The 279,549-nt window shown below is 47.9% G+C and overlaps 11 protein-coding genes, 1 long non-coding RNA gene, 1 other non-coding gene and 2 pseudogenes across 39 annotated transcripts; 7 read left to right on the top strand and 8 right to left on the bottom strand.

Annotated features, from left to right (window-relative positions):
- Nucleotides 1–7,842: 7,842 nt before the first annotated feature.
- LOC128562367 (RNA-binding motif protein, X-linked 2-like) lies at nt 7,843–11,019 on the bottom strand. The gene has a single exon (XM_053557268.1). It carries the CDS (start codon nt 10,613–10,615, stop codon nt 9,635–9,637), a length of 981 nt encoding a protein of 326 aa, XP_053413243.1. The 5' UTR covers nt 10,616–11,019; the 3' UTR covers nt 7,843–9,634.
- Nucleotides 11,020–20,214: 9,195 nt separating this feature from the next.
- Nucleotides 20,215–67,600, top strand: EIF4B (eukaryotic translation initiation factor 4B). Of its 5 annotated transcripts, none has more exons than XM_053557249.1 (15): nt 20,215–20,451; nt 34,343–34,480; nt 44,473–44,681; nt 45,573–45,689; nt 48,044–48,098; nt 48,616–48,750; nt 54,728–54,865; nt 55,069–55,242; nt 59,838–60,066; nt 60,986–61,098; nt 62,966–63,179; nt 63,750–63,805; nt 64,665–64,773; nt 65,071–65,143; nt 65,493–67,600. In XM_053557249.1, the coding sequence occupies exons 1-15, from the start codon at nt 20,439–20,441 to the stop codon at nt 65,571–65,573; spliced, it is 1,854 nt and encodes a 617-aa protein (XP_053413224.1). In that variant the 5' UTR covers nt 20,215–20,438; the 3' UTR covers nt 65,574–67,600. The 5 variants fall into 5 exon arrangements, with proteins under 5 accessions (XP_053413224.1, XP_053413228.1, XP_053413227.1 ...); XM_053557253.1 differs by having other exon boundaries at nt 20,247–20,451; nt 48,616–48,729; XM_053557252.1 differs by having other exon boundaries at nt 20,247–20,451; nt 60,986–61,083; nt 64,668–64,773.
- A 5,255-nt stretch (nt 67,601–72,855) lies between these two features.
- Nucleotides 72,856–89,899, top strand: TNS2 (tensin 2). Of its 8 annotated transcripts, none has more exons than XM_053557237.1 (29): nt 72,856–73,030; nt 77,339–77,447; nt 77,903–77,940; nt 78,839–78,877; nt 79,164–79,202; nt 79,345–79,394; nt 79,587–79,758; nt 80,027–80,077; nt 80,350–80,472; nt 80,559–80,623; nt 81,480–81,563; nt 82,507–82,619; nt 82,704–82,764; nt 83,213–83,288; nt 83,515–83,644; nt 83,748–83,813; nt 84,218–84,331; nt 84,473–85,684; nt 85,828–85,978; nt 86,089–86,678; nt 86,794–86,883; nt 87,172–87,297; nt 87,742–87,834; nt 87,965–88,042; nt 88,209–88,286; nt 88,659–88,827; nt 88,926–88,994; nt 89,111–89,140; nt 89,298–89,899. In XM_053557237.1, the coding sequence occupies exons 1-29, from the start codon at nt 72,956–72,958 to the stop codon at nt 89,434–89,436; spliced, it is 4,230 nt and encodes a 1,409-aa protein (XP_053413212.1). In that variant the 5' UTR covers nt 72,856–72,955; the 3' UTR covers nt 89,437–89,899. The 8 variants fall into 8 exon arrangements, with proteins under 8 accessions (XP_053413212.1, XP_053413209.1, XP_053413211.1 ...); XM_053557234.1 differs by lacking the exon at nt 72,856–73,030 and adding an exon at nt 74,380–74,815; XM_053557236.1 differs by lacking the exon at nt 72,856–73,030 and adding an exon at nt 75,573–75,792.
- LOC128562373 (uncharacterized) lies at nt 80,630–84,722 on the bottom strand. Its single transcript, XR_008373413.1, has 3 exons — nt 84,627–84,722; nt 81,501–81,739; nt 80,630–81,081 (listed from the first exon to the last, which is right to left on the bottom strand). It is a non-coding gene; the product is annotated as an uncharacterized LOC128562373 (long non-coding RNA).
- A 255-nt stretch (nt 89,900–90,154) lies between the features above and the next one.
- Nucleotides 90,155–105,648, bottom strand: SPRYD3 (SPRY domain containing 3). Its single transcript, XM_053557266.1, has 11 exons — nt 105,529–105,648; nt 103,938–104,084; nt 102,827–102,902; nt 102,027–102,151; nt 101,632–101,767; nt 100,096–100,281; nt 93,243–93,392; nt 92,765–92,822; nt 92,039–92,158; nt 91,781–91,953; nt 90,155–91,471 (listed from the first exon to the last, which is right to left on the bottom strand). Exons 1-11 carry the CDS (start codon nt 105,549–105,551, stop codon nt 91,337–91,339), a joined length of 1,329 nt encoding a protein of 442 aa, XP_053413241.1. The 5' UTR covers nt 105,552–105,648; the 3' UTR covers nt 90,155–91,336.
- Nucleotides 105,649–109,328: 3,680 nt separating this feature from the next.
- Nucleotides 109,329–109,680, bottom strand: LOC128562372 (U6 snRNA-associated Sm-like protein LSm3). Its single transcript, XM_053557275.1, has one exon. The coding sequence runs from the start codon at nt 109,678–109,680 to the stop codon at nt 109,372–109,374; it is 309 nt and encodes a 102-aa protein (XP_053413250.1). The 3' UTR covers nt 109,329–109,371.
- Nucleotides 109,681–132,605: 22,925 nt separating this feature from the next.
- On the top strand, nt 132,606–136,973 carry IGFBP6 (insulin like growth factor binding protein 6). The gene is made up of 4 exons (XM_053557271.1): nt 132,606–133,581; nt 135,423–135,562; nt 135,738–135,857; nt 136,633–136,973. The coding sequence occupies exons 1-4, from the start codon at nt 133,251–133,253 to the stop codon at nt 136,753–136,755; spliced, it is 714 nt and encodes a 237-aa protein (XP_053413246.1). The 5' UTR covers nt 132,606–133,250; the 3' UTR covers nt 136,756–136,973.
- A 1,078-nt stretch (nt 136,974–138,051) lies between these two features.
- SOAT2 (sterol O-acyltransferase 2) lies at nt 138,052–152,412 on the top strand. 5 transcript variants are annotated; one of them, XM_053557243.1, is made up of 17 exons: nt 138,052–138,234; nt 138,562–138,803; nt 139,074–139,113; nt 139,368–139,423; nt 139,897–140,033; nt 140,298–140,357; nt 140,676–140,783; nt 142,554–142,833; nt 143,247–143,316; nt 146,627–146,711; nt 147,169–147,214; nt 147,436–147,565; nt 148,533–148,630; nt 149,007–149,105; nt 150,982–151,117; nt 151,592–151,737; nt 151,946–152,412. In XM_053557243.1, exons 1-17 carry the CDS (start codon nt 138,159–138,161, stop codon nt 151,994–151,996), a joined length of 1,860 nt encoding a protein of 619 aa, XP_053413218.1. In that variant the 5' UTR covers nt 138,052–138,158; the 3' UTR covers nt 151,997–152,412. The 5 variants fall into 5 exon arrangements, with proteins under 5 accessions (XP_053413218.1, XP_053413222.1, XP_053413219.1 ...); XM_053557246.1 differs by lacking the exon at nt 138,052–138,234 and having other exon boundaries at nt 138,749–138,965; nt 147,120–147,285; XM_053557247.1 differs by lacking the exons at nt 138,562–138,803; nt 139,074–139,113.
- On the top strand, nt 152,110–156,265 carry LOC128561874 (prohibitin 1-like; annotated as a pseudogene).
- Nucleotides 156,266–173,781: 17,516 nt separating this feature from the next.
- CSAD (cysteine sulfinic acid decarboxylase) lies at nt 173,782–210,658 on the bottom strand. 5 transcript variants are annotated; one of them, XM_053557255.1, is made up of 15 exons: nt 210,299–210,600; nt 187,722–187,858; nt 187,331–187,457; nt 187,154–187,244; nt 186,739–186,845; nt 186,220–186,335; nt 185,682–185,761; nt 185,107–185,161; nt 178,090–178,206; nt 177,950–178,014; nt 177,585–177,666; nt 176,954–177,153; nt 176,718–176,769; nt 176,529–176,618; nt 173,782–175,560 (listed from the first exon to the last, which is right to left on the bottom strand). In XM_053557255.1, exons 2-15 carry the CDS (start codon nt 187,845–187,847, stop codon nt 175,387–175,389), a joined length of 1,482 nt encoding a protein of 493 aa, XP_053413230.1. In that variant the 5' UTR covers nt 187,848–187,858; nt 210,299–210,600; the 3' UTR covers nt 173,782–175,386. The 5 variants fall into 5 exon arrangements, with proteins under 5 accessions (XP_053413230.1, XP_053413232.1, XP_053413229.1 ...); XM_053557257.1 differs by lacking the exon at nt 210,299–210,600 and adding an exon at nt 209,942–210,063; XM_053557254.1 differs by lacking the exon at nt 210,299–210,600 and adding an exon at nt 188,087–188,963.
- On the bottom strand, nt 201,602–205,240 carry LOC128562366 (L-lactate dehydrogenase B chain-like; annotated as a pseudogene). Its single transcript, XR_008373412.1, has one exon. The product of XR_008373412.1 is annotated as an L-lactate dehydrogenase B chain-like (transcript).
- Nucleotides 209,912–222,509, top strand: ZNF740 (zinc finger protein 740). Of its 2 annotated transcripts, none has more exons than XM_053557272.1 (7): nt 209,912–210,047; nt 210,879–211,194; nt 215,386–215,535; nt 215,859–215,948; nt 216,577–216,700; nt 217,019–217,137; nt 218,674–222,509. In XM_053557272.1, exons 2-7 carry the CDS (start codon nt 211,186–211,188, stop codon nt 218,761–218,763), a joined length of 582 nt encoding a protein of 193 aa, XP_053413247.1. In that variant the 5' UTR covers nt 209,912–210,047; nt 210,879–211,185; the 3' UTR covers nt 218,764–222,509. The 2 variants fall into 2 exon arrangements, with proteins under 2 accessions (XP_053413247.1, XP_053413248.1); XM_053557273.1 differs by having other exon boundaries at nt 210,879–211,395.
- ITGB7 (integrin subunit beta 7) lies at nt 219,869–241,888 on the bottom strand. 2 transcript variants are annotated; one of them, XM_053557241.1, is made up of 16 exons: nt 241,784–241,888; nt 233,941–234,063; nt 233,418–233,621; nt 231,353–231,554; nt 231,101–231,271; nt 230,273–230,514; nt 229,462–229,620; nt 229,066–229,161; nt 228,814–228,903; nt 227,001–227,147; nt 225,378–225,571; nt 224,638–224,861; nt 224,196–224,415; nt 223,837–224,042; nt 223,422–223,582; nt 219,869–223,196 (listed from the first exon to the last, which is right to left on the bottom strand). In XM_053557241.1, the coding sequence occupies exons 3-16, from the start codon at nt 233,616–233,618 to the stop codon at nt 223,116–223,118; spliced, it is 2,394 nt and encodes a 797-aa protein (XP_053413216.1). In that variant the 5' UTR covers nt 233,619–233,621; nt 233,941–234,063; nt 241,784–241,888; the 3' UTR covers nt 219,869–223,115. The 2 variants fall into 2 exon arrangements, with proteins under 2 accessions (XP_053413216.1, XP_053413217.1); XM_053557242.1 differs by lacking the exon at nt 233,418–233,621 and having other exon boundaries at nt 241,784–241,864.
- Nucleotides 239,872–239,978, top strand: LOC128562828 (U6 spliceosomal RNA). The gene has a single exon (XR_008373528.1). It is a non-coding gene; the product is annotated as a U6 spliceosomal RNA (small nuclear RNA).
- A 3,247-nt stretch (nt 241,889–245,135) lies between the features above and the next one.
- On the bottom strand, nt 245,136–269,958 carry RARG (retinoic acid receptor gamma). Of its 5 annotated transcripts, none has more exons than XM_053557259.1 (9): nt 269,719–269,958; nt 262,498–262,823; nt 251,684–251,832; nt 251,324–251,465; nt 250,498–250,658; nt 250,116–250,292; nt 248,807–249,011; nt 248,181–248,339; nt 245,136–246,413 (listed from the first exon to the last, which is right to left on the bottom strand). In XM_053557259.1, exons 2-9 carry the CDS (start codon nt 262,679–262,681, stop codon nt 246,220–246,222), a joined length of 1,371 nt encoding a protein of 456 aa, XP_053413234.1. In that variant the 5' UTR covers nt 262,682–262,823; nt 269,719–269,958; the 3' UTR covers nt 245,136–246,219. The 5 variants fall into 5 exon arrangements, with proteins under 5 accessions (XP_053413234.1, XP_053413235.1, XP_053413239.1 ...); XM_053557260.1 differs by having other exon boundaries at nt 262,498–262,711; nt 269,719–269,946; XM_053557264.1 differs by lacking the exon at nt 262,498–262,823 and having other exon boundaries at nt 269,719–269,944.
- Between the last annotated feature and the right edge of the window lie 9,591 nt (nt 269,959–279,549).

Here is a 279,549-nt window from a genome sequence, read left to right as displayed (position 1 = left end):
TGGTACACTTAGCCTGTTAAACTGTAAGAACCTGGGCCTGGTGCCTCTTTCACCTCTTGCGGGGCCACGCTTGCAGACTTGGACGGTTCAGTCCTTTTCCGCCTGTACCCTGTAAGAACAGTAGACTTAGATACATTTCTCATTTAAATCCCACCCACCTGGCTTTCACCTTCTCCAGGGCGCCCAAGGTTCTTATTCTTTTCTTACCTAGGCCATAAGTTGGAATCCATGTATTATTCTGGTTTTTATATCTTTTTTTTTTGGGCCGGGGCTGGGTTTGAACCCACCACCTCCAGCATATGGGACAGGCGCCCTACTCCTTGAGCCACAGGCGCCGCCCGTGGTTTTTATATCCTTTATAATAATATTAATATCTGTGTAATGCTTTGCAGTTTACCAACTATTTTATACAGAGCTACTATTCTGAGTGCTTACTGTGTGCCAGGTACTGTGCTAAGAATTCTAAATATATTATCCCTAAGCTTCCCACAATTAGTGATTCCATGTTATGAAAAAGGAAATTGCAGGCGATGCCTGTGGCTCAGTGGGTAGGGCACCAGCCCCCTATGTACCGAGGGTGGCAGGTTCAAATCTAGTCCAGCCAAACTGCAACAAGAATGAAAAAAAAAATAGCCGGGTGTTGTGTCGGACACCTGTAGTCCCAGGTACTTGGGAGGCTGAGGCAAGAGAATTGCCTAAGCCCAGTAGTTGGAGGTTGCTGTAAGCTGTGACGCCACAGCACTCTACCAAGGGCAATAAAGTGAGACTCTGTCTCTTAAAAAAAAAAGGCTTGGCGCCTATGGCTCAAGCAGCTAAGGCGCCAGCCACATACACCTGAGCTAGCAGGTTCGAATCTGGCCTGGGCCCACCAAACAACAATGACGGCTGCAAGCAAAAAATAGCCGGGCATTGTGGCAGGCGCTTGTAGTCCCAGCTACTTGAGAGGTGGAGGCAGGAGAATTGCTTGAGCCCAACTCCTTGAGTTGGAGGTTGCTGTGAGCTGTGATGCCATACCACTCTACCCAGGGCAACAGCTTTAGGCTCTGTCTCAAAAAAAAAAAAGAAGAAAAGAAAAAGGAAACTGGAATTTAGGACAAGACCAAATAGCAAAGTAAAACAAGCTCTGAAGTCACACCAGACCTAAGTTTGAATTGTTTATCAGTTGTGAGTGTCATAAACTGTCAGCTCCTCTCTCCAACCCCACTCCAGCCCTCCATAGACATGTCCAATAGGAAAATTGAATGTCAGTGCAGGGCGTGAATTTCTCAAACCCTGACAGTATTTGGATTTGAGACCCCTGAAAATATTATGGTATTATTCCATTTGATGTTTAACAAGGACCTTTGTAAGAAAGGCAGTGGTATACCAAGGGCAGGACACTGGGAGGAGTCCCCCTGGGTTGGGCAATAAGGGGTGTTTTGTCTATAGTGAATTTTAAAACTACATAAAATGGACTAAAAGTCAAACTTTATCATCACCAAGCATGGACAATTCTAAACAAGGTCAGTGGTAAAATATTCCCTGAGAAAAATCTTTTGTTGGTATATATTCTAAATAATGGCTATTTAGAGTTTTTTTTGTTTGTTTTTTGCAGTTTTTGGCCTGGGCCAGGTTTGAACCTGCCACCTCCGGTATATGGGGCCAGCCCTACTCCTTTGAGCCACAGGTGCTGCCTGAAAACTGTTGAGTTTTAATAATAAATGCTTCAATTTTTTTTTTTTTTTGAAACAGTTTCACTCTGTCATTCTGTCATTCACTGAACCTCGGGTTCAGTGTCATTACGTCATAGCTCACAGCAACCTCTAACTCTTGGGCTCAAGTGATCCTCTTGCCTCAGCCTCCTCAGTAACTGGGACTACAGGCACCAGCCACAATGCCTGGCTATTTTTAGAGATGGGGTTTTGCTCTTGCTCAGTCTGGTCTCAAACTCCTGAGCTCAAGCAGTCTGCCCACCTCAGCCTCCCAGAGTGCTAGGATTACAGAGGGCCCCAGCATTCCATTGAAATGGAATTATTATTTGACTATTTTTTTGTGTGTGTGTGTGGTTTTTTTGGCCGGGGCTGGGTTTGAACCTGCCACCTCCGGCATATGGGACCGGCGCCCTACTCCTTGAGCCACAGGCGCCACCCGGATTAGTATTATTAGTATTATTATTTTAATACTAATTAAATTAGTATTAAATTATTGCTTCAGCCTCCTGAGTAGCTGGGACTATAGGTGCCTGATACAACACTTGGCTAGTTCTTGTTTTGTTTTGTTTTGTTTTGTTTGCAGTTTTGGGCTGGGGCCGGGTTTGAACCCACCACCTCCGGTATATGGGGCTGGTGCTCTACTCCTTGGGCCACAGTTGCCACCTGACACTTGGCTAGTTTTTCTATTTTTACAGTCAGGGTCTTGATCTTGTTTAGGTTAGTCTCTGAACTCTGAGCTCAGGCCATCCACCCACCTTTGGCCTCCCAGAGTGCTAGGATTCCAGGAGTGAGCCAGTGTGCCTGACCAAGGCTTCCTCCTTAATTAGAGAGTTAAATAAAATCTTTGATGTGTTTCTACTTCATATTTGCATAAAATTTATTGTTTTACTTTTTATTTATTTATAAACAAAAAGGGTCTTGCTATGTTGTACAGGCTGGCCTTGAATTCCTGGGCTCAACCAATTCTCCCACCTTGGCCTGCTGAAGAGCTGAGACTACAGGCACGTATCACTGCACCTAGCTCAATATTTTAAAAAATTATCTTGTAACATAGTTTCTTCATCCATAAAAATGGCAATAATAATAGGTAGCTTATTATAGGGTTGTCAGGTAGTTGAAATTAGATGTGTATGATTATAGTACCAAACTCATAACAAGTGCTTAATATTAGCTACTTTATAGCTGTTGTTTTCCAAGGGCTGACAATTTAGTTGGGAAATCACACAAAAGGCCAGCAAAAAGTTTATTTTTTCTGTATATAATGTTTTATTATGGAAATACTTCTTATAATATAATGTCTTTCGTAGATGAAAACATTTATGCTGCTGCCAAAGCCTCCAGAATGTAGATGTGCACACAAAAGGCATGCTAAAAGTTTAAAGGCATCATTAACGGCCAGGCACAGTGTCTCACACCTATAATCCTAGCACTCTGGGAGGCAGGTGGATTGCTCCAGCTCACAAGTTCAAAACCAGCCTGAGCAAAAGCCAGATCCCCATCTCTACTAAAAATAGAAAAACTGAGGCAAGACAATCTCTTGAGCCCAAGAGTTTGAGGTTGCTGTGAACTATGACACCATGCCACTCTACCACAGGTGACAGCTTGAGACTCTGTTTCAAAAAACCAAAAAATGCATTATTAAACTCTATGTGCCAAAAGCTTTTAATCCTAGTATTCAAATCAGGATAACCAAGGCCAAAGACTTTCTGGAGAAGTTGTCTTTGTCCCTGAAGGATGGTCCTTTAAAGGTCCTTGATAGATGGGTAAGATTTGGCTAAAAAAAGAAAAGGCAGGGTGGCACCTGTGGCTCAGTGGATAGGGCGCCAGCCCCATATACCGAGGGTGGCAGGTTCAAACCCAGCCCCAGCCAAACTGCAACAAAAAAATAGCTGGGCATTGAGGTGGGCGCCTGTAGTCCCAGCTACTCGGGAGGCTGAGGCAAGAGAACTGCCTAAGCCCAGGAATTGGAAGTTGCTGTGAGCTGTGTGATGCCATGGCACTCTACCGAGGGCGATAAAGTGACACTCTGTCTCTATAAAAAAAAAAAAGGAATAAGAAAAGGCGGAGAACATAATCTCAGGTAAGGTTAAGGTGGTACAGACTGAATGTTTGTGTCACCTCCTCCAACATTCATATACTGAAGCCTGATCCCCAATGTCTCTGGAGGTAGGGCCTTTGGAGGGTAATTAGATCATGATGGTAAAGCCCTCGTGAATGGGATGAGTGTCCTCATAAGAAGAGGCTAGTGTGCTGGCTCACACCTGTAATCCTAGTACTCTCCGGGAGCTGAGGCCAGATGATTACTTAAGACCAGGAGTTTGAAACTGAGGGAGAGTAAGACCCTATCTCTACTAAAAATAGGAAAACTAGGCTCCTCAGTGCCTGTGGCTCAAGCGGCTAAGACGCCAGCCACATACACCTGAGCTGGCAGGTTTGAATCCAGCCTGGGCCCGCCAAACAGCAATGATAACTATAACCAAAAAACAGCTGGGCATTGTGGCAGGCACCTGTAGTCCCAGCTACTTGGAAGACTGAGGCAAGAGAATCGCTTAAGCCCAGGAGTTGGAGGTTGCTGTGAGCTGTGATGCCATGGCAGGGCGACAGCTTGAGGCTCTGTCTCAAAAAAAAAAAAAAAAAAAAAAAATAATAATAATAATAGGAAAACTAGCCAGGCATTGTGGCAGGTGCCTGTAGGTCCAGCTTACTCAGGAGGCTGAAGCAAGAGGATTGCTCCAGCCCAAGTCTGAGGTTGCTTGGAGCTAGGACTCTATGGCACTCTACCCAGGGTGACAGAGTGAGACTGTCAAAAAAAAAAAAGAGAGAGAGAAACCTCAAAGCACTCAAGCTAGACCTCCCATTTGATCCTGCAATCCCATTACTGGGCATCTACCTAGAAGGAAAAAAATCCTTTTATCGTAAGGACACTTGTACTAGACTGTTTATTGCAGCTCAATTTACAATCGCCAAAATGTGGAAACAGCCTAAATGTCCACCAACCCAGGAATGGATTAACAAGCTGTGGTATATGTATACCATGGAATACTATTCAGCCATTAAAAAAAAATGGAGACTTTACGCCCTACGTATTAACCTGGATGGAAGTGGAAGACATTATTCTTAGTAAAGCATCACAAGAATGGAGAAGCATGAATCCTATGTACTCAATTTTGATATGATGACAATTAAGGTCATGGTGGGGGTGGGGGAAAGGAAGAGCAGAGAGAGTGAAGGAGGGAGGCTGGTGGGGCCTTGGTGTGTGCCACACCTTTGGGGGGCAAGACACGATTGCAAGAGGGACTTTACCTTAACAAAAGCAATCAGTGCAACCTGGCTTATTGTACCCTCAATGAATCCCCCCCTAAAAAAAGAGAGAACCTGCAGGTATGTCTTGCCTTGCCTTAGACCTGCTAATGAGTCACAAAGGACATCTCTAAGAAGGCAGGAGGACAGAAGGAGGCATGTCTGGTCTCCTTTCTCATGGCTAGCAACTCAGTTTTAAGGGATCCCCTTGGCCAAGAGGAGGTCCAGTCAGTCTCCTGGGGGGACCCTTAAGAGTTTAATCTCAGTTCACAGTTATAACTAATTACCATGTACTGGGTGGCTTAAACAACAAACATCTATTTCTCACAGTTCTGGAAGCCTTGAAGTACAAAATCAAGGTGCTAGAAGATATGGTGTCTGGTGAAGGTCAGCTTCCTGAAGTGCAGATGGTGTAACCTCACATGGAGGGGAGCAGAGAAAGGAAGCAAGCTTTCTCATGTCTTTTTTTTTTTTTTTTTTTAAGACAGAGTCTCACTTTGTTTCCCTGGGTAGGGTGCCATGGTATCATAGCTCACAGCAACCTCAAACTCCTGGGTTCAGTTGATCCTCTTGCCTCAGCCTCTTGAGTATCTGGGACTACAGACGCCCTCCAACACAACACCTGGCTGATTTTTCTATTTTTAGTAGAGACAGGGTCATGCTTTTGCTTGGGCTGGTCTCCAACTCCTGAGCTCAGGGGATCCGCCCGCCTGGGCCTCCCAGAGTGCTAGGATTATAGGAGTGAGCCACTGCACCTGGTCTTTTTTTGGTTTTGTTTTTAAGACCGAGTCTTAATCTGTCACCCAGGCTAGAGTGTCCTGGCATCAGCGTAGCTCACACCAACTTCATCCTCCTGGGTTTAATCAATCCTCCTGCCTCAGCCTCTCAAGTAACTGGGACTACAGGTGCCTGCCACAACACCCAGCTATTATTTCTGTTTTTAAAAGACAGGGTCTCACTCTTGCTCAGTGAAAGGTAGAGAAGAGCTCCCAGAGATAAGAAGTTTAGGCCAGGTTTATTGAAAGGGGCAGAAAACCACCTGGGCAATTTAAAGATTGTGTCTGCACCAAGGGCTGTTGAAGTCTCTTTTATACTGGGTATAGGGAGAGGAAGATTCCACAGATTGCTAGAAGGTTCTGGTGGACTAGGATCTTTCTGGCAGAACTCTTAGGGTAGGTCCAGGCGGACTTCTTGTTCTAGGACAGTGGTTCTCAACCTTCCTAATGCCGCAATGTATTTTCATTGTTAAAAAGAGGTCATGGGGGCAAGCGCTTGTGGCTCAGTAGGTAGAGCGCCAGCCCCATATACAGAGGGTAACGGGTTCAAATCCAGGCCTGGCCAAACCACAACAAAAAATAGCCGGGCATTGTGGTGGGCACCTGTAATCCCAGCTACTTCGGAGGCTGAGACAAGAGGATTGCTTAAGCCTAAGAGTTGGAGGTTGCTGTGGACTTTGACACTATGGCAGTCTACCGAGAGCGACATAGTGAGACAGTCTCAAAAAACAAAACAGAATGTGCCTTTGCTCATTCTTCACTGCTTTCAGATAGTTGCAGGGTTTGGATTTTTTTTTTTTTTTGTAGCGACAGAGTCTGTACCGCCCTCAGGTAGAGTGCCATGGCGTCACACAGCTCATAGCAACCTCTAACTCTTGGGCTTACGCGATTCTCTTGCCTCAGCCTCCCGAGCAGCTGGGACTACAGGTGCCCACCACAACGCCCGGTTATTTTTTTGTTGCAGTTTGGCCGGGGCTGGGTTTGAACCCGCCACCCTCAGCATATGGGGCTGGCGCCCTACTCACTCAGCCACAGGCGCCACCCCTGGGGTTTGGATTTTTTAAAATTTGTTTGTCCATTTGTTGTTATCTAGGGGACGTCTATCTGCCAGGAATTTATTTGCCATACCAGGAACGGAATCCCTATATAATCATCATACATTTTTTTTGAGGCAGAATCTCATTTTGTCACCCTCAGTAGAGTGCTATGAGCATCAGAGCTCACAGCAACCTCAAATTCTTGGGCACTCCTCTTGCCTCAGCCTCCTGAATAGCTGGGACTACAGGCGTCCACCACTACACCCAGCTAGGTTTAGAGATGAGGTCTTGCTCTTGCTCAGACTGGTCTTGAACTCCTGAAGCTCAAGTGATCCACCCATCTCAGCCTCCCAGAGTGCTAGAGTTAGAGGCATGAGCCACCGCACCTGGCTTCATCATACTTTTTTTTTTTTTTTTGAGATGAGAGTCTTAAGCTGTCACCCTGGGATAGAGTGTCATGGTGTCATAGCTCACAGCAACCTCAAACTCCTGGGCCCAAGGAATTCTCTTGCCTCAGCCTCCCAAGTAGTTCATCATACATATTTAACATTAATCTTACATATTCAAAACTTGGCAATTATTTGGGAGAAATACACATCTTTTTTTTTTTTTTTTTGTAGAGACAGAGTCTCACTTTATGGCCCTCAGTGGAGTGCCGTGGCCTCACACAGCTCACAGCAACCTCCAACTCCTGGGCTTAAGTGATTCTCTTACCTCAGCCTCCCGAGTAGCTGGGACTACAGGCGCCTGCCACAACGCCCGGCTAGAGAAATACACATCTCAAAGCAGCGATATATTTTTCTTGGTTTGTGGGGGAAATAAAGCAGAAAACAATAATAAATTATTTTAGCTACCTAACCTAACTAAATAGAAGTAACTGGCACGTGAACCATATTCCATTATTTAGGGATTAGCTTAGTCCTGGTTATCTGCAGAATGTCTTTGCTAACTTTACTGGGAGGATGATCATAATAGCCACAATTAGCATCAGAGATTCATAAAATGATCAGAAAAAGATCTCTGAAATCACCTATTTTATTGCTGTTATTTTACAGAGTAAAAGTTTAAGGTTCAGAGAGTGAAGGGGGAATGCTTTAACTAAAATAATATAGCTGAGATTTTAAATGTTTTAAACTAGTAGGTATAATTATTTGTAATTATTTATTTTTGTATGATTCCACTTATTTGAAATACCCAGAATAGGCAAATCCACAAACATAAAACTGGTGATGACAGAGATGAGAGCAGGGGTGGAGTGTGGGGTATACAGTGGGAGGGGGAGTTATTGGTTAGGTGATGATTACACAACACTGTGAATGTACCGAATTCCACTAAATTGTTCCCTTTAAAAAGGTTAATTTTAGGCTTAGCACCCATAGCACAGTGGTTATGGCATTAGCCACATGCACCAAGGGTGGTGGGTTTGAACCCAGCCCGGGCCAGCTAAGTAACAATGACAACTGCAACAAAAAATAGCTGGGTGGGCAGCGCCTGTGGCTCAAAGGAGCATACCTCATATACCAGAGGTGGTGGGTTCAAAACCAGCCCCAGCCAAAAACTACAAAAAAAAAAATAGCCAGGCGTTGTGGTGGGCGCCTGTAGTCCCAGCTACTGGGGAGGCTGAGGCAAGAGAATCGCTTAAGCCCAAGAGTTGGAGGTTGCTGCGAGCTGTAACACCACGGCACTCTACCAAGGGCAACATAGTAAGACTCTGTCTTGGAGTTGGAGGTTGCTGTGAGCTGTGTGATGCCATGGCACTCTACCCAGGGCCATAAGTGAGACTCTGTCTCTACAAAAAAAAAAAAAAAAAGACTCTGTCTCAAAAAAAAAAAAAATTAATTTTACATTATGTGAATTTCACTTCAATACAAATGAATGAATTGCAAGGAAAATTTTGGAAAGAGACATATCAATGAAAAAAAATTTTTTTTAATTGAAAAGAATAGTTTTAACAAGGGAGTTAGTGATTTTTTTTTTTTTTTTTTTTTGCAGTTTTTGGCCAGGGCTGGGTTTGAACCCGCCACCTCTGGCATATGGGCCTGGCGCCCTACTCCTTTGAGCCACAGGCACCACCCAGAGGAAGGTGATTTTAGGAATGTTTTCACACTCACATCAAGTTGTCCAAACCTAGTACACCACATTTCTCACTGTATCATTCTGCCAACTGGAAAGGTCCTATGATGCTGATTCTTCAACATCTAACATGGACTAGAATTCTAGAATCATCTAGTATTTTCCCTTTTCTGACAATTACATCTTAAATTGGGGTCTATAGGTTTAAGATTCCCATAAATGAACCAAAAATAGAACACATACTCTGCTAAGTACCAAGTACATTCGTTTTCAGGGACAAACATGCTAAAACATCCAGGTTATATGGCTGCTGAAACCACAGCCCTCTCACTGACTCTTAAGATTCAAAAGGATTCAAATAATTCATCCCCAGAGGTTTTATATACAAAAAAAAAAAAAACACAACAGTAATAGCATAACTGAATTTGACTGTCTTTGAAAAACACAATTCAGGGCGGCGCCTGTGGCTCAGTCAGTAAGGCGCCGGCCCCATATACCGAGGGTGGCGGGTTCAAACCCGGCCCTGGCCAAACTGCAACCAAAAAATAGCCGGGCGTTGTGGTGGGTGCCTGTAGTCCCAGCTACTCGGGAGGCTGAGGCAAGAGAATTGCTTAAGCTCAGGAGTTGGAGGTTGCTGTGAGCTGTGTGATGCCATGGCACTCTACTGAGGGCCATAAAGTGAGACAGAGTCTCACTTTACAAAAAAAAAAAGAAAAACACAATTCATTGCCACATCTACTGAGCAGGTGAAAAAGCTTCAGTAATGCCTATGGTCACTGGGATTCGAGGAGTCCTGCTCCCAGGAGTGCCGGGCCCTTTTATGCCTGTGGGATTTGTCTCGGCTCTTACTTCTGCTTCTGTGACTACATCCTTCAGAACGCCCACTGTTCCGGCTAGAATGTATGTCTGAGCTTCCCCCTCTGTCCTTATCCCTGTTCTTTTCTTCTCTTGCCTCCTTCCTGCTTGAGGATTCATGTTCATGCTTGGGTCTCTCCTTCATCAGCTCCTTCTCTGGGTCCTTTGCTGCAGCACGGCAGGTGGTCCTGACCTCAGGGGAGCCTGAGCAGTGCTTCCATCCGTCCCTGGACTCTGGCTTCTGAACTCTTTCAGAGTTCTTGCTGCTGAGCTTCTTAGGGCCTGGGTCATCCTTTTCCTTTACTGCTTTGCTTCTGGATGATGAAGAAGAGGACGACTGCTTTGCCTGTACTTCGTGGTTGGTCTTCCCCTTTTCTTTCTTTCTTTTCTTTTTTTCCTTTTTTTCTTTGTGCTTTTTTGTGGGTTTGTCATCTTCAGAGCCCTCAGACAAACTCGGTGAGGGGGTATGAGCCCCACAGCCACTTTCCTGCAGCTTTCTGGTCTCCTCATCTACTTCTTCTGAATCCTTAGGAGCCCGATAGTCAGACACATGATCCACTCGGATAGTTCGCCCTTTGATCTTGATTCCATTAAAATTGTCAACGGCCAGAATTGTGCTTCTCTGGTCTTCATAGCAGAGGAAACAGAATCCTTTGGATTTCCCAGTCTTCTTGTCCCGCACGAGATTAATGTTAACAATCTCCCCGTATTGTGAGAACACACAGATGATGTCCCCTTCAGTCAGTTCATAAGGAAGCCCTCCCAAGAAGATCCAGGCGCTGTCCTTGTACTCAGAGTGCCAGGACACCTTATCCGCCACTCCAAGCTGGACCTCTCGCTCATTCAGCTCATTGATCAGCTTCACCTTAGTTAGAGGGTTCATCTTGGCAGGTTCTCGCTCCAATTCTTTGTAATTTTAAAAAGAAACATACATTTTTATAAAACAAGGTAATTAACAAAACAAAATTTGGACAATTTCAGCCAAATTACTGTAAGAAGCTCAAATACAAAATTAAGCAAATTAGCTGGCTGGGCGCGGTGGCTCACACCTGTAATCCTAGTACTCTGGGAGGCTGAGGCGGGTGAATTGCCAGCTTGCACAAGAGAAAAACTGAGGCAAGAGGATCACTTAAGCACAGGGTTGGAGGTTGCTGCGAGCTATGACGCTATGGCACTCTATCAAGGGCGACAAGGTAAGACTCTCTTTTTAAAAAAAAAAAAGAAAAAGAAAATTAGCTTAGTAAATGCAGACTCTGGAAAACAAGTATAAGCTTACATTCATTTATCTGTTTGCTATGTTTTTAACTTAGGTTACAAACATTTCCCAGTTTCAAACAGTCTAACAGAGGAAATCTTTTTTGCTTTATTCCTAGGAAAGAACATTATTTTGTTTTGTTTTCCCCGCTTTAATGAGGCATAATTCATGAAAATTGTATATACTTAAGGCAAGGCCGGGCACAGTGGCTCACACCTATAATCATAGTACTTGCAGAAGCTGAGGTGGCAAGATTTCTTTTTTCTTTCTTTTTTAAGAGACAGAGTCTCACCTTTGTCGCCCTCAGTAGAGTGCTGTGGTGTCACAGCTCACAGCAACCTCCAGCTCTTGGGCTTAGGTGATTCTCTTTCCTCAGCCTCCCAAGTAGCTGGAACTACAGGCACCCGCCATAATGCCCAGCTATTTTTTTGTTGCAGTTTGGCTGGGGCTGGGTTTGAACTCGCCACCCTCCGTATATGGGGCCGGTGCCCTACCCACTGAGCATTAGGTGCCACCCATGGTGGGAGGATTTCTTGAGACCAGGAGTTTGAGGTTGCAGTTAACTATAATGACACCACTGCACTCTATCCTGAGCAAGACCCTGTCTCCAAAACCAAAAATTGTATATACAAGGCATAAACATGATTTTGTCGTCGTTGTTGTTGTTGTTGAGACAGTCTCATTCTGTCACCCTGGGTAGAGTGCTGTGACATCATAGCTCTCAGCAACCTCAAACTCTCACGCTTGAGGAATCCTCTTGCCTCAGCCTCCCAATTAGCTGAGACCATAGGCATATACCACTAAGCCTGGCTAGTTTTTTTCTATTTTCAGTAGAGACTATTTTCACTTTTGCTCAGGCTGGTCTCAAACTACTGAGCTCAAGCAACCCACTGACCTTGGCCTTCCAGAGTGCTAGGATTACAGGCAACACCCATCCCATCCGGCCACAATGTGGTGTTTTGATAGACACATACATCGTGAAATGATTACCAAAAGCAAGCTACTTAATATGTCTATCATATCACATAGTTACCTTTTGTGTGTGTGATTAAGAATACTTAAGATCGGGTGGCGCCTGTGGCTCAAGGAGTAGGGCGCCGGTCCCATATGCCGGAGGTGGCGGGTTCAAACCCAGCCCTGGCCAAAAACCACAAAAAAAAAAAAAAAAAAAAGAATACTTAAGATCTATTCGCTGAGCAAATTTCAAGTATGCAATACGGTATATTATAGTTACTATGCTGTGCCTTAAATCTCCAGACATTATTCATCTTATAACTGAACAATGTACTCTTTTGACCAGAATCTCCCCATTTCCCCCATCCCTCAGTCCCTGGCAACCACACTCTTTATTTCTATGAGTTTGACTTTTTCAAGTTTCCACAAATAAGACCATGCAGTATTTGTCTGTGTCTGGTTTATTTCACTTAGCATGATACCCTCCAGGTTTATCCATGTTGCCAAAAATGGCAAGGTTTCCCTCTTTTTTAAGGCTAATAATATTCCTGTGTGTGCATGCACGCATGTATGTTTGTGTAGTGTGCATATAATGTTCATCACTTAATGACAAGGACCTTCAGAGAAATGTGTCAATGGGTAATTTTGTCACTGTGTAAAACTCATGAAGTATACTTACACAGCCCTAGATGACATAGCCTACTACACACCTAGGCAATATGATATAGTTCATCACTCCTGGGCTACAAACGTGTACAGCAGTTTACCATACTGAATACTGTCCAAGGGGTCCAGTCTTTTGCCATTCTGTGCCAAATCAGAAGAAGAATTTTCTTGGGCCACACATTAAATACACAAACACTAATGAAAGATGAAGAGCAAAAAAAAAAAAAAGAAATGGTCCACACATAATTTTTGTGGTATCAGCTGCCATAGATAAGCAAGAAAATCTTCACATTGGCCTGCAGGTTGCAGGTTGGACACCCTTGCTAAGAAACTAACAAAATGGTAAGTATTTGTGTACCTAAACATATTTAAACACAGAAAAGGTACGGTAAAAACCAGGTGTTATAATTTTATAGCACCACCATTGTATACACAGTCCCTTATTGACTGAAACATCATTATTCAGCACGATTGTACCACATTTTCCTTATCTATTCATTGGTCAATTGACACTTAGGTTGTTTCCGTATCTTGAAACCAATGTTTTTAAGGAGTATGTTTTCCAGTTTAATTAACACTAAATGAATCCAAACATGCACTGTGAGAACCTCTTGAAAAACTCTTCAATGAAGGCATATTTCCTGAAAGACTGACTGTTAGCCCTTTTAGTACCAACAAATCTTCACTAAGCACCAGTAATTGAAAGCACAAGGAAAAAATCAATATGAATCCTGCCTTTAAGGTCTGGATAGACCAGGAAGGGGAGACAATTCAAGAAGGTGCCAAAAAGAAGGTGCAGGCAACAGTCCTAGTGAGAATGGAAAGGCTTCCTGGAAAAGGGGACAGTTGAAAAGCCCTTGAAGAATAGATTTTTTTTTTTTTTTTGTGGTTTTTGGCCCGCCCGCCACCTCTGGCATATGGGACCAGCGCCCTACTCCTTGAGCCACAGGCGCCGCCTGAAGAATAGATTTTATTGTTGACTCATTTGATAATGAAGAAGAATATTCCAGACAGAGCAAATGGCAACAAAAAAAAAAAAAAAAAGAAAGAAAGAACAAAAAAAGAAAAGAAAAAGAAATGAAATGAAAAAAGACTCAAAGTTAGGAAAGTACAAAGTGAACATAAGCAGATAAGGGAGATGGGTAGGAAATAAGTTTGGACAAGTAATGTGGGGCTTGAGTATACACAGCTATGAATGTCTCACCAAGCTATGTAGAGTCACGGAATGTTTGTCAGCAAGGGAATGTTTTTGGACTTAGGAAAAAAATTCTGGCAGCCATGCACCACATAGATTAAAAAGGAAAGACATGCCTGTAATCCCAGCACTCTGGGTGGCTGAGCCAAGAGGATCACTTAAGCTCAGGAGTTCGAGACCAGCCTAAGCAAGTTAGCTGGGCACAATGGCTCACCTATATTCCTAGCACTATGGGAGGCTGAGGCAGGTGGATTGCCTGAGCTCAGGAGCTGAAGACCAGTCTGAGCCAGAACAAGACCCCATCTCTAAAATGGGGTGGTGCCTGTGGCTCAAAGGCAGGGCGCCGGCCCCATATGCCAGAGGTGGTGGGTTCAAACCCAACCCTGGCCAAAAACCACAAAAATAAATAAATAAAAAAAAATAAAAACAGCCAGGACTAGAGGTGCATGCCACAACACCCGGTTATTTTATTTATTTATTTATTTATTTATTGAGACAGAGTCTCTTTGTGAGTGAGAATCACTTAAGCCTAAGAGTTTGAGGTTGCTATGAGCTGTGAGGCCACAGAACTCTCGTCAGGGCGACTGAGTGAGCCTCTGTTTCCCCAAAAAAACCTCTTGAGTTCAAGGGATTCTCCTGCTCAGCCTCCCAAGTAGCAGGTACGCACCACAATACCAAGCTAATTTTTTCTATTTTTAGTAGAGACAAGGTCTCCCTCTTGCTCAGGCTGGTCTCAAACTCCTTAGCTCAAGGGATCCTCTCACCACAGCCTCCCAGAGTACTAGGATTACATGGGGTGAGATAGTGCACCCAGCCAGGGCAACTTGTTATATAGCAATAGATAACCTTTTTTTTTTTTTTGAGATGGAGTCTCACTATGTTGCCCTTGGTAGAGTGCTATGGCATCACAGCTCATAGCAACCTCATACTCTTGGGCTTAAGAGATTCTCTTGCCTCAGCCTCCAGAGTAGCTGGGACTATAGGCACCCGCCACAACGACAGCTATTTTTTGGTTGCAGTTGTCATTGTTGTTTAGTAGGCCCGGGCTGGGCTCGAACTCGCCACCTTTGGTGTATGTGGCCGGTGCCCTACCCACTGAGCTACGGGTGCCAAGCCAGCAATAGATAACTATTATTTCTTCTTTTTTTTTTTTTGAGACAGAGCCTCAAGCTGTTGCCCTGGGTAGAGTGCCGTGGCATCATAGCTCACAGCAACCTCCAACTCCTGGGCTCAAGTGATTCTCCAGCCTCTGCCTCCCAAGTAGCTGGGCCTACAGGCGCCCGGCTATTTTTTTGGTTGCAGCTGTCGTTGTTGGGCAGGCCCAGGCTGGAACCCGCCAGCTCAGGTGGATGTGGCTGGTTCCTTAGCCACTTGAGCCACAGGCACCGAGCCGCAATAGATAACTATTAATAACACAATTTAATTCCTCTGGATTTCTTCTGAATAAATGCTACAATGTGGTTGTCATAGACTTATTTTGCAAGGTTTTTTTTGAAACGGAGGCTTAGTCACTCTCTGTAGTGTGTTGTGGCATTGTGGCTCACCTCAAACTCTTGGGCTTAAGTCATCCTCTTGCCTCAGTCTCCCAGGTAGCTGGAAGTACAGGCCCCTGCCACAACACTCAGCTGTTTTTTTAGAGATGGGGTCTTAGTCTTGCTCAGGCTGGTCTCAAACTCCTAAGCACAAGCAATCTACCCACCTTGGTCTCCCACAGTGCTGGGATTAGAGGCTTGAGTCAGTACGCCTGGCATAAGTTTTCTTTATTTATTTTTATTTACTATTTTTTTTTTGAGACAGAGTCTCACTATGTTGCCCTTGGTAAGGTGCCATGGCGTCACAGCTCACAGCAATCTCCAACTCTTGGGCTTAAGCAATTCTCTTGCCTCAGCCTCCCAAGTAGCTGAGACTACAGGCGCTTGCCACAGCGCCCAGCTACTTTTTTGTTGCAAATTGTCATTGTTATTCTAGCAGAGTCAGGCCGGGTTCCAACCAGCCAACCTCGGTGTATGTGGCCAATACCTTAACCACTGAGCTACAGGCGCCACCAAGTTTTCTTTATTTTTTTTTTTGTTTGTTTGTTTTTTGTGGTTTTTTGGCCGGGGCTGGGTTTGAACCCGCCACCTCCGGCATATGGGACCGGCGCCCTACTCACTGAGCCACAGGCGCCGCCCAAGTTTTCTTTATTTTTAATAAAATCTCTGGGAAATTGGGAAAAAACAGGGACCAGATGCTGTGTCTATACCTCAACTGCTTGCTTGCTTGACCAAATCAACCTTGTAGGGCCACTGTGAGGACTGAATAACCTAGTTTATTTTGTTTTCCACAATGGGGATATTTTAGGTGCTCAGTAACTGAAAGTCTCTCCCTTACCCATACATCCCTATGATTTTTTTTTTTTTTTTGTAGAGACAGAGTCTCACTTTATGGCCCTCGGTAGAGTGCCGTGGCCTCACACAGCTCACAGCAACCTCCAACCCCTGGGCTTAAGCGATTCTCCTGCCTCAGCCTCCCAAGTAGCTGGGACTACAGGCGCCTGCCGCAACGCCTGGCTATTTTTTGGTTGCAGTTTGGCCAGGGCCGGGTTTGAACCCGCCACCCTTGGTATATGGGGCCGGCGCACCACCGACAGAGCCACAGGCGCCGCCCACATACATCCCTATCTTATTTGGTTTTTCTCTGAATGTTCTGAAATCTACTGACTCCAATGGTCAATTTAATTCTTTTTTTTTTTTTTTTTTAGAGACAGAGTCTCACTTTATGGCCCTCGGTAGAGTGCCATGGCATCACACAGCTCACAGCAACCTCCAACTCCTGGGCTGAAGCGATTCTCTTGCCTCAGCGTCCCAAGTAGCTGGGACTACAGGCGCCCGCCACAACGCCCAGCTATTTTTTTTTTTTTGGTTGCAGTTCAGCCGGGGCCGGGTTTGAACCTGCCACCCTCGGTATATGGGGCCGGCGCCTTACCGACTGAGCCACAGGCGCTGCCAGGTCAATTTAATTCTTTTTTTTTTTTTTTGTGGTTTTTGGCTGGGGCTGGGTTTGAACCCGCCACCTCCTGCATATGGGACCGGCGCCCTACTCCTTGAGCCACAGGTGCCGCCTCAATTTAATTCTTAATTCAGTTGTCTCCCTGATTCTCAGGTTATCATTCCATCTTACTGATTCAAACCAGAAGAAATATAGACTCTCAGGTCTTATCCCAGTCCTAATGAATTTCAATTTGACTCTTTTAACAAATCCTTCAAGTGATTTATAAGCACGTTAAAATCTGAGCAGCACTGGATGAGTATAGCTCAAGCCTAATAGGGTTGCAACAGAGCCCATACCCCCTCCCCAAACCACTCCTCCCAGGCTTTGCCACCTAAGTAAATTGCATCACCTAGCTGCTCAAGCCAAAAACTTGTTATGTGGTCCTGGCAACAATAATCCCTTTTTTTTTTTTTTTTTGAGACAGTCTCGCTTTGTCACCCTTCGTAGAGTGCCATGGCATCATAGCTCACGGCAACCTCAAACTGTTTGGCTCAAAGCAATTCTCTCACCTCAGCCTCCCTAGTAGCTGGGACTACAGGTGCCCACCACAATGCCTGGCTATTTTTACAGATAGGATCTTGCCTTTGCTCAGACTGGTCTCAAACTCCTTAGCTCAGGCAATTCTACCCTGCTCAGCCTCCCAGAGTGCTAGGATTACAGGCATGAGCCACTGTGCCTGGCAATAACCTTATTGTTAAATTTTTATTTATTAATTTGACAGAGGCTCACTGTGTTCCCCAGTCTAGAGTGCCATGGCACCAGCCTAGCTCATAGCAACTTCTTCTCCTGCCTCAGCCTCCCGAGTAGCTGGGACTACAGATGTCCACCATAACACTCAAGTTAATTTTTTCTATTCTTAGTACAGATGTGGTCTTGCTCTTGCTCAGGTTGGTTTCAAACTCCTTAGTTCATGGGATATGTCCACCTCAGCCTCCTTAAGTGCTAGGATTACAGGTGTGAGCTACCTTGCTTGGCCTAATTTTTATTCTTTAGAGACAGGGTAATGATCTGTCTACTAGGCTGGAGTACAGTCGCACAATCGTAGCTCACTGCAGGGTCCAAAATTCCTGGGCTCAAGCAACTTTCCTACCTTAGCCTCCGGAGTAGCTTGGTCTATGGGTGTGTGCTACAATGTCCAGGTGGTCTCAAACCTCTGATCTCAAGCAATCCTCTATCTTGGCCTCCCAAAGTACTGGCCTTGTACAGGTACGAGCCACTTGGTCTGGGTTCAGCAACAACCTTTTAACTGGACCTTTTCTTCCATTATTATGTCTGTATAATCCAATCTCTAACTTGAATAATCCTTTTTCTTTTTTTTTTAAATTAAAGTGTGACTTACGGGCAGCGCCTGTGGCTCAAAGGAGTAGGGTACTGGCCCCATATGCCAGAGGTGGCAGGTTCAAGCCCAGCCCTGGCCAAAAACTGCAAAAAAAAAAAAAAAAAAAAAAAAAAAAAGTGTGACTTACATAAAGCACACAAATCTTACTTGTATAATCTGATAAATTTTACTGTATACCCCCATATCTATCATTCACATCACGATACTAAGTAATCCTTTTAAAAAATTTATTTCAGGGCGGCGCCTGTGGCTCAGCGGGTAGGGCGCCGGACCCATATGCCAAGGGTGGCGGATTCAAACCCAGCCCCAGCCAAACTGCAACAAAAAAATAGCCGGGTGTTGTGGCGGGCGCCTGTAGTCCCAGCTACTTGGGAGGCTGAGTCAAGAGAATCACCTAAGCCCAAGGATTTGGAGGTTGCTGTGAGCTGTGTGACGCCACGGAACTCTACCGAGGGTGATAAGGTGAGACTCTGTCTCTACAAAAAAAAAAAAAAAAATTATTTCAAGTCATGACATTCCTCTGCTTAAAATCATTCCATGCTTTCCCAACCCACTTGAAGTAAAATCCAAACACCTCCTAACCCTGGGTTACAAAGCCTCATATGATCCAACCCCTGTCTCTCAAACTTCATTTTGTACCCCTCTTCCCCCTCCCACACTAGCAACCCATTTTTAAATCCCATAACTTGCAAAGGTGTTCCAGTCCCAGAGCTTTTGCTTTAGCTGTACATCCTGTCTTCTCCTAAACCTCTTCAGATGTTCCCAGGGCTGGCTGTTTGTAATTTAGATCTATCTAAATGTCACTTCCCCAGAAGCCTTTTTTTTTTTTTTGTAGAGACAGAGTCTCACTGTACCACCCTTGGGTAGAGTGCCGTGGCATCACACAGCTCACAGCAACCTCTAACTCTTGGGCTTACACGATTCTCTTGCCTCAGCCTCCCAAGCAGCTGGGACTACAGGCGCCCACCACAAGGCCCAGCTATTTTTTTTTTTTTTGTTGCCGTTTGGCCAGGGCTGGGTTTGAACCCACCACCCTCGGCATATGGGGCCGGCGCCCTACTCACTGAGCCACAGGCGCCGCCCCAGAAGCCTTCTTTGATCAGGCAATCTGAAGTTGCCCCCAATCATCACCTTGTTTTAGTTATCTGCTGAACCATTATATCCAATATTTTATTTATTTGTTCCTTATCATGTCTTTTCCTTACTAGACTATAACCTCCTTTGGGGCTATTTTGTTTTGTTATACCCACAAGTGTCACTAACAGTGCCTGGCACAAGGCTGGTGTTCAATGAAAGCTGGTGCTCAAATGAATGAAATGCAGTATCTGCTCTGAAATAGTAAGGGCCTAAATTTGACTAAACTTGGTAAACTGGAGCATTAAATTAGGTAAAAGGCCCATGACAATTAAGTGTTCAATATGTGTTACCTTCCCATACCTTCTAAACACGCCTAAATAAAACCATTCTTACACAGCAAGCTGGGTTTGCCTTTGATTATTTTTTCTTCTGCAACAAAGGTCATTTATAAAGAAAGTGGGGCTGCGTGGTGGTTCGAGCTTATAATCCCAGCACTTTGGGAGGCCGAGGAGGGAAGAATGCTCAAGGAAAAGAATTCCAAACCAGTCTGAGCAAGAGCGAGATTACGTCTCTAATAAAAACACTAACAGAAAAATTAGGAGGGGGTCGGGGCACTCGCCTGTAGTCCCAGCTACTGGAGGCAGGAAGATCGCTGGAGCCTAGGAGTTTCAAGTTACAGTCAGTTGTGATGATGCCACTGTACTCTAGCCCAGGTAACAAACACCCTGTCTCCAAAAAAATACAAAACACCAAACTTCAGACTTCCCTTTCAGAAAATCAACCGAGGCACACCCACTCTAGGTTCAAGTCCACCTTGATACAGAGAAAAGAGAGTGAAACCAACTAACGCACCCACCCTTCCCTCTTACCCCACCAACAGGAAGTCTGCCCAGCACGAGACCCCGCCCCGGGCACGGCTCGCGTCTGCGCGCAACCTTACGTAAAGCGTGAGGAGTTTCGCGACAGCCTAGGCTCCACCCCTTTGGCCATACGTCGCACAGGTCTTCCTGTCCGACGCCGCGTCACCTCCCTTCGCTGCTTTACGAACCCAGGGCAGCGCCGCCCCGCCTCCTGTCTCCGTCCTCACTTCCCCGCCCCCTCCCAGTTTTGCGTCTCCTAGCCCGACGCACCCGCTATAATCACGTGATTGCTTCATCCGGGTCCTTTGCGTTCTCTCTCCCTCTCCCAACATGGCGGCCTCAGGTGAGCGAGCGGCTGAGCGCGGCCAAGGACCGGGCTCCGTAACCACCCTCCGAGCCTGATCCACTGATTCCCTCGAGTCTGGGAGCGGGCAGCATCGGCCCCCTTCCGACTTGGAGACTGCGGCAGGCTGGCAGCGTGGCTATGTTAGGTTATCGCCCCGGGATGTTTTGGGGGAGGGGAAGAACACCTACCCCTCCCCCTCACACCCTTTTCACCCCGTCTGCGCGAGGTTGGAGTAGGCAGTAATGGTGGACTCTGGTTTCAATTGGAGTGAGGAAGAAGCGCAGAAAGACCTGCGGGAGGCGCGAGGCCTTTTCATAGACGTGAACCACTGTGCCCGCGTGAAGGCGTGGAGGAAGGAAGGAGGCAGTTGGCGCGCGGACGAGTGCATATTAAGGTCTCCGAGGCGCGAGGCCGTTGCGGACAGGAGTGGGGGCAGGGGAATAAAGGGGGGGGCAGTTAGAATGCGAGCGCGAGTCGGTGGAGGGGCGGGGGAAGGCAGCGGTGCGCGTGCGCTGTAGGAAAGCCCAGGGTCGTGGTGACGGGCGTGCCTTAAAAGCGTGCGCTAGAATCCTGATGGCATGCTTTTTCGCGCTTATGTTGCGCTCTTTTATGTCCTTTTGCTTTATTCTCTTCCCATTCTTCCAAGGGTACAAGTGTTAAGTTTGGAGGTTGGAACTACTAGACATAGATGGAGTGGGGAGCCCAGCGTGGATCGCCCACGTGTTGGAGAAGTCGGGGTGGGCACCTAGACTTCCCTCTGCTGTCTCTTGTTTTTCCTATTAAGTGAACACTTTTTGCTCTGGGCAAACCATGTGGCAAGCGCCCTGCTCTTAGGGAGTTTGCATTTTGGCTGAATTTTGATAGGTCCAGTGGTAGGGTTTACCTCTTTTTTTAAAAACAACTGTACAGTTACTGGGAGATGATATTAAAACAGTGCTCACCAGTGGCTAGAGTGGTGAGTTACTTGGGTTTGTAGTGGAGTTACAACAGCATTGGTGGGCTGTGTAACATCTTGTAGCATTCATTGATTTTACTTTTGAGAATATAGTTCTTTTTTTCTTGCATTCTGCAGAGCATTTTTTAAAAATTCTATCTGGACGCTCATTTCTAATTCCGGGAATTCATATTCTTTATTATTACAAGAAAACTAAAAATTATGGTTGTCTTTGTTAAGAGACGAGAATTTACTTCTAAGCTGTCTGTGGACCTGGTTTGGTTCAACCAGCAGAACTTAACTTGAGCTGAGTCAGAGGGAGAGCAGGACACTGGGGGAGTGGAAAATGAGGCTGCTGGGACTCCCATTATAGCAAAGAGAAGTGTAATTTTTTTTTTTTTTTTTATAGACAGAGTCTCTGACGCCTCGTGCTGTCACAGCTCACAGCAATCTCTAACTCTTGGGCTTAGGTGATTCTCTTGCCTCAGCCTCCCGAGTAGCTGGGACTTCAGGCACCTACCACAACGCCGGGCTATTTTTTTGTTGCAGTTTGGCCGGGGCCGCGTTTGAAGCCGCCACCCGGGGTATATGGGGCCGACTCCCTACTCAATGAGCCACTGGCGCCGCGGAGAAGTTAGGGTTAGGGTAATTTTTATTTAAAGGGAAGCAGAGATAAGCAGAGGCTTTTCCTGAGAATAGAAAGGGGATTCTTTGTGTGTGGGCGGGTATGAGGACATGTCACACAAAGGCTGTGCACCAATATATAAGTACTTTTGTCCACATTCCTCCTACATTTATCAGTAAGAATTCCCATTGGTTCCCGTTAGGCCTTTAAGTGTGCTGTTGTTATTTCATTGGTACCAATTACCTCATTATCACATAAATCCTATTTTCTTTACTCTGTGCCAGTAATTGTTACTTTACTAGTGACGGTGTGGTGACATCTATTAGTCTCATGTTTGTGGCAAGCACGGTGTACATTGTTCTGTGCCAGGGATCCTTGTCGTTTTATGGGAAGAGCATTGTCTCTTTTATCGGGAAATTATTCACCAACTAGAGGACTTGGGTCACAGGCTAGAAGTTACATTTTGCTGTATTTTCAGGGACACCACTTGCTTAACTAGGTCACACCCACCCAAAATTTCTCATTTTGCTTCAGGGTCCTTTCTAACTTGCTTGTCCAGAAGGCCCTAATTTTCTTCCACCTCCCTGTAGCCCTTTCAGCCTCCTTCCATCTCTAATTAGGAGCGTGTTGAGGGAATTGAGGTGCATTTGAACATAATACCTTCGTTGGTGTAGTGCTTGACAATTGACCAAATCCTTTTATTTATACACACACACACACATATGTTGTCTTACATGTTTATCTTGGGTAATGAAGGAAGATGGTGGTATTTCTCAGGTGAGAAAAGTTATTTGTTAAAAGTCACAGCGCTTTCAGGTGGCAGACCAAGGTCAAAATCTTTGAGACTCCTAATTCTCCTTTACCAAGGTGTCACCCTCAGTTTGGGATGCTGCCCAAAAGTCATCTGAAATCTTTTTTTTTTTTTTTTTTTGTTGTTGTTGTTGCAATTTGGCCGGGGCTGGGTTTGAACCCGCCACCCTTGGCATATGGGGCCGGCGCCCTACTCACTGAGCCACAGGCGCCGCCAAGTCATCTGAAATCTTAATAATTTTTTTCTCCTGTGGGCCTAAATACTGTATATAGTAACCATTGCATAAAGTACTTTGCTTAGATTTGCCACCTTGACTATTTAGTGTCATGCTTTAGTAAAAAGTCTTATTTCCTTTCTCTTTAGCTTTTGTGGAATTTTTAGAGGTGGAAGACATGATGCAGTTTTCTAGTCTTTCCTTACACTGAGTTGAGTGAAGTCCAAACTGTTTAAAGCAATTTACTCAGTGTTCCCTTCTCTTCCTTTCTTTTTTTAATTGACCCTCAGACCTCTGGGTGTGTGTGTGTGTGTGTGTATAGAGACGGAGTTTCACTTTATCACCCACAGTAGAGTGCTGTGGCGTCACACAGCTCACAGCAACCTCCAGCTCCTGGGCTTAGGTGATTCCCTTGCCTCAGACTTCTGAGTAGCTGGGACTACAGGCGCCCTCCACAATGCCCAACTATTCTTTTGTTGCAGTTTGGCCCAGGCCAGGTTTGAACCCACCCCTGTCGTTATATAGGGCTGGTGCCCTACCCACTGAGCCACAGGTGCCACCCTTTTTTTGAGGGGGGCTTAAACGATTCTCCTGCCTCTGCCTCCCAAGTAGCTAGGACTACAGGCACCCGCCATGATGCCTGGGTATATTTTGGTTGCAGCTGTTAGGATGTCTTTTGGCAGGCCCCATCTGGATTTGAACCTCCCAGCTCAGGTGTATGTGAATGGTGCCTTAGCCGTTTGAATCACAGGTGCCGAGCTGAGTTCAGTAAGTTTTTATAACTAGTGCTCATATCTGAGCATAAAGTTATATCTTACAGTGTGCCCTTGAGGAATATAGAATTTATCAAATTTCTTCCCTCTCTTTGAATGTTTTCTTATCACATTGACTTTGTTGAGTAACCAGTATTCCCAGACCAAAACCAGCACTGTGTTACTTGGGTGGGTTGTTGGAAATGGATCTTGTGTTTTCTCTGTGAAAATACATGGTACTACTTCAGAGGCCTCTTTTACAGTCAGATTAGACCCAAAAATTCTTTGCAGTAATACTCTTTTTCAGTGTGACCCCTTCAAGAACTGAAAGTGTGTAGAATGAAGATAATTTGAATTCCTAGGAAACTTGAAATTCCTAAGAAACTTGCCCTCTCCAGGGCACTTAATTCCTTGGTTTGACTTAAAAAGAATATTTCTTAAAACTAAGACAATTCCATTTTTCTTAAAATTTCATTGTGATTATTTCAGTAGACTTTTTACAAGATAGTTGTCTCTTAAGTCCAAGTTTCCTCATTTGTAAAGTAGTCGTCTGCTGTTCTCTTACAAGGAATCAAATGTGGTTGATGCAGGTTAACATTTAAAATGCTTTAAAATTGGAAATAGTATATGTAAGCTTATGCACAGGCCTTTGATTTGTATGCTTTAAAATGTCATGATATCTTCTGCGGGGATCACATGGTGTCCAGTGGTTTTTATACAGTGCTGACCCTAAGAGTTAAGATGCTCATTCAAGGGTTGACATTATATGTTGTTCTCTAATTGCCTATTTTCAGATCCCATCATTAACACAGAGGATGCCAAAAAGTGTATACACGTTTCAAGAAAGAAAAAAACTTAAAATTGTAGTACTCAATATATACCAATAACAAACAATGAATACAAGTCACATTGAGCACCTTTTGTAATTGAAAAAGTCAAACATGGTATATATAAAATTTGACAAATCTTTTCTTTCTTAAAAGGCGTATACATTTTTTGGCATCCTCTCTGTAATTATTACTTTGAGAGTAGGATACTCTGATTCAGAATGCCAATACCAAAACTCCTTATAAAAGTTCAAATACAAAGGATACTGTCAATTAAAGTAAAACAGTGTTTCTAGTAATGTCATTGGAAAAATAGGTATGTTCATCTATATATGAATATGTACTTATTTAATAACTGAGCTCTAATTTACAAGCCATATATATGACATATATATTTTTTTTTGTGGAGACAGAGTCTCACTGTACTGCCCTCCGGTAGAGTGCCGTGGCGTCACACGGCTCACAGCAACCTCTAACTCTTGGGCTTACGCGATTCTCCTGCCTCAGCCTCCCAAGCAGCTGGGACCCCAGGCGCCCGCCACAACGCCCGGCTATTTTTTTGTTGCAGTTTGGCCGGGGCTGGGTTTGAACCCGCCACCCTCGGCACATGGGGCCGATGCCCTACTCACTGAGCCACAGGCGCCGCCTATGACTAATATATATATATATATATATATATATATATTTTTTTTTTTTTTTTAGGTGCACAGAGCTTTATTTCCATTTGGTCCAAGGCTTGGGAAAAGCCTGCAAGGTGTTTAAAAAGCTGCCTTGTGGCTGGAGGAGGCTGCTCTGGCAGACAAGTATATTTTTATTAGTCTCAAAACATCACAAAATTTATTCCTTTTTCATGATGATGGAGGAAAGAATGAACTTGAGTACAATATTATGCACATTATCTGCATGTTTATTGACTGCACACAGAGAAGTCAGTTTCTTAGATTTGTAATACATATTATTAAGGTCTTAGTGATGAGAAACTGCCCAAAGCCAGAAGTTTAACTCAATTTTTATAGCTCCTCTTATGGAGAGGCTCCAACCAGTTTGCAGAATATTTAACATAAGTGCATTGGTACTTATTTTATTATATAAATGGTGAAATTAAGTGTCCCCGGAGTGGTAAGGGAAAGGCAGTATGGCATTGTTTCTCATACTGTGTCAAGATGACACAATTAGGTATGAGATGTTATGTATCTGAACACAGGGGTCAAGATGGTAAAGCTTATCAATTAGGTCTGACTTTATCTTACTGTGCTGAACTTACATAAATGATTCCCAACTTACAATGGTTTGATTTAGGATTTTTTATTTTTTAGTGGGTTTATCATGTTAGTAAATGCATTTTTGACTTAGGTTTTTCCACCAGTGATGGCTTTATCATAATGTAACCTCTATATCATGATGTAGCATTTGTGTAGTGCAGTAAAGGTGAAGCTTCTCGACATCATATTGTATTATATGAAACATCTTTTCATGGCTGGGTTCTAACCAGTGGTAAAATTAATTCTAGGCACTCTGTTACTTGGGTGGGTTGATTACATTTTTACAGTATTCTTGGTTTTTGGGAAACACTTGTTAATCACTAATTAAAGTGGTTTTTAATTTAATTCCAGAGAATTTGGCAAGACTCGCTTTTAAAAACATTCAGATACAGGGCGGTGCCTGTGGCTCAGTGAGTAGGGCTCCGGCCCCATATGCCGAGGGTGGCAGGTTCAGGCCCAGCCCCGGCCAAAAACTGCAACAAAAAAATAGCCAGGTGTTGTGGCGGGCACCTGTAGTCCCAGCTGCTTGAGAGGCTGGGGCAAGAGAATTGTGTAAGCCCAAGAATTAGAGATTGCTGTGAGCCATGTGACGTCCTGGCACTCCACCCAAGGGCGGTACAGTGAGACTCTGTCTCTACAAAAAAAAAAAAAGATACAGTTCATATAAAATTTTAGTCATAGATGATTATCTGCATTATTTAATTTCAGAACATTTTCATCACCCCCACACCAAAAAAAACCCTTACCCATTAACCATCACTTTGCCTTCCCTCTTACCACTATAATCTGCTGTTTTTATGGAGTTTGTATAAATGTTATCTCGTAACACCATGGTGTTTTATGACAAGCTTCTTTCACTCAATGTGTTTCAAGATTCATTTTTATTGTAGGTTCATCTATGAGTGCTTGTTCCTTTTCATTGCTAAATAATGCTCCATTATATGAATAAACTATATTCTTTTTTCCATTTCAGTTGATGGGCATCTGGATTATTTCCCCCTTTTTGTTAAGAATAATACTGCTATGAACATTCCTATATGGGTTGTGACACTTTTCTGACTTTGTTAGCTTAACTAAATTTTGTTTTGTTTTGTTTTGTTTTTAGAGACAGAGTCTCACTTTGTCGCCCTTGGTAGAGTGCTGTGGCATCACAGCTCACAGCAACCTCCAGCTCTTGGGCTTAGGCGATTCTCCTGCCTCAGCCTCCCAAGTAGCTGGGACTACAGGTGCCTGCCACAACACCAAACTATTTTTTGTTGCAGTTTGGCTGGGGCCGGGTTCGAACCTGCCACCCTCGGTATATGGAGCCGGTGCCCTATCACTGAGCCCAAGCGCCGCCCACTTAACTAAAATGTTGAGAAGAGTTGATAACTCCATGAAGTAAGTGGAACTTAGGCTGGCAGTGTCTAAAATTACAAACTTAATTTTTGCTAAAGCCTGGTCTCAATACGAGGTTGCCATGAGCTAGGCTGAGACCATGGTACTCTAGCCCAGGAGACAGAATTTCAAAAAAGAAAGAAAATTAGCCAGGCATAGTGGCAGGTACCTATAGTTTCAGCTCCTAGGGAGGCTGAAGCAGGAGGATTGCTTGAGTCCAAGAGTTTGAGGTTGCCAGGACCTAGGCTGATGCCATGGCACTCTAGCCTGGGCAATAGAATAAGACTATCTAGCCTGGGCAATAGAATAAGACTGTCTCACAGTGGTTACGGCACCAGCCACGTACACCAAGGCTGGCGGGTTTGAACCCAGCCCAGGCCAACTAAACAACAATAACAACTGCAACAAAAAATAGCCAGGTGTTGTGGTGGGCGCCTGTAGTCCCAGCTACTGGGAGGCTGAGGCAAGAGAATTGCTTAAGCCCAGGAGTTTGAGGTTGGTGTGAGCTGTGACGTCACAGCACTCAACTGAGGGCAACAAAGTGAGACTCTGTCTCAAAAAAAGAAAAACGGACAACCAGTCTATAGATTTTATCATTTCCAATATCTGTCATATGGTCCTTTTATTGCTTAAAAAGTGAATAACAGGAAAACATTCTGAGGAGAAAAATAGAGGAAGCACATTTTTATACCTGTTGTATCCTGATAACTGAACCTTCAGTTTATTACAGTCACTTTCTGCTAGTGTACTTTATGTAGGACTAACATTTTCTTTTCATTTGTCCGTTTATTTACTGAAGTGAAAACATCACCCCAGAGACATTTGGCAATGTCTAGAGACATTTTTGCTTGTCATAATGGGCTAGGGATAAGAAGGATTCCTACTGGCATCTAATGAGTAGTAGTCAGAGATTGCTGCTAAACATCCTACAATGCACAGGACAGTCCCCGCATGAGAAGAAATTATTCAAGCTAAAATGTTTATACTACTGAAATAGAGAAACTCTGACTTGAGAATTAAGCTGATGAGTTGTATTTATTTTTGTATCTATTAAAAAACAAATCCTATTAAGAGGACTGCAAATGTATTTTTTCTTGTTTAAGAACTTGTAGAAAGGTTCGGCACCTATAGCACAGTGGTTACGGGGTCAGCCCCATACACCAAGTGTGGCAGAACATTTTTAAAGATGCTTACTTTCTAAGATTTTTTATTATTTAGGCCGGATGTGGTGGCTCATGCTTATAATCCTAACACTGTAGGAGGCTGAGGCAGATAGATTGCTTGAACATAGGAGTTCAAGGCCAGCCTGGGCAATAGTGGGAATCTCCCCCCCATCTCTAAAAATAGAAAAAGTGAGGCAAGATGATTGCTTGAGCCCAAGAGGTTGAGGTTACTGTGAGCTGTAACAACAGGGCACTCTATTCAGGGTGCCAGAGTGAGACTTTTGTCTCAAAAAGAAAAAAAAATAAAAACTTCGCCTACAGGGATATGTAAAGAGCTTACGGTATATGGTCCCCCCTCCCTTGATTGCCCCCTTCTATATAAACAAGAGGGACATATTTTGTTAGGTGATTTGTTAACTTTTTAACCAATTCATTTAAGATTTAGAGAAATTAAAAGAACCAGTTCAATTATTGTGTCAAGGGATTGGTAAACCTGGAGCATTAAAAAAGCAAAAGGGAACATTGTTGAAATCCTCTTATAATGGGCCTAGGTATTAGAGGAGTATATAGGACATGGAGAATTCAGATAACATCTTTATTGCAGCGGTTCTCAACCTGTGGGTCGTGACCCCTTTGGACTGTATTAAAGGTTCACGGCACTAGGAAGGTTGAGAACCACTGCATTCTTATTGGAATGAAATAGAGCATAACAAACACTGGCACCAGCTTAAGATTTTAAGATTTATTGATTTTTGCTTCTCCAGAGCTAGTTTCTTAAACCTGCTTATACATTGTGACTGACTTGACTGGTGCTGCTAGGTTTAGAAAGCAATCTTGTGAAGGAACTTTAGCCTATTTTTGAAGACCCATACAATAGTGAATTCTCAACGAGAGGGTTGAGAAGGTGACAGGAAGGGAAGATGATGTATGATTCGAAAAGATATTCTAAAATTAATAGTGCTTTGGGCAGCGCCTGTGGCTCAAAGGGGTAGGGCGCCGGCTCCATATGCTGGAGGTGGTGGGTTCAAACCCAGCCCTGGCCAAAATGCAAAAAAAAAAAAAAAAATAGTGCTTTAATATTTTTTAGACATGATGTTTAATTTGTTTTGAAACTTCAAATAACATTAAAAAAGAGTGAGGCTTCTGTTTGTCAAAAGAGTCAAGGGGTAAGAATTGAGAAACCCTGATCTACAAAGTTGATTTAAGCCAAATCAGACCAAAGGGCAGGTAAATTCCAGATTGTACTGTTTTGTTTTATATACATAAAATAAGGAAGGAAGGGACAGAGTCTCACTGTACCGCCCTCGGTAGAGTGCCGTGGCGTCACACGGCTCACAGCAACCTCCAGCTCTTGGGCTTAGGCGATTCTCCTGCCTCAGCCTCTCAAGCAGCTGGGACTACAGGCGCCTGGCTATTTGTTGTTGTTGTTGTTGCAGTTTGGCCGGGGCTGGGTTTGAACCCGCCACCCTTGGCATATGGGGCCCGCGCCCTACTCACTGAGCCACAGGCGCCACCCCTTACTCAAAATCTTATTCTGTGTTGAACTTGACCTCATTGTACTGACCACCAGCCACCATCAGCCAGTTCTATTTTTATTTCCCCAATGGCAAGACTGGTTAAAATTGAATATTACCTGATGATACTAGATTAAGCCTCATAAAGAAGGATCTCTAGCTAGCATCCTACTACTCCGAGACTTCCTTTTTTTTTTTTTTTTTTTTTTTGAGATAGGGCGTCAATCTGTCATCCTGGGTAGAGTGCTATGGCATCACAGCTCACAGCAACCTCAAACTCTTGGGCTTAAGTGATTCTCCTGCCTCAGCCTCCCAAGTAGCTGGGACTACAGGCACCTACCACAACGCCCAGCCATTTTTTGGTGTCGTTGTTTGGCAGGCCCAGGCTGGATTCCAACCCGACAGCTCTGGTGTATGTGGCTGGCACCTTAGCACCTTCAGCTACAGGCACCAAGCCACCCAGACAATATTTTTCAATTAAAGGATATAAAAAAACTAAGCCTACACATTATAATTTTTCTACGTCATGTCTGGTTAGAATTAGCTTATTAAAATTTCCCCTAGATCTTCCCATGTGAGATGGGGCAATATCGGTGCTATAAAACTCAACCTCTGCATAATTGTTTTCTTTCAAAATGATAGCATAAATTAAAAATGTGATCTGGTTGATCATAATGATGCTTTTGGACCTTAAGTCACTTGGAAGAAAAAGATGGAGACTTAACAGCATTCATGCTGATCTTTTATTTGCAGCTGGGTTTATCTAGTTTGCACATTGCACCTGTAATACACCCGGTTCATGCTGTGTCCAGAGGGTTTGTGACATTCATAGCAAATGGATCACGTTTATTTCCTGAAAGTTTAATTTTAAAAGAAAGATATTAGCCGGGCGCTGTGGCGGGCGCCTGTAGTCCCAGCTGCTCGGGAGGCTGAGGCAAGAGAATCGCTTAGGCCCAGGAGTTGGAGGTTGCTGTGAGCTGTGTGAGGCCACGGCACTCTACTGAGGGTCATAAAGTGAGACTCTGTCTCTACAAAAAAAAATAAATAAAAATAAAAGAAAGATATACATAGTCCTCTTGGATTAAAAATTAGATGAGGGGCGGCGCCTGTGGCTCAGCCGGTAAGGCGCCGGCCCCATATACCAACTGTGGCGGGTTCAAACCCGGCCCCTGCTGAACTGCAATCAAAAAATAGCTGGGCGTTGTGGCGGGCACCTGTAGTCCCAGCTACTTGGGAGGCTGAGGCAAGAGAATCGCTTAAGCCCATGAGTTGAAGGTTGCTGTGAGCTGTGTAATGCCATGGCACTCTACCAAGGGCCATAAAGTGAGACTCTGTCTCTACAAAAAAAAAAAAAAAATAGCCGGGTGTTGTGGCGGGCGCCTGTAGTGCTTGGGAGGCTGAGGCAAGAGAATCGCGTAAGCCCAAGAGTTAGAGGTTGCTGTGAGCCATGTGACGTCATGGCACTCTTCCTGAGGGCAGTACAGTGAGACTTGGTCTCTACAAAAAAAAAAAAAAAAAAAAAAATAGCCAGGTGTTGTGGCAGGCACCTGTAGTCCCAGCTACTTGAGAGGCTGAGGCAGGAGAATCGCTTAAGCCCATGAGTTGGAGGTTGCTGTGAGCTGTGACGCTACGGCACTGCCCAGGGCAACACCATAAGACTCTGCCCTCCCCACCCCTGTGCAAAAAAGCTATTTGCCTTTTTTTTTTTTTAGACTCACTTTGTCACCCTTGGTAGAGTGCTGTGGCATCATAGCTCATAGCAACTTCAGACTCTTGGACCCAAGTTGCCTGAGGCTCCCAAGTAGCTGGGATTACAGGCACCTGCCCCACCGCCCAGCTATTTTAACCGATGGGGTCTCACTCTAGCTCAGGCTCATCTCGAACTCAGGAGCTTAGGCAACCCACCTGCCTCAGCCTTCCAGAATGCTAGGATTATAGGCATGAGCCACTGTGCCCAGCCTCTGTTAGCCTTTTTAACCCTGTAGTATCTGCTGTTGGGCCACTTCTAGAACTTAGTCCCTTTGTTTTTCTGAATTAGCTTTTGATTGGTATCTCAGTAATTCTGAGCACTGGATAGAAAAGCCAGCTTCAGTTCCCCAAATAGAGCCATTTGAAGGTTACTAAATATTTGTAACCACAGAAAACAATTAAATGTATTGGTTGTTAAGGTCATCTTGTATTTTCCTTTAGTATTATAGCTTCATATGCTGTATTAAGGTAGGGAAGGAGATAAAATTTCTTGTAGAAAGCAGAGAAATCTAAAGTATATGAGTTTTAACATCCTGACACTTTCAAATAACAGTGAGTACACATTTTACCTGGCATGGTAACCTGCCATGGAACTAATAATAGGTTCCTTAGAGGTGGGGATTGCTGTGATGATACATAGAGCCCTACACCTAAGGTTCCTTCATGGCTAGGATTGGCATGAAAAAACCCAGGTTTTAATTCTAGCTCAGCCAATTGATGTCGCTATAACTTCTGATAGATATCTGATGTCTCATTTAACCTTGCTAAAACTTGTTTCCTGGGCAGTGCCTGTAGCTCAGTGGGTAGGGCGCCAGCCCCATATACCGAGGGTGGTGAGTTCAAAGCCCCAGCCAAACTGCAACATAACAAAAAAATACCAGGTGTTAATGATGGGTACCTGTAGTCCCAGCTACTTGGGAGACTGAGGCAAGAGAATCGCCTACGCCCAGGAGTTGTAGGTTGCCGTGAACTGTGATGCCACAGCACTCTACCGAGAGTGATAAAATAAAACTCTGTGTCTAAAAAAAGACTTGTTTCCTTCTCTGTAAATTGAATTATGATTACTTCCTCATATTTTTGTAGGTATCAAACAGTTCCTCAGAAGTACCATAAAAATATGTTTAGGAATTTTGGCTTTTCTTTCTTTTTGGGGGGAGGGGGTAGAGTCTCACTTTGTTACCCCAGGTAGAGTGCTGTGGCATCATAGCTCACAGCAACCTCCAGCTCTTGGGCTTGGGTGATTCTCTTGCTTCAGCCTCCCAAGTAGCTGGGACTACAGGCGCCCACCACAACGCCTGGCTATTTTTTGTTGCAGTTTATCCCAGGCCGGTTTGAACCCACCACCCTTGGTATATGGGGCCGGTTCTCTACTCACTGAGCCACAGGTGCTGCCCGGGAATTTTGGCTTTTCTTAAAAGACAGTTTTACTCTTTCACCCTGGGTAGAGTCCCTTGCCTCAGCCTAGCTCACAATAACCTCAAACTCCTGGGTTCAAGTGATCCTCCTGCCTCAGTCTTTTGGGTGGGACTATAGACGCTCACCACAGCGCCTGGCTATTTTTCTGTTTTAGTAGAGATGGATTTTTGCTCTTGCTCTGGCTGGCATCTTAACTCCTGAGCTCAAGCATTCCATCTGCCTTGTCCTCCCAGAGTGTGTGAGCCACCAATTCTGGCTGGGAATTTTGTCTTATTTATTTTTGTATCCAAGGAGGAAGGAATGTAGATACTGAACAAAAGTAGTTTCTGCTTGAGACCAAGAATTTGAGGTAGCACTGAGCCGTATGATGCCACTGGACTCCAGCCAGGGCAACAGATGCTTGTCTCAGAAAAATCCAAATGAAGTATCTCAAGTGGTAAATAAGTGTATATAGAAATAAAGTCTTGTCCCAAACCAATTAAACTCCCCCAGAGGCGCTGTTGAGCATCCTTCTAGACTACTTTCCATATGTAAACGTGTTTACACATATATCTGAAACTTGGAAGTTTGTCACTTGCTATTGAATTCTATCATTATGTTGTACTTTCTTCTTGTTTATGTTTATTGTATTCCTTCAATATAAAAGTGCCATAGGCTAGGCACAGTGTCATGCCTGTAATTTGAGCACTCTGGTAAGCCAGGATGGGTGGATTGCTTGAGCTCAGGAGTTCAAGACCAGCCCTAACAAGAGCACCACACTGTCTCCTCCAAAAAAGGGGGGGAAATGGAAAAACTAGTTGGGTGTCATGATGGGTGCCTGTAGTCCCAAGCTACTCAGGAGGCTGAGGCAAGTGAATTGCTTGAGCCCAAGAGTTTGAGGTTGCTGTGAGCTGTGAAGCCACAGCACTCTACTCAGGACAACAGAGTGAGTCTCAAAAACAAAATGCCATAGTCTTAATTCTTCAGTGGGTCTTTATGATGCTTTCTTTGTAAATATACAGTAAAAGGTCCCTAGTTTACTGCCTTTCTTTATTGACCAGCTCCCAAAGTCAACCTAATTTTCATAGGCTAGACATGTACCTATGAATACAGTAGGCCTAGTTCTTTATGTTGACCACCTCCACATGATGACCAGTTCATTATAGTCCCTGGGGTGGTCAGCTTACCGAGGTACTACTGTATGTAGTTTTTAACAATATGGAATTAAACAGCACTTTAATAATCTTTCCTTTTCCTTAAAACAGCAAAAAAGAAGAATAAGAAGGGGAAGACTATCTCCCTGACAGACTTTCTGGCTGAGGATGGGGGAACTGGTGGAGGAAGCACATATGTACCCAAACCAGTCAGCTGGGCTGATGAAACAGATGACCTGGAAGGAGATGGTAATTTTTCCTTTTGTTGTCATATTTGGAATTTTCATTATCTTCTAGACAAAAGCTATTCCATAATAGTTGTCATCATTTGCGATTTAAAAAGAATTTGCTCATTTTCTAACACCTGAAATCTTGTGTATTTTATACACTCTTAGGGGTAATCTGAGGTTTAGGCTATTAGAATTTGCGATACTAAAGTCATTCAGGATAACTTCTTGCTCTTGAGTTACTATCCTTTTTAGGCACCATTTTTTCCATTTTAAAAGTATAGACTAGATTATCTTTTAAATTCCTTTTAGGTCTAAAATTCCATGGTATCCTCATAAAGTGCAACTGTAGTATAATCAATCTATAAATTCCATTTACTGGACACTTAGGAGTAATTAGTTGTAGTTATTAGTATCAAGTCAGTGTGTCCCTGGTTAAATGAAAATGGTATAAGGGGCTGGGAATGATGGCTCATATCTATAATCACAGTATTTTTCTTCTTTTTTTTTTTTTGAGACAGAGTCTTATTATGTCATCCTTGGTAGAATGCCGTGGTGTCACAACTGACAGCAAGCTCAAACTCTTGGGCTCAAGCGATTGTCTTGGCTCAGCCTTCCAAAGTAGCTGGACTGGCTCCTGCCACAGCGCCAGCTATTTTTGTTGTTGTTGATGTTGTTGTCATTGTTGTTTGACAGTCCAGGCCAGGTTCAAACCCACCAGCTCCAGCATATGTGGCTTGTGCTCAAACCACTGAGCTACAGGTGCTGAGCCTATAAACACAGCACTTTCTTTTTTTTTTTTTTTTTTTTTGTAGAGACAGAGTCTCACTTTATCACCCTTGGTAGAGTGCCGTGGCGTCACACAGCTCACAGCAACCTCCAACTCCTGGGCTTAAGCGATTCTCTTGCCTCAGCCTCCCAAGTAGCTGGGATTACAGGCACCCGCCACAACGCCCGGCTATTTTTTTGTTGCAGTTTGGCCGGGGCCGGGTTTGAACCCACCACCCTCGGCATGTGGGGCCGGCGCCCTACCTGCTGAGCCACAGGCGCCGCCCTAAACACAGCACTTTCTATAACCAAATGGGGAGGATTGATTAAGGCCAGGAGTTTGGGAGCAGCCTGGGCAACGTATTTTTATCTCCACAAAAAATAAAAATACACAGCTATTTGGGAGGCTAAGGCAGGAGGCTGCCTTGAGCCCAGCAGTTATTGAGTATGATAGAAATCTAAACCAGTTTTTTGGAAAACTTTATTAAAGTCTGAAATAATACATTTTCTTTTGTGACCTATTTTCATAATTACCGAAATAGAACATTTTATGTAGGTTGTATTTATTTATTTATTTAGAAAAAGAGTCTCACCATGTCACCCTTGGTAAAGTGCTGTGGCATCTCAGCTCACAGCATCCTCCAAGTCTTGGGCTTAAGTGATTCTCTTGCTTCAGCCTCCCAAGTAGCTGGGACTATAGGCACCCGCCACAGTGCCCAACTCATTTTTGGTTGCAGTTGTCATTGTTTAGCAGGCCTGAGCTGTGTTCGATTCTGCCACCTTCTGTGTATGTGGCTGGTGCCCTACTCACTGATCTACAAACGCTGAACCAAGTTGTACTTTCTGTAAATGTTGGTATCTGAAGTACAGATTCATAGACATAGCTGTAGAGAAAGTTCTTTTTTTTTTTTTTTTGAGAGAGTCTTACTTTGTCACCCTTGGGAGAGTGCCATGGCATCATAGCTCATAGCAACCTCAAACTCCTGGGCTTAAGCGATCCTCTTGCCTTAGCCTCGCAAATAGCTGGGATTATAGGCGCCTGCCACAAAGGCGCCTTAGAGATGAGGTCTGTCTTTGGCTCAGGCTGGTTTCGAACCTGTGAGCTCAGGTAATCCTTGGCCTTGGCCTTACAGAGTGCTGGGGTTACAGGCATGAGCCACCGTGCCTGGCCCAGGAGGGAAAGATTTTTGTGTGACTTTTTTGTTAGGGACAATAAACCATGAAGAAAACAACTCTCCAACCCAACAGTAGGAATACAAAGGTTGTTAAGGGTTAAACATATGGAGTGAGAAGGGACCCAGGTTTGAATCCTGGTTCTACTGCTTTACCATCTGTACCTTAGGCGAGTTACAGTCTGAAATATGAGTTTCCTTTTCTGTACAATGGGAAACACCCTCACAGGATTGTTGCAGAGTTAAGATGGGATATAATGATTAGAAAATACCTAATATTTCAGAAGCATTTTCTCTTTGTAAAGCACACTTTTTTTTTTGTAAACCATGCTACATTTGAGGTTGTAAAACAAACTACCACATGTTTTTGGTATCTTGCTTTCCTGGTATATTGTATTTAATACTTAGCAGTTAACATGGGCCTTCCATAACCTTTTGAACTCTCCCACTTGAGACCGTGTGCTTACTGGGACAATTGATTTGGAACTCTTGACGTGGGCCAATCACCCGAGGACCATCTAAGGTGGTACTCTGGTTGTGTTGTTATGGGAAGGTTTGATTTTTTTTTTTTTTTTTTTTCCCATTTCCAGTTGTTGCCCATGGGGGTGGAGTGTCATAGTTGCTTATATTTCTCCACAGCTGAGACTTCAACCCAGAGTAACTGATTTACTAGGATTGGACAGAGACCAGCTGAGAACAAGACAGAGCCACTTAGCCCCACCACACCAAACAGGTCCCCAATGTCTCAGGCTGTAGTACTGTATGGGTCCTTTGCAAAGCAGTAGGGGAAAACCTGCAGTGACCAATTCCAGCTCTTGGGCAAAGGGCTGGTTAATCACTACTCCAGGAGCCTCCCGACCAATTTCACCTTATCTATTCATCTAGCCAAACAGTGAAAAACAATCATGGAGCAGAATCAGCGGAAAAACTCTGGCAACACTAGTAACTGGAGTAGATCAACTCCCCCAAGGAACGACAAGGCGGACACACCATAAGATCCCATTGATAAACAAATGGCTGAGATGTCAGAAATCAAAATCAAAATTTGGATTGCAAATAAGATTAACAGAATGGAGGTAAAGTTGGAATTAGAAATTCAAGGAGCAATCCAAAAGTTGTCTCAAGAATTCAATAAATTCAAAGACAAAATTACCAAAGATTTTGACACATTGAGGCAAGAACTTGCAGCCCTTAAAAGATCTGAGAAATACAATAGAATCCTTCAGTAACAGAATGGAACAGGCAGAAGAAAGGATTTCAGACATTGAAGACAGAGCTTTTGAATGCTCCCAACCGCTCAAACAGGAAGAGAAGTGGAGAACAAAATGGATCATTCTCTCAGCTGTGGGACAATTTGAAGAAAACTTATATTCGTGTCATAGGAATTCCTGAAGGAGAGGCGGTCGCTTCAAAAGGCCCAGATGCTCTACTTCAAGAGATAATCATGGAGAACTTCCCAAACATGGCAAGAGATTCTGAAATTCAGATTGCAGTTTCAGAACCCCAGCACTACTCAACCCAAATAAAGCATCTCCCAGACACATTATAAATAAAAGGCAAGAGAATCACGTAAGCCCAAGAACTGGAGGTTGCTGTGAGCCGTGTGACGCCACGGCACTCTACCAAGGGCAGTAAAATGAGACTCTTGTCTCTACACACAAAAAAAAATAATAAATAAATAAATAACTTCACCAAAGCTAATACGAAGGAGAAAATTCTGCAAGCAGTCAGACATAAGAAAACCATAACCTACAAGAGGAAGAATATTAGAATGACTGCAGAGTTTTCCTGAAACTTTCCACGCTAGAAGAGGGTGGTCATCGGCCTTTAATCTCCTAAAACAAAATAACTTTCAACCCAGGATCCTGTATCCAGCTAAACTGAGTTTCATTTATGATGGAGAAATTAAATTCTTTAATAACATTCACATGTTGAAGAAATTCACCATAACTAAACTAACTCTCCAAGATATTATCAGACTGATCTGTCTTCCATAATGACCAGTTTAATCCTCTACCACCAAAGTAAACTCGTTCAGAACTTTTGACCAAATTCCAACTTCCACAATGGCAAAAGGATTAAAAATGTCCACTGGACTTTTGAAAAACTTGATACCCAAAATACTACCAGGCCTATCAGTAGTCTCAATTAATGTGAATGGCTTAAATTGTCCTCTAAAGAGGCACAGGTTGGCTGACTGGATACAAAAACTCAGGCCAGATATCTGCGGCATACAAGAATCTCAACTTACATGATAAATATAGACTCAGGGCAAAGGGATGGTTATCTATAATTCAGACAAATGGCAATCAGAAAAATGAAGGTGTTGCAATTTTATTCATACATACAATAGGCTTTAAACCAACAAAAGTAAGGAAAGATAAAGATGGTCACTTCATCATATTTGTTAAGGGTAACACTCAACATGATGAGATATCAATTATTAACATTTATGCACCCAACCAGAATGCACCTCAGTTTATAAGAGAGACTCTAAGAGACATGAGCAACTTGATTTTCTCCAGCACCATAATAGTCAGAGATTTTAACACCCCTTTGGCAGTGTTGGATAGATCCTCCAATAAGAAACTAAGCAAAGAAGGGCGGCACCTGTGGCTCAGTCGGTAAGGCGCCAGCCCCATATACCGAGGGTGGCAGGTTCAAACTCGGCCTCAGCTGAACTGCAACAAAAAAATAGCTGGGTGTTGTGGCGGGCGCCTGTAGTCCCAGCTACTCGGGAGGCTGAGGCAAGAGAATTGCTTAAGCTCAGCAGTTGGAGGTTGCTGTGAGCTGTGTGATGCCATGGCACTCTACCCAGGGCCATAAAGTGAACCTCTGTCTCTACAAAAAAAAAAAAAAGAAACTAAGCAAAGAAATTTTTTTTTTTTTTTTTTTTTGTAGAGACAGAGTTTCACTTTATGGCCCTCGGTAGAGTGCCATGGCCTCACGCAGCTCACAGCAACCTCCAACTCCTGGGCTTACGCGATTCTCTTGCCTCAGCCTCCCGAGTAGCTGGGACTACAGGCGCCCGCCACAACGCCCGGCTATTTTTTGGTTGCAGTTTGGCCGGGGCCGGGTTTGAACCCGCCACCCTCGGTATATGGGGCCGGCGCCTTACCGACTGAGCCACAGGCGCCACCCTAAGCAAAGAAATTTTAGACTTAACCACTGAACAATTGGATTTAACAGACATATACAGAACATTCCATCCTAACAAAACTAAATACACATTCTTCTCATCAGCTCAAGGAACATCCTCCAAAATTGATCAGATCTTAGGTCACAAGTCTAACCTCAGCAAATTTAAAAAAACACAAATTATTCCTTGCATCTTCTCTGACCATCATGGTATAAAAGTTGAACTCAGTAACAACAGGAATCTGCATACTCATACAAAACATGGAAACTAACCTTATGCTGAACAATAGTTGGGTCATTGGAGAGATTAAGAAGGAAATTATCAAATTTTTGGAACAAAACAATAATGGAGACATGAATTACCAGAACCTCTGGGATACCACAAAGGCAGTCCTGAGGAAAATTTATAGCTTTGCAAGCCTTCCTCAAGAGAACGAAAAGAAAGGAAGTTAACAACTTAATGGGACATCACAAGCAACTAGAAAAGGAATAATATTCCAGTACCAAACCCAGTAGAAGAAAAGAAAAACCAAAATTAGAGCAGAATTAAATTGAAAACAAAAGGATTGGGGGCGGCGCCTGTGGCTCAAGGAGTAGGGCGCTGGTCCCATATGCTGTAGGTGGTGGGTTCAAACCCAGCCCCGGCCAAAAAACACACACACACAAAAGAAAAAGAAAACAAAAGGATTAATAAGAGATCAATAAATCAAAAAGTGGGTCTTTTAAAAAGGTCAATAAAATAGATAAACCTTAGGCTAACCTAACCAGGTATAAAAGAGTAAAATCTCTAATTTCATCAATCAGAAATGACAAAGACAAAATAACAGACTTCTCAGAAATTAAAAAAATGCTTAATATTACAGGAAACTATTCTCAGAAATATGAAAATCTGAAGGAAACAGACCAATACTTGGAAGCACGACACCTTTCTAAGCCAGAATGCAGTGGAAATGTTGAACGGGCCTATATCAAGCTCTGAAATAGCATGAACTATCCAAAATCTCCCCAAAAAGAAAAGTCCGGGACCAGATGGCTTCGCATCAGAATTCTACCAAACTGGCAGTGCCTATGGCTCAAAGGGGTAGGGCGCAGGCCCCATATGCCAGAGGTGGCGGGTTCAAACCAGAACCTGCAAAAAAAACAAAAACAAAAAACAGAATTCTGCCAAACGTTTAAAGAGGAACTAGTACATATTACTTAACCTTTTCTAAAATACGGGAAAAGAAGGAATGCTACCCAACACATTCTATGAAGCAAATATCACCTTGATCCCCAAACCAGGAAAAAGCCCAATAAGAAAAGAAAATTATACACCAATATCTCTAATGAATATTGATGCAAAAATATTCAATAAGATTCTAGCAAACATGGCAGCGCCTGTGGCTCATAAGTAAGGCGTTGGCCCCATATACCAAGGGTGGCAGGTTCAAACCCAGCCCCAGCCAACTGCAACCAAAAAAAAAAAAAAAATAGCCGGGTGTTGTGGCAGGCACCTGTAGTCCCAGCTACTCTGGATGCTGAGGCAAGAGAATCACCTAAGCCCACAAGCGGGAGGTTGCTGTGAGCAGTGATGCCACAGCACTCTACCAAGGGTGGTAAAATGAGACTGTCTCTACAAAAAAAAAAGATCCTAGCAAACAAAATCCAGCAACACATCAAACAAATTATACACCATGACCAAGTGGGTTTTATCCCAGGGTCTTATGGCTGGTTCAATATATGTAAATCTATAAATACATAATTCATCACATTAACAAAATAAAAAACAAAAGACCATATGATTTTCTCAATTGATGCAGAAAAAGCATCCTTTTGTGATCAGAACACTTAAGAAAATAGGTATAGAAGAGACATTTCTTTTTTTTTTTTTTTTTTCAGAAGGGACATTTCTTAAACTGATAGAGGCCATCTACAGCAAATCTATAGCAAATATCGTATTGAATCGAGTTAAATCATTTCCACTCAGATCGGGAAGCAGGCAAGGTTGCCCATTGTCTCACTGCTTTTTAACATTTTCACGATAGTCTTAGCCATCACAATTAGGCAAGAAAAAGCGATCAAGGGTATCCATATGGGGTCAGAGGAGATTAAACTTTCACTCTTCGCAGATGACATGATTGTGTATCTAGAAAACCCCTGGATTCAACTACAAAACTCTTAGAAGTGATCAACAAATACAGCAATGTCTCAGGTTAACAAAATCAATAGTCACAAATCTATATACCAATAGTCAAGTTGAAGAAACAATGAAGGACTTTACAATGAAGCCAAAGATGATGAAATATTTGGGAGTTTACCTAACAAAGGACGTGAAAGATCTCTGTAAAGAGAACTATAAAACTATAAAACTAAGAAAAGAAATAGCTGAAGATGTTAAAAAGTGGGAAAACATATGCTCATGACAGAAGAATCAACATTGTTAAAATGTCCATACTACCCAAAGCAATATGCAGTTTTAATGCATTCCCTATTAAAACTCCACTGTCATACTTTAATGATGTCGAAAAAATAATACTTTGTTTTACTTGGAATCAGAAAAAACCTCAAATAGCCAAGACATTACTCAGAACTAAAAACAAAGCAGGAGGAATCACGCTACCAGACCTCAGATGATACCATAAATCTATAGTGATCAAAACAGCATAGTACTGGCACAGAAACAGAGAGGTATATGTATGGAACAGAATAGAGAACCAAGAGATGAGCCCAGCTACCTACTGTCATTTGATCTTAGATAAGCCAATTTAAAACATTCAGTGGAGAAGCGCCTGTAGTCCCAGCTACTCTGGAGGCTGAGGCAAGAGAATCGCTGAAGCCCAGGAGTTGGAGGTTGCTGTGAGCTGTGTGATGCCACGGCAGCACTCTACCGAGGGCTATAAAGTGAGACTCTATCTCTACAAAAAAAAAAACATTCAGTGGGGAAAAGGCTACCTATTTAACAAATGGTGCTGGGTGAACTGACTGGCCACCTGTAGAAGACTGAAACTGGACCCACACCTTTCACCATTAATTAAGATAGACTGTCACTGAATTAAAGATTTAAACTTAAGACATGAAACTAAAAACACTAGAAGACAGTGTAGGGAAAACACTTGAAGAAATCAGCCTGGGTGAATATTTTATGAGGAGGACACCCTACCCCCGCCCCCCCCGGGGCAATTGAAGCAATACCAAAAACACATTACTGGGATCTGATAAAACTAAAAAGTTTCTGCATAGCCAAGAACATAGTAAGTAAAGCAATCAGACAACCCTCAGAATGGGAGAAGATATTTGCAGGTTATGTCTCTGGCAAAAGTTTAATAACCAGAATCCACAGAGAACTCAAACGTATTAGCAAGAAAAGAACAAGTGATCCCATCTCAGTGTGGGCAAGGGACTTAAAGAGAAACTTCTCTGAAGAAGACAGGCGCACAGCCTACAGGCACATAAAAAAATGTTCATCATCCTTAATCATCAGAGAAATGCAAATCAAAACCACTTTGAGATATCATCTAACTTCAGTAAGATTAGCCACATCACAAAATCCCAAAACCAGAGATATTGGCATGAATGTGGAGAAAAGAGAACACATCAGCACTGCTGGTGGAAATGCAAACTAACACCTTCCTTTTGGAAGATGTTTGGAGATCACTTAGGGATCTGAAAGTAGACCTGCCGTTTGATCCTTCAGTTCCTCTATTAGGTATATATCCAGAGGACCAAAAATCACTTTATAGCAAAGATATTTGCACCAGAATGTTTATTGCAGCACAATTCATAATTGCTAAGTTACGGAAGAAGCCCAAGTGGAACCATGAATGGATCAATAAATTGTGCTATATGTACACTGTGGAATGTTAATGCAGCCTTAAAAAAAAGATGCAGACTTTACCTCTTTCATGTTTACATGGATGGAGCTGGAACATATTCTTCTTAGCAGAGTATCTCAAGAATGGAAGAAAAAGTATCCGGTGTACTCAGCCCTACTATGAAGCTAATTTATAAGCACCCACACTTCCATATGAAAGCTATAATCCATCTATAGCCCAAGAAGAAGGGGAAAGAGGAGACGGAGGGTAAATTGGTGGGACCACACCTATGGTGCATTTTACAAGGGTACATATTAAATCTACTAAGGGTAGAATATAAATAACACAATAACTAAGAAAATGCAGTGAAGGTTATGTTAACCAGTTTGATGAAAGTATTTCAAATTGTATATAAAACCAGCACATTGTGCCCCATAATTGCATTAATGTATACAGCTATGATTTAATTTTTTTTTTTTTTAATGTGCCTTCCATGGCAGTGATGGGAGAGGTTTCCTATAATTTCTTTTCTTTTTTTTTTCTTTGAGACAGACTCTAATTCTGTCTTCCTGGGGTTGAGTGCTATGGTGTCATCATAGCTTATAACAACCTCAGATTCCTGGGATCAAGAGATCCCCTTGCCTCAGCCTCCTGAATATCTATGACTACAGGTGCCCACCACAACACCTGGCTAGTTTTTCTTTCTTTCTTTCTTTCTTTCTTTTTTTTTTTAAGAGACAGAGGTTCACTTTATCGCCCTTGGTAGAGTGCTGTGAAGTCACAGCTCACAGCAACCTCCCAACTCCTGGGCTTAGGCGATTCTCTTGCCTCAGCCTCCCAAGTAGCTGGGACTACAGGTGCCCACCACAATGCCCGGCTATTTTTTGTTGCAGTTTGGTCAGGGCTGGGTTGGAACCTGCCACCCTCAGTGTATGGGGCTGGCGTCCTACCTACTGAGCCACAGGGTGCCGCCCAGTTTTTCTATTTTTAGTAGAGACGGGGTCTCATTCTTGCTCAGGCTGGTGGTCTCAAACTCCTGCATTCAAGCAGTCCACCTCCTTTGGCCTCCCAGACTGCTAGGATTATAAATGCGAGCCACCATATCTGGCCTCCTCTAATTTTTTATCTCTGTTCCTCTATCCTAGTTTCAACCACTTGGCACAGTAATGATGATGATCTGTATAGGGCACCACCAATTGACCGTTCCATCCTTCCCACTGCTCCACGGGCTGCTCGGGAACCCAATATCGACCGGAGCCGTCTTCCCAAATCACCACCCTACACTGCTTTTCTAGGGAACCTGCCCTATGATGTGACAGAAGACTCGATTAAGGAATTCTTTAGAGGATTAAATGTAAGTGTAAAAGTTTTAGGCAGTTATTGAGGGTAGTGACTAGCAAGCTAATTGTGGAATGGGCAGTTGCTTTTCAATAAAAAAAGCAACTAGAAATGTAATGATAGAATGAAGCAAAGTCAGCAGTACAAGGAATACACTGAATTCATGTTAGTTTTTTTCTTTCTTTTTTTGAGACAGTGTCTCACTGTGTCACCCTCAGTAGAGTGCCATGGCATCACAGCTCACAGCACCCTCCAACTCTTGGGCTTAGCCTTCTCTTGCCTCAGCCTCCCAAGTAGCTGGGACTACAGGTGCCTGGCACACTGCCTGGCTATTTTTTTTGTTGTTGTCATTGTTTAGCTGGCCTGGGATGGGTTCAAATCTAGCACCCTTGGTGTATGTGGCTGGCGCCCTCATGTTAGTTTTTTTTGTTTGTTTTTGTAGAGACAGAGTCTCACTGTACTGCCCTCCGGTAGAGTGCCGTGGCGTCACACGGCTCACAGCAACCTCTAACTCTTGGGCTTAGCCTTCTCTTGCCTCAGTCTCCCAAGCAGCTGGGACTACAGGCGCCCGCCACAACGCCCGGCTATTTTTTTTGTTGCAGTTTGGACGGAGCTGGGCTTGAACCCGCCACCCTCGGCACATGGGTCCGGCGCCCTACTCACTGAGCCACAGGCGCCGCCCTCATGTTAGTTTTTTTAAGGATTGAATTCAGAAGGTTCAAAATTCAAAAAATGTACAGTAGAGCACATAGTGAACTCTTTCTTCTGTCTGTCTGCATCAGTTTTCCTCCAGAGACAATCAGGTTCTTGTGTATTCAGAGAAATTCATTGCATGTACAGTGATGGTTTTGTGGTTTAAAAACAAATGAACAAGAACATTGGGAAACTTCTTTTGTTTCTTCCTCAGATCAGTGCAGTGCGTTTACCCCGTGAACCCAGCAATCCAGAGAGGTTGAAAGGTTTTGGTTATGCTGAGTTTGAGGACCTGGATTCCCTTCTCAGTGCTCTGAGTCTCAATGAAGAGGTAAAAGGAAATAAGGGTTGGGGTGGGGGGAGCTCAAATCTCATGTTTATCAATCAAACTGGTATCTTAGTTTGGGAGAGTAGCTGTTTCCAAGATTCCTGTAATATTTACCAGAAAGGTCTGGGTTTTTTTTTAATTTATTTAAGGTCTGGGTTTTTTAACAGTGTAACATTTAATACCCAATACAACAGTGTACCACTTAATACCTAATACCTAACACTTCAACAAATTCAGTAGGCCCTGGTAACTCAAGGAGGCACTCAGAAAATTATGTGAAGAAACCCATTACGCACCATGTCTCAGGTAAAATCTTACATTGGTTCACTCAATAGTTTTGCCTTGACTTTTATGGCTTTGGTTTTTCAAAATAATACGGCCTAATAAAGGCACAGAAAAGTCAAGATAGTGTTAAAAGGTGTTAAATTTTCAAGGAACTATCATAGTACTATTTTTGATCATTTTAAGAGGATTTAGAATTTATTTTTTCTGTTTTGTTTTTTTTTTGTAGAGACAGAGTCTCACTTTATCGCCCTCAGTAGAGTGCTATGGCATCACAGCTCACAGCAACCTCCAACTCCTGTGCTTAGGCGATTCTCTTGCCTCAGCCTCCCTAGTAGCTGGGACCACAGACGCCCGTCACAACACCCGGCTATTTTTTGTTGCAGTTTGGCCGGGGCCAGGTTTGAACCTGCCACCCTCCGTATATGGGGCCAGCGCCCTACCCACTGAGCCACAGGCACCGCCCAGATTTAGAATTTCTTACTAGGCGTATTTTATAGGACAATGACAGTAAATACTCATTCCTGATTTTCAACACTACCCATAAATGTTTTCCTGTCCAGAGATACAAGAGGCTTATATCTGGGAAGAATAAAAAGCTCTTTTCTTCCACATACAAGCCTTCTTTTTTCTTTTAACTCCAGAAACTCATCATTGTTTATTGAGAAGTTGATTTCTAGTGCTGTTTGTGACATGATTCTGCCATTGGACATGATTGAAATCAACATTTTTGCCATCTTATTGAGTACCATCTTGATAATCTGAAATCAGTGTCGGATATGAATAAAAATTCATATATAGTTAAACTCACAAAGAGCTATGATTTCTCCAGAGTTATTTGATTTTATTGACATTAATTTTGCTTAGTCTGGATAAGAGAAAGGATATTATACAATTGTTGTTAGCTGATGTTTGCTGCATACTCTCATAGTCTGTAATTAGGAGTTAACTTTATATGAGATTTTGTTAAAGTGGTATTTAATATGATTTAGGGTGTTTTTAACTAAAATTTGTTGTTACCCTTCATGTTAAGTTCTATGATATGAGGAAAAATCAGTAGAATTAGTAGAGTTCAAAATATATCAATAATGATATGGGAAAAGGAAATCAGGGGCTATCCTATGTTGCCCAGGCAGGACTCATACTTCTGTGATCAAGCAGTCCTTCTGCCTCAACCTCCTGAGTAGCTAGAACTACAGGAATGTGCCAGTGTATCCAGCTTCTATAAATGTCTGAATAAATAAATACTGTGGCACCAAACATACCTTTTATTTAGCTAATTGAGAATTATTTTTAGTTTATTTTGCGCTTGACAAACTACCTTAGATAGGTAAAAAGTTAATTCTGTGAAATTCAGCTTTATAAAAGTAAGATAGCTAACTTGACGTTCATTTAAGGCTAAATTAAATTTATTAATTCTAAGGGACTATTTCCATTCTCAAGGCTTTATAAAGGATTCTTTAGCCAACAAATTGGAATGTTGGCTAGATTAATTTCTTTTTTTTTTTTTTTTTTCCTTACTCTGTTGCCCTGGCTAGAGTGCTCTGGTGTCACAGCTCACAGCAACCTCTAACTCGTGGGCTTGAGCAATCCTCAGCCTCCCAAGTAACTGGTACTGCAGGCGTCTAGCACCGTGTTTGGCTAGTTTTTCTATTTTTTAGTAGAGACAGGGTGTCGCCCTTGCTCAGTCTAATCTCAAACTCCTAAGCTCAAGCAATCCACACTGGCCTCAGCCTCCCAGAGTGCTGGATTACAGGTGTGAGCTACTACACCTTGCCAGATTAGTCTTTTTTTCTTTTTTCTTTTTTTCTGTTTTTTTTGTTGTTGTTGTTGTTTATTTGTTATTGTTGTTTGTTTGTTTGTTTGCAGTTTTTGGCCGGGGCCAGGTTTGAACCCACCTCCTCCCGGATATGGGGCCAGTGCCCTACTCCTTTGAGCCACAGGCACCGCCCCAGATTAGTCTTTTTTCATGATCTTTCCCCTGGTGTTTCTGCTATGTCTACATGTTCAAGGTCACTTAAAGGGTTTGTTCCTAATGGGATAAAAAGCTGGTTAACATGGTCCTATTCTCTCAGTCCCTAGGTAACAGGAGAATTCGAGTGGATGTTGCCGATCAAGCACAGGATAAAGGTAAGAAAACTGGTAGAAATTTGTTTGGTAATGGTCTTAGGATGACAAAACAGAGGTGTCTTTTCCCAGAAAATTTTAATAGAGGTAGTTGGTGGGCCCTCCTAAACCCAGAGTAACGGTTCTCAACCAGTTTTGTCCAACCACAGGGAGCTTTTGTAGACTTTTGGGGTTGTCACAGTTAGAAGGGAGTGCTGCTGACATTAATAGGTGGATTGCAGGAGTGAATCCTAAATGGCTAGGACAGGTCTGCCCCTCCCCACAACAAAGAATTATCCAGCCCAAAATGTTAGAAGTATTTTTATTGAAAACCCTTGATTGAGCTAGATAAACGTTACATATGTAATAAACAGATTACCTAGCAGCACGTTGAGCACCAGATAGAACTAATCCTGCTCAGAATATGAGACAGATAAGGATTAAACTAATAGAAATAAACGTGAAGAATCACCTGGTTGGGCAAGTTTTTATGAGCTAGTGTAACTTACATTCTTGTTTATTTGTTTTAACACGACTGTAGACCGGGATGATCGCTCTTTTGGCCGGGATAGAAATCGAGATTCCGACAAAACAGATACAGACTGGAGAGCCCGTCCTACCACAGACAGCTTTGATGACTACCCACCTAGAAGAGGTGATGATAGCTTTGGAGATAGTAAGTTTGTTTTTATGAAGTTAGGTTCTTTTGTTCCTTGGGGAGATTTTTAGCAATAGGATAGATGTATTGTAGACAGTCATATTAGCAGGTAAAACAGGAGAAAGAAAAACATTTGATCATACCCCAAAAATTGACAGATGGAGAAAAAGAATTTGGTAAATTCTTTTCTTTTTCTTGTTTTTTTTTTTTTTGAGACACTTTGTCGCCCTTGGTAGAGTGCTGTGGCATCATAGCTCATGGACCAGCAACTTCAAATTCTTGGGCCCAAGCAATTCTTTTGTCTCAGCCTCCTGACTAGCTGGGACTACAGGCACCTGCCACAATGCCCGGCTATTTTTTTAGAGGCGGGGTCTCACACTTGCTCAGGCAATCCACCTGCCTCGGTCTCCCAGAGTGCTAGGATTACAGCCTTTTTTTTTTTTTATTCTTCTGAGACAGTCTCATTCTGTTACCCAGGCTAGAGTGCCATGATATCAGTCTAGCTCACAGCAATCTCAAAACTCCTGGGTTCAAGCAATCTTCCTCCCTCACCCTTCCCAGTAGTTGGAAATACATAGGCACCCACAACAATACTTGGCTAATTTTTGTATTTTTTAGTAGAGATGGTGTCTCGATGTTCAGGCTGGTCTTGAACAGCTCAAGCAATCCACCCGCCTCAGCCTCTCAGAGTCCTAGGATTACAGGCATGTACCACCTCACTCAGCCATAAATTGTTAATTTAAAAAAAAGGTGATCAAAGAAAGAATTAAAAGGACAGATAATATCTCTCCTTTAAGGGGGAGAACATTTATAAAACACAACAGGTCGAGCACGGTGGCTCACACCTGTGATCTCACCACTTTGGGAAGCCAAGACGGGGGTGGGGGTATTGCTTAAGTTCAACCTGGGCAAGGGTAAGACATTGTGTCTACAACAAAATGTGGGGGTAGAATTAGCCAGGCATGGTGCCAGGTACCAGTAGTCCCAGCTATTCAAAAGGTTGGGGCAAGAGGATCACTTTAGCCTAGATGTTGAGGTTGAACTATGGCAACACTGCACTCTAGCCAGCACAACAGAGTGAGACACTACCTTAACAAAAAGAAGGAAAGAAAAACCTAAGTGTCTACCGTGTGCAAAACAGGGTCTGGGCTTAAGATGGAGTAATGAGCAAAAATAGACAAAAAAAAAAATCCTGTCTTCACTGGACATACATTATAATAGGGAACAAACCTGTGATTAAATAAAATACGGTATAGGTGGGGAAGTAAGGACAAATTAATCACAACTTTTCTATCATCTAAGTCTAACAAAAGATATGTTAAACCTTTATGAGGAAAATTATGCAACTTTATTAAAATATATGAAAAAAGACCCAAGGCTAAATTTTTTTTAATGGAATGAACCTACGGTTGTGAGTTAAGCAGTGGTTTATTTACATAATGAAATACTTCATAGCATAACATACATGTAACAACAGGCATAAAATTCAAAGCTTGTTACATTAAGGGTGAAAATTTTGTGTAAAACTTAAAAATGTGTACCACGTGCTAATCCATAATTTTAAAATTATAGAGTGCATATAATGTATCTACCCTCATGAATATAGGTGGAAAATCATATTACATCTGTAGTGTACTTATTTTAAATAAAAACTTGAAATAGGGCTTGGCGCCTGTAGCTTAGGCAGCTAGGGTGACACTGGAGCTGGCAGGTTCAAATCCAGCCCAGGCCAGAAAATAGCTGGGCTTTATGGCGGGCGCCTGTAGTCCCACTACTTGGGAGGCTGAGGCAAGAGAATCGCTTGGGCCCATGAGTTTGAGGTGGCTGTGAGCTGTGGCACCATGGTACTCCACACAGGGTGACAGCTTGAGACTCTTGTCTCAAAAAAAAAAAAAAACCTGAAATAAACATGGCAAAATATTGATACCCACTAAGCCTAAGTAAAGGGATCGTAAGTTTGGTATAATTACTTCCTTATGTTTAAAATATTTAAGTAAAAGGAAATGGGAAGAACATCTTAAGTTTACAAACATTTTAATTCTGTAAGACACCTAATAAGTTCCATACCAAATATGTGGGAAAGCCATAAGAAATATAATTCCTATTAGAAGAGAGTCCTCCTTAACCTAATAAGATGTGGAAGAGGGAAGAAAGAATGGAGTATGGGTCAGGAATAGTAAATCCAATAAGTTTATGTCTGACTTTACATGTCTTAAGAACCAACAAAAAGCCTTGGGGAGAACTGTCTGAGGTCCATTACTTCAGCATTTATCCAAGAGATTCTATTGTTAGCAGGAAGAAATGGCTCTTTTGGCTTGGCACCCGAAGCTCATTGAGTAGGGTGCTGGCTGCATACACCGAGGCTGACGGGTTCGAGTCTGGCCTGGGCCAGCTAAACAACAATGACATCTGCAACAAAAAAAAATAGCTGTAACCACTGTGCTATGGGCGCCGAGCTGAAGAAATGGCTCTTGACAGAAAAAGCAGTCAAACCAAGCAAAGGTCCTGTTATAAGTCAAGGAACATGACTATTTTCTCACCTTGAATTTAGAATATGCAGGATGAATAACAAGAGTGAATAAGTTGTTACCCTTAGCTGTCCTAAAGTCAAGTTAACCTGAGTTAAAGATCCCAGACTATGTCAAGAGGTCAGAGACTTCTATATCACGCATCAGGCCAAAACAAGAAATCCTGGAAGTGGGAGTATTGTCTGAAGTATTCCTGGAAGTACAGCATTCATCTGCCTTTCCAGAAATTAAAAGCACATTGCCAGGTGCACAGGGTCATACCTGTAATCCTGGCACTATGGGAGACCAACGTGGGAGGATCACTTGAGCTTAGGGGTTTGAGACTAGCCTGAACAAGACTGAGACCCTGTCTGTACTAAAAATAGAAAAATCAGCTATGGTCCCAGCCACTAGGGAGGCTGAGATAGGAGGAAAGACCTTTGAACCCAGGAGTTTGAGATTTCAGTAAGCTGTGATGATGCTACTATACTATATACCCACAGTGACCAAGAGTGAGACTATATCTCAAAAAATGAAAAAAAAATTTTAAGGCCACATGACCAGTTTTGTTTTTGTGTTCTGTTTTAGAGTTTTACCTGTGTATAATATAGTGATTTTACTAACATTAATAATATCTTTTATATAAAGTTTAAGATACTAGAGAATGTTATATCTGGTCACAGAAAAAATAATGTGATTTCTAAAATGAAATTTTTGTTTAAAAGGCAACATCACAAACATCTGTCTGGGCGGTGCCTGTGGCTCAAAGGAGTAGGGCGCTGGCCCCATATACCGGAGGTGGTGGGTTCAAACCCAGCCCCGGCCAAAACTGGAAAAAAAAAACCCCAGATCTGTTTGGCCCACACACGTAAATAATTATCCCTCAAAATGTTTATAGATGTTTGTGATTGGTTCATATTTAGAAATTAAATAAAAATTGAAGTTTCTACTTTAGCTTAGACAATTGGAAGATCCTAACAATAGTCACTTGGAGCTAAATAGTAGCTACAGTAGTTTTTTTTGTGTGTTTGTTTGTTTTTAGAATACTGTGGCATCACAGCTCATAGCAACCTCCAGTTCTTGGGCTTAGGCGATTCTCTTGTCTCAGCCTCCCAAGTAGCTGGGACCTACAGGCGCCCCGCTATTTTTGTTGTGGTGGTGGTGGTGGTTGTTGCCATTGTTGCTTTAGCTGGCCCAGACGGGTTCAAAGAACCCACCAACCTTGGTGTATATGTCTGGGGCCATAAGCGTTGTGCTTCGGGCGCCGAGGCAGTGTCCTTGTATTTATCTTTATTATACATCCAGTTATTTCCTTAGGATGATTTTTTTTTTTTTTTTTAAGACAAAGTCTCACTGTGTCACCCATGTTAAAGTGCTGTGGCGTCACAGCTCACAGCCACCTCCAACTTTTGGGCTCAAGCAATTCTCTTCCCTCAGCTTCCCGAATAGCTGGTATTACAGGTGCCCACCATAATGCCTTCCTATTTAGAGATGGGGTCTTGCTCTGGCCCAGGCTGGTCTCCAACCCATGAGCTCAGGCAATAGACACGCCTAGCAATTCCTAGAAATTAAGTTGGTGTCCCAGAGGGTGGACATGATTTAAGCCTTTTAATACATATTTGAAATAAGTTTAAGGCCTAATAATACATACTTCTAACGTAATTTTCAGTTTTATTCTTTTTTAAACTCTGATCAGCAGTACAGGGCCTGACTTGTGTCCCTAAACTTTGCACACCAGATGTTATTTTTTTTAATTTTTGCCCTTTTATCTTCTATTAAGTAATAAAGAGTTACTTAACCCTTAGTCATACATTACATATATATTTTCCCATTTTTGTTTGCCTTTCAGATTTGTGGTATATACATTTTCCCAAGTTAAGTTTTGCTTTTTTTTTTGAAAGAGAGAGTCTCACTATGTCGCCCTTGGTAGAGTGCCGTAGCGTCACAGCTCACAGCAACCTCCAGCTCTTGGGCTCAAGTGATTTTCTTGCCTCAGTCTCTCAAGTAGCTGGGACTATAGGCGCCTGCCACATTGTTGCATTTCTTGTTTAGCTGGCCCAGGCCAGGCTCGAATCCTCCAGCCTTGGTGTACGTGGCCGGCACTGTAACCACTGTGCTATGGGCACTGAGCCCCATGTTAAGTTTTTTTTTTTGTAGAGACAGAGTGTCACTTTACTGCCCTCAGTAGAGTGCCGTGGCGTCACACAGCTCACAGCAACCTCCAGCTGCTCTTGGGCTTATGTGATTCTCTTGCCTCAGCCTCCCGAGCAGCTGGGACTACAGGCGCCCGCCACAACACCCGGCTATTTTTTTGTTGTTACAGTTTGGCCAGGGCTGGGTTTGAACCCACCACCCTCGGCATATGGGGCCGGCGCCCTACTCACTGAGCCACAGGCACCGCCCTCCATGTTAAGTTTTTTAAAATGCTCTTTGGTATCAAACAGAAGATTTCTTTTTTTTTTTTTTTTTTTTTTTTTTTTTGGTTTTTTTGGCCGGGGCTGGGTTTGAACCCACCACCTCCGGCATATGGGACCGGCGCCCTACTCCTTAAGCCACAGGCGCCACCCTAAACACAGAAGATTTCAACTGCATTCTTCTAGTGTCTTGTGCTTATGTTTTTTGGTATTTAAACTTTTATCCTTCTGGAAGTTCATTATGGGATATATAGAGGTTATCTTTTGTTTTTATTATTGGGGATTCATTGAGGGTACAAGATGTGTCACACACTAAGACCCCCACCCCCTCCCTCTTTCCCTCTTTCTGTTCTTCCTTTCCCCTACCCCTCTCCATTTTCTCTCTCTCTGTTCTCCCCTTTCCCCACCCCTCACCATGTCATTAATCATCATCAATTGTCCTCATATCAAAATTGAATACATAGGATTCATGTTTCTCCATTCTTGTGATGCTTTACTATGAATAATGTGTTCCACTTCTATCCAGGTTAATACAAATGCTGTAAAGTCTCAGTAGAGGTTATCTTATTTTTACCCTATTCCTCCCAAAATTGCCATCCCAGCAACATTTATTTCACCAGGGAAATTTTTTAAAGAAATCAGATGGTGAAAAAAAATCAATGTAAATAATTTTACTTTGGAAATAATGTTATTGATTTACATAAAATCTAAGTGGTAAATAAGAACTCTTTTTTTTTTTTTGTAGAGACAGAGTCTCACTATACCGCCCTCGAGTAGAGTGCCGTGGCGTCACACGGCTCACAGCAACCTCTAACTCTTAGGCTTACGCGATTCTCTTGCCTCAGCCTCCCGAGCAGCTGGGACTACAGGCGCCCGCCACAACGCCCGGCTATTTTTTTGTTGCAGTTTGGCCGGGGCTGGGTTTGAACCCGCCACCCTCGGCATATGGGTCTGGTGCCCTACTCACTGAGCCACAGGCGCCGCCCTAAATAAGAACTCTTGATACCACATTGATCTAATGGGCTATCATGGTGTCAAAGAGAAGAGGATGATGTTACCTGTCTTTTTCTCTAGAGTATCGAGATCGTTATGATTCAGATCGGTATCGGGATGGGTATCGTGATGGCTATCGGGATGGCCCACGCCGGGACCTGGATCGATATGGGGGCCGGGATCGATATGATGACCGAGGCAGCAGAGACTACGATAGAGGTGATTAGAAAACAGTTCACATTGCTTTTTTTTTTTTTTTTTTTGTAGTTTTTGGCCAGGGCTAGGTTTGAACCCGCCACCTCTAGCATATGGGACTGGCGCCCTATTCCTTGAGCCACAGGCGCCGCTCCACATTGCTTTCTTTAAAGAACTCCTCTTACCCCCCTTCAGTGTGGTGATCACAATTTGGAATATGTTTACAGGCTATGATTCCAGGATAGGAAGTGGCAGAAGGGCATTTGGTAGTGGGTATCGCAGAGACGATGACTACAGGGGAGGCGGGGACCGCTATGAAGACCGTTATGACAGACGGGACGATAGATCATGGAGCTCCAGAGATGATTACTCTCGGGATGATTACAGGCGTGATGATAGAGGTAATCCTTTTCTTTTGCTTACTTAATGGAACAGACACTGATGAAACCATAGAAATTTTGTGGTTTTCCTTGAAACCTTAAAGTGGGCATAATTTTCACATTGTAAATGAAGCTGTAGATCATAGTGGAAAGAGCATTGGCTGGGCTGGTGCCCGCAGCACAGTGGTTATGGTTCCAGCCACATACACTGAGGCTGGTGGGTTTGAGCCTGGCCTGGACCAGCTAAACAACAATGACAACTACAAGAAAAAATAACCAGAGGTTGTGGCGGGTACCTGTAGTCCCAGTTCCTCGGAAGGCTGAGGCAAGAGATTCACTTAAGCCCAAGAGTTTGAGGTTGCTGTGAGCTGTAACGTCACTGCACTCTACTATAGGTGACATAGTGAGACTGTCTCAAAAAAAAAAAAAACCACACAAAAAAGAACATTGGCTAAGGATGACATGAATAGAAGAAAAGCAGCATCTCGTCCTTTTCATCTTATGTGCTAGCATATAGGCTTTTCAGTTAAATTTATTGAATGATAGTAGAAACAGAAAAAAATATTTGCCAGACACTCTTACAGCGTGATCTCATTCAATATGTTGCACTTAATAAAATAGATGGTATTAGCCCTGTTTTTTTGTTGTTGTTGTTGTTTGTTTGTTTCTTTTTTTTGGAGACGGAGTTTTACTATATCGCCCTAGGTAGAGTGTCGTGACGTTACAGCTGACAGCAACCTCAAACTTCCAGACTTAAGCAATTCTCTTGCCTCAGCCCCCCTGAGTAGCTGGGACTGTAGGCGCCTGCCACAACGCCCAGCTATTTTTTGGTTGTAGTTGTCATTGTTGCTTAACAGGCCCTGGCCAGGCTCGAACACACCGGCTTCAGTGTGTAGGGCCGGCACCCTACTTCACTGAGCCACGGGTGCAGAGCCTTAGCCCCGTTTTTTCAAATAAAGGAAATAAACTCAGATTAAAGGCAAGTGTTGGTGATTTCAGTGCACCTATTCTAAAACTCTGCTCCTGGGCGGCGCCTGTGGCTCAGTCGGTAAGGCGCCGGTCCCATATACCGAGGGTGGCAGGTTCAAACCCGGCCCCAGCCAAACTGCAGCCAAAAAATAGCCGGGCATTGTGGCAGGCGCCTGTAGTCCCAGCTACTCGGGAGGCTGAGGCAAGAGAATCGCTTAAGCCCAGGAGTTGGAGGTTGCTGTGAGCTGTGTGAGGCCACAGCACTCTACCGAGGGCCATAAAGTGAGACTCTGTCTCTACAAAAAAAAAAAAAAAACAAAACTCTGCTCCTAATACTGTAACATGAAAACATGTACTGTTACAGATCTGACCTATCAGAAATTACTAGTAAATGAGCACCACCATTTGTGTTCTGACTTTAGGGGTTTCATTAAAATGGTTAAGATATCTGACCCAGAATCTTTTTCTCTCTTTAATGTCCCTATGCTAGTCTTGACCTTTGTGCCAGGGGTTTTATATCCTTCATTTCCCATAATTCCTCAACAAGGGAAGATACCTGAGTAGCTAATAAAACACAATAAGGTGACAAAATTTATCAGCACTATATGGAAATTCTACTTTAGTAAAGTCTTTCCTCCTTTCTCAAACAAAAACAATACAACATTTAAATGTTTAGGTTTTAATTTTAAATTTCAGGCTCAGCTCCCGTACTCAGTGGTTAGAGTGTCAGCCACATACACTGGGGCTGGCAAACAACAAAGACAACAACAACAAAATAGCTGGCCATTGTGGCAGGCGCCTGCCTTTGTTAGGAGGCTGAGGCAAGAGAATCGCTTCAGCCCTAGAGTTTGAGATTGCTGTGAACTGTGATGCCACAGCACTCTACCAAGGGCGACATAATGAGGTTCTGTCTCAAATAGTATTAATTTTAAATTTCAATTTATTTTACATTATTATCTTTTTTTCTCAAGCAAGAAGCCTAAAAGTAATGGCTAATGTTTATTTATTGAGCATTTACTCAGTACCAACAGTAAGCCAAGTGCTTGTATTATTTAATCCTTAAGAATTCAGTGTAGCGGGGTGACACCTGTGGCCTCAAAGGAGTAGGGTGCCAGCCCCATATGCCAGAGGTGGTGGGTTCAAACCCAGCCCCGGCCAAAAACTGCAAAAAAAAAAAATCAACATGGTATAGGTAAAATTATCATCTCTACTTGACAGGTAAGGAAAGTGGAGGCTTGATGTGGGCCTCAAGTCTTCCTTAGCTTCTGCCCTTTTCCTCTCTCACACGTTCTTTCCTCCTCCCATAGCTGTACACCTTACTTTTCTCCTGATCATCTTACTGCCGATTCCCTCTAAGATCTCCTGCCTTTGTTCTGGCCTCATCGCTGTACCCATATAACTGGCAGTTGTCTCCTACTAGATTTCCCTGCCTCACTTCATTCTTCACACTGGTCCCAGTTATCTTTCTGGAACAAAATCTAATTGGACAATTCTTCTCCTTTTTGACCTTATACTCTCCCCGTGGCCCAAAAGATATCCCTTTGCTTGTCCTTCTTACAGGGCTGTCACTGTTTTCCTACGGTTTACATCTTTAGCATTCATCTCCCATCCCTTCCTTTTTTTTTTTTGCAGTTTTGGTGGGGGCTGGGTTTGAACCTACCACCTCCGACATATGGGGCTGGCGCCCCACTTTTGAGCCACAGGTGCCACCCTCACATCCCTTCTATATCTATCTGTTGGGTGTGTGTTCAGCATTCGAGATTGCTCAGTTGGGCCAGGTGCAGTGGCTCACACCTGTATTCCTAGCACTCTAGGAGACCGAGGCAGGTGGATTGTGTGAGCTCATGGAGTTCAAGACCAGGCTGAGCCAGAGTAATGCCTCGTCTCTAAAAATAGCCAGGCGTCATGGCAGGCTACTTGGGAGGCTGAGGCAAGAGAATCTCTTAAGTCAAAAAATGTGAGGTTGCTGTGAGCTATGATGGATGCCATAGCACTCTACCAATGGTGTCAAAGTGAGACTCTGTCTCCAAAAAAAAAAAAATCCTTTTTGTAGAACTTAGCCTACTGTATTCTTTCTTTACTCTGGCTGTCCCATTAAATTAGACTCTTTGTAGTCAGGGAGAATCTATCATGTTTTTGGCCTCAGCACAATATCCAACATATGTTGTAATGGCATATGTTTGGTAAAATCATTGGCTAGGTATTCAACAGACATTCTTGAATTCTTAACATTTCTTGACATTGTGTACTGTAGTGAGTGGGACAGTAGCATCACTTTAGTAATATTTTATTTTCTAGTCCACCGAATATTAGCTATGTATCTTAAGAGAGCTACTCTTTCTGAGCCCAGTTTTGTCTTATAAAAGTGAAGATAATGGCTCCTTCACAAAGTTATAAATATTAAAAATGTTAGCCAAGTGCTGCGGCAATTGCCAGTACTCGTAGCAGCTCGGGAGGCTGGGGTGGGAGTGGTCTCAGAAGCTAGGCAGACTGATAGATAGACTGTCAACTTAAAGCCATTATAGAAAATGTAAATCTTGCTAAGTGATACCCTCTTTGTATGCAGATGAAGACAGATGTAGTAAAAAGTTGTCACGGGTAGGCATGATTATAAATAGAGTCAGTAACTAGTTCTTGTGAAGGAAGTACAGCTGGACATGTCATCAGGAGGCTTTGCCTTTATTTAGAGAGACGAGTCTCACTTTTTACCCTCAGTAGAGTGCTGTGGCGTCACAGCTCACAGCAACCTCCAGCTCTTGGGCTTAGGCAATTCTCTTGCCTCGGCCTCCCAAGTAGCTGGGACCACAGGCACCTGCCACAATGCCTGGCTATTTTTTTTTTTTTGGTTGTTGTTGTTGCTATTTGGCTGGGGCCAGGTTTGAACTTGCCACCCTCGTATATGGGGCTGGCGCCCTCCTCATCCACAGGTGCTGCCAGGGCTTTGCCTTTTTTGTAGGATTACATTCCACAAGCCAGGTGGTTGTACAAATGGGCTTTTTTTTTTTGTATTCTATATATTTTTGTGTGTCCAAAATATTTAATATAAGTAGTGATTTTCAGAATTATAATTTCCTTAAAACACTTAGGTTTATCTTGAAAGTGTTCTGAAAACTTGGATCAAGGAAGAAATCAGACTCCCTTAAAGTTTATATTCATGTGTTCAGTGTTGCATGCTTTGCCCTATTAATCACCTGTCAAATTTATATTCTATTCGGAGACAAGAATATGAGAACTAGAATCTTCCCTATCATATTGTTACAACCTCTTCTTAACCTACGAAAGACACCTATCTACCAGACCAGATTTTTGAACAAGATACTTATATCCAATAGTTTAATTGTGGTCAAAAATTTCTTTCCAGGTAAAAATAATCATAATGAATGATTAATTTACCATTTAAATTTTTACTATTTTTAATCTTTGCCATGGTCTGGAACTGTTATCATGGATGTGCTAGAGGAAAGAGTAATTGGACTTGATTATTTGAGTTTCCCATTCTCTGATGATCTCCCATCTGCCTTCTCTGCTGGATTGGCTAGGCCACTAACCGAAGTCCCATATAGCATTTCCTGTGTCTGGGAATCTGGCTGTCAGCCATCAGCTTCTCGTGATTTGGAAAACTATACTTAGAGTTTCATTTAACTTAGGTCCCCCCCAAAGACCCAAACTGAATCTAAAGCCTCGGAGTACTCCTAAGGAAGATGATTCCTCTGCTAGCACCTCCCAGTCCAGTCGAGCCGCTTCTATCTTTGGAGGAGCAAAGCCCGTTGACACAGCTGCTAGAGAAAGAGAAGTAGAAGAGCGACTACAGAAGGAACAAGAAAAATTGCAGCGTCAGCTGGATGAGCCAAAACTAGAACGACGACCTCGGGAGAGGTAAGGCTGTCCCAGTGATGAATTTCCCATCTGTGAATCCAGTGGTTTTTAGTGGCAGCAATTTGATTTATATGGTGCTTGTTGGTTGTCACTGATCAGCATTTAGTGAGATTGGGGTGTTGGGTAATCCACGATGAGTGTATGGAACAGTTTCACACAATATGTCCATTACAAAAGGGCTCACTGTGAACAGGTAGCATTGTCATGATAGGTTAGAGACCTCCTGTAATAAATGACTGTTCTTGGAATTATGTTAATAATAAGAAATGGTGATACTGTTATGTAGGAAAATGTTCTTAATCTCTAAGCTGGTGAAGTATTCTGAGCTAACGTATATCTTTTTTTGGGGGGGTGGAGTTCATAAATGAAAAACATTTATTGAACTAAAAGACTGAATGGAATAGCACAGCACAACTGAAAGAATACTATTGAAGAATGATTTTCTTTTTAAGTATATCTTTTTTTGAGATGTGTCTTTTTTTTTTTTTTTTGAGATAGTCTCACTCTGCTGCCCTAGGTAAAGTGCCATGGCTTCATCACAGCTCACAGCAACCTCCAAACTTTTGGGCTCCAGTGATCCTCCTGCCTCAGCCCCCTGAAAAGCTGGGACTACATGGGCCCGCCACAACTCCCAGCTAATTTTATTTTTTAGTAGAGATGGGGGTCTCGTTCTTGCTCGTGCTGGTCTTTTCCTCCTGCCTCAGCCTCTCAGAATGCTAGGATTACAGGTGTGAGCCATTGTGACTGGCAAAGTGTGTCTTAATTATAGCACTCAAATAGTTTAAGAAAAAGATAAATACATATATACACACAGATAAATCAAGTGTGCTAAAATGTTAGTAAGTGATGATTCCTAAGAGGTTACCATGGCCTTCACTGAGCCAGACATAATGTATATTGTTTAATCTCTTCTGTACAGACACCCAAGCTGGAGAAGTGAAGAAACTCAGGAACGGGAACGGTCAAGGACAGGAAGTGAGTCATCGCAGACTGGGACCTCAGCCACATCTGGCAGAAGTAAGTCAGATCAGGGTGGGTATCATGTTACTGCTGTTTTCCATGAACTGTCCATAACCAAATTATGCAGAGATTTAGTATTACATTCAGTCATGAATTCTCTGTGTGGGTTAGAACATCCTAGGCCTTATGTTCCATGTGAGCTATCCCCAGGACTGGCCATTTTTGATGCTGTCTATAACCAGAGCAGTGTTCTCAACTGATGTTATTTTGGTCTTAATTCTTCCTCATTACTGGTTGATCATAAGCACTTGGGAGTGTTTTGGAAACCTGAATGATTAGATTATAATACCTCCCTTCTCTTGCTATGGTTTTGCAGTTTTTGGCCGGGGCTGGATTTGAACCCGCCACCTCTTGCATATGGGGCCAGTGCCCTACCCCTTTGAGCCACAGGCGTTGCCCTCTTGCTGTGGTTTTTAAAGGTCTTTCCTTCCACCTCTAAATTTCAAAATTCAGCTCAAGGCTGAAGTGATTCGGAAATTCATCTAGTGTTCGAAGAGTCTTCTGAAAGATGTGCAATATTGTTCAGTTAACTTGTGTGCCTTTTCTGTAGAGCTTGTACTTAAAAGGCAGAAGGAATATGATAAAACAGCCTCCTAATTTTAAGAAAACATTTATTGGGCGGCGCCTGTGGCTCAGTCGGTAAGGCGCCAGCCCCATATACCGAGGGTGGCGGGTTCAAACCCGGCCCTGGCCAAACTGCAACCAAAGAATAGCCGGGCGTTGTGGCGGGCGCCTGTGGTCCCAGCTGCTCGGGAGGCTGAGGCAGGAGAATCGCTTGGGCCCAGGAGTTGGAGGTTGCTGTGAGCTGTGTGAGGCCACGGCACTCTACCGAGGGCCATAAAGTGAGACTCTGTCTCTACAAAAAAAAAAAAAAAAAGAAGACATTTATTCCTTTTTTTTTTTTTTTTTTAAGAGTCAGAGTCTCACCTTGTCGCCCTCGGTAGAGTGCTGTGGCATCACAGCTCACAGCAACCTCTAGCTCTTGGGCTTAGGCAATTGATTCTCTCGTCTCAGCCTTCCGAGTAGCTGGGACCACAGGTGCCCACCACAATGCCCCACTATTTTTTTGTTGCAGTTTGGCCAGGGCTGGGTTTGAACCCGCCATCCTTGGTATATGGGGTCAGCACCCACTCACTGAGTCACAGGTGCCTCCTCCCCCCCCCTTTTTTTTTAGCCAGAAAATCCATGTATATATTCTGTTTTTCACGAATGTGATTATATCACATGCCCCCCCTTTTTTTTAGCCAGAAAAATCCATGTATATATTCTGTTTTTCACGAATGTGATTGTATCACAGCCCATGTGTGTGTTGAGCTTCTGTTCTAAGTTGGAGGTGAGCTGTGGTTACTACGAGTTTGGGGTTTTCATCACCGGCCCCCTTTACACATGTATGCATACATAACATTCTCCAGGTCAGAACATTTTAACATTGAAAATGAAGAAAGGGTATGATTGGGCAGCGTCTGTGGCTCAAAGGAGTAGGGCACTGGCCCCATATACTGGAGGTGGCGAGTTCAAACCTGGCCCCGGCCAAAAATAAAAAAAGAAAGGCTATGATCTTACATTAAAGGTTACTCATTCCATAAAAGGTCAGATGGCTGGCTATCCTTTAAGATGTATGTATATTATTATCATCATTCCTCTTTGGGCATCAGCAGCTCAACATTGTTTTCAAGATGACATTTAGAAACCACTAAGTTAATTACTTCATCTATTGGGAGCCAAATTAGTTTTCATTTAAGAATAAATGATGGAAAGCAGTAAATTTGGATGGTGGGCGTCTTCCACTCTGTTGAGATTTTGGTAAGTAATAATACTTTGACTCCCCCCCCCCCCGCCCCTACCTTGATAATTTGATCTTTCCCCTCTGGCTTCACAGATGTGCGAAGGAGAGAGAGTGAGAAGTCTCTAGAAAATGAAACACTTAATAAGGAGGAAGACTGTCACTCTCCAACTTCTAAGCCACCCAAACCTGATCAGCCCCTAAAGGTAATGCCAGCCCCTCCACCAAAGGAGAATGCTTGGGTGAAGCGAAGTTCTAACCCTCCTGCTCGGTCTCAGAGCTCAGATACAGAGCAGCAGTCTCCTACAAGGTGAGTCGGCCTGGACAAAGCAATTATTTAGTCACAGAATCTCAAATACTGTGGTAATGGTGGGAAACGCCCCGTAGGATGTTGACCTTTATAAGTTGTGGTGTCTTTGGTGTGCTAGAGCTGGCTTATGAGAGCCAGTTGTTCTGGAGTTTTGATAGCCAGTTGACATTCTGGTGGCTTGAAATTAGTTATGATAGTAGTAGTAATGTCACAGAAATCTGCAAATGCTACAAATCAGAGGCTTCCCTTTGGCAATGTGTTGGCAGTTTGGCCTTCGGATCACTTTACTTCTCTAAATCATCCCATTTTTAAAGAAACAGCAATATAAACCTTTCTTGATTGTGATGAGTACAATATACATGGCACTAACGAATGTCCACATTATTGCTTTCGTTATGTTCCCTATGTTGTAATGTTCCGTTATGTTATGTGGGGGGAGAGGGTTGTTTTGCTTCCTGTAAAACTGACTGCATGTGAAAGATAATTAAAAGGTTTGTTTGTTTGTTTGTTTGTTTTTTAACCTCTTCTGTCCCTGAAAAACTGATGTGTGATTATGTGCTTTCCTTCTAGTGGCGGAGGGAAACTAGCTTCAGCTCAGTCATCTGAGGAAGGACCAGCAAGGAAAGGTGAGACCATATTAAGGGAAATGTGCCTACATAAAAAAAGCCTCTAGAATCTATTATTATTATTATTAATTTTTTTTTTTTTTTTTTTTTTTTTTTTTTAGATAAAATCCCACTTTCTTGCCCCCAGTAGAGTGCTGTGGCGTCATGGCTCACAGCTACCTCAAACTCTTGGGCTCAAGCAAGCAATCCTCTTGCCTCGGCCTCCCAGGTAGCTGGGACTATAAGCACCCACCACAACGCCTGGCTATTTTTTAAGAGACAGGGTCTTGGTCTTGCTCAAGCTGATCTTGATCTTGTGAGCTCAGGCCATCCACCCACCTTGGCCTCCCAGAGTGCTGAGATTACAGGTGTGAGCCACCATGCCCACCCCTTTAGAATCAAGTTTTGTATTGCAGTGTATCTTGCACCTGATTTTGTTAAAACTTCTTGAATTATATTATCTGTCTTTTCCTGCCAGTAGAGGGCAGAAGTGGCTCTTAGGAGAAAGCATGAAGCCCTCCGTTTCCTGGTAGAACCTTTCTTTGAAATGGGAGTGGAAATCGGAAGGAAGTTAACCATGTTCAGTCCAGATTAGAAATGTCACCATCAGCAAGGCCAAGGTCACTACAGAGCGTCACAGTCCTTATTTCTAGCTTGCTTTTTCACGATGGCATAACCTTACAGTGGAACTTTTTAGTGGATCTTGTTAATAAGGTTTTGTGTGTGTGTGTGTATGTAGTATAGAGGACATGGGAAGAAGAGCTTTCAGAAGGCAATCTGGGTTGGGTTTAATTTCCCTCAGTACTTACAGGCACGGCTGTTTTAGGATTAAAGGAAATCTAGGAGAGGGAGTGATTTGGTTTTACCATTATTGTTCAAGCAGATGAAAATAAAATAGACGGGATGAGTGTCCCAAAAGGCCAAACTGGGAACTCCAGCCGTGGTCCAGGAGATGGAGGGAACAAAGACCACTGGAAGGAGTCAGAGAAGTATGCATGTTCTCTTTCTCATCTTTTGTAGATCTTTCCTCTGACATTAGATGTACATGTCTTTGTAATTAAGTTGTTCTTGGTTTTTGAAGCACTCCCCAATCTCTCATTGTGAACAAACTGAAGTCAGCCGTTACAGACAGTTAAGATCCTGAGAATTTAGAAATAATGCATTATCCAGAGAGCAAGGCCTACTGACTGGAGATGCCTGTTCAGCTCCTTAAAACTGTGTGCGTGCATGTGTGTGTTGGAGGAGTCCTTTCCCAAAGTTGTGGTTTTATGCTTACCTCTCTGCAGGAAAGATGGCAAAAAGGATCAAGACTCCAGATCTGCACCTGAGCCAAAGAAACCTGAGGAAAATCCAGCCTCTGTAAGTGTTAAAGACTTGCTCACAAAGTCTTTTTGTCATTGGACTAATTTAATATTTGAGGCTGCAGAGTGGTTTGGAGTAAGGCATTGGTATTTTTTCACAGTAGTGAATGAAAATGAGATTAGCTTTTTTCCCATTTTCACCTTTCTCCATTCTTGTGTCCTCTGCAAGATAAAGATGGTACATGACTCCAGTAAGATCACACGTGCCTCTGACCCTCTTTTGCAGGCAGGCTGGTGCAAGGCTGTACTGTCATCCCCTATTTGCCAAAGTATGGACTATCTTGTTTCTTGGGTTTTGATGTGGTAATTCAAAGCCTCCGATATCTGTTTACTCTCATCTGTTACAGAAGTTCAGTTCTGCAAGCAAGTATGCTGCTCTGTCTGTTGATGGTGAAGATGAAAACGAGGGAGAAGATTACACCGCGTAGACCTCAACATCCTGTGCTTCAGCCTAGTCTCTCTCCACCCTGGAACATTCAAGAGCAAATCAAACCTCTATCCAGACAAGACAATAAAACTCACCATCTCCTGGAGACCTTTCTTAACTTTTTTTTTTTTTTTAAATGAAATGAAATTCTTTTGCATGCTGCTGCAGCCTTTAAAGTATTGAAGTAACTGGAGAATCACCAATGTAGCCAGAGAGAAAAAGACTACAGCTTTTTAATGGAAAAGTTGTGGTGCGTTTTTTATGACACCATGCACTTGCCTGTGTGATTAGTGCCTGGGGGACTCCATTTAGCAGAAGTGTAATGACAGTGATTCACTCCTGGAATCTGGTTGGGCAGTAGGGGAGGTATAAGGAAGAGTGTGAGATTTCTACCTTTTAATTCTTCTTATCCTATTGTGGCATATATGAATTCTCAAACATTATCTGAATAAATTTTCCATCTTTGGAAAGGTAGAGTTAGCCTCTCAAGTTGTTTTAGTCTCCAGGAGGCTGCTAGCCCCTACTTTTATTTAATTCTGAGTTATTGGGCCAGCCTAGGGGGAATTCCTTCATTTTTTTTACCCCCCAGGGGGGTAGTTGGAAGTGATTATTGGGCCACTAAAGAATAGGACTGCATGGGACCAAAATAAATGGGAAAATCGTGGTTTGAAAAGAAGCTTTGGGGAGGTGATGAATCATTTTGTACCAATTTATAGGGAAAAATGGTGTGACCTCCAATAAACACATAAATGGTTATTTCCTGGAGCAGGAAGCACTTAGGGGTCTTGGGAATTCCCAGTCTTTTATGTGTCCTGATTTTGCCCTTTCTAAACACTATCCTTTTTGAAATTCCAGATAAACCACATTCTCTTGAAATCTTGAAGCTTTAAAAAATTTAGATTGTCATTGTCCTAAGTTCTTCATGGTACTCTTAACCTCCCAAAAAGCAGTCTCTATTTGTCACGTACCTATTATCTAGGGTGTTTTATGTCAGCCACTGGGAGCTGTGGAAGGAAAAATCACTGCTTTTCTCAAGCAAATTGGTTCCTTGTTGTCTTTTGACTCTCCTTATTACCTCCATCCATGCCCACTCCTGCTTTGACCCCTTTACAGGTGAGATTTACTCTAGAATTGATGGTCTTGGGTGATAAATAAAGGTAGATAAATAGGGACCGTTAACTTGGGAGCCTTCCTTACAATCTATTTTTTCCCCCAAGTTTCCTTCTCTCCACTGCAATCCCACACCAGTGCTTAGATTTATAATGTGGCCTAGAGTGTGTGTGTGTGTGTGTGTGTTTTGTTTTTAAGCTTCTCTTGAAAAGTAAAGGGTAATGGAGAGAACTGTTTAACAAGGTCCTGGTTTCTCTTGTAACACAGTAGCTAAACTTGCCTGCTTTTATGTGCAACTTTGTAGGGGTCAGCTGGGTAGATGGTATCCTTCCCCACCAAGGGCAATATAGTACTAGTACCTGCAGAGAAACGACACCTTGGTCTCTTGTTTGCAAAGCCCTTTTCCCATCTGTCCTAGGTTAGACTGCGTCCAGCCATGCAGAGGTGTTGGTTTATGCGTGCTGCAGCAGTGGGCATAATGAATAATTTGCCAAGTGGACAAAAGGTACACCAGTGAATTAACTTTAAATAATTGGCATGAATTGGCTAGTAGCTAGGAAGTGGGCTTTTGAAGAGAGATATCCCAGTTGGAAAGAGTTTTTTTTTAAAACCATTGGTTATATATGATAAAAGATTAGAGTTTGCCCTCTTCATATCTGCTCTCCTTCCAAATAGTTGTATCCAAAAAAGCTGGTGTTGCCACTCCTCTACTTTGCCTCCCTCCTCGTTAAAATAGAAACAGGAATTGATTTATGTCCCACTCCTAAATACATGTAAAATTTGTACAAAAATATCTTCTATGAAAATGATTTGTAATCTGTAGAATTAATACCTGGGAGATGTCTTGAGATGTAAAATCCCATCCTTTGGGTTGTGGGTTTTTTGTTTTCTCCAAATAAATCTGATCTTTAAAGTTCATCATCATACTGAAGTTCTTTGATACACATGCTAGACAGTGCTTTTTATTGGACTTAGCCTGCCTCTTTCCCCTACCATCTCTGACTATTCTCATTCAGTATTGGATACTGAGGGTTGGGTTAAGAGGAATCTTATAGAGCCTAGGTCTCCCTGTCACCCAACTTGGAATGATTGATCATAGCTTGCTACATCCTTTTAACTCCAGGGCTCAAGGGATCTTAGATCCTCCGGGGGCCAAGTCACTGGGATCACTGACAACTCCTGACTAAGGGATCTTTTTGTTTGTTTGTTTTAAGAGAGTCTCACTTTATTGCCCTTGGTAGAGTGTCATGGCGTCACAGCTCACAGCAACCTCCAACTCCTGAGCTGAGGTGATTCTCTTGTCTCGGCTTCCCAAGTAGCTGAGACTACAGGCGCCCACCACAATGCCCAGCTATTTTTTGGTTGTAGTTTGCCAGGCCTGGGCTGGATTCGAACCCGTCAGCTCTGGTGTATGTGGCCGGCGCCTTAGTTGCTTGACCTACAGGTGCCAAGCCCCAGCTATTTTTTGGTTGCAGTTTGGCAGGGGCTGGGTTTGAACCGGCCACCCTTGGTAGATGGGGCAGGCACCGCCCTAAGGGATTTATTTCAATGGTTATTGAAGACCAAAAACTGGAAGTTTGCATCCTAGTTCCCCCTCTGGCATTTTTTCCCTTGTGTTAACTGCTATCACCTGAGCATGCCTGCAGTCTGTTTCCTGTTTTATTTTAATCCTTATGAAGGTATTATAATAAATCCTCACATCCTTGGGAGAGTGCCTCTGTAAAACCCCTAACCTCACTCCAGCAATCCAGAGAGGTTTTCTGGATTGAGCACACCACACTGGTGGGCTGGGAGTTCTTGGTGACAAGCTGGTCTGTGTTGCCACAAGGGAGACAACTTTTTTTTTCTGGGGAGACAATCTCACTCTGTCACAGCAACCTCAAATTCTTGGGCTTTAGCGATTCTCTTGCTTCAGCCTCCTAAGTACCCGACTGCAGGCACCCACCACAAGGCCTGGCTATTTTTGTGCGTGCGTGTCGTCATTACTGTTGTTGGGCAGGCCCAGGCCAGGTTTGAACCTGCCAGCCCTGATGTATGTGGTCAGCGCCCTAGCCGCTGAGCTACAGGCATGATCCAGGAGGCAACTTTTTCTTAATCTGTCAGACCTAGTGGAGATTTTCCAAACAGTGAGGGACAGACTATTCATTGTTGTAAGACAGGAAAGGGGTTAGAAGAGTGGCAAAGAATCCCTAAGGTCATCAAGGGGTGGAGCATAGAAAAGAGCCCAGGAAACCTCAGTCAACAATTTGTAAGATGTAAGAGCCAAAAGGAGGAAGGGGGTGGGGAGGGCAGATGGGAGCAGTTATACCAGTGACTTTCCCAAGCCAATTAAAAGCATTGCTTATCTAGTGTCCATTGGGTGCCTTTATCTCTGTCTTCCAAAATTGGCTAAGTTGCTGGTAAGAGGCTTACTGAGTTGTGAAGTGAAAACCTGTAAGTGTGGCTTTTGCTGCCCAGGCTGCCCCTAGAACCTACAAGGCAATGCTTTCTGCAGCAGTCAGTCTCGGTCACGTTTTTTGAGCCCCTCCACTAGCATTGCAATGTGAAGTCTGGGTAAATGATGGAAATAAGGAAAAGTAGGAAGGGCTTATTGAAAGAGGTTTATGTTGGCTGTACAGAGAGGGTTGCAGGGAGGAAATCCCTGTACTATGTCTCAAAGGGGCTTTGCCTGGGCTTTGGTATTGTTGTACCGGTTCTTTCAGTATGGCCACATGTTCAATTACTAATATGCATGGACCCTGCCTCCCAGAAGCCCAGCTGCAGAAAAGGACCTATGACTGGTCAGCACTCACTGCCAACTTGTGTGAGTCTTGATCAAAAAGGTAAGGGGAGTGTAGGCGCAACATCCTACCTCACAAGGGCTCCAGGTGCATCCTTGTCCTCATAGCCCACTTTCTGCTAAGCAGAATCAAGCACTTAGGAATAGTGAGGGTCCCAGTCCATGCTGAGGGCGTCAGCTCAAGAGTCGCTCAAGCTCAGAGCATCTGGTTTCTCAGGAAATGGGAGCCACACATCTCCTGGGAAGCATTATTTGCCAAATAAGCCTCTTGGTTTCTTGGCAACCATTGTAGCTCCCAGGGCCACAATGAGGGGGACTTGCCTTCCCAAACTCTACCCTCCCCAAAAAGGTTTGGAAGAGGCGAGCTATGCTACTCTCCACCCAGCTACAGCAACATTCTGGTTGGACAATACACCCTCTGTCTTGGGAGATCCGCCCCTGGAGTTGGCACCCCTGGAGTTGACTCTGCCCCTTCCTTCCCCCCACACACTTCCTGGTTCCCAGCACCCAAACCCTCCACTGAAGAACTTCTGACACAGTGGTCTTCCAGCAAGGACAGCCTCACACCTTCAAATCCCTCTTCTACAGCCCCCTCGCCTCACGGATTTGGCTGCACTCAGTTACAGGCGTGGGGTCAGCCCAGACCATGGAAGAGGGGTTTCCACCTTCAGTGCCAAGATGGACCACCCTCTGCATAGTCAAGGTAAGAAAACCTGCATGAAAGGAGTGTTCCTGAAATTGTTTCACCTTCATTAGCATCTGTCTGGCTTTCTCCTCCCCTCCCTTTTCCCCTCTGAACCTTGGAGCCAGCAGGGCACGTGGCTGGCTCCAATGAACCACCATTATTATTATTTTTCTTTTTTGAGAGTCTCACTATGTCGTCCTGGGTAGAGTGCTGTGATGTCACAGCTCACAGCAACCTCCAACTCCTAGGCTTAAGCAATTCTCATGCCTCAGCCTCCCAAGTAGCTGGGACTACAGGTGCCCGCCACAAGGCCCAGCTATTTTTTGGTTGTAGTTGTCATTGTTTGGCAGGCCCTAGCTAGGTTCGAACCTGCCATTCTGGTGTATGTGGCTGATGCTCTAGTCGCTGAACTACAGGCGCCGAACCTGAACCACCATTTACTTCACTCCCACCAAGCTATCTTCACTTCATTCTCAACCTTTCTCATCAGCTTCCTGCAGCCTCCTTCCCCTTGATCCCCTTGAAAGCAGGGATCAAGCCTAAGCTAGAGTTAAGCTGCCCATCATGTGACCCTTCTCCAATTCCTTGGAACCTTCAAAGTTCCTCTCATGGGCCCACCAGGCAGGACAGAAATACTAGAACGACTGTGAAGGTTAGCCCTACCCACCTCTGGGAGCCTAGTCTCTCCATTGGTACCTTTAGAGATATGAACCTACCCTGAGTCATGCCTAGCCCATACCCTATGAACACTGGGGACAGCAAGACGGTAAAGCTAGCCAATATCTCTAACGAAATTAAAAAATTTTTTTCATATTACATATATCTTGATTATATAATACTGCCAAAATACATGGGAAGATCCTCTGCCCTACCCTTTCCCCAGCAGCCTCCAATCCCCACTGCTCTCCTCAGCATTTCCCTAATCCTGTCTCTCCCCACCCCCAGACCATTCACTTCTGAGCTCCATCCCTTCCTCCAAACCCCAGTGCCCCTCACTGCTATAACTTCCAAAACTACCTACTGGACACAAACTCAGCCAGGGAAGGAAGATCAAGGCTCCTGGATCATAGCCACACCCACCCCTACAAAATGCCAGTCTCTGGAGGTGCCCACATTGTTACCATGTACTGCTTGACAGACTCTCCCCTGTTCCCCAGATTGGAATTAGGTGCTCCAGCCCTTGGTTAGAATCAGACTTCCCAAGCTTTGCCAAAGACAAGCACAGAAAGAACCCAGTCCAGAGAAGTGACAGGGAGGGATTGAGGACCTAACAGCTGGCAGAACTGGCTCCTTTGGACAGGCACAGAGCACTGAGCCCTGGGCTGGCTTCTCAGAATCCTCTCTCCCCACCCCCAGCTTTCATCATGGAAAATCCAGTGAGGGAGGGTGGAGGAGGAAGAAAGTTTGAAGAAGTGCTTACTGCTAAAAAACAATTGGGGAATCTGGGAATGGTAATAGGTTCAGATCATCTAGGAAGATATCCCCTCCCTTCTCTCTACCCTCCACCTTGCCCTCCAGGATGGCATAATTCAAACCAACCCCATGGCTCAATTCCACGAAGTTCCTTTCCAGGACCTGATTCAGACACTTTGCAAAAGAAGGGAATAAAGTTAGGTCATGGAAAGAACTTCCATCTCCATTGGGAAGTCTGGGGCTTGAGTTAAATGTAAGGAAGACCTTGTTAAAAACTGAGAATGAAAAAAAAAAAAAAAGAAAGAAAGAAACTGAGAATGGCTCAGCCCCCATAGCACAATGGTGAGGGCGCCAGCCACATACACCGAGGGTGGAGAGTTCGAACTTAGCCCAGGACAGCTAAACAACAATGGCAACTGCAACAAAAAAAGTAGCCTGGGGATATGGCAGAAGCCTGTAGTCCTAGCTACTTGGGAGCTAAGACAAGAGAATCTCTTAAGCCCAAGAGTTTGAGGTTGCTGTGAGCTGTGACACCACAGCACTCTACCAAGGGTGACGTAGTGAGACTCTGTCTCAAAAAAAAAAAAAAAAGAAATTGAGAATGATGGTGCAGCTCCAATGCAGGGAAACGGATGGGATGACTGGAGTTGCTTGGAGCTTGAACCTGATTCCTCAGCTGTGAGTCCTTTTGACACAGAAGTCTCCCGCGGGGTAGACGACCACGGAATGGTTTACAGCATCTTGGGACACACCTCCAGGTGTCTTCACCTGATTACAGCGCCCGTGTAGGTAGGTGGTGCTAGCTCCACCAGGCCAGGCTCAGGCCTCGGAGGTCCTGTCTGGGGGCCGCCCATACGGAATACACTCCTCTGTACAGGGCAGGCTGAGAGGCTGAGGCTGTCCGGTTCTAGACCCTTTAGGTAGGACCTACGACCACCTTTTCTTCTGTTTGTCTTGCTCGTGTATTTCTTTTTGCCTGTGTCCCGCCAAGTCAGTCTCCTCCACTATCTGTTGCCATCTTTGGGTCTCTCCCCGTCCCTGTGTTTTCCGTGTCGCTCTTTCTACAAATCTCGCTCCCCATCTCTCGGTCTCTTCCTGTCTTCGATCTCTCCCTGAGTCAGCCTCCCTACCAGCCTCTGCACCCTCTTACAGCTCAGCTCTTTGTGCGTGTGGGTTCCCAGGAGAAGGTGGGGAGAAGAGGCGGACTGGAGGAGGACGGGGGCGGAGAGCAGGCGGAACGTGGGGATTGGAGCCGGGAAGAAGGGAGTGGGACGGCGAGGGAGGGAGGAGAGGGCGGCCCAGCGCGGCGGGTGGCGGGAGGGAGCCCAGCCGAGCGCGGCGCGCCCGCTCCCGCCGCCCCTAGCTCTGGGTCCCGCTTGACGCGGGCCCGGTCGGGATGGGCTGGCCCGGGGGCTCCCCTTGCTGCTGCCCCGCCCCGCCGCGCCCCCGCCCCACCGGGCGCCCCCCGCAGGTGAGTGGCCGCGCCGCGCTGGGCCGGCGGGCGGAGGCCTCTGCGTCACAGCCGCGCAGGCAGTGCCAGGGTCGGGCACCAGGGGGCGCGGGGCCGCCTGGGGGTTGAGGGGGTGTCCCGTAGGGCTGGGATTTGGGGTTCCGGATCGGGTGGGCCAAGGCGAGCTGGCGGCAGCTGGAGGCCGGAAAGGTGACCAGGGGGCGGGGCACGGCCGCGGTCCCACTCTGTCGGGCCGCCACGGCTTCCCACGCCCTAGGAGCACACACCGCCTGGCGGGGTGCTGTGGTGACCCGCCACACAAGAGGCGCCGCTCCTCCAGCACTGTGGCCCCAGTGGTGGCTCCATGCTTCCCTGGACCTGGGCAGGAGCTGACATCAGCGCTCGGGCCCTGACCTGGCAGAGTCAGACAAGTGTTTTCTTTTCCTACTTCTCATTTGGGACACTGAGGTAGTAAGCAGACACAGATGAGGCTGACTCAACTTGTCAGCCCTACTCATCAGCCCCCTTCTACCCTCAGATCGCTCTGGGCACACCCCTAGACCGCCCATGCTCACCAGCTTGCTCCTTCCCTGGGCCTCACCCCTCCTCCACGCAGCCAGGCTCCCAGCTTCTCAGCCTCTTTTCCAACCACAGCTATTTCCAGGAAGGGGGGTGTAGTGGAGGGGTTTCTCCAAACAAACCCAAGGATTTGGACTGAGAGGGGGCCCAGCTGGGGGAGAGGTTGACAGGCTCTGGAATGTTCCAGGCAGGAGGAGGATGAGGGTCCTAGGGGGTCTGGCAATGCCTTCCCCCAGGAAGCTATTTTTCCTCTCAGCACAGGCTCAGAGGGACCACCCAACATGGGACTTACCCCCAACCCTCACTGCAGTCACTGCTTGGAACCTTGGTGCTGGGCCTGGGTGGGGAACATGAGACCAGTAAAGGTCAGAGATGTTTCAGGGACCTGTTCCAGGTGAGGGGACTGCCAGCCCCTCTGGAGGCAGCAGGTATGGAAAGAAGCATGCCTGATGGGTCCTGGTCAGGGGTCTGTGTCATAGCAGAGGTGGGAACTGTGCAGAAAAAAACACCCCCATTCACCCACCCTGCCACAAGTGCCCCATGCCCCTTTCCCCTCAGGATTGGGTGCTAGACCAGGCCAGACCCAGCTGCCCACACTGGAACATCCAGGGGCCTGGAATGTACTGGGACACAGCCCAGGCTGGGGGGCCCAGGTCTGCCACATAAATGCCACCTTCTGGCCAAGGTATCCTAGGGACAGACTTCCTGGCCTGGAGAACTGAAGCTTCAAGGGAGAGGCCTCAGGCTAGGTCCAGCCTAGGCAGGTCCTTGAAAGCTCCCAAGTAGGCTCCCATAGCAGGACCCAGAGAATATAGGATTAGACCATCTTGAGGGGTGTGAGGGAGGAGGCAATTGGTGGGAGAAGCCAGAGCTGGGGGAGTTGCCCCAGTACTGGGACATTCAGTAAATACCATGCAAATTATGGAGGCATATTTGCATTCTTTCAAGTGACAGCTAGCCAGTCCCAAGGGCTGCTGTACAGGGCTTAGGGCTGAGGACCCCCAGGCCATTAACCCCTTATGTTTTTAGGAAGATTACTACTCCCTTTCCAAGGCCCCATCCACTTCCCTCCCTTGACTCCCAGGACAGGAAGTTGGCCATGTTCCCAAGAGAGAGGCAGGAGGCCCATGGAAGGGGTGGAGTATGTGTTGGGAAGGGTCCTCCTGTCCAGTTCTCGGCCCTGGGAACGCTGCTGAGGAAAGAGAGCAGAGCTGGGAGAGCATGAAGGTAGTGCTTAGGCTTGGCGGTGGTGATGGGGACCTGATGTGGAGAGCCTAAATTGCAAGGCTTGAAAGAGGGACCAGGGATCTGTGAGGTGTCTGAAACAAAGCCAGGGAATGAGTGAGTGGAGGGCTGGGGAGGAGCACTATGTCAGGAGCAGAGAGCCTGGGGCTCTCAGGAGAAGGATCTCAAATGCCTTAGGCTGTAGCATGAGAATGGATCATTCCTGGGGTAAAGCAGTCTTCTGGCTGGAACTTGGCCTTCCATGGTGTATGGGGATAAGGGTGCGCTGCATGTTTTCTTTGCCTACTTCATAACCAGTGAAACTGAGGCAAGAAGCTGGCCCTCAGTCCCATTTTCCCTGACCCTCAGGACACACTGCTGAGTAGTAGTTCCCAGCTTCCCTCCCTCCCCACCGGAAGTCCCTCCAGAGCTTGAGAGTTCGGGCTGGGAGTTTGCCGGTACATGGTGTTCCCCACTGGCCCTTGAGCCCTGCCCTGACATGAAATTCTCACCCGCCCCACTGGGGCTGGATCTCTGGACCATGGATCCCTGCAGATCCCTGGATAGGGTGGATTCGCAGGTGTGTGTGCCCGTTCCAGAGAGGGCAGGGGAGGCTGTGCAAAAGATCCTGGGCTGACATTCCCAGCAGGGTAGATCCTGGGAATCTGATCTCCTGGCCTCCTCCACATCCTCCCCACCCCCCCACTTCCTGGAGCAGCGACCTGCCCCCTTCCCGCCCACCCGCACTTCCCTCCACTTCCAGGGCCGGGCTGCTCCTCACATCAGCCAGACAGCCTACCCTCCACCCAGGGGAAGCGGCTGCCTCCACCAGGCTGCTTTCAGGAAGCCTGGGGCCAGGCCCCATCATTGTTCAGATCTCGCAGCCGGCACCCCAGCTGGACACCATGAAGTCCAGCGGCCCCGTGGAGAGGCTGCTCAGAGCCCTTGGGAGGAGGGACAGCAGCCGGGCCACCAGCAGGGTAGGAGTGCCAGCTGGCTGGGCAAGTAGGGGTTGGAGGTATCGGCAGTGGGGGAGGGGACCAGGAATCAGGCCAGACCCTTCTCCCAATTTCTTCCTCAGTCTTCTCCTTTGCCCTCAAATTCCTTCATTACTGTCCCCCTTCAGTGTGGTGACAGCTAGGGTGTGACCTACAGATGGGATGTTTGGGTCAGAGTGGCTCCTTGCTATCTGTTTTCTGCTTCTCTATCACCTTTCCTGCCTGGGCCAACCCCAGGGGTCCTGTCCTCCCTCAACTTGAGCCACATCACTGTAGGATTTTGCCAAGCAAAGTCCTAGAACAGGGCTAGATCAGGCTCCTTACCTGGTCCAGGAAGTTCGGGGAAAATGTGGGAGGCAGGGGTTGGCAAAGGAAGGGCAGGAAGAGGGTGGGTCCCAGAAGGGCTTTTGAACTGGAGGTTTCCTTTTCACTGACATCATCTGTAAGTGCTGTTAGTGCTAAAATCTACCCAAGTGTCCTAGTGAGTCCCCCAAGGTTGGTCCAACCCAGAGATTCTAGGCAGTCAGGAGACCAGAGATGCCCCATCACTCCTTTCCCCACTTCTCAGCCTTACCCTGAAAGCAGCAGCTCAGGACATGAGATAATACTAGGGCAGGGCCAGGGAAGAAGGGCAGCAGGAGTCTGAACTACAGAGAAGAAAAATGGATAAAAGAAAAAGGTGGCAAGAAGATAAATTGTCCCCAGGCAGAGGATGTTTGGAGAAAACCTGCTATGGGAAGGAATGGGACTGAGATAGGCCTGGGTCACAAGGAGGCATCCCAGCCTCCTGCGTCAGAGGGGCTGAACAGGGAATCTGGTCCCTGTTCAATGCTTGACTCCCACTTGAACTTCTCCAGGTTGGGGGGTGGGGTAGCAGCAAAGCTTACAACATCCAAAGGCAGCAAGGTCACCGAACATCTCCCTGTGTCACTTCTGTTTCTTCCTCCAACATTACTGCCCCCCCCTTACAGAATTGCTGTCTACCGCCTCAATGCACAATGAGTAAACATGTTGTTCTGACTGTGGGGGAAGGGGGCACATCAGCTGCCTGGAACGTGGGGACAGCACTAGCCAGGGGAACAGGACTGGCTAAGGCCACTTCTGCCAGCTTCATCTGGGTACTACAGCTTGTCTGCAGCCCCCCTTTCTCTGCACACAGGCTTCCATCTGGGGAGGGCAGGATGGGAGGAGTCAGAGAATGCCCCCACCCACAGGAGGCAAGCCCTAGCATTTGGGCTGGCAGTAACCACAGGGCATCACACACCAGGGCCACGTGAGGGGACTAAGTGATCCCTTAGGGAGGAGCTGACCCAGTGAAGGTGACACAAGGGGTCAGATTCCATTCATGGTCAAGGATAGGCCTCACGACCACCTTGAAACAGTGATAGCAAATTCACCCTACAGCTTTACTGGCTTGATTGGAATGAAGGAAGAAACCAGTGCAGACAAGGTCTCTACCAAGTCCCAGAGATGGACATGGTCCTACTGGAAGCTCACATCTCTTGTCTGTTTGTCCCTCCACCCCCAGCCTAGGAAAGCTGAGCCACACAGCTTCCGGGAGAAGGTTTTCCGGAAGAAACCTCCAGTCTGTGCAGTGTGTAAGGTGACCATCGATGGGACAGGCGTCTCATGCAGAGGTGAGGCACTCTGTCATGTGAGTCTGAGACCCTCCACCCCACACCACTGTGTTGCACAAACCCCAGCAGGCCCAACCCACACACTAAACCAAGGTTGCTCCTGCAGTAGGCACCATAGTAGCCAAGAGCCCTGGCTCCCATGACAGACACCCCCCACAACCCAGTACTCTCCACCACCTTCCCATCCTGACCTGTGGCTTGGGGCTTTCCCTCTCTTCCTCCTAACCTCATTCATCTTAGAACATTACCCCTGGCCTGGGCAGCAGTACTCTGCTGCCACACTCTTCCCTCAACTCTACCCCTGCTCCCCAACTTCAGCCAGCCTAGTACAGCTGGAGTCAGGAAGTCCTAGGGTCTGGTTCCAGGGCCCAGGGAAATGAGGGAGGGCCAAATTCCTTCTACTGCCTCAAGAGACCCCTGCTAACCTCTCTCCTCTGTACACCCCCCACCCCCAGTCTGCAAGGTGGCAACACACAGAAAATGTGAAGCAAAGGTGGGTACCTGGTTATACCTGAAGGAGGGAGGGGTGTCTGGGGTCCTAAAGAGGATTCTCCAAATGCACTGGCATCCGCCCTTCACCTCCATCCCACCCTCATCATTAGGGTACCCCTCCTGGGGGGGGGTGCTCTACTGGCCCTTTAAGAACTACCCTACTCCACCTCCTGGAGGGCTGGCCCAGGCGGGTGGACAGAGAGACAGCGAGACAGCATTTGTCTTGGTGCTGTGCCCAGGCTGCAGCTGGCGAGAGGTTGGGGGGTGAGGGGGGGGAAAGGAGAAGGAGGAGGAGGAAGGGTGGACTGGGTGGGGGAGCAGGATTTCAGAGACTGGGCAGCCGGATGGGCTGTGCCTTCCCTCTGGCGAAGGGTCCTCAGGATGCCTGAGTGGGCCTTATCCTGAGCCCTGGAACATCTGGGCCTTTCCAGGTACAAGCTTAGATAGCACCCACTGTTCACTGGGGTCCTGAGTCAGCCCTATCTGAGGAGGCTCCCTGGGCCTCCTTGCAGTACAGGGGAGTGGGGTCTCAGGGCCCTGGAGCTAGCTGTGGGGAGCAGTGTGCCCAGGGGTGGGGTCTCCCAGTGAAAGAGACTAGTGTCCGTCCCTGGCCATGGCCTGCCTGCTTGCCTCTATATATAACTCCTGCCCCGAAGCTGAATGAATGGGGGTCTGTATGGGTAGGGGGCTGAGAGCCAAGAGCAACACGTGAGGGGCCAGGGGGTGGGGGACCAAGAGGCCAGAGGGGAGGTTCCCTTAAATAGACCTCAGCTGGAGGCTGCACCCATCCACTGACAGCCCCTCCACCTTCTTGCTGAAGCTGAGGGGTTGCCTCATCCTCAAGTCCAGGGAAGCCCATTTCATTGGGCGCTCAGACCCTTACTCAGGTCTCCTTCCAGGTGACTTCCTCCTGTCAGGCCTTGCCTCCTGCTGAGCTGGTGAGTTTCTCTGGGATGCAGTGGGGAAAGCAAGGGACCTGGGACCTAGTTGCAGTGTCTTAAAGTCTGGTGGCCCCAGAGAGGGCCCCCAAGAGATTACCTTGCTGTGGGTTTTCATAATCCTGAGGGGAAAGGAAAAAAATGTGTGACCTCGTGATCCCTCTTGAGCCTGCTGGGAACTGGACCTCTCAACAAAGACACTGACTTGCCCTCTCACCATCCCCAGGTCCAGAGCTGCCTTGCCCCTGCCCTAACCACTTCCTTTTCCTCCCGCATCTCCCTCTAGCGACGAAACACGGCCCCAGTCAGGCGCATAGAGCATCTGGTAAGCTGATGCCTGAGGAGGGGGGAGCAAGGAAGGACCTAGATTTCCTGAAGACGAAAGTACATGGATCTCTGGAGTGGGGAGCCTAGAGTAAGAGAGAGGTACCCAAAGAGATGTTCAGACACTGTTTATCATCCACCAGGGATCCACCAAATCTCTGAACTACTCAAAGCAGAGGAGCTCTCTGCCCAGGTAAGTGAGGGTGCTGGGGGTGTGCTCATGTGACCCCTTTCCTCCGGCCCCACACCACAACAAAGCTCTCCAGGACAGCCCCTGCCCCTAAGCGGACTCTAAGAGGTTCAGCGGACGCCCTCCCATCACGTTGGCCACCTCCGGGTGCCCAGCCGCCCCTCCGTTCCTTACATAGGCTTCGCATCCTCCCAGGAGCTTCAGCCTGGACCCGCTCATGGAGAGGCGCTGGGACCTGGACCTCACCTACGTGACGGAGCGCATCCTGGCCGCCGCCTTCCCCCAGCGGCCGGATGAAATGCAACACCGGGGCCACCTGCGAGAGTTGGCCCACGTGCTGCAATCCAAACACCGCGACAAGTACCTGGTGAGGGGCGGGGCCGCCCGGAGGCAACCAATGAGAGGGCGGGGGGTCCAGATGAGCGAGGCTGTTCATGACGTCAAACTAACGAAGGCGAGGCCTCTAAGGGAGCCTTGAGCGCTGCCTGGAACCCAGCGGAGAATCCCGGGTAGTAGGGGCTAGGTCAGGTCTGAGCAGCCTCCTCATTTTAGAGGACGATCCTTGCTTAGCGTCTACCTCCACTGCGCTTCGCTGCTGGAGGTCGTTTCCGTCTAAAGCCCCCACTCTATTTCAGCTCTTCAACCTTTCAGAGAAAAGGCATGACCTGACGCGCCTAAACCCCAAGGTAGGAGGGAAGTGGCCCACCAAGCCGACCCCTGCCTCCTCGTTAGTAACAGTAGGAGCTGGCATCTACTTCATTCTTAAGCATTTTCCCATATGACATATTACTGGGGACACCTCAAACGTGGTGCAGCAGCCAGTCATATAGATAAAGACAATGCCGAGACTATCAGAACAAGAAGGCCCTTGCCCCCAAGCCTGGCCCTGTCACTTTTCCACCCCCACCCATCTCTCTTTGTGGCCCCCACCTCCAGTTGTACCCCTGTGCTCCCCCAGGTCCAGGATTTTGGCTGGCCTGAGCTGCATGCCCCACCCCTGGACAAGTTGTGCTCCATCTGCAAAGCCATGGAGACGTGGCTCAGTGCTGACCCGCAGCACGTCGTGGTACTGTACTGCAAGGTGGGCTGGGACCTTGGGGTCACAGAGCTGGGGTGCCCTCAGCCTGGGGCCCCAGAAGGCCCTCCATCCCTGTCTCTATTTCTCAGGGAAGCAAAGGCAAGCTCGGGGTCATTGTTTCTGCCTACATGCACTACAGCAAGATCTCTGCAGGGTGAGGTTCCCCAGCACCTGAGTAGCCTCTTCCCCAGTAGCCCTTTCTCCAGCTGGGCCTTTATGAACCCATCTCCCCTGGAGCCCACTTGTTTGTTCTGGGAGCCCTTTGCTGTAAGCCTGGCATTTCCACTTCCTTTTAATCACATGTACTTTACCACAGTCCCCAGCAACTAATCTGTATTAGTGTCCTAGGGCTACCACAACAAAGTACCACAAACTGTTGGCTTAAAACAGTAGAAATGTATTGTCTTACGGTTCTGAAGGCTAGAAATTCAAGATCAAGGTGTCAGCAGGGCCATACTCCCTCTGAGACTCTCGATAGACTCCTTCCTTGCCCTCTCCCTGGCTTCTGGTGGTGGCCAGCAATCCTGGGTGTCCCTTGGCTTGCAGGGCATCGCTCCAGCCTCTGCCTCCATCATCACACGGCATCCTCCCTGTGTGTCTGTGTCTCTTCTTCTCTTCTCTTCCTATAAGGACAGCAATCATATTGGATTAAGGGCCCACCCTACTCCAGTATGATCTCATCTTAACTAATTATGTCTGCAATGGCCCTATTTCCAAATAAGATCACATTCTGAGGTACATATCTTTTGGGAGAATTCAACCCATAGCATGGTCTTATTGCCCCATTTTACAGATGAGAAAACTAAAGTTCAGGGAATAATTGCCTGCAGCCCAACAACTAGTAATGTGACTGTACGTGGTGCTTCTAGTTCTCTTTACCACCACTCTGGGCTTCCTCTACATTTGGGAGTGGGGGGGTTACAGCTCTCCTCTTTCCCTTGGGGCTTAGGAATGGGAGGCTAGGATGAATGCTATTCCCTAATCCCCCACTCTGTCCTTGCTCTTCCCAGGGCAGACCAAGCACTGGCTACTCTTACCATGCGGAAATTCTGTGAGGACAAGGTGGCCACAGAACTGCAGCCCTCCCAGCGCCGGTGAGCAGCCTGTGTGGGAATGTGCCAGAGAAGCAGTTCCCTCTGTGGCCAGGGTTCTCTCATTCGTGTAGCACACCTCCTACATGCCAGGCCCTGTACCAAGAGTGAGGATTCCAAACAAATGAGGTCCTTGCTATCATGGAGCTTACATGCTAGTACAGTAAAAGTCAGTAAACCTGTGAGTAAACAGACAAGGTCATTTTGGGTGATAAGTTATATGAAAAAAGCAGAGCTGAGGCCGGGCACAGTGGCTGACGCCTGTAATTCTAGCACTCTGGGAGGCCAAAGTGGGTGGATTGCCTGAGCTCAGGAGTTCAAGAGCAGACTGAGCAGGAGCAAGACCCTGTCTGCTAATGTAGAAAAATTAGCCAGGTGTGATACCACATGCCTATAGTCCCAGCTACTTGGAAGGCTGAGGCAAGGGGATTGCTTGAGCCCAAGAGTTTGAGGTTGCTATGAGCTATGATGCAACAGTACTCTACCCAGGGCAACAGAGTGAGACTCTGTTTAAAAAAAAAAAAAGAAAACAGGGCGGTGCCTGTGGCTCAGCGGATAGGGTGCCGGCCCCATATGCCGAGGATGGCGGGTTCAAACCCAGCCCCAGCCGAACTGCAACAACAACAACAAAAAAAAAAATAGCTGGGCATTGTGGCGGGTGCCTGTAGTCCCAGCTACTCGGGAGACTAAGGCAAGAGAATCGCTTAAGCCCAAGAGTTTGAGGTTGTTGTGAGCTGTGATGCCATGACACACTCTACCAAGGGCGACAAAATGAGACTCTGTCTAAAAAAAAAAAAAAGAACTTTCTGGTGAGCTGGCATATGTGAGGCAGGGAAGCTGAAAAGGATAGGCCTTCCAAAGGTGGTGGGCATGTGTGCAGTTGAGATGATGCAAGGTGACCTCCAAAAGAAGGAGCTTATGTTCTCCTTGATACACCCTCTGCTAGATACATCGGCTATTTCAGTGGGCTGCTGTCTGGCTCCATCAGGATGAACAGCAGCCCTCTCTTCCTGCACCATGTGCTCGTGCCTATGCTGCCAGCCTTCGAACCCAGCACAGGTGAGTCTGCCTGAGATGTTCTCCATGGGGAGGCCACCCTCTCCACTCAGCACCCCTTATGCGCCTTCTCCTCTGTCCCTCCAGGCTTCCAGCCCTTCCTGAAAATCTATCAGTCCATGCAGCTTGTCTACACATCTGGAGTCTAGTGAGTTTTCTAGTCACAAGTCCCTGACACCACACGGCCAGCGCCTCCTTTGCCCCCCACTCCCTGGATTTTAGCTTCTTTAGCCTCCTCAGACAGCTGGGCTTCCAGCTCCAGCTACTGCACCTAAAAACTAATACCAGCATAGAGTCCATTTCACAGATGAGGAGGCTAAGGCTCAGATAAAAGTCCCTCACTTAGGGCAGCGCCTGTGGCTCAGTGAGTATGGTGCCGGCCCTATATACCGAGGGTGGCAGGTTCAAACCCGGGCCTGGCCAAACTGTAACAAAAAAATAGCCAGGCATTGGGGCAGGCGCCTGTAGTCCCAGCTACTTGGGAGGAAGTCCCTCACTTAGGGGCACTCTGATCTCCTAGCTCTCTCCTGACTCTGCATAGCCACCTCTGTACCCGTGGCCTCTGATCCTGCTCTGCCTTTTCCTGTTCCTCACAGCCACATCACAGGCCCTGGTCCCCAGCAGCTCTGCATCAGCCTGGAGCCAGCACTCCTCCTCAAAGGCGATGTCATGGTGAGGGGTCCTAGCCACCAGGGGAGGCCAGGGAATGGGTGGGGGTTGTGTCCTGTCAGTGGCACAGTAGCCTGGTGAGTCACTAATTCAAGACAGATTAGAAGGCAAATAGGATGGTTGAAGTTGAAGAAGGGCAGAGCTGTGACCAGGCAGTCCCAACGGTAGAAGCACAGAAGAGGACATGAGGTCTGACCTCCCCACCCCGGCCTCCCGCCTTTCACCCCAGGTCACATGCTATCACAAGGGTGGCCGTGGCACAGACCGGACTCTCGTGTTCCGAGTCCAGTTCCACACATGCACCATCCATGGACCACGGCTTGTCTTCCCCAAGGACCAGCTGGACGAGGCCTGGACTGGTGAGTTTGAGACAAGTGGCATGGGGCAGGAGCCCAGGTGAGGGCAGGCAGGGGTATATGGTGTGGGCCAGAGGCCTGGCTCTTCACCATCCACTCCCCACAGATGAGAGGTTCCCCTTCCAAGCCTCAGTGGAGTTTGTATTCTCCTCCAGCCCTGAGAAGATCAAAGGTAAGAGTGGGGGCTTAGGCTTGGCGCCTGTGGCTCAACTGGCTAAAGTGCCAGCCACATACACCTAAGCTGGCAGGTTCGAATCCAGCCCAGGCCCGCCAAACAACAATGACGGCTGCAACCAAAAAATAGCCAAGTGTTGCGGCAGGCGCCTGTGGTCCCAGCTACTTGGGAGGCTGAGGCAAGAGAATCGCTTGAGCCCAGGAGTTGGAGGTTGCTATGAGCTGTGATGCCGCAGCACTCTACCCAGGGTGACAGCTTGAGGCTCTGTCTCAAAAAAATAAATAATAAAACCTACAAATAGTGATACATTAAAAAAAAAAAAAAAAGAGTGGGGGCTGAGGCTGGGGACTGAAGATTGTATCACCCCTGCTCTTGAGACACACTTGGTGGCCTTTTCATAGGTAACACTCCACGGAATGATCCGTCTGTCTCTGTTGACTACAATACCACAGAGCCTGCCGTGCGATGGGACTCCTACGAAAACTTCAACCGGCATCATGAAGACAGTGTGGATGGTGTGTGAGGCAGGCCTCAGGGGTGGGAGGTGCAGGGTTGTGGTGAGAGATACTCCTGAGCACCCCAGCTGGAGTCCCCCACCCCACCACCCCCTCTTGTTAACTCTCTCCCCCTTTTCCCTGCTTGCCTTCTCCACCCAGGCTCCCTGACCCACACCCGTGGTCCCCTGGATGGCAGTCCCTATGCCCAGGTGCAGCGGGCCCCCCGCCAGACCCCACCAGCGCCTTCTCCAGAGCCACCCCCACCCCCAATGCTCTCTGTCAGCAGTGACTCCGGCCACTCATCCACACTCACCACAGAGCCAGCTGCTGAGTCCCCTGGCCGGCCGCCTCCTACAGCTGCTGAGCGGCAGGAGCTAGATCGCCTCCTGGGAGGCTGTGGAGTGGCCAGTGGGGGCCGAGGGGCTGGGCGTGAGACGGCCATCTTAGATGACGAAGAGCAGCCCCCTGTGGGTGGAGGCCCCCACCTTGGAGTGTACTCCGGTCATAGGCCTGCCCTCAGCCGCCACTGCTCCTGCCGCCAGGGCTACCGAGAGGCCTGTGGAGTCCCCAGTGGGGGCTACTACCGGCCAGAAGGAACCCTGGAAAGGCGACGGCTGGCCTATGGGGGCTTTGAGGGCCCCCCGCAGGGCTATGCCGAGGCCTCCATGGAAAAGAGGCGCCTTTGCCGCTCACTGTCTGAGGGGCCCTACCCCTACCCACCTGAGCTGGGAAAGCCACCCAATGGGGACTTTAGCTATTGCTCCCCGGCCTACCGAGAGGTGGTCATCCTGGAGGACACTGCGCTGCCTGCCTTATGTTCATGCCCGGCCTGTGACGAGAAGCTGGCACTGCCCACAGCAGCCCTGTATGGACTGCGGCTGGAGAGAGAGGCTGGCGAAGGGTGGGCAAGTGAGGCAGCCAAGCCTCTACTGCACCCAGTACGGCCTGGGCCCCCATTGCCTCTGCTAGTGCCCACCTGTGGGCATCACCATGCCCCAGTGCCCGAGTACAGCTGCCTGAAGCCACCCAGGGCAGGTGAGGAAGGGCACGAGGGCTGCTCCTACACCATGTGCCCCGAGGGCAGGTATGGACATCCAGGGTGCCCTGCCCTGGTGACGTACAGCTGTGGAGGAGCAGTCCCCACTTACTGTCCAGCATATGGTCGGGTGCCTCACAGCTGTGGATCTCCAGGCGAGGGCAGAGGGTATCCCAGCCCTGGTACCCACTCCCCACGGGCTGGCTCCATCTCCCCGGGCAGCCCGCCCTACCCACAATCCAGGAAGCTGAGCTACGAGATCCCTGCGGAGGAGGGAGGGAGCAGGTATCCACTGCCTGGGCACCTGGCTTCAGCAGGACCCCTGGCCTCTGCAGGTGAGGGCACTAGAGTGGGGAGTCCCCAGGACAGAGGAGGGTTCTGGAAGATGGTGGAAGGTCAAGGGGGCACAGGGTGAGAAAGAACTAAACCTTCTGGGCCCAATCTGGCTCACGACCCCACCACTTGCCTTCACTTGCAGAGTCACCTGAGCCAGTATCCTGGAGGGAGGGCCCCAGTGGGCACAGCACGCTGCCTCGGTCTCCCCAAGATCCCCAGGGCAGTGCCTCTTCAGAGTTGTCTGGTCCCTCCATGCCCCTGCACACCAGCAGCCCAGTCCAGGGCAAGGAAAGGTACACAGGGGGCCTGGCCTGCTCAGGTGCTGCTTTGTCTAGTGAACGATAAAGGCTGGGGAGGGGGCAGCTCGCAGTGGAGGCTTGTTGACCATCTTCCCTTCATGCAGCACCCGAAGACAAGACATGAGGTCCCCCACCTTGGCGCCCGTGCAGAGACTGAGTCCTGGCGAGGGCTTGCCCTCTGTTCCCCAAGGATGCACTGGAAAGGCTCCTGAGCTGCCAGCAAGAAATGGGCCTGAGCCTCCAGCCTCTGGCCCCTGCTCCCCAACCTCCCCTCCCAGCTCACCCGCTGACTGGCCTCAGGAAAGGAGCCCAGGGGGCCACTCAGACAGTGCCAGTGCCCAGGGACCTGTGCCCACCACGCTGCCTGGCCTCCGCCGCACCCCCTGGCAGAGCCCTCGAGGCCCCCCAGACAGCCCAGATGGGTCCCCCCTCACTCCTGTGCCTACCCAGATGCCCTGGCTTGTGACCAGCCCAGAGCCCCCTCAGAGCTCACCCACACCTGCCTTCCCCCTGGCTACGGCTTATGATACCAATGGCCCTACTCAGCCCCCACTTCCCGAGAAACGCCACCTGCTGGGGCTTGGGCAACAGACAGGACCCTGGGGCCCAGAGCAGGCTTCACCACTAGCCAGAGGCACCAGTCACCATGTTACCTTCGCAACTCTGCTCCCAGATAGTGCTCCTCAAGTCCCAGGTATGAAAGCATTTGAGGGGTTGGTACCACCTTGAAAGTACCCTTTCTCCTGTGGAGGGGCATGGCATGGAGCCTGGAGAGCCTTGGGGTCTAAATCAGTCCCTCCCTGTCCTAGAGCCCCCCATGCAAGAGAGCCAAAGCAATGTAAAGTTTGTCCAAGATACATCTAAGTTCTGGTACAAGCCACACCTGTCCCGTGACCAAGGTAAGAACCAGCATGCCCTCCCCATCCCCACCCTCCAGGGCTTTGTCTTGACTTTTAGGTCCTATCCTGGATGAAGCCCTTGGCTCCTCCCATCTTAGCTGTGTTTACCTTGACTAAGCCTCCCACCAGCCAGTGATTCTGGGCTTTGGGCCCAAGACTCATTGTCAAAGCCCCCGTGAATGCTAAAGTTCTGTCCCCAGACTCTTGCCACAGCTGTCAGGGCAAAAGAGGAGCCAGGCTGCATGAGGCACTGTGAACAACCTCTCTTCTCCTCCCCCCACTCTGCAGCCATTGCCTTGCTGAAGGACAAGGACCCTGGGGCCTTCTTGATCAGGGACAGTCATTCATTCCAAGGAGCTTATGGGCTGGCCCTCAAAGTGGCCACACCTCCACCCAGTGCTCAGCCCTGGAAAGGTATAGAATGCCGACATGGGCACCCGTAGCTCAGTGGTTAGGGCACCAACCACATGCTCCAGGGCTAGTGGGTTCGAACCCAGCCCAGGCCTGCTAAACAACAACAAAAAAATAGTCGGGCATTGTGGTGGGCACCTGTAGTCCCAGCAACTAGGGAGGCTGAGGCAAGACAATTGCTTGAGCCCAAGAGTTTGAGGTTGCTATGAGCTATGACACCATGGCACTCTACCAAGGGTGATAAAGTGAAACTGTCTCAATTAAAAAAAAAAAAAAATGCCCAGACCTGAGCAAGATAACAGGGCCAGGGTAGGGGGTGGGGATGGGAACCATACCACTCTGTGGTGGGGAGAGGCAGGAAGAGACCTCAGCTGCTCAGGAAAAAATCCATCAGGGAAGAAACTGAGAATCTGATAAAGCCTTACTTCCACCACCCCCCCTTCTTAGGGGACCCCTTGGAACAGCTGGTCCGCCATTTCCTCATTGAGACTGGGCCCAAAGGGGTGAAGATCAAGGGCTGTCCCAGTGAGCCCTACTTTGGTGAGCAGCAGGAGTCCAGGGAAGGCTACACTGGGTTGCTGTAGGGTGAGGCCCAGGGGTCTCAGGAGGGTGGGAGGGAGAGCTGAGGCATCTGGGCACCCCAGGACCTTTTTCACATCCTCCCCCACAGGCAGCCTGTCCGCCCTGGTCTCCCAGCACTCCATCTCCCCCATCTCCCTGCCCTGCTGCCTGCGCATTCCCAGTAAAGGTGTGTGTCTGGTAACCTGTCCTTCCCACCTCCCCAGCCCTGCAGCCAAAAGCAGAATACAGAGTTCGTGGTTCCCAGCCTTTGTTTTGGGGGTGGCAGAGGGTGTTCTCCAGCTCCCGTGGAACTCCTCTCTTTGACCTTCCCTGCTGGCCCTCATTTCCTTCAGATCCTCTGGAAGAGACCCCAGAGGCTCCAGTGCCCTCCAACATGAGTACGGCAGCGGACCTCCTACGTCAGGGTGCCGGTGAGACCTCTCCCTCCCTCCCCTCCCTCTCCATGGGCACTGAGGACGCATTGCAGATATGGGGCATGGGCCCTGGTAGATGCATTTAACCTGTGAAGATACTGGTGGAGGTCAGGAAGAGGGTCCTCAGCCTAGGTTCCCAAAGTCCTGTGAAGGTGAGGATCATGGGGACCTGGGGGCTGGTTAGGATGCAGATTCTCAGGCCTCTTTCCAGTGCTTCTGACTGTAGTCTGGTGGGATCTGCTTTAGACAAGTCACTTGTGTGATTCTAATGCATCTGAGAGAGCTAGCCAGGGAATGGGAAAGAAAGCTGCTGAGGGATTAGGGGGCTGGCACTCCTCTCTCCACCTGATCCACTCCATGCTTCTGCAGCCTGCAGCGTACTCTACCTGACCTCAGTGGAGACAGAGTCACTTACAGGCCCCCAAGCCGTGGCCCGGGCCAGCTCTGCAGCTCTGAGCTGCACCCCCCGCCCAACACCAGCCGTTGTCCACTTCAAGGTCTCAGCCCAGGGTATTACACTAACTGACAACCAAAGGAAGTGAGTCCATATGCCCTGCCTTGCATGGGGTCCCTGCAGAACCCCACCTCAAAGACCCTTCAGGCCCTTTCTGAGCTTGACCCTTGCCACCCTTGCAGGCTCTTCTTTCGCCGCCATTATCCAGTGAATAGCATCACCTTCTCCAGCACAGACCCTCAGGACCGGAGGTGACCCTACCTCCAAACCCTTTGCCCCACACCAGGGCCTTACCAGGCCCTAGTCCCAACTCCTTTAGCAACTGTTCCCTTGGGTGCACTCTTTCACACTTCTTCTCCTTCTACAGATGGACCAACCCAGATGGAACCACCTCCAAGTAAGCCTCCTCCATGAGTCCAGTCTCTTCCCTCCAGGGGATCAGGGCACCTCCATCTTCCCCGACCTTGGCATTTGAGTCAGTTCACTAAGGCCAGCTACGTTCCTTTGTGCAAGGAATGGTAACGGCATGGCCCACCCTGGCTTTGTCCCCATAGGATCTTTGGTTTTGTGGCCAAGAAGCCGGGAAGTCCCTGGGAGAATGTGTGTCACCTCTTTGCAGAGCTTGACCCAGATCAGCCTGCAGGCGCCATTGTCACCTTCATCACCAAAGTTCTTCTGGGCCAGAGAAAATGAAGGAAGGCCACAAGCTAGGAGCCCACGTCAACACTACGCCCCTCCCAGCACCCCACAGCCCTCACTTCCCCAGGCCTGCACCCAAGAGACCCAGGAGCCAGCACCCTCCCTGAGGAATGGGAGTGAGCATTGGTCTGCTCTCCTTTCCCCGCCCCCAGCCTGCTAAGCTAAGTGGACAGGCCCATGAGATGACCTTGCATGTGAGCAGATGGCAGAGAGGGGCATGTGAGGGGTGAGGAGGCATTATTAGCAGTTGCCTGCAGGAGAAATCAGCCCTCCAAGGAAGTCAGGCCCTGCCCGGTCCACCCAGGTGCAGCTCCCAGCATGCAGGGAGAGGGGAGAGAGAAGGGGAACGAGTCATTCCTTCTTCTGTCTCCCCCAAGCAGAGATCAGAGTGGGATCACATGAATAGGGGGAAAAAGAGAGTCTATTTTTGTCTAATAAAGAATTTCTATAAACTTTAGTCAGAGTTGGAGTCACACCTTATTCTCAGGAAGGTGGAGGCCTCATGTCCCCCAGGGGCATACCTGTGCTTCCTGGGGGCGTCTCAGGCCCCAGGCCCACAGCTAGGTCCGTGGAACATGTATGATTCCTGTCCCTGGCCTAGCACTGGTATGAATCTCCTGTGAGGAAACTGCCTTTGGCTCCCTTCTATCCTCTGGCCCCATCCCTAGCCCTAGGTACCAGAAAGGATTCCAATTCCAGCCTTACTGATAAATACAGAAACTCCATCTTTACCAGCTGTATAAACATCTCTGTCCTGTACATACATGTCATATATCATACTGTGGGGCCTGAAGGGAGGCCAGAGAAGGCCCCAGTAGCACCACCGATCACCTGCTTTCCCCACAGCCCCGCCCGCTCTGTGCAAACAGTCCCTGCTGCCTCTTCCTCCTGGGAGAAGTCATGGCTAGGGGAGGGGGTCGAGGGAATAGAAGGAGATATACGAGCTTGGTAGGGGCAGACATACAAAGGTGCTAGAATCCAACACTGAAGCAAAACAGGCAAGTGGGACAAGCAGCAAGCTGGGGCACTGGGGTGGGAGTAAGGGCTGGACAAGAGAGCGAGGGGCCCAGCTGCCCTTCTGGGCTTAGCTCAGGCCCTGGGGTGGCACTCACACCACAGCAGGGGAGACATGCCCAGAGCCTTAGCCTCCATCCTAGGGAGCTAGGGACGTAAGTGTCAGGTGACCAGTGGATAAAAGGGGGAGAGAAGTAAAGGTCCCAGGGCCCTGCCATCTCATAGCCCCTCTCTCTTAACCATGCAACAGGTATCCACCCATGTGGATGTGATGGGGGGGAGCCAAAGATTCTCTGGGTGCCTGAGCAGGTGAGGGCAATCAAAGCCAGCTGTCACAGGAAAGAAGAGAGACCCTAGAGAACTTCATGTGGCAGCAGCCAGTGAAGAGAGAGAGACAGCCCAAGAGAGGCTCCAGAATCCTGCCAGGGGGATGACAGCAGCAACCAGTTCCCACCAAGAGGACAGGGAACAAAAAGGAAGAGTCCAAGGAGAAATACTGTAGCAAGTAGGGGACAGGGCTGTCTCCTCCCCACCCTCTACAAAGCGTCATGCCCAAACAGCAGCTGAGACAGGTGCCCGCTCCTCCCCACTCACACAGAGCCGGCCAGGGAAAGGGGATCCTAATGCCCACTCACCCAAGCAAGCAGGTCGTACCCAGTGTCAACACCATTCTCGGGCTGTTCTCAGGCCCAGGGACTGATGAGAGGGGTGGTACCAGGTCAGAAATGTGAGCACAGAAGAGCCTGAGGGGTCTGAGCTGGGAGGGGCAGAGAGACTATGCACCCCCAGGCCTGCTGGCTGAGCACATCCTCAGGGAAGTCGGGAGCTGAGTCCGTGGTTCGCAAAGGGTGAGGAGAGAGAGAAGAGGCAGTAGGGAGGCCTAGCCACTCAGAGGGTGCAGGTCTACTTTGACTTTCTCCCCACAGCTCAGCATGCCAATGGTGGGGAAGAAGCCTCCAGAAGGTACAACAGCATCCTTCTTCCCGATGATCTTGCCATTCCGAGTGAAGAATACCTGGGGTGGTATTGGGGAGAAGAATGGAACAGAGAAGAGCTTCCTGCCTCTTCTCTGACCAGCTACACAGGCCCAACCCAGCCACTCCCAGCTCCCAGCAGGGGCTCAGTTAGGATGAAAATGCAAGTGACCGCAAGAGGGCGTCCTGAGGCTGGGAAAACAGCCTCCCAACCAAGTCCCCTCACGTCACCAGCCCCTGCCACCCCAGAAGACCTTTGATGGCAGGGCCAGATTGTCCCTCTTTCCTACCCCGCAAGGGCGATGACAGACCCGAGAACCCAGTCCCACCCTAAATTCTCCCCTACTCACCACCACCTTTTTGCCCTCATGCTCTGGCTCTATCTCTTCTCCATCATCTTCCTCTTCCTCTTCCTCCTCCTCCTCTTCTCCTTCCTGGTGCAGGTACATGACGTTCCGAACATTCCTCACAGCCCGGGCAGTCGGAGACAGGATCACCGTGTCACAGCTGTCATCACTATCCCCTAGGAGAACAGGAAATCTGAGCTCCTATGGTACTCCCCCACCCACTGCCCTGAGCAGCCTGCTGACCACCCCCACCTCACTCACCCTCACTGTCCAGAATGTAGTCCCGGGGGAACATGATTCCGCAGCCCATAATATCCCCTTTGTAACAGCGTGGCCCAAAGGGGTCTCCCACGCCACTGCCATGGAAGATCTTCCCATCATCTGTTGGAGGGAGGGGAGAGGACAGACTTGAAGAAGGCGTGGGTGACACCATACCCCGGCCCCCACCACATGGCCCCTGCTTGAGGTTGAACACTTCTCTGCCCCCCTCACCGGCTCTGAGGAAGGGAGGGGACAAGATGAAACAAAAATGAGGAGAAAGATGTGGAAAGGGGGGCACCAAATTAAAAAAAGAGATACAGTATCCCTCACTCCAGGAGCTAAAAGGGAGACTCCTTCAGGGAACTAGTAGGAAGAGAGGAGAGAACCCTTAGAGAAGGAATGACAACCAGAGGGGGAGGGTAGAGGTGAGGCCAAGAACTCAAGGCTTGCTTCTCTTCGTAAGAAAGCCCTAAAGGAAATCAAGCTGACCAAAAAAAGAAAATGAAGAATCTGTAGGATCCACAGGAAGGGCACAGAAGGAGCCAACTCAGAGGCCAGGAATGTCCAGTTTGGGCCCAGATCTCCAGCCCCTATCCTTTGGCTTGGCAGGAGAAGGGGGGATCAGCCAGCAGCAGGGAAAGAAGAGAAGCCGTGTGTGAGGGGACCAAGAAAATGGTGTCCTTAAGTCTCCACAGTCCCCCTTTCCCAGGGAAGCCCTCTATTCACCTGCATGATAAGCCACAGACCCTCTGCTCCAGCCAGGGTGCCTGTTCTTGGGATAATCCTGCACCAAGAAGAAAAAAGATAATCTGTGGTCCCACACACACAAAGAGGACAGGAGAGAGTGGAGAGTAGGGTCTGGATATTCAATCTTCGGGTATAGGCTTATAACCCAGACAGTGGCTCACCACTGGTTCACCGTCCCATAGCCTCGCACATCCTGCAGGTGCTGGGCGTGCCAGAGAAGGGACAGTGAGAAAGGTGCCAAGCTTTCAAGACCAGGGCCTCAGGCTGTCCCACCCCGACCCCTACCCCAGGCTGTCTGAGGCTCCTGGTCACATGGGGTCTGTACTCACATATAATATGGGTTCTGTCTCAAAGTTAAATCCTCCCTCCACAGCCCAGGCCTCCCTGGTTTCCTCAAGAGCTTCCTGGCCCATCTCAGCCCTAGAGCTGAGCAGAAAGGCCCAGCATTCGCACTCACCTTCCGAGCCAGCCCCAAGGCGATGTAGCATTTCTCTCCAGGGTCTATAATCTCCACCTCAAAGTAGTGGCTGCGGGTGCTTAGTGGGTGCCGGGCCTGGGCCAGCCCTACATCCACAATGCTCTTGCCCTTCCCCAAGTACTCCAGCAGCTGTGGGAGGAGGGGCAGGTGGGGGTCAAGGACAGTGCCATGTACCCTGGAATCTTGGTCCCAAGGCAGTCTGGGTACCAGTTTTCCAAGTTGACAAAAACCACTGGCTGAAAGAGAAAGAATCCTAGAGGCACAGCTCAAAGCTCTAGGCAAGCATGGAAGAACATGGGTGGGGCAGGCAAGAGAAGAGCAGAAGCAAAGAGACCTCCAAGCCCTTCCAGAAGGCCGGGAGCAGCAGCAAGCCAGAGGCACAGGTGGGGGCAGGGATCCCGGCCATCATCACCTCCCTGAAGAACCTGCTGGTCCTTCCCTGCTAGGAAAGGTCCACCCCAGGGGCCCTGAACACAGGGAAAAGAAGTGAAGACCAGGCTGTGAGGAAACTGGGCAGCTTTCTCAGGGGGCCCATGGAGAGAGGGAGGATGCAGAAGTCGGGGTGTCAATCCAAGAGTCTGGGGAAGGGGCTGAGCTCAGAAGTCCATACTGCTTGGAATGGGTCTGACATGACTTCAAGGTCCTTGTTTTACTTGGCTTTGAACAGTGCTGTTCACAGCTGGGGCAGGAAGGTTCTGAGGGAAACCAAGGGACCCAGAATGACCAACTCTGCTCCTTCATTTCATGTGAGAATTGGGGAGTGAAGATAGAGGCAGGCTTTCCTGTCCCCAGCCCTTTGCTGCCCTTTCCACTTAGACTAAGATTAGCATGGAGGCAGGAGGAGAGGAGAGATGACTGATGAGTTCTTGGGGCTCTTCAGCCCCACAATGGTTCTGCCTGGGCACGACAGGGCGGCAACCTCAAATCTGGGAGGATTTATTTGTCAGTTGTCATGGCAATAGTGGGACTATGACTCACCCCATCCCCTCTATCCCCCACCCTCAGCATCACCTGGGATTCCTTAATCCCCTTTTAATTAGCATAAGTGCCCCACAAGGCTTTCTTCTACCCTCCCACCCCTGCAGCCCTGAAAAAAAAAACACGCTCCCTGGAGCTCTCCTGTACATCTCCCTGGCAAGCCTTGGGATCCTAGCCTCTCACCTCCCAAAGATTCCTGCCTGAACAGGAAAGGAGTTACACTCCCTGCACCAGCATGGAAGCTGGTGCATGTCCCCAGCAGAGACTGTCCTGCACCCTGACTACCTCTTCAGAGAGTGGGATCAGCAGGCTTGGTGCCCTGCTCAGCCCTGGATCCCCAAAGCCTGCCCCCCTCAATCCCATTCTCCCCTCCTGTTCAAAGAGAACTGGAGGCAGGTTGGGAGAAGAGAACACAAGAGAGGCACAGAGACCACTAAGTCCACACCCTGGCCTACACTGTGTGAATCATCGGTGGTCCTCTGTGTGCTCTCTGCTCAGCCTGGTTCCTCCTGTTTCTTCCCACCAAGGAGGGCAGGGTGTGACTTGATGCATAACTAGTTTATACTTCACCCTGTCAGAGCGGCCCCCAGCCCGCCCTCTCCACCAGCATTGTAGAACTGGGTGGGGGACCCCACAGCTGCCTTGGACCCACTCTATCCAACTGGCCTCAGTGTAGGAAACACAGTGTTCTCCAGTTCCAGAGCCAAAAGGCAACTGATCCAGAGGCTGATCCTTGGGAAAAACCCGCCCAGCCATTCCCGCTGCCTCAGCCCAGAGGAGGGCAGCTGCTGAGCTTTGGCTAAGGATATGGTGGCCTGCTTCCCTAAGCTGGAGATCCAGGATGGACTGCACTAACATGGAACTCAGAAACCCCCTCCTCACAACCCTCCCACAGAGCACTGCTGAATGAATGACTAGGTTCCAGCACAGAGTACACTGCTCAAGAGAGGAACCCTCAGCATTCAGGGCAGAAGCGAGCAGAAACCATCTGATCTACTCTCCTGCCTTCTCCAAGCACTTAGAGGGGTGCAAGTGGGGAGAAGTGTAGCCCCTCAGAGATGCTTTCACAACTACGTCCCTCCCCCTCCTTGGCCTACAGCCCCAGAGGGGATCTTAATGCTGGCTCCTTAATTTGTGTCTCCAATACCTCTTAGTTTGAAAGGGAACCCAATAGACACAGGTTCAAATCCTAGTTCCTCTTATTTAGTTACCACTAACATTGAGTAAATTAAAGGATAATAGGGATAACACTGCCTGCATCTCCAAAAAAACAGGTGGGAAGGCCAGGCAAGGTGGCTCATACCTATAATCCTAGCACTCTGGGAGGCCAAGGCAGAAGGATTGCCTGAGCTAACGAGTTCAAGACCAGCCTCAGCAAGAGCGAGACCCCCCCATCTCTAAAAATAGCCAGGTATTGTGGTGGGTGCCTACAGTCCCAGCTACTCAGGAGGCTGAGGCAAGAGGATCATGAGTCCAAGAGTTTGAGGTTGCTGTGAGCTATGACGCCAAGGCACTTTACCAAGGGTACCAAAGAGACTTTGGCAAGTCTCTTTGCCAAAGTGAGACTCTGTCTCAAAAACAAAACAAAACAAATAAACAAACAAAACAGGTGGGAAGGCAAAATGGAGTGTCAGGTGCTTAGCATAGAGCCTGACACCCAGTAAGTGGTCAGTACACATTTCTACCTATCTCTAAATCAGGAAATGATCTTTCATCTCAGCCTTTACCTCCAACTAGAGTAGCTCCTTAGGCCAACCAGGACTAAGGTGACCATTCCCTAGACTACCTATCCCAAGTGCCCCCTCAAATAATAACCAATCAACAGGAATGTTCCTCTATATCTTTGGTGGGGGTAAAGAGACCTTTCCTAGGGGCTCTCAACCTCGCCTTCTACCCATACACACACCACCAAAGATGGTAAACTCAATGCTGCAGAAAAGAAGCTGCAGATCAGAGTGTAGAAACCCCTGAACCCCACACCTTATACTAGTAGTGCCTTCCCAGCCTCTTCTCTGCTGGTAACCACCCTCCTCCTCCCACCACCAACAAGACCCTAATCCCTCTTGACAGGAGCAAAGGAGGGCTCAGTGCCCTGAGGGGCTAGAAGCAGCTGAAACAGGAACCAAGGACATGCTCCCCAGCTCAGGCCCAAACAGAGCCTCCTTCTGGGTTGGGTCTGGGAGGACCCCTGGAAGGGTGGGGCCTCCACTCACCACCCTTTGTGTACCAAAGCTGTTGTCCTGTCGCTAAGGAGTTGTCAGAGGAGCTACAAACAGGGAACAAAAACAGAAAATAAGTCTAATCCACCAGCTGTACCTATGGCCCCCCACCTCCACAAACTACCTCACTTTGCAAGGACTGGACCAGGGATGAGGTGAGGGATAACACCCCCATCCCTGAGCGAGTACAGCTGTGATTCTTCAGTACCCTCAGAGCTCTGGGGAGGGAGGGGCTATTTTTTTTTTTTTTCTTTTTTGTTGTAGAGACAGAGTCTCACTTTATCGCCCTCAGTAGAGTACCGTGGCCTCACACAGCTCACAGCAACCTCCAACTCCTGGGCTTAAGCGATTCTCTTGCCTCAGCCTCCCGAGTAGCTGGGACTACAGGCGCCCGCCACAACGCCCGGCTATTTTTTGGTTGCAGTTTGGCCGGGGCAGGGTTTGAACCCGCCACCCTCGGTATATGGGGCCGGCGCCTTACGGACTGAGCCACAGGCGCCGCCCGGGAGGGGCTCTTTAGAAAGGGAAACTGAGACCATAGGAGGCAGAAGAATTCCACTCAAGAATAGAGCCACATCTGTTTATAGACACTCAGATGAAACAATCATGACTAAATATTAATAACTATTGAATCTAGAGAGTGGGTATATGGATAGTCATTTTACTATTCTTTTAAACTTTTCTAAATGTTTAAAACAATTTTTTTTTTTTTTTTTAGAGACAGAGTCTCACTTTATTGCCCATGGTAGAATGCCATGGCATCATAACTCATAGCAACCTCCAACTCTTGGGTTTACGCGATTCTCTTGCCTCAGCCTCCTGAGTAGCTGGGACTACAGGCGCCTGCCACAACACCTGGCTATTTTTTTGTTGCAGTTTGGCCAGGGCCAGGTTTGAACCTACCACCCTCGGTATGCCCTTAGTGAGCGCCCTACTCACTAAGCCACAGGCGCTGCCCTGTTTAAAACATTTTTTAATGAAATGTTGGAGGAAAAAAGAAAAGAGCCAAGAATTGAATTTGTTCTTCTTCATGGGAAGAGCCAGTGAGAAGAGAAAAGAGAAGATCACTGAGATTTTTGTTGCAGTTGTCATTGTTGTTTAGCAGGCCCGGGCTGGGTTCAAACCCAACAGTCCTATGTATGTAGCCAGCACCCTAACCACTGAGCTACGGGCACCAAGCCGGAACTCCCATTTTCTTATGAGGATGGGTGTGGGAAGAGAGGAAATGAGTGGCCACAGAAAAGCAGACCTGGGGAGAGGGTAAGAGGATATTTGGACAGTAGAATCAGCAGTGGACAAGGTCAAAAAATGAACATCTGGGCCTAGTTTTGCTAGTTCACTGTTCGACATCAGAACAATGTCAAACATTTTTCTCTGGGACTTTTTTTCATCAATAGCAAAACAAGAGGATATTTGGAAATGTGTGGACATATTTGGGGCTCTCACAATGACTAGAGGAGGCGGGATATTGGCATCTTGGGTCTGGAAGCTAAGGATGCTAAATGTCCTTAACATCAAAAAATTGTCTCACCTGAAATGCCAGCAGTCTCCCCACAGAGAAAACTTGGACTAGGTAACATCAAAACCTCTCTGAAACCTTTATGGTTCTAAAGGGCACTCTACTAAGAATGTCACGCAGAGGGCGGCGCCTGTGGCTCAGTGAGCAGGGCGCCGGCCCCATATACCGAGGGTGGTGGGTTCAAACCCGGCCCTGGCCAAACTGCAACAAAAAAATAGCCGGGCGTTGTGGCAGGCGCCTCCCGTAGTCCCAGCTACTCGGGAGGCTGAGGCAGGAGAATCGCCTAAGCCCAGGAGTTGGAGGTTGCTGTGAGCTGTGTGACGCCATGGTACTCTACCGAGGGCAATAAAGTGAGACACTGTCTCTACAAAAAAGAATGTCACGCAGAACAGGAGAAATAGGCATCAACAGCAGCAGGAGCCTGGGGGTCCTAGGGAAGGGCTTCCCAACAAAGGGGGACATAAAAAACAGACAAGCCAAAGAGGAGAAACAGCTATGCTAGACATCTTTAGAGAGAAAAGGCACCAGAATGACCTGAATATCCTCTCCCAGGCTCCTCCAGGCTGACACAAGTGTAATCATTGGGTCATAAATACCAAGTGGATGGTAAGAAGGGACAGGAAGGAGGAAGTCAGGAGACAAGTGGTGTGGAACACCCAAAAGGATGGAAGAAACTGAGTAAGTCACCCCTGTTTGAAAGACAGAATAGTTGGCAAGATTAGAAGAAGGCACACGCCCCTAAAGAGGCTCATGCCCAAGTCTGCCCCAGAGGAGCAAGTGCTCAGAGTAGTGTTCCCACCCTGCCAGCTGTCCCCAGGGTTTGAGGGAAGAGCCAAACTTGACAGCTTATGTCTAAGAAAGAAAAAAATTCTTAAATAAGTGGCCTGAGGGAGGGTGGGGAGGAAGGAAGCTATTTATAAACGTCTGCAGGATTCTGCAACAATTAGAAAAGATTGCCTGGGAGGAGCTGGGGGCAGAGTGGGGACAGGTCCAGGCAGGGAAAGGATGCCAGGAAAAAACTCTTGAGGAGAGGTCAGGGATGAGAGCTGGAACATCGCCCTGGCTCAGTCCCAAGTTCAACTCTGTAGATGTCCAAATGATGGCAGAAAGAGAAAAGAAAGGAAAGAGGTGAGAGTCAAGAGTGGGCATCTGAGGCCTCCTAGCTCATGGTGGCTGCAGCCTTTGGACTCCAGTGCCAGCAGGAGTGCCAAGCATAAGAAGTAGCAGGAAGGCACACTTTCTGCCACTTGTTCTGAGTTCCACTTACCTTGAACTCCACAAGGGAAAAGCCTGGCTCAATCCACTCCCACCCCCCACTGCTTCTTGTTTTGCTATCAAAGGCTGAGTTGAAAACAGTTTGGGTTGGGGTGAGAAGGCCAGAGGGTGGAGAAAAAGGCCAGGTTGGGGAAAAGGGGGAGCACAGGGGCAGTTCCAAGTGGGAGGCCTGAGCAGCACACTAGAGGTCAGGGCCATACCCAGACCTGGGACCACTCACTCCCAGCTCAGTATGAGGCGCTCAAGGTGACAGGAAGAAATTTACCTCTCTCAGGGCCCATGACCTTCCCAAGAAAGCTTAAAATCCATGAGGGACTAAAGCAGGCGCGAGAAGATGACTGAAACAGGTTCATCTGCCTTCGTTCTCATCCTCTAGCAAGAGTAAGGGGAAGACAAAAGAGACTAACATTGATCCTTACTCAACAAAGATCAGCAAAGAGCCCTCCCCTACACGTGTGGATGTGCGACCACACATGCCGCACGGCACAGTTGAGCTGGGATCAAACCAAAAGGGAGTCCTGGCATCTTGCCTCCAAGCCAGCCTCTAGCCCCACAAAGGCAGAAGCTGAAAGAACAAAAAAAAGGCAAAAGAGAATTTCTACTCATTCCAAAAGTCAAACTAACATGAGTTCTCAAATGAAGGGGAAAGTTAGAGAAGGAATCAGGGCTAAAGATCCGGACTCAGAACCATGTCAAGGTCCCAGGCTATCCTGCCAAAACCTCACAAAAAACACCGTACCCTCTCTCTTCCCATCCTAAGCCACTCATACATGCTCATTCACCCACAGGTGTCCTGCCCAGCTCTCCCCCAGTGAGCCCCTCCCCCATACCCCTTACTTACAGTCCCACAGACTCTGACATCATGCAGCCGGCCCCATTCATCCTCATAACTGTCCACCATCATGACGCTGTCATCCTCGCGGCCCAGCTCAGCGTTGAGGTGCAGGCGCACCTCCTCACCCAGGGAGTGCATGCCCACTGCTGGGAACAGTCCATCCGGGGACATGGGCATGATGGTAGAGCCCACCTGCAGTAGAGGGAGGGAGAGAGTGGCCACCTGGCTCACTTTTCCCTAGCTCATCTAATTCTCACAAGGGTACTTTTAAGATGCTGCAATAAATAATTATCACACACTGTCTTTTTTTTTTTTTTTGTAGAGACAGAGACTCACCTTATCGCCCTCGGTAGAGTGCTGTGGCGTCACACAGCTCACAGCAACCTCCAACTCCTTGGGCTTAGGCGATTCTCTTGACTCAGCCTCCTAAGTAGCTGGGACTACAGGCGCCTGCCACAACGCCCAGCTATTTTTTTGTTGCAGTTTGTCCAGGGCTGGGTTTGAACCCGCCACCCTCGGCACATGGGGCCGGTGCCCTACCCGCTGAGCCACAGGCGCCGCCCCTTTTTTTTGTTTTTCCTTTTTTCTCTTTTTTTTTTCCACACACTGTCAAATAAAGAAAACCTAGAAGTGCTGAAAAGTTTAAAAATTTGCTAAGAACTCCTGGCCAAGCAAGGTATCCACAGAGCTAGAAGACAAACACCAGTCCCCTGCCTAGCTGCTAATTACAGTACTGTGCAGTATTGGAGCAGCACCGAGGCGCTGGTGCCCAGGAAACAGGTGCGCTCAGTCACAGCCTGGGAAAGCAGTTTTCCCAGGGGGGGGAAATGGAGTTGGACAGAGAAGAGAGTTGGGGTGTCTCTCTCTTCTCTTTGCTCCGCTCCATCTCCTCACCACTACACTTTTCTCTCTGAAGAGGAAAGGGAAGGAGAGGTGAAATAAGGAAAATAAAATGTAGAAAGGACATATCGCCAATCATCAAGTCAAAAACCCAAAGAGAAGCTTGAGTTTACACACCCAGACCATCATCTTACCCTCTTTTTTTTTTAATTTCAAAATATTAAAGGGGTACACATGTTTATGTTATATGGATACCTTATATAATACTTAAGTTGGGGCTTTTAGTGTGCCCATCACCGAACAAAGGGCACCATACCCCACGGGATGGGAGGGTTCAACCCATCCCTCCTCCCCTCCCCTTCTTGATTTCCCATGATCTTTGATTTCCATCTCTTTGTTGTCCTCTTTTTGTCTGCTCTAGATCACTCAAGTCTGCTCCCCACAATTTCTGTTTGTTCTTTACTACATGAACTTGTCCCTCTATGCCTAATATCTGGGTAATATCCCAGCTTCCCCTGGGCAGGGGAAGTGTCTTCTACATTCTCTAGGTTTCAGGAGAATCGGAGGCTGAACTGAAGGAAGACAGGAGCTAAGCACCTGGGCTCCTGGGCAAGCCCCAGCCAGTGCACTCTTCCTAATCACTGCTATGAATCCTTAGGCAGCTTCAAGCCACCGAAATCCCACCCAGGATTTCTCACTCACCCGCTTCCCATTTTTGGTGAAGAAGATCTGGGCAGTCTGCACATCAAAGGACACAGGCTCAATGCCACAGCCAATCCGGTCCCCAGAGTTGCACTTCGACCCAAACTGGCGGCCCTTGGCTCGGCCATTATACAGCCTGTGGAAAGCACAGACACAGAACCCAAGCCTGGCCTCCCAACTTCTCCACTACCTCGACAGCACAGGCCTCACCCAGCTGCTCTGACTCACTCTGGGATGGTACCCACCTATGTCCTGGAATGAGCACTACCCCCCTCTAAGTCTGTAAACCTGCCAAAGACAGAAAGGAATGGGAAAAGCCACCCTGACGTAGTCCTTCATAGCTAAGGTTCCCAAATCCATAGGAAATAGGTCAGGTTCCACAGGAGGCAACTCACTTGCCATCATCAGCATGGTAGGCCACAGAGTCAGGTAACCAGCCAGGCTGGTGATCCAAGCTATAGTACTGAGGCACCAGCCCCACAGCAATGGTGCCCCGGACTCCACTGTCCACAATAGACACCTGGGGGAAAGAAAGTGGGGCATAATTAGCAAGGATGGGAAATGGGATAAATTGCTGGAGGTAGGAAGAAGGGGAGTTAGAGATCAAAGGGAGCTGAGCCTCAAAGAGACAAAAAGACATGGGAATCAGAGAAAAAGAGAGGATGCTCAGAGGGAGAACTGGGAAGAGTGGGGCCTACCCTACCTTGAATATGTAAAAAATTATTTCCTAGCTTTGGAAAAAGATAGGAGATGGACTAGGTCAGTGGTTTTCAACCTTCCTAATTCTGCGACCCTTTAATACAGTTCCCCATGTTGTGGTTTTCATTGCTACTAGCAACAAAAAGAATTTTATGGTTGGGGGTCACCACAACATGAGGAACTGTATTAAAGGGTTGCAGCATTAGGAAAGTTTAGAACCACTGAAATAGATGCTTGGTTTAGGTTAAGGTAGGGGAAGGACGTGGGTCAAGGATGTGGGTCAAGACCTTTTGCTCCCTTGCCCCTTATCTAAGTAGACCTTGACCCACGTCGGGCACCTATTCCAGATTAAGTCCACGTTATTGTGCACACTTTTCCCAGTCAACAGGACAACACTGATGGAAAATTAAAAGGATCAGATCATGAATCTAGTAAAGGACCTCCTTGGAGCTTAATGATCTCATCCCCTGCTCTGCCCACCCACTACCTTGATCACCTCAAAATAATTGCTGTCCTTGGTCAGGGGTCGAGAAGCCACGTAGCAGCCAACTTCGCCAGAGTTTCCATGGTAACTGAAGGAGGAATGAGGGGGGAGCTTCATTAACAACCTAGTACAGGAGTTGGTGTGAGGGTCTCAGCATCCCTAACCCCTACCCTGCAAGGGCCAGCAGAGAGGAGAATTCATCAGGCCGCACTTCAGGACATCTGCATAGACACCATAACAAGATCCTTAAGGTAACTGCAGCCTACCCCTCCCACTGCCTCCAGCTAGTGTCCATCCCATACCAGACCAATGCAAGCCTGGTTTCTTCATTTCCAGAGGGAAAAGAATGTAGAGCCTCCTTTAGCTGCCTGGGAGGGGTCTCAACCTGTCTAACCTCAGTCCCTCATGCTGCTGCATCTTGGGCTGTTTTTCTCTGGCTCTGTCCTCAGTGGAGCTGCTACCCTCTGTACCAAAGTCCTTTGTAGATTGGAAGACAATTATTTAATCCCCATTCCTCAGCTTTCTTCCCTTCTAGGTAAATTACACTACTTCTTTTCCCTTTCAGTAATAATTTTATGAGAGAACAGGCTCAGAAGGAGGCAGGGAAAGAGTTCAAGCCAGAAAAGACAAAACAAACAAGTTCAAGCCAGAAAAGACAAAACAAACACACAAACCAAGGGGTTGGTAAGACACCAGAAGTGGTAGATGGGATGCACTACAGAACTATCCTTCCCAAAACAGGAAATCCATCGTCTTTGAAACAGCCACTCTTTACCAAACACAATCCCTAAGATTTAGGCAGGAGACTCAGACACCCCCCAGATCTACTGGAGTCTTCTCAACAGAGCACTTGAGGAACTCTTGAGACCCTGGCAGCCTCTTGTACCTGACATGATTGCTTCTCATGCCTAAACAGGAAAGGCCCTCATTGGATCCCAGTAAGGAAGGCAGAGGGGAGTGCAGGGTGAAGCAGTGCACAATATTCTACTCAGAAGGGCCTCTCAGGTCCAGGGCATTGCCTCTCATAGTGCAGTGTAGACAGTCCCCTTCCTCTGAAAAAGCCCCCTTTCACCTTATGATCTGGAGCAGAAAAGAAAATGTAGAAGCATTCCCCTGAACTCACCTTAAAGTGTCTCCATCTACAAGAATGTGTTTGAACCTCTCCTGATATCTGAAAGCTCGGACCTCCCGAATCTCCCGGATCCGCCGTCGCCAATTCAAAAACCGGTAATGCAGGTTGAGGTCATCCATCTTGTTCATGAGAACAAACCTATCAAGGAGGAAAGGGGACTGAGGAGGAAGCAGGGCCCTGAGTAAAACACCTCAGCCTGCTGGACCCAGAATGCACAGGGCAGTGGACTTGAGGTCAATTGCCCAGACTGATCTCAATAATCCCCACCCTCAGCCTCTCATTCAACAAACATTTACTGAGCTCCCACTGTGTGCACTGTTCAAGGTGCTAGGGAGACAGCTGTGATCAAGATGGATAGGATTCCTGTCCTCATATGGTTCTCATTCCACTCAGGGGGGAGGTGGACATGACAGACAATAAACAGACATGACAATTTTAGACATTAGAGGAAAAAAACAGGGTAACAGGATAAAGAATATGGGAGCAGTAGGCAGAGAGAAGAGAAAAGGTGTCTCTCTGAGGAGTTGACATTTGAGTTGAAAAAGAGTCAAGCTTATGACAAACCCCAAAAAGAAGATTCCAGGCAGAGGGACAGCCACAGGTCCTTGGATATACAGAAGCTAGCACAGTAGAGAAATAGAAAGAATGCCAGGACAGATGATAGCCAGAGAATGTGAGGGGGAATCTAGATGAGAAGGCAGGAACCAGAAGGACGTACAGACCACGGTAAGGAGTCTGGATTTTATTCCAAGTGTAATGGGAAACTTCTGGAGAGTTTTAAGCACGGAAAAGATAAAATATTAAAGTTTATCAGATCTTAAAGATCATTCAGGCTGCTGGTTGGCGAACTGATTATAAGAGGAGTGGAAATGGGCAAACAGTCAGGAGGTTGTTGCTGCATTGTAGATGACAGCACGCTGGAAGATGGAGCAATGGTGATAGAGAGGGGCGGGACGTCCAGGTATTTAAACAACCAGCAGTTATATGAATAAATGAACTGGGAGCCAGAGGTGAAGTACTCTTCTATTCCCATTCCCCAAATCCTGAGACAGGGGTTCTATCAAGGCCTGACATTGCCTTGCACACAGTAGGTGTTGAGGAAGTCTTGGCTGGGCTGAATTCAATGCCAGTGCGCATGTTAGGACTCTTATGCAGGAGCTACAATCCGCCACGTGACCCAGAAGAGGAGGCACCTGTAGGGCAGCCCTAGGACTCCACTCTTGGGCACAGAGCCAGGACTTGACCAAGGGAGATGCTGGAGACCTAGATCTAAGGGCATCTGTCTGCCCAGAACCCCATAGCCTTGGCACCGATGAGTGGCGGTCGTGCTGGGCCCTGCCTCCGCCCGGGAAACCGCCTGATCACTCAAATCAGACCTGAGGGTAACCGGGTCCGGGCCGGTCCACTTGACTAAGCCCGGTGACCCCGGCCCCGCGCAGGGCCAAGGGTGCGCCAACCGAGGAAACCCAGCAACTAGAGCGCAAGGCCCCGCCTCCGGCCCTGGAACCCCCGCCCAGGACCCCCGCCTCAGGCTCTGGGGAGACCTGCGGCCTCCGGGACCCCGCCCCCGATCTCCGCCTACCGGGGCCGCCGCGTCCTCCTCATCCATAGGCCTCTCAGCTCCGCACACAAGCTCTTCGGCCGCCGCCACCACACACATCCGGGTCCCCGCCCTTCCTTCGCTCACCGAGGTCCGCCCCACCCTTCGCATCGCAGCCAATCGTCAGAGGCCTCTGACGAAAGACATCTGCAGCAGCCAATCCGAGAGCATAGGCAGGGTGTAGGGCGCGGCCCGGTTCACCCGGCACCTAGAGCTGGGTTCGGTCTAGTAAACGCCGGTGTCCGGAGCTTGAGAGGAGGCCACGTGGCCGCAGGACGCGGTGCTAGGTGCCCTGGGCGCTGGGGAGACGGACACGGGGCAGTCCCTCTCAGGGCGGGGCAGGTGAAGGTCGCCACGCTCGCACATACATTAGGGGTATTTCTTGAGCGCTCATTCCGTGCAGACGTGGTGCTAAAAGCTTTACAGGACTGTCCTTTTGATCCACTTAACAACCTTATGAAATAAATCTTATTAACTCCGATGAGGAGCCGGAGACTGGCCTCCATAGCCGGTGGGCTTATCTGTTACCTTATGCTTTATACTCTGCCGAGCTCCATATCATGTCACTGTTCATTCATTCTGGCGAGCACATTCCATTCCGGGGCAGAAAACCAGATGCAAAAAGCACAGTGGCGGGCAGCGCCTGAGGCTCAGCTGGTAGGGTGCCGGCCCCATATACCGAGGGTGGTGGGTTCGAACCCGGCTCCGGCCAAACTGCAACAAAAACATAGCCGGGTGTTGTGGCGGGCACCTGTAGTCCCAGCTACCTGGGAGGCTGAGGCAAGAGAATCGCCTAAACCCAGGAGATGGAGTTTGCTGTGAGCTGTGTGACACCAGGGCACTCTACCGAGGGCGAGATAAAGTGAGACCCTATCTCTAAGAAAAAAGGAAAAAAAAAAAGCACAGTGGCATGGAAAGGCATGCTGTTGAGGAACGGAGGCTTTTGGTGGGAATGTGAAGGGAGAGAAGACAGTTTAACACGTTTACTCAGTAGCTACTAAAGGGTGTTTACTGCTGCAGAGCTTGGACTCCTGCCTGAGGACCTCCACAATTCGCTCCCATCACAGCATCTCTCTTCTCCCAATAGAAAGATTTCCACTGCTTTGTAGCACTTTTTTACAATACTCATTACGCTCTTGTTGGTATTATTTGAGTCATTTGTGTGTGTGTGGATCTGTCTCTGTTAGACCATGAGCTCCATCAGATCCTACTCTTCTTATCATAAATAGGTACCCTAAATTGGTGGAGTAAAGGAAAGCGTCATCTTATATCTTATAAACAGTGGCCACTTGGCATATGGAAATGTATGATGGGGATATGCGTAGATCGAAAAATAGGAAAACCTGGTCTAGAGCCCCAACTCTATGTGACTAAAAGGTTAAGGTCTGGTTTGGCACTGGCTACATGCACAGAAGCTGGCGGGTTCGAACCCAGCCTGGGCCTGCTAAACAACAATGACAACTGCAACAAAAAATAGCCGCGCATTGTGATGGGCACCTGTAATCCCAGCTACTTGGGAGGCTGAGGCAAGGGAATCACTTAAGCCCATGAGTTGGAGGTTGCTGTGAGCTGTGATACCACAGCGCTCTATCGAGAGAGACGTAGTGAGACTCTATTTCTAAATAAATAAATAAATAAATAAATAATAAAAGGTTAAGGTCTTGGTGTTCTCAATCAGAAACAAGAATTATCGAAGCATATATTCTCTTCCGTCTTTTCCAGCCCTCGGATTACTCAATTTGAATAATCTCTCCAACTCATTTTCAGTTCCTATTGGTTTCTTCATTGCTTCCCTTCCACTCCTCTTCCTGAGTTATGAAACTACCTCAAGATTCAGCTCACCTCTTTCTAAAGGCAGCCAGAGCAGGTCTGGCCTGGGAGGCTGCCACGGTCATGTCCATCCAGATCAGAGCTCCTTCCAGAAAGTAACTAACTGGCTAGGGTCTGAGGTATTCCCAAAATGGTAATGATGTTTGGTGATTCCACTCAGGATTTCCTCATCTTCAAGTTCCAGGCCTGAGGCTGGCCCTTTGGGTGATCCTCCACCCATTGGCACTGTCAGAACCTAGTTGGTAATATGTTATTGGCATCTAGATCTATTTGACCAAACAGCTTGTTGGGGTTTAATTAAAATAGAAAAAAAAATTAAGGTGTACAATTTGGGAGGCAGCTATGCTCACCACTATACCACCAATGCCAGTGTGCAGGTATACAAGTTGATAAGTTATATATACACCCGTGTATATGTCACCACAATCAAGAAAGCAACCATATCATTACTCTTAAAACTTCTTGGTGCCTGACACGGGGTTGATAACTAGAATCTACAGAGAGCTCAAATGAATCAACAAAAAAAGAGCAAACAATTCCATCTACCACTGGGTAAGAGATACGAACAGAACCTTCTCTGATGAAGACAGATGAATGGCTAACAAACATTTGAAAAAATTCTCAATGTCCCTGATCATCAGAGAAATGCAAATCAAAACCATCCTGAGAGATCACCTACCCCCACTGAGAATAGCCCACAACACAAAGTCTCAAAGCTGCAGATGCTGGCGTGGATGTAGAGAGAAGGAACACTTACCTTATACTTTTGCACTGTTGGTGGGACTGCAAACTAACCAGCCTGAGCAAAAGCAAGACCCCCCCGTCTCTTCTACAAATAGAAAAACTGAGGCAAAAGGATTGCTCGAGCCCAAGTGTTGGAGGTTGCTCTAAGCTGTGACGCCACAGCACTCTACCCAGGGCAACAGCTGGAGACTCTGTCTCAAAAAATAAAATAAAATAAAATAAAAAAGCCAGGTACAGTGGCTCATGCCTGTAATCCTAGCACTCTGGGAGGCCAAGGCTGATGGACTGCTTGAGCTCATGAGTTTGAGACCAGCCTGAGAAAAAGCAAGACCCTGTCTCTACCAAAAATAGAAAAACTGAGGCAAAAGGATCCCTTTAGCCCAAGTTGGAGGTTACTGTGTGCTATGATGCCACAGCACTCTACCCAGGGTCACAGCTTGAGACTCAAAAAAATAAAAAAATAAAAATAAAAAAGATGGAGACTTTACATCTTTTGTATGAACCTGGATAGAATTGGAACAAATTCTTTTTTTTTTTAGAACAGGATCTCACTTTGTTGCCCTCAGTAGAGCACTGTGGCATCACAGCTCACAGCAACCTCCAACTCCTGGGCTTAGATAATTCTCTCGCCTCAGCCCCCCGAGTAGCTGGGACTATAGGCACCCACCAGAATGCCTGGCTATTTCTTTGTTGTTGTTGCAGTTTGGCTGGGGCCGGGTTCGAATCCACCACCTTTGGTATATGGGGCCGGCGCCCTACCCACTGAGCCACAGGCACTGCCCGGAACAAATTCTTCTTAGTAAAGTATCACAAGAATGGAGAAGCAAGAATATAATGTAGTCAACTCTAATATGAAGCCAATATGTGAGGTAACACATACCCACATAAGAGAAAATTTCAAATCAATTCAAGGTGGGGGGCAGGGGAATGAGGGAACAGGGAGTGAGTAGAGGGAGAGGGTGAGGATTATGGTGTATGGCACACCTCTTGGGGACAGGACACAATTATAAGAAGGATTTTTTTTTTTTTTCTGACCTTGATGATCACATTTATTGGCAGTGTTGGAGAAAAATAAAAATGACATTTAGCTTTAGGAGTTGTAACTTATCTACAAATTAACTCATTTCAGGAGTGGAAGAATCCTTGGTCATTTCTTAATATAAAAATGTACGCAGGTTTCTCCTCTGAATGTCTTTAATCACATTTAAAGCGGCACTTGGACAAAGTTTCCTTGATGATAAATTCTTTGTATCAGCCAACTCTCAATGGAGGGGCAACCAGGACAACGCCATCTCCTCGGACAAAAAGCATTGGAATATTCTGTTTTGTTGATTTATATATCTCTTCATATGTTTCTTCATCAATTTCTATAGTAGTTACAGTTTCTTCCACATCTCTCAATATCATATTTAAATGTTGATCATAAGCATGTAATCTGCCCCGAAGCTCTCGGTCATTTCTCATTTTCACATAAATTCGCTCATCCAGGCCGAGCCTGATAAGATCCAGAGGCTCCTCTACAGTGTTGGTAGTTTGTTGCTGGTCCACGTCGTCCGCCATGTTTCAAACCCTGCGCTCCATAAGAAGGACTTTTTATTTATTTATTTATTTTTGAGACAGTCTCACTCTGTTGCCCTTGATAAAGTGCTGTGACATCATAGCTCACAGCAACCTCAAACTTTTGAGCTCAAGAGATTCTCTTCTCTCAGCCTCCCAAGTAGCTGGGATTACAGGCACCCACCACAACGCCCAGCTATATAAGAGGGACTTTACCTAACAAATGTAAATAGTACCCTCAATAAACCCGAAACAAGAGAAAAAAATTCTTCATGCCCCTTTATGCTCCTTCCTCACCATCCTACCATCACCAGGAGACCAATAAGCTGCTTTTTTGCCACTAACTTAGTTTGCATTTTTTAGAATTTTGTATAAGTGGAATCATACAGTAAGTGTTCTTCTGGTGGGAGAGAGGTGTCTGGCTTCTTTTATTCAGTGTGATTATCTTGAGATTCACCCATCTTGTTGCTTGTATCAATAGTTTATTTCTTTTTATTTATTTATTTATTTATTTGCAGTTTTTTTGGCTGGGACTGGGTTGGAACCCCCCACCTCCAGCATATGGGGCTGGCGCCCTACTCCTTGAGCCACAGGCGCCGCCCGTTTATTTCTTTTTATTACTGAATAGTATGTCATTGTTCAGATACATCCAAGTTTGTTTATCAATTCATCTGTTGATGGATGTTTATTTTTTTCCAATTTTAGGCTATTATGAATCAAGCTACTATGAATATTCATACGCAAGTCTTTGTAAGGACATATTCATTGTCTCTTGGGAAAATCTCTACCAGAAAGCGTCTGGGTTACATAGTAGATATGGGGTTAACTTTCTGAGAAAGAACTAAAATGTTTTCCAACGTGGTTGTATCATTTTAAATTCCTGGCAGCAGTATATGAGTGTTCCAGCTGTTTCCCATCTCTGCCATCACTCGGTATGGTCATTCTTTGTACTTTAAGCCATTTCAATGGGCACATACAACAGCGTATGAGGGTTCCACTTGCTCTGCATATTCACCAACATTTGTTATTATCTCTTGGTTTTAGCCACATAGTGAGTGTGAAGTGGCATCTCGCTGTGGCTTTGATTTGCATTTCCCTAATGACTAATGGTATTAAGCCTCTTTCACATGCTTATTTGTCATACATATATCTTCTCTGATTAAGTGTCTTTTCAAATCATTTGCCTTTTTTTTTTTTAAAGACAAAGCCTTACCGTGTTGCCCTGGGTAGAGTGCCATGGCATCATAGCTCACAGGAACCTCAAACTCTTGGGCTTGAGCAATCTTCTTGCTTTAGCCTACCAAGTAGCCGAGACTACAGGCATATGCCACCATGCCCCACTAGTTTTTCCTTTTTCTATTTTTCATAGAGATTGGGTCTCATTATCCTGAGCTCAGCAATCCACCCGCCTTTACTACCCAGAGAGCTAGGATTACAGGAGTGAGCCGCCGCACCTGGCCATTTGCCCTTTTTTTTTTTTTTTTGTGGAGACAGTCTCACTGTACCGCCCTCGGTAGAGTGCAGTGGCGTCACAACTCACGGCAACCTCCAGCTCTTGGGCTTACGCGATTCTCTTGCCTCAGCCTCCCGAGCAGCTGGGACTACAGGCGCCTGCCACAACGCCCGGCTATTTTTTTGTTGCAGTTTGGCCGGGGCTGGGTTTGAACCCGCAACCCTAAGCATATGGGGCCAGCGCCCTACTCACTGAGCCACAGGCGCCGCCCATTTGCCCATTTTTTAAAAATGTAATGAGTTTCTTGTTTCATTTTGAAAATCCTTTTTTTTCTTTTTTGCAGTTTTTGGCTGGGACTGGGTTTGAACCCACCACCTCTGGCATATGGGGCCAGCGCCCTACTCCATTGAGCCACAGGTGCCGCCCCATTTTGAAAATTCTTTGTACATTCTATATTCAATTATTTATTTATTTATTTATTTATTTTTATTTTATTTTTTTTTTTTGCAGTTTTTGGCTGGGGCTGTGTTTGAACCCATCACCTCTGGCATATAGGGCTGGCGCCCTACCCCGTTGAGCCACAGGCACCACCCTGGATTCAAATTTTTTATCATATTATGTGATTTACAAATATTTTCTTCCAGTCTGTGGCTTGTCTTCTCATTTTCTGAACAGTGTCATTCAATGAGCAGTTCTTAACTGTGAAGATGTCCAATTTATTAAGCTTTTATTTTATGTATTATGCTTTGATGTTGTATTTAAGGAATCTTTGCCTAACCTGAAGTCACCACAACGTTCTTCTATGTATTCTAGAAATTGTATGTTTTAGGCTCACATTTAACTTTCTTTTTTTTTTTTTTGAGACAGAATCTCACTATGTCACCCTGGGTAGAGTGTTATGGAGTCACAGCTTACAGCAACCTCCAACTCTTGTGCTCAAGCAATTCTCTTGCCTCAGCCTGCCTAGTTGCTGGGACTACAGGCACACCACAACGCTGGCTAGTTTTAGAGACAGGGTCTTGCTCTTGCTCAGGCTGGTCTCAAACCTGTGAGCTCAGGCAATCCACCTGCTTCGGCCTCCCGGAATGCTAGGATTACAGGCGTGAGCCACTGCTCCTGGCCTGAATAATTTTTTTTATTTTTTATTATTTTTTTTTGAGATAGGGTCTCACTTTGTACCTGGGCTAGAGTGCTGGAGTGCGGTGGCATCATGATAGTGCATTGCTACCTCAAATTCCTAGACTCACGAAATCCTCCTTCTTTGGCTTCCCTAGTAGTTGGGACCACAGGAAGGCACCAGCATATCTAGCTAATAATTCTTATTTTTTGTAGCGATGGCATCTTGCCATTGGTCAGGCTGATCACAAACTCCTGGCCTCAAGCGATCCTCCCACCTTGGCTTCCCAAAGTGCTGGGATTACAGGCCACTGCACCCTGCCAAGTTTTTTTATTTAAAATAGTACCTAGAGTTCCATATGGCCTTCAACCAGTTTCCCCTAATGTTAACATCTTGCATAACCATAGTGTGAGACTGGGCACGTTTGCTCATGCCTATAATCATAGCACTCTGTGAGGTCGAGGTGGGTGGATTGCTTGAGTTCATGAGTTCAAGACCAGCCTGAGCAAAAGCAAGACCCCATCTCTACTAAAAATAGAAAAATGGAGGCTCGGCGCCTGTGGCTCAAGCGGCTAAGGCGCCAGCCACATACACCTGAGCTGGCGGGTTCAAATCCAACCCGGGCCCGCCAAATAACAATGATGGCTGCAACCAAAAAATAGTCAGGCGTTGTGGCGGGCACCTGTATTCCCAGCTACTTGGGAGGCGAAGGCAGGAGAACCACTTGAACCCAAAGAGTTACTGTGAGCTGTGAAGCCATAGCACTCTACCCAGGGCGACAGCTTGAAGCTCTGTCTCAAAAAAAAAAAAAAAAAGAAAAAGAAAAGAAAAAAGAATCACTTTGAGCCCAAGAATTTAAAGTTGCTATGAGTTATGACACCACAGCACTCTACTGAGGGTGACAAAGTGAGACTCTGTCTCAAAGAAAAAAAAATGCAATCAATAAAATCAGATACAAACATTGGTATAAAGTTGTTGGTACATTAGGTAATCTACAGACCTTATTCAAATGTGGACGATTGTTCAACTAAAATCCTTTTCCTTGCACAGAATCAAAGCCTTTATATTCTCTTGTCACATCCCCTCAGTCTTCTCAATCTGGAATAGTTCAGTTTTTCTAGAAGAGTTTAGGAGGGCTGGTGGAGGTGGCTAATGCCTATAATCTGAGCACTCTGGGAGGCTGAGGTGGGTGGATTGCTTGAGGTCAGGAGTTGAGACCAGCCTGAGGAAGAGCAAGACCCCCTCTCTAAAAAATAGCCAGGTGTTGTGGCAGGCACCTATAGTCCCAGCTACTTGGGAGGCTGAGGCAAGAGAATCACTTGAGCCCAAGAATTTGAAGTTGCTGTGAGCTATGACGCCATGGCACTCAACCCCAGGGCAACTGAGTGAGACTCTGTCTCAGAAAAAAAGAGTTTAGGCCAGTTATTTTGTATAATGTTCCTTGATTTCATTTTGTCTGATACTTGCTCATTAATAAATTGAGAATATGCATTAATAACTATCGAGATCTATGACTAATTTTTAGTTAATTTTTGTATGTGGTATAAACTATGGATCAAAGTTCATTGTTTTGCATATAGATATCAAATTCCATCATAAGTTGTTGAAAACACTGTTCTTTGTCTACTGAACTGTCTTTCCACCTTTGTGAAAAATCAGTTGAGTGGGCCAAGCACAGTGGCCCATTCCTGTAATCTCAGAACTTGGAGAGCTCAAAGCAGAAGGATTATTTAAGGCCAGGAGTTTGAGGTAAGCCTGGGCAACATAGTAAGATCTCCATTGTGACAAAAATTTAAGAAATCAACTGGGACATTGTACCCCTTGATTACAATAATGTACACAGCTACCATTTAACAATAAAAAAAAAAAAAGGGCGGCGCCTGTGGCTCAGTGAGTAGGGCGCCAGCCCCATATGCCGAGGGTGGTGGGTTCAAACCCAGCCCCGGCCAAACTGCAACAAAAAAATAGCCGGGCGTCGTGACGGGTGCCTGTAGTCCCAGCTGCTCGGGAGGCTGAGGCAAGAGAATCGCATAAGCCCAAGAGTTAAGAGGTTGCTGTGAGCCGTGTGACGCCACGGCACTCTACCCAAGGGCGGTACAGTGACACTCTGTCTCTACAAAAAAAAAAAAAAAAGAAATTAGGCCAACCATACTGAAACAAACGTGGGGTACGTGTCTAGTCTGTGAGAATTAGCTCAAGTTAAGGAGGTGGTTAAAGTAGGGAAGTGGTCAACTATGGAGGTTCTACTGTAGTAGCATAATTACAACCTTTCTCCCATTGCAAAAAAAAAAAAAAAAAGAAAAGAAAAGAAGTCAACTGGGGGTGGCGCCTGTGGCTCAGTGAGTAGGGTGCCAGCCCCATATACCGAGGGTGGCGGGTTCAAACCCAGCCCCGGCCAAACTGCAACCAAAAAAATAGCTGGGCGTTGTGGCGGGCGCCTGTAGTCCCAGCTGCTCGGGAGGCTGAGGCGAGAGAACAGTCTAAGCCCAGGAGTTGGGGGTTGCTGTGAGCAATGTGATGGCATAGTACTCTACCGAGGGCAACATAGACTCTTTCTCTACAAAAAGAAAGAAAAGAAAAAGAAATCAGCTGGGCATGGTGGCACATGCCTGTAATCCTAGCTACTCAGGAGGCTGAGATAGGATAGGAGGATCATTGGAACCCAGAAATTTGGGCTATGGTGAACTATGATTGTGTCATTGCATTCTAGCCTAGGTGACAGTGTAAGACCCTGTCTCCCCATGCTCCCCCCAAAAAATGAATTGATAGATTTTTTTTTTTTGGGTAGAGACAGAGTCTCATTTTTGTCACCCTCGGTAGAATGCCGTGGTGTCACACAGCTAACAGCAACCTCCATCTCCTGGGCTTAGGTGATTTTCCTGCCTCAGCCTCCTGAGTAGCTGGGACTACAGGCGCCCATCGCAACACACGGCTATTTTTTGGTTGCAGCCGTCATCACTGTTGTTTGGCAGGCCTGAGCTGGATTTGAACCCGCCAGCTCAGGTATATGTGGCTGGCGCCTTAGCCTCTTGAGCCTTTTTAAAATTTTTTTTTTTTTTTGTAGAGACAGAGTCTCACCTTATCACCCTCAGTAGAGTGCCGTGGCATCACACAGCTCACAGAAACCTCCAAATCCTTGGGCTTAGGCGATTCTCTTGACTCAGCCTCCCAAGTAGCTGGGACTACAGGCGCCTGCCACAATGCCCGGCTATTTTTTTTGTTGTTGTTGTTGCAGTTTGGCCGGGGCTGGGTTTGAACCCGCCACCCTCGGCATACGGGGCCGGTGCCCTACCCGCTGAGCCACAGGCACCGCCCCTTTTTAAATTTTTTTAAAGAAAAGGGAAAAAGTCAGCTGAGAGCCCATAGCTTAATGGTTAGAGCACTGGCTCCATGCACCAGGGGTGGCAGGTTTGAGCCCAACCATATATGCAAGAGGCTATTTATGGACTCTGGTCTGTTCCATTGATCCGTTTTTCTATCTGTATTTTTTTTTTTTTTGAGACAGAGTCTCACTATATCACCCTAAGTAGAGTGCCATGGTGTCATAGCTCACAGCAACCTCAAACTCTTGGGTTTAAGTGATTCTCTTAACTCAGCCTCCCAAGTAGCTCAGACTACAGGCACCCACTACAATGTCCGGCTATTTTTTGGTTGTAGTTGTCATTGTTGTTTGGCAGGCCCAGGCTGAACTCCAACCCAACAGCTCCAGTGTATGTGGCTGGCACCCCCTTGGACTACAGGTGCCGAGTGTGTTAATCCATTTCTGAGTTGATTGGCATTTAGGTTGTTTTCACGTCTTGGTGATTTTTTCTTTTTTTTGAGACAGAGTCTCACTATGTCACCCTCAGTAGAGTGCCATGGCATCATAGCTCACAGCAACCTCAAACTCCTGGGCTCATGCAATTCTCTTGCCTCAGCCTCCCTAGTAGCTGGGATTACAGGTGGGAGCCACCACACCCAGCCCACGTCTTGGTGATTGTAAATTGAGCTGTAATAAACAATCTAGTGCAAATGTCCTTATAATAAAATGATTATTTTTCTTCTGAGTAGATGCCTATTAGTGGGATTGTGGGGTCAAATGGGAGATCTCATTTGAGATCTTTGAGGATGCTCTATACTTCTTTTCAAAGAGGCTGTATTAGTTTGCAATCACACCAACAGTATAAAAGTGTTCTCTCTCCACATCACACCAGTATCTGCAGCTTTGGGACTTAGTGATGTGGGCTAATCTTACTGGAGTTAGGTAATATCTCAGGGTGGGTTTTTTTTTTCTTTTTGAGACAGAATCTCACTGACACCCTAGGTAGACTGCCGTGGTGTCACAGCTCACAGCAACCTCAAGGTCTTGTGCTTAAGCAATTCTCTTGCCTCAGCCTCCCAAGTAGCTGGGACTATAGGTGCCCGCCACAACGCCCAGCTATTCTTTTTGGTTGTAGTTGTCATTGTTCTTTGGCAGACCCAGGCTGAATTTGAACCCAGTTCTGGTGTATGTGGCAGGTGCCCTAGCCACTGAGCTATAGGCGCCGAGCCTTCTCAGGGTGGTTTTGATTTGCATTTCTCTGATGATGTGGGATGATGAACATTTTTTCATGTTTGTTAGCCATTCATCTATCTTCCTTAGAAAAGCTTCTATTCATGTCTCTTGCTCAGTGATCTATGGGATTGTTGGTGTTTTGTTTTGTTTTTTGAGACAGAGCCTTAAGCTGTCGCCCTGGGTAGAGTGCCATGGCATCACAGCTCACAGCAACCTCCAACTCCTGGGCTTAAGCAATTCTCTTGCCTCAGCCTCCCAAGCAGCTGCCACTACAGGTGCCTGCCACAATGCTCGGCTATTTGTTGGTTGTAGTTGTCATTGTTGTTTGGCAGCCCCGGGCTGGATTCGAACCTGCTAGCTCTAGTGTATGTGGCTGGCGCCTTAGCCGCTTGAGCTACAGGCGCTGAGCCTGTTGGGTTTTTTTGTTGTTGTTGATTAATTTGAGTTCTCTGTAGATCCCAGTTATCAGCCCTTTGTCAGATCAGTTTTCATGCAAGTATCTTCCCATTCTGAAGGTTGTCTATTTGCTTTGGTTGTTGTCTCCTTAGCTGTACAGAAGCTTTTCATTTATTTATTTTTGTTGTTGTTGCAATTGCCACAGAAGTCTTCTTCATAAAATCCTTCCCCAAGGCAATATCTTCACGTGTTTTTCCCACACTTTCTCTGAGGATTTTTATTGTTTCATACCATAGATTTAACCATATGGAATCAATTTTGAGTAGTAAAAGATGCAGGTCCATTTCAGCCTTTTACATGTGGATATCCAGTTCTCCCAGCACCATTTATTGAAAAGAGATTCTTTTCCCCAGTGTGTTCTCTTGTTTGGTTTATCAAAAATCAGGTGGCTTTAAGATGTTACTTTCATCTCGTGGGGATTCTTTATCTATGATTTTATTAACTCTTTTCTAACTTTTCTCCTTTTTTCAGTTTGTGCTATTTATCATAATACATTTCTTGTTTTTATTCCTTACTCTGTCCCAACATAAAGCAACTCTTCCTTTTATTTGTCTTAAATCTACCTCTCTCTTGCTCTAGAAATTGTACATGGCTTGAGTATTTATAGAATTTAGCAAACAAGTATAATTAACTTTTCTAAATCCTTAAAATTTTCTACTTCACGAAAATTTGGGTGTTGAAGTGAAAAGAACATTGAGGCTCAGCGCCTGCAGCATAGTGGTTACAGTGCCGGCCATATGCACCAAGGCTGGCAGGTTCGAAGCTGGTCTGGGCCAGCTAAACAACAATAACAACTGCAACAATAACAAAAATAGCTGGGTGTTGTGGCAGGCGCCTGTAGTCCCAGCTACTTGGAGGCTGAAACACTGAGGCAAGAGAACCGCTTAAGGCCAAGAGTTTGAGGTTGCTGTGATCTGTGACACCACAGCATGCTACGGAGGGAAACAAAGTAAGACCCTGTCTCAAAAAAAAAAAAATTGAACTTGGAATTTAGTGTATTTCAACCATCAAGTTGTGTGGCCTTTGGCAGTCTCTGGATATGGCTTCTTTTCTACAAAGTGGTGATGGTACATCATGAGAATTATGGGAAAAATAGGGCAGTGCCTATAGCTCAAAGGGGTAGGGCACCGGCCCCATATGCCGGAGGTGGCGGGTTCAAACCTGGCCCCGGCCAAAAACTGCAAAAAAAATAATAATAATAATAATAATGGGAAAAATAAATGTTTAGTGAACTTGAGTTGAATTTGAATATCTTTGCCTCTTCTTCAGATTGAAGATATTCATCTGTTTGGTTAGCTCTCAAAGGCTGGTGGTATCTCATCCTGCTGAAACTTAGCCTTTTTTTTTTCTTTTAAGAACGAGTGTCACCCTGTCACCCTGGGTAAAGGGCCATGGTATCATCATAGCTCGCAGCAAACTCTTGGGTTCAAGTGATCCTCTTGCCTCAGTTTTTCTATTTTTTAGTAACAATGGGATCTTGTTCTTTCTCAGGCTGGTCTCAAACTCCTGAGCTCAAGAGTTCTAAGCTGGCTGAGCTGACCCACCTCAGCCTCCCAGAGTGCTAGGATTACAGGCATTGCCTTTCTTTTGATCTTTTCCAGTGAGGCCTTCCTAGGCAGAGTTCCACCTGTGGATACAACAGGTTTGAACCAGCATACCATCATTCAACAAATACTAAGCACCTTAGTGTGAGCCAGAAACTAAGCTAGACATTTCATTCATTCATTACAAAGAAAAACAGTATTGAGTGTCTGGCATATGTGTTACACCAATTATTCCTAACACTCACAATAATTCTGTAAAGTAGGTAGAACTGCCCATATTTCACAGAGGGAAAATAGAAGATGTGACCCCTTTCCTAAATGAGCTCATAAGGCAGTTCCAGACAAGACATAATATATAAAAAGCTGCTAAAAATACAAGACAAACCATTAGTAGAAGATATGTTGAAAAGGAACACAGTAGGCCTGGCGCTGTAGCACAGTGGTTATGGCACCAGCCACATGCATCAAGGCTGGCGGGTCCAAGCCCAGCCGGGGCCAGCTAAACAATAATGACAACTGCAACAACAAAAAGTAGCTGGGTGTTGTGGCAGGCGCCTATAGTCTCAACTACTTGGAAGGCTGAGACAAGAGAATCACTTAAGCCCAAGAGTTTGAGGTTGCTGTGAGCTATGACGCTACGGCACTCTACCCAGGGCCACAGCTTGAGACTTCGTCTCAAAAAAAAAAGGAACACACAGTAAATAGCCACGTGATTGTTACAGATACGCGTGCCCCTCTGCCTGCAAGCCTTCCTCGATCCCTTCCTTCACAAACTCCTACTCCTCCAAGAATCAACCAAAGCATCCACCTCCCTTACGAAGCGTTCTGCGATTCTTCCAGGCAAGCTTAAATCTTTCTCTTTTGTGTTTCCCTGGACCTGCATCCCTCTTACCTTTATATAGTGTCATTATTCATTTACCTGTCTGTTTTCCCAATAGACTGTGAGCTCCTTGGGATTAAGATGAATTGATTTATTCAATGTCACCCAGAGCCTAGTAATAAAAAAGAGAGAATACATGCTTAGAGAAATAGTGGAAGGTTATAAGTGGGATCATGAGTAAAAATTTAGAGGTGTAAATTCAAAGAGTGTATTTGGTTAAGAGACGATGGTTCTTAAAAGGCAATAATAGGAGTTGAAGAACTAGTGGTTTTAAAACCAAGGATTTGGCTTGCTATTGGAGTTAATAGGGAGTCATTAAAGATTTCTGAGCAGACAATTCATAATTACCAAGTCAGGGAAGCAAGCTAAGTGTCCATCAACTCATGAATGGATCAACAAAGAGTGGTATATGTACACCATGGAATATTATTCAGCCATTAGAAAAGATGGAGACTTGGGTGGCGCCTGTGGCTCAGTGGGTAAGGCGCCGGCCCCATATACCGAGGGTGGCGGGTTCAAACCCGGCCCCGGCCAAACTGCAACCAAAAAATAGCCGGGCGTTGTGGCAGGCGCCTGTAGTCCCAGCTACTTGGGAGGCTGAGGCAAGAGAATCGCTTAAGCCCAGGAGTTGGAGGTTGCTGTGAGCTGTGTGAGGCCACGGCACTCTACCGAGGGCCATAAAGTGAGACTCTGTCTCTACAAAAAAAAAAAAAAAAAAGAAAAGATGGAGACTTTACATCTTTTGCATTTACCTGGATGGAGCTGAAATACAGTCTTCTTAGTAAAGTATCACAAGAATGGAAAAATAAATATCCAGAGTTCCACAGCACTCTACCGAGGGCGACAAAAACTGTCTCAAAAAAAGAAAATAAATATCCAAATTTCCGTACTAGTATGAAATCAATACATAAACAATTATACGTTTAAGAGCAATGAAACACTATTATAGTCCAGTTCAGGGGTAGATGGAAACGGAAGAGAGAAGGGGGAGGCCGTATGGCAGAAGGAGGGAAGGCGCGAGGCGGGATCTCACCTACCGTGCACGTTGTGAGGGTGTAGAACACACCCCCTGGGTGAGGGGCTCTTCTACAAATGGAAGAACTTTACCCAGGAAGTGAAAACAATGTAAGCGAAATATCGTACCCTCATATTAATTTGAATAAAGTTTTTTAAAAAAGAAAAAAAAGATTTCTGAGCAAAGGAGTTATTTGCTCTACTTTCATCTTAGAAAGAAAAGACTATAAGCCTCTCAGCTCCGTGCCTATAGCTCAGCGGCTAAGGCACCAGCCACATATACCAGGACTGGCAGGTTCGAACCCAGCCCGGGCCTGGCAAACAGTAATGGCAACTACAACAAAAAAATAGCCAGGTGTTGTGGCTGGTGCCTGTAGTGCCAGCTACTTGGGAGGCTGAGGCAAGAGAATTGCTTAAGCCCAAGAGTTTGAGGTTGCTGTGAGCTGTGATGCCACAGCACTCTACCGAGGGCGACAAAAACTGTCTCAAAAAAAGAAAAAGTTAAGCCTCTCATGTTGGAAGTTGGAAATATAGGTGAATAGATCTGCTGTCAAAAAAAAAAAAAGAAAAGAAAAGACTAGGTACAAAGTGGGTAATGTCTGAAAGCTGGGCAGTGTATAGGAGATTTTCACCCCCATCCAGGTGAAAGAGGATGAGAACCTAAACCACCAGGATGGCCTTAGAAATTAAAAAAAAAAAAAACAAAGTTGGCTCATGCCTGTAATCCTAGCACTCTAGGAGGCTGAGGCAGGTGGATTGCCTGAGCTCATGGGTTCGAGACCAGCCTGAGCAAGAGCAAGACCCTGTTTCTAAAAATAGCTGGGCATTGTGGCAGATGCTTGGGAGGCTGAGGCAAGAGAATCGCTTGAGCCCAAGAGATTGAAGTTGCTGTGAGCTATGACGTCCTGGTACTCTATGAGGTTGACAAAGTGAGATTGTTGAAAACAAAAGACAAAAGAAAAGAAATTAAAAAATAAAAACTTTAAGGCCAGAAGGGAGAGCCATTAGGAGGACTGAGCAATGGGAAGTCTTAATTTCATGAGAAAAGAGAACAGAGTGGAGGATGACTGGGAAATTAGGGAAGTGAAGAGATCACTGATAAAAAAATGGAAATCTGAGGAATGGTTTGTGATAGAAGGTGATGAGCATGTTTTAGATCTGCTGAGTTTGAAATAATAGCAGGCAAAAAGTTCTACCAGGACCTCAGGAAATGTCTTCTGGTTTGTTTCCCGTATTCTTCCTTCTGATGCCTAATACTCTGATAACCAGGCTGGCCCTGTCAACACATTAAAGTCCTGGAATTTAACTATAGATTCCCTGTGGAATGGTCTTTCTCCCAGTCCAAGTGATCACGTTTAAAATCCCTTGCAAGGAGTCCAGGTGTGGTGGCTAACACCTGTAATCCTAGCACTCTGGGAGACTGAGGGGGTGGATTGCTTGAGCTCAGGAGTTTGTCAGTGTTTTTGTTGTTGTTGCTGTTATTTTTGAGACAGAGTCTCAATTTGTCACCCTTGGTAGATTGCTATGGTGTCACAGCTCACAGCAATCTCAAACTCTTGGGCTCAAGTGATGGTCTTGCCCAGCAATGTGGTGGGCACCGGTAGTCCTAGCTACACTGGAGGTTGAGGCAGGAGGATCACTTGAACCCAGGAGTTTGAGGTGGCTGTAAGCTATTATGATGCCACGGCACTGTACCCAGGATGACAAAGTGAGACTCTCTGTCTCAAGGGAAAAAAGGAAACGAAAGTCCTTGTGAGTGAAAACCCACAGCCCACAAAGAGGCATTTGGAGATGGATCTGCCCAGCTGAAGCTTCCAAGCAAAGACCTCTAGTAACACTTCAAAGATGATGAGTAGGCTGAGGAAGTAAAGAAGATGACAGTGAGGTAGGACAGAGGTTCATAGAGGGCTCAAGTCCTGGGTTCAAATCTCTGCTCCATCACTTACCTCCTGAGGCCTCAGTGCTCTCCTACGGAAAGAATAATAGGAATAATAATAGTAACATTATAAACCAATAGCAAAGATTAAATGTTGTGGGTAGAAGAGTTCTTGGCATATAGAAAGTATTCAAGGGGCGGCGCCTGTGGCTCAGTGAGTAGGGCGCCGGCCCCATATGCCGAGGGTGGCGGGTTCAAACCCAGCCCCGGCCAAACTGCAACAAAAAAAAAAATAGCCGGGTGCTGTGGCAGGCACCTGTAGTCCCAGCTACTTGGGAGGCTGAGGCAAGAGAATTGCTTAAGCCCAGGAGCTGGAGGTTGCTGTGAGCTGTGTGATGCCACGGCACTCTACTGAGGGCCATAAAGTGAGACTCTGTCTCTACAAAAAAAAAAAAAAAAGAAAGTATTCAATAATGTAAACTACTTTTTTTTTTTTGTCACCCGGTATAGTGCCATGATATCATAGCTCAGAGCAACCTCAAACTCTTGGGCCTAAGCAATCCTCCTGCCTCAGCCTTCCAAGTAGCTGGGACTACAGGTGCCTGTCACAACGTCCAGCTATTTTTAGAGACAAGGTCTTGCTCTTGCTCTTGAACTCTTGGTCTTGAACCCCTGAGCTCAAGCAATCCAACCCACCTCAACCTCCCAGAGTGCTAGGATTACATGTGTGAGCCACTGCACACAGCTTAATGTAAGCTCTAATTATCATCATTATCAGTAGTTATGTGGCCATCTCCTGTTAATCTGTGCCTATTTTTTTTTTTTTTTTTGAGACAGAGTCTCACTATGTCTTCCTGGGTAGAGTGCCGTGGTGTCACAGCTCACAGCAACCTCAAACTCTTGGGCTTAAGCTATTCTCTTGCCTCAGCTTCCCAAGTAGCTGGGACTACAGGCTCCCATCACAACGCCCAGCTATTTTTTGGTTGTAGTTGTCATTGTTGTTTGGCAGGCTCAGGCTACATTCCAACCTGCCAGCTCCAGTGTATGTGGCTGGCGCCCTAGCCGCTGAGCTACAGGCACCAAACCTAGTCTGTGGTCTTGAAAACAATGAATACGTCTTGTTTATTTTTAAATCTTCAGTTTAGAGTATGGGTCACAGCATAACAGTTTTTGTTTGTCTAATAGAAGTGCATTTTTTAAAATGAGCTATTGATTTTAGAATAATTTTATTTTTTTGTTTTGTTTTATTTTGACACAGAGTCTCAAGCTGTCACCCTGGATAGAGTGCCGTGGCATCATAATTCACAGCACACTTCAACTCCTCGGCTATCCTCTTCCTCAGTTTTTCTATTTTTAGTAGAGATGGGGTCTCGCTTTTGCTTAGGCTGGTCTTGAACTCATGAACTCAAGCTATCTACCCTCCTTGGCCTCCCAGAGTGCTAGGATTATAGGCATAAGCCACCTTGCCCAGCCTTATTTTAGAATAATTTTAGATTTATAGCAAAGTTACAAAAATACTATGGAGAGTTCACAAATACCCCTCACCCAACTTCTCCAATTGATAACCTTTTTTTTTTGTTTAGACAGAGTCTCACTTTATCGCCCTTGGTAGAGTACTATGGCATCACAGCTCACAGCAACCTCTAGCTCTTGGGCTTAGGCAATTCTCTTGCCTTAAACTCCTGAGTAGCTGGGACTACAGGCGCCTGCCACAACACCCAGCTATTTTGGGGGGGCAGTTGGCTGGGGCCAGGTTTGAACCCGACACCCTCGGCATATGGGGTCGGTGCCCTACCCACTGAGCCACAGGTGCCGCCCAAACCTCAAACTCTTGATGCCTATGGGAATCTAATGCCTGCCCGCCTCCCATCTGATGGAGGCAGAACACAGGTGTTGATGCGAGCAATGTGGAGTAGCTATAAATACCAATGAAGCTTTCTCACTGACCCCCTGCTATGCAGCCCAGCCACAGGCCAGTACTGGTCCACAGTCTGGAGGTTTACAGCTGTAAAATATACTCCAATCTGGATTTGCCTAATGTTTTTCTTTCTTTCTTTTTTTTTTTGTGTAGAGACAGAGTCTCACTTTATCTCCCTCAATAGAGTGCCATGACATCACACAGCTCACAGCAACCTCCAACTACTGGGCTTAAGCGATTCTCCTGCCTCAGCCTCCTGAGTAGCTGGGACTACAGGCGCCCGCCACAACGCCTGGCTATTTTTTGGTTGCAGTTTGGCCGAGGTCGGGTTTGAACCCGTCACCCTCGGTATATGGGGCCGGCTCCCTACTCACTGAGCCACAGGCACCGCCCTGCCTAATGGTTTTTCTATGATTAGATTGGGGTTATGGAAAATCCATAGAGGTGAAGTACTTCTCACCTAATCATTTGGGAGGACCTGATATTAGCATGACATTACCGAAGAACTTAACCTCAATAACCTGGTAAGGTAATTATTTGCCAGTTTTCTCCACTGCAAAGTTACTATTTTTTCCTTTTTGTATTTTTCTTTTTTTTGAGACTGTGTCTCACTCTGTTGCCCAGGCTAGAGTGCCATGGTGTCCTTATAGCTCACAGCAATCTCACACTCCTGGGATCAAGTGATACTCAACCAGTAACTGCAACGACAGGCACACACCACCGCACCCAGCTAATTGTTCTATTTTTAGTAGAGACAGGGTCTTGCTGTTCCTCAGACTGGTCTCAAACTCCTGAGTTCAAGTGATCCTGCTGCCTCAGCCTCCCCGAGTGCTAGGATTGCAGGCATGAGCCACCATACCCAGCCTTTTTGCATTATATTCTTTAGAGTCAAGCAAGTCTAGCAAACCATTAACTCTAGCCCATTCTCAAGGAGGGGAGGGGTGTTAAGTTCTACCTTCTGGAGGGTAAAGTACATAAATTATTTGGAAATCTTCTGGAAGAGTTGTCTTTCCTCTATTTATTTATTCAATTATTCATTTCTATCAGCGTTAAGGGATGAGTTGTGGTCTCGGTGCCCATGTTCGGTGGTTAGGGTGCCAGCCACATACACCGGTGCTGGTGGGTTCAAACCTGGCCTGGGCCTGCTAAATAACAATGACAACTACAAAAAAAAAAAAATAGCTGGGCATTGCGGCGGGCTCCTGTTGTGCCAGCTACTTGGGAGGCTGAGGCAAGAGAATCTCTTAAGCCCAAGAGTTGGAGGTTACTGTGAGCTGTGACAGCACAGCACTCTACTGAGGGCAACATAGTGAGACTGTCTTAAAAAAAAAAAACTGGGTGGTGGGAATGAGTTGTGTCCTCCAAAGGACGAAACATTGAAGTCTTAAACCCCTGTAGCTCGGAAAATGACCTTACTTGGAAATAAGTTCTGTGCAGATTTAACCAAACTAAGGTAAGGTTATTAGGTTAACCTTTAATCCAATATGACTTGTGTCCTTATAAAAAGGAGAAACTTGGATAGATACTCACAGAGGGAGTATGATGTGTAGACAACCACGTGATGTCAGAGGCGGGGGGTTGAACCAAAGCAACCGCAAGCCAAGGAATGCTAGGGATTGTCAGCCATCAGAGGAAGCTAGGAAGAGGCAAAGGAGTCTGTCGTGGTGTCAGAGGGAGCAAGGCCCTGCTAACACCTGTATTTTGAACTTCTAGACTTCAGACCTGTGAGACAATAAATTTCTGTTGTTTTAAGACACCCAATTAACGGTGCATTAGAAGCCCTAACAAACCAATGCAATCAATACGCACTCATGTATATTTGTTTTACTTCTTTTTTTTTTTTTTTCTTGAGACAGAACCATCGCCCTGGGTAGAGTGCAGTGGCATCACAGCTCATAGCAACCTCCAACTCCAGAGCTCAAGCAATTCTCCTGCCTCACCTCCCAAGTAGCTGGGACTACAGGCAGCTGCCACAATGCCTGGCTATTTTTTGGTTATAGTTGTCATTGTTGTTTGGCAGGCCTGGGCTGGATTCAAACCCACCAGCTCAGGTGTATATGGCTGGTGCCTTAGCCACTTGAGCCACAGGCGCCGAGCCTGTTTTACTTCTTGAGTTAAAATCCAATACTATGTAATTTATTTTGTTGCTCAGATTGTTTCAACGTTGGCCGTTAGGAGCTCTTTTTGGTTAGGTCCTTTGTCCCTTTGATATGCTCCCATCCTTTTGTTTTTTGAGCATTTCCTTACTTTCTAGTACTACAAGATGCTTTTTCCTTCTTTCTTTCTTTCTTTTTTTTTTATCACCCTCGGTAGAGTGCCGTGGCATCACACAGCTCACAGCAACCTCCAACTCCTGGGCTTAGGCGATTCTCTTGCCTCAGCCTCCTGAGTATCTGGGACACAGGTGCCCATCATAATGCCCAGCTATTTTTTTGTTTTGCAGTTTGGCCAGGGCTGGGTTTGAACCCACCACCCTCGGTATATGGGGCCAGTGCCCTATCCACTGAGCCACAGGCGCTGCCCAACAGGATGCTTTTTTAAGAGTGTCCAACCTGCCTCCAGCTGTGGGCTGATTTTGTGAAGACTTTTTTTGCTTATCTGTGGTGTCAGATATCATGAAAAGTATGCAGGGACATTTTTTTTTCTTCTAATCAGTTTTTGTTAGTGTTGTTTATTTAATGTGTGGCCTTCTTCCAATATATAGCAGAGAGAAAAAAAAAGGTTGGACACTCCTGCTTACATCATCTTGGACTTTCCCTGCCCCAACCCCAGAACAGCTGTTTTGCCAAACAATGGAGAACCATTCACCCTTTTATTGGAGAGTGGTATTTAGAAACCTAGATCTGGGTACTTGATATGCTCACTGTTATTTGAGGGTCATTTTTTTTAGTCTCTCTCAGCACACAGAGTTATATAATATATATATATACACTACCCCATGTATAGCCCTAGAAAGGGCAATCTGGAAAAGGTGGGGAGAAATAGAAGACACGATGTAAAAACAAGTTTGCATCAGACAGCCATCCCAGATGGAATAAGGATGAAGAGTGAGTGTAATGTCCTTGGCAGAAAAGAGGGACCATAATCAATGACAATAACAGCTAGCCTTTTTGGACCATGTGGAAATCTGGACATTCTTTCATCAGGTCCTACCCTCTAACATGTACTAGTGCTAAGAGTCCATAGCAATTAAATACAACTGAACACACATCCTCAACTGACCTGCTCCCTGAGTCCCCAGGCACATGAGTTGCCCTTGAACATTACTGTTGTTTAATTAGCAATTTGCATTGTGTGTTTCTCATGCTAATATCATTTTGGAACTCTTGTTGATTTTTCTGCCTCAAAACCACATCTTTTTCGACCCAGAACAACAACATCATCACTCATGATTATACTTTGAGCCTATACAGATATGTATACACACACAATTGTTTCTATAGCTATTCATCTATATATATATTTAACTAAACATGAGTTCACACTGATGTCTCCAGCTCTAACTGGTAACACAGAGCTCATTCTAGTCTTCCATCACTTCTCTCTCCAACAGTGAGAAAGCTGGCTCCCAACATCCATTACTTACTTATTCAACTCCAATATATACATGCATGTAAAGCTGTTTCAAAACCAAAAGTTACGGCTTGGTACCTGTGGCTCAAGTGGCTAAGGCGCCAGCCACATACACCTGAGCTGATGGGTTCGAATCCAGCCTGGGGCCACCTAACCACAATGATGGCTGCAACAAAAAATAGCCAGGTGTTGTGGCAGGTGCCTGTAGTCCCAGATACTTGGGAGGTGGAGGCAGGAGAATCCCTTGAGCCCAGGAATTGGAGGTTGCTGTGAGCTGTGATGCTACAGCACTCTACCCAGGGCAACAGCTTGAGGCTCTGTCTCAAAAAAAAAAAAAGTTATTTGGGGGGACAGTCTCGCTCTGCCACCAAGGTTAGAGTGCTATGGCTTCAGCCCAGCTATCAGCAACTTTGAACTCTTGGGCTCAACCAATCCTCCTGCCTCAGCCTCCCAAGTAGCTGGGACTACAGGCCTACAACACTATACCTGGGTAATTTTTCTATTGTTAGGAGAGACAATGGGTTCTCACTTTGCTCAGGCTGGTCTTAGTAGTCCTAACCTTAAGCAATCCTCTGGCCTCAGCCTCCCAGAGTGCTGGGTACAAGAGCCACTACACCAGCCCTCAAAATTTTTAACCTGTACCCCAATGAGAAAGAAATTTGTCAATGGGAGTATGGGGTTGGGCGGTGCCTATGGCTCAAGGAATAGGGCACTGGCCCCATATACCTGGGGTGGCAGGTTCAAACCTGACCCCGGCCAAAACAGCAAAAAAAAAAAAAAAAGAGTATGGGGTTTATGTAGAGTGAATCATTCTTTTTTCTTTTTTTGAATCATTCTTTTTATCATTAGCATTTGACAGTTTCTAGTCAAAACACTGCTTTCCAAAGTTACTTAAATCAGCTCCTTTTCTTCTCACCCTTCAATGTGTTTATGTCATAAATATTAATACAATTAGATTAATTTGTCACAGTCTACATTCTATCCCAGAATACTCTGGCATCGTGGCTGACTTTTTAAGTTGTTTATTAAGTTTATGTTGGATGGAAATATTAGGGCTAAGCTCCCCAGGAGCACAATTCCTCCCTATTTATGTTCAGATCCTCCAGTAACGGCTATGCAGATAGGCACTCTATGGATCCATTGAATGACTGAATATGCTTTTATTCATTTAATTATAAAAAATCGAGTCTCCCTGTAGTCCCAGCTACTCAGGAGGCTGAGGCAAGAGAATCGCTTAAGCCCAGGAGTTGGAGGTTGCTGTGAGCTGTGTGAGGCCACGGCACTCTACCGAGGGCCATAAAGTGAGACTCTGTCTCTACAAAAAAAAAAAAAAAATCAAGTCTCAGCTCCCAGCTGCTGCTTTTTGTTCACTAATGATTCCCAACTCCCAACCATCTGGCTGACTCTGGCCCAGACTAGAAAGATCATCTGTTCCCTTCCCAGCTGTCATTTCTCCAACATCCCTGGGACACTGGGAATCTAGGTAGAATACACATGAGTATGTTCACACACACTGTCCTCATCCCCCTGCCTCTTTACCTTCATATCTGTTATGCAAACAAATGTTTCCCACTTGAGATGCCCTTCACCCTCCCCTCTCTCCACCCCTATCCATCTCTTCCCCTGGATTCTATTATAAAGCCTTTGATGGCTTGTGCCTGTAGCTTAGCAGCTCAGGCGCCAGCCACATACACCGGAGCTGGTGGGTTTGAACCCAACCCGGGCCTGCCAAACAAAATGACAACTACAACCAAAAATAGTTGAGCATTGTGGCAGGCTCCTATAGTCCAGCTACTTGGGAGGCTGAGACAAGAAAATTGCTTAAGCCCAAGGTTTTGAGGTTGCTATGAGCTGTGACGCAACAGCACTCTACTGAGGATGACATAGTCAGATTCTGTCTCAAAAAAAAAAAAAGCCTTTGACAGTTTCCAGTCAAAATACCATGTTCTTTAAGTTCCCACTGCTTCTTTCGGAAGCCGTTTTGATTTATCCTAGGGGCAGATTTCCCTCTCCTATTAAGTGCTGGCCACACTCTGGGCCTCTCAGGCTCTTTGGCAAAGAGAAGGCAAAGAAAAAAAAGTAGGGGCTGAAGGGGAGAGAGAGAGCCAAGAGACCCCTGGAGTAGGCTGGGCTAACTCAGAAGTCCAGGAGAGATGGAGCCTCCAGAAAAGTTGCAATTCTGCCCTTCACCTCTCACCCTTACCCCAGGACTGCCTTTGCTCCCACCAAAAACCTCAGTATTTCCTTGTGTCAATTTGAAATTTCTTACATGGGCTGGAAGCTGGGGCCCAAAGACAAAGAAGAGATAGGGCACCTACAATCTAACTGGAAATATAAGACACAAGAAAAGAAGCAAAAACACAAAATAGCAACTCAATAATGTTCAGAGGAAGGAAAGTCCTCAGCTGGCCAAGTAGGTGGGGGAGAGGTTGTAGAATTTGGCTTGTGGGGGGAGGAGTGAGTGAATGGTTCAGTCCCCATGAGCTGAAAGCCTGGAGTCAAAGAAATTACTTCCAAGCACCAATTATGTCATATCTTTACTTCCCTTTATCCTAGTTCAGTGCTGAAGATGGGAAATCTCCAGGGGGTTCTGGGGAAGGCAGTTCAAGCAGCTGGCTGAAACAGAGGGTGTTCGCAGGGCCATGTCCACAGGGCTGTGAAGGCCAGATGGAGCACAGGGCCTGTGGAAGCAGAGGACACACAGTCCCCTCCATGGCCTTGAGGAGGAGAGAGTCACAGGGATCGGGGCTGTGTTTCAGCAAGACCAGTTTGGAGGGTGTGTGGCACAGATGGCAGAAAACAGGATGAAGAGCAGCTGAGCTTCCCACAATAGTTCCCATCAGGCCCTGACTTAAGCTATGTTGTGATGGTCACTGACCTTCCTCTCTGGGGCTTTCTGTCTATGGACTGTGTCACTGCTTCTCTCCTCAGACTTAAAGCTGAATAATGGTCCAGGCAGGCCCCTTCTTTTAATCTTCATTCTCAAAAGGGTGTCAGCACCTGGGATGCCCCAGATTCGGGGGGCTGGGTATAAGAGATGCCAAGCATAAGGGATCAGTAGAACAGGGTACCGTGGAAGAGGAGGAGGAAGTCCCAGCGGAGTTTATTTATAGGAAAACCTAAGTAACAGCCCATATTTAGCATTTTCTCAGCTCTGGCAGCAGCTTCTCAGCAAATGCTCATGCAGAGGCCAGCTCGAATCTCAAGAGTTTTTACTTTATAGCACCTTGGCCCACACTCCAGCCTGAGTGCCCACCATGTGCTTCAGATCTCTGCCCTGAGTGCTGAGCAGAGGGCGTCCCAGAGGGAGGGAAAGTAGCATTCAAGAGTCTCAGTCTACAAAAAGGAAACCGTTTAGACCCCCAGCACTGGTGGGCACACAATCCTGGACATCCATGCGGAGAAATGGGACAGAAAGGATGTGCAGTGCTGGGTTGGTGAGGATGGTACAGGGTGTACAACCCAGCGGTGATTCTAGGGAGGAGCCACATGGGCAGAGGGGAGCACCCAGTGGGGGAATCTGTAGAGGTGGTGTTGGGCAGGGTGAAGAATGAGTGAGTATTGGCTTTTGTCTGCAAGTTAACCTACAAAGAAGCACAAGCATCTTTAAGCCACACTGGGATGCGGTGAAGAACAGTCATCTCTTCCCACCGCCCAACTTTCCACGGGCTTTTCTGTTTTATTCAGGAGCATCAAGCTGGAGTCTAGGAGAAAGACCCTACACAGTACCACATGCAAGGCAAAATAAATAGTGATAAGAATTTGGGGGACAGGAACCAAGCTCCTCATGCTATCTCAGAGGTTGGGGTCCAGGGTCAAAGAGCCTAAGTAGAGGGGAGCTGTCCCACAACCCACTGCATCAGTATCTCAGGGAAACACCACTCTCCCTAAATACAGGTCCTAGGGTCCCGGGCCTAGCCTGGGGGACCGTGCTGAGAGGGAGGTTCATTTTAGTTTGAATTTACCTAAAAGTTCAGGAAGCCCTTGCTGACATTCTTGCTTGGGGGCCCAGAATTTAAACTTAGTCACTGTCCAGAGCCCTTGTTTTAGGAAAGAATGAAATAGTCATGGTTGCATAACTCCGAGCTGGGCGGGTATGGGTTGTTGAAAGAAACAGTCCCTCTTCCTCCCTCCTGCAAGGGGTGCTGGGGAGTGGTGGGTGGGGAGCAGTTGAGGCAGACCCTCGGCACTAAAGCAGACAAGTGGGCAGACAGAAACAGCCAGGCCAGGGCACAGCACAGCATGATGAATGCAGAAAACCCAGGGGATGGCTGGGGGAGAAGAGGACAGATTCTGGGACAGCAGGGGGATGGAGAAGCGGATGACCCGAGGGACAGGGGTGGGTAGTGTGTGTATGGGAAGGGGAGGGGTTCTTTCTGGCCACTGTCCCCAAGACCATCCAGAATATATAAGTTCCACTAACTTTTGTTCCGCTCCCTAGTTTGAACTGGCTGATTCTCCCCTTTCCTGCTCCCAGGTGTCTGTTCAGGCATTCCCTCCCATCCTCTCCCCATTTCAGCCTCCGCTCCCAGTCGCTTCTATCATCCTACCCCAGCCCGGCTTCCCTCACAACCCTCTTCTCCACAGCTACGTCTCAGGGATACTTTCTCTTGCCCCTTTCCCAGTTTGGTCCTGCCCTACTTCTCTCTCCTGCAGTAGGTTCTCCCAGGACCCCATCATCCCCCATCTCCACCTTCTCTCCACACATTCGCCCCATCCCTCTCCGGACCCGCCACGCCTTCTAGAACTGCTTCCTCGTACGCCGCGTCTGCTCGCAGCCCGCGGGAGCCCTTGCATGCCCCTCATCTTCCTGGATCCACACGCGCACGCAGTGCACTTCGCTGCTGTGCTCCCCTTCTCTCACCCCTCCCCACCCTCCAGTCCCTCCAGCCAGCTGTACAGCTCCCAAATTCCGGGCTAGATTCCCAGGAACAAAGCAAGAAAAATCAGAGCAATTTGGGAAGTAAACAGAAACTGGGAAGGGAGGGGAGAGACAAGAGTGGGAAGGACCCAGGTGGTGGTGGGGGCTCTCCAGTCCCACCCAGTTCAGGGAATGCCCCTGCCTTCTCCTCCACCCCCCCCCTTCACCTGGCTCTTAAAGGGCCGGGCCCCAGACCGGCGGCTACTTAAGGCAGAGGGGCGTCGGCGGACAGCAGCTGCGCCGCAACTGCTCTGGAGGAGCGGACGGACGGGGCAAAAATCGTGACCATGACCCCCCACAGGCTGCTGCCGCCACTGCTGCTGCTAACTCTGCTGCTCGCTGCCCGCCCAGGAGGCGCTTTGGTGCGGTGCCCAGGCTGCGGGCAGGGGGTGCAGGCGGGCTGTCCAGGGGACTGCGTGGAGGAGGAGGATGGGGGGACGCCAGCGGAAGGCTGTGCAGAAGCAGAGGGCTGTGTCAGGAGAGAGGGCCAGCAGTGCGGGGTCTACACCCCTAACTGCGCCCCAGGACTGCAGTGTCTGCCGCCCAAGGACGACAAGGCGCCGTTGCGGGCACTGCTGCTGGGCCGCGGCAGCTGTGGCCGGGCCCGCGCGCCCGCGGGTGAGTCCGCGCCCGGCCCCTGCCCCTGCCCCGCCCACCGAGACCCGCACCAGCCCAGGCCCGGAGCCCTGCAAGCTGCGGGGTCCTGCGGCTGCTGCTTCCTATTCCCCGACCTGGGGGGAATACTGGAGGGTTGGGGAAGGGGCAAGCCCAGGAGCAGCTAGCAGGGTGAGGTGTGGCTAGAGAACGTGGGTATAAAACTGGAGGTGTCTGAGCTCCCCACCTTCTTTTTTGATCACTTATTTATTTTCCCGTGAGAGAGCAGGGAGGAATGGAGGGTTCGGGTCCATCCTATGTGGCCCTGCAGGCCCAGCTCCTTCAACACTAGACGCTGAAGCTGGGGGAAAGACCCAAATGTTATTCCTCACTTCCACTTGGATAAGGAGGAAAGGGAAACTCAGACTTCCAAGTTCGGCGCAGCTTGAGAAATGTTTCTTTCTATCCTCTTCAACATCAGGGTGGGAAGCGCCTGAACAGAAGGGGTCTAGGACAGAAGATGCTCCAAATCCGAGTTGCACCAGACTTGACTAGGGACAGAGGGCAGGCCCTGCGGGGCCCAGGGGCAGGGAGAAAGAGGTGGGGAAAGAGGGAATCTGCCAAGTCAGGATTGTGATTTAAACCTACTCAGAATCCTTCACCCACCTACCCTCCCTACCCAGGGAGGAGAATGGAAGCTGAGTCATCGGGTGGGTGGGGCAGAAGTGAATCAGCACTCAAAGGATAGGGGGAGTGAGATGAGGAAGGCAAAAAATGCCAAGTGCCCCTATCCCCCACATCTGAGCTCCCAATTTCTTCCATGGAAGGGATGGAAAATAAATTTGGTGTTACTTTGGAGTGCAGTCTTAGGGGTCCTTTAGAAGGAGTGGTCTGGGGGTGGGGGGAGAAGGTAGTGAGTGACTCATGGTCATGACTGGGTAATATATGGAGGGAATGTGGGACAGGGTCTGAGGAAGCTGGGGTTCGGTAAGGGAGAAGGATCACACTCAGGATTGCAAAGGAAATGGGGCATGGAGAGAGAGAGAGAGAGAACCCGCTTCAGGGGTTCTAATATCTAATTTTACAGTGGGGGCAAATTCCAAGCAGTACATGCTCCCCTCCCTGCCTTTTCCTAGCCTTGACTTATTTCCTCACCCCTTCCCAGTCCTGAGCTCTCTCCAGGCCCCCCCGAAACTTTCTTCAGAGCCAAGAACAACCTGAAGCCCCACATTCCTTGCACCTTTGCAACCTGCCCTCAGCCCATCTAGGTTAGGAGGAGTTGAATCCATGTGCTCCTGAGACCTTGGAGTTGAGATGGCCTGGGCCACAGGAGACCAGAGGGAGAGGTCCCTACTGCGGTGCCCCAAAAGTAACCACATCTCAGGCCTGGGAAGGGTGGGCTGAGTCACAGCAGGGTCACAGCGGGGACACGCATTCCGCTTAGGTCCCTGTTGACCCCGTCCTACATCCGTGGTTCTACGGCCCCATCTCCCTGGCTTGGTGCGCCCCCTTCTGTCCTCTGGTGCAACAGCCAGTTCTTTTCCTTAGAAGCCAAAAGCCTCACCATAACTAATAGTGCTTTGAATCTGTTCTTGGCTTTTGCTTTCCAAAATGCTTCTCCCTTATAAACCTTCTCCCTTATAAACCTCCCTTACTCTAGGGAATATTGTCAGGAAGAGCAATATAAGTATTTTTCAGGGAAAGAAATTAAGGCCCACATAAGGTAACAATGGAGCCAGATTCTAACTCTCCTCCCTTGTCTCACACTTCAGTGGGTAGTGGTGGGAAAGCTCCTCTCCTCCTACCCCTGGTCATTGCACCTGCCTAATATCTGACCCCTTCTCCCATTCTTCCTATGGTTGTAGAGGAGAAGCCTAAAGAGAGTAAACCCCAAGCAGGGACTGCTCACCCACAGGACACAACCCGCAGAGACCAACAGAGGAATCCGGGGACTTCTACCACTCCAGCACGGCCCAATTCTGAGAGTGTCCAAGACACCGAGATGGTGCGTTACAGCAGAAGGTCTGGGGAACCCTGGAGACTTCCACTGAGATTTTTCCCTTTGGCCTGGAGGAGTCTCTGATGCCAGCCCTGAGAGCCTGGCTAGGGGGACCCTGAGGGCTGTGCAGAGGGGTTGGGTTGGAGCAGTTTTGAGGAGCTGTCTACCCTGTCTCCCCCAGGGCCCATGCCGAAGACACCTGGAGTCAGTGCTGCAGCAACTCCAGACCGAGGTCTACCGAGGGGCTCACACTCTCTACGTGCCTAATTGTGACCATCAAGGCTTCTACCGGAAGCGGCAGGTGAGACTATGCCTCTTCTCCCCTTGCTCCAGCATGAGGTTCTTATCAGGGTTGGGGGGAGGGTTACAAAGTATGGTTAAATAAAGTGTCTAAGACACTTTAGAACCTACACCGACATAAAGAATAACCAACCTGGCTGGGCGCGGTGGCTCACGCCTGTAATCCTAGCACTCTGGGAGGTCGAGGCAGATGGATTGCCTGAGCCAGATCAAGACCTCATCTCTGAAAATAGCCGGGCATTGTAGCGGGCACCTGTAGTCCCAGCTACTTGGGAGGCTGAGGCAAGAGAATCACGTAAGCCCAAGAGTTTGAGGTTGCTGTGAACTATGACACCATGGTACTCTACCAAGGATGATAAAGTGAGACTCTGTCTCAAAAAAAGAATAACTAACCATCGTAGCGGACTTAAAGTACCTAAGGAACGGGCTAACTCAGAGGCTATCAGACTTGAGGCATGGGATCATCTGGAGGGCTCACCTGCAGTTTTCAATTCAAGTAGGTCTGGATGGAGCCTGAGAATTTGCATATCTAACAGGCTCCCTAGTGATGCTGGTGTTGTTAGTTTGGGAACAGCACTTTAAAACTATTGTTCTGGGCTAGCAGAATCCACACGATTTATTGGTTGAAGAGAGAGAACCCAGGAAAGGGAAGCCAGTGGGCCTCACTCCTTAGGAAAGGCTCATATGTTTCTGCGTCCTCAGACCTAACAGTCCCCTCCCATTCTCCTGTTGGAAGCCTTGGGCTTTGCCCCTGACCTGTGTGCCTCTCTTCCCAGTGCCGCTCCTCTCAGGGGCAGCGCCGAGGTCCCTGCTGGTGTGTGGATCGGATGGGCCAGCCCCTGGCAGGGTCTCCAGAAGGCGAAGGAAACTCCCCTTGCCCCACTGGGAGTAGCACCTGAAGCTGGTGGGTGAAAGGGGCTGCAGGGCCACTAGCAGGAGCATGGGGCTGTCATCCTGGGTTATTTGTTGAGTGATGACTAATGCAGGGGCTCTGAGCCCCATGATCCAGCCTCTGGCCCTGACCCCCTGCCCCCTCACCTATGGCCCTTACACATCCGGTTGGAGAGATTGTTGGTGTTGGCTTGGGATTTTAATAAAACTGTACTGGGGGTCTCTGGCTCATGTCTCTGTGTCTACTTCTCACAGTTCTGGAACCCCCAGCCCTATCTCTGCCCCTATTGCAACCACCCTCAGCATTCCTCCCTTCCCGTGGGCTACCTTCAGTCCCTGCTGCTGCACTTGGAACACAGGAGACAGCCACTGGCAGAAGTTCTGAGCCCTACAACCTCACCCAGCTACCCACCAGGAGTTGGGGGAGTAAAGCACTGAAATCATAGCCTCAATCTGTTATGACCTTGTTTCCAACAATGATCTCTGGACACAGGGGAGGGGAAGGATTAATAGTTAATTCCTAGCAGGAACCCAGCAAAGAGGAACTCTCAAAGAACTTACTCTTCCCTTACTTTCTTACTAAAAGGGAAAGGAAATTATTATTTATGTATGAGCTCAGCCTATGTCCTTGAAACTTATTATTGTACCTGGACTGCCTCATTTAGTGCTTAGCTTATGAGGCAGGGAATTTTTACCCCCAATTTTCATAGGTGGAAGCTGTGTCTTTAAAAGTTTGGGTCACTTCCATGAAATTACATAGCCAGTAAATAATCAAGGGAAGTTTGCTTCTGGTTCTTCAGTATGTACCAATACTTGGGAATCCTTAGGTGCTGAATAAGGTGCCACATGCTAACCCAAGTGGGTCAGGAAGACCTGACTTTCAGTGTCCCTGGCACCCAGCATTTCCTAAACAAACCAAACCACTGTGGGTATCACAGGTGCCAACACCATCAGAACATTACCGTACACGTGATCATACATCTGTAGTCTCAGGAAGCCGAGTGCACTGATGCCACATACATGGAGATGTCCTGACCCCTCCCTGAACTTCCCCCTGTTGCGGGAGAGATAGAAGGCCAGCTATGCTGGGTGGTAAGCCTCAGAAAAGCAAGGTTCCTGTCCCCATGCACAGTCACCATTCCTGTGGGAGGGACAGCACACTCAGAGTCTGGATGGTGACTGGGGCATTAGGGGATCTGTTCCTGTGACAGACAGCAGAGCAGAGTCTGTAGCTGTCCTCCTGATCAGATAACCTATCCCTGTGGGAGGCCCTCTACTCCTGAAAGGACTTTAGTCTTTGGACCTATCAGCTGAGCTGAGTCAGACAAGAGCTGAGCAGGGCACCACAGGTTGTGAAGGAAAGGAGAGAACACAGGCAAGGGCTACCTATTGCCAACTCAAGACCCACATCATGGAGCCCAGGGCAGGCTGTTTGCGGCGGAGAGATGGGCAGAGAGGGGAGCAGGAGGAGCGACCCTCTGGAGAAGGTGAGCCACCTTCTGGGAGTGCAGAAGGCTCAGGAAGAGGTGGGGAAAGATGCTTTTTTTAGAGACAAGAGTCTTGCTTTATCACCCTCGGTAGAGTGCTGTGGTGTCACAGCTCACAGCAACCTCCAGCTCTTGGGCTTAGGCGATTCTCTTGCCTCAGCCTCCTGAGTAGCTGGGACTACAGGCACCGCCACAATGCCCAGCTGTCTTTTGTTGCAGTTGGGCTGGGGCCAGGTTCATACCCACCACCCTCAGTGTGTGGGAGCAAAAGAAAGGGCTTCAGCCGATGGTCCAGGTTACCTCATTTCTTTTTTTCTTTTTTTGTAGAGACAGAGTCTCACTGTACCGCCCTTGGTAGAGTGCCGTGGCGTCACACAGCTCACAGCAACCTCAACTCCTGGGCTTACGCAATTCTCTTGCCTCAGCCTCCCGAGCAGCTGGGACTACAGGCGCCCGCCACAACGCCCGGCCATTTTTTTGTTGCAGTTTGGCCGGGGCTGGGTTTGAACCCGCCACCCTCGGCATATGGGGCCGGCGCCCTACTCACTGAGCCACAGGCACCGCCCCAGGTTACCTCATTTCTGATCCCTAGGCTCTAGGAGGTTTACAGGAGGACTTGGAGAGGGTTTCTAAGGTGCCAGAGCCCTATCCATTGAGCCACAGGTGCAGCCCAGAAAGATGCATTTTTGAAGGGAGCCTCCTACTGTCTATCCTTCCTGCCATTCTGGAAGGTAGAGGAAGGCAGACCTTGGCCTCTGCTCCAGGCCACCCAGTTGGGAGACGGAGTAGAAAGGGGCTATTGACAGCTGTGGCTTTCCTTTATCTTTCTGACCCTTTAGACCCCCTGGAGGGTGAATGAAGAAGCTTCCTGTTCCCTGGGTATGCATCTTCCAATCATGTCATCAGGCCCCTTGCTTGCCAATGGCCTCCACACTCTCCAAAAATAACTTCCTCTTCTAGTTGCCTACCCATGACACTAGATATGGACAGGATGGGATCAGGGCGGGGAGAAGGCTACTGAACATTCAAAGAGTGTGTCCTGGACAGAGGATGCTTCTGAGTCCACAAGGCAGCAGCACCCTAACCCATTGTCCTTGTCCCCCTTGTATATGTCCTTTGCTCCTTCCTCCTAGGAAATGCTGAGATGCGTGGAACCCCTGACTTGGTGCAATGGTCTCAACATATGGAGGTGAGGGACAGCAGAGGTCAAGATGGAGAGGTCTTGGGGTGGCAGGAAGCAGGGCTGAGGACTAACTTGGTGATAAAGATGATGTGTTCTTGAGTGAAAAGATCAGGTTAGAATTCAGGGTTGAGATGGAGGGGTCCTTAGGCCAGGGACTCAAAGTCAGTCAGTGAACAGAGTCTTCCTGTTTGTGGGAGTAGAGGTCAGGGGTAAAAGAGTGAGGATAAGCGGTGACAAGGCTGGAGTTCAGACCCGAGGAGTGGAAGCCTTGCTCCTGCTGTCATTTCTTGGTGCTCACAACTGCCCTGAGAAGCCAGAAGAGCAATTCTTGGGGAACCTCTGGCAGGAACCATGGCTTATTCATCTTTTTGTCCTTGGCACTGTGCCTGGCATAGAGAGAACCTCAGTAAATGGTGAAATGAAAGGATGGTTCAAGGGATGGAGGAACAGGCAGGTCCTGCCCTGGCTTTGTCCTGCAGGCTATGAAGACACAGTTGCTGGAACAAGCACAAGGACAGCTGACGGAGCTGCTGGATCGTGTCATGTGGGAGGCTGTACAATCCTACCCATCACAAGGCAGGCCTCTGCCCCCCACTTCCCTAGATTCTTTGAGCAGGTGAGTCTGAGGGGCTAGGGAGCTGGGGAATGGCTGTAACCAGCTCTTCTACAGCAAGGATCTTGTGACACAGACCACATCTTATGCACCCTTCGCCAACCCTGGTATGACTCTGACTTCAGCCTTCCCTCTTCTTCCCCATCATCTTGTCTTCCCAACACTGGTCTCCACCTTCTGACCCTTGCTCTGCCTGGCCCTGGCCCTGCCCTCTGCCCACTGCCTTCTTCCCTTGGGGCCTGACTCTGAGCAAATGTCTCAATTCAGGACACAGGAGCCATCCCTAGGGAAACGGAAAGTTTTCGTCATTCGCAAGTCCCTGCTTGAGTAAGTTGGGGATGAGGACAGGGTGTGGGAGCAAAAGAAAAGGCTTCAGCCGATGGTCCAGGTTACCTCATTTCTGATCCCTAGGCTTTAGGAGGTTTACAGAAGGACTTGGAGAGGGTTTCTAAGGTGCCTGTTCCCCCACGTGCTCTGGGCATGGTTGTGGAAGAAAGACTACCAGGAGGAAAAGTCTTAGCCACATCCCAGCTTTTAGCTGGGAGACCCAGATCACTAGCTCCCATGCCTTCATCTGTACAGAACTGAGCCAGTGCACATGGCTCTGAGGACTCTCCCACGCTGACATTGGGTCCCTGTCCCTAGTGAGCTGATGGAGGTACAGCACTTCTGCACCATCTACCACATGTTCATCGCCGGCCTGTGTATCTTCATCATCAGCACCCTGGCCATCAACTTCATCAATGAGGGCAGGTAGGCCCCCTCCCCCCGGGATAGGCACACTGATCGGATCAGACCCTCTGGGTCCCCAGTGTCCGACACTGCTTCCGACAATCTTCCTACCAAATGCACTCTCCAGTCTTTGATGGCCTTTGGTCCGTCCTCCCAGAGCCAGCCATTCTGGAGACACCATGTTCCCTTTCAAACATCACTCAGTGAGAACCGTGTCCTGAGACAGATGTACATGCACACACATGCTTGTCCACAGGTGGCCTTTACAAGTCAGTTCTATTCAATTCAAATGACCTGCATGGAGCACCTACTAAGTACCAGTCCTTAGGGCCAGAGAAGTGAACAGGGCAGACCCCATCACCATCAGGGAGATACTCCCCATCTCTCAGAGAAGACAGACACGCACATAAGTGCCTTGCTGGATAGTTTACCCCACAGAGCATCCCTATGACTCTGAAGATGAGCCTCAGAGGGCTGTATGCCCCAGGGGGTCTGTATTCTCATGCCCCCACCCCCACCCCCAGTCAGGCTTAGAAAGCAGGAAAAAAAAGAACAAGGATCTTCAGGTCCAGCAATGGTACTTCCTTTGGTAAAATTTTTATTGCCAATATTCCAAGTTTGATAAGGATAAGATCCCAATGAATATGATTTTTTTTTTTTTTTTTTGGAGACAGAGACTCACTCTGTCATTTGGGGTAGAGTGCCCCGGCATAATAGCTTATAGCAACCTCACATACTTGGGCTCAAGTAATCCTCTTGCCTGCCTCAGCCTCCCGCATAGCAGAGACTATAGGCACCCACCACAATGCCCAGCTATTTTTAGAGATGGGGTCTTTCTCTTGCTCAGGCTGGTCTCAAACTCCTGAGCTGAAGCAATCCACCCACCTCAGCCTCTCAGATGAGATGTGAGCCACTGCACCCAGCCAGGGAATACACTTTTTAAAATTTTATTTATTTAATTATTTATTTTGAGTCAGAGTCACACTATGTAGCCCTCAGTAGAGTCGTGGCATCACAGCTCACAGCAACTTCAAACTCTTGGGCTTAAGAGATTCTCTTGCCTCAGCCTGTCAAGTAGCTGGACTACAGGCCTCAGCCACAACGCCCGGCTATTTTTTGGTTGTTGTTGCAATTGTCATTGTTGCTTTAGCTGGCCTGGCCGGGTTTGAACCCACCTAGGCATACTAAATCTGAACAACCTGCACGGTGTGTTAGCTTGAGTCTACAACTATAGACACGACAAAGGGACAAAACTGGGGAAAATCCATCTCTATGCCTCTTATCCTAATACTTGTGGTGTGCAGACTACTGAGCCCTCCTGCAACACCAGGACATTCACAGAGGACTGGCTCTAAAGATCTTGTAGAGTCAGACCCATTCCACCACTGTCTTCTCAGGCAGCACCTGCTCCAGAGGCCCGGGTACACACAGGGTCTTACCTGCAGGGATGGGGAACACACAATCTGATTGTCTTCCAGGAGTTCTAACTGAAGAACACGGGGACAAGGTCGTACTACAGTACACTTTTTTTTTTTTCTGGCCAGGGCCGGGTTTGAACCTGCCACCTCTGGTATATGGGACCTGCGCCCTACTCCTTTGAGCCACAGGCGCCGCCCTTTTTTTTTTTTTTTGAGACAGAGTTTCACTTTGCCGCTCTCGGTAGAGTGCCAACTCCTGGATTTAGGCAATTCTCTTCCCTCAGCCTCCCAAGTAGCTGAGACTTACAGGCGCCCACCATAACGCGCGGCTATACAGTACACTTTTGCCTGCTTTGTCTCTCTCCACTTAAAGGCTGGGGCCGGAGTTTGACCTACTCATCTTCAGCTTTGGACAGCTGCCCCTGGTGCTGGCGACGTGGGTCCCCATGTTCCTGTCTACCCTGCTGGCGCCCTACCAGGCTCTGCGGCTGTGGGCGAGGCCGGGGTCCGGGGGCGCTGCCTGGACGCTGGGGCCCGGCCTGGGCTGCACGCTGCTGGCCGCCCAAGCCGCGGTGCTCTGCGTCCTGCCGCTTCACGTGGCGGTGGAGAACCAGCTCCCGCCCGCCTCGCGCAGCGTTCTGGTCTGTGAGCAGGTGAGGGGTAAGCGCCGCTGCGGGCGGGAGGGAATGGGCCCAGCCATCTCTGCAGGGGGCGACCCTGAAAGAGGGGCGTGCCCGAGCCAGCCTTTCGTGGAGAGTCTCCTGGAAGCTAGTTACCAGCGGCAAAGTCGTCTAGGAGGGACCTGGGGGAACCCGAAGCCTCTAAGGAACACTAAAGGCAAGGGGCGCCACTACTCCGCCCTGGCCTCTCCTGTCTCCCCTGGCCCCTTCATCCCAGCAGCCGTCTGTGTTAGGATATAAGGCATCCGACAAAAGAAAAGGTCTGGGCTCCTACCACAGAGATTTCACACTCTGCCTGTCTCTCTCTGGTAAATGAGAGGGCCGGGAGATTAAGTGATTTGCCCAAGGCCACACAGCAACTTGGTGTCCCTTCCGCTCTGCCTCAGGTCAGGCTCCTGATGAAGAGCTACTCCTTCTTGAGAGAGGCTGTGCCTGGGACCCTTCGTGCCAGAAGAGGTGAGACAGGCAGCTGGCCCTGTTGTCACTCAGTCCTCTGGACTGGATGAATGAAGCCCTGCCTTCTCCCACATCTTGCCCCCAGGCTACACTCTGGCCTCCACCTGGGCTCTGTGGGCCTTAGTCATTAGGCAGTCTCAGGTCCCACCTTTGAAAGATGGCTCTTAGTTACCCAGGACTTCTGGCCTTTTCCTCTTTCCAGGCCCAGTGTGAAAGGATCCAGGGTACATGAACCTTACTAAAGCATACCTCAGAGATATCATGGGTTTGGTTTTAGACCCCTGCAGTAAAGCAAATCATGAATTTTGGGGGGTCCTCTGTGCATACATGGGTCACTGTGAAAGTTTTGACAGACTGCGCAATGGTCCATTATTTCACTTTCAAGAAACACAGTCAACAGTCCTTTCTGATTCACCCATGTAAGTTTCAACTTGCTCTACTTATCAGTGTTGCTGGGTGGACTTCATTTGATTTTTGTGTGTCTCAAAACTTTCATAATGATCATGTACAAGAGTTATGTTTACACTATACAGTAGTCTATGAAGTGCAGTAGCTTATGTCCAAAAACACAATGTATAAACTTTTTTTTTTCTTTTTTCTGTAGAGACAGAGTTTCACTTTTATTGCCCGGTAGAGTGCCGTGGCGTCACACAGCTCACAGACAGAGTCTCACTTTGTTGCCCTTGGTAGAATGCTGTGGCATCATAGCTCACAGCAACCTCAAACTCTTGGGCTCAAGCAATTCTTTTGCCTCAGCCTCCCGAATAGCTGGGACTACAGGCACCTACCACAATGCCCAGCTATTTTTAGAGACGAGGTCTCACTCTGCCTCAAGCTGGTCTTGAACCTGTGAGCTCAGGCAATCCACACCTCTGCCTCCCAGAGTGCTGACAATTATCTGAGCCTTCAGCAAGTCATCATTATTTGCTGGTGGAGGGTCTTGCCTTGATGTCGATGGCTGCTGACTGGTCAGAGTGGCAGTTGTTGGAGTTTGGGGTGGCTGTGGTAATTTCTCAAAGACAACCATGAAGTTTGCCACATCGAGTGACTCTTCCTTTCATGAACGATTTCTCTGTAACATGTGATGCTGTATGAAGGCATTTTATGCACAGTAGAACTTCCTTCAAAATTGGAGTCAGTCTCTCAAACCCTGCCATTGCTTTATCAACTATGTTTATATAATATGCTAAATCTTTTGATGTCATTTCAACAGTGTTCACAACATCTTCCTAAGGAACGGATTACATCTCAAGAAATCACTTTCTTTGGCTGGGCATGGTTGCTCTCGCCTATAATCCTAGCACTCTGGGAGGCCAAGATGAGAGGATTCCTTGAACTAAAGAGTTCAAGACCAGCCTAAGCAAGAGTGAGACCCCATCTCCACTAAAAATAGAAATATTAGCAGAGTGGTGGGAGCCTATAGTTCCAGTTACTCAGGAAGATGAGGCAGGATCTCTTGAACCCAGGAGTTTTGGGTTGCTGTGAACTAGGTTGAGGCTATGGCATTTTAACCTGGGCAACTAAGTGAGACTGTATCAGGAAGAAAGAGAGAAAGAGAGGGAGGGAGACGTTCTTTGCCTATTCATAACAAACAGCTCCTCATCCATTAAAGTTATATCACGAGGCTGCACCAGTGAGTGAGACTCTGTATCAAGGAGGAAGGAAGGAAGGGAGGGAAGAAGGGAGGGAGGGAAAGAAAGGAAGCAAGGAAGGAAGGAAAGTTTCTTTGCTCATTCGTAGCAAACAGCTCCTCATCCATTAAAGGTATATCGTGAGGTCGCACCAGTTCAGTCACTTCTTCAGATTCCACTTCTAATTCCAATTCTCTTGCTATTTCTACTACTTCTGCAGTTATTTTCTTCATTGGTCTTCAACCCCTCAAAGTCATCAACTTTTTCCCAACCCTTGTTAATGTTGACATTTTGACTTTCTCCCATGAATTACCGATGTTCTTAATGGAATCTAGAATGAGACATTCCTTCCAAAAGGTTTTCAATTGACTTTGCCCAGATCCATCATAGTAATTACTATCTATGCAGCGGGGTTGCCACAGACCTTCAATTTATAAAAAAGCAATATTTGTGAAGCGCAATAAAAGCAAAAAGCCATAAAATGAGAGATGCCAAGTTCAGGCCCAGTGGCTCACGCCTATAATCCTAGCACTCTGGGAGGCAGAGGTGGGTGGATTGCCTAAGATCAGGAGTTCAAGTCCAGCCTGAGCCAGAGCGAGACCCCATCTCTAAAAAATAGCTGGATGTTGTGGCTGGTGCCTGTAGTCCCAGCTACTCAGGAGGCTGAGGCAAGAGGATCACTTGAGCCCAAGAGTTTGAGGTTGCCATGAGCTATGATGCCAGGCAAAAGTGAGACTCTGTCTCAAAAAAAAAAAAAAAAAAGAATAGAGAGACAGATGCTTATATTAGGAAGTCAGGATAGAAGGGGAAGGAGAATGGGTCGTGGAACTTGTGGGTGCCAAATTAGGCTTTGGCCAAGGGCCAGCACGGTGGCTCATGCCTGTAATCCTAGCACTCTGGGAGGCTGAGGCGGGCAGATCGCCTGAGCTCACCAGTTGGAGATCAACCTGAGCTAGAGTGAGATCTCATCTCTAAAAAAAAAAAAAGGGGGCAGCGCCTGTGGCTCAGTGGGTAAGTGCCAGCCCCATATACCGAAGGTGGCGGGTTCAAACCCAGCCCCAGCCAAACTTGCGACAAAAAATAGCCGGGCGTTGTGATGGGCACCTGTAGTCCCAGCTACTCAGGAGGCTGAGGCAAGAGAATCACCTAAGCCCAGGAGTTGGAGGTTGCTGTGAGCTGTGTGACGCCACAGTACTCTACCAAGAGCGATAAAGTAAAACTGTCCTTAAAAAAAGAAGAAGAAAGAAAAAAAAAATAGCCAGGCACTGTGGCGGGTGCCTGTAGTTCCAGCTACTTGGGAGGCTGAGGCAAGAGAATAGCTTGAGCCCAGGAGTCTGAGGTTACTGTGAGCAATGACACCATAGCACTCTATCAGGGGCAACAAAATGAGACTCTGTCTAAAAAAAAAAAAAGGCTCTGGCTACCATGGTCCTGCACTAGAAAATGGGGTGTCTGGAATGGAAGCAAAGAGAGATATTAAAGAGCAGGTTCATTGCTAGCCCACTTACCTCTCACAGCCCACATGCAGATCCTAAATCTGGCTCCTCCCCTGCCCCTACCTCTGTCCTATCCATCTTTCCCTGCGCCAGTCCCACCACCCTTCCCCAGCAGCCTACTCACCTCTGCCCTCTGCCCTCTACCCCTCTTGCTCCCTAATCCATCTGCTTATTCCTCTCCAGGTGAGGAGGTGGGGGCCCCCAGTTTCTCCAGCTACCTCTACTTCCTCTTCTGCCCCACACTCATCTATAAGAACACTTACCCCAGGTGAGACCCTGCACATCTTCCCCAGGGCCCAAGCCACTCAGGACCTTGCCCTTCTGCTTTCCCCTCCCTGTGGGCCTTAGTCTCACCTTGGGCACTGGCCACACTCTCAGGAAACATCCCATAATAGAGATGGGAAATAAGTGGCAGCCTGTGATGACACTAGGGTGACCAACTATCCTGGTTTACCCAAGACCATCCCAATTTTAGTACTGAAAATCCTACATATGCCAGGAAACTTTGCATGGTTGGTCACCTGAGTTGGCACCCAAGCTAAAAATCCATTTGTCATCTTCGTTATGGAAAGTCCAAAGTGCCCCAGACCCTACCTCCCCAGATGGTCTTCCCAGGCCTGAGGGATTGAGGGAGCTGCATAGAGAGGGCCCCAGAACCTGTGTCCTGCCTGAGCAGGGAAAAGCATAAAAGGATGAGAAACACATTGTCTCCATTGCTGCTGCAGGACACCCAACATCAGGTGGAATTATGTGGCCAAGAACTTTGCCCAGGTCAGAAGATGGGACAGAAGGATGGATCACCTGCTACTTATGGTGGCAGAGGAGACATTGCTGGGAGTAAGGTGGGGGAGGCCTAGGGAGGCGGTGCAGGCCTGAGGAGGAGGTGGTAGGGTGGTGCTAAAGACAGAGGAGGCAGCTGCTGGGCCAGAGGTCCAATTCCACAGCAGCTGCCTGTGCCCTCTCCCAAAATGTGTGCCCCACACCCTCCCCAGTTCCTGGGCTGTGTGCTCTACATCACCTTCATCCTGGGCCACCACTGTATTCCTATCTTTGCCAACATGGGCCGAGAGCCCTTCAGCACCCGTGCCCTGCTGTTCTCCATCCTGCATACCACGTTGCCAGGTAAGCCCACTAAGGCGGGCTAGGGAAGGCTTGTGTTCACCTTCCAGCAGCTTCGACACCTTCCCCCTCTGAAGCTCCCCGAGTACCTGCCACCCTCCTGTCAACGCTCATGGCTATGATCTCAGCTCAGATTATTAGACACTTCTCCTCCACAACAGTCTCCTCACCTATCTCCCTGGCACCCAAATCTTTCCCCTCCCATCTACTCCTGACACTGCCACCCAGGTGAATTTCCCTACGACCAATTAATCATGCTGTACCCTGCTTCAAAATTTCCAGTGATTCCCTAGTGCCCACACTCCTAGACAAGATTTAAACCTTTGGTCCTAGCCCTGAAAGGCACCTACTTCCATGCCTCCCGGGCTTTGCTCATACTGGCCCCTCAGCTTAGAATGCCTTTTCTCCATTTTCCAGCCTCCTATTTGGAGGCCCAAAGCTGAGCTGCCCCCTCCTCTGGGAAGCTTTCCATTTTTTTTTTTTTTTTTGTGGTTTTTGGCCGAGGCTGGGTTTGAACCCGCCACCTCCGGCATATGGGACCGGCGCCCTAATCCGTTGAGCCACAGGCGCCGCCCAAGAAGCTTTCCATTTTTAGCCATCAATTACCATGACCCATCCCTTGCCCTGCACTCCCAAGCACACTGATAGCCACCGTGCCTAGGTCCCATTACATTTGGCCTTGGTACTCGGTTGGACATGTCTCTCTGTCTCTGTGTGCGTTTCCCTCTCTTCGAACACTGTGAACTCCTGGTGGCTAGGGGTTCTGAGATTTATTTTTATATTTCCAATGTCTGCCATGGAGTAGATGCCGAGTAAATGTATATGAGAAAGAGATGATTAATGAATGCATGAATTTGTGAATGATTGGTAAGAGTTGGGACCCTGGCTGCTGAGCCTAGGTTCCTCAGAACCCAGATCAGGGCTCCTGGAGGGGCTGTCTGACCTGCAGCCCCTGACCCTCATCCACCAGGCATCTTCATTCTGCTACTCATCTTCTTTGCCATCTTACATTGCTGGTTCAATGCCTTTGCAGAGATGCTACGATTTGGAGATCGGATGTTCTATCGGGTGAGACCTGGACCTGGGCCAGTTGGAAGCCAGAGGCAGGGAGGTTTAGGGAAGGATCTAGGTAATGGTAGCCTTGTTGGCTGTTAACTGGGCTGAGTTGTTGAGCTCCCACAATGGAAAATACAGTCCTCTAGGTGTGGCTACAGCCAGGGCTAACTGTTTTTGCATGCGCGGTACTATAGACTCTTCTCCTGAGAGGGGAAGTAGGAGGGAGAACAGGGACCTAGTCCTGAAGAGAGAGCTGAGAAAGTGCCTAATGTCTCTTTCTGCCCTTCTGGGACACTGGGATAGGGTGCAGGTGGAGGCAACAGTGGGGAGCAGCTGAAGCCTGGGATACTCACCTTCTTTCCCCAACCCTGGCCCCACTTCTTTCCAGGACTGGTGGAACTCAACCTCTTTCTCCAACTATTACCGCACTTGGAACGTGGTGGTCCATGACTGGCTGTACAGCTATGTGTATCAGGATGGGCTGTGGGTATGCGCTCTGCACAGCCCGGGGGTGTCCTGCGATGGGGACGATATGTTTCTCATCCTTTTATGCTGTTCCCCGCTTAGGCTGGGAACAGGTTCTGGGCCCCTCTCTCCGCAGCTCCCTCAATCCCTCAGGCCTGGGAAGACCATCTTGGGAAGTGGGGTCTGGGGCACTTTGGACTTGCCATTACAGAGATGGCAAATGGATTTTTTTTAAATTGAGACAGAGTTTCACTTTGTCACCCTCGGTAGAGTGCCCTGGCTTCACAGCTTACAGCAACCTCAAACATTTGGGCTTAAGTGATTTTCTTGCCTCAGCCCCCCAAGTAACTGGGACTACAGGTGACCTCCACAACTCCTGGCTTTTTTGTTTGTTTTGTTTTAGAGACAAGGTCTCACTCTGGCTCAGGCTGGTCTCGAACCTGTGAGAGGCAATCCACCTACCTCAGCCTCCCAGAGTGCTAGCATTACAGGCATGAGCTACCACGCCCGACAGCAAATGGATTTTTAGCTTGGGTGTCAACTCAGGTGACCCCTTCAGTGCCTCCACAGATAATGGAAGTTCTCCTGAATATCATCTCCTTCCCACCCTCTGACACCCATCTTTTCTAGACCTAAGGGCCTTTTTTTTTTTTTTTTTTTTGAGACAGAGCCTTAAGCTGTTGCCCTGGGTAGAGTGCCCTGTGGCATCACCACTCACAGCAACCTCCAATTCCTGGGTTTAAGTGATTCTCTTGCCTCAGCCTCCCAAGTAGCTGGGACCACAGGCGCCCACCACAATGCCCGGCTATTTTTTGGTTGCAGCCATCATTGTTGTTTTGGCGGGCCTGAGCTGGATTGGAACCCGCCAGCTCAGGTGTATGTGGCTGGCGCCTTAGCCGTTTGAGCCACAGGCGCCAAACCATTTTTTTTTTTTTTTGAGACAGAGTCTGACTTTGTTACCCTTGGTAGAGTGCTATGGCATCATAGCTCACAGCAACCTCCAACTCTTGGGCTCATGTGATTCTCTTGCCTCAGCCTCTCAAGTAGCTGAGGCTACAGGTGACCACCCCAATACCCAGCTATTTTTAGAAATAAGGTCTCACTCTGGCTTAGGCTGGTCTTGAACCTGTGAGCTCAGGCAATCTACCAGCCTCTGTCTCCCACAGTGCTAGGATTATAGGCTTGAGCCACTGTGCCCGGCCCTAAGGGCTCTTTTGATTTCATCTGTCTTCATTCCACCCAAACTCAAGGATTGGAAGTCTTTCTCTTTTTTCTTTTTGTAGAGACAGAGGCTCACTTCATTGCCTTTGGTAGAGTGCCATGGCGTCACAACTCACAGCAACCTCCAGCTCTTGGGCTTACTCAATTCTCTTGCCTCAGCTTCCCAAGTAGCTGGGACCACAGGCGCCCACCACAACGCCCGGCTATTTTTTGTTGCAGTTTGGCCGGGGCCAGGTTTGAACCTGCCACCCTCGGTATATGGGGCCGGCGCCCTATCCACTGAGCCACAGGCACCGCCCAAGGATGGGAAATCTTTCTTACAATCTGATTTTCTTCCTTCTCTATCCTTAATTCCACCCCCTCCACAAGGAATGTCTCCCTCCTTTAGCCTTCTTAGGAACATGCATATAGCAATTTTCAGTCACCAAGTTCTTTCATACACATTAATCAGCACCTTCTCAGTAACCCTGGGAAGTATTACTATGTCTTTATTTTTAAATTGCAGCTAAGCCCCACTGGGCTAATAAAATGCTCTTTGATAAGACCAACGCCAGCCCTTCGGACCCATATCCCATATTCTTCCCATTGCACCACACTCTCTTCTGGCTTCCTTAATGAATGAGCTCTGTGTGGAGCTCATGGAGGCTCACTTCCCACTCCTCCCCTCACCCTGCCAGCTCCTTGGTGGCCGGGGCCGAAGGGTAGCCATCCTGGGCGTGTTCCTAGTCTCCGCAGTGGTCCATGAGTACGTCTTGTGCTTTGCCCTGGGGTTCTTCTACCCTGTCATGCTGATACTCTTCCTTGTCTTTGGAGGTGAGTTTGTCTCTGTGCCACTAGACGGGCAGGCATCCAGAGAGAAGAAGGCTGGGTCCCACTCCTGGAGCTCCTTGGCTAATGGGGGGAGGGTACACACCTAGGGCTCAAGAGGAGCCTGCTGGGCCTGAGAGGTGGGGGAGGGAGGGAGGCAGCAAATGGGTATCCTGGGGGTGTGGGAGGAGGTTTCTAGTTGAAGAGCTCTGTGAGAACACCCATAGAAGAAGCCAAAGGGGTGAAAATACGAGGTTGGGAGGTTCAGTATGAAATTCAAGATAGTGAAGCTCAAACTGAGGAATCCTGGTTTTACAAGAGGCACTTGAGACCTTCATGGGTTTCTGCAGCTGGGTTCAAAATCTTCCCCAATGGAGCCTTCCTATTCCATCTCTTCCCAGTGCCCTGGGATGGGAGAGAAGCTAGGGAAAGAAGGCACAAGTATCTGCAGCTGGGGTAACAGCCTTTCATCTGTGCCAGGGCTGCTGAACTTCACCATGCATGACCGGCACAAAGGCCCGGCCTGGAATGTGCTGATGTGGACCCTGCTTTCTCTGGGCCTGGGCATCCTGATCAGCTTTTACTGCCTGGAGTGGTATACACGACGGCACTGCCCCTTGCCGCAGGTAAGGGGTCACAATCTTTGCTTGCCCAACTCCTCATCTGAAAGGACACCCCCCCTTTCCCAACAGCCAGCCCCCTCCATTTCCCCAACTCAACAGCCATGGTCAGGGATCAGGGCCTGGCTTAGGGGTGATGGTCTCCTATGTTCTAGATGCACAGGGTGGGCCACCAAGAGTGACTTTATTCATAATTTGCCCTTCTTTGGTTCAGACAACCTTCTGGGGACTGGTGACACCTCGGTCTTGGTCCTGCCACCCATAGAGGTCAAGGCACCCTCACTGCACAGATCACACCAAGTTCTTCTCTGCCTGTAAAGCCCTGGACCAGGGCTCCTGTCTGCATTCTCAAATAGGGCTCTCAGTCAAGGGGCCTGCATGCCAGACTCTACCTGGGAACTGCAGGGACTGAGGTCTGTGGATCTGTAGGTAGCTGAACACAGACTCAGCATGAAAGAACTCAGCATGAGACTTAAGTCCCATCAGAGACTTAAGTCTCATGCTGGTGTCATGGGCACATGACACCCTCCCACCCCACAACCTGGGGGGAGACTTGAGGGACCTTACAGATTTGGTGAATGTGGGGGGACCCAGGGGAAGTGGAGCCACCAAGATTTGAGAAGTATTTTGTTCTTGACTTTGTACTCCTTACAATACAAAAATAAACTTTGTCTCCCTTTTTTTCATTTGTTTATTCATTCATTCATTTGCTGAAGCTCCACTTTGTAACAGGTACTGCTGGGGGAGGGGTGAAAATCTTGAGTAACACCCTGTCTTACCTTCTCTTCACAAGCTCCCCTACCTGACCCTCCCCCCTCTTCCATCCCTCTTTCTTCTCCAGCTCACATATCCACGCCCTTTTAACCCTCCTGCTGCTGACAACCTCTAGCACACATTTTGAGGGTACACTTAGCAGGCCCCCTTTCCTTTAGCAGACCCAAAGAGGAACCTGAGATAGATCTTTTACTTTTGTGAACTGCAGTACCCACAGCTATAAAGGGACATTGGCCAGACGCTATGGCTCACACCATAATTCCAGCACTTTGGGAGGCTGAGGTGGGAGGATCACTTGAGCCCAAGAGTTGGAGGTTCTAGTCTAGTGCGGTGGCTCACTCCTATAATCCTAGCACTCTGGGAGGCTGAAGCCCGTGGATCTCCAGATCAACCTGAGCAAAGTGAGATTCCATCTCTACTAAAAATAGAAAAACTAGGGGGAATTCATGTGGAGGTCAGAGTAGAAGCAGGTGTGAGTGGGTCCAACAAAAGGAAACACGGCTGCCAAAGTGTTTGAGTCCATCGACAAGTTCGGCCTGGCCTTAGCTGTTGCATGAGGCGTGGTGAACTCTGCTTTGTATAATGTGGATGCTGGACACAGAGCTGTCATCTTTGACCCATTCCGTGGAGTGCAGGACATTGTGGGGAAGGGACTCACTTTCTCATCCCATGGGTACAGAAACAAATTATCTTTGACTGCTGCTCTCGACCATGTAACATGCCAGTCATCACTGGTAGCAAAGATTGACAGAATGTCAACATCATGCTGCGCATCCTCTTCCGGCCTGTGGCGAGCCAGCTTCCTGGAATCTTCACCAGCATTGGAGAGGACTAGGATGAGCGTTGCTGCCATCTATTACCACAGAGATCCTCAAGTCCGTGGTGGCTCGCTTTGATGCTGGAGAGCTAATCACCCAGAGAACTCACCTCCAGGCAGGTGAGCGATGACCTTTCGGAGCGAGCAGCAACCTTTGGGCTCATCCTGGATGATGTTTCCTTGACGCATCTGACCTTCGGGAAGGAGTTCACAGAAGCGGTGGAAGCCTAACAGGTGGCTCAGCAGGAAGCAGAGAGGGCCAGATTTGTGGTGGAAAAGGCTAAGCAGCAGAAAAAGGCAGCCATCATCTCTGCCAAGGACGACTCCAAGGCAGCAGAGCTGATTCCCAACTCACTGGCCACGGCGGGTGATGGCCTGATCGAGCTCTGCAAGCTGGAGGCTGCAGAGGACATTGCATTCCAGCTGTGGCGCTCTCGGAACATCACCTACCTGCCAGCGGGGCAGTCTGTGCTCCTCCAGCTGCCCCATTGAGGGCCTGCCCTGCCTGTACTCCTTAGGCCTATTGGGCCACAGCCCTGATGATGATGAACACCACCTCCCTTCTGCCCCCACCCAGAAATCACTGTGAAATCTTATGATTGGCTTAAAGTGAAGGAAATAAAAGTAACATCACTTCAGAAAAAAATAAATAAATAAAAATAATAAATAAAAATAGAAAAATTAGCCGTGGCAAATGCCTGTAGTCCTAGCTACTCAGGAGGCAGAGGCGCGAGGATCACTTGAGCCCAAGAGTTTGAGGTTACGGTGAGGTAGGATACCACAGCACTGAACCCAGGGTGACAGCATGAGACTGCCTCAAAAGAAAAAAGAAGCACAGCGCCTGTGGCTCAGTGAGTAGGGCGCCGGTCCCATATACCGAGGGTGGCAGGTTTGAACCGGCCCTGGCCAAAGTGCAACAAAAAATAGCCGGGCGTTGTGGAGGGCACCTATAGTCCCAGCTACTCGGGAGGTTGAGGCAAGAGAATTGTCTAAGCCCAAGAGCTGGAGGTTGCTGTGAGCTGTGATGCCATGACATTCCATGGAGGGTGACAAACTGAGACTCTGTTCCTAAAAAAATAAAAAATAAGTGTTTGAGGTTGCAGTGGGCTATGATAATGCTACTGCACTCTAGCATGGTAGCCCCAGGTGACAGAGTGAGACTCCGCTCCCCTGCCACCAAAAATAATAATAATAATAATAAAACAGTTAGAAATGTTCCAACTGTAGGCACAGAAGGTCAAAATATTCAAAGCTATTCCAGGAACTAGACAGTGCCTCTGCTATCTATACAGATCCCCCACCAAACCTGGTTCTGGGAAGATGCCAGGATAAGAAAAAGGGGGAATATCAGCCTTTTTGAAAATAAAGACTCAAAAATCAGGGTATCTCAGAGAGATGGGAAACATCCTTTTTTTTTTACATTTCAACAGTATATATAAGATGTCTTCTCATGTTAATAACTTAGATCTATAGAATGGCATTACATTGCATAACTATAACTATGTATTTCAATTGTTTTCAATATTTTGCCTTTTTTTTTTTTTATCCGGGCTAGAGTGCAGTGGCATGGTCATAGCTTATAGCAACCTAAAACTCCTGGGCTCAAGCGATTCTCCTACCTCAGCCTCCTCAGTGCCTGGGACTACAGGTGTGCACCACATGCCCCTGACTAATATATATTTTTTCTATTTCTAGTAGAGGTGGGGGTCTCACTTTTGCTGGCTGATCTCTAACTCCTGAGATCAAGCAATCCTCCCACCTCAGCCTCCAAAAGTGCTAAGATTAGAGGTGTGAGCCTCCATGCCCAGCCTGTGTACTATTATCTCTTTCCATCATTTTCAGTGTGTGCCAGCAGTGAAGACAGCAAGTGGCAATGAAATTGCAAAAGGCATTTTCCACAGCTTGTTAAGAATTGAATATTTTTTCTTGCAAGAAGTGGCCCAAAGCCTGGAAGAAGTGGTAGTCAGTTGGTGCAAGCTCTGGTGAATACCATGAATGACAGCGTTTTCAAGCCCAGCTTCTGCAGTTTAAGCAGCTTTGTTTGTGAAAAAGTGTTGTTTTGCAAGAGGATTGATTGGCCTGTTTGTATTGACCAATCTCAGCTGCAGTAGACATCCTCTGTAATCGATTGACCAGGTTCCATGAAGCTGCAGTAGATAATACCAGCACTGGACCACCAAACAGATAACATCAGCTTCTTTTGATGAAAATTTGTTTTGGGACTTTGTTTCAGCACTTCATCTTTATCTAACCATTGTGCCAAATGCTTGTGATTGTCCAAAAGAATCCGTTTTTCATCATATGTAACAATATGGTATAGAAAGGTTGGCCTTTATGTTGTGCCAGAAAAGAAAGCCAAGCTTCAAGACGATTTCTCTTCTGATGTTCATTTAGTTCATGTAGAACCCATCTATCCAACTTCTTTTCCTTGCTGATTTGTTTCAAATGGTCCAATATTGTTGGAATAATAACATCAAACCTTGCTAATTCATGCATACGTTGAGATATATTTGCTTCCACTACAGCTTTCAGCTCATCATTATCCACCTTGGTCTCAGGTTGCCCACATGGTTCATTTTCTTCTTCTAATTTTTTTTTTTTTTTGCAATTTTTTGGCTGGGGCCGGGTTTGAACCCACCACCTCTGGTATAGGGGGCCGGCGCCCTACTCCTTGAGCCACAGGCGCCGCCCTTGGCTCATTTTCAACAATAAAAATCACCAGAATGGAACTTCTCAGACCATCAGTGTACTGTGCTTTCGTGAGTCACATTCCTTATTTTTTTTTTTTTTTGTGGTAGAGACAGAGTCTCACTTTATCGCCCTCAGTAGAGTGCCCTGACATCACACAGCTCACAGCAACCTCCAACTCTTGGGCTTAGGCAATTCTCTTGCCTCAGACTCCCGAGTAGCTGGGACTACAGGCTCCCGCCACAACGCCCAGCTATTTTTTTGTTGCAGTTTGGCTTGGCCAGATCCGAACCTGCCATCCTCAGTATATGGGGCCGGCGCCCTACCCACTGAGCCACAGGCACCACCCTCATTAGTCACATTCTTTCCAAACACTTCATTGATATTTTGACTCTGTGCACTGCATTGATTCTGTGATGGAACTTATATTCAAAAATAACACATGAAGGGTGGTGCCTGTGGCTCAAGGAGTAGGGCGCTGGCCCCATATACCAGAGGTGGCAGGTTCAAACCCAGCCCCAGCCCAAAACTGCAAAAAAAAAAAAAAAAAAAGGTACATGAATAGGACAGCACCCATAGTTCAGTAGGGCACCAGCTACATACACTGAGGCTGGCAGCTCAAATCCAGCCCAGATCAGCTAAAACAACAATGACAACTGCAACAAAAAAAAATAGCCAGGCATTGTGGCAGACGCCTGTAGTCCCAGCTACTTGGGAGGCTGAGGCAAGAGAATCGCTTCTCGCCAAGAGTTTGAGGTTGCTGTGAGCTATGATGCTGCAGCACTCTAATAAGGGTGACAAAGTCAGACCTGTCTCCAAAAAAAAAAAAAAGAAGAAGAAGTGATAGATAAGCTTCATATTTTTAAAAGACTTTAAATTCCTGGGGGGGGGAGAACAAAGAAATTCTAATATACTTTTCCATTACCTTGATAGTTACTTTTCCTTCCCAGCAATAATAATAAAGCACGTATTTCTTTTTTTTTTAATTGAGACAGAGTCTCACTTTGTCACCCTCAGTAGAGTGCCACAGCATCATAGCTCACAGCAACCTAACCCTTGGGTTCAAGTGATTCTCTTGCTTCAACCTCCCTAGTAGCTGGGACTACAGGCACCCACCACAACACTGGGCTATTTTGTTTCTTTGTTTGTTTAGCAGGCCTAGGCCAGGTTCGAACCCACCAGCCCCGGAGCGTGTGGCTGGTACCCTAACTAGTGAGCTACGGGTGTCCAGACAACATATTTCTTTATCATTATTTGAAAAATACCAATTATTTCTCCCATTAAGATATTTCATGTCCTGCTGCTTTTGCCAATGAGAGAGACCTTTAGAATACTTTTGCTTGCTTCTTTCATGCTGCTCCCAACTCCTCAGTTTTGCTGAGCTAGGATAGTACTTATGGCTGTAAATATAATTAGATACCTATGGTGGCACCTGTGGCTCAGTGAGTAGGGCGCCAGCCCCATATACCGAGGGTGGTGGGTTCAAACCTGCTCTCAGCCAAACTACAGCAAAAAAATAGCCGGTGTTGTGGCGGCGCCCTACTCGGGAGGCTGAGGCAAGAGAATCGCCTAAGCCCAGGAGTTGGAGGTTGCTGTGAGCTGTGTGTCCCCACTGCACTCTACCGAGGGCAACAAAGTGACACTATGTCTCTAAAAAAAAAAAAAAAAGATTATCTATCAATCTCTGTGAACAGAGTCTCACTATGTCACGCTCCGTAGAATGCTGTGGTGTCACAGCTCACAGCAACCTCAAACTCTTTGGTTAAGTAATTCTCTTGCCTCAGTCTCCCTATATTTTTGTTGTAGTTGTCATTGTTGTTTAGCGGGCCTGGGCCAGGTTCAAACCCACCAGCCCCAGTGTATATGACCGGCACCATAACCATTGAGCCACGGGCGCCCAGTCTTGTTTTTACTGAGCTGCAGGCGCCGAGCCTTGTTTTTCTTTTTTTTGAGACAGAATCTCACTTTGTTGCCATGAGTGAGTAGAGTGCTGTGGTATCATAGCTCACAGCAACCTCAAACTCTTGGGCTCAAGCAATTCTCTCACCTTAGCCTCCCAAGTAGCTGGGACTACAGGCACCCGCCACAATGCCCAGCTATTTTTAGAGATGGGGGATCTCACTCTGGCTCAGGCTGGTTTTGAACCTGTGAGCTCAGGCAATCCACCCGCCTCGGCCTCCCAGAGTGCTGGGATTACAGGCGTGAGCCACCTCACCCAGCCACCTCACTACTTCTTTCTCCTCTTCACCTTCCTGTCTTGATTTCTCTGTAACTAGGTCTTTCTTTCTTTCTTTGTTTTGTAATTAGATATTCTTAAATATTTTCCTCAGGCAAGGTATGCGATTGATAATATTCTCTGAATCCTTCAGATCTCCAAATATCTTTTCTTTTGCCCTGACAGGTGAAGGTTTTCCCAGCTGAGGGTGAGATTTTTTCTGAGTAGCCATCATTTTCTCTTAGTTTTCCTACCTTTGGTTTCCAGAGTTGCAGACAAAAAGTGCTATTACAATCTGAGTCATTTCCTTTTGTAGATAACTTGCTTTTTCTGCCTAGAAACTTGAAAATGTTTTCCTTTAACCTTGGAATTCAGGAGTTTCATGTCTTGTTGTATCTCCCTATTTCCTTTCAGTCTGCAAGTTCAGATCTTTCCTCAGCTCAGCAAAATATTCCTCTACTCTTTATTTCTTCTTCATCTGTTCCTTTTCCCTCTTTTGGAACTAGTATATTTGAATGTTAGGACTACTGGATCTATTCTTCAAGTGTCATAATTTCCTCTTTATTTCTCTCTCTTCATATTATTTGCTCTGTGTTTTATGAAATACTGTTTCCACTTGTTCTTCCAAGCAACTAAGTTAAGTCTCAGCGGTGACTATTCTCTCTTTCAATACATATACTGATTTTTTGGTTGTTTAAAATCATGTTTTTTAGCTCCAGAATTTGTGTGTGTTTTTGTTTGTTTGTTTTGGCATATTACTTGACTTTCTTAACATGCTAATAGTTTCTAAAGATGTCATATACCTCTTCCAGTGGTTTCTGTGCTTTCTGGTGGGCAAAGAAAACAGCTATGATAATCTCATCCCTGCAAGGCCAAGGCTCTGTGAGTCACATTGTTTCACTTTTCCCATGGTCTTTATCTCTGTGCTGGGGCTCCCCAAAGCTGCTTTGTGCAGTGCAAGACTGAGGCAGCTTGTCACCAGGGCTCCACACCAGGTCTCCCCCTTCCCCCAACTCAAAGTTCAAGCCTTCACTTTGGCACCCTACCCGCTGACCCTAGCAGCAACATGACTAAGCTGAGGCAGGTGTTTGGTTGGAAATGGGAGTGGAAAGAGTGGAAATTTCCTTAGAACAGTAGTTCTCTCTCTCTCTTTTTGTTTGAGACAGAGTTTCACTTTGTCACCCTTAGTGGAGTGCTGTGGCATCATAGCTCACAGCAACCTCCAATTCTTGGTCTCAAGTGATCCTCTTGCTCAGTTTTCCAATATTTAGTAGAAATGGGGGTCTCGCTTTTTCTTCAGTCTGGTCTCAAACTTGTGAGCTCAAGCAATTCACAAGCCTCAGCCTCCCAGAGTGCTAGGAGTACAGGTGTGAGCCCCTGGGCCCAGCCTAATAAGGAATTTCTGATTCATTACGTCTGAAGGAAAGCCTGAGAATGTTCATTTCTAACAAGTTTCCAGGGCAAGCCCATGCTGCTGATTTAGGAATCACACTTCGAGAACCACTGCTTTAGACTACACCAAACCAAGTTGTCCTTCTTTATCACCCTCTTCCACAAAATTACACTTTTGATGAGATGGGGTCATGCCCAGGATGGTTTCTACTCGGGGCTCAAGGGACTCTCCCACCTCAGCACCTCAGCCACCTCAGCCTGGCGAGTAGCTGAGGTGACAGGTGCACCAGCTATGCTTCTTTTTTTCCGTGTGTGTGTGTGTGTGTGTGTGTGTGTGTGTGTATGTGTGTGTGTGTGTTAAGGAAATCAACCCAATGTTAGGCAGGTATTCTCTCCTGGTTTTGCGTTTGGCCCTTCAACTGGTTTGTAGTACTGAGTCTTGTGCCCAAGCAGACTCTAGGGTCCAACTCCACCGACCTCGCGGTGCTCCCCTGACAAGCCTCCACCCTCAGCCGGAGGAAGGACACCCCCGGTAGGCCCAGTTGACTTACAGGTGGATCAGACCAGAAAGCGCCCCCTTGGGGCGCCCTTGTGTCGCTCCCCTTGTGCCCAGAAAGGGACTGCTGATGGGGGCGGGCTGGAGGGGGAGGCTCCGGGCGTCGGTGGGGCGAGTATCGGTTCTCTCGAGAGCTCCTGGGGAGTGACGAGGCCACCTGTAGTGCGGGTGGGCTGCGAGGTTGGTGCGGGGTGGGGAGCGCCCTCCCACCCAGCGGACTTTCCTTCCGGGAGAGGAATCACCTTTCTTCCCGTCCGGGCTCTGCGAGCCTTGCCCTTTCTCCTCGCCGCTGCCCCATCTGGGCCCCGGAACTGCGCCCACTTGCCCATTCCCACCGCCCCCCCTTGGCCCCTTTGATTCTGTCCAGCCTTTGTTCTAACTCGCCGTGCCTGTCCTGGGACCCCCAGGTCCTTCCCACTCCGTTGTTCGTAGCCCCCGCCCATGTCCCTGCGGGTCCCAAAGTCTGCGACCCGCCACCGCCTCCACACCTCCCCGGGTCGCGCCCCTCCGGAGCTCCACTTAGTGCAGCGCCGCTCCCACGGCGAACGCACCACTGTTCTGCAACATATCTCGGAGGGGACATTTCATTGACACCCAACGAGCCGACAATTTACCGGGCAAATTTCCTTTCCACGCTTCAAAGAAACTATTTCACTCCATCATCCATCTCCAAGCCCAGGGATTCCGTCGGCTCTCCTGTACCCCAGCTCCTTCCTTTTACCTGCAGGAATTACCCTTCTTCGCGTCAAAGGCCGTTCCCTCTCCGCGCTCGGTGTCGCCCAGCCCCGCCCAGCTCCCCGCACTGCGCTTCCTCTCCCTCGCGTCCAGTTGATCCCAGCAGCATCTAGATGTGCTCTTCCACCATCTGGCGAATCCATCTTCCCCTCTCTTCACTCCACGGCCTCATCGAGCTTCTGTCTCACTTCTCCGCTTCCTGTCACAGTCACACTTCTTGCTCACCGTGGAGGTTCCTCGCCTCGAGTCACTAGCGTGTTCATCTGGGGTCTTCCAAGGGGCCTCTCCTATTTTAGTCTTGGGTTACTCACTCCCATACCCGTTCCCGCCTGGCGTTTTCCTCTTCATCCTAGGACTCACTCTAACACAAGGCACATCTATCTGTAGTCTTAAAAAATATGGCGTTTGACTGCACCTTTTATTTACATAATTTATGCTATGATTCTCATTCCATTTCATTCCTCACTTTCAGAAGGTGTTATCAGTGTTGCTGTGGATTCCTGTGTAGTATTCCATTGTATACCCACACCACATTTTACATGTGCCTTCATTTAGAGGTAGACATTCAGTATGGGCCTGAGGAGACAAGGGTTCTCTGAGATTTCCTAGAAGCTGGTTCTTTTTGTGTGTGTGTGTGTGTGTGTGTGTGTGTGTGTGTGTGTGTGTGTGTGGTTTTTGGCCAGGGCTGGGTTTGAACCCACCACCTCCAGCATATGGGACGGGCACCCTACTCCTTGAGCCACAGGCGCGCCCCGGGAGCTGGTTCTTTTTTTTTTTTTGGCCGGGGCTGGATTTGAACCCGCCACTTCCGGCATATGGGACCGGCGCCCTACCCGCTGAGCCACAGGCGCCGCCCCGGGAGCTGGTTCTTAAGGTACACTCAATTTCACTAAGAACTGCCAGATACTGTCCAAATGGTGAAACCTGGAACCATTTGCATTCTCACCATAAGTGCATGTATGATGTTCCTATTTCCTCATATTCTCAGAGCATGAGGTGTCTAAATTATTTTGCATATAAAACAGCCAGTTGCCCCACCACTATTTGTTGAAGAGACTATCCTCTTGCTACTGAATTGCCTTTGCATCTATTCTAAAACCTAATTGATCAGCTACTTTGGGAGGCTGAAGAGAGAGGATGGTTTGAGCCTAGGAGTTTGAGACCCACCTGGGCAACATATCAAGACTTAGTCTCAAAAAAATCTCTACTAAAAATAGAAAAATTAGCCAGTCATTGTGACAGACACCTATAGTCCCAGCTACTTGGAGGGCTGAGGCAAGAGGATGGCTTGAACCCAGGAGTTGGAGGTTGCTATGAGGTATGAGGCCATGGCACTCTATCTAGGGTAACAGAATGAGATTCTGTCTCAAAAAAAAAAAAAATCAGTTGATCATCTACATCTGGATTTATTTTTGGACTCTCATTTCTGTCCTTTGATCTATTTGTCTATCATTAGGCATTGTTTTGATTCCTATAGCTCTATATTTAGTCTCAAAATCAAGTAGTGTAAGTTCTCCAACTTTTTTCCTGAAAAAAAGTTGGTTTGGTTATTCTAGATCATTTGCATTTCTATGTGAATTAACTTGTCTATTTCTACAAAAAACATGCTGACATTTTGATAGAGATTACACTGAATCCACAGATCAGTTTGAGGAAAATTGACATCTTAGCAATATTGAAACTTTCAGTCCATAACGTTATTTCTCCATTTAAGTCTTAGTTATTCTTTCTTTTTCTTTTTCTTTTTTTGTTACAGCCTCAAGCTGTTGCCCTGGGTAAAGTGCCGTGGCATCACAGCTCACAGCAACCTCTAATTCCTGGGCTTAAGCAATTCTCCTGCCTCAACCTTCCAAGTAGGTGGAACTACAGGCACCTGCCACAACGCCCGGCTATTTTTTGGTTGCAGCCATCATTGTCGTTTGGTAGGCCCTGGCTGGATTCAAACCCACCAGCTCCAGTGTATGTGGCTGGCACCTTAGCCGCTTGAGCCACAGGTGCCAGGCCTTTTTTAGTTTTTTGTTTTTTTTTGGAAATTGGAGACAGAATCTCACTTTGTTCTCCTCAGTTGCCATGGCATCATAGCTCACAGCAACCTCACATTCTTGGCCTCAAGCAATTCTCTTGCCTCAGCCTCCCAGGTCGCTGGGACTGCAGGCACCCACCACAATGCCTGGCTATTTTTAGAGGCGGGGTCTTGTTCTTGCTCAGGCTGGTCTTTAACCCATGAGCTCCAGTAATCCACCTGCCTCAGCCTCCCTAGTGCTAATCTCTTCCAGAAATACCTTCACAGACACACACAGAAATAACGTTTTGCCAGCTATCTAGCTTTGCTTGGGCAAAGCTGACACATAAAATCACCCATCACAACATCAAACTTCTAACTAAAATGAACAGGAAAAAAGAGAGAAGACACAAATCATCAATGTCAAGAATGAGAAAGGTGGGTGGTGCCTGTGGCTCAGTGGGTAGAGCCCCGGCCCCATATACCGAGGGTGGCGGGTTCAAACCCGGCCCCGGCCAAACTGCAACCAAAAAATAGCCGGGCGTTGTGGCGGACGCCTGTAGTCCCAGCTGCTTAGGAGGCTGAGGCAGGATAATCGCGAAAGCCCAAGAGCTGGACATTGCTGTGAGTCCTGTGACATCATGGCACTGTACCGAGGGTAGTAAAGTGAAACTCTGTCTCTACAAAAAAAAAAAGAATGAGAAAGGTGACAATACTATAGACTGTATGGATACAGAAAGGATAATAAGGAAACAAACTTATGTTAATAAATCCTACAACTTAGATGAAATAGAGAAATTTTTTTTTTAATTTTTTTTTTTTTTTTTTTGAGACAGAGTCTCATGTATTAACCCTCAGTAGAGTGCCATGGTGTCACAGCTCACAGCAACCTCCAAATCCTTGGGCTGAGGCAATTCTCTTGCCTCAGCCTCCTGAGTAGCTGGGATTACAGGTGCCTGGCACGATGCCCAGCCATTTTTTTTGTTGCAGTTTAGCCAGGGCTGCGTTTGAACCCACTACCCTCGGTACATGGGCCAGCACCCTACTCACTGAGCCACAGGCACCACCCGAAATAGAGAAATTTCTTAAAAGACAAAACTACCAAAGTTTACTCAAGATAAAATAGACCCGAATTCCCCTTATCTATTAAGGAAATTGAATCTGTAGTTTGAAATCTCCCCCAAAGAAAATTTCAGTGTCAATATCTGATGTACCTAATCCTCAAGTCTGTCTAGACAAGCAGAAGGGAGCAGCACCAACACCACCTCCAGCTGACATTAAAAACACTGAACTCCCTGAACTAACTTGAAAGTGTATGTAGTTACAAAAAAAGCTAAAATAACATGCTAAAAATTAAGGAAATATGCAAGGTAATTATGTGGGCACCAGAGAATTTGCTAAAAAGGAACTCCAGGAATATTTTCCAAACTAGGTCATCAAACTGACTGGATTCTTCTAACATGTGGAAACTGGATCTCAAAGAGCTGACAAAATATCAGTCTAGAAAAGAAAGCACAGAATTATTGTATTCATTAGGATAAAATTAGAGAAACAGTGGTCTGTACAAATTTTTTTCCTCTTTGGGGTAAAATATATCTTCTGCTTAAGAGACAGACACTTTTGTGACTTTGTCAAGAACCTTAGTTCTGCCCAGCCTCAGCTGCCTTCTTTATAAAATACAGCTTAAAAAGTCTGCCCAAAGGCCAAGGTTATATCAGATGAGTACTTGTCCTGGCCTTCGAACTCCAAGAACTATACATTGCATCTTTATACAAAACCTACCCTCCTTAATCTAATTTTTTTGGGTCTCTACATCAATACCACACTGATTTTTTTTTTTTTTTTAGAGACAGAGTCTCTACCAATTTTTAATTTGTTTTAATTTTAATTTTTTTTGTTTTTGTTTTTTTTTGTTAGTCTCAAGCTGTTGCCCTGGATAGAGTGCCGTGGAGTCACAGCCCACAGCAACCTCAAACTCTTGGGCTTAAGCGATTCTCTTACCTCAGCCTCCCAAGTAGCCAGGACCACAGGCACCCATCATAACACCCAGCCATTTCTTGGTTGTAGTCGTCATTTGGCGGCGGACTGGACTTGAGCCCGCCAGCTCTGGTGTATGTGGCTGGCACCCCAGCTGCTTGAGCCACAGGCACCAAGCAGCAATTTTTAATTTTTGATCTTGGGTCAAGCAATCTTACTAAATTTTCTTTCTTTTTTTTTTTTTGAGACAGAGTCTCAAGCTGTTGCTCTGGGTAGAGTGCTGTGGCATTACGGCTCACAGCAACCTTCAACTCCTGGGCTCAAGCGATTCTCCTGCCTCCGCCTCTCAAGTAGCTGGAACTACAGGCACCTGCCACAATGCCCGGCTATTTTTTGGTTGCAGCCGTCAATGTTGTTTGGTGGGCCCGGGCTGGATTCGAACCTGCCGCTTGAGCCACAGGTGCCAAGCCACTAAATTTTCTTACTCTTTCTAATAGATTGTAGATACTCTTAGATTTTCTATAGAGCCAGTCATATTATCAGCAAATAGTTTTTCTTTCTTTCTAATCTTACATCTTTGATTTCCTTGTATTACTGTGCAGACCAGCACATCTATTGCAATGCTAAATAAAAATAGTAATAGCAAAATACCCCAAAAACCTAACATCTCCACTTAACATTTTAAAACTCTCTAAAGGGCGGTGCCTGTGGCTCAAGGAGTAGGGCGCTGGTCCCATATGCCAGAGGTGGCAGGTTCAAACCTAGCCCCAGCCAAAAACCAAAAAAATTAAATAAATAAATAAAACTCTCTAAAAAGGAGAGTGTGTCAGTTAAGCACTCTAACTCTGTACCCCACCCCCAACACCTCCCGAGGTTACCATCCATTCTGTTCTTCCCTGCACCTCTGCTAGTCCCAGGGGAACATCACTCCCTTGCCCCATTTAAAGCTCTGGGCGTTGGTTGCCTTAGCACAACAAGGTCTGGAGAGCCAAAAGGATGTTAGTTTACATTTTAAAAGTACTGAACACACACAGAAAAAAGAAGAAAAAGAAAGTACTGAACATGCCCAGTAGCAATGACCACACCTGGTGCCTAGTTGTGGTTTCTAAGTACGAACCTCTGCTACAAAGAATCAGAGCTCCTTAAAGACATGGTTGGTTTCAAGACCAGGCCAGAGAAAGGGCAAGATAAGCCTGGAACATTTTCATTGTGCTAAGAAATAAGGTAGTGCCAAAAAAGGGGGAGAAGGGCTGTGCCTGTGGCTCAGTGGGTAGGGCGCCAGCCCCATATACGGAGGGTGGTGGGTTCAAACCCAGCCCTGGCCAAACTGCAACAAAAAAATAGCTGGGTGTTGTGGTGGGTGCCTGTAATTCCAGCTACTCAGGAGACTGAGGTAAGAGAATCTCCAAAGCCCAAGAGCTAGAGGTTGCTATGAGCTGTGACACCACGGCACTCTACCAAGGGTGACAAAATGAAACTCTGTCTCTAAAAAAAGGGAGGGGGGAGAAAAAGTCATGTCAAAAGGACATGGAAGCCAGATTAAAAGGTCAAAAGTGGGACAATTTGAGCATTAAAATAAGTAAGGATTGAGTAGTGCCTGTGGCTCAGTGAGTAGGGTGCTGGTCCCATATACTGAGGGTGGTGAGTTCAAACCCAACCCTGGCCAAACTGCAACAATAAAAAAAAAAATTAAAAAAAAAATAAGTAAGGATAGAAACAAATTATTATCTATTGAATGAAACAAGCCTCCATGTTGACAATAATAGTGAATGAATAAGAAGGAACAGCTCTTTTTGTGTGTGTGTGTGTGAGACAGAGTCTCACTATGTCACCCTCGGTAGAATGCTGTGGCATCACAGTTCACAGCAACTTCAAACTCTTGGGCTTAAGCAATTCTCTTACCTCAGCCTCCCGAGTAGCTGAGACTACAGGCGCCTGCCACAACGCCCAGCTATTTTTGTTGTTGTTGTTGCAATTGTCATTGTTGTTTAGCTGGCCAGGGTCTGGTTCAAACCCACCAGCCTGGGTGTAGGTGGCTGGTGCCCTAATCACTGAGCTAAGGGCGCCACCAGGGACCCTTTTTTACAGTCTAATGCCAAGTGATAAAAAAAAGAGGAGGGATGGGGGGGCGCCTGTGGCTCAAAGGACTAGGGCGCCAGCCCCAGATGCAGGAGGTGGTGGGTTCAAACCCAGCCCCGGCCAAACACTGCAAAAAAAAAAAAAAAAAAAAAAGAGGGATGGAGGGTGCCTGTGGCTCAATGAGTAGGGCACCGGTCCCATATACCGACAGTGGCAGGTTTGAGCCCAGCCCCAACGAAACTGAACAACAACAAAAAATAGCTGGGCATTGTGGTGGGTGCCTATAGTCCCAGCTACTCAGGAGGCTGAGGCAAGATAATCACCTGAGCCCAAGAGCTGGAGGTTGCTGTGAGCTGTGACTCCATTCTACCGAGGGCGACAAAGTAAGACTCTGTCTCTTAAAAAAAAGAAAAAAAAAGGAGGGAATATTGGAGTTAGAAGATCACCATTTTACAACCATTAGAATACAACATAAAGGCGGCTCCTGTGGCTCAGTGAGTAGGGCACCGGCCCCATATACTGAGAGTGGCAGGTTCAAACTCGGGCCCAACCTAACTGCAACAACAACAAAATAGCCGGGCGTTATGGTGAGTGCCTGTAGTCCCTGCTACTCGGGAGGCTGCGGCAAGAGAATGGCCCAAGCCCAAGAGCTAGAGGTTGCTGTGGGCTGTTACACCACCCATTCTACCCAGAGCAACAAAGTGAGACTCTGTCTCTTAAAAAAAAAAAAAAAAAGAATACGACATAAAAATAGGTTTGGGAAAGACTCATGAGTGGATACTAGTCTAGGAGGGGAAATTCAGAAGAGGAGCAGAATTATTTGCATAATTTCAAAATGCCGCCTCATGGATTGCTTATTAGTTGCAAGAGGGAAAAATAGTAACTAAATATTGGTTACTATAAGTAAACTTAACCAGTTTGCACCTTGATCCAATTAACACCAGCAATAGGGAGCAGATAAACATTTTGGGCCTTGGGACATGCCTCCTGGTAAAAGAACACAACATAACTTATTTAAAGTTTCCAGCCCAGAATGCATAACCTGAATCCAGTCATGAGGATACACAAGGAAAAAGCAAATGGATGAACATTTTATAAAATAATTGGCCTGTATTTGTTAATGTCAGTGTCACTAATGACAAAGGCGGAGAAACTATTTTGAAAAAGATAAAGAGACAGGACAACAAAATATAACACGTGACCATGAACTACTGGGTCTTGTACTGCATTACTGGAACGATTGACAATTTGGGGATATGGACTTTATCGTTTCAATATTAAATTTTCTGAATTTGATTTAATTGTACCACGATGATGATGATGATTTTTTAAGACAGGGTCTCACTGTGTCATACTTGGCAGAGTGCTGCCGCGTCACAGCTCACAGCAACCTCAAACTCTTGGGCTTAGGCAATTCTCTGGCCTCAGCCTCCCAAGTAGCTGGGACTACAGGTGCCCACCACAATGCCCGGCTATTTTTTGTTGCAGTTGTCATTGTTGTTTTAGCAGGCTGGGGCCAGGTTCTAACCCACCAGCCTCAGTGTATATGTGTATATGGCTGGTGCCATAACCACTGTGCTATGGGTGCAGAGCCAATGTACCATGATTATTTAAGAGAATATTCTTTTTTTTTTTTTTTTTTTGAGACAGCGTCTCACTTTATCGCCCTGGGCAGAGTGCCATGGTGTCACAGCTCACAATACCCTCCAGCTCCAGGGCTTAGGCGATTCTCTTGCCTCAGCCTCCTGAGTATCTGGGACTACATGTGCCACAACACCCAGCTATTTTTTGGTGCAGTTTGGCTGGGGCCGGGTTTGAAACTGCCACCCTCTGTGTATGAGGCTGGCGCCCTACCCACTGAGCCACAGGTACGGCCCAAGAGAATATTCTTGTTCTTGGGAAATATGCGTTAGAGTATTAAGAGATAAAAGGAGACAGTATATGCAACTAACTCTCAAATGGTTCAGAAAAAAATCAATGAGTATAGTGTATATAGAGAGAAAATGATAAAACAGTTTGTCAAGCCCTCTCCGGTGCACGGCGCAGGTGAGTGGCCGAGTCCTGGGGCTCGGGTCTTGTGGCCCAGCGGCCACCCGGCACCGGCACCAGTGAGCGGGGACAGGGCCCATCGGGCCATGACCATGCAGAGGAGCAAGTGGCGGTAGTGGGCCAAGTCAACCATCCATAACCATAACCACTGTGCTATGGTTAACACAGCAGCCCACAGGGCAGTCCTGACCTGTGTCGCCCGAGTCTCTCTGAGTCGCTTAAGCCCAAGATTTTGAGGTTGCTGTGAGCTGTGATGCCACAGCACTGTACACAGGGCAACAGCTTGAGACTCTGTCTCAAAAAATAAATAAATAAATAAATAAATAAATAAATAATAAAAATAAATAAATAAAAGTGTAGTTCTGTATCAAAAAAAACTTCATTGAAGTTATACTGAACAAAATTTCATTGTTTTTATTTATTTATTGGTCACGTGGAACATACTTGAAGCTGTTGCAGAATTTTAAAGTTATCAATTATTATTTAATATTACTTTGAATTTTCTGGGTGTTTAACTGTTTTGATGGTTTCAATATTTTATAAATAGAATAGTGAATAGTTGTTTATGCTGGAACGTTTTCGTTGTTACTTCACTGATCTGATATCCCCATTATTGTAAACTCATAGGTTGTTACTGTGTACCAGTAATCTTTTGGACTTTGTTCAGTATTTTATTGTGGTAATGTAGAGAAGAATTAAAGCAAGAAAATCTGAATTAGTGTCTTGTTTTTTAAAATACCGTCCCCAGGGTTTTTAGATGCCACTTCATCTGTCTCATTTGTAAATGAGGGATAATTTAGAATGCCAGGCAGTATATTTCCTTTTGCAAAAGACCCTGAAGGAGAGAGAAAGAGAGAGAGATAACCTAATGGCCAGAATGTTATGGAAAGAGTGTCAAATTCCAGTATTTGGGTTGGAAAGAGGGAGACTGAAAATCCAAGTTGCATTATTAGTCTGCCCTGTTTTCTCATTGACAATGATTTTGTGAATAAAGAGAAAAAAAGAAAAAAAAAACAATTTGTCAAAATGTGAACAATTGACAAATTTGGATAAAGAGTATATGGGAGGTTTCTATAACTATTCTTACAACTTATCTATAAGTTTGAAATTATTTTGAAGTAAAAAAGTTTTTGTTTGTTTGGAGTTTTTTTTTTTTTAGAGACAGAGTCTTTCTCTGACCAGATTAAATTTTTTTTTGGCCGGGGCTGGGTTTGAACCCGCCACCTCCGGCATATGGGACCGGAGCCCTACTCCTTGAGCCACTGGCGCCGCCCCAGATTAATTTTTTTTTTATTTTTTTTTTGCAGAGACAGGGAGGTGGGGTGTCTCACTATGTTGCCCAGGCTGATCTCAAACTCTCAAACTCCTGGCTTCAAAGAAATCTTCCCTCCTCAGCCTCTCAGAGTGCGCTGAGATTACAGGCATGAGCTACCACACCTGGTCCTAAAAAGATTTTTTTTTTTTGTAGAGACAGAGTCTCACTTTATGGCCCTCAGTAGAGTGCCATGGCCTCACACAGCTCACAGCAACCTCCAACTCCTGGGCTCAAGCGATTCTCTTGCCTCAGCCTCCCGAGTAGCTGGGACTACAAGCGCCCGCCACAACGCCCAGCTATTTTTTTTGGTTGCAGTTCAGCAGGGGCCGGGTTTGAACCCGCCACCCTCGGTATATGGGGCCGGCGCCTCACCAACTGAGCCACAGGCACCGATTTTTAAATCATAAACAGAAGAGAAATAGCCACATGAGGACCTAGGGTGTATAAGAAGTTTCAAGGGGCCAGTCAACTTCTGACTTCGTCTACTTTTCCTAGACAGAGTCTTACTATGTCGCCCTCGATACAGTGTGGTGGCATTACAGCTCACAGCAACCTCCAACTCCTGGGCTTAAGCAATTCTCTTGTCTCAGCCTCCCGAGTATCTGGGACTACAAGGTGCCCGCCAGAACACCCGGCTATTTTTTTGTTGCAGTTTAGCTGGGGTCAGGTTCAAACCTGCCGCCCTCGGTATATGGGACCCGTGCCCACCCACCCACCCACTGAGCCACAGGCTCCGCCCTCATCTACTCTTCTAAAAAGCCCTTTACCTTCAACCTCAGAGAGCTGCCACACGTCATAGATGTCCCTCCCAGTATCTTAGCTTTCTAGACCCTGGCCTACCTCTCTGTGAAGGGCATGGTCTTTCTTCCCTATACCGCCCACACACACACACACACCTCAAAAAAGAAAGAAAAAGACTAACAAGTTTATAGGGGAATTACTAGTCATTTATAAATAAAAAGGCTTTTTTTGTCCAAAAGGTCAAGATAATTGAGGCTGAGATTTGGATGTTCTTTTGCTCTGGTTTGTACAGTCTGTATTAGCCTCTTTGAGTAACTTTGGATGACTTCTACATGACCACATTACTGTTTTCACAAATGATATTTTAGGAATTGGAAATAACAAAAAGTTCTGGTGGACTTGCCACTTGTTCTTCATAATTTGTGTGGTCAAATGCCACTTTCCCAAAAAGTGATTGAGAAATACTACCAGCCAGGATGTTAATGTTAAATGGATGATTTTATATAAAAGACAGTAGCAATACCAGGGGACATATCAGTGATTTGCTGTTTTTGCTGTTGTTATTGGTCTTTAACTTTTCTGTTCTTTACATTACACAACAAAAGTCTTGTGTATGTGAAAATTTTTTAAGAGTGAAAAGTGAATAAGGAGGCTCTGGTCTCAAGATATAAACAGTGCCCACTTTGTTTCAATGTCACCAAAGTACAATTAATTAAATTAATTAATTTATTTATTTAGACAGATCCTCAAGCTGTCACCCAGGGTAGAGTGCCATGGCATCACAGCTCACAGCAACCTCCAACTCCTGGGCTTAAGTGAATCTCTTGCCTCAGCCTCCCTAGTAGCTGGGACTACAGGCACCCGCTACACACCCAGATATTTTTTTCTTTTTTTTTTTTTTTTGTAGTTGTCATTCTTGTTTGGCAGGCCGGGACTGAATTTGAACCAGCCAGCTCTGGTGTATATGGCTGGCTCCTTAGCCGCTTGAGCTACAGGTGCTGAACCTATTTATTTATTTTTGAGACAGAATCTTACTTTGTCACCCTTGGTAGAGTGCCGTGGCATCATAGCTAACAGCAACCTCAAACTCTTGGGCTCAGGCAATTCTCATCTCAACCTCCACAGTATCTGTGACTACAGGCACCTGCCACAATGCCTGGCTATTTTTAGAGATGGGGTCTCGCTCTTGCTCAGGCTGGTCTTAAATCTGTGAGCTCAGGCAATCCACTGGCCTTGGCCTCCCACAGTGCTAGGATTATAGGCGTGAGCCACCTGGCACCTGGCTAAAGTACAATTAATTTTAGAGTGATTCTACTTTTACATGTTTCTTTCCCACCGAAGATTTGTTTTGTTTTGTTTTGTTTGCAGTTTTTGGCCGGGGCCAAGATTGAACCTACCACCTCCAGGATATGGGGCCGACACCCTACTCCTTTGACCCACAGGCACCGCCCCCCACTGAAGATTTTTTTGCTTGTTTTGAGACAGAGTCTCACTCAGTTGCCCTGGGGTTGAGTGCTATGGTGTCATAGCTCACAGCAACTTCAAACTCCTGGGCTCAAGTGATTCTCTTGCCTCAGCTTCTCAGGTAAGCTGGGACTACAGGTGCCTGCCACAACCCCAGGCAATTTTTTGGAGGTGAAGTCTTGCTCTTACAGGCTGATCTGGAACTCCTGAGCTCAAGCAATCCACCTACCTCAGCCTCCCAGAGTGCTGGGATTACAGGTGTGAGCCACTACGCCCAGCCCACTAAAGATTTTTTGGAAAAAAATTATTCCTCTATTTAGCTTCTCTTACACCTTTTTTTTTTTTAAGACAGAGTCTTACTCTGTTGATCTGAGTAGAATGCCGTGGCATCATAGCTTACAGCAACCTCAAACTCCTGGGTCCAGGTGATTCTCCTACCTCAGTCTCCCAAGTAGTTGAGACTACAGGCGCCTGCCACAATGCCCAGCTATTTTTAGAGACTCTTTGTGCTGGCTCAGGTTGGTCTTGAACCTGTGAGCTCACACAATCCTCCTGCCTAGGCCTCCCAGACTGCTAGGATTACAGGCATGAGCCATCGTGCCTGGCCAACACACCTGCTTTTTAAAAAAAAAGAATAAAGTTCTTCACTATTTGGTTGAAAGGTAATGATACTGGAATTTCGTCTTCAGTAGGTTCTTGGTCTCGGTGATTTGAAGAATAAATCCACGGATCACAGGTCAGTGGTAAGACAGGATTTATTTACAGAAAAGAAGACAAAAACACCAGAGCTCCTGGCAGAGTGGAAAAACTGGAGTCAGGAGAGAAAAGTGCTCTCTCTCCCTCTCTCTGTCTCTAGGCTCTTTGTCTATGGGTACATATAGTTGCATGGGGCTGGCGGTAGTTACATTTAGGCGGGCTTGGTAGTTACATTTAGTGTGTCTGGGACATGTCTGGCCCTTGGTAGTTACATTTAGCATGTCTGGGACACCATGTCTGGGACATGTCTGGGTCATGTCTGGAACATGTTTGGGGCATGTCTGGGTCACAAATGAATGGCTACAATCTCTTTCATTCCCAGGCCTAGGAAGTGGGACCCCCCTGCCCACCCTCCAGCCCACTGGTTCCGCTCCTTGTTGTCCCCACACCAACATCGCCAAGGTGGAGGCAGTCAGTCTGTGCCCCCCAGCTCCAGGAGCTGGCTGGGATGCCACTTGTCCTATATCAGTAATAAACTTCGAAATAAATAAAAATATTTGAAATTTTAACTTTATTATTTTCCAATTACAAAAGGAATGCATATTCATTACATAATAAAAGTGAGGGAGCACTAAAGGTATAAGGGAGTCTGTTTAATAATTTTCTATTCTAACCCAGGGAAAACTATTAAGATTTTGGCATATTTTGTTTTATCAGTCTTTTCCTATGTATTTTGGAACATAGCTCAGATATTATATAAATATATCCAGCTTTTTAATATAACATTACATATATATACATATTTTTTTTTTTTACAGTCTCACTATGCTGCCCTCAGTAGAGTGCCGTGGCATCACAGCTCACAGCAACCTCAAACTCTTGGGCTTAAGCGATTCTCTTGCCTCAGCCTCCCCAGTAGCTGGGACTACAGGCACCCTCTAGCATCTAGCTATTTTTTATTGCAGTTGTCATTGTTGTTTAGCTGACCCAAGCCAGGTTTGAACTTGCGAGCCTTGGTTTATGTGGCTGGAGCTGTAAGCACTCTGCTACGAGCGCCAAACCAACATAACATTAATTTTTCTCATATCAATAAAAATTTTCTTTATTGGCTCGGTCCCTGTAGCTCAGTGAGTAGGCCACTGGCCACATACACTAAGGCTGGCGGGTTCAGGCCTGGCCCCAGCCAGCTAAACAATAATGACAACTGCAAATAAAAAATAGCCGGGGGGCGGCACCTGTGGCTCAGTCTCGGTAAGGCTCCGGCCCCATATACCGAGGGTGGCGGGTTCAAACCCGGCCCCGGCCAAACTGCAACCAAAAAATAGCCGGGCGTTGTGGCGAGCGCCTGTAGTCCCAGCTACTCGGGAGGCTGAGGCAAGAGAATCGCTTAAGCCCAGGAGTTGGAGGTTGCTGTGAGCTGTGTGAGGCCACGGCACTCTACCGAGGGCCATAAAGTGAGACTCTGTCTCTACAAAAAAAAAAAATAGCCAGATGTTGTGGTGGGCGCCTGTAGTCCCACCTACTAGGGAGGCTGAGGCATGATAATCGCGGAAGCCCAAGAATTTAAGGTTACTGTGAGCTATGACACCACAGCACTCTACCAAGGGCAACATAATGAGACGGTCTCAAAAAAAAATTTTTTTTTTCTTTATTAACAAATGTATTATTTATTTATTTATTTATTTTGAGACAGAGCCTCAAGCTGTTGCCCTGGGTAGAGTGCCGTGGCATTACAACTCACAACCACCTCCAACTCCTGGGCTCAAGCGAGTCTCCTGTTTCCACCTCCCAAGTAGCTGGGACTACAGGCACCCGCCACAACGCCCAGCTATTTTTTTGGTTGCAGCCGTCATTATTGTTTGGCAGGCCCAGGCTGGATTCGAACCCGCCAGCTCAGGTGTATGTGGCTGGCGCCTTAGCCGCTTGAGCCACAGGTGCCGAGCCTTTATTAACAATTTTAACGGCAGGATAACATTCCATCATACAGCTATACTATCGTTTATTTAAACATTCTCAAATATTTTGTGAGGAAAGTTAGTGGGTCAAAGCATATAGACATTGTGAAGGCTACTTTGTTTCCTAGAAAGGCTGTTCTGGAGAGCACAGGGAGGAACATAGGGACTCTGTGTGAAGGGTGGAGTGAGGAGGAGCAGGCTCACAGGTCCTGGCCCAGTCGCTCCAGCTCGTCGAGGAGGAAGTCCATATCAGCAAGGGTCAGGGAAGGGTTGGCCACGACCATTCGGAAGAAGTTGCCCCTGGTCCCATGGGGCTGGTAGCCGATCATCATGGAGCCCTCCTTCACCATGCGCTCCTTGAGCACAGGGGCCACCTGTGGGAGGGAAGAGACTCTAGCTGCAGCCTGGGGTCAGGGGAGGAGTGGGTTGGGTTCCCGGCCACCTGGCTACCAGAGATGCTTTTCTTTCCCACCCAGCCACCTTCCGGGGTAGAGTTCATTGCTCAGACCCTGACATTGGCCCAGTTTACATTTTCCACCACATCCAACCTGCCTGAGCTTCTCTACCTCCTACTTGACTCCCCATTTCTCCTATCTCCAGGAATCTGTCATGTAGGCCATTTTCTGCCACATCCTGACTCTGCTCTGATTCCCAACACTGCTTTAGTCTGCCTTCAAGTCTTAGCACCTTCTCCTCCCTGCTCTTAATTCTTGTAATTTTTTTATATTAATCTGTGCTCTGTAATCTAGCATGTAATTTACAAAACTGCACAGAACATTGGGTGCAGGACACAACTGCAAAAGGTAGTCTACCTTACAAATGCAAACATTGTAACCTGGTCATTTGTACCCTCATATTAATCCAAAATTAAAGAAAAAAAACTGTCTAGAACACATTGGTTTCAAATTGGTAATTCTTGTTTTCTAAATTAACAACTCCATAAGGCAAGAACACTCATGTCCTTTCAGATCATACCAATCTACATGACATATCTCCTTGCCTCTGGGAAGCATGTATGGACCAGGTTATTCTGTCCCAGCTAAGGCACTAATGTCATCTTTCTGCCTCACATCTGTCCTGCGCCTGGCCTCCCAACCCAACTCTCAGCACAGAGGTCTATGCACGCTGGGACTTCTCTGACTCCTCCTGTAATGCCCCTCTCTGCCTTCTTCTTACTTCCCAGAAGTAATGCCTTGTTCCCCATACCCACTCCGAGAGAGACCAGTGGGCATTGTCTTCCCCTGACATCCCGCCATACCACGCATGGCCAGCAGGGGCGGGACCACGCCAGTGGCATCAATCCCCTGAACTGGGTTAAGCAGAGTGGGTGGAGAAGGCCTACCTTAGACAACCTCTCGCTGTAATCCGGACTTTCCTGCTTCCCCCGAAGACTAGGGGGTACAAACCAGAAACACACGTTGACAAACTCAGGCTGAGAGGAATGAGGAAGGGGAAGATGTGAGTGGAGGAACAGGGACGGGTCTCCCTCGCCCTGCCAAGCAGGAGGCTGCAAAAGAGCATGGGGACGTACCTCCAGGACCAACTCAAATCCATCCCGCTTCTTCATTTCCTCCACTAAGTACCTGTGAGCAGAGAGCGAGAACTCAGAGGTGGAGGAAGAAAGGCACAGAAACAGAAGAAACCCCCAGAGAATGAGCCAGAGAGATACTGACAGAAAGGCAACCCTGAGCACGGGAAGACGGAGGGGATGGAGCCCGGGACAGTGTCACTGGGACACCCCCAACACACACACACACACACACCTACCGGGCAAGGACAAAGGTCTGGTCAATGCGCTGCTCTAGGCCTTGCCCGCCCTGAGCCTTCCACATGAGCCACAGCTTCAGACAGTCCACACGGCGGCCACACTGCACCACCTTGTCTCCTGTGTCCAGAGCCACATCGTAGAACTTGTCCTGCTGGAACAGGTAGCTGGCCTGGGCCCCGTGGCAGCGCTTGAGCAGGTTCTGTGTAGGGCAAGGAGATGGTCAGACTCTGGCCTCGCCACCAGGCTTTCCTCCAGGGTGGTGTGGCGGTTCCTAGCTCAGGCCACCCTTTTCCTTCTCCTGAACTAGGCAGCACTGCTAGGGTGGCAGCCAGCTAACTAAGAACCTTCTCTATGTTTTCTCCCAACACCCAGGGTTCTTTCCAAACTCTGCCCAGGATCCTTCTGACTATAACTTCAAGCTGGAAACTCTTCTCTTTGTATGAAGACAGACCACTGGGAAGGTGAGGGAGCCCAATACAGGTTAGGGTGGTGGCAGATAATCAGCTTCAGATGGGATGGTACATCTGAGAACACAGTAAGGCTTGGACCCCCTCTAAAGTGGAACAGAGAAGAAGATGGAGCTACAGAGAGAGGGGAAGGTGGGGGGGGCAGGGGCAGGCGTGGACCCACCGAGGTGTCCCGGAGAAGCAGCGCAGAGCACTGCAGGCCTGCTGCAAGGAGCTTGTGAGGATTCCAGGCCACAGAGTCAGCCCTGAGTGAGGTGAAACAAAGCCAAGTCAGAGGCTTCTCCTCAAGCTGCCCAACCAGAGACCCTCCTCTTCTTTCAGATCCCCAGCAAAGGGACTTTGGTCTCACTCCACCCCACTAGTCTGGAAGAATTTCCATGTCTGATCTCCCAGCCCCAGTGAAGCATCTCTCCAGTCCCCTTCCCACCACCTCCTTCCCCCAGTCCTTTCTAAGCTCTCTAATCCATGACTATTCTCCAGATCAAGGATTTGAAAGGCAAGATTTGGGAAGAAGGGGGCTGTATGCACCTCTGGATCCCATCCAGGAGATGCCTGTGTGTCTGTGACAGCAGGACGCTCCCACCCCAGGCAGCCTGTGGAGCAGGAGGAACAACGTGGGCCTTGGCTTCAGCTCAGCCCACCCCACCCCACCCCCAAGTCCCACTCACATCCACATGCAGCCACAGCCCGTGATGCTGGCACACATCAGCAATTGCCTCCAGTGGGTCAAAGGCCCCCAGCACGGTGGTGCCAGAGGTGGCACTGACCAGGAATGGCACTGCACCCTGTTGTAAAAATATAGAGGGAAAAAGTGGCTATAGAGTCATCTCAAAAACTACCCAGAGCCTGGTGCTGGGCCCAGTTCTAAGCCAACCTGGCCCATTTGAACCTTACAATAATGTGTTACTGTACTCTTTAATTTGCAGGCAGAGATTCAAAGTGAGATTCACGTATCTAAGCAGAAGCTCCAGAGCTGTACTTTGAATCTAGATCTGTCCAATTACTTATTTCCAAAGCTCATATGCTCAAAAAATTTTAATGTCTTCTAGAAGATCAAAATCCTACTGAAAAATTCAAATAGTGCCAAAGTTTATATAGAAACTGAATTAGTAATAAAAAAAAAAAAACTATCACAAAGGAAAGCCCAGGCCCAGATGTCTTTGCTGATGAATTCCAGCAAATATTTGAAGAAAAACTGATACCAGCCTGGCACAGAGGTTCACACCTATAATCCTAGCACTCTGGGAGGCCAAGGTGGGCGGATTGCCTGAGCTTAGGAGTTCGAGACCAGCCTGAGCAAGAGCGAGACCCCATCTCTAAAAACAGCTGGACACTATGGTGGGCACCTGTACTCCCAGCTACTTGGGAGGCTGAGGCAAGAGAATCACTTCAGCTAAAGAGTTTGAAGTTGCTGTCAGCTATGGCACCGGCACTCTACCAAGGGTGACAAAATCAGACTGTCTTAAAAAACAAACAAACAAAAAAAAAACCTGATACCAGTTTGTGAGCTCTTCCAAAAAAAGAAAAACAGAATATACAAAAATTATATTTCTATACATTAGCAATGAACAATCTAAAAATAAATTAAGCCAGTGACTCATGCCTGTAATTCTAACACTGTGGGAGGCCAAACCGGGTGGATTGCCTGAGCTCACAGGTTCAAGACCAGCCTGAGCAAGAGTGAGACCCCGTCTCTAAAAGTAGCTGGGCTTGGGCGGCACCTGTGGCTTAAGGAGTGGGGCGCCGGTCCCATATGCCGGAGGTGGCGGGTTCAAACCCAGCCCCAGCCAAAAAATAAAAATAAAAGCAGCTGGGCATTATGGCAGGCACCTATAGTCCCAGCTACTTGGGTAGCTGAGGCAAGAGAATCGGTTGAGCCCAAGAATTTGAGATTGCTGTGAGCTGTGACACCATGCTGCTCTACTGAGGGCAATATAGTGAGATTCTGTCTCAAAAAAAAAAAAAAAAGGTGAAAAGCTACATATAGAATAAACAAAGACACTTGCCAATCATATATCAGATAAGGGACATATCTAGAGTAAGTGAAGACTTCCTACAATTCAGTAATATAAAGAAGGGCCGGGCATGGTGGCTCATGCCTATAATCCTAGCACTCTGGGAGGCCAAGGCCAGTGGACTCCCTGAGCTCACAGGCTCGAGACCAGCCTGAGCAAGAGCAAGACCCAGTCTCTAAAAATAGCTGGGTGCTATGGTGGGCGCCTGTAGTCCTAGCTACTAGGGAGGCTGAGATAAAAGAATCGCTTGAGCACAAGAGTTTGAGGTTGCTGTGAGTTGTGACACCAGGGCACCCTACCCAGAGCGACAAGTTAGACTCTGTCTCAAAAATAAATAAATAAAGATACATAATCCTATTTAAAAACAGGCAAAGGATCTAAATAGATATTTCTTCAATGAAGATATACAAGTAGCTAATAAGCACATGAAAAGATGCTCTACATCTTTCATTTCAGAGAAATGAAAATCAAAACTACAATGAGATACCACCTCACACCCATTAGGATAGCTACTATCAAAATAACAGAAAATAGCAAGTATTGGTAAGGATGTAGAAAAATTAGAACTCTGTGCACTGTTGGTAGGAATGTAAACTATATAGCCACTATATAAAACAGATGGCAGCTTCTCAAAAAAATAAAAAAATAGAATTACTATATTTCAGCAATTCCACTTGTGGGTATATACCCAAAAGAATTGAACATAGGGTCTCCAAGGGATATTTGTATACCATGTTCATGAAAGCATTATTCACAATAGCTAAAACATGGAAGCAACCTAAGTGTCCATCAATGGATGAATGTATAAAAGAAAATGTAATAAACTATACAATGGAATATTAGACTTAAAAAGGAAGGAAATTCTGACATATGCTATAGCATGGATAAATTTTTTTTTTCTTTGAGACAGAGTCTCACTCTGTCACCCTTAGTAGACTGCCATGATGTCATCATAGTTCACAGCAACCTCAAACTCCTGGATTCAAGCAATCCTCCTGCCTCAGCCTCCCGAATAGCTGGGACTACAGGCGCTTGCCACAACACCCAGCTAATTTTTATTTTTTTTTTAGAGACAGAGACTCACTATATCACCTTCGGTAGAGTGCCATGGCATCACACAGCTCACAGCAACCTCCAACTCCTGGTCTTAGGCAATTCTCTTGCCTCAGTCTCCCAAGTAGCTGGGACTACAGGCACCCGCCACATCGCCCGGCTATTTTTTTGTTGCAGTTTGGCTGAGGCTGGTTTTGAACCTGCCACCCTCGGTATATGGAGCTGGCACCCTACTCACAGGCGCTGCCCTAATTTTTCTATTTTTAGTAGAGATGGGGCCTCACTCTTGCTTAGGCTGGTGTTGAACTCCTGAGCTCAAGGGATCCTCCTGCCTTGGCCTCCCAGAGTGCTAGGATCATAGGTGTGAGCCACCACATCTGGCCAGCATGGATGAATTCTGAGGATGTTACCCTAAGTGAAATAAGCCAATCACAAAAAGACAAATCCTGTATGATTCCACGTACATGAGGTATTCAGAGTAGTCAAATTCCTAAAGACAGTAAGTAGAATGCTGGTTGCCAGGGGCTGGGTGGAGGAAAGAATGGGGAGTAATTGTTCAAATGGTAGAGAATTTCAGTTTAACGATGTAAAAAGAGCTCTGGAGAATGCACAACAATGTGAGTGTGCTTAACACTACTGAATTATACATGTAAAAATGATTAAGATGGTAAAGTTCATGTTACACACACACAGAAAAGAACTGGCAATAGATTCCCAGCAGGGGCCCTACTGGCATGTTGGGTGGTAAAGTTAATTCTTTTTCATGTAGAGCCATCCTCACACATTGCAGGATGTTTTACACCCCTGGTTCCCTCTCAATAAAGGCAGTAATGCCCTTTGATTATTGTCACAAAACAGCAAAATGAAACAGCTCTACACCATTCCAAATGACCCTTTGATCATTGTAAGAGTGGAAGTGGGGATGGCCCCAAGCAAGTATCCCTGGATGAGGAAGGCTACAGGAGTGGAAACTCTCCAGGCAAAGGAAGGAAGCTATCTCATCCCCACTTCTTCAATTCCAGAAACATCCATGGCTCCTGTACAAGCTTGGAATGTTCTTATCCACCCATATGACCACCATCTAGTTAACTGTCTTTCTCTTCAAATCTCAGCTCAACCATCACTTCTTTTTTTTTTTTTTTTTTTTTTTTTTTTTTTTTTTTCTTTTTACAACCATCACTTCTAAGGGAAGCCTTCCTTGAGTCCTTCACCTCCTGACTAGGTCAATTTTCCTGTATTACCCTCAGCAACCTAATGTCCTCACCCCTCAGACTCCCTGTGGTCGCTTCAGCACACAGGGGAGATGAACATGGAGCTCACAGCACACATACAGTTGTTTTACATGTATTTATAAAATATGTGTAAATTCCTTACTGGAATAAAAACTCTATGAAAAAAAAAATGGGCAAAAGATCTGAATAGACATTTCTCCAAAGGAAATATGCAAGTGGCCAAAAGAACAGATGACAAGATGCTCAGCATCATTAGCCATCAGAGAAATGCAAATGGAAACCACAATAAGCCGCTTCACATCCACTAAGTGGCTATACTCAAAAACAGATAACAACAAGTGCTACTAAGTATGTAGAGAAATCGGAACCCTCATGCACTGCTGGTGGGATTGTAAACTGGTGTGGCCACTTTGAAAATGTTGAATACAGGCCAGTGGAGTGGCTTACACTGTAATCCGAACACTCTGGAAGGGGAAGGTGGGAGGATTGATTGAAGCCAGGAGTTTGAAACCAGCTTGAGCAAAGTGAGATCCCATCTCTACAAAAATAGAAAAATTAGCCAGGTGTGGTGGTACATGCCTGTAATCCTAGCTACTTGGGAGGCTGAGGCAGGAGTATCACTTGAGCCCAGGAGTTGGAAGTTGTAGTGAGCTATGATGATATCACTGCATTCTAGCCCAGGAGACAGAGCAATACCCAGTCTTGGAAAAAAAAAAAAAAAAAGGTTAAATAAAAAGGTTAAATACAGAGTTACCATATGACCCAGAAATTTCACTCCTAGGTATATAACCAAAAGAAATGAAAAAGACGTGTTAACACAAAAACTTGTACACAAATGTTCATAGCAGCATTAGTCAAAAAGTGGAAACATTCCAAATGTCCCTTAACTGAGGAGTGGATAAATAAACATGGTGTATCCATATAATGGAATATTATTTGGCCATTAAAAGAGTGAAGTACTGGGACATGCTACAACTTGGATGAACCTTGGAGATATTATGCTAAGTAACAAAACTCATTCTGAAAGACCATGTGTAGCATGACTCCAGAATTCAGAACAGGCAAATCCATGGACAATAAGTAGATTACTGGCTATACAGTTCTGAGAGGTTTAGGGGAACTTGAGAGTGATGGCTAAAAAGCATGCAGTTTCTTTTGCACAGGTGATGAAAATGTTCTAATATTGATTGTAACAATAGTTACACAACTCTGTAAATATAGCAGAAACTACTAAATTGTATACTTTAAGTGGGTGAATTATATGTTACATGAATTATATCCCAATAAGTTATATCTCAATAAAGGTATTGCCAAAAAAAAGTTTATACGATAGAAAGAAAAATCTCCTATTTTAATTGCTGCCCATAGTGCTACTCAGAGGTAATATCCATATATCAATAAATACATACTATTCTATGGCCGGGCTCAGTGGCTTATGCCTGTAATCCTAGCACTCTGGAAGGCTGAGGTAGATGGGTTGCTTGAGCTCAGAAGTTTGAAACCAGCCTGAGCAAGACCAAGACCCTGTCTCTACTTAAAATAGAAAAACTAGCCAGACACAGTGGCAGGAGCCTGTAGTTCCAGCTATTCAGGAGGCTGAGGCAGGAGGATCACTTGAGCCCAAGAGTTTGAGGTTGCAATGAGCTGTGACACCATGGTACTCTACCCAGGGCAACAGAGTGAGACTCAGTCTCAAAAAAAAAACCCCAAAAACTAATAAATAAATAAATATATATACATACTATTCTAATAATAAAAATAGGCTCATAGGTTCGGCGCCTATAGCTCAAGCGGCTAAAGTGCCAGGCATATACACCAGAGATGGCAGGTTCAAATCCAGCCCGGGCCTGCCAAACAAAAATGACAAGTACAACCAAAAAATAGCTGGGCATTGTGGCGGGCGCCTGTAAGTTCCAGCTACTTGGGAATCCAAGGCAGGAGAATCACTTAAGCCCAGGAGCTGGAGGTTGCTGTGAGCTGTGATGCCACGGCACTCTACCAAGGGTGACAACTTGAGGCTCTGTCTCAAAAAAAGAAAAGGCTCATAATGTCTAGTCTATACTGCAACTTGCAATACATACTTAATATATATAGTGGAGATATTTTCATGTTAGTATATATGTATATTCTTACCTTATTCTTTTAAATGGCTATATAGTTTTCTTTTTTTTTTTTGTAGAGACAGAGTCTCACTTTATGGCCCTTGGTAGAGTGCCGTGGCCTCACACAGCTCACAGCAACCTCCAACTCCTGGGCTTAAGCGATTCTCTTGCCTCTGCCTCCCAAGTAGCTGGGACTACAGGCGCCCGCCACAACGCCTGGCTATTTTTTTTTTTTTTTGGTTGCAGTTTGGCTGGGGCTGGGTTTGAACCCGCCACCCTCGGTATATGGGGCCGGCGCCCTACGGACTGAGCCACAGGCGCCGCCCTGGCTATACAGTTTTCTAGTAATAATAATTAACAATAACAAAAACAGCAATAGAATTAATATTTTATAAGGCATCTATGTGCCAGGTATAGTTTCTAAGAGGTTTACCTATGCATTTAATCCTTGCAACAACCCTATGCGGCAAGTTCCGTATTACGCCCATTTTACAGAGGAAGAAATAGACACACACAGATATATCATAACTTACTTTATATACTGATGAACTTTAAATACTGATGAACTTTTTTTTTTCTTTATGAGACAGAGTCTCAAGCTGTTGCCCTGGGTTAAGTACCATGGCGTCATAGCTCACAGTAACCTCCAACTCAGGCTCAAGCCATCCTCTTGCCTCAGTTTTTCTATTTTTAGTAAAGATGAGGTCTTGCTTTTTCTCAGTCTGGTCTCAATCTCACAAGCTCAAACAATCTATCCGCCTCAGCCTCCCAGAATGCTAGGATTACAGGCGTGAGCTACCGTGCCCGGCTACTGATGGACATTTACATTTTTTTAAAATTTTACACTTTGTTCCAGGAAATGTTTTCATGCATATAATTCCATGCACTTGTGACGATGATTTATAGCTCAAATTCTTAGCAGCAGAACTCTGAAGCAGTAGACAGATATGTGTAGAAACTACAACAGTCACACACCCAGCTGTACCCTCTACCACGGCTCACTCATCTTCCTCAGGTCCCCTGCACAGACTGTCCCAGCCCACACCACACTCCAGGCCCCCAGCATTCTCCCTACAGTGCTGCTTGGGTCTCCCTTAGCAGCTCGATCCTGCCCCTTAGAAACTGCCAGAGGCTTTGAGAGCAGCCCAATGTCCTGGCCCCACAGTGGGCATGGAGCTCAGGAAAGACACGAACAGTGCGTCCAGCACAGTGAGCCCAAACAACCCTCTTGAAGGGGACAGACACGCCCTGCTCCACCACCTCAGGACCCTTCACTCACTCACCTCAGCCTCGGCCATAATGATCTGCTGCTCCAGATCCTCGGGGACCATTTTCCCTCTGAAAAAGAAAATCCAGTCAGCAGAGAAGTGATAGGTTCGCTAGTCCAGGAGGCATTCAGGAGTTTGAGACCAGTCTAAGCAAGAGCAAGATCCCCGTCACTAAAAAAAAATAGCCAGGCGCTGTGGTGGGCACCTGTAGTCCCAGCTACTTGGGAGGCTGAGGCAAGAGGATCGCTTGAGCCCAAGAGTGTGAAGCTGCTATAAGCTATGACAGCACAGCACTCTACTGAGGGTGACAAAGTGAGACTGTCTCATAAAAGAAAAAAAGCCTGTTTAAAGCAGGGCAAGTGGTGCTGGCAATACAGAGGCCACAGTGCTGGTTTCTCCCTAAGAGGGATGAGAGAGCTCTCAGGGCCAGGGGTGGGAGACTCTGTCAGGCCCTGGGCACAGCAATTCTGCAGGGACAGTGAGAACAGAGAAGTCCACAGGGGTATGCGCCTAAGGCCGGCGCTTTCTGGCAGCAGGAAGGTACACTCTGCCAAGCTGGGTCAGGGCCATGTGCACAGAAGTACTTTCACCTCTCATCAGTCTTGACCACTCGGACACTGTCGGTGCCAAGTCCCAAAAAGGCAGCTCCCTTCTTGATGGAGTAGTGACACTGTGAAGGAAGGCAGAAGGCAGGTTAGCACAACTTGGGGTCACGCTCAGCAGGCAGGAGGTTGTGGAGGAGAGAGATGGGTGAAAGGCAAGTGTGAGCCTCCCTAGATGGGATCCTGCAGACCAGGGCTTCTAAAACGTCCCCTGCATACCAATCACCTGGGGATCTGCTGGTTCAGACTCAGTGGGTCTGGGGTGGGGCCTGAGATTCTGCATGTCTAACAAGCTCCTAGGTCACACCAATCCTGCTGTCCACAGACGACACACTGAGCAGGAGTATGGACCCCATCCACTGTGCCCCTTGTCTCTGCCGCTACCCCCAAATAGAAGGCAGAGGGAACAGGAGCATTTATTTGGAAGAGAGGAGGGGCAGGGCAGACAGAGGAGCTGGAAGGCCTCTGCCTTAGCTGACTAGAGGTAAGGATCAGGAGCCCAGTGTGGTTCTGTGCCCCTTCCTACCTCCTTTGATGTGAAGAGGGCCAGAGGCGGCAGTGCCCGGAGGCCCCGCTGCTTGCAATCCGGGAAGCGCCGGTAGCGGGCCAGGTTTATAGCATACATGTTGGAGACGGAGCCACCTGTGGCAGGAAGGGTGTGTAGCAAGAGAATGGGCACCTGGTCAAGACTGGAGCTCACCTCCCCTGACCTTTTCACCAGAAGAACTGCCACCACAGGCAGTCGTGATTGGCTCCCAGGCCACAAATTCTCCAGGACCAGCAGATGGACCCGACTGCCCCCTCCACACCCTGGGCTGCACTCAGGGGACAGCTGCTATCTGGAGAGAGCATGGACCAAGGTACTGATCCAGGGACGGCTGCCAAGCATGAGGTTAAAGGGGACCGGCCAGCCCTTCCTGGGCTGGCATGGGCCCAGGTGGAGAGGAAACAAAGAAGAATCACCCCTTCTTGCTAGCTGCTCAGGGCAAGAGAATGATGGGGAACCCGTAAAAAGGCGGAAAGTGCTCCCCTCCTTCTTACATACCTGGGCAGAAGACCCCATCCCCAGAACCCCAGCCCACCAGGGCCCGGAGTTTCTTCAGCACCTCCTCTTCCATGAGTACAAACACAGGGGCAATTTCATATGTGTACCTGCCAGAGACGGAATGATAAGAAAAGGAAAGAGGGAGAGGGACTGCCAGGGACAGCCCTTAGCCAGCAGAGGAGGCAGAGAAAGGAGGCGCTCCAAATGGGAGAAGGAAGTGGTGGAAGAGAAGAACAAGTTGGTGACAGAGAATCAGGAAAGCAAGAATGAAACTGGGGCCAGGAGCGGGGAAGCTTGGAGGATGGGGCTGAAGGATGCCAGAGAAACACTCTGCCAATGGAGATTCCCAGGAAGCGGTCCTCCCACGTCTACCCCGGCAAACCTAAATCCTCTGTGGGGGGCTGAGATGGCTCACTGGCTGGTGTTGAGGGTCTCAGTGATAATGCGCCCGGCCAGAGCGTGAGCATCCAGCCCTGAGAAGAGCTGGTTGAAGAACCGGGGGTGACCTGGAGAAGGGGAGTGGGGCAGGGAGCTCAGAGTGGAGCGGGGTGCAGACTCCGGAGACTCCCCCCCACCAGAACCCAGGGCACACCGGTCTTGACACTGTAGTGGATCACAGCCCGGCACCGCTCCAGGATCTGCTCCTGGGACTCCCCCTGGTTCCGCAGCTCCAAATCCAGCAGCTGCTTCAGCTCCTCTGGCTCCTTCCATTCGCAGACCTAAGAGGGGCGGTAGGGAGGCACCTGTGCGCTGGCTGTCCAAACCACATCTCCAGACCAAGGCATGGCCAACTTGCACTTAAAACAACTTAGGGATATTTTCAAAGTGAGGTAAACAAACACAGAAAGACCCAGCACATAACACCTGAGACACCCAGGGGGATGGTGATGAATTCTGGGGAGAAGCTTTAGCAAAGGAGGAAAGTTTGGAGCTGGATTTGGAAAGAAAAGGAAGTGTTTTAGGCAGAAGGAGAAAGGATTCACCTTCTCTGAGGCACAGGTCCCTTTACGAATGGCTTCATCAACAACAATCCCAAACACCTCCCGGAGCAAGGTTTCCACAGCCACAGGGTCCCCATCAAGGGCAGGGTGTGGTTTTGAATCAGCCATCAGGATAAAATCTGTGAGCAGAGCAGGAGTTATTCCCTACCCAGCCCTGTACCTTGCCTGGACCCAACCAGCAGGAGCCTCTACCCAGTAGTGGGCCGCAACTCAGTCCCAGACATCCAGGCAGTGACAGACAGAGCGAGAGCATCTAAGCAGAAAGCCAGAGGAAAGAGGTGGAAGAGAAAAAGGCAGTCAGTGCTAAGCAGGGGACCCCAGTAGCCAGGCAAAGATGAGAGGCCAACCCCGCTCCCGCATGGGCAGCTCAGGAGAGCTACAGGCAACGTGCACAATTAGCTTCTCAGAAGAGCAGGACCAAGGTGGCAAAGGAGTGAGGCAAAGGCAGCAGTCTCGTGGTCATGACATAAGTCTCATGACCCTTGCCCTAAAGAGAACAAGACAGATTTGGGGTAGGGACAGCAGATTGAGGTAAGTTCCCTGTATAATCATTAGCTGACCTAAAAGGTGGGGAATGGAGATGAAAGGCAAAAAGCAGGCAGCAGGATTGAGAGCAGCAGAGAGCCAGCTTGGAAGAGGCGCCTCCCACTGTGAACCCAGGCCCAGAGTGGAGGTGTGGGGGGGAGACTGGCGGTTTCCTGGAGATGGGGGGAGGGAGGGAGCCTGGGGCAGAGGAGGTGAAATGGTTTAGTCCATCTCTTTTGTTTGCATCCCAGCCCCCTCTCCTAGAGCAAGAAGGAAAGTAGGTTATGTTGAGGAAGCATTTTGTTAAACAAGCACAATCCTGTGCCTTCCAGGCTGGGAGTGGTTCCTTAGGGGGAGCACCAGCTCTGTGCTGGGGACTGAGAAAGCCCCTGCCCACTAGGAGGGCATGGCTGGAAGCTGCTCCTCCGGGTTGTCAGAATTCTGAAAGGGAGGTGAGTGGAGGCTGAAGACTGGAGGAGGCCTGCAGAGGAGGAAGCTAAATTCTGAAAGTGGGCAGGAGAAATGGCATGGGTGACAAGGCGAAAGAGAGCATCGGGGGTGGGGGAGGAAAGCGAAAGCCATGAGCTGTGGAGGGAATGAGTAGGGCTCCTGCCAGGTCAGTGAAGGCACTGGTCAGCTGGGGTGCAGAGCGAAGGGAGGCGGGCAGAGCTGCATGAGGCTGTGGAGTCTCCAGCGCGGCCAAAGCAAGGAATCTGAATTTTATCCTACACAAAAGTCACTGAAAGAAAAGTGACGAAAATGACGCTCTGAGAAGACCAGTGTATAGCAGCTGCTGCAGTAAACCAGGTGAGAGGCAATCCACCCTTGAATGAGGGTAATGTTGGCAGGAAAGGACAAATGAAGACTGCAGGCATGGTCATTCTCAGGATTGCACCAAAGTCGACACGTAGGGGTTCTATATTGGAGGACAAGAAAGACTCAAAGATGACCCTGGGATTTTGAGCCTGGACGATGGGAAAAATAATGGTACCCCTAAAAGAAACAGGGGTGCATATAGGGAACACTTGATAGAAAATAAAATGGTGCCAGGCATGGTGGCTCACAGCTGTGATCCTAACACTCTGGGAGCCGCAGCAGGTGGATTGCTTCAGCTTAGGAGTTCCAGACCAGCCTGAGCAAGAGCAAGACCCTGTCTCTACTAAAAATAGAAAAAAATAGCTGGGTATTGTGGTGGGTGCCTGTAGTCCCAGCTACTTGGGATGCTGAAGCAAGAGGATGGCTTGAGTCCGAGGATGGCTTTGAGGTTGCTGTGAGCTATGATGCCACAGCACTCTACCAGGGCCATAGAGTGAGACTGTCTCAAAATAAATAAATAAAAATTAAAAAAAAAATTTAAAAAGGAAAAAAGAGGGGTTTTAAAATTTTTTGTTTGTTTGTTTGTAGCTTTTTGGATGAGATGGGGTTTGAACCCGCCATCTCTGGCACCCTACTCCTTGAGCCACAGGCACTGTCCCTTGGTTTTTTTTTTAATAAATACTCATCCAGGTGGATATCTCCTGGGACTACACATGTGTCTATGGGAGAGGGCCAGGCCAAGAGCTCTGATGAGATGCCTGAAGGGAGAGAAGATTTGAGAGGTAGGGTACAGCTGCCTTGTGCTGTGCGCCATTCTCCAAGGGAGAGACTGCTCAGAGAGATGGATGGGAGGAGGGGGTCAAACACTGAGGCCTGGGGACTCCCCCAAATGAGAAGACAAGATGATTGAGAAAATCTGGAAGCGAATCAACCTTCTCCAAAGGGGGATACTGTCCACAGCCACTAGTTCTCACGCACAAATACAACAAAGTTCCGGTCAATGACGGTGATCCCGTGACATTACATAGGAGCTGAAAAATCCCCATCAGCTAGTGAAGTCATAGCTGTCACAACAGTAGTAGTATAAAGTAGCTTTACTCACACATTTGTGGTAATGCTGGTATAAACACACTGCACTGGCAGTCAGTATAAAAGTGTAGTACGGCCAGGTGTGGTGGCCTGTAATCCTAGCACTGTGGGAGGCCAAGGCAGGTGGATTGCCTGAGGACAGATTCAAGATCAGCCTGAGCAAAAGTGAGACCCCCATCTCTAAAAATAGCTGGGCATTGTCCCAGCTACTTGGGAGGCTGAGGCAAGAGAATCTCTTGAACCCAGGAGTTTCAGGTTGCTGTGAGCTATATGCCACAGCACTCTACCAAGGGCAACAAAGTGACACTCTGTCTCAATCAATCAATCAATTAATCAATAATAAAAAATCTTACTAGAAAAGAGCTTACACAATAAAGGATACAAAAAGTAAAATAGGCTCGGTGCTCATAGCACAGTGGTTAGGGCGCCAGCCACATGCAACGAGCGTGGCAGATTTGAACCTGGCCTGGGCCAGCTAAACAACAATGGCAACTGCAACAAAAAATAGCCAGCTACTTGGGAGGCTAAGGCAAGAGAATCACTTCAGCCCAAGAATTTGAGGTTGCTGTGAGCTGTGACGTCACAGCACTCTACCGAGGGCGACATAATGAGACCGTCTTAAAAAAAAAAAGTATTACATTTTATATACAGCTGTACAATGTGCTTATGTTTTATGTTTTAAGCTAAATGTTATTACAAAAGAGTAAAAAGTTTAAAAAAATTTTAAAGTTGGGCGGCGCCTGTGGCTCAGTCAGTAAGGCGCCGGCCACGTATACCGAGGGTGGCGGGTTCAAACCCGGCCCCGGCCGAACTGCAATCAAAAAATAGCCGGCTGTTGTGGCGGGCGCCTGTAGTCCCAGCTGCTCGGGAGGCTGAGGCAAGAGAATCGCTTAAGCCCATGAGTTGGAGGTTGCTGTGAGCTGCGTGAGGCCACGGCACTCTACCGAGGGCCATAAAGTGAGAGTCTGTCTCTACAAAAAAAAAAAAACAGCCTATTGTAACTTTGCCTATAAACTTTAAAATTTTTTTTTTTTGTAGAGACAGAGTCTCACTTTATGGCCCTCGGTAGAGTGCCGTGGCCTCACGCAGCTCACAGCAACCTCCAACTCATGGGCTTAAGCGATTCTCTTGCCTCAGCCTCCCGAGCAGCTGGGACTACAGGCGCCCGCCACAACAGCCGGCTATTTTTTGATTGCAGTTCGGCCGGGGCCGGGTTTGAACCCGCCACCCTCGGTATACGTGGCCGGCGCCTTACTGACTGAGCCACAGGCACCGCCCCAATAGGCTGTTTTTTATTATTGAAGAAAGGGGAGAAGAATTAATAAATTTAGTGTAATTTGAGGGTACAACAGTGTACAGTAGTGTACAATAATGTCCTAGGCCTTCGCATTCACTCATTACTCACTGATTCACCCACAGCACTTCTAGTCCTATAAGTGCACTACAAAGGTGTGCCATTTTTTAATCTTTTGTACTTTATTTTTACTGTACCTTTTCTATATTTAGATGTGTTTAAATATATAAATACTTACCACGTGTTACACCTGCCTACAGTATTCGGTAGTCACATGCTGCACGGGCATATTGCCCAGAAGCAAAAAGCCATACCACACAGCGTAGGTGTGCTGCAGCTCATACCACCTAGTTTTGTACAAGGACACTCTCTGAGGTTTGCACAACTGCAACCCCTATCTATAAGGAATATGTCCCCATCTATAAGGAATTCATCACTGTAATTGAAGACCCAGGTCCAAGGGACCCTAGCAGTCCTACCTTTAAACTTTTCCTGAGTAGACTGGGTTTGGGAAAAATAGGAGAGTTAAGTCAAGCCTCAATTCTTCAACACTCCTTCCAGCTTCCCTGGCGGGTGGCAGCAGTTGAAATCAAGAGGTTTGAGAAGGAAAGAGGTTAATAAAAATAGAAAATATTGGCTTGGCGCGTGTGGCTCAACAGTCTCAGGCGCCAGCGACATACACCTGAGCTGGCAGGCTCGAATCCAGCCCGGGCCTGCCAAACAGCAATGACAGCTGCAACCAAAAAAATAGCCAGGCATTGTGGCGGGCACCTGTAGTCCCAGCTACCTGGGAGGCAGAGGCAGGAGAATCGCTTGAGCCCAGAAGTTGGAGGTTGCTGTGAGCTGTGATGCCACGGCACTGTACACGGGGCGATAGCTTGAGGCTCTGTCTCAAAAAAAAAAAAAGAAAAGAAAATAGGAAATATTGGCTTGGTATCTGTAGCTTAGTGGTTAGCATAGTGGTTAGGGTGCCAGCCACATACACTGGGGCTGGCGGGTTCCAAGGTGGCCCAGGCCTGCTAAACAACAACAAAAATAGCTGGGTCTTGTGGCAGGCACCTGTAGTCCCAGCTACCCAGGAGGCTGAGGCAAGAAAATACTTAAGCTGAAGAGTTTGAGGTTTCTGTAAGCTGTGATGCCACAGCACTCTACTGAGGACGACACAGTAAAACTCTGTCTCAAAAAAAAAGAAAATAGGAACTATTAAGGTACTTACTATATTCCACCCTCTGTATTTAATATGCGTTATTCTACCTTCCCCAGCAGTTTTGAGTAAATTTATCATCTTCAGGCTGGGTGCTGTGGCTCATGCCTATAATCCTAGCATTTTGAGAGGCGGAGATGGGTGGATTGCCTGAGCTCAGAAGTTCGACACCAGCCTGAGCTAGAGCAATGCCCTGTCTCTAAAAATAGCTGGGCATTGTGGCAGGTGCCTGTAGTTCCAGCTACTCAGGAGATCTGAGGCAAAAGGATCTGCTTAAGCCCAAGAGTTTGACGTTGCTGTGAGCTATGACCTACAATGCTATGGCACTCTAACAAAGGTGACAAATTGAAACTCTGTCTCAAAAAAAAAAAAGAATACATATATATATATACACACACATAAACTTAATTTCTCAACATAAGCACCATCAATTTCAAGACACTTTTGTAAGTGTTAACACAAGCCATTTAGTCCAGCCCTAAAGAACCAAGGGTCCTAGGTAGGCATTTAACCATGTCAATTCAGTCTTTTGTTTTATTTTGTTTTTTATTGTAGTTGCCATTGTTGTTTAGCAGGCCTGGGCCAGTCTCCAACCTGCCAGCCCTGGTGTATGTGGCTGGCACCGTAACCACTGAACTATGGGTGCCAAGCCTCAATTCAGTCTTTTTAATATTATTAATTAAAAACATGTGGTAGCCTTGACAGATTTTTTTGTTTGTTTGTTTTTTGTTTTTTAACTCAATCTCACTCAGTTGCTCTGGGTAAAGTGCCGTGGAGTGATAGTTCACAGTAACTTCAAACTCTTGGGCTCAAATGATCTTCTTGCCTCAGCCTCCCAATTAGCTGGGACTGCAGGCGCCTACCACAATGCCCGGCTAGTTTTTCTATTTTCAGTAGAAATGGGGGTCTCACTCTAATAATTGTTTTAAAGACTAGGAAACAAAAAGAACTTAGAAATTGGCGGCGCCTGTGGCTCAGTGAGTAGGGCGCCGGCCCCATATGCCGAGGGTGGCGGGTTCAAACCCAGCCCCGGCCAAACTGCAAAAAAAAAAAATAGCCAGGCATTGTGGCGGGCACCTGTAGTCCCAGCTGCTCTGGAGGCTGAGACAAGAGAATCGCGTAAGCCCAAGAGTTAGAGGTTGCTGTGAGTCGTGTGACGCCACGGCACTCTACGGAGGGCGGTACAGTGAGACTCTGTCTCTACAAAAAAAAAAAAAAAAAAAGAACTTAGAAATTCTGAGTCAAATTAGAATGTAAAGTGGATGCCTAATGATTTACCACTGAAATTCTTGCAAAATTGCCCTTGTCTAATGAAAGGAATAAGCAAGGGCAACGTTGTGGTAGAGGACTCTTTGGTGAAGCTTTTCTAGGCGTTTTTCTGCTAAAGCTTTAGCTAACTTTCTCCAGCCACTCTCATAATATAAGCAGGTATTTCCCTCCAGAAAGTCAACAAGCAAAATGGCTTGAGTACCCCCACCCCAAAACTGTTGCCATGACCTTTACTCTTAACAAATTCCATTTTGGGCTTGGCCCCTGTAGTTCAGCGGCTAGGGCGCCAGCCACATGCATCAGGGCTAGCAGGTTCAAACCCAGCCTGGGCCTGCCAAATAATGATGACAACTGCAACAAAAAATAGCCAGGCATTGTGGTGGGCGCCTGTAGTCCCAGCTACTTGGGAGACTGAAGCAAGAGAATCACTTAAGTCCAAGAGTTTGAGGCTGCTGTGAGCCGTGAAGCCACAGTACTCTACCAAGGGCGACACAGTGAGATTCTGTCTCAAAAAAAAAAAAAAAAAAAAAAGGGGCGGCGCCTGTGGCTCAAGGAGTAGGGCGCCAGTCCCATATGCCAGAGGTGGTGGGTTCAAACCCAGCCCAGGCCAAAAAAAAAAAAAAAAAAAAATCTAGGGCGGCGCCTGTGGCTCAGTGAGTAGGGCGCCAGCCCCATATACCGAGGGTGGCGGGTTCAAACCCAGCTCCGGCCAAACTGCAACAAAAAAAAAAACAGCCGGGCATTGTGGCGGGCACCTGTAGTCCCAGCTGCTCGGGAGGCTGAGGCAAGAGAATCGCGTAAGCCCAAGAGTTAGAGGTTGCTGTGAGCCGTGTGACGCCACGGCACTCTACCCGAGGGCGGTACAGTGAGACTCTGTCTCTACAAAAAAAAAAAAAAAAAAATCCCCTTTTGGGTGGCGCCTGTGGCTCAAGGAGTAGGGTGCCGGTCCCATAGGCCGGAGGTGGTGGGTTCAAACCCAGCCCCGGACAAAAAAAAAAAATCCCCTTTTGCTTTGACGGGTCCACTCCTACCTCCTGGTAGCCATTGCTTTGATTGTGCTTTGTCTACAGGATAATACTGGTAAAAGCCATGTTTCATCTCCTGTCACAGTGCTTCAAAGAAATGCTGCAGGATCTTGATCTCACTTGTTTGAAATTTCCATTGAAAGCTCTTATCTGCAGCTGATCCAGGCACAAAGGTTTGGCACCACTCAGTGGAAAGTTTGTTCAGCTTTGATAGTTCAGTCACGATTGTGTCAAACCAACTGAGATGTCTATGATGAGGACTATTGTTTCTGCTGTTAATGGTCATCCTCTTTAATTAGGACAAAAACAAGATTTTCCTTGAAAATTAATGTGGATGGCCAGGCAAGGTGGCTCACACCTGTAGTCCTAGCACTCTGGGAGGCTGAGGCAGGTGGATTGCTTGAGCTCAGGAGTTTGAGACCAGCCTGAGCCAGAGCGAGACCTCATCTCTAAAAATAGCCAGGCGTTGTGATGGGTGCCTATAGTCCCAGCTACTTGGGGGGGCTGAGGCTAGAGAATGGCTTGAGCCCAAGAGTCTGAGGTTGCTGTGAGCTGTGACACCACAGCACTCTACCAAGAGTGACAAAGTGAGACTCTGTCTCAAAAAAAAAAGAAAGAAAATTAATGTGGATTTTGTCACTACCAGGTTCACCTTCCACATCATCTCCTTCCTTCTTAAAACAAGTTATCCATTTGTAAACTGATTTCTTCGTTTTTTGTGTTTTTTTTTTTGAGTTTCACTTTTTAGACAGAGTTTCACTTTGCCACCCTTGCTATGGTGTTACAGCTTACAGCAACCTCAAACTCTTGGGCTCAAACGATCCTCGTGCCTCAGTCTCCCAAGTCGCTGGTACTACAGGTGCCTGCCACAATGCCTGGCTATTTTTAAAGATGGGGTCTTGCTCTAGCTCAGGCTGGTCTTGAACCTGTGAGCTCAGGCAGTCTACCTGTCCAGGCCTCCCAGTGTGCTAGAATTACAGGTGTGAGCCACTGCGTCCAGCCTGATTTCCTTGGTTTTATTTTCCCATAACCTTCTCTTTTTTTTTTTGAGACAGAGTCTCATTATGTCGCCCTCTGCAGAGTACCGTGGCATCACAGGTCACCACAACCTCAAACTCTTGGGCTTATGCAATTCTCTTGCCTCGACCTCCCAAGTAGCTGGGACTACAGCATCTCCAGCTATTTTTTGTTGTTGTTGCAGCTGTCATTGTTTTTTTTTTCTTTTTTATTTAGAGACAGAGTCTCACTCCGTCACCCTTGGTAGAGTGCGGTAGCATCACAGCTCACAGCAACCTCCAGCACTTGGGCTTACTGCAATTCTCTTGCCTCAGCCTCCCGAGTAGCTGGGACTACAGGCGCCCACCACAACGCCCAGTTATGTCATTGTTTTTTTTCAGCAGGCCCAGGGTGGGTTCGAACCTGCCAGCCTCAGTATATGTGGCCAGCACCCTACCCACTGAGCTACAGGTGCTGTCCTCCATAAACTTTTTGTAAAATATCAGTGACCTCCTTATTCTTCCATCTAAGCTTCACCACAAATTTGATTTTTGCTATTCAATTTTAGCAGAATTCATGTTGCTCTGATAGAGGCTCTTATCAAACTGATATCTTATCATTCCAGTGCTTCAAATTACATCTTGTTTGCACATATTATAACAAAGTTACAAGAATTTGTTTTGGTGCCAAAAAATTTTGAGATTTATGCATAGTTTTTCTTTTTTTTTTTTTTTTTTTTGTAGAGACAGAGTCTCACTTTACTGCCCTCGTAGAGTGCCGTGGCGTCACACGGCTCACAGCAACGTGATTCTCTTGCCTCAGCCTCCCGAGCAGCTGGGACTACAGGCGCCCACCACAACGCCCAGCTATTTTTTGGTTGCAGTTTGGCCGGGGCTGGGTTTGAACTCACAACCCTCGGTATATGGGGCCGGCGCCCTACTCACTGAGCCACAGGCGCCGCCCCATAGTTTTTCATAATAGGCATTTTCCATGAACTTTCTGAAGACATCTTGTATAACCTAGATTGTAGAGATTATCATTTTAACCACTCCCTTTTCAACCCCAACTGAACTAGCCTGTCCTTCTGTCACCAAATCCACCAGGCCTTCTGAATGCTGCTAGGGAAGACCACATAACCATTCAAACTGTATCACTGCCATTTGTGATCTCTATGCTCATTCCAATTAAACACAGAAGATTAAACACATACTCCTGCGAGGCGCGGTGGCTCACGCCTGTAATCCCAGCACTCTGGGAGGCCGAGTTGGGTGGATTGCCTGAGCTCAGGAGTTTGAGACCACCCTGAGCCAGACCTCATCTCTCAAAATAGCTGGGCGTTGTGGTGGGCACCTGGTATCCCAGCTACTTGGGAGGCTGAGGCAAGAGAATCGCTTGAGCCCAAGAGTTTGAGGTTGCTGTGAGCTGTGATGCCACAGCACTCTATCCAGGGCACCAAAGTGAGACTCTGTCTCACAAAAATAGAAAATAAACACATACTCCTTCCTGAGACCCCACCAAAATTACATTAGTGAAATTTTCAATTTGGATGAATAAAGCAAATGGGAAAAGAGACAAGTGGTGAAAGATGAGAAGTGGTAACTGGTTTAGCGAATGACAAAACAAAACTAGTATGTCTGCAGAGGGCTAATAAGAAACAAGCCGATTTCTGGGGCGGAAGCTCAGAAAGGCTCAGGAATGCATTAGCTATCTTGGAAGAGGGAAAGGGGGACAACTAAAAACATGGAGATGAGATGATCTGTATAAAGCACAGTGAGACCCTCGTTATTCTTTCCCTACCCACTCAGCCAGGTAGCTTTCCTCTGTCCTCTAACTTCTAAAGAAGCAAAATGTTTGCTCTCTGGAGAAAGTGAAACAGAGACCAGGACTTAAGGACATCAGGTGCAGAAGGTGGGCATGAGGCATTGGTCCGAATACAGGAAGATTAAGAGACAGTTACATATCAAATCAACCCCAATAAACTCTCAGAATTAGTGACCAAGAGTAAACTCTCTAGGGTTGAAGAATTCCTCTGAAAAAACTGAACTTACAAGCCCAGAGAAAAGATCTGCTGATACAGTTCTTGCCCAATCACCTGTCAGTGATGTGCACCAGTCAATATCTCCTGTCTGTGTACTTGACCCTTCCAGCATGTCATATGGCCTCACTCTAAAATGTGGGCAGATGGCCCAGGATTACCAGACACTTAAAGAAAGTCCCTAACATGAACCACAGAGTAAACACAGACTGACTGAAAAAGGGCATTTGGCAGAAGCAGAGAAGGGAGAAGAAAGTCTCACAAATCAAGAAAATATTGCACCCATAAAAAAAAAAGGGGTTGCTTTCAAAAACGAATACTCAAAGAACAAGAACCAGCACCAAGATTTTTAAAAGACTATAACTGAGACTTAAAATTACATAATAGATTATAATACACAGCAAAAAAAAAAAAATCATACCAGAAAGATAAAATATAAATGGATGGGTGTGGTGGCTCACACCTGTATTCTGGTGCATGAGGCTGAGGTACAAGGATCGCTTAATGCCAGGCGTTCAAGACCAGCCTGAGCAAGAGTGAGACCTGTCTCTGCAAAAGAACAGAAGAATTATCTGATGTGGTGATAAGGATCTGTAGCTACCAGGGAGGCTGAGGCAAAAGGATCACTTGAGCCCAGGAGTTTTTGAGGCTGCAGTGGGCTACAATGATGCCACTGCACCCTCGCCCAGGAGACAGAGCAAGACCCTATCTCAAAAAAAAAATAAAATAAGATAAAGACAACAAAGAGACAGGAGGTTCACAAGACCAATCCAAAAGGACCAATACTCAAATAACACAAGTTTCAGAAAGAGAGATGGAAAAAAAGAGGAAGAAAAATTATCAAAGAAAGCTTTATGGAACAGAAAGACGGATTAAAAGAATCCACTGCCAGGCACAGGCAGCTCACATCTGTAATCCCAGCACTTTGGGAGGCTCAGGCAAGAAGATCACTTGAGCCCAGGAGTTTGAGACCAGCCTGGTCAAAAAAAGGACCTGATAAATGACCAATGTGATGGCAGATTATACTACCAGCAATGAAAGATCCAGGGATAAAACCAAACATCAAACAAACACTCTGAAAACAGCTCATACACAAAGTACAGAGTGCAAAATGGCATCCGACTTCTCCAACTCAGGAGGGAGGTGAAGGAAATTCCCAGGATTGTAATGAGGGTAGAAACCATCTCCGTAGGAAAAAAAGAAATAGTAACTATGTTCAACTAGACATGCAACATGGCCTGACAACATTACTATTTTTCAGACAGCAGTTCTAACTCTAATTCTCTCTAGCAACTATTTTAAAATATGTTCACACCTCTCAAAATATTGACTCATCTACCTTCTCCCTCCCTCTCTCATTTCAAATTTCTTAGAGAAAATAAAAGCCTCCAAATCTTGCTCCACTTTTTGCTACCTCTACTCTGGATCTCTTAGTTCATTCACTAGATATTAATTTATTCAGTATCTATTATGTGCTGCCCATTTTGGTGGCCACTAAAGGTACATGGAAAGCAAAAGACCACAACCCTGCCTTCATGAAGTTCACAGTCTAAGGCACACGTTAGGTTACAAACTAGAATAGTGCTGAGCCAAATCCCACCCACAAACATGGTTTTGTTTGGCTTATATGGTACATGCTATTTTAATTTTTTGCAGAAACAGGGTCTCGCTATGCTGCCCAAGCTGGTTTCAAACCTCTGACCTCAAACAATCCTCCCATCTCTGCCTCCCAAAGTGCTGAAATTATAAGCATAAACCACTGCACCAGGCCTTGGTCATTTTTATTTTACTTACGGAAGGTTTCACAACTTTCTCTTTCCTTCAACATAACACTAAAATCTAGATGAAGTTTCACTTGTTTTATCTGGGCTATAATATAATTTTTTCCCTTTAAAAATATGGTACTTTAGTGTCAGTACCCGTAGCACAGTGGTTACGGCACCAGGCAACTACGTCGAAGCTGGCAGGTTCGAACCTGATTCGGGCCAGCGAAACAACAACTGCAACAAAAGATAGCCAGGCGTTGTGGTGGGTGCTTGTAGTCCCAGCTACTAGGGAGGCTGAGGCAAGACAATCGCTTAAGCCCATGAGTTTGAGGTTGCTGTGAGCTGTGATGCCACTCTATGAAGGGCGACATAGTAAGACTCTGTCTCAAAATTATATATATATATAATTTTATCTTTTTCTTTTTCTTTTTTTTTTTGTAGAAAGAGGGTCTCGCTCTTTGTTTTTGTTTTTTTTTGTAGAGACAGAGTCTCACTGTACCGCCCTCGGTACAGTGCCGGGGCTGGGTTTGAACCCGCCACCCTCGGCATATGGGGCCGGCGCCCTACTCACTGAGCCACAGGCGCCGCCCATATATATATAATTTTAAAGGGAAATTATATATATATATTATATATATATATAATTTTAAAGGGAAAATAGTAACTTTACAATGGAGAAACATGGTAAGACACAACCTTACCCAAATGATCAAAGTTAACATCACCAATAATAACACAGGCTGACATCATGGGCCTTCTGACATAAGGCATTGAGAAACACTTGATACCGCTTATTTACATAATAATATATCTGCCAAAAAGCAGAACCCAAATCTAATCATGAGGCAACAAATACGTCTAAGTGGTGAGTTATTCTATAAAACAACTAACCTGGGGCCAGGCACAGTGGCTCACACCTGTAATCTTAGCACTCTGGGAGGCTGAGGCGAGTGCATTGCTTGAGCTCACAGGTTCAAGACCAGCCTGAGTCAGAGTGAGACCTCATCTCTAAAAATAGCCAGGCTTTGTGGCAGGCACCTGTAGTCCCACTACTTGGGAGGCTGAAGCAAGAGAATCACTTGAGCACAAGAATTGGAGGTTGCTGTGAGCTATGATGCCACAGTACTCTACCAAGGGTGACAAAGTAAGACTGTGTCTCAAAAATAAATAAATAAAGTAATGCAGTGGTTTTTATACTGACAAAGTCATGTATCAGTCACTACTATTTAATTCTAGAATACTTCAACACCCCAAACCCAAACCCCTTATTTTACTTATTAATAGTCACTCTCGGGCAGTGCCTGTGGCTCAGTGAGTAGGGCGCCGACCCCATATGCCGAGGGTGGCGGGTTCAAACCCAGCCCCGGCCAAACTGCAACAAAAAAATAGCCGGGCGTTGTGGCGGGCGCCTGTAGTCCCAGCTGCTCGGGAGACTGAGACAAGAGAATCGTGTAAGCCCAAGAGTTAGAGGTTGCTGTGAGCCATGTGACGCCACGGCACTCTACCTGAGGGCGGTACAGTGAGACTCTGTCTCTACAAAACAAAAAAAAAAAAAGTCACTCCCCATGCATTTTTTAAAAGATTGAAAAAAAAAGAAAAAGATTTGAAACTATTAACTGTGCTCATTTCTGGATGTCAGAATCATGGGCGATTTTAATCTTATTTGTACCCTCTGTATCTTTATAATTTTATATGATCATTTCACATTACTTACGTAACTAAAATAAAGATACAAATATACAAATTGCCAGGCTCAAGGAATGTCCTTTGTACATTATGTGGTTTCCCAACTTCTCAACTACTATTATCAAAGCTCTAAACAGGGTACTGCTCATTCCTATTACACAACCCCCTCACTCCACCTCCCCACAGGCTCTCAGGGAGGGAAATGGGTTCAGCTTGTTCAGCAAACATTGACTGAGTGTCTACTTCTGTGTACTTGGCTGGCATTACCCCAGGTGCTGCGTCTGCCCTGTGGGCTCCAGCTAACAGGCCAGCCAGGGAGACTGGCATGATCTCCACAACGAAGTGGAACGCTCACCAAGGTAAGTCAGAACTTGTTAGCCCTGCTCAACTGGCCCAAGGCAGGCTCAAGGAGAAAACACTCAGGCTTTCCCTAACCAGATAGAGAGCCAGTGCAGGAAAAGACAGATCAGGAATCTTTATGATGCTATCTGAATGAATGATGGGGTGGGCCAGAGGGAAAAAGGGGGTAGGGAAGGTCACACAGGAGAAGGCCTGCCTGGGGGCAAAGGATTCTAGGCGAAGCCTTTTGAAGTGCTATCAGCCAGGTTTATTGTTACAAAATAAGTTAAAACATTGACCTTCATAGTATCTGCTTATCAAGAAACCCCACTGGCTCCACACCCCAGTAATAGAGTACAAACTCTCTTACTATTCAGTATCTATTATGTGCTGAATACTTGTACCGGTTTTCTCAGTTTCTAGACAGCACATTCCTGGGCGGAGAGAACTAGGTCTTATCCTTTATTAAGTAAACCAGAATAAAACAGGCACCACCCAAAATGTAAAGTTTCCATCTTTCTCTTTTTCCTTGTCCCTCTCCCAGGGTCTTTTTGTTGTTGTCGTTGTGGCCTGCCACAACACCTGGCTATTTTTAGGGGGGGAGGATCACTCTTGCTCAGGCTGGTCTTGAACTCTTGTGAGCTCAGGCAATCCACCTGTCTCAGTTTCCCAGAGTGCTGGGATTACAGATGTGAGCCACTGCCCAGCCTCTCCCAGGGTCTTAACAAAGGCATCCAATAAACATTTGTTGAATCAATCCACAATTTACAGGTACTGAAAAATAATGCTGCATTCCACTTACATTCAATTTTCATCAACCAAGAATCCATAGTAATGATTATTTATTTATTTATTTTTTGAGACAGAGTCTCATTATGTCTCAGAGTGCTGTGGCGTCATAGCTCACAGCAACTTCCAACTCTTGAGTTAAGCGATTCTCTTGCCTCAGTCTCCCAAGTAGCTGGGACTACAGGCTCCTGCCACAACACCAGGCTATTTTTTTTTCCTTATTGTAGTTGTCATTATTGATTTTAGCTGGCCCAGGCTGGGTTCGAACCCGTCAGCCTTAGTGTATGTGGCCAGCACCCTACCCACTGAGCTACAGGAGCTGAGCCTATAGTAGTGATAATTTAGATTTGCAAAGTTTTTTTCTTTTTTCTTTCTCAAGGCCTTGTCATCAATTACCACATTTGATCCTCACAGGCATACCAGAAATTCATCTGAATAGGTTTTTTTTTTTTTTTCACACTAAGATAGTTAATTTTATTTGTTCAAGGGCTCCTTTTGCAAGCATTAAATCAAGCCTGGGCTTTGATTCTGTGAGCCCAAATTCACATATTCAGGAAGATAAAAGCAAACTATGATCCATGTACCTGGATGAAAGCTAAAGGCTCAGGGTTAATCAGATTGTGGTTTTTTAATTCCTACAGCCTAGCGTTCAGTAGTCACAGGTCTTTCAGGTCCTTTTGGATGTCCCACAGGGTATCTGCACTTTTCTTGAGCTGAGCAACCTCTTCATCCTTTAGTTTCTGGTTGATGACGCTAGTTAATCCCTGAGCATTGAGGATACACGGAAGGCTCAGGAAGACTTCATTCTCAATACTGTACATCCCCTTCACCGCTGTTGATTCTGGGTGAATCCTGGACAGATTTTTCAGCATGGATTCAATAAGATCAGCTATACTTAATCCGATCGCCCAATTAGTATATCCTTTTAGCTTGATGACTTCATAGGCACTCTCAACTACCATCTTATGGACTTCCTTCATTTTCACTATCATTGTCTGTTCCCATTTCTGGATTCAATTCCTGGAGAGAAAACACCTGCCACATTTACTCCACTCCACACAGCCACACTTGAGTCGCCATGTTCTCCCAAAATCCATCCGTGGCAGCTGCTGGGATGAATGCCAAGTTTTTCAGCCATAAAATAGCGAAATCTAGCAGAATCCAGGTTACACCCACTTCCAATCACACGGTGTTTGGGTAATCCACTTAGTTTCCAGGTAACATATGTAAGAATGTCCACTGGATTGGAAACCACAATTATGATGTAATCAGGACTGAACTTGACCATCTGAGGAATAATGAACTTGAAGACGTTAACATTTCCCTGTTCCAGAATGAGACGACTCTCCCCCTCTTGCTGACGGACGCCTGCAGTTACTACCACGATCTTAGAATTGGCAGTCACAGAGTAAGCTTTATCTGCCACAATTTTAGATGTCTGAAGAAACAAGCTCCCATGCTGCAGATCCATCATTTCTCCTTTAAGCTTATCTTCCAGAACATCCACAAGAGCAAGTTCATCAGCCAGGGACTTTCCCAGAATGCTGATAGCACACGCCATGCCAACTTGTCCAACACCCACTATAGTGATCTTATTGTTTGGAACCACTGCTGCTTCTTCTGCAACTGGTGCAATGAGTTTTTCCTTAAGAGTTGCCATTGTGCACAGGACAGAGAAGATTTCACTAGCTGCTGTGAAAGTAGAGCGCAGGCAATGCAAGCTGTGCGCGTCTCCTCTGGACCTGGCTCTGCAGGCCTGAATAGGTGTTTACTCGTTATTCTCATTTTCAAGATCAGGATTCTTGGGCCCAGAGAGGGTGAACTAATTTGTCCAAGATTATAGAGGCGGCAAAGGAGCACGCCTAGGCCACTTTCTGACTTCTACACTGGTACCTCAGCCACTGTATCACCAGTCCCTTTTAAGTCTGGCATGTCTTACTACTTCTCACCATACCCAAAAATAAACTGCAGTTAAGATAAAGATGTAAGGCTCGGTGCCTGTAGCTCAAGCGCCTAAGGCTCCAGCCACATACACCAGAGCTGGCGGGTTCAAATCCAGCGTGGGCCCACCAAACAATAATGACAACTACAACCAAAAAATAGCTGGGTATTGTGGCAGGTGCCTGTAGCCCAGATATCTGGGAGGCTGAGGCAAGAGAATCACTTAAGCCCAAGAGTTGAAGGTTGCTGTGAGTTGTGATGCCACAGCACTCTACCCAGGGCGACAGCTTGAGGTTCTGTCTCAAAAAAAAAGATAAAGATATAAATTGAAAATACACAACTATAACAGAAAGAAGTACAAGAGAATATTTTATAATAATCTTGAGGTAGCATGTCACAAATCCCCAAAGGCCACAGGCAGATTTGACAGTGTAAAACTTCTAAGCTTATGGGTAAAGAAAGATACCATTAAAGTAGTTAAGGATAACTATGGCTTTATCCCTCTCATTGTTTTTTCTTTTTTTTTCTCTCTCTTTTTTTGCACTGTTGCCCTGGCTGGAGTGCAGTGGCATCATTGTAGCTCACTGCAAACTCCTGCCTCAGTCTCCCAAGTAGCTGGGACTACAGAAACACACCACCACAGTCAACTAATTTTTCTGGGGTTTTTTTGTTTGTTTTGTTTTTGTTTTTGTTTTTTTGTAGAGACAGAGTCTCACTTTACCACCTTCAGTAGAGTGCCATGATGTCACAGGACTCACAGCAACCTCTAGCTCTTGGGCTTCCGCGATTCTCCTGCCTCAGCCTTCCGAGCAGCTGGGACTACAGGCGCCCGCCACAATGCCCGGCTATTTTTTTGTTGCAGTTCAGCCAGGACTGGGTTTGAACCCGCCACCCTCGGTATATGGGGCCGGCGCCCTACTCACTGAGCCACAGGCGCCACCCTGTTTTTGTTTTTGGTTTGGTTTGGTTTTTGTTTGAGACAGGGTCTTATTATGTAAGCCCTCGGTAGAGTGCCGTGGCATCACAGTTCGCAGCAAACTCAAACTCCTGGGCTCAAGTGATTCTCTTGCCTCAGCCTCCCGAGTAGCTGGGACTCTAGGTGCCCACCACAACGCCCAGCTATTTTTTTTGTTGCAGTTCTCACTGTTGTTTAGCTGCCTGGGTGTATGTGGCCAGCGCCCTACCCACTGATCTATGGGTGCTACCCTCTGGGGTTTTTTTTGTAGAGGTGGGTCTTGCTCTTGTTCAGGATTGTCTTAAACTCTCGATCTTGAATGATCCTTACCTCTCAGCCTCAGCAAGTACTAGGATTACAGGCATGAGTACACCTGGCCTCAGAATATTATTTTACTTTTTTTTTTTTTTTTGCAGTTTTTGGCCGAGGCTGGGTTTGAATCCACCACCTCCGGTATATGGGGCCGGCACCCTACTCCTTGAGCCACAGGTGCCACCCCAGAATATAATTTTAAATAACAAACATTCCTGACTTGTTCCCATATTTGATAGAAATGTTTCAAATATTCTCCCATAAAGAATGAACTCTGCTCAGGTGGCGCCTGTGGCTCAGTGGGTAGGGCGCCGGCCCCATATAGCAAGGGTGGCGGGTTCAAACCCAGCCCCGGCCAAACTGCAACAAAAAAACAGCTGGGCATTGTGGCAGGCGCCTGTAGTCCCAGCTACTCAGAAGGCTGAGGCAAGAGAATTGCCTAAGCCCTGGAGTTGGAGGTTGCTGTGAGCTGAGACACCACAGCACTCTACTGAGGGCGATAAAGTGAGACTCTGTCTCTACCCAAAAAAAAAAAAAAAAAGAATGAACTCTACTCTTAAAAAAAGTTGAAAGATAGATGAAAAATGAAGAGAAAATATTTTAAATGCAGATGACAAAGAATAGTTAATACCCATAACAGAGAGGATTTCTATTAATCAATAAGAAATAGAATAGACAATCTACTTTTTTTAATGGGTAAAGTATATATACAGGCAGTTTACAAAAACCATTAAGATGGTCAAAAAGCAATAAAATAGTCCTGGCTACTTGGGCAACTGAGGCGGGATCACTTGAGTCTAGGAATTGGAAACGAACCTGAACATAGAAAGATCCAGGTCGGGAGGTGCCTGTGGCTCAGTGAGTAGGGCGCCGGCCCATATACCGAGGGTGGTGGGTTCAAACCCAGCCCCGGCCAAACTGCAACAAAGAAAATAGCCGGGCGTTGTGGTGGGCGCCTGTAGTCCCAGCTGCTCGGGAGGCTGAGGCAAGAGAATCGCGTAAGCCCAAGAGTTGGAGGTTGCTGTGAGCCGTGTGACGCCACGGCACTCTACCCGAGGGCGATACAGTGAGACTCTGTCTCTACAAAAAAAAAAAAAAAAGAAAGAAAAGAAAGATCCAGTTCTAACCCTCTTGTTTTTTTTCTCCTGAGACAGAGTCTCTCTCTGTTGCCCCAAGCTAGAATGCTGTGGAGTCAGCCTAGCTCACAACCTCAAACTCCTGGGTTCAAAGCAATTCTCCTGCTTTGGCCTCCCAGGCAACTGGGACTACAGTTACCGCAAGTACAGCTAATTTTTCTTTCTTTTTTTTTTTTTTGAGACAGAGTGCCATTTTATCACCCTCAGTAGAGTCCCATAGCGTCACAGCTCACAGCAACCTCAAACTCTTGTACTCAAGCAATCCTCTTGCCTCAGCCTCCTGAGTAGCTGGGACTACAGGTGCCCACCACAACACCAGGCTATTTTTAGAGATGGGGTCTTGCTGTTGCTCAGGCTGGTCTCCAACACTTGAGCTCAAGCAATCTGCCTATCTCAGCCTCCCGCAGTGCTAGGATTACAGGCATGACCCACCAAACCCAGCAATTTTTCTATTTTTAGTAGAGATGGGGTTTCTCTCTTGCTCAGGCTGGTCTGAACTCCTGAGCTCAAAGGATCTTCCCAGCTCTCCCAGCCCAGATCGATCAATTGAAAAGAAAGAGAAAGAAAAGAAAAGAAAAGAAATCCTCGGGTGGGCAGTGCCTGTAGCTCAGTGAGTAGGGCGCTAGTCCCATATACCAAGGATGGCAGGTTTGAACCCGGCCCAGCCAAACTGCAACAAAAAATAGCCAGGCGTTGTGGTGGGCACCTGTAGTCCCAGATACGTGGGAGGCTGAGGCAAGAGAATTGCCTAAGCCCAAGAGCTGGAGTTGCTGTGAGCTGTGACGCCACGGCATTCTACCAAAGGTGACAAAGTAAGACTCTGTCTCTTAAAAAAGGAAAGAAAGAAAAGAAAAGAAAGAAGAAATCCTCGACAGTATAGTGGTGAGTATCCCTCCTTTCACATAGGGAGACTGGGGTTCAATTCCCCAATGATGAAGTTTATTTAAAAAAAAAAAAAAGAAAGATAGAAAGAAAAAAGAAAAAGCAATAAGAGATGGTCACTGTAGTGACATGCAAATAAATCAAAATAATAAATATAATTTTGCACGTATTAATCAACTCTGTAACTATTAAAAATTCAGGCAGGAGCTATTGACTATGGCTCATGCTTGTAATCCCAGCATTTGAGAAGTAGTTGACAGTTTGAGCCCAGGAATTCAAGATCAGCCTCAGCAATATAGTGAGACTAAAACTCCACAAAAAATAAAAACAATTAGCTGATAAAGTGGAACACAGATGTAGTCCCAGATACTCAAGAGGCTGAAACAGCTGAAGCTCCAGTGAAGTATGATCTGAGTGAGCATGTAATTTGTTACAAACTGTTACAATTCAATTCCATAAACTCTATTAAATTGCACATGTCCTATCCACAAATCTATATATGGGAAAGGATAACTATATAAGGATTTTAACCATGGCACTGTTTATAAAGCAAAAAGACTGAAAGTAACCTAAATGGGACCTTCCAACAGGCTTTTATTGGAGACAGAGTCTTACTCTGTTGCCCCGGGTAGTGTAATGTAAGGTCATAGCTCACAGCAACCTCAAACTCTTGACCTGAAGTGATCCTCTTGCCTCAGCCTCTTGAGCAGCTGGGACTATAAGCATGCACCACAACACCTGGCTGTTTTTTTTCTATTTTTAGTAAAGACTGGGTCTCACTCTTGCTCAGGTTGGCCTCAGCCTCCCAAAGTGCTGGGATTACAGGCATGAGCCACCACATCCAGCCTGCAACAATTGCTTTAATGTGAACTGACTTAGATGTCTAAAATTGTGGCACATTCTAGGTGCTCAATAAATATGTAGCATATGAAAAAAATGAATGAACAGAAAAAATTCTAGCAAGCTATATACCAAAACTGATAAAAATGATGACCTCCAGGAACATGAGACAGAATAGTCATTTTCTGCCATTTATACTTCTGTATTGTGTGGATTTTGTAAAAGAAATATGAACTGATTTTTAAAGATTTAAAAGACTTGTTTCTGGTAATATCTCTCTCTCTGCCTTTATCTCAATTTTAGGATGATCCTAAGAACACAAGGAACTTCCTTTCAATGGCCCAAATGGTAGACTGGCTTAAGGAAATTTGTGTACAAAAATATTGTTTGGATCCTTGTCTGTTTTCATCATAAACACTTTTTTCTTTTGCTATCACCTTTAATTCCCCTAAACTCACAACGTAGTATCACCTACAGCAAAAATCAGAACTTAAATGTAATCAGTATTTCCTTCCACCAAATGCACTTGGCATAGTCCATCTTTAGCAGGGGTTCCCCCTAATGCCTAACGTTTTTTGGGAGAGCATTTGACAAGAGGATCAAGCTTCCATTTTCTCAATGGAAAGGAGTCCTATGGTCTTTCCCAGGTGAGGAGGCCAATGTTTTTTGTTTGTTTGTTTGTTTGTGACAGAGTCTCAAGCTGTCGCCCTATGATCTTTCCCAGGTGAGGAGGCCAAAGCTTTTTCTTTGAGACAAAGTCTCAAGCTATCACAGTGGGGTGAGTGCCATGACAACAGCAGAGCTCCAACTCTTGGGCTCAACCATTCCTCTTGCCTCAGTTTTTTGTATTTTTAGTAGTGACGGGGTCTCGCTCTGGAGGTTTTACTGTATTCTGGCTCTATGTGGGGCGCTGGCTCAGAAGCTTTGAAGACAAAGTCAGAGAGGAGGGAGAGTGATGGCGCTCTTTCTAGAAGCCTTAACTAGCTCCAACAAACCCTCTGAGTATCCAGTGTATCACTATTTCTGGGCCCAGCTTCCTGCCCTCAGTCAAGATGGCGGCCGGGACTCGTACTCGCCAGGGCGCATGCGCCGTCCCCAGCCCTCCTTCCTCTGGCCCTTCCGCGCGCCGGCACCACCCACTCGCCAGCTGCGCCTCTCAGTGTGTCCCCAGCCTCACCCCCTTTCTGGCTGCCTCTATCCGTCTAGCTCCTGAGCCCGGAAGTGGATGTAGCCGCTTGGCGGAGAGGACAGAGGGGGAAGTGCTTCCGGGGAAACGGGCCCGGGTTGGTGTTTGTAAACTTGCCTCGGTCCCGGCGGGGGCAGCGGCGGCCGCAGGGTTGGCAGGGTGTGCTAGGGCCTGGAGGAGGCGCCGCGCGGCCAGGGAGACAGCGGGAGGCCGCGCCTGGCAGGTAGGAGCAAACCCCAGGGAGCGCGCAGCGTATCCCAGGCAGACAGCAACGCTTCTGCAGCTCGCAGGCCGTGGGGCGCCGCGCGGGAAGGAGGAGGGTAAGGGAGGAGGGGCGCGAGGCAGAGGAAGGGGGGGTCCCCGAGGGAGGGGAAAGACCGTGCGCGCACCCCGCCCCTAGTCTGCGCGTCCCGTCTCGTCCCCGGCTGGGGAGAGGGGGACTTGCTTGGCAGGGACGCGAGCGCGAGCACGCACCTCGCGCGCTGCTCAGCGCTCTCCGGCCCTCTCCTCCTGGTCAGTGCGGCTGGCGCAGCTGCTGGCTGGCGGGCGGGTGGGACGCTGAGCTTCGGCTGCTAGCCCTCCACCTCCGAGTTTCCGTACCTTCGGGCGGACTTGAACGCGCACGTGCAGGCACTGCTAGTCCGGTTTCTGCCCGCCAGCCAAGCGCACAGAGATGGCCTGAGCTTTCCTCCACCCTAGTTCTGGCAGTCTCCTGGGTATGAGCTTTGCGGGCCGGCCCACTCGACACAAAAGCCCCAAAGGGTCTCCGCCCCTTCCATTCCTAAAATGGCAAATCCTAGCAGTTGCCCTGTTGGCAGAGTTCTTCCATAGGAGGCCCCAATTACTTTTGCTCCTGTTGGCTACCCCTCCTTCTTGCCCAGGAGACCAGTTTTCTCCTACTGACCTAGAAAGAGAGTGCTTCTTGACTCTTGTCCTCTTTCTGAGCTTCACAGAGAGCGCCCAGCAAAAAAAAAAAAAAAAAGTTCAGCATATCACACGTTGTATGGCCTGAGAATGTTACACTTAGCAGCGGCCTCTCCATTTCTGGTTTCAGGTTTCTGAAACAGATCGTGAGCTTCACCAAGAGAATTCAACTGGAAAACCAAGACTAGCAGACTCTCTTTTTTCTTCAGACAATAGCCAGGAGCCAGACGGAGTCCAAGGATTCGTAGGACACCGATTTTTTCTTTGGAGGACGCTAAGTTCTGTTTGATGACAAAGTTCAGTATGGCAACAGGACTGAAGAAACGCGAAGGAACCATTACCATAATTTGGTGACAGTTCTTTAAACGACAGTGTCTTAAGGAAGGGTGGATCAAGGACCTCCTGAACCTTGGGGTTGCATTAAGTGAGAAATCAGCATGGCTCAGGTAAAAAGCTCTAGAGTCCTCCTCCTTCAAGATCACTGGGAAGCCTGTTTGCAGTTTCACTCTTGAATGCTGCCTTAGTCAACATATTGACCAACCCCAGTGAGCCAAGCTCTCTATTAAGCACCAGGGGGAGATCTAGAGGAAGGAAAGGAGACAGGCCACAGCCCCTGCCTTCAGGGAGCTTCCAGTCAAATGAAGGAGGTAGGCTATTCTGCATCACAGGCACTGATGGGACTTTTTCAAACCAACATGTGCTCAGTTTATGTTTGGTATGTTAAGTGCTGAGGAGTGTAAGTGAGTGAATAGTCTGGTGAATGCTTTGTTTATTTTTTTCCAACAGGAATTTATTGAGCTCCTGTTATATGCAAGCCATTGTACTGTGAATACAAGGATGAATAAGATTGTCCTTGTACCCAAGCAAGCTTCCAGGCTAATTGGGGTGAGGGGAGGGATGGAAAGATCTTTATTTTTATAGTGACAACACTTTGCATAGTGGCTGGCTAGTAGTGGAGACTGTTGATAGAAGGAATGTGTAATAATAGAGGTATGTGCACTGCAGAGGAGAGGATGATACTTCTGCTTGAATAGAACAAAAAGATGAAACTTGAAGCCTGCATAGGATTTTGCTAGGTAAATAATCAGAAGGGCATTCCCACATGAACTACATGGGCAGGAGCTTAGAGACATGGGAAAATGCGATGAGATTCCAGATACTGCAGGTAGTTCCGTGTTTCTGGAGCAAAGGATTTAAATGGAGATAGTTAGGGATATAAAATAGTGATGGCTGGGTGGGTGGGTGAGTTCATGCAGAAGTAAGCATGGTGCAATCCAAAGGCCTTTTGTGCCTTGTAAAGGAATTAGACCTTATTCTATAGCGGTGTTCTCAACCTTCCTAATGCCGCGACCCTTTAATACAGTTCTTCACATTGTGGTGACCCCCAACCATAAAATTATTTTCGTTGCTACTTCATAACTATAATTTTGCTACTGTTATGAATCATAATGTAAATATCTGATGATAGGGACTCCCTGAAGAATGTTAAGCAGCGGAGTAAAATCAGATGTAAGTGTATTAAAAAGTCTTTGGGGAGGTAAAGGAAGGATTGGAGAGACACAATGACCCCATAGGATATTGTAGTCATCTGGGCGGAAGAGTTACATACACATATCCCCAGAGCTTCTCCTAGCTTTTTTCAGGGAACCTCCCCTGCCAGTCCCACCAGGATGGCAGCCTACTTATAGTAGAATTGGCTTTCTTCCAGCTGCTTCTACATGCACAGCTTCCTCCTTCCCATGTAAAGTAGGAGCCCTTTGGTTCCTTCTTCCTTGGTCTGCAGCCCACTTCTCAGCATCAAGTTCATTCTTGTTCTGAGAAGGCTGCCTTCCACTAAGCACTAACTGCTGTTCTGGGCACTGCTATGTATTTTACATCTTGGTTTAATTCTCATCAGCCCTGTAAGGATAAACACTATGACAGGCATTTTTCATTTAGGAAACAGATTTTTTTTTTTTTTTTTTTTTTTTTTTTTAGTAGAGACAGAGTCTCACTGTACCGCCCTCAGTAGAGTGCTGTGGCGTCACACGGCTCACAGCAACCTCTAACTCTTGGGCTTACGCGATTCTCTTGCCTCAGCCTCCCAAGTAGCTGGGACTACAGGTGCCTGCCACAACGCCCGACTATTTTTTTGTTGCAGTTTGGCCGGGGCTGGGTTTGAACTCGCCACCCTTGGCATATGGGTCCAGCGCCCTACTCACTGAGCCACAGGCGCCGCCCTTTTTTTTTTTTGAGACAGGGTCGCTCTAGGATGCCGTGGCGTCACAGCTCACAGCAACCCAACCTCAAACTCTTGGGCTTAAGCAATTTCTCTTGCCTCAGCCTCCCAAGTAGCTGGGATTATAGGCCCCCGCCGCAACGCCCAGATATTTTTGTTGTTGTGTTGCAGTTGTCCTCATTGTTTTAACTGGCCCAGATGGGGTTTGAACCCACCAGCTCCAGTATGTGCGGCTGGCGCTCTACCCACTGAACTACAGGTGCCACCAAGAAACAGATTTTAAAAGGTGGAGTAATTTGCCCAATATTACACAGTACAAATAGCTGAAATAATTTTTTTAACTTCAGACCTTTCACTCTAAAGTCCATGAAGGTGGAAGAAGGGGTTTCAAGATATACTGATATGCAAAAGGAATTTCTTTATTAATTTGGGAATTTGCTGATTAATTTTTTTTTAATCACAGCAGGTAAATGGTAAGAATGACCAACTTTTTCTAAAATTTTTCATCAGCAAGAAAAATATATTCTGTAGTACTGGCTAAACAATATTTTGAAGAACGTAGCCGTGGAAAGAGGAAATTTGCTTAAACATCCCTTATTTCAGTAATTGTTTTAAACTATATGTGGGGCAGCACCCATAGCTCAGTGGGTAGGGCACCAGCCATGTACACTGAGGCTGGCGGGTTTGAACCCGGCCTGGGCCAGCTAAAACAACAGTGACAACTGCAACAAAAAAAATAGCCAGGTGTTGTGGCAGGTGCCTGTAGTCCCAACTACTTGGGATACTTATGCTAAGAAAATCGCTTAAGCCCAAGAGTTTGAGGTTGCTGTGAGCTGTGACATCACAGCACTCTACCCAGAGCGACAGCTTGAGACTCTGTCTCAAAATAAATAAACTATATGTGGTGCAAGGAATGTGAAAAAATGTCAACTTAGCACACATATAAATGGCTCTAGCAGTTAAGAGAAATTGTGTATTAAACTCCAAATCCTTTTAAGTGATTTGATTTTTCTATCTGTTATAATTGACAATTTAAGAAACTTTAAGGAAAAAATAACTTAATTTTACTGATAAACCTTTATCAGTAAATGTTCAGTGAGGTCTACCAATCAGAAGTGGGCTCCAGGCCAGGTGCAGTGGCTCACACCTGTAATCCTAGCATTCTGGGAGGCTGAGGAGGGTGGATTGCCTGAGCTCACGGGTTTAAGACCAGCCTGAGCAAGAGTGAGACCCCCCCATCTCTAAAAACAGCCAGGCATTGGGCGGCGCCTGTAGCTCAGTCCGTAGGGCGCCAGCCCCATATGCCAAGGGTGGCGGGTTCAAACCCGGCCCCGGCCAAACTGCAAACCAAAAAATAGCCGGGCGTTGTGGCGGGCGCCTGTAGTCCCAGCTACTCGGGAGGCTGAGGCAAGAGAATCGTTTAAGCCCAGGAGTTGGAGGTTGCTGTGAGCTGTGTGATGCCACGGCACTCTACTGAGGGCCATAAAGTAAGACTCTGTCTCTACAAAAAAAAAAAACAGCCAGGCATTGTGGTGGGCACCTGTAGTCCCAGTTACTCAGGAGGCTGAGGTAAGAGAATCACTTGAGCCCAAGAGTTTGAGGTTTCTCTGAGCTATGACACCACGGCCCTCATCCACAGCACTCTATCGAGGGTGACAAAGTAAGATTTTGTCTCACAAAAAACAAAAAAGAAGTGGGCTTTGAAGTGGAGGACTGTGAAGAGAGGAAGGAGGGCTGGGCACAGTGGCTCACGCCTGTAATCTTAGCACTCTGGGAGGCCGAGGTAGGCGGATTGCCCTGAGTTCACAGGTTTAAGACCAGCCTGAGCCAGAGTGAGACCCTATCTCTAAAAATAGCTGGGCATTGTAGTGGGCACCTGTAGTCCCAGCTACTTGGGAGGCTGAGGCAAGAGGATCGCTTAGTGCAAGAGTTTGAGGTTGCTGTGAGCTATGATGCCACAGCCCTCTACCCAGGGCAACAAAGTGAGACTCTGTCTCCAAAAAAAAAGGGGAGTAAAGAGGAAGTTCCCCTAGGAATCTTCCATTTCAGTGGGTCAGCAAGACAGACCCTCAGGTCCCTCACAGTTAAGGCCTAGAAATACCTTCACAGTAATATATAGTCACACACACTCCTAGCACAATGCTAATGATAAAGAAGTCAGTAATACTTGATTATTTATTTGATCCTATAGTTAAATGCTGAGGGATGGCAAAATAAATAACTAGTTCCTGGTGAGACATGAGTTAGGGGGGCTTCTTGAAATAAGTCAGGTTTGGCAGTGAGGAGGTACAGCAGGTAGCTGAGTAATTATAAACAGTTAGTTTATAGCTAAGTGTAAAAGGTAGTTCTATAGAGAATGGCAGCCTGTTTTTGCCCTCCCCTGCCAGGTGACCTGACATGTCATCTCCTTTCAACTTAGGCAAGTCTCCTGGCTTGTGAAGGCCTAGCAGGTGTGAGTTTGGTTCCCACTGCAGCCAGCAAGAAGATGATGCTGAGCCAGATTGCCAGCAAGCAGGCTGAAAATGGAGAGCGGGCAGGTAGCCCTGATGTGCTGAGGTGCTCGAGTCAGGTACAGCACTTGAGTCCATTTTGGCACTGGGGGTCGGGTGGCCCAAGGTCTCTGCCAGGAGACACCAAATTCTTGATTCCTTGTACTTCCATTTAGGGAACTGGGGGAATGAATGAATGTTGTTAATCGGAAAGCAAAGGAAGGTCATTTCTGTACCTACTCCTCCTTTAGACCAGGATACTTGGAAGGAAATAGATGGATATTTTCTCTAAGTCTTTGGGACAGGTGGTTTATTCTCATTTATAATCTGTCCAGAAGCAGCATTTGGTCTCATCATATGTTCTGAGATGGACTATGAGTTTAGAATTGATTTGTCTTCAAAGGGTCACCGAAAGGACAGTGATAAGTCCCGGAGCCGCAAAGATGATGACAGCTTGGCTGAGACCTCTCATTCAAAAAAGACTGTTAAAAAGGCAGGTAATGGGATGCCATGAAGGCTACGTTGAACAGTTTCATGAGAATATTTCAGATTGTATATGACCCAGCACATTGTACCCCTTGATTGCACTAATGTACACAGCTATGATTTAACAATAAAAAAAAAAAAAAGAAAAAAAAAAGGCAGGTAATGGGGTAATTCCCATTGTAACTCCCCAAACGGATACAGTTTAGTAATAGGGTAATCTTCTTCCTTCCCACTGTCACTCAACCTGAAGGCTTTCCTAGATGCTTTGGCTTCTCAAAGCCAGTGAGTATATCCCCTGATTTCACCCAGAGACTACTGTGGAAGTGATCTCTACCCTCGCTGCAGAATCTGTGGTACAGTTTGGGGAACCTGAGATCTCATGATGAGGGGTAGGCAGATTCCAGCTTAGATCATACTCAAGAATGTTGGGTTTCACAAGGTGGACAGCTTTTCTACTCCACCTCCTTACCCACAAGGTCTCTTTAACTCTAAGGAATATGGGAGATGACAGCACCTTTAGACAGCATCAGAGAGGTCCCTTTGTCTAGCAGCTGCAGGTGGGCCCAGAGTAAAATGGTGTCTCCAGGAAGAGGGCATAAAGATGGCCTCATGACATGCCTTACTATTGTCCCCAGGTGGTGGTAGTGGAACAAAATGGTTCTTTTCAAGTAAAGATTCCCAAAAATTTTGTTTGCGAGCACTGCTTTGGAGCCTTTAGGAGCAGTTACCACCTAAAGAGGCACATCCTTATTCACACTGGTAAGTCTCTAGCTTCTCTTCAAAGGGAGAGAACAGTCTGTGGCTTACATTCTGGGTGTATGTGTGTGTGGCTCTAGTTGGGCTATTTTAAAGGGAGAAGTATTAGAAATGGAGGAAGAAGATAAGTGAATGAGAGGTAGAGATTGCATGACTCTGTACCTAGTGTCACTGAGACCAACAGCTTTGGCAATTCCTTCCTGTTTATTATAGCTTAGTGTCTACACATTGCTAAGAGTTAAAGTTTCTGAGAAAGTAACTGGAATAAGATCCCTACCATACTTATCTTCTGACATTGACTTCCTTCTCCACTTGGGCCAGGTGAGAAACCATTTGAGTGTGATATATGTGATATGCGCTTCATCCAGAAGTACCACCTGGAACGCCACAAGCGTGTACACAGTGGTGAAAAGCCTTACCAGTGTGAACGGTGTCATCAGGTAAGATTCACAGGTCATCCATCCCTGCTGCAGCCCCACTGGTTCCCCAAGAATCAGTGCTGGCCCCTATTCCTGCCTGACAAAGGCTTTGCTCACTATGACCTTAACTCTTGCCTTAAACACAGAGTTAGCTCCTTGTTAAGATGCATCTCTCTGGCCTCATGCAGCTGATAGGCCGGGCCCATTAGAATATTGTCGTAGTAGTAATAATAGCATTTCTTGAGCACTGTACCAGGCATTGAGAGCATGCACACCTTACATAGATTATTTAATCTTCACATTAATTTCATGAAGTAGCTGTGTTAGCCTCATTTCTCATATGGGAAATTTGAGATTTAGAAAAAATTAAGTTTGCCAAGGACACAGCAGATCAAGAGCAGAGCCAATACTCAGAGTTTGCACACTTTGGAGGAAAAGATATAATCTTTGTCCTAGAGGTCGGTATCTGATCTGATGAGAAAGTAAGAGACAGAACCAAAACAAGACAAGAACAGGAGATGAGAAATGATAATAAGTAACACTTCCTGAATACTTTGTGAGGTTCTAAGCTTTGCTACGCACTCTTAACATTGAATCATCAGGCCCAGTGCAGTCTACAGGGTGGCTCCCCTATAATCCTAGCACTCCAAGACTTGAGCTCAGGAGTTTGAGACCAGCCTGAACAAGAGGGAGACCCCCATCTCTAAAAATAGCTAGGCATCATGGCAGGCACCTGTAGTCCCAGCTACTTGAGAGGCTGAGGCAAGAGGATTGCTTGAGCCCAAGAGTCTGAGGTTGCTGTGAGCTGTGAGACCACGGCACTCTACCTGGGGTGACAAAGTGAGACTCTTGTCTTAAAAAAAAAAAAAAAAAAAACTGAGGCAGCACCTGTGGCTCAGTGAGTAGGGCCCCAGCCCCATATACCGAGGATGGCAGGTTCAAACCCAGCCCTGGCCAAACTGCAACAACAACAAAATAGCTGGGCGTTGTGGTGGGCGCCTTTAATCCCAGCTTCTTGGGAGGCTGAGGCAAGAGAATCGCCTAAGCCCAAGAGCTGGAGGTTGCTGTGAGCTGTGACATCACGGCACTCTACCGAAGGCAACAAAGTGAGACTCTGTCTCTAAAAAAAAAAAAACAAACAAACAAAACTGAATCTTCAAAACCCTAGAATGAAAGCTCCATGAGGGCAGAGACTTTGTCCTCTGGTCTCCACTCTGTCCTCAGCCCCAAGAACTGTACCTGCCTTAAGACAGATACTCAATAAATATTTGATGAATAAAGCAGCTAATCCTGTGAGTAGGTACTTTTAGCTTCATTTTACAGATGAGTATACAGATCAAGTTTGTTAGATAACTTGCCAGGGTCACACAGCTGCTAAGTGATTGAGCCAGGATTCAGACCCGGGCACTGTCTCTAAAGCTTGCCTTAAACACAGCACGCATCTCACCATCCCTGCCCACGTGTTGAATGTGACATCTGCCTCCTGTGTGGGGAGGGAGCTAGCTAATAGTAGCTGAGTTTCTCCTTTCCGGCACTTACCCTTCCGTTTCTTCTCAGTGTTTTTCTCGGACAGATCGATTACTCAGACACAAACGGATGTGCCAGGGGTGCCAGTCCAAGACCTCCGACGGGCAGTTTTCTCTATAGGCGCTAGGGGCCCCGGGTGGTGGGAGTGATCAGAAGAATCTACTGAAGAGCGCACCCCCCTCTGGTCTGATGGTCCCACCACCACCACATCTGAACCTGTCCCCCTCCTGGAGGAGTGGACCCAGGAGACCAGAAGAGTGCATCAGGGGACAGTGGCCCCAGAGCCTCAGCTCTGTAAATAATTTGAGACTATGAGTATCTTGGGGAAGTTCCTGCGGCATTCCTGGGCAGGGGAACTAGTCCCTCAACCCTTGGCTGAGGTCATAGTTGGGAACTCAAGGTACAGGACCAAGACTGAAGTGTGGCTCCCACAACCTTGGACGCTAGCTGGCAGCTAAAATGGAAAAGATTGGGGAAGGGGATTTATTTGTTTTGTTCTGTTCTTGTTTTTGTTCATCCAAAAGCAGTTTCAGCAGGTATACTGTGGATACAGATAATCTGGAGGCATAGAGTCCTTGTCCAAAGCAGGGACTATGGCTGGTCCAGCTCTCCCCCCAAACTGAGTTTTTAGTTGCAATAGATCCTCAGTGTTCCACAATTCTGCACCTCATCTCCTATTTGAGGGATATTAGGATCAGGGGTGGCAGCTGAGCTTACTTTGGCTTCTTAAACACTGTAGGGACAAAGGGAAGGAGCAGACAGGGCTAGATCCAAAAAGAGTGAATGGTACCTCTTTCTTCCTCCAGGGAAGAGCAAGAGTTGGGTGTTGTGGCCCATGCCACACTGGTACCTGATGGGGTCAGCTCAAGTGCCTTTAGGAGGAAACCTAGGTGAAAGGGGCCCATGAAACCCTTTTCTTCTTTGGGCAATTGGTCTTGGAAGTAGTTTGTGGCTACCTCACTGCTATTGACTCCTAAAGCCAGACAGAGGTGTTGAGCAAGGATTTAGGGATGTCAGGGGGGGTTCTCCTTGTGCTCTCTTAGGAGCAACCCTAGACTAGTCCCAAGTTGGCTAACAACTGTTCACAGAACAAAGGAATTTGTTGTCCTCTGACCTGACTGTTGAGCAGTAAGAGCTATTCTTGCTTCCGAAGTCCTATCACTGTATTCAGGTAGAGAAAATAGAGGTCTGTCCTTTGGTCCCAAAGAACAAGATCTTGGCTTCCTTCTTTTTTTTTTTTTTTTGAGACAGAGTCTCACTTTGTCGCCCTCGGTAGAGTGCGTGGCGTCACAGCTCACAGCAACCTCAAACTCTTGGGCTTAAGCGATTCTCTTGCCTCAGCCTCCCAAGTAGCTAGGACTACAGGCGCCTCACAACACCCGGCTTTTTTGTTTGTTTGTTTGCAGTTGTCATTGTTGCTTGGCAGGCTCAAGCCAGGTTCAAACCCAACCACCCTAGGTGTATGTGGCCAGCATGCTTATCGATTGAGCTACAAGTGCCACCCTTAGCTTCCTGCTTGGTGGCCACCCCTACCCAACAGAGAATTCGGTGGTGATGGGGAGGGTGCTGCAGAGGAAAGATTGGGGGAAAACATGAATGTAGGTTTTATTGTTAACCATGTTCTTTGCTCCTCTCTGCTCTGACACCACCACCCTGTCTGCCCCCAGAAGTAATCAGGGGTGTGTGTGTGTGTGTTATGTGAGTGTTCATGTTTGTATGCTTGGAGGAAATGACTTTTTTTTTTTCTTTTTTGAGACAGAGTCTCATTATGTTGCCCTCAGTAGGGTGCTGTGGTGTCACAGCTCACAGCAACCTCAAACTCTTGGGCTTAAGCGATTCTCTTGCCTCAAGCCTCTCAAGTAGCTGGGACTATTTTTGGTTGTAGTTGTCATTGTTGTTTGGCAGGCCCTGGCTGGGTTTGAACCCACTAGCTCTGGTGTATGTGGCTGGCACCCTAGCCACTGAGCTACAGGTGCCGAGCCAGAAACGACATGTTATTGAGCCAAACCCTTCTCTGATCCTCACCTTAGAGCAGTGGTTCTCAACCTTCCTAATGCCGTGAACCTTTAATACAGTCCAAAGGGGTTGCAACCCACAGGTTGAGAACTGCTGCCTTAGAAGGTGAGTAGAAAACAGCCTTCTCCCACCAAAACCTGAAGGGTGCCTGAGGTTTCAGCAGGAGCTGAGGAACACAATTTAGGGAACAGAAAAGCTTTGTCCTGGAGAAATTTTTTTAGATTGATTCTAGAGGTTAGGGTAATGGTTAGGGTGTTTCTAAGCCAAGCCAAGGCTTATGAACATGAATTTTCTAAGGTGAAATAAACCCTTCCTCCTAAGGAAAAGATCCTATAGGAGGTTCTGGGGTTTGGTTGGCTCCCACCATAGCCTACCCTAGCTGGCAGATCAGGGTAACTATCTTAGGAGTAATCATGGAGCCTGGGTGAACTTGAGTTCCAAGCTCTCAGTGGGAATCTGAGATGACGACCTGCAGGAATTGGGATTTCATTTCCTAGAGAATGTAGGGAATAGCAGCAGCAATTCCTGGCTATTACCTATTCTGGAAGGGATAAGGGGTGCAGGAGGGTCATCGATACCACTGGTATATTTCAGGGGGAAGGAAAGGAGATGTGGAACTCTTCAGATTTTCCCCGGCAGCATCTGAGGTCCAGTGGGGGAGACACTGAGGAATGCTTGCTGCCATGTACTCTTCTGGCTTTATGCTGACACTCCCATTTAATGTGGTCCGGAACTTAGATCTCAGTCCTCGGATCTGTCTGCCCTGTGGCCTCTGCAAGCAGGGATATCTTTCTGCAAGTGAGCCAGTCCTCTCCTGTTAGAGGGTTCTGCTGGGGCTGGGATTTTTCTGTCATTCACCTCTGGGATGATTCACCCCCTCCAAGACTTCCAGCATCCTAAAATACCACTTTAAAAGACTTAGAAAACTGTCCCCCCAAACTGCTTTTGAAAAAGGTAGGGGTGGGTCTTTCTCCTTGCCATTTACAGCTAATCTGTTTGAGATTGGGTGGGGGTGAGGTGGAGAGAATCATGAGTGACCTATGCCTCTATGTGTACTGGGTCAGGGTGCTCTGACTCCCCACAGACCTTGACTTCCTGCCTGGGGGAAGGAGGGAACTTCTGAGTGTATGTACAAACAGCTGTACCAGAACCACCCTGCTGAGGAATTGGGTGCAGAGAAAACTCAGGAGCCAGGTAGGGAGTTTAGTTGAGGTGCCGATGCTCTGGGGCAGTGGATATGTGAGGAAAGGAACAAAGGGGTGGAAGAAGTGATGTAGTGCTTAGAGGGCCCAGCACCCCACCCTTCTCTTGCTGGGATGGGGCCTTGCACTGGAAAGATGCCTCGGGTGTGTGAGGGGAGGTGGAGACAGGGCAAGGTGTGGAACTGGGGTACCTGGGAAAGTAGAGTGCCTATTCCTAGGTGGGCTGCTGTCCCGGGCCTTGCCAGCCCCACCCTTCCCAGGACCCCAAGTCTTTTCGAGCCTTCCCAACAGCCTCATCATCACTTAGCTACTGATTGTGTCCCATGGCTTGAAATTGGAGGGTTTGTGAGCGAAGGCCCACCGCAGCTTTAACCCTCTCCCCAGATGCTCTCTGCCTCCGCTGCAGCCCTGGGGCTTTCATCTTCAACTATCCCATTCCTACCCTTTGTCTTCACTCTCTTTTTCTTTTTTTAATATACTTATTTTGCTATGGGGGAGGGGAATATCAAATGGACAAGATCACTTTTAAATGGTAGTTTTTATAAGATGTTATAAACTTGTATCTTTTTACCATTAAAGTGCAGTGTATGTTCCTTCGTGATATATTTAGGATATTTAAATAAAAAGAAAATGGGGCTTTTCTACTTATCTCTTTGGGAAGAATGTCTTTTGGGGAAGCTTTTTCACTGGGAGCCAGAGCAGCTGTAATGGTTTTCCTTTTTTCCCCTAACATAACTACCCCACAACCTCTAGCACCCTACAAACACCGTTTCAAAGCTCCCCTTCTCTACAGAGGAGCAGCAAGTACAAGAACAGGGCATCAGTCTGTGGACAGCAGGCCTGGACGAGGGTAGACCCCAGCAGACGTGCCATCTGTGGCCTGCGGCTCTGCATTAGCACCAGGGAACTCCCCAGCCTCGAATGGCAGGAGGAGGAGAATGGACATGAAATGTCCTAAGGCACAGACTAAACAGTCTGCATTGCCCTGGCGAAGTAAAGCCAAGTGACACCTGTGGTCTCAGGTAAGACTTTATTGTATGCTTGGGTGGTGTAACCTTCCTTGTGAGGCAGGGAGGCAAGGTCACAGCAATAGGAAGCAGTCTTTGGGTGTCACTCTAAAATGAAGTATGATAGTGACTACTCCTACAGTGGTTTAGTAACCTACCAGGCTCCTGCCTGCTAGACTCACCCCTCAGCTCCCACTGTCCTCCTGTACAGCCCTGGCCTAAAGAGTCATGGGTGAGTATCCCTCATTCAGAAAGCAGGACCATTGGCCTCTTGAAAGCAAGGATTGATGGTGGTTGTGATGGCACTTTTGTAGAGAGGATTGCTGTCCTGGGGAAAGATTTTGCAAATTATGAGTGAAAATCCCAGATTCCTTGTCCCCTTCATCTAGTCCTAAGAGGCCAGCCTATGACTTTGCAGCATCAGAGGAGCTGGTGGAAGCAGAGCGGTGGGTAGAGTCAGGGCTAAATTTGGGTGTGGAAACAGCATAAAGGGACCCAACCAGGGAAAGCAAGGAAAAGTCCAGCTGGGAGGGCCAGGAAGCAGTCACCTCACCTGCTTCCAATTGAGTTGCTGCTGCTCCTTCTCAAAGCGACGGTATTCCCGGCGGTCATAGATTTCCACTGAGAGCCGGTAAGCCAGGACCAGCCCCAATCCCACTACCACGATGCCCCCTACACAGCCCCACATAATGTTTTGGGTGTGGTCTGCTCCCTCTGTAGGGGAGGAACAGGACACAGATCAACTGATGCTTACAAGGTATCCCGTCTCTGCAACCCTGTCACCGAAAGCAAAGAAAACCCAGTAGAGTCCAGGGTTATCGGCACTGTTCAGGGCCTTCATCTTGTGCACATGCTCCATCACCTCTGCCCCTGCCCTGGACTCTGCTTCAGCCTCCAGCCTAGCTTCCCATTATCTTCACCTGCCCATCAAATTTCCAGGCCTCTGGTTGACATCTCTGCCCACTTACTCTCTTGGGGTCTCACTCTCAGCATGACCCTGTCTCCAGCCTCCTCCACCAAGAAGAAGAACAGCTGGTTGTCCAGAGTCCTCTCTTTACACCAGCCATCATCCAAGATAGGGGCCAAAACCAGGGTCACATTGGCCTGGGCACAAGCTGTGCTGCAATTGGTAGCCAGGGGGCCAGTCCCAAAGGCCCCACACTCTGCACAGTCCCTGTGTGGTAGGTGCCAGTAAGTTAGCAGCTGGGCAGTTGTCACCCACTACCCACAACCGCACCCCAAGCAATGAGGGCAGGCAGACAGGAGTAAGTAGCTCTTCAAGCCCCACTATGCCTTTGCTCCCAAGATTCAAGACCTGAGGCCTCACCTGTGTTTCTCGCATGGTGTCTTGCAGCCTGGGCACTGGTCACATAGCGCACCATAGTAGCCCTCGAAGCACTGGCAGCGGTTGCATTTGCATTGTCCACGCCCACTGCAAAGCTCACCCTCGGGACTGACACAGCTGTCAGTGTCGACGCTGCACTCGCAAGCTCTGCCCGTATGGTTGGCGTGACAGTAACATATTCCACATTGGCAGCGGCCAAAGCCTGGGGCAGAACCATACACAGATGACAACCGTAACTCCCCACAAATAACTGGCCATCACAGGCCCATGTCCTTGTATTTAGTCCCTTTCAAGCATGCCAGACATGCTCTAACCTAACTCATATGTACCAGAATCTTTTGACATTGGCCCTCACTGCCATGAAGCTCTCTGACCCTAATTGGTTTGGGAGGGCCCCTCAGACACCCCCAAAGTCTCCAGATACCTCCACAGAGGATGCCCTCGTGTCGTTCACAGCTGGCATCATCACACTCGCACAGACGCCCAGAGCTTTGTCCACTGCAGCTGCAGCGTCCACACTGGCACTGTCCCTTCCCGCTGCAGAGGGGCCCTGTTCCATTGGGGCCCCGGCACCCAGATTCCAGATCTGGAGAGGACAGCTCAGCCTCGGAGCACTCACAGAGCCGACCCAGGCGGCCAGGGGCACAGCTGGGAGGGAAAGGCAGAGGAGAGAGAAGAGGGTCTAGGAGTTTGACCATCCCTGACCTGCCTCTCTCAGGATTCCCCGCCCCACCCCCGCCGACAGAGTCCTGGTTTGTTACCCTTGGTAGAGTGCTGTGGCGTCACAGCTCACAGCAACCTCAAACTCCAGGGCTTAAGAGATTCTCTTGCCTCAGCTTCCCAAATAGCTGGGACTACAGGTGCCTGCCATAATGCCCTGCCATTTTTCTGTTGCAGTTGTCGTAGTTCTGCTGGTCTGGGCTGGTTCAAACCCGCCAGCTGGGTTTTTGTGGCTGGCACTGCAACAACTGTGCCACGGGCGCTGAGCCTCTCTCAGGATACTCTAAACCCATATTCTCAAAATGATTGGAGACAAGCGGTTCAAGGGGAGTGTTTTGATGTCTAGGAGACTCCAGTGGGAGGGAGGAAAGCGAAGGGGGAAGAATACAGGGAAGAATCTGTCTGTGGGGAGCCAGCCAGGTGAAGGGAAGAAGCAGCCCTCACCTGCACACCCCGCACTGTAGGTTTCCCTGGCCGTCACTGCAGTGGGGAGCCTGGAGCTGAGTGTCACTGCAGTTGCAACCACACAGCGTGTGCAACTCCACAGTCAGCTCCTCCGAGAAGCCAAGGGCCCGAAGCCTTAGGAAATGGGGCTCTGGGAGGCAGTGGGTAGCTCGGAGAGTAACCCAGAAATTCACCTGAGGACAGTGAGGGCAGGAATCAGATCCAGATAACACGTGCACACACCAACCCACTGACCGTCCAGAGCCCTACCCTTTAGTAAATTAAGGGATAGGCCAGGTGCAGTGGCTCACGCCTAGAATCTCAACCTGGGCAACATAGCAAGATCCCATTTCTACAAAAAATGTTAAAATTAGCCAGATGTGGTAGACACAGCTGTAGTCACAGCTACTCAGGAGGCTGAGGAAGGAGGATCACTCGAGCCCAGAAGTTCAAGGTTACAGTGAGCTATGATGATGCTGCACTCTAGCCTCTGCTACAGAGCAAAACACTCTCTAAAAAAGTGAAAATTAGGTGGCACACGTAGCTCAGTGGGTAGGGCACTGCTCACATACACCGAGGCTGGTGGGTTCGAACCCAGCCCAGGCCAGCTAAAACAACAATGACAACTGCAACAAAAAATATAGCCGGGCACTGTGGCAGGTGCCTATAGTCCCAGCTACTTGGGAGGCTGAGGCAAGAGAATCACTTAAGCCCTAGAGTTTGAGGTTGCTGTGAGCTGTGACATCACGGCACTCTACCCAGGGCAACAGCTTGAGACTCTGTCTCAAAAATAAATAAATAAAAATAGGGTGGCGCTTGTGGCTCAGTGGGTAGGGTGCCGGCCCCATATACCGAGGGTGATGGGTTCAAACCCAGCCCCAGCCAAATTGCAACAAAAAAAATAGCCAGGCATTATGGTGGGCACCTATAGTCCCAGCTACTCAGGAGGCTGAGGCAAGAGAATCGCCTAAGCCCAGGAGTTGGAGGTTGCTGTGAGGTGTGCAACACCATGGCACTCTACCATGGGTGATAAAGTGAGGGCGACGCCTGAGGCTCAGTGAGCAGGGCGCCGGCCCCATATACCGAGGGTTGCGGGTTCAAACCTGGCCCCGGCCAAACTGCAACTGTAACAAAAAAAATAGCCGGGCGTTGTGGCGGGTGCCTGTAGTCCCAGCTACTTGGGAGGCTGAGGTAAGAGAATCACTTGAGCCCAAGAGTTAGAGGTTGCTGTGAGCTATGAGGCCACGGCACTCTAAATAAATAAAGCAATAAAATAAAACTCAGTGGAAATCATGCAGGAGGGAGGGGGACAAGGGAGGAAAATAGGCACACATACAGCCATGACTCACGCATTACAAAAGCAATCATGTAACCAAAAAACATTTGTACCCTTTTAATATTTTGAAATTAAAATATAATTTAATCAATTAAAGGATAAGACCATAACACACATCTAGAAACATGCCTGAGGAAGCTGTTATTAAACCCTCTCAGAAAGGATGGAAGGACTACCCCATGTTCTGGCACTGTCCCCTGTACCTGCCCCCATCTTTTCCTGCCTGGTTCAGTTTTCCACACCCACCCACGGCTTCCTTCCTTCTGCCTATCCTGGCCAGCTCTCACCGTCTGGTTGACTTGGACTTGGCTGCATTGTCCCCGATCCTCAGCCTCATGCCCCCTCTTCTCAGGACCCCCACACTGGGATTCGTAAGAGATGTGGACCCCAGGAGGGAGTGAAGAGTGTTCGAGGGTCACAGTGGATGACAGGCTCTGTGGGAAGAGAGTGAGTGGGTAACCATGTGAAGGCAAGACCCAACCCCCACCTATGCCTTCTCCAGCCATTCCCATTCTGCCAGCACCCTGCCCTCTGCTAGCCGGCACTCTATCCGTTCTGCCCAGGCGAGAGACATTTCTGGAGCAAGGACCTGTGAGAATGTTGTGTGTGTGGGGGGGGGGGGGGGGGTAGAATCTAAAGGCCTCTAATACAGCATTTCAAAACAACTGCCAATGAGGGCCACTGGGGGTCAAGGGCTGGCCAGGTGCTGTAAGTGTGCAGTGATCATGTTTGTCAAACACTAACTCAGGAAATAACAATCTAGATGTATGCAAGCTCATAAGGACAGACTCATCACACTGAGTGTCCTAGGAAATTTGATACAGTCCTAGATCTTTTTGCCATGGATTTAGGACATGGTCCCTGTCATCAAGAAGGCTACAGACAGTGTAGTTGCAGAGATAAGACCTAACCCCAGGGCTTAGCGCCTGTGGCTCAAGTGGCTAAGGCGCCAGCCACAGACACCTGAGCTGGCTGGTTCGAATCCAGCTCAGGCCCACCAAACAACAATGATGGCTGCAACTTAAAAAAAAAAAACAAAAAAACAGCTGGGCATTGTGGCAGGGGCCTATAATCCCAGCTACTTGGAAGGCGGAGGCAGGAGAATCGCTTGAGCCCAGGAGTTGGAGGTTGCTGTGAGCTGTTATGCCACAGTACTCTACCCAGGGCAACAGCTTGAGGCTCTGTCTCAAGAAAAAAAAAAAAAAGAAAGAGAAAAAAACCTAACCCCAGGAAATACTGGGAGTTTTTTGTGAAAAAAAAAAAAAAAAAGAATGTGTGGTTCCTTCTACCCTTAAAATTCTGTGGTTTTTGTGAAGAATATCCCTGAATTGTTTATAAACTTAGTGAAAGCAGGTTCCAGATCTCACATTCTTTATACACAGCCCTTCCATTTGTGCCTGTGACCCTGGGCAAGTTAGCCTCTTGTGTCAATTTCCTCATCTATAAATAGGGAAGACAACAGTTATGGAGCAGGGGTCTTGTTGGGGTAAAATGAGATAGCAAACAGTATGTGCACCTAGGGCAGTGCTCAGCATGAAATAAAAGCTCGGTGCATATGGCTTTTCTTTCTTGCCCAGAGCAGGACTCCATGCTTGCACATGGCAGACACTTAAGATTTGTGAATGTGCCAGAGCTGTGGCTCATGCCTATAGTTCTAGTACTCTGGGAGGTTGAGGCAGGTGGATTGCTTGAGCTCAGGAATTTGAGATCAGCTTGAACAAGAGCAAGACCCGGTCTCTACTAAAAATAGAAAAACTAGCCAGGCCTTGTGACAGGTACCATAGTCCCAGATAAGGGGGAAGATGAGGCAAGAAAATTGCATGAGCCCAGGAGTTTGTGGTTGCTGTGAGCTATGATGATGCCATGGCACTCTACCCAGGGTGACAGAGTGAGATTCTGTCTCAAGAAAAAAGAAAGATTTGTAAATGTGAGACTCAGTGAACTATTAATGACAGCCACATGCAAACTATAGGTAGGAGCTATGGAATGTGAGACCAAAAATGATCATTTCTTCTTAGCTCTGCCACCCCATCTGAGGGCCTCTTTGCACCTGTCCCCAGTGCCCACCCTCACCATTGCCCCCCAACCTCGGCCCCTCACATTATAAGCATCCATGATGAGCTGGACCACATTGCTGGAGTCCTCACTTAGCACCCCCACTGCAGACTTAGGAATCAGCTTACTCAGCTCCTGAGTTATGGGGAGTTGAGGAAAATGGTGTATCACAGCCCTAGGAAAATGGGCTCCTAGGGGTCTGTAAGGGGTCTGTATGGGGGGTGGGGAATGGATCTTTGGGAGAATTAAGAAAGGCTGGGGTGGGGCTAGGGTGTCTGACATTTAGCTAGCTCTCACCTGGTAGACAGGCAGGGTGGCACTGGTGACAGCAAAGATGGGTTGGATGTTTGCTGCAGAGAGGGCCTGGGCTACCTGACCCACAGAAGGGTAATCCTGGGGTAGGGTGAGCACACAAGGTGAGCACATGGGTCTCCTTCAAAACATGCAAGGTCCCTCAGCCCAAAGAATCCAGAAACCAGGCTCTACCAGCTGGATTGGTGAGGAATAGGAAGGAAGTGGGGAATGGGGTGACACAGGTTTCCTATCTGAGCAGCTGGGAGGACGTGGAGAGGAGGAACTGCTGGGGAAGACAGAAAGCTGTCTAAGGGTGGTGGTGAGGGAGGGGTGAGGGTCCTTGAAGGAATGGAGGTATGGCCCAGATGGGGGGGATTTAAGGTGAGGGTGGGGACTCACAAACTCTGGGCTGCGACTGTAGAGGCCATTGCTGTCCAAGTGGCAATGTCCATCACTGGGCATGAAAATACCACCTAGCTTCCCATCACCAGCTGTGTGGAATGTGTCATCTGAAGTGAACACCAGCAGCCGGGACACATTTCTCCAGCCAATCTGCTCCTGGGGTGCAGTAGGGCAGTAGGGTATATACCAAGGCATGGCCTTTCAGCCACCCAACTCTATGAGCCAAAGATTTGGCTGGCTTCACTCTGAATCATTTGTTCATCTCCTGCCTCCAGCTCCTTGCTTCTCCCTACTCTCCCCGGATCCCAAAACAAAGCTGCTGCTAGGTAGGGGAAGCCTTCTCATGAATCAGAAAAACATGCATCTTCCTCAAGGTATTTTACTCCAATCACCAGGTAATTATTAAAATGAATATGCAAACTACTGGTCAGGCGTGGTGGCTCACGCCTGTAATCCTAGCACTTGAGCTCAGGAGAGTTTGAGACTAGCCTGAGCAAGAAGAAACCCACCCCCACCCCCATCTCTACTAAAAATAGGAAAATTAGCAGGCGTTGTGGCAGGTGCCTGTATTCCCAGTTACTTGGGATCCTGAGACAGGAGGATCACTTGAGCCCAGGAATTTGAAGTTACTGTGAGCTATGATGACTCCACGGCACTCTAGCCTGGGTAACAAGTGAGACTCTGTCTCAAAAAAATAAAAAATGCAAACTACTGTGACCACGGTATCAATTGTGCACTACACAGCCACAGTGGGCAGCCCTGTTCCCAGTCAGTCCTTCAGGCTCAGATCCCAGGCCCAGCTCCTCACCTGGCAGAGTGCAGCCTGTAGAATGGCATCGAAGCCACCTTCAGGTGAGTCTAAGTTGCCAGACACACTCTGACGCCCCACCTCCCGCTCAAAGGCCTGAGCATCTCCTGTCAGGGACAGTACGTGGTGAAAGCTGAAGGGCGACTGGCAGCGCTCTACCCGGGTGGGGCAGGGGTGGCGCAGCTTGGAAGGCACTGTACTCACAAAGGGCAGCACAGTTTTGTCCACGAAAGAACCAAAACCTGGAAGAGGGGAGGAATGAAAGCTGTGCCAGTCACTGGGCAGCGGCAGGATGCTGTGGGGTCGGGAGAGGACTTCATGGAAGTGGAGGATGGGTAGGATGGACAACCATGGAGAAGGTGATGGGAGAGGCTGTGTCCATAAGGCAGGATTGAGGCTACCGTTTTAGGGAAGTAGAAGCTGGAGGTCATTCAGAGGAGGGCACAAGGGGGAACAGAGGGGGTCTTCCTGAGGGCTGAGAAAGGCCAGGGTGTAAGTTGTGGCAGCAGCCTGAGGCAAAGGAGGAGGATCTTGAACCCAGGAGAGATGGCACAGAATGTGGAACCAGAGACATCCAGGTCAGTAAGTCCAGGGCAGCTGTGAACCTGGGAAGGTGTCTGAATAGTCGCTTCAGATGCTCGGTCAGACCTCTTGTAAAATGAGGGGTCCTACTGGACAGTCCCCTCCAGCTCTGCCCTAGAAGATGGGTGTCTGTGGGGAGAGGTACAGGGACCCGCGGCCTGGCCTGGTCTGTTAACCCCTGGGAGAGAGCAGGTCAGGACCTCTGAGTCAAGGACACGAGCAGGGTGGGGGCAGCGCTCGGCTCACCAATGCGCACAGAATGGGTGACCTCCTGCAGCCGGACCAGCAGGGCGTGCCCGAGCTGGCGCACGCGCTCCAGGTCATCCTTCATGGAGTAGCTCAGGTCCATGAGGTAGTACAGGTCCACCGGATATCCCTCGGCACGGAGAAAGCGAACCCGAAGCCGCTGAGGCTCTCCTGGAACAAGGCAGGCGCGGGTCAGCCAAGCGCCCTCGAACCCCCGCCTCGACCTCTGCCCCGCCGCCACCGCTCACTCACCCGGCCGCAGCGTGACCCGGACCCGCTGCGGAGCCAGCTGGGTGGCCCCCTCGCCGCGGGCGCCCTCGCGGAGCGGCGCGTCCTGCAGCACCTCCTGCTGGCCGCGGGGCTCCTCCACCTCCTCGCGCTGGCAGCCGCGAGCCAGCAACTCCTCCCGCCGGGCGCAGCGCCGTGCCTCCGCCTCCCCCGACGCCGTGAAGTTCTGCTCCGCAAGGGGGGCGGCACGTCGGGACCCCGGCACCCGCCGCTCAGCCCTGCTTCCAGAACACCACCCTCGAACCCAGCCATCTCTAACCCCACCCCCAAGTCAAGCCCAGGTAACACTCGGATTCCCTCCCCTCCTGTCCAACTACCCTTGAACCTTGAACTCATGTCCTTTCTTCCTTGTCAGAGCCCACTTCTCATAGCAGTCCCTCCCACCCTCTTTCCTCAACTCCTCTTTTCCCCAGCCACCCACCCTCTCCTTCCCCTAGAGCCACAGACTTCCTGTCTCGAGGACCTCACTACCACACAAAGCTGGGGAGCCTTGCCTCCCAGTTTACCCTCTCCTGCATGGTCAGATCAAATTGGAAGGGGGTCAGACTGAGAGCCACAATTTCTGGGAAGGTGAAGAATAGGAACAGAAAAGAAGGCAACACCTTAAACTTTACCCCTAATGTGTCTGGTACCCCTGACCACAGGGGAAGGAAGTGGTTGCAGCGGCTTCTCAGCTGGCCAGGGTGCCAGCCGATGGTCTGGGTATTGGTGGAGACAGATACAGAACCAACTGTTCCAAGAGGCCCAGCTCCCCAGCTCCAGACTTGCACCTCTGTCTCTCATCTGCCCCAGATTCAGAGTCTACCCTTCCTGTCCACCCAGATTCACCATGTGCTGGCCCTCTCAGCGCCTGCAGCTCTGAGGAATGATGAATTTGCCCTTGGCTTTTATCTGGGGAGGGCTGGGCTGATCTAACTCTCCATCTTCCTTTGTAAGAGAGGGAGAGCTCTGCCTACTCCAGACCCTCGCTCAGACACCTGTCCTGCTCTGAGCCCTGTCTCTTTAAAACATAAACAAACAACAGCCAGGAAGATGCTTGTTCCCCAGCATCCTTCTTGGCCAGATAAATAGTGCAAGCCTTCCCACTCCCCTCTAAGCTCACAGTTTTGCAACCCCTACCCTTCTACCTGCCCAGTCAGAGGCTGCTACGCACCCAGGAACATAATGTCCTCCATCTTTAAACACAGACTCAGAAACCCAATTACACACTTTGTACCGTGGACCGAATTCTGTTCCCCACTCACCACCACCAAATTCTTATATTGAAGCCCTAACCTCCAATGCGATATTTGGTGAAGGGGCCTTTGGGAGGTAATTAGGATAAGATGAGGTCATAAGAGCAGAAGCTTCATGATGGAATTAGTGGAATTAAGCCCACAAAAGAAGAGACAGCAGAAAGTTTGTTCTCTCTCTCGCTACTATGTGAGGACATAGCAAGAAGGGGACCCATCTGCAAGCCAGGAAGAGAACCCTCACAGCAGAGAACCAAGTCAAGATCTTGACTTCCCAAGCCTCCAGAATTTATTTTTTATTTTTTATTTTTTTTGCGTTTTTTTGGTCGGGGCTGGGTTTGAACCTACCACCTCTGGCATATGGGGCTGGTACCCTACTCCTTTGAGCCACAGGCAATGCCCCCAGCCTCCAGAATTATGAGAAATAAATTCTTGCTGCTTAAGCTGCCTAGTCTATGGTATTTTGTTATGGCATTTCACATTTCTACCTATCATTCCTTCTATCTATACACAAGCATAAATTTCCTCAAGCACACACTTCTTCCCAATTCATGATCACAAGTCTCTCCCATGTATACACAAACAGGTACAGATATACTCATACATGCATAGGAAACTTGCATGCATGTGACCCACATACACACACAATCACACACAGGAGTCCCATGTGCACAAACTCAGTCACACATGAGACCGTGTAGTGTACTGAGGAAATCATACATGTGCCTACAATCACACACGTATCGGGGCTGCGCATACACATACACATGGTTCAAAGGCCCCAGGCTCATCTTTACCAGTTGCTTGCACCATGCGCAGCTGGGGTGTGAGAGGATGCACTCCTGGCAGGAAGGGGCTGGCTGGCAGGACCCTGGAAGGGACAGATCAGGATCCCCCCTTTCTGTAGCCTCTCCTGGAGATGGGATCTTGGCATCCAACTCACTTTCACCTCTGCTCAAGGCCAGCAGGAAAACAAGGACCCTTGACAAAGCCACCATGGCCTATAATAGGATATAAAAGAGGACATTTGGGTCCTCAGAATAGATCCCAAGTTCTCAGTCATCTAAACTTAGCTTGAGATTGCCACTCTCAAAACTCTACTCTAATTCTTCATCTCCCTCACAGTTTCACTTCTCCTGTGAATTGAGCAATTTCTTCCAGATAGTGGGAAGATGCAGGTACCAGGCTGGTGTAGGGGCCTCGGAGAAGATCTGTCCCTCCTCTGTGCAGATGTCATTGGCCAAGGTGGGAAAAATGGCCTAACAAAGGGTCTGGGGACTGGGCCTGGAGCCACCAAGGTCTATACCCAGGTATATTCACCAAGATTCCAAGCCGCAGAGGTTGGAGAACCACACAGGAAAAGGGCTGGATCCAGGTCCTGCTGCAGTCACTCCCTGGCTGCGTGGCAAGTCAGACTTTCTCTCTAGGCCTCAGTTTCCACATCTGTAAAGTGAGGGAATGGAATAAATAATCTGACAGGCATTGCAGTGTTCACAATCCTGGGTTCTAAATGAGGGAAGAAGATCTGTGAGTGGGAGTAAGAAGAAAGTAAGGCGGGAGCAGATGAGGGAGTGTGTGAAAGAGTCCAGAAAGAGTAGCTCTATTTAGCTGACACGGCAGCAAGAGAAATGAACAGTAGGCCACAGGAAGAACTCTCTAGGTCTAGGATAAGGGAGGAAGGAAGGCCAATGTTACTAAAGATTTTCTGTTTCCTGAGAAAATCCACTTTGTACAAACGGAATCTAGATTGGAGAAAGAAATCTAGAGTGGAGGTAGACTTCCACCCCAGGGTAATTCGTGGAATGACCTCCAGTAAGACCAGGAAAATTCCTGTTTTTAAAAAATGTATTAAGTTTTCCTTTTTTTTTTTTTGAGGCAGAGTCTCACTGTGTCACCCTTGGTAGAGTGGAGCGTCACAGCTCACACCAACCTCAAACTCTTGGGCTTAAGGGATTCTCTTGTCTCAGGCTCCCAAGTAGCCAGGAGTACAGGCACCCGCCACAATGCCCAGCTATTTTTTTGTTGTAGTTGTCATTGTTTGGCAGGCCCCAGGCCAGATTCGAACCTACCAGCCCAGCTTTATGTGGCCAGCGTCCTAGCTGCTGAGCTACAGGCGTCAAGCCTAAAAACTTTATTAAGGCCAGCCACGGTGGCTCATGCCTGTAATCCTAGCACTATGGGAGGCTGGCACAGGTGGAGTTCTTGAGTTCAAGACCAGCCTGAGCCAAAAGCTAGCACCATCTCTATTAAAAAAAGAAAAATTAGTGGGGCATCGTGGAGGGCACCTGTAGTCCCAGCTACTCAGGAGGCTGAGGCAAAATGATGGCTTGAACACAAGAATTTCAGGTCACTGTGAGCTATGACGTCAAGGCAATCTATGAAGGGTGACAGAGTGAGACTCTATCTCAAATAAATAAAATCATCATCATCATCATCTTTAACAAATGGTACAGAGAATACTGCAAAAATCCACATACAAAAAAATAAAATGGACCTCTACCTCACTCTATGTACAAACATTAGCTGCAAATGGATCAAAGATCTACATATAATTGCTAAAACTATAAACTTCTAGGAGAAAATACGGGGGTAGGCCGGCACCTGTGTAGTGAGTAGGGTGCCAGCTCCATATACCGAGGGTGGCGAGTTCAAACCCAGCCCCGGCCAACCTGCAACAACAACAAAAAAACAGCCAGGCTTTGTGGTGGGTGCCTGTAGTCAGTCCCAGCTCCTTGGGAGGCTGAGGCAAGAGAATCTCCTAAGCCCAAGAGCTGGAGGTTGCTGTGAGCTGTGACACCACAGCAGTCTACCGAGAGTGACAAAATAAGGGCAGTGCCTATGGCTCAAGGAGTAGGGTGCTGGCCCCATATACCAGAGGTGGAGGGTTCAAACCTGGCCCCAGCCAAAAGCTGCAAAAAAAAATATGTGGGTAAATTTTCCTAATCTTGGATTTGGCAATGTATTCTTATCTATAACACCAAAAACACAAGCAACAAAATAAAAAAATAGATCAAATTGAATTCCTAAAAACTGTGTATAGATGAAAATGAATATGGAAAAAAGAAAAAATAAATACATTGGACTTCAGCAAAATTTTAAAATTTTGTTCATAAAGGGACACTATAAAGAAAGTAAAAAGACTCAAAGAATGGGAGAAAATATTTGCAGATCAGGGCAGCACTTGTGGCTCAAAGAATTAGGGCTCAGGCCCCATATGCCGGAGGTGGCGGGTTCAAACCCAGCCAAAAGCTGCAAATATATATATATTTGCACCATGAGTATCTGCAATACATAAAGAACTCTTACAATTCGGCTGGCGCCTGTGGCTCAAAGAAGTAGGGCGCCTACCCCATATACTGGAGGTGGCCGGTTCAAACTCGGCCCCAACCAAAAAAAAAAAAAGAACTCTTACAATTCAACAACAAAAGAACAAACAACCCAATTAAAAGATGAGCAAAAGGATGCTGTGGCTCACATCTGTAATCCTAGTACTCTGGGAGGCGGAGGCAGGTGGATTGCCTGAGCTCAGGGGTTTGAGACCAGCCTGAGCCACAGCAAGACCCCCATCTCTAAAAATAGCCAGGCATTGTGGTGGGGACCTGTAGTTCCAGCTTCAGAGAATCACTTAAGCCCAAGAGTTACAGGTTGATGTGAGCTATGATACCACGACACTCTACCAAGGGTGACAAAGTAAGACTTTGTCTCACAAAAAAAAATTAAAAATAAATAAATGAGACTTGGTGCCTGTAGCTCAAGCGACTAAGGTGCCAGTCACATACACCAGAGCTGGCAGGTTTGAATCCAGCCCAGGCCTGCCAAACAACGACAACTACAACCAAAAAATAGCTGGGCGTTGTGGCGGGCGCCTGTAGTCCCAGCTACTTGGGAGGCTGAGGCGAGAGAATCACTTAAGCCCAGGAGCTGGAGGTTGCTGTGAGCTGTGATGCCACAGCACTCTACCCAGTGTGACAGCTTGAGGCTCTGTCTCAAAATAAATAAATAAATAAATGAAGGAATGAATAAATAAAATAAAAAATGATCAAAGGACTCAAATAGACATTTCTTTAACGAAAATAGACAAATGGCCAAAATCAAACAAACAAAAAAAGATGCCCAACACCCTTGGTCACCAGGGAAATGTAAATCAAAACCCCCAATGAGATGATACTTTATAGCTATTAGAATGGCTACAGTCAAAAAAATGAAAAATGCAAGTGTTTTTTTTTTTTTTTTGGTTTTTGGCCAGGGTTGGGTTTGAACCCACCACCTCCGGCATATGGGACCGGCGCCCTACCCCTTGAGCCACAGGCGCCACCCCAAAAAAAATGAAAAATGCAAGTGTTGATGCGGATGTGGAGAAATTGGGATCCTTATACACTACTGATGGGAATGTAAAATGGTACAACCACTGTCCAAAACGGTTTGGTTTTTCATAAGTTAAACATACCATTACCCTATGATCTGATGATTCCTTTCCTAGATATATACCTAAAAGAGCTGAAAACAGATGTTCAAATAGAACCTTGTACACAAATGTTCATAGTAGCACTATTCACAATAGCTAACAGGAGGAAACCACCCACATGTCCATTGACTGATGAATGGATAAACAAAATGCTGTATATCTATATAATGGAATGTTATTTGGCCATAAAAAGCAATGAGGTACCAATACATGCTACATCCTGAACGAACCTTGAAAAATCATGCTAAGTGAGCAAAACTAATCATGAAAGAGCACACATTGTAGGATTTCATTTATATGACATTTTCATTTATATGACCTCCAAACTAGAAAAAGCTACAAAAACAGAAAGTAGATTGCCGGGGCCGGTGGGGGGGGAATGGGGGAGAGAAATTGGGAGTGACTGCTTAATCAGCAATTTCTTTTGGAGATGATGAAAAAGTTCTGGAATTAGTGATGATGGTTGCACAACATTGTGAATGTATTTAATGCCACAGAATCTTACGCTTAAAGTGATTAAAATGATACATTTTTTAGTATTTTACCATAAAAAAAATTAAAAAATTAAATAAGGCCAGGCATGGTGGCTCACGCCTATAATCTTGCACACTGGGAGGCTGAGGTGGGTGAATTGCTTTAGCTCAGGAGTTTGAGACCAGCCTGAGCAATAGTGAGACCCCATCTCTACTAAAAATATAAAAACTGGCTCGGTGCCTGTAACTCAAGCAGCCAAGACCAGCCACATACACCAGAGCTGGCGGGTTTGAATCCAGCCCAGGCCTGCCAAACAACAATGACAACTACAACCAAAAAATAACCGGGTGTTGTGGTAGGCACATGTAGTCCCAGCTACTTGGGAGGCTGAGGCAAGAGAATCACTTAAGCCTAGGAGTTGGAGATTGCTGTGAGCTGTGAGGCCACGGCACTCTACCCACGGCGACAGCTTGAGACTCTGTCTCAAAATAAAATAAAATAAAAATAAAAATAGAAAAACTATCTGGGGGCGGCGCCTGTGGCTCAGTGAGTAGGGCGCCGGCCCCATATGCCGAGGGTGGCGGGTTCAAACCCAGCCCCGGCCAAACTGCAACAAAAAAAAATAGCCGGGCATTGTGGCGGGCGCCTGTAGTCCCAGCTGCTCGGGAGGCTGAGGCAAGAGAATCGCCTAAGCCCAAGAGTTAGAGGTTGCTGTGAGCCGTGTGACGCCACGGCACTCTACCGAGGGCGGTACAGTGAGACTCTGTCTCTACAAAAAAAAAAAAAAGAAAAAACAAAGAAAAACTATCTGGGCGTGGTGGCAGGTGCCTGTAGTCCCAGCTACTTGAGAGGCTGAGGCAACAGGATCACTTGAGCCCAAGACAACTTGATGTAAGCTATGATGATGCCATGGTATGCTACCCAGAATGACAGAGTGAGACTCTATCTCAAAAAAAAAAAAGTTAAGGGCGGCGCCTGTGGCTCAGTCGGTAGGGCGCCGGCCCCATATACCGAGGGTGGCGGGTTCAAACCCGGCCCCGGCTGAATTGCAACCAAAAAAAATAGCCGGGCGTTGTGGCGGGCGCCTGTAGTCCCAGCTACTACGGAGACTGAGGCAAGAAAATCACTTAAGCCCAGGAGTTGGAGGTTGCTGTGAGCTGTGTGAGGCCACAGCACTCTACCCAGGGCCATAAAGTGAGACTCTGTCCCTACAAAAAAAAAAAAAAGTTAAATAAGAGAGTAAAAAATCTTCTACCCCATATACTATACACCCCAGTTTCCACACCTACCCTAAATAAATATTATTTATTATCTTTTTCTTGTAATCTTTCTAGAGATTGTTTTATTCAAATACAAATCAATATGAATATACTTCTTTTTTTGTTTTGAGGCAGAGTTTCATTTTGTCACCCTCAGTAGAATGCTATGGTGTCATAGCTCATAGCAACCTCAAGTTCTTGGGCTCAAGTGATCCTCTTTGCCTCAGCCTCCCAGGTAGTTAGGACTACAGACACCCTCCATAGCGCCTGCCTATTTTTAGAGAAGAGGTCTTGCTCTTGCTCAGACTGGTCTCGAACTCCTGAGCTCCAGCAATCCACCTGCCTCGGCCTCCAGAGTGCTAGGATTACAGGTGTGAGCCACCGTGCCTGACCTTTGAATATACCTTTTAAATGGTAGAACACACAGTTTTCCACACATTTTTAAAATTGCTTATATTTTTATGTTTTGAGACAGAGTCTCATTCTGTCACTGGGGCAAGAGTGCAGTGGTGCAATCTAGCTCATAACAACCCCAAACTCCTAGGTTCGAAGGATCCTCCTGCCTCTGCCTTCCAAGTAGCTGGGACTACAGGCATGCTCAGCTAATTCTTTCCATTTTTAGTAGAGATGGGATCTCCATCTTGCTCAGGTTAGTCTTGAATTCCTGACCTTAATCAATCCTCCTACCTTAGCCTGCCAGAGTGCTAGGATTACAAGCGTTGGTCACAGTGCCTTGATCCCCTCCCCCCATTTTCCTTTTTTCTTTTTTTTTTTTTTTTTTTTGCAGTTTTGGCCAGGGCCAGGCTTAAACCCCCCATCCCTGGTAGATGGGGCTGGCACCCTACTCCTTGAGCCACAGGCGCCACCCTTTCCCCCTCCCTTTTTTTTATTTCAACTATTGATACTTTTCTTAGAGATCTTTCTTTTTTTTTTTTTTTTGGTTTTTGGCCAGGGCTGGATTTGAACTCACCACCTCCAGCATATGGGACCGGCACCCTACTCCTTGAGCCACAGGCGCCGCCCCAGAGATCTTTCTACGTTAGAAAACTAAGAGTGCTCGCTTCGGCAGCACATATACTAAAATTGGAACGATACAGAGAAGATTAGCATGGCCCCTGAGCAAGGATGACACACAAATTCGTGAAGCGTTCCATATTTTTTGAAGCTAGTAAATGATGCCCCATGATCATATCAATGTACACAGCTATGATTTAATAAGAAAAAAAAGAAAACTAAGAAATTCCTTGTTCATTTTTCTAGTCATAATAAAGGCATGCATTGCATGTATACATCTTGCCATGATTAATCAGTCTCTCAATGACACACATTTAAATTGTTTCTAATTATTCACTACTCAAATAATGCTGCAATGAAAAGTCATGTATTTGTCATTTCACACGTGTGCGAGAGAATCTGTAGGAGGTTGTGCAGGCTTAGTAGATGGATACTGGGAGGTACTGCCAACATAAGCTCCTAGGGGAGGGGCTGTTCCAGTTCACATTCCCATCAGCAGTGTATGAGAAAGACCAACTAATTCCTTGTCATGAAGCATCTGCATCCTCCTCAGCCTGGACCCAGTCTCAGGTCCAGATGCTCTGTATGGAGTGTGGGGAAGGGGTGGGGTGCCAAGTCATTGAACACCCCCATCCTGCTAACCCTAACCCTAACCTCAGGTGCAGTAAATAAGGGAGGAGCCTCCAACACCCCCACCCCCCTGGCCAGAGGGGCCCCCCTGTAACCTCAGGCCTGCTTGCTCTGCCGCCTGTGGTCAGGGAGGCTGGAGATGCTGCAGCCCAAAGCACAGTTCTGACTCATCTCTCACAGGTGGGGCCCCACAGGGCACAAGTTTCCAGGATAGGACAAATGCAGACACCTCAAACCCATTCATCTCCCCTTAAAGGGGGCCCTGGGATTCCCTGAACAGCCCTCTCCTCCTCCCTTTCTTCCTAATTCTTCCCTCTTCTCCCCTCCTTGGGGACACATGCCTTGCCGCCTGCTTCTCTGTCTCTTCCCCCGCCCCCGCCTCTTTCTCTCCCTTTACCTCTGGGTCCTTCCTATTCCTTTGATCACATCTCTCTGCTTTTCTCTTCTCCACTTCTGTGCAGTTCTTTGTTTTACTTCCTCCCCACCCCCCCTTTCCCTCCCATTCCAAAGAACGGCAAAATCTTCTACTCCAACCCCCTTTTTACATATGGGAAGCTAAAGCCCAGAGTGGTTGGCCCAAGGTCACTTAGTGCACTAGAGGCAGGGCAGGGACCAAGGTTTGCTGCTTGCCTCCCTTCTAACTCAGGCACCATCACCATCAAAGATCATGTCCTCCCCACTAACCCTGGCAAGCTCTTCCTAATCCCATTTCTCTTTCCTTGGAAGTCTTCTTCAGTCTTCTCTTCTTGCCCTAGACCAAACTGTTGTCTCATTTTTCTGGACTCCATTCTGACTCAATGCACCCCCTACCAGTTTCCTTAGCAGCTGAGAGACAGAACCTCTCTCCAGCCATCCACCTCTCAAGTCAGAACCCTCTGCTGCCCACTCAGAGCCATAAAGAAAAGATAGAACTGAGTTGCTGGGCTGCAGTCTCCCAGGAGTTTGCACCTATGGCCAAGATGCCAACTGGGAAGAAGGCTGAGTGAAGGGCAAAGTCTCAGGCAGCTTGCAAGGCTCCTGGGAGAAATGTTGAGAGAATCCTACACTGGCATGTGGCAGACACTCAAATGACAGCACTCACACATCCCCACTTCTTTTCCCAGCCCTACTCTAGGGGGAGAGATGGAGATGGGAGTTGTGAAACTGGAAGAGGGAACAGGGATAGGAATCTCGTATGGATGCAGAAAGGGGTTCAAAACCTTTCTCAAGTTTAGAGAGCCCCCTGGTGTCCAGGTCAGAGCCCTCTTCCCAGGAGGCTGGGACCAGGTGGGCCTAGGCTTGCAAGGAGTGAAGGTAAGAGGGCTGATGTCCCAGTACTCACAGGTGCGTGCAGAGCAGCCCTTCCTCTGGCGGCAGTGGCAGGCTTTGTGTACTGATCTGAGAGGCTGCAGAGGAGGAAGTGACACACCCTGAGTGGGGGAGACTTGGGGGTAGTGGGGGTGACTGATCTAGAAAAAGGTGGAGCAAATAGGCATGGGGCTGGGCCAAGGGAGTAGATGATGCAGAGATTTGGAGGAAGCTCTTTTTTTTTTTTGAGACAGAGTCGCCCTGGGTAGAGTGCCGTGGCCTTACAGTTCATAGCAACCTCAAACTTTTGGACTTAAGCCATTCTCTTGCCTCAGCCTCCCCAGTAGCTGGGACTACAGGCATCCACCACAACACCCGGCTATTTTTTTGTTACAGTTGTCCTTGTTGTTTAGGAGGTCCAGGCCAGGTTCAAACCCACCAGTTCCCATGTATGTGGCTGGTGTCCTAACTGCTGAGCTACCGGCGCCGAGCCAGGAAGCTCATTTATTTTGCCTCCATCACGTGCTGGGTGGTTCATTACAATCAATCCTCACAATAATCTCATAAGAGGGGTGTTAATGTCCACTCCCCCCACCCCCTTTTTACTGATGTAGAGATTGAAGCTTAGAGGCAGCAAATAAAGAACTTTGCCTGAGGTCTCACAGCTGGTAGGTGGCTTGTCTGGGATTTAAATCCAGGTCTGTTACTACAAGTTCTTCAATTTTTGAAAACTAAGAATTATTTGTATAGCCTTTCAAAATATTAATGTACTTTAACTGTAACTGCTAGTGAAGCTTGAGAAGCCTATAGTGATTCCTCGAAGTGCTTGCAACCAGCCCTTTGATGAACCAAGTCTTCCAGCACACCGAACTTAACTGAGGAGGCGGTGATGATGAGGTTAAGGCAGAAAGAAAAACCAACTCCCACACCCCAGATACTCAAAATATCTCTTGCATGTTGCTTTACACACAAAAGCTTTATTTGTAGGCCTATCTTTAATCAGTTTCTTCAGCTGTTTATTGGCCCAGTACGAGTGGTTAGCGGGCCTGCCTGGGAGTGAATTCCAGTTATTATTATTATTATTTTTTTAGTGACAGAGTCTCACTTTATGGCCCCTGGTAGAGTGCTATAGCGTCACAGCTCACAGCAACCTCCAACTCCTGGGCTTAGGAGATTCTCTTGCCTCAGCCTCCCGAGTAGCTGGGACTACAGGCGCCTGCCACAACACCTGGCTATTTTTTGGTTGCAGTTTGTCCAGGGCTGGGTTTAAACCCTCCACCCTCAGTATATGGAGCCAACGCCCTACCCACTGAGCCACAGGTGCCGCCCATTATTATTATTTTTAACTTAGGCTATTTATTCAACCACTTTCTTATTTGCTTTATCTGTAAAATGGGGCCAATAATAATACATCCTACAGTAGGATCAAATGTGTTGATACTATTCAAAGCACTTAGAATGCTGCTGGTGCATATTAAAGTGGTATATATTTCTGTCAGATTAAACCATTATAAACTGAGAATAATTAACTCACATATTTTGAAGGTTGATAGAAGAATTAAATAAAGTATAAACTTTTGTAAAAAATAAAAATGAAATAAAAATTATAAAATAAAAAAAGTAAATCTAGGTGTGGCTGCCTCCAAAACCCGTGATCTTTCCACCTCTTCATACAGAAAAGAGCCTGGTAGGAAGAATATGGAGTCAGTAAGTACTGTAGAGATGGAGAATTTAGAGATTCTTGTCATTTTGAAACTCAGTACCCATTGGGGCTCTAAAGCCACACTGCTGAGTTCAAATTCTGGTCCCACCACTTGGTAGTGGTGAGGACCTTGGCTAAGTTACTCAACCCTTCCTGTGGCTGTTTTCTCATCTGTCATGTGGGACTCATAGCACTCTTGTGAGAATTAAATGCTCCAATCAATTGTTTACAAGCAAGGGCTTGATAAGAGAATCAGTAGGAATAAGATGCAATAGACACAAGAAGTAGAGAGGCTTTGAGAAATTCAAGATCCAGATGGCTGGAAACTTGGCGAAAGAGACTCAGGGCCGGGCTCAGAGTATGAGGGGCAGCAGGAGCTGTGACAATCGTGGAACCTAGGCCTGAGCTGGAGGTGAGCTGGGGGAAGCAGACTGTGCAGGAGCAACAGCTGGAGCCAAGGCAAGGATGAAGTCTGTAGGGAGGACAGGTTGTGACAAATAACACTGGGATTTGTCCCTGGCCCAAACTTGACTACTAGGAGCTCTGAGAGGGAACTGGCCAAGAGATGTGTGTTTACAGACCCATCTCCCCTACCAAAAGGAGCACTCCTGAAGGCCAGAGCCAGGTTCCCTGCTGTAGCCATAGCACCTAGCTAAATGCTCAGCTCATAGTGGGATGTCACATGGATTGTAGAGGTACAGGGGCTGGGAGGAAGCAATTGAGAGGAGGGATTCCTCCTCTGAGTGGGCTTTGGCGGGCCCCAGGCTGTGGGCCAGATAAGATCACACCCCTCCCCCACACCCAGGGGTTACCATGGCAAGGACCCCTCCTTCCTCCCAAGCCCTGTGGTTTCCTCTAGAGCTTCTTTCTTTCACTTTCTTCTTCTGCTTTCCCCCTACTCTTCTCTTCTCCCCTACTCCCACATCCTCAAACTCTCCCAGATGCACAGGTCACCAGTGAAGAGAGCCAGGGACAAGGTAGGCAAGGTATTGTCCCATGGAAGAAGGGGAGCCATGGCAGGAGGGGTGATAACGGGGAGTCACAGAGGGCAAGGGGGAGACAGAATACAGGGGTGCATGGCAGAAGCCAAAGGCATTGCAAAGGCATTTTGCAGGGGTGAGGCCTGTGGGGACAAGGAAAGATACTGAGAAGGTAACAGTGGGGGTGTGGGGGGGAGCAGAGGTCAGTGGATGAAGGGTGAGGTCAAGAGGGGTAAAGGGAGTGTCATAAGGGGAAAGTGGGGTCACAGAGGGCAGGAGAGCTCTCTGGGTGAAGGGCTGCTATAAAACAGCAACAGTATAACTTAGGTGCAGGCTGGAGCTCTTCTCTTCTGGGCCTGGGAACCCTCATGAGAATCAGATGAAAGGTCACTGAACCCCATCCCCAGAGGGCAAATATGCACATATGCATGCCTGGACTGTGGATGGGTTAAGACACCTCTAAAGAGCATCCATGCCCTCCCAGAGGCCCCTGGCACCCAACATAAGAACCCACCTGGTGGCTGTGGGAGGCCTGATCACTCAGGGTGCTCCCAGAGGCTCCCTTTCCCCACCTCCCACCCCCATCCAGGCACATTTCATCCTATTTTCTTTGTTCCCTGAAGAAAGCTGTAAGACCCCAAGGAGCTTGCCCTCCTCATCCAGCTTCCTCTCCAGGTCAATTGGGAATTTCCCTTTCCATCCCATGAGTTTCCATCACTTTATTTTGCAAAAATAGAAAACTCAGCAATATGCAATACAGCGGGGTGGAGGGGAGATGTAAACAGAGGAGAGGGGACAGCACCCTGACCCCCCCCAGAGAAAAAGGGGAGCCAGTGGGAATTTTATTTGGCAGCTAAATACAAACTTGGGATTGGAGAAAATGAAGGGTCACAGGGGCCCTGGGCTCCCCCACCCAAGACCCCTGGAGGAAGGGGTCAATTCCAGGGTGTAAACAAAAGCTAATAAATAAATAGAGGCTTCCTCTGGGTCAGGGCGGGATCAGCCAAGCAGCATCCCCCCTCCCTGGGTCAAGCTGCTCTTGGGGGTTCAAGGGTGAAAGGCACTAGGGAGAGAGGGATCCCCCAGCCCCTCTGTAGTGTAGGAGCATCCCTGGCCCATGGCTGAGATGGGGGCAAGAGGAGCCCAAGGCATGTGACAGGGCTGGGGGAGCAACTCATAATGGAGGGCATAGGGTAAACTCCACCCCCGAGCAAAGAGGTGCAGAATGGACCTGTATTTGTCCCTTTCACCCCAGAAATGCAAAGCCCAGGCTGCCACCACCTTGATCTGGCACAAGGATGGGGCACAGAGGGCAGCATGCACCCACCAGGTGCATCATATAGCATCAGGCACCAAGGGCAGGAGCAAGAGGGTGGGCTCAGCCCTCCCCCGTTTTACCCCTTTTTGTCTCTAGTGTTCCTGTTTGCTCCCAGAGGCCCAAGCACCTGGCAGAGGAGGGGTCTGTGGAATGGCAGGGTCTTCCTCCTGCCCTGGGGAGCCAAGGATCCTGCCATATGAAGGGCAGTGCTAAGATTTTAGAGTCCAAACCCAGCCTCACACCTCTGCCCTCTCTCCTGGTTTGAGCAGGGCAGGCCCCCAGAACTGGTGAGGGAGCCAGTTAGAACAGGAAGGGGATGAACACAGCAGCATCCCTGGAAACTTTGGCAAAAACAAGGAACTCATTGGAAGGGGTGGGGAGAGGGCAGAGCAGGTCCTCTACCAGTCACTAGTAGTGTCTGGGAGATGGTCAGTCTGCTACCTGGCGCCCCAACCCCACAGTGGGGGAGGTCAGGGGCCCTGGTCAGGTTGGGGACTTTGGCCTCTTTTGCCCTGGCCCCTGGGAGCCTCATGCTCGGTCTTGGCGTGGGGACCAGGCTGTGAGGAGTCATCCTCAAACATTTCAGGGTTTTCCAGCATCTCTCGAATCAGGGGAGGCATCGGGCCTGGAATCTCCATCTTCAGGGTAATGGCCCTTTCTGCTCCTGCAATGAAGAGGCAAACAGGCTCAGATGACAGACACATGTGGCCCTTCTTAGGACACCTCCCTAATGTTTTTCACCTGCCTTCTGACTCCCCTAAGGGGGCTCCCAGCATTTCTTTGTCTGAAGCTCACCTTCTTCCTTCTAGGTTCCTGGGTGCTACTCCTCTGCTGGGAAGCTCTCTACCTGGTCTTCTCTCCCAAGCCTACCAACTATTTATCCCTTTCTTTTTTTTTTTTTTTTATAGAGACAGAGTCTCACTTTATTGCCCTTGGTAGAGTGCTGTGGCGTCACACAGTTCACAGCAACCTCCAACTCCTGGGCTTAGGCGATTCTCTTGCCTCAGCCTTCTGAGTAGCTGGGACTATGGATGCCCACCACAACGCCCAGCTATTTTTTTGTTGCAGTTTGGCCGGGGCTGGGTTTGAACCCGCCACCCTTGGTATATGGGGCTGGCACCCTACCCACTGAGCTGCAGGTGCCGCCCTATTTATCCCCTTCTTTCAGGCTGTCCATTCAAAGGTCACTCTGTGCACAACTTCCAGCCCCACTCCCCAGCCACCTCCCTCTAATGTTCAGAGCTTGCCAGTTGTGTTCTTAATAACCTTTATAACAACAGCTAATATTTATCAAATGCTATGTTGCAGGCATCCTTCTAAACCAACATTGTCCAACAGAACTTTCTGCAGTGCTGGAAATATCTCCTCTGTCCAATACAGTAACCATTAGCCACATGTGGCTATTGAGCACTTGAAATGTGACTACTGTAACTGCAGAACTGAACTTATTTTTGTTTGTTTGGAGACAGAGTTTTACTCTTTTGCCCAAGCTGTAGTGCCATGGCATCAGCCTAGCTCATAGCAACCTCAAACTCTTAGGGTCAAGCCTCAGCCTCCTGAGTAGCTGGAACTACAGACGCCCACCATACCACCTGGCTAGTTTTTCTATTTTTAATAGAGACAGGGTCTAGCTCAGGCTCAGGCTGATCTTAAACTCCTGAGCTCAAGGGGTCCTCCTGCCTTGGCCTCCCAGAGGGCTAGGATTATATGAGCTACCACACCTGGACAGAACTGAATTTTAATTCAGCACAGTTCTAAGTATATTGTATGTATGTGTGTTTTTTTCTGTTGTTGTTGTTTTTTTTGTGTGTGTGTGTTTTTTTTTGTACAAGATGGGGTCTTGCTATGTCACCCAGGCTGGAGTACAGTAGCTATTCACAGGTTTTGCAGCCTGGAACTCCTAGGCTTAAGTGATCCTCCCACCTAGCTGGGCCTACAGGTGCTCACCACTGTGCCCAGCTGTACATGGTATATAAACTCATTTAGTCCTCACCATAACCTTATGAGGAGGGTATAGTACAGCCCAGTTTACAAACAGGAAAAGAAAGTACAAAAAATAAAGGAATTTGTCCAACATCTCCCATTACAGTCAGTCCCTGGGTTATGAATGAGATAGGTTCTGAAGTTTTGTTCTTGAGTTGAATTTGTATGTAAGTTGGAACAGGCGCCTTTACCTATTACCTGTAATGTGTCGATTGGATATTTGTAATTCAGGGACTTACTGTAATAGCCAATATCTGTAGGTGCAAGTGTACCTAAGTCAGATGTTTTTAACTCAGGGACTTCCTGTACTTGTATGTGGCAGAACTAGGATTCTGACGTAGGTCACCTGGCTCTCAATCACTCTGTTCTTGTCTCTGCCTGTCCACTGGTCTGACCTGGGAGACCAGCAGCTCTGGGAAGACAGAGGGGTTGCTGCCTCGTGACTAACCCTTAGTGCTGATGCCCCGGAGGTCGGTGATTTTCATGAGCATCCGTGGGAACATGTAGGGCTGGCTGGGCCGCCGGCGCCGGGCGTACAGCCTAAGGGCTTCCAGCAGCGGCTCCTGCAGCTTCTCCACTTTTTCAGGCTCCTCCAAATCCATGCGGTCTATGGGGACAAGCATGGTGGATTGACAGGGGAGGAGAAATGAGAAAGACACAGTGACAGGTAGCTGATTCCTAACTGGCCCTGCACTATGGGCCTCCAGGCCCCAAACTTTGTCCCATTAGCCACGTCCCTGTTGTCCCTGAGCCCTACTCAGGCTATTTCCCCTGTTCTCCCTGTACCTTCTCCCCTCAGCAAGGGGCTTTCTCTGGTAAATCATTCCTTCCAGAGTCCTATCTCTGTTCCAGTATCTAAGATCTCCTCTACTCCCCCTGGCTCTGCCTCTTTAGTGTCCTATTTTCTAGGCTGCTAGAAAGTCTGCACAGCATCTGAGAAGTGTGTGGATGGCACCAGGTGCAACAATCCCAAGGGAAGAGACCACCAGGTTTCCTGCAGAGTCAGAGGTCAGGTGTGCAGTGCAGTGTGGTGGGAAAAAGAGACCAAGCAGACGCCAGGGGGCGCCCCCGCACCTCCACAGATGAGGCAGATGGCACTGAGCAGCCCTGTCTCCGTGTCATCCATCTCCAGAGGCAGGAGCTGCCCAGCAAAGGCAAAGACCAAGTCTGTGAGGGGTCCGAAGCCAGCATTGTGCATCTGGGTCCGGTTCAGGGTCAGCCCATCTGAGAAGGTCATGGTGTCCTGCTCTGGGGTGTACCTTGTGCAGATCCGCAGCATCTGGATGTAGGGGAGGGGAAGGATTAGTGCTGACTCTGGGGACACTGTGCTGGAGGGGGTAGGGAAAACAGGGAATGAGTGGAAAGCAAGGAGAAGGTTAAGTCCCCCATTGAGTGCAGCCTAAAGCAGGCATGGAGCAGAAGGCAGAGGTGGAGGATTTGAGGCTTGGGGAGGGATGTCCTGAGAAGAAAAGACATCCAGAGGCTATGATCAAATCATAGGGGCAAGAGCTAAGACAAAAAGAGCTTAGGTAGAGGACATCTGACTCAGGGGCCCCAGTTGGCTGGGGCAGGATAGAATAAGGAAATCTTTACATGGCCAGGCCCATGGCTCATACCTGTAATCCTAGCACTCTGGGAGGCCAATGCAGGTGGATTGCCTGAGCTTAGGAATTCGAGACTAGCCTGAGCAAAAGCCAGATCCTATCTGTACTAAAAACAGAAAAACTAGCTGGGCGTTTGTGGCAGGCACCTGTAGTCCCAGCTACTCAGGAGGCTGAGGCAAGAGGATCACTTGAACCCAGGAGTTTGAGCTTGCTGTGAGCTATGATGATGCCATGGTACTCTACCCAGGGTGACAGAGTGAGACTGTCTCAAAAACTCATAATAAATATTAAATTAAATTAAATTAAATTTTTAAGAAAGGAAATCTTTGCACAAGTCAAGAACTGTTAAGGGGCTGAGCACAGTGGCTCAAGCCTGTAATCCTAGCACTCTGGGAAGCCATGGCAGGTGGATCACTTGAGCTTACGGGTTTGAGACCAGCCTGAGCAACAGTGAGACCCTGTCTCTACTAACAAATCAAAAACTGAAGCAAGAGGAAGGATCGTTTGAGCCCAAGAATTTGAGGTTGCTGTAAGCTATGATGCCACGGCAGTCTACCAAGGGCAACAAAGTGGTGAGACTCTGTTCCCCGCCCCCCCAAAAAGGAACTATTGGAGCAGCGCCTGTGGCTCAACGGAGTAGGGCGCCAGCCCCATATGCCAGAGGTAGTGGGTTCAAACCCAGCCCCAGCCAAAAACTGCAAAAAAAAAAAGAAGGAACTATTAAGGGTCTCAGATGAGGGCGGGTGAGGCTGTAACATGACACCCAGGGCCTAACTTACCAGGATGTCCAAGCAGGCAGCCTTAAGCAGAGTAATCTGGTCAGCAATGCTAAGCCCTGTAAAACCGGGCAACCGCTTGGCAAACTCCACGATCTTGATGATGCACTTGGTGGCCAACTCACTGAACTTGTCCCACAGCCCCAGATCCAGCTGTACCCGGTGGTCTGCACTAGAGTTCTGCAGCAGAAGTAGAAGGTTAGAATGCAAGATGTGGCCCACTTCTGGGGGCTATCCTCTCTGTTAATACCCCAAGCTCTCCCTTCTACATTCTGATGCCCTCCTTGTCCTTATCACCAGACCATAGCCTCCAACACAATCCACTCCCATCCCCCAGTCTCGTGAAGTGTGCCCTGCCCTCTTCGGGACTCTGCCCATTCCTCACCGTGGTGTATTTGCCCAGCTGGCAGAGCGAGGGGAAGGTCTCTTGATGGGCTTTGCTGACCTTGGTGATGAGCTCTTCTAACTGTGGGCTCAGCTCATAGCTGTCAGGTGACCCTTCTTCCTTTACCTCTTTCTTCTTCTTATTCCGGTCATTCCTCACAGCTTGGGAATGGAGGTGCAAGGAAAAGGTCAGGACCCTCCAACCCTCACTTTGGACATCTCTTACGCTAATTTAATGTGCTGAGTACTTATCATGAATGTCTATTCTCTGGTGCCCTAATTCATGCCTCAGTTTCCCCACCTTCTGCACTATTAGCTCCTATTCCTAAGCTGGCTGTCCCTGGCCCCACCCAGGGCCTGAAGCCCCTGTTCTCTCCCCAGCTCCATGTCTCCATCCTGCCCTTCCTGTCACCCTGCAGGAGCTGGGGGTGGGGGGAGCAGGATATGCAGGCGGCAGGATATCCACTTATAGCCTTGGCAGCACAATGGGGGGGATAGGGGAGGGGCCACCCCAGATCCATCTCTGGCTCAGTATGGGGAACAGAAGAGAAGAGGGCATTGGCAAGAGCACCTTCCCCATTTCCCCATAAAACAGGGGGAATGTGAGCCCCTATTCACCCATTCAGAGGAAGCTCTCAGGGAAGGGAGAATGGGAAAGGGTGGGGCCTCCCGGGTGAACAGAGCTAATCAAATAGGACTGGCCTGGGAGGTAGCACTCCAGGGCACCATAGGTCTCAGAGGTCAGGTAAGTGGGGGTGGACAGAAGAAAGAGGGTGGCAGTCACAAGGTGGAACAGGCCCCTGCCCAGGCCCTGGGTAGGAGCCTACCTTCCTTAGACATGCCCACTTCGAAGCACTTCTGCAGTCGGCAGTACTGGCAGCGATTCCTGGTCACTTTGTTGATAATACAATTTTTATCGCGGTGACATGTGTACACCATGTTCTTCTGGATGCTGCGGCGGAAGAAGCCCTGGAGTAGGGGGGAAGGGAGAGGAGAGTGCCACTGGAACAGGAGGATGGGAATACCAGCCTCTCATAGGCTTTGCAGGTTGCCCCAGGTCTGACCGAATCAGTTAACTGCCTATGTGCAGAGCCACCTCCTCCCATTCCTAGCACCTGTGTCCCTGCTCTCTGATCTTACCCAGGTAATTCTGGACCCCCATCCACCCACCCCCACCATGTACACACCTTGCAGCCTTCACAAGAGCTGACCCCATAGTGGTAGCCAGAGGACTTGTCATTGCACACGAAGCATGGCTTATAGACCCGAGGAGGCGGAGGGGGCGAGGGCGAGCTGGGCACCATCTCCTCTGAGCTAGTGCTTTGTGTCTCCACCGCTGGGGAGGAAGCAGTGATGTGCAGGTCAGGAGAGAAGGGCACCACAGACCTCCAGGCCTCCTCACCATGCAGACCCCATGCTTGCTTCTTCCTGTGGCCTAGTGGTAACAGTCATCACTACGACAGTGTGCTATTCCTGCAACCAGGTACAGCCCCACAGTAAATACTCCTAGAATCCCCTGAACAGCCACTATTACTAAAGCTTGTCATAAGTGTATACCCCCCCCAACAAGTCGGGCCAACTTCTCCACAATAATGCCTATATGACAGTTTGATTCTCCAGATTGCAGACCAAGGCCATCCTGGAAATTAACTTCTCTAGGCTTCAGCTCCCCTAACAATAAGGTGGGTGAGTGGAAGGGTCAAGCTGCAGCTCTGAACTGTCTAGTCACTCCCTGTTGCTTTGGCAGCTCCTTGTCAGGTAGTCTACTTTCCACTATCCTCCTCTCTATGGGGCAACAGATCTGGGGGAGGAGGCAATCTTAGCTACCTGTAGCTGGCACCCAGCCCGGCTGAATGACTTGCTGGGATACTGAGTAGTTAGAATAGAACTTCATTATCTCAGGTAGTACAGGGCAGATAATGTTTATGCTTTTCCCTCTCATATCACCCCCCAAAATAACCACCAAAGTCCTTTTCTCCAGAAACCACTGAGACAGTGGAGCAAATGGGACACAGGATCAGGATTGGAAATTAGAGGATACACAACAGCCTTATCTCACACCTGAAGAAGCCAAGGCCAAGAGAAAGGAAGGGACCAGCTCAGTGCCACACTGCCATCCCCAGCACATGGTAAGACCAAGGCTCTCAGGTTCTCTGATTAGATCTAAGTCAGAGCAGCTGGGGAAAGGGAAACTTAGATATTTACTCAGATCCTCAGGTCTAGAGGGGGGTGTAGCAAACCAAGAAGTGAGATGACAGTGGGTAAACAGGGCTGATGGGAGAGGACTCATTTTTGAACCCTCTCTGAGCCTATGTCTTTACACTTAAACTGGCTCCAATGAAAATATCTGATTGCAGGGTGACACCTGTGGCTCAAGGAGTAGGGCGCCGGTCCCATATGCCAGAGGTGGTGGGTTCAAACCCAGCCCTGGCCAAAAACCACAAAAAAAAAAGAAAAAGAAAATATCTGATTGCAGCTCAAAGCAGCCCCACAAGGTACAGGGAGCACACCCTCTATTCAAGAGGCTGCTGGATATGTGTGTGTGTGTCTAATCTTCAGAGGCTAGGAAAATCCATAAACTGTTCAACCTGTAGGACCTGTTGCCCAAACCTACAGGGCCCAAGTAATGCAAGAGATCCCTAAGACCCTTCCTAAGGAGTGTTCCATGCGTCCCCCTCATGAATACATCTTTCCTTCTAACCCTCTGCAGCCCACCTGGTCAGAAGCCCCTCCCCCCCAAGTCAGAGAGGGGAAGGAATGCCCAGGATGCCAGGGTTCCAGGCTAGCTACACCCACCCCCCCAGGAGGGAAGCCCTCCCTCTCCCCAACACACACAATTAGCATAAGAATCCTGCTGGAGTGAGATTCCTCAATGAAAAAAGAGAGAGAGGAGAGGAGGAAAGAAGGGTGCCAGGAGTCAATTCAAGACTGTGGGGGGGGGGTGTTTCTGGGGAGGCTGGTGCTGAGAGATGTGGGAGGGCTGGAATGCCTTTCTGGACCTCTCCTCCATCTTTAGGCCTACCACAGTGCCCTCCAAGGGCATGTGTTCTGCCCGAGGTCTGTGCCGGGGTGGTGCTTGCTCTGGTGCTGACGCCCTCCCTGCCCGCAGAGCGCAGCCTCATTTCCTCTTTTGCTTAAGGACCTGGGCGCGGTCAGACTGGCATGAGGCAGTGCCAGCCAATTATAAGACTGGGGGCCTTGGAGAGACAGGCCCGGGGGCAGTTTTCCTGTCTATGTGGTACTGTACCACCCCCATCCCCTGAGCCCTGAAGTGCAGCCCAGTGCCTCTGAGGTCAGTCCTTAGGTAGAGTGTCCCAGGCTGCTCCAATCTTACCCTCTCACCAGCCCGGAGCTGAGACCCCACCACCGAGATGCTGCTCCTGGGCTAGTCAGGGGCCCCTGCTGGGGAGGAGGGGGGTAGGCTCTGGGTTTTTCTCCTTTTAAAAGCCCAAATTGCTGAAATTGAGGAAATTCCTGGCCAGGCTGAGCGGAGCTTCAAACAAACTCTTTATAACCGGCTGTAAATGCTCCCAGCTGCGAGGCCCAAAGCTGAGCAGCCTAGACTCACAATCTAGCACACACCTCCTTGGAGACACACACACTCTCACAGATCAACACACAGGGCACCAAAGCAGGCATATTAACAATGGGCTCCAATAATCCTGACCAGATTCTGGTACAGAGGAACACATAGATAAAATAAAGACATACTCCAGCCACGCTGTGGAGGTAGACCTACAAGGCACACAAGACACACAACACTCAGGACTTGGCCACATATTTACTAAAGCACTGTTCTACCCCTCAGACAGACACCCCAGCCTGCCAACACAGCACACCAATGCCGCCAAACAGACACAAACACACCATCCAGCCCTTCTCTCTAAGCGACTTTCCCCTCTCAAAGTGTATGTGGCAAGCCTGATGCTGGCTTTGTGTGCCCACCAGGACCCTAGAGGCCCAAATTACTGGTCCAAATTAAAATGCAAAAACCATACAGCCAGTCAAGTCCAAGGGGCTTCCATGGACCTAAAAAGAATTTAAAAAGTCAAGGCCCCTCTCCAGGTCCCAGAAACCCTTCCTGGAAGATTCCACCTCAGTACCCCCCACTACATACTCCTAGTCCCCATCCTATTGGGCAATGAGAGGAAGGTTAAAAATTCACAGGGATTTAGTGCAAATAGTTCCATGCTTTTTCCGCGGTTTAAATGGCACACTTCCAATTCTTGCCCCATGCCACCCCAAAGTATGATCCCGTTTGCCACCTCCCTCCTGCAAGTCTCCCATTTGTTAAATCTGAGCAGCTCTGCCCTGAAACCAAAATACTAAAAAAAAAGAAAAAAAGAAAAACCTAACTTGTAAACAGCGCTGCCGAGTGCCAAGGAGCGAGGCGCGTTGGCGGGGGCTCAGTGACCCGGCGTGCGCACTCCCCCAGCGCCCTTCGCCGCGCCTGCGCCCGCCCCTTCCGCGCGTGCCCCCAGTCCCTGGTCCCCAGCCGACCGCACCTCGGCTGCGAGCGCATCCCAACCTCATCCCAACCCCGGGTAAATTTGGGGGGTGTTCGAGGCTCTCCTCCCGGCCCCTACCCACACCCCACCCCCGCCAGGCACTGCAGCCCAGGCTTCAAAGCTGCCTCTCATCTGGACTTCATTTTTACTGCCTCTCAGTCTTCAGCTTTTTATTACTGCTCTGGAAAGGGGTTCCAGGGCCCCAGACCTGGCATCTCCCATTTCACAGAGGGGGAAGAAGCGTATTTGGGGACCCAGTAGTCCTGCTGTCACCTCCCAGCCACCCCCGCCACACACAGACTTTGCTTTAAACTTTTCGCTTCCTGCTGAAGTTGTGTGTGTTAGAGTCATGGGAAAAAGTCATCTCTGCATATAGTAGTGGAGTCGTTTCCAAACGTTTCTTTTTTAAATTGGGGGGCTGGGGTGGGAAGCATAGCCCAGCCTTCTCCCTCTTGAGTGTACAACCCCTTCGACACTAGACAGGAACACACAGGATGCACTCTGATACACAGCACTTTCCAAAACCGCCCCCGCAGCCACGCAGGGGCACACGCCCTCTCGGCCTCACGACACCAACATCCCCATACCAGCCATGTGGAGCTGCCAACGCTGTCGGAGGGCGACAGTGGTGGGGAGACCCCCTACTCTCACATCTACACCACCCAGGCAAAGCGCTGCACACTCCAGTGATTCACATACTGTGTAAATAATATTTTTTACACTCCCAACTTTCCACAAGGACTTTACAAACGCCACCCACAGTCCTGGGTGCCATATCCCTCCGGGGCCAGGGACCTGAGGGCACAAACTACTGACACACCTCAGTCTCTCCCTATCCTCAGGAACTCTGGAGTGGCATCAACCACAGGTCCTAGCTAAACACCCACCATAAAAACCACACACACTCCAAACATTACTGCACACACGCAAAGGAGACGCTGAGGCCCCCACGTTTAAAGGGCCAGTACCTCTCACAGAAAGGGCCAGAATCTCCGCTTGCACCCCAGTTCCTCCCTTTACGAACAGAAAGAGCAAGTCCCAGTTTTTCCTGCACCCCACACCCCAACTCCAGCTCAGAGTACCTACATTGCAGACTGGCGGTTTGCGGCCAAGCAAAAGACTCAAGTCCAACGAAACAGGAGCCGCCGGTAGCTCTGCGCAGCATGCCGGCCCCGGGCCCGGCCGCCCCGTATAGCCGTCGCGGACCCGGGGCAAACGATTCCATGCAGTCGTACATCGCGACCCGGCTTGGAGGGAAGCTGGGTGCTAGGAACACCAAGGACCCGCAGCCGATTCCCCCTCCTCCCCCGGCGGCGCCCTGCTCCTGCGGGGGGGAGGGGGAGGGCTAGCATAGGGCGCTAGGCTGCATGCGGGGTAAGGGGTGGGCGGGGAAGAGGGGGATCCCCAGCAGGGGAAAGGGACTGGGCGGGGCGCGAAGCCGGGGCTGCAGCTTCAGCCTCAGTCCAGCTTACTCTGGGCGCCTCAGCAGCAAGCACTGGGAGACCTTTTGTAAAAGCGAAGCCCGGAGGGGTAGGGGGTGGGGCTTGGAGAGAGAAGGGGGCCGGGCACCAAGATGAGCAGAGCTGAGAGTGGAGCGCACACACAAACACATACGTACACTCGCTCCGCAGCGCGCGCGCTTGCTTAGACACACATCTGTGCATGCATTTATCTTGGCAGGCACCAAGCATTTGCAAATATGCAATAGTGCACATGTATGTCTGCACGCTCATAAAATCATAAGTGCACACTATTGTCCAACAAACCTAGCTCGGGAGAATGCTTGCAAGCATACTTTCCATAGCCCAAAGGCTTTACACGCATTTGCACTTAGGCGCGTGCCCAGGTCTGGGTAGGGGGAAGGGAGTTTTTCCCCTCCCCCACACCCTCTCTTTTTTACACGCGTCAATACAGGGGCGCGTTGATGACGGGGGAAAAGAGAACGTGGAGGTCCGCCGCAGCTCTCCCAGGGTACTGGACCTGCACTACCTCCACCCCTCTCATTCCCAGGCCTGACTCCTCCCTCTCCCTCCTTGCGCGCGCGCGCGCGTCGGAGCCGAACAGTACATTCCTGCGGCTCAGCGCGCACTGCCTCCTCCTTCCTTCCCGTTCTCCCCACCCCTTGTCCAAGGGCCGGAGCGCGCTCCCGCCGTGAACTCTCCGGGAACCCCCCTCGGGGCGGGTGGCCGGGCGCGCTCACCTCCTCCTGACCCGGCCCCGCCCCACCCCGCCCAGGCGGTCTCCAGCGCCGCCGCGGAGTCCCCCCGCCCGCTCCAGCGCAAGCGAGAGTCTACCCCTCCTAGCCTCAGCTGTCCTCCCTCCGTTGCGTCCCGGGCCGCCTCCTTCCAAATCCCCGAAGCCCCATCCCGCGACCGACACTCCCTGAGTGCCTCGCCTCTCTCAATGCCTCTTCCTCAAACCTGACCTCACTTTGAGAGCACAAAACTACCCCCCAAACCGTCCCTACAGTGCCAATTGTGCCTCAGATGAAACTGCCCTCCTGAGTGCCAACTCCCCTCTCCCGGAGTTTCTATGGTGCCAACTGTCCCAAAGTGCCAAGTGCCCCCTCCGCAATTACGGCCCCTCCTCCTTAGTGTCACACTGAGTGCCCCTCAGATCTCCAAGGGGTGCCACACTGCTTCCTTGGTTGCCCCTTCCCGCACTGAGCGCCCTCGCCTGGCGGAGAAGCGGGTGAGAGGGGCGGGGGGGAGTGGGGTTGGCCACGTCAGAAGTTTGCCCTTGCCCGGTCGAGCCGAATCGGGGACCCTGGCCCCGAGACAGCGCCAGTGGCGGCGACTCCCGGAAACCGCCCCCTCCCCCGCGCCCCGCCCGCCTGCCGCCCGGCTGCCCGGCTGCCCGGCGGGCCGGCCCAGCCGGCTCTGTCAGCGCAGCTCACACGAGGAGCGCCGGGGGAGCGGGAGCGGCGCCCGGCCCGGCCCCTTCCCCCGCCTGGCGGCTGTGGCTGGGCCAGGGCGGAGCGCGCTTTTCTAAGAATCTGTTGTACCGGGTGGGGGGCGCACTGGGGTGCCGCGGGAGTGGGGCGCCTGTTGGAAGAATACAGCAGGAAGGGGTGCCACAGTAGATGGGGGAAGGCGCGGAGGAGGGACCAGGGTGGCTGCCAGGGACGGGGGTGGGGGTGAGGACTGGGAAATAAGAGCCTGACTGTGGATTGGGTGGGGGGAAACTAGGATGGCAGAGCTGACTAGGGGGCTTGAAGCAGGAAAAGAGAGAGAATGCAATACTCTTTCCAACCCACTGTGAGCTCCTCCCCCCGTGCCCCAACCCTTAGCGCCCCATTTCAAATGTAGCCACCCCAAAAAAAGAAAAAAGAGGGGATAGGTTTTTGAATCCGAATCTGGCCAGCGGCAAAAAAAATTAAGTGCAAAGTGGGGAGTACCCCCAAAACAAGGGAGGAGGACCTTTGATTAGTCAACTTCAGGCTGTCAGGCTCCCCCTTCCTCCTCCAAAATCCGAAAGGTCTCAATTAAGTCAGGCCTGCCTGGTTGGTAATTAGAACCAGAAGTGGCCAGGCCAGAGGGAGGGGGGTTGGGAGGAGGGCACAAGAGGAGTGGGGGGAGGGCTCCAGGAAGCCATGAGTCCTCACTAGCCCCCCTTTCTCTTCACCAGACGCACCCCACTCCTCCTCACCCCATCAGTGTGTTTTTCCCAAGCATTGCAGGGAAGGGGGGGACCTTAGGACCAGACCTACCCTTCCCATCAACCCCAACCCCCATTCTAGACAGACAAGTGGAGCCTTAGGGTGAAGGTAAGAGGTTGGGGGATACAGTGCCCCTTCTTTCCCCCAAAGTCCCCCCAGCCCTTATTGCAGCAATTAGACCCATTAGCCTTCTAGCATTTCATGGGAACCAGATGTTCTCCACCAGCCTGGTGGGAGTATGAGAGGGGCTGCTGCCTGACTCACCCCCTTCTCTCTGAGCCCCACCACCAGGGCACATCCCCTCCCAGCTAGAGCCCCACAAAGGCATGGTCCCAGAGGCAAAGAGGAGTGCACCCCTCCCCCACTACCGAAGCCATAGCACTGGGATTCTTGCATGGTCACCCCTCCAAGCCCCTACCACTCTGGCAAGGATGAGTTTGGCTAGGACAAGCAGGAGTAGGGGACAGCAAAATCCTTATCCACTCCATTCTCCTACTTCAGCCACCTTCTGCATGGGGCTTTAGGATAACTGGATCTGAAGTCCTCATGCTAACTTCTCCCTTTTTTCCAAAACCTTCCCTCAAAAAAACTGAAAAGGGGGCATTTCAAGTAAAGCAGGTCCTGCCCAGAAGGGAAGTCCCAACTAGGAGTCCCACCTGAAGGGCAATAGGAGGGGCTCTCTGGAGAAGGAGGCAGCAGAAGAGCGGGAGAATAGGGAGGTGCGAATGCAGAACAGGGCCCAAGGCAAGACGTGAGGAGTGAGGAGCGCTGGGCAGGATGGGGGCTGGGACCGGGTAGGGGGCCAGGAGAGGGGGGTGCAGCCCGGGCCCCAGCGGCGGCTTGCCCAGCTCCCCCCGCCGAAGAGGTTTCCTGTTGCAATCAAAGCCCCGTTTGTGTCGGCCTGGAGCTGGAGCCGGAGCTGGAGGAGGAGAGACCGGGTGGGGAGGAGAAAGGAGGCAGCCGGCTGGGGCTTTTTCCTGGAGGAGGCCTCGCTGCCATCCACCAGCCACTCTTACCCGCCTGCTAGTTCTCCCTGCCTCTGTGTCTGAACCTTTGGGCCTGCATTGCTGACCCTCATCTTCCTTAATTCTATGAGGCTCTCTTTTTCAGTTTCTTATAAGTAGGACTCTTCTCCCTGTGCCAGCCTGCCTGCATTTTCTCCATGTGACTTAGTGCGGTGATCTGGGCTCCTTGTCCTAGGGACAATGGCCCCATGGCCACAGTAGTGACACAAGGTTCAGAGGAAAAGCTGGGCTGGGTCCTCAGGACCTCAGCCCTCCTCAGGAGGGGGAAAAGGGCAAGGCTTCCCTTCCCTCTATCACATTCTGTTCCCTGAATGAACCAAATATGTAGCACACCAGCATTCACAAACTTGGAGCTGCACAGGGACACAGACAACAGGGTTGCATACACATACATGGGCATACACACACACACCCTCTGCTTTCCATGTGCACAGGCCTGTGCTTGCCCAGGCAGCTCATGCTCCCCTCACGTCTCCCCTCCTCTACCATGGGGCTCTGAGACACCTGCCTAACCCCTTCAGGCCTCTGGAGAGCCCCAAGAAATGGTGTAAGACTTCCCTTCTCAAAAAGGATATCTCCAAGTTGCCAGAAACCTAGCAATATAATCCAAAGCCAGCCCTGGGGAGAAGTGCCAGGCTCCTTCACAGACCACCTTCTGTGCCTTAATATAGGAGAGGGTAATGAGAGAGGTACAGACTCAGAGGGAGTATGGCTTTGATATCAACTCTAGGTCTCTAATCTCTCTCCATTATATGGTCCCAGCCAAAAAGAAGGACATCAGCTCAGAGAAATGAGAGAGGGTGCTTTCTCACCCTTCGGCCACTCTGCTACTCTGGAGTTTACCAGACTCCAGAATCCTTTCCTTTCCCCTCTGTCTCCTTCTGAACTACCACTAGGTGCTGTGTGTCCCACCTCCACTTCAGCTGTGTAGAGACCCACCTCCAAGCCTTCTCCTTCTCCCCCTCTCTCTCCTGCCACCTCCCTGCCCAGACCTGTCCCTCAATGGTAGCCTAGCCACACCCTCCCCAGCTACCTGCCCTGGTTCTGGCTCCTCCTTAGATTTCTCCTTTCAGCCTCCCTCCTTCAGAACAGCTTTTGGGGATGGATCCGAACCTGACCACTTCCCCTACCTTGGCCCCATTTTGAACCCTGACCTTGATGTCAGTGTTTCCAGAGCACAGGAGCAAAAGGAGAACTTCCCTAGGACTGACCTCTAGCTCTCAGCATTCTCACACTATATTCTCTTTCTCCTCTCCCTCTTTACTCCAGCTCCTTTAGTTGCCGCTCCCAGATCCTGGGAAAATCAAGTCCCAAGAGGTTAAGTGGTATGGTTCTCTGCAAGGAGTACATTTATGTGGGGAGGGTGATTTCTTCCCACTTCTCCAGGGCCCTAGGGCAGATTCATGGGGTGAAAATGAGGTAGGAGGAAGCCCAGTTGAAGTTTCCAAAAAGGGGGCTTTGTGCAATCTTGTTCACCTGCATGCCACTCAAATAACCCCTGTTGGACTACAGACGTGCCACTGGCAGGCCTGACCAAACACCAGACACACCGTCAGCAGCCCTATTAAATACCTCGTCGCCCCTCACACTGACTCTTTGTTGCATGCAGTAGAATTCTGTATGTGAGCAGAGTCCCAGGGAGATGCTGTGTGTACCACACAACTGCATATGGTCTAGACACACACACACACACACACACCCCTTCTCCGTATGAGCACACTCTTTCCAATGGAGCTGCCAGCCCAGTCTAGTCACCCCTTTCACATACACATAGCCCTCTGACTGCCCCCTCCTGGAGGCAGAAGTCCTTCCCGTCTACCTCAGTCTCTGCATAGTGCTCTAAAGGATATGTCTTGAGCCTTTTGTCTTTCCCTCTCTTCTCTGTCTCTCTGAAATTGCTTCTTCCCTCTCCCTTACCAACCTCCCTCCTTCCTTCTTTCACTTGCTGACCCTTTCTGACCCTTTCTCACATGCTGGGCCCAGGAGCACAACTCCCCACAGCTCATGTCACCACAACCTGTAATGGCCTGGCCAGGAAGAACAACTACCAAGTGGAAGGAGAGGAGTCCCAGGGAGTGGAAGAGAGGCCCCAAACTTGCCTGCTGTCAGCACTCAAAGGCTTAACCCAAAGAGGGCAGGCTTGGGGGACAAGTAGGGATCTGTGCAGCAAGTGGGCACCATGCCAGACCTAGAGGCAGGGGAGGAGTCCAGAACCCACCTGGTTGGAGAGGATGCTTCTGGAACACCCTTACAACTCTCCAGATTACTTATGGTATAAGTGCCACCTTCTTTGTGGCTGTTCCCATTTTCTCCAGAACCCAGGAGAGTCTCCTGACCCTACACATCCTTGGGCACCTGGCACTACATTTCTTTCCTCTTTTTGCAGTTGCAACCTAATTCAGAACAATTTCACCTCTTGATTACAGAGCTAGCTAGACTCAGCCTGACTCCCCCCATCTCCCAACTGCATGTAGGCAGCAGCCTTAGACCGCACCATACTCATCCTTGGCTGCCCACTAGCTCGTGCTCCTCTCTGCTAGGTGACTGACTCAGGGGCAGTTTTAGATCTCCCAATTTTCATCCTGCTACCTACTTATACTATTATATGTTTGCACATTTCCACAAAGTCCACATCCAAACCCCCTCCTCATCACCACTACTACTTTCCATTACTCACCACTACTCCATTAGACCAAACTCACATCCCCTGCCTACCTTTCTAACTGGGATGCCAATTTTCTACACCATCTACCCTCCAAATGACCTTCTGTTTCCATTTGCCCCCATCCCCCAAGATCCCTGAGACTCACATAGAGAGGCCATCTCCTTGGGGAGGTCAGGTTGGCCCAGGCCCCGGAAGCTAGGGCTCAGCATCTCAAAAGGTGGAGACCCCCTGAGTGTCCCTGGGAAGGCAAAGGGGAAGCCTGCCCCTGGGTAGCCAGATCCTGGCCCCAAGGCACCAGCTGCGAAGAGTCGCTCCTTATTGGTGGCCATGGCAGCTGCAGTGTGGAAGTCCCAGGAGGTCTGCAATGGGCGGGGGAGGTTTTCAGCCACAGCCCCCGCCCATGCCCACTGTCCCAGCCTGGGGGACTCCGTGCCCACCCTGCCTGGCCTGCCCACTGGGTCTCCAGGAGTCCTAGGGAGAAAGAAAGGGAAAGAAAAGGTGAGAACATGATCACTTTGAGGTTCCAAGCCCCATGACCCTCTCCCAGTTGGAGACTTCTCTCTTGTGCTGCCAGGTTTATACTGCCCTGGCTCAGGGCCCTTGCAGTGTGGTAGAAGAGGTAGGGTAGGGGGTTATGGTTACGCAGGCTCCAAGACTCTCTCCAGATTAGCTCAAGGGGAGGGCAAACTGATGTCCCAAGGTGCATGATGGTCTAAGGACTTCTTGGGAGAAGACTCCTAGACTGAGAACTGGTCATCAAGCCCAAATGAGCTAGTGCTCCTCTCTTGCTAGGTGACTGACTCTGCTAGGTGACTTGACAGGATAGGTAATCTTGTCAAGTAGGAATTATGATTTCCATTTCATAATGAGGAAAATAAGGTTAAGTGACTGGCTTAAGGTCACATGGCTAAAAGTGGTGGAGCCAAGATTCTAACTCTTTACCATTCTGGAGAAAGTAAACATATCTTTGTTATGACTTTGAGGCCCTGCACCTATCTGGAGAGGAGCAGGGGTATCCAATATTGTGGATTCTCTAGGCCACAATGGAAGAAGAGTTATCTTGGGCCACACTTTAAATATACAAACACTGGCCCCGCGCCTGTGGCTCAAGCTGCTAAGGTGCCAGCCACGTACACCTGAGCTGGCAGGTTCAAATCCAGCCCAGGCCCGCCAAACAACAATGATGGCTGCAACTAAAAAATAGCCAGGCGTTGTGGCAGGCACCTATAGTCCCAGCTACTTGGGAGGCGGAGGCAGGAGAATCGCTTGAGCCCAGGAGTTGGAGGTTGCTGTGAGCTGTGATGCCACAGCACTCTACCCAGGGTGACAGCTTGAGACTCTGTCTCAAAAAAAAGAAAAAAAAAATACATATATATATATATATATACATTATATACACACAAACACTAAGGAAAGCTAATGAGCAAAACATAAAAGGTCTTTGCACAGTATATATATATATATATATATACTTTTTTTTTTCAGTTTGGGCCAGGACTGGGCTTGAACCTGCTACCCCCACCTCCTTGAGCCACAGGTGCTGCCCTTTTTTTTTTTTTTTTTTTTGTAGAGACAGAGTCTTACTTTATGGCCCTCGGTAGAGTGCCGTGGCCTCACACGGCTCACAGCAACCTCCAACTCCTGGGCTTAAGCGATTCTCTTGCCTCAGCCTCCCGAGTAACTGGGACTACAGGCGCCTGGCTATTTTTTGGTTGCAGTTTGGCCGGGGCTGGGTTTGAACCTGTCACCCTCGGTATATGGGGCCGGCGCCTTACCGACTGAGCCACAGGCGCCGCCCCCTTTTTTTTTTTTTTTTTGAGAGAGAGAGTCTTACTCTGTGCTCTGGCTTGAGTGCCATGGTGGTGTCCTAGCTCATAGCAACCTCAAACTCTTAGGCTCAAGCGATCCTCTTGCCTCAGCCTCCCAAGTAGCTGGAACTATAGGCATGCCCCACAACACCCAGCTAGTTTCTTCTGGTTTTTAAGTAGAGACAGGGTCTCACTCTCGCTCAGGCTGGTCTTGAACGCCTGAGTTCAATCCTCCTGCCTTGGCGTCCCAGAGTGCTACGATTATAGTCATAAGCCACCATGCCAGGCCTATCTGTGAATAATTTTCATGATGTCTGCCACCAAAGATAAACAAAAACTCTTAACATAGTCCACATGAAGGTTGGACACACCTGGAGGAGCACAGATTCTAGACTACCTGAATTGACAGGCTCTCCACTTGTTCACTGTGGGACTGTAGGCATGCTACTTTAATCTCTCTGCGCTTCAGTTTCTTCACATGTCATTTGGGAATGATAATAGGGCCATTTATCATAGGTAAAGTATTAAGGGTAATGTAGGGCACATTCTAAATGCTGTGTCTCATATTATTTTGCTTTGTACCTTTTTTCTCCATACCTATCTTTTAATTAGCATTCTGTCTTCCTCAATACTCCTTCCAGTTTTCCCTCCCAGTTCTTTCTCTGTCTCCAATTATCCTCACTTCCTAACCTCTCTTTCTTCCTCATGCCTTCAAATCCACAGGTGTTGATGGAACCTCATCATCCCAGCAGGACGCCAAAGAGCTCTTCTCCCTGTCTTCAGGTTACTTCTTTCTCCACCTTCTTTTCTTTTCTTCTTTCTTCTTTTTGAGACAGAGTCTTACTTTATTGCCCCCACCCCACCCCCAGTAGAGTGCTGTAGCATCACAGCTCACAGCAACCTCCAACTCCTGGGCTTAGGTGATTCTCTTGCCTCAGCCTCCCTAGTAGCTGGGACTACAGGCGCCCGCCACCACGCCCGGCTATTTTTTTTTTTTTTTTGTAGAGACAGAGTTTCACTTATGGCCCTCGGTAGAGTGCCGTGGCCTCACACAGCTCACAGCAACCTCCAACTCCTGGGCTTAAGCGATTCTCTTGCCTCAGCCTCCTGAGTAGCTGGGACTACAGGCGGCCACCACAACGCCCGGCTATTTTTTGGTTGCAGTTTGGCCAGGGCTGGGTTTGAATCCGTCACCCTCGGCATATGGGGCCCGCGCCTTACCGACTGAGCCACAGGCGCCACCCTCTCCACCTTCTTTTCTTTTTTTTTTTTTTTTTTTGTGATTTTTGGCCGGGGCTGGATTTGAACCCACCACCTCCGGCATATGGGACCAGTGCCCTACTCCTTGAGCCACAGGCGCCGCCCTCTTTTCTTTCTTTTTTCTTTTCTTTTCTTATTTATTTATTTATTTTGAGACTGAGTCTTACTCTGTCACCCTGAATAGGTCACCATGGCATCATCATAGGTTAGTACAACCTCAAACTCTTGGGCTTAAGATCCTTTTGCCTCAGCCTCCCAAGTAGCTGGGACTACAGGTGCCCACCACCATGCCCAGCTAGTTTTTCTTTCTTTTCTTTTCTTTCTTTTTTTTTTTTGTAGAGACAGAGTCTTACTGTACCACCCTCGGTACAGTGCCGTGGCGTCACACGGCTTACAGCAACCTCTAACTCTTGGGCTTACACGATTCTCTTGCCTCAGCCTCCCAAGCAGCTGGGACTACAGGCACCCGCCACAACGCCCGGCTATTTTTTTGTTGCAGTTTGGCTGGGGCTGGGTTTGAACCCGCCACCCTCGGCATATGGGGCCGGCACCCTACTCATTGAGCCACAGGTGCCGCCCTCTTTCTTTTTTTTTTTGGGGGGGGGAGACAATCTCACTTTATCACCGTAGGTAGAATGCTGTGGCATCATAGCTCACATCATACCAACCTCAAACTTATAGACTCAAGCAATCCTCTTGCTTCAGCCTATGGAGTAGCTAGTACTATGGGAGCCCACCACAACACCAGCCTAGGTGTTTTTTTTTTTTTTTTTAGAGAGAGAGGGTCTCTCACTCTTTCTTAGGCTGGTCTCTAACTCCTAAGCTCAGACAATCCACCTACCTCAGTCTCCCAGAGTGCTAGGATTACAGGTGTGAGCCACCACAACAGGCCATTCCACCTTCTTTTCATTCTCATCTCTGTGTTCCCTGCTTTTGGGGAGCTCTCCTTGTATCTTCTTCTCCCCAAATCTCTTCCCTCTGAGATTTTTTTTTTTTGGAGGGGGAGAATAGAGCCCTCGGTAGAGTGCCACGGCATCACAGCTCAGAGCAACCTCTAACCCTTGACTTAAGCGATTCTCTTGCCTCAGTCTCCCAGGTAACTGGGACTACAGGCACCTGCCACAACGCCCGACTGTTTTTTGTTGGCAGTTGTCATTGCTGTTTAACTGGCCCAGGCTGGATTTGAACCCTCCAGCTCCGCTGTATGTGGCTGGTGCCTTAACCATTGTGCGATGGGCACTGAGCCCCCTCTTGAGATTTTTTTTTTTTTGTGGTTTTTGGCCGAGGCTGGGTTTGAACCCACCACCTCCAGCATATGGGACTGGCACCCTATCCCTTTAGGCCACAGGTGCCGCCCCCCTCTTGAGATTTTTAACCTGAGCCTTGGAGAGGGTAAGAAGAAGGAGGCAGAGAGAGGAAACAGGAATCCTAGGGCTAGGCAGGTGGTTCCTCTCCTGATCCTCTGACAAGGGAAAGGTTGGCTTTCCCAGGGCCTCAGAACTACCCACATCCCTAGGTAGTAAGTGAGCCAGGGAACCCGCACCAGCCAGAAACATAACAGAGTGATATGAAGAAGGGCAGAAAAGAACCGAGAGAGTAAACACAGAGGGACTTCAGGGTAGGCAGGTTCAGAGGTAGGTGATGAGTATTTCTGCATCTCTTTCCATCAATATTTGCTTCTAGGATCACTACTTCTCAGTCTTTCTACCTTCTTTTGTTGTTGTTGTTTCCTATCTCTCATCTACCTTGGCCTTCAAGCCCCTGAGGGTAAATGGTCATGGAGGTTATAGGAACTCAAACTCCACCACCATCACTCTTTACTCAGCCCTAATGCATGAAGCTACCCCTCATCAAGCACCAGGTACACCCCTTCACCCTCAAACTTGTTAGTCACAAGTCTCTCTAGGCCCTAAAAGTCTGAGCTCCAAGCCCCCAGGGTCCCTCCCCTTTTCTTTCCTGAATTCCCTGAAGTCCTTATCCCTGGTTAAGTTCAGATGGAGCCAGGAGTCCAGGGGCCCCTAAGGCCCCTGGGCCACAGCCCAACTGGCCAGGCCACATTCCAAATGGATTAACCCCTCCCATGCTAAGGGTGAGAGAAGCTACTAGGGGTTTCCCCAACCCCTCTGTTGTGTTCCCCAATCTTGGCTTAGACTGGGAAGATGGCACTCTGCCTTAGCCCTCTTCGTCTATGTTTCCCATCTACAAATGGGAAACTGAGACTGTGGGTAGGGCAGGAGCACTTAAGTGGGAGGGGTTCCACAAAGGAATACTCAACTCTTGATCTTTACTAAGGAATAAGACTGGAAATGAGCCAAGGACAACCCCACTCTCCCTGGCCTTCCTCTTATTTTGCCCCAGAGAGGGGATTGGGAGTTGAGTGAGGAGAAGAAGGGAGCAAAGATTCCTCCCATTTCTGAGCTCTGGTCCTCTGCCTTGGCTGGGAAAAGAAAGGGAGGGTCTTAAATCCAGAGTAGAGAAATGGACCAAGGAATTGAAGGCAGTTCAGAGTAACAGAAAATCCTAAACTAGAGCCCCAGATTCCTTGGCTTTTTGGAGGACCAGTGGAAGGGAGAGGACACTTCTTTCCTCCCAAGATGCCACCTCAGATGGCAGAGAAGGAGGAATGACCCAGGGGAAAGGGGCTCTTACAAAGCTGCTTCTCTTAGAGCTGAGGTGGAGTTGAGGGGAGGGCATGGATGAAGGGGGCTGCCGGATGGAGGGGGGTGCGTCTCCCTGCTGCCCTACCCACTGCAGAGCCTGAACAAAGCTGCTCTTGTCGGCTGCTCTCCACCCTCTGCCCCCCTCCCCTCTGTATAAACACGACCACCTTTTTCCATGACCCCATCTCCAGCCTGGGCAGAGAACCCAGGCATCCTTTGCTCTAGCCTGGGCCCCCAGCCTGCTCCCCAGGAGGCCAGCAGTGGGACAGGTTTCCTTGGCCACGTGCCACCCTTGGGGGAGTCCAGACCCTTTAGTTCCCACCTCTCATCCCCAGGTGCCCTCCCTCTACCTCACTAGCCCCAGGGAGGGGCAGTGCCCAGGAGGCAGGCAGGCAATGCCAGTGGAATGTGTGTGGGCATCGGAGGGCACGGGCAGGGTGGGGTAGGGGGGGAACTGGAGGTGCCAGTTAGGTGGCTTTCTGAGCCAGGGTGGGGGTGTGCCTGGGTGGGGGGGCGTGCCCTGTGCTGCCAGGTTCTAAGCATGGGTGTGTGTCTGTGTCTGTCTGGGATATCCAAACCCTAGGCACCCTGTACACATTAACCGCTCCCCTCCACTGTCTTCTCTCCACTTGTCTCATGGATTGGGAACACTGGCTGTGGTCCTCAACCTCAACTCAGCATCTGAAGAGGGACCGTAAGAGCAGGAGCCTCAGACTTGAGGATTGGGATTCCAGCTGCCCAGGACATGAGAGCTAGAGGGTGACAGTCATCTCAGTCTTGTCTTGCCCTACAGACCCCTACTTGGGCTTCCCTGCTCCCAATACCAACAATCACTATGCATATGCTCACCCTTTGGCCACCTGCTGAGAGACTCCCTTCTATATACTGGGTCAGGTTGAGGGGACTGGGCTGTAACTGCTAAAGACAAAGAGGGAGCATCCATAGGATTCCTGGGTCCCTGTCCTAGTCTTCCTGTTCTTCCTCCACTCCATTTGGGATCCTCTCAAGAATACTCCAGAGGAGCCCCCTACCTTGATTGGAGGAGGCCAAGACTCACACCTGTGGCTAGGGACATGTCAGAGGGACCAGCATTCCAGTTCAAAGAAACTCACAGATCCCTCTTCTACCCACTTGTCTCTCCAAACTCCTGGACCCAGAAAGCCAGGGTCATTTGCCTCTGGACCCTTTCCTGGCCCTTCTCATTCCAAGCTATGCCATTCCATTGGGGAAGGAGAAATTTGGACCAGCCTAGAGCATAGAATCCACTCCTCGGAGCCCCAAGGGAACAGGGGTAGTTGGATTGTCTCTCCCCACAGGAGGAAACTGTCTTTCCTCACATTCCAAGCACAAAAGTAGAAAGATAAATGCCTCCTGACTGAAGACTCTTCCCCAAATGCTCTCCCTCACTATTCACCAAATGAAGGGCAGATAATCCAGCCCATCCCCATTCCCTTCCCACATAGGGGCTGACCCCAAGTCCGGGCAGAAAGTCCCACTCAAGCCCAGCGGACAGCCTGACCAGTCTCGGAAGAGAGGGAATAAACTGGTGTCGCTCCTCAGCGCCCCCTCCCCCAGCCCACCTCACCGGAGGACCCAGGCGTCCGCGGGCGGGAGAGCCAGTTTCCTCGCCTGACTCACCTGGAGGGGGAGGGAGGGGGAAGGGAGGCCGCGGAGCCCCGAGGTCCCGGCGTCGGGCGGTCTAGGGGATGCAGCGTCGCAGTGTCAGGGGCTCCTGGTAATGGGGGGTTCTGGGGGGGGCACGGCTCTAGGCTGGGACTGTCCCGGGGCCTCTCGGAGCCCGCCCGCCCACGTGACCGCCCCAAAATATCCGACACATTTTCTCCCAAACCGCACACTGACTCTGCAGGCGGGGACACGGAAAATATTTTCTTTCTTTTTCTCCCTCTCCACCCCACCACCTCCCTCCCTGCCCGGCTCCCTCCTCCCCCTCCCGCCCTCGCTCCTCCCTCCCCTCGCTGCCTGCCCCTGCCCGGCTCCCTCCTCGGTGCCCTGGGGCTGGAGGGATGGGGCGGGAGGAGGCGGGGCGGCCCGGGACGCCTGGGTCTCTGCCCCTCCCATTTGCTAGGCTTCCTTGGCTCCATCCCCTGGGAGCCGGCAAGGCTGGCAGTGGAGGTCAGTGTCCTGCCCTCGTGATGCCAACCCTTTCTGTCTGGCACTTTCCCCCTTCCTGCCATTTGGGGGGACTGACTGAGTTGTCTCTGGCCGGGCTGTGGTTCTTGGAAGCCAATCTCTGGTGCCTTCCCAGAGTAGGCAATGAGAACTATATCCATGTCCTCCCAGGGGTGTAGTGATGGGGCAGGAACTTGCTAGAGCAAATGCCCCTGTCATTACGCTTAGCTCAGCCTTTACTGGAGGGTTAAAGTAGTCTCTCCTTTGGTAGACTGTCTTCCTACCCCAGACAGTCCTTTGGTCCCAGCAGCACACTGGTTTAACAACGGGGGGTGTGTGGGGGTCTGGGTGGGAATGCAGTGGAGATTTGAGTATGCTGAGGCCTGGCTCACAGACCTCCTCTCTCTCATTCTGCCTGGAGTAAGCTGTAGGAGTGACCATGCCTGGGTCTCTGGCTGTCCGTGTTGTCCCCACCTTTAGGCTTGGATTTGGAGGGGAAGAGGCTGGAGAGGAGGGCAGGAGGAGCTGTCGCTGCGTGTGGGAGGAGACTTGGGTTGGGTATGAAGGGAGAAAGCCCAGGCAGAGGGCGTGTGTGTCTGCCTCAGCCAGCACCAGCCTGCCTGCCTGGTAGATGCGCCACGAATGTTGTTGACTCTGGGTCTGTGTGTGTGCGTTTGTGTGACTCACGTGTCCAAAAGTGCCCAGAGTCAGTGTCTGTTTGACGGGGACATTTTCTGACTTCAACGTGGTTAACACGTCAACTCTAGAGTGAGAACCCAGTGGTTTCACTCTTCATTCTCCTGAGGATAGTGGGAGAGAAAATAAAGGACCTGAACTCAAAGTTCTGTGCTAACATCCCAAACACTCCCACAAGGACTGGGGTTGGGAGTGAGAAGGAGGAAGAGGGAAGCGCATTGTAGAGGCTGAGCTGCTAGTAGGCCGGAAAGATATATCCAAAGGACCCTACCCAGCAAGCAATGCTCATAGAATGGCCAGCACCTGGGACATGGGCTCCTGGGTCACATCACATTTTCCATACTGCAATTACTCTGCTCTGTCCTCAGTGTCTCCCTCGGGGCCAGGTATCCTCCCTCCTGGGAAAGGCCACTTTTGGTAGTCAGAGTCAGGTGAAGGAGGAGGAGAAAGAAGAGGCATGGGCATGCTGTGGCCATCTTGGGAGAACTCAAAAAAAATGTCAAGGGGGGGGCGGCACCTGTGGCTCAGTGGGTAGGGCGCCAGTCCCATATGCTGGAGGTGGCAGGTTCAAACCCAGCCCCGGCCAAAAAAAAAAAAAAAAAAAAAATGTCAAGGGGGTGCAGACAAGCCCTCCCTTTTGATCCAGGGGTAGGAAGAGCTGGGAATAGGTACTCCAGGGTCTCATCCCCAGGTGGCCTGGCTGCTGTTGATTTTTGCTCAGTTACCCAGGGAGCAGGTCTCAGCAGTGTGGGAGGGGCGGATGTCAGGGAGTTGGACCCAAACGTCCAGGCTGGGGTGGGATGGTTCCTCGCAGCCTGTGTGGCAGGGATCCTGCCAAGAGGCAGCAAAGTTAACCCCTCCTGCTCTGCCATGGTGGTTGCTGGGGGAAGGAGGGTGGACCCAGCTGCGGTTTGGGAATATGGCCCTACTTCCCCCCTCCCCCTCCTAGCACATCTGTACTTGGTTTGCAGTCAATGAGTCTCCTGTCCTCATGAACCAGGCAAGGGCACCACTCCCTCCCTGGCTGGGCATTCTGACACAAAACCAGGCACCACCCTGTGACGCTCTCCCTGCTAAGTATCACCTCTCTGAACTCTTCCCTTTCCTTCTATAGAGGGACTCAGGGGCTGATTCCAGAGACCAAGACCTGGAGCTTGAGACTGTGTATCTAGGGACAAGGAGGCTAAAACAGGGAACAAAACATTTGGGGTTAGCCTCTAAAGCGAGAAAGAGTCAGAATTCCATCTGTTCCTGCCCTCCCATTCGTGTTGGTTTGTCGGTCTGTCTGCCTCTGTCTTTGTCTCCAGTGGGTGTTTGTCCATCCATTTGTCTTGGTTACTGTAGCTCCTCCCTTCTGGTGGCCTCCTCATCCCCACCCAACGACGGCAGACAAGCACCATGCCCAGGAAGACAAGCCTTATGCCAGCCCCTCCCCTTGTGATTACCACTGCCTCCACCCCACCCCAGGACCCAACAACTGGGGTCTGTTGGCTACAGCAGTTTGGGGGACAGGGAAGAGGAGCAGATTCATCTCCCCTCCCTCTGCCCCCTATCTTGCAATGAAGCCAGCTTCCTGTCCAGAGACTCCAGGAGGATCTTTGGGAAGAGAGCTTCCCACTCTGGAAACTGATGGAGGGGGCTCCCCTCATTTCTCTTTCCCTGGGGTCACCCGTTTTTTTTGGCTTTGCTCTGTTTATGACTGCTCCACTCTGTCACCTGGCAACTTGGAGAAAAGATATCTAGGGGGCCCTAGAACGAGGTTTCACCAGAGAGCAAAGACCAAAAGGAGGTACGAGGACAGTAAAAGGAAGTACCTGCCCTGACCTTGCTCTACTATCCCACCCTAATCCCCCTCACCATCCCCCAGCAGCAGGACACTGAATAGGTCATTTTCCCATGTCCAGTCTGATGCTGTGGGGGTGTCCTGTGCCATGCTCAGAGGTGGCTGGCAGATGTCTATGGGGGGGTGGGGTAGGGGTAGCTATGATATAACCCCCAAGGACATCATTAAGGCACAGAAGTGCTGTCAGGGCTTGGAGACCAGAGCACCCAGGGAGAGCGTGATGCAAACATGTTTTGTACAGCGTGTGTTGTCTCCTTTCCCTTCCTCCTCCCTCTCCTACCCCCTCCCTCTAGGCTGGCTCTGTGCCAAGGGTGGTGCCAGCCCTACTGCTGGTGCTCGCTCCGTTCCCTCCCTTGTACAGGCCTATGCTGCTTCTTGCCAGCTTCTTGGCTCTCTTAGTGAATTAGTTGTGTGTGGAAGGTCCTCACCAACCCCACTGTGGCTCAGATCCCTACACAGAATAAGGCCTTGGTTTTTTTTCTTTTTTGTCTTTGAGACAGAGTCTCACTTTGTCACCCTTGGTAGAGTTCTGTAAGTAGTTCACAGTAACCTCAAACTCTTGGCTCAAGTGATGTTCTTGCCTCAGCCTCCCAAGTAGCTGGGATTACAGGCGCCCACCTCAATGCCTGGCTATTTTTAGGGACAGGATCTTGCTCTGCCTCAGGCTGGTCTCAAACTCCTGAGCTCAGGCAATCTACCTGCCTCAGCCTACTCAAGTGCTAGGATTACAGGTGTGAGCCACCTCGCCTGGCCTAGGCCTTGGTTTTGAAACACAGGATTTCAGGACCAGCCTAAACAGCTCTGGGAATTTCTTCCCTGAGCACAAACCATTCATTCATTCAATAAATCTTTATTAAGCATCCACTGTGCCAAGCACTGTGGTAGGCCCCAGGAGTACCAGGTATGGTCCCTGCCCTTGTAGGCTCACAGTCTGATGGAGTCAAGTGTTAACCAAATAATCTACAAAATTGCAACTGGATAATTAGTGTGGAGAGGCATGAGATAATATGAGAATGGAGCAAAGGAATATTTTCCCCCAGCCAGGGAGATCAGGAAAGCCTTTTGGGAAAAAGTGAGGGGGAAATAGAGAGATGGGAGGGCAACAAAAGAGGATGTGCTAGGGCCCTGGAATCAAGGTCCTGGCCCTCACCCACCCTGCCCCAGAAAAAACAGGCCCCTTCCATTCCTATTCCCTGCCTGGATTTCATTATGCCACAGGGAGGGGTGGTATACACCTCTTACTGGCCAAAACATGACCCTGGGACACCTGGTGACTCTGCCCTGGAATGGTTCCACTAATTTATTTCCTTCTCTAGAAAGGGAAACAGAGGAAGAGAGGGAAGAGGAATCACAGGCTTAGACTTGAGATTATGCTATAGAAAACAAGGCTCCATGTTGGCAAATCCTCCTGGGTGAATGATTCCCGCACTTTCCCAGCTGGAGCCTCACCAGACAGAAAATCTCCTCTGAGCCTGCTCTCTAACCCTCTCTCTCTCTCCCACCCCCACCATCGGGCACCACCCCCAATCCAGCCCTAACCTGTCCCACTCCCTGGAGCTAGCATGCCTGCCTCCACAGTTGCCTGGAGTGTGTGTGAGGTGAGTACTACAGGTGTCTGCCAGCCAACCTGTGGGTGGGTGTAGCTGTCTGTTTGCACAGAATCTCCATCCAGGGATTTGGTGGGGGGGGTCTCTCTCCTCTGTCCACTGGGGAACTTCCATTTCCTCCTGCCCAGACAACAACATTCCAAGGTTCTTTTCTGAAGAAAAGGAATTGAAGGGCCTTTGAGGAGGGAACAGGCCTCTTTGTGACTGTGCTTCCTCTAGAGCTGGCAAAGAGGTCACGGGAGCAATGGGGTTAAGTTCCAGCCCTGCTCTGACCCACTTTCCTCCTTGTGCCCACATCCCCTGGGGCCAGGGTCTTGGGTGGGGCCAGCCTGGCACCCTCACACCCACACCTGGGACTTCCCCTGGATGGAAACTCCCAGAACCCAAAAGTCCTGCTTCCCCTGCCAACTCCCACCACCAACTACCAGGGCTCTGTTTAGCTTCAGTCAGATCTCCCTGTCTGCTAGCCTTTGGCCAAACTCTGTCTCTGCCTCAGCCTCTAAAATGTGGACCTACCCTTTGAGATGGTCTTTAATGTCTAGCTGACTCTTCTGGTGGACTGCTTTGAAGAAAAGATGGGGCACTGGGGGCAGGGGGTTGTTAAGAAGCTATCTTGGGCAGGGCCTGTGGCTCAGTGAGTAGGGCACCGGCCCCATATGACGAGGGTGGCGGGTTCAAATCCAGCCCCGGCCAAACTGCAACAAAAAAAAATTAGCCGGGGTGGCGCCTGTGGCTCAGTGAGTAGGGCACCGGCCCCATATGCCGAGGGTGGCGGGTTCAAGCCCAGCCCCGGCCAAAATGCAACAGAAAAATAGCCGGGCGTTGTGGCAGGCGCCTGTAGTCCCAGCTACTCGGGAGGCTGAGGCAAGAGAATTGCGTAAGCCCGAGAGTTAGAGGTTGCTGTGAGCTGTGTGATGCCACGGCACTCTACCGAGGGCGGTACAGTGAGACTCTGTCTCTACAAAAAAAAAAATAAAGCTATCTTTTGTTAAGCACCTACTATGTGTCAGGTATCTACATTATCTCATTTGATCCCCAAGCCAGGCAAATCCAGGAACCTAGAAATTATCATTCCCATTTCACAGGGCAGGGAGTTGAGAACTAGAGAGATTAAGTGATTTCCTTCATATCACACAGCTAGGAAGTCAGAGAGCTAAGATGGGAACTCAGATGTTGGGGTCCTGAGGTTTTGTGTTTTTTTTCTGAGACAAGATCTCACTCTGCATAACTACAAGAATTCACCTGACAAACACAAATACTGTAACCTAGTTGTTTGTACCCTCACATTAGCCTGAAATGAAAGAAAGAAAGAAAGAAAGAAAGAAAGAAAGAAAGAAAGAAAGAAAGAAAGAAAGAAAGAAAGAAAGAAAGAAAGAAAGAAAAAAGGGCCACGTGAGACTCTGTCTCTACGAGAAAAAAAAAAAGATCTCATTCTGTCACCCAAGCTGGAGTATAGTGGTGTCATCATAGCTGAGTATAATCTCAACCCCCTGGGCTCAAGTGATCTTCTTATCTCAGCCTCCCAAGTAGCTAGGACTATAGGCACATGCTACCACAGCTGCCTAATTGTCCTATTTTCTGTATAGATAGGGTTCTTGCTGTTGCTCAGGCTGGTCTTGAACTCTTGGCCTCATGCAATCCTCCTGCCTCAGCCCCTCAAAGTGCTAGGATTACAGGAGTGAGCCACACACTGGCCTCTGAACATCTGCTTTATGCCAGGCACTGACAGGTGAAATAAAGGAGAGATCTGGTGGGAAAGATGGGCATATGAACTAGGAAGTGTTTCTAACTTCAGTATAAGGATCTGAACAAGGTGGCATGAAGCAGAGAAAGCAGCAGTGGTTTTAGTTCCTCTTTCCGTACAGTGTACATTATGAACAGTGTACAGAATAAACTGGAATAAAGTGAATACCTATTTAATTGCCATTCAGGTTAAAAAAAAAAAAAATGGAGGGTGGCGCCTGTGGCTCAAAGGAGTAGGGTGCCAGCCCCATATACCGGAGGTGGCAGGTTCAAACCCAGCCCCGGCCAAAAACTGCGAAAAAAAAAAAAAAGAACTATTTCTTAGCCTCCAGAAGTTCCCCATGCATCCCTTTCACAATTCCCTTGCTCCCCTAAGAAGTAACCACCATTTTGACTTTTGTAATAATTGTGAACACAGGCTCGGCGCCTGTGGCTCAAGCAGCTAAGGCACCAGCCACATACACCTGAGCTGGCAGGTTCGAATCCAGCCTGTGCCCGCCAAACAACAATGATGGCTGCAACCAAAAAATAGCCAGGCGTTGTGGCGGGCTCCTGTGGTCCCAGCTACTTGGGAGGCAGAGGCAGGAGACTTGCTTGAGCCCAGGAGTTGGAGGTTGCTGTGAGCTGTGACACTAGGGCACTCTGGGTGACAGCTTGAGGCTCTGTCTCAAAAAAAGAATAATAATAATAATTGTAAACACAGAAATTCTTCGTTTTTCTTTATAGTTTTAGCACCTATGTATGCATTGCTAAAGAATACTCCATTTTGCTTGTTTTTGAGATTTATAGAAATGGAATGATACTGTATTACTCTTCTGTGACTTACTTTGCTCAGTTTGTTGGTGAGATGCATCCACGGCATTGCACAGAGCTGTCTTCTTCTTGCACAGTACTCATTGCATTGACATAACACAATTTTTTTTATTCTACTGTTGGTGAATGTTTTTGTTGTTTTCAGTTTGGGCTATCATAAACAATGAGGCTATGAACATTCTAGTTCGTGTTTCCCATGCATACGAGAGTTTTCCTAGGATGAAGAACTAGGAGTCAAACTGTGTGAACAGGTTCAGTTTTGTCAGAAAAAGTGAAAACTGATTTCCAAAATGGTTGTACCGGGCGGCGCCTGTGGCTCAGCGGGTAGGGCGCCGGTCCCATATGCCGGAGGTGGCGGGTTCAAACCCAGCCCCGGCCAAAAAAAAAAAAAAAAAAAAATGGTTGTACCAATTGCACGGGAAGCAGGACATTCTTTTTTTTTTTTTTTATTGTTGTTGCAGTTTGGGTATATGGGGCTGGCACCCTACTCCTTGAGCCACAGGTGCCACCCGGAAGCAGGACATTCTAACAAGGGGCAGAAATTCTAACAAAGGCATAGGACCAAAAAGATCCAAGCACAGACTGGGTGAGGTGGCTCACTCCTGTAATCCTAGCACTCTGGGAGGCTGAGGTGGGTGGATGGAGCCCTTGAGCTCAGGAGTTTGAGACCAACCTGAACTAGACTGAGACCCTATCTCTAAAAATAGCCGGGCGTATTTGTGAAGGGGTGTATCATTTTGGAAGCATGCTGTTTCTGAAACAGATGTGTGATGGATGTTATACATCCTTTGTTAATAGTATTCATTGAGAATAGATTTCTAGCCCTTGATCTTCAAACGTACATGGGCACAGGGTTGCTTCCTAATGATTTGTTGACTTCAGGGTTTTTGTAGTTCTCCAGTCACTGACTTTTTTTTTTTGTAGAGACAGAGTTTCACTTTATTGCCCTCGGTAGAGTGCCATGGCATCACACAGCTCACAGCAACCTCCAACTCCTGGGCTTAGGCGATTCTCCTGCCTCAGCCTCCCGAGTAGCTGGGACTACAGGCGCCGGCCACAACGCCCGGCTATTTTTTTGTTGTTGTTGCAGTTTGGCCAGGGCTGGGTTTGAACCCGCCACCCTCGGCATATGGGGCCGGCGCCCTGCTCACTGAGCCACAGGCGCCGCCCTGGACCCATATAAATTAATACTAGTTTTTAAACTTATGTTTTACTTTAAATTGTTAATCATGTGAGGCCAATTCATGCAACATTTTGAAATCGAATATCTTAACAATTCATTGTATGTAAATTCATTGAGAACAAGCATGCCTCTCCAGCCTGAAGGTTTTACATGCCACCAGGTCATTGTCAGTTCATGGTATTACGGTTTTTTTGTTTAAAGCGTTTAATTAATAGAAAAGGTTGTTCTGTAATAAACATCTACTTTGACTTAAAAAAAAAAAAATAGCCAGGCGTTGTAGTAGCCACCTGTAGTCCCAGCTACTCAGGAGGCTAAGGCAAGAGAATCACTTGAGCCCAAAAGTTTGAGGTTGCTTTGAGCTATGAGGTCATGGCACTCTACCTGGGTGACACTCTGTCTCAAAAAAAAAAAAAACAAAAAAGGCGGCAACTGTGGCTTAGTGGATAGGCCGCTGGCTCTCCATATACAGAGGTGGCGAGTTCTTTTTTTTTTTCTTTTTAGAGACGGAGTCTCACTTTGTCACCCACGGTAGGTTGCTGTGACGTCACGGCTTACAGCAACCTCCAGCTCTTGGGCTTAGGCAATTCTCTTGCCTCAGCCTCCTGAGTAGCTAGGACTATAGGCACCTGCCACAACGCCTGGCTATTTTTTTGTTGCAGTTTGGCCAGGGCCAGGTTCAAACCCGCCACCCTCTGTATATGGGGTCGGTACTCTACTCACTGAGCGCAAGTGCCACCCAAGGTGGCGGGTTCAAACCCAACCCAGGCCAAACTGCAACAAAAAAATAGCCGAGCGTTGTGGCAGGTGCCTATAGTCCCAGCTACTCAAAAGGCTGAGACAAGAAAATCATTTACGTCCAAGAGCTCGAAGTTGCTGTGAGCTGTGACACAGCACTCTATTGAGGGCAACAGAGTGAGACTCTGTCTCAAAAAAAGCCTAAAATTCTCAGAGTAAAAATTTCCTTTTTACTTGGAAATAAGGTCCAAGTCCCTGCTATGGCTTACAAGGCCTTATGTGAAGGGACTCCTGTCTTAATCACTAATGTGCGCCATTATAGCTCTCCCCTTTGCTCGTGGCATTTGCTATCCCCACTCTATAGACTGTTATTCCATTAAATATTTCCATGGCTTGCTCCTTCACTTCCTTTTTTTTTTTGTAGAGACAGAGTCTCATTTTATTGCCCTCGGGAGGTGCTGTGGCATCACACAGCTCACAGCAACCTCCAACTCCTGGGCTTAGGTGATTCTCTTGCCTCAGCCTCCCGAGTAGCTGGGACTGCAGGGCTTGAACCCACCACCCTCCGTATATGGGACTGGTGCCTTACCAACTGAGCCACAGGCACCGCTGTTCCTTTTTGTTGTTGTTTGTTTGTTTTGAGACAGAGTCTCACTTTGTCACCCTTGGTGAGCTCAGGCAATCCAGCCACCTTAGCCTCCCAAGTGCTGGGATTAAAG

The sequence above is a fragment of the Nycticebus coucang genome, chromosome 12, assembly GCF_027406575.1.
Source record: "Nycticebus coucang isolate mNycCou1 chromosome 12, mNycCou1.pri, whole genome shotgun sequence".
Classification (NCBI taxonomy): Eukaryota; Metazoa; Chordata; class Mammalia; order Primates; family Lorisidae; genus Nycticebus; species Nycticebus coucang.
Note: the sequence above shows the minus strand (reverse complement) of the source record. Positions and strands in the feature narration are given on the sequence as shown.

Excerpts from the sequence above, each read along its gene's own strand:
- LOC128562372 (XM_053557275.1), bottom strand. The coding sequence starts at position 109,680 with ATGGCGGACGACGTGGACCAGCAACAAACTACCAACACTGTAGAGGAG.
- ZNF740 (XM_053557272.1), top strand. Across the intron at positions 215,536-215,858 it reads TGCTGAGGTGCTCGAGTCAG|GGTCACCGAAAGGACAGTGA; the intron begins GTACAGCACTTG and ends TTGTCTTCAAAG. Across the intron at positions 216,701-217,018 it reads GCACATCCTTATTCACACTG|GTGAGAAACCATTTGAGTGT; the intron begins GTAAGTCTCTAG and ends CACTTGGGCCAG.
- LOC128562367 (XM_053557268.1), bottom strand. The coding sequence starts at position 10,615 with ATGAACCCTCTAACTAAGGTGAAGCTGATCAATGAGCTGAATGAGCGA.
- CSAD (XM_053557254.1), bottom strand. Across the intron at positions 185,762-186,219 it reads CCCTCTTCACATCAAAGGAG|TGTCACTACTCCATCAAGAA; the intron begins GTAGGAAGGGGC and ends CTTCCTTCACAG. Across the intron at positions 176,770-176,953 it reads CAGACCTTTGTCCTTGCCCG|GTACTTAGTGGAGGAAATGA; the intron begins GTAGGTGTGTGT and ends CTCTGCTCACAG.
- IGFBP6 (XM_053557271.1), top strand. The coding sequence starts at position 133,251 with ATGACCCCCCACAGGCTGCTGCCGCCACTGCTGCTGCTAACTCTGCTG. Across the intron at positions 135,563-135,737 it reads GTGTCCAAGACACCGAGATG|GGCCCATGCCGAAGACACCT; the intron begins GTGCGTTACAGC and ends TGTCTCCCCCAG. Across the intron at positions 135,858-136,632 it reads GCTTCTACCGGAAGCGGCAG|TGCCGCTCCTCTCAGGGGCA; the intron begins GTGAGACTATGC and ends CTCTCTTCCCAG.
- EIF4B (XM_053557249.1), top strand. Across the intron at positions 54,866-55,068 it reads CAGCAGAGACTACGATAGAG|GCTATGATTCCAGGATAGGA; the intron begins GTGATTAGAAAA and ends ATATGTTTACAG. Across the intron at positions 63,180-63,749 it reads GAGCAGCAGTCTCCTACAAG|TGGCGGAGGGAAACTAGCTT; the intron begins GTGAGTCGGCCT and ends CTTTCCTTCTAG.
- SPRYD3 (XM_053557266.1), bottom strand. The coding sequence starts at position 105,551 with ATGAGGAGGACGCGGCGGCCCCG. Across the intron at positions 102,152-102,826 it reads AGGACAGCAATTATTTTGAG|GTGTCTATTGTGGACAGTGG; the intron begins GTGATCAAGGTA and ends TCTTTCCCCCAG. Across the intron at positions 91,954-92,038 it reads CTACATTCTGGACAGTGAGG|GGGATAGTGATGACAGCTGT; the intron begins GTGAGTGAGGTG and ends CTGTTCTCCTAG.
- ITGB7 (XM_053557241.1), bottom strand. The coding sequence starts at position 233,618 with ATGGTGGCTTTGTCAAGGGTCCTTGTTTTCCTGCTGGCCTTGAGCAGA. Across the intron at positions 231,272-231,352 it reads CCGGGTCACGCTGCGGCCGG|GAGAGCCTCAGCGGCTTCGG; the intron begins GTGAGTGAGCGG and ends GCCTTGTTCCAG. Across the intron at positions 224,862-225,377 it reads CTACAGTGCGGGGTGTGCAG|CTGTGCCCCTGGCCGCCTGG; the intron begins GTGAGGGCTGCT and ends TTTCCCTCCCAG.
- TNS2 (XM_053557232.1), top strand. The coding sequence starts at position 75,718 with ATGAAGTCCAGCGGCCCCGTGGAGAGGCTGCTCAGAGCCCTTGGGAGG. Across the intron at positions 78,878-79,163 it reads CCTTGCCTCCTGCTGAGCTG|CGACGAAACACGGCCCCAGT; the intron begins GTGAGTTTCTCT and ends ATCTCCCTCTAG. Across the intron at positions 86,679-86,793 it reads TAGTGCTCCTCAAGTCCCAG|AGCCCCCCATGCAAGAGAGC; the intron begins GTATGAAAGCAT and ends TCCCTGTCCTAG.
- SOAT2 (XM_053557243.1), top strand. The coding sequence starts at position 138,159 with ATGGAGCCCAGGGCAGGCTGTTTGCGGCGGAGAGATGGGCAGAGAGGG. Across the intron at positions 138,235-138,561 it reads GGAGCGACCCTCTGGAGAAG|AGACAGAGTCTCACTGTACC; the intron begins GTGAGCCACCTT and ends CTTTTTTTGTAG. Across the intron at positions 140,784-142,553 it reads AACTTCATCAATGAGGGCAG|GCTGGGGCCGGAGTTTGACC; the intron begins GTAGGCCCCCTC and ends CTCCACTTAAAG.
- RARG (XM_053557259.1), bottom strand. The coding sequence starts at position 262,681 with ATGGCCACCAATAAGGAGCGACTCTTCGCAGCTGGTGCCTTGGGGCCA. Across the intron at positions 251,466-251,683 it reads GCTCTTGTGAAGGCTGCAAG|GGCTTCTTCCGCCGCAGCAT; the intron begins GTGTGTACATGG and ends CCCCTACTCCAG. Across the intron at positions 250,293-250,497 it reads AGCTGGGCAAATACACCACG|AACTCTAGTGCAGACCACCG; the intron begins GTGAGGAATGGG and ends CTTCTGCTGCAG.